The sequence below is a fragment of the Acipenser ruthenus genome, chromosome 2 (assembly GCF_902713425.1).
Source record: "Acipenser ruthenus chromosome 2, fAciRut3.2 maternal haplotype, whole genome shotgun sequence".
NCBI classification, from domain to species: Eukaryota; Metazoa; Chordata; class Actinopteri; order Acipenseriformes; family Acipenseridae; genus Acipenser; species Acipenser ruthenus.
The window spans coordinates 42,452,996-42,741,353 of record NC_081190.1 but is presented as its reverse complement, the minus strand read 5'-3'; the positions used below and the strand labels follow the sequence as shown (position 1 = coordinate 42,741,353).

General features: G+C 39.0%; 1 protein-coding gene across 2 annotated transcripts; it reads left to right on the top strand.

Annotated features, from left to right (window-relative positions):
- Positions 1–64,661: 64,661 nt before the first annotated feature.
- On the top strand, positions 64,662–171,678 carry LOC117409426 (transducin-like enhancer protein 4). Of its 2 annotated transcripts, none has more exons than XM_034015452.3 (21): positions 64,662–65,542; positions 65,922–66,019; positions 66,876–66,939; positions 67,709–67,753; positions 83,512–83,574; positions 85,281–85,355; positions 111,555–111,756; positions 112,830–112,846; positions 139,155–139,274; positions 139,541–139,594; positions 139,786–139,938; positions 140,792–140,924; positions 142,318–142,511; positions 143,098–143,174; positions 155,189–155,438; positions 157,333–157,580; positions 159,034–159,181; positions 163,937–164,087; positions 164,587–164,663; positions 166,937–167,404; positions 169,695–171,678. In XM_034015452.3, the coding sequence occupies exons 1-20, from the start codon at positions 65,498–65,500 to the stop codon at positions 167,042–167,044; spliced, it is 2,322 nt and encodes a 773-aa protein (XP_033871343.1). In that variant the 5' UTR covers positions 64,662–65,497; the 3' UTR covers positions 167,045–167,404; positions 169,695–171,678. The 2 variants fall into 2 exon arrangements, with proteins under 2 accessions (XP_033871343.1, XP_033871342.1); XM_034015451.3 differs by having other exon boundaries at positions 111,552–111,756.
- The last annotated feature ends 116,680 nt before the right edge of the window (positions 171,679–288,358 follow it).

The following is a 288,358-nucleotide window of genomic DNA, read 5'->3' as shown; positions in this document are numbered from 1 at the left end:
GAGGGATAGCATCACTGATAATTTAATTGAGATGTTGCCTGTTTACTGTACAGTAGCTGGTTGTTTTTAACAGGAAAGAACAGAAGACAAAGGACTGATCTTTTCAAATGAAAAACAAATCAAATACATTTTTTAAAAAGGAAGTGAAATGTGGCATGCCTACTCTAGGGGTTAATCACGACCTAAATTTAAATTGGCAAATTCTGGAAGAACACAGTAAAATTCTGGAATAATACAGTAACATTCTGGAAGAACACAGTAAAATTCTGGAAGAACACAGTAAAATTAGCAGTATTTTATTGTGTTAATTATCTCTGGGACAATTACCTCTCACATATGTAAATGAGTCACTCAGGATAATAATAATAATAATAATAATAATAATAATAATAATAATAATAATAATAATAATAATAATAACAATCTTTTATTTATAGAGCCTTTCATGCCGCAAGGTTCAAGGCACTTCACACAAGTTAAAATAAAACAACAAATACAAAGACAGATATTATAAAAAAAAACACTAACAGAGGACATAAAATGATCAAAAAATAAATACAAAAAGAATACATAAAACACTTAAAATTACCATGACATGTCAGAATAAAATCAGAAGGCCAAATTATAGAAAGATGTCTTAAGCCTTGATTGAAAAGTAGCCACTGTGGGCAAACCTCTGACATGATCGGGCAGAGAGTTCCACAGTTGCGGCACCCGAACATAAAAAGCAGCCTCTCCTTTCTTCCTAAGCCTTACCCTCGGACTGCAGAGCAGGCAACTATCAACTGACCTCAATGCATGCTGAGGCCAATAGGGAGACAATGACAAGTAATCTGGTGCCATTCCTTTTAGTGCTTTAAACGTAAGTAATAGAAATTTAAAATCAATTCTATATTTCACTGGAAGCCAGTGCAGAGATGCCAGCACAGGAGTTATATGTGCTCTCTTTTTTGTTCTGGTGAGAACCCTTGTAGCTAAATTCTGCACAAGCTGTAGCTGTGATAAGGTCTGGCTGAGGTGAATATACATGGAGTGTGGGGAGATTTGCTAGAGTTGAGACTCCTCCCTTGTGTTATCCCGCTAAAATATCTGTCAGTCAACCTTTAATTAACTGTCAGTCACCCTATTTAAACTGTAGCCAGCTTCCTAATTCTCATCTTGTTTTTCAGTTTGCTGTTACCACGCAGACTTGCAGACCCAATCTTAAAACAAACCTTTTGTTTTCAATCGGTTTAAAATGACTACTCACTCGAGGCAGCTTTTGTTTTCATCTGAGTCAGATGTAGAATTTTTCTCTCCTTCTGGCTGTCTTCCTTCAACAAATAATCCACCGAAAATATTTTCGAACAAATCCACCCGTACTGCTTCTCCTCCATCTGACAGTGCTGCTGCTTCAACCTCTGCTTATCCAGTTGTACCTGCTGTCAGGATGATTCTCCAGTGCAAGACAAGGATTGGCCCATCAACAAACTCCTGAAAGCTCTGTTCAAAAATAAATTGCTCATTGAAGTAGGGAGCGATCGGGCTGCTTTATTTGTTTCATACTGCATTTCATATCGGCAAAGCCTGTTTATCCTCCTCAAAAGTCATAGCAAAGATACAAACTTGTCAGTACAAGTTTCACTCGCTCATGATCCAGCATCTACAACCCCTCAGTTTTCAACTTAATCTGATCCTTCCTCCAATTTCAGATTTTTAACAATATCAGCCAACTCATTCATCCTCTATCCACCTCCATTTCTACAGTATCTAATCGCTGGATGCGCTTGATAACAGGATCACTTGCTTAGAACCAGCAGTCATTACATCCTGATCAGTAGAGCACCAGCTGCAGCACTCACCTCTCCTGCTGCTTTAGCCACGCCCACACTTGTTCTCGAGCTGCCAATCTTCAATCTAGCGCCTCTAGTTCAGTATCATTCTGCTTCAGTAGTTAATCACCACTCTCTCTCCTCAACTGAGACGCAGTATTATTGAAGGTAAAGACGTTAATTTCGTCCCGATTCTTATTGCAACCTCAGAATTTCTGGATCACAGGGTAGTAGACTGTGGAGATCTGTCTGTTACTCTAAAATCTCAAGATCCTCGGCTGTGTAAAAAACAAATCTGTTTTTCACGATGTCCTTTGTGAAGTTTACGCTCACCGACGGCAAAAACTGGACTCATTTATTTAACATTGTTGATCTCTCGGTCAGATATAGCATAAAGCATTTTAAGCCAAATCATCTTCACTGAATGATTGGTCTCAACCCGATCATGATCTTTTTAATAGATTCTTCAGTGGTCTCCATGCTAACACTTGCAGCGTTTATGCTTCTACTGCCCATTCTACCTCTCTGTCTCCTCCTTAGCCTCAAATTATTCTTCCCCTGCTCTCAATAACACTCATTTTTTTAGGAATCGTGCATCAGCAGTTCCTCTTATCCATTCTTCAGCTCTGCCTGCTTTTTCAACAAGCAATGGAAGACCCATCAAATATTCTGGTGGCAGACAGCTGTGCAATAATTTCAATTCCTCATTCTACATTTCCAAAGAATGCCATTCTTTACATATGTGTAGTTTCTGTGGCAATTCTCATTTACGTTCCATCTGCTCTCTTTCATCATTACTAATCGCCTCTACTCCAATCAACATCCTGGCTATATCAGATGATCTTCAATATCACCTTGATCATTTTTTTTGTTATCTAATTTCTGGCCTTACTAATGGTTTTTCTACTGGTTTAAAATCCATCCCTTCTTCCTCTATTACTTGTAAAAACCTCCAATCTGCTGTAAAATAACCAGGTCATCGATTCTCTCATCAAATCTGAGATCTCAAAGGGATTCATGGAGGGCCCATTTTCAGCTCCTCCCTTTTCTCAATTCCACATCAATCCTATTGGAGTAGCTACAAGGAAAATGTCAGCAAAGAAGTGCCTCATCATTGACCTCTCTGCCCCTCGTGGGTCTTCTATCAGCAGCATTAATTCTCTCATTCCCTCTGATCAGTTTTCTCTTCATTACATCAGCATATCTGATGCTATCCATTCCATAAAAAATATCTGGACAGGGTTCTTGGTTAGCTAAAGCAGACATTTCTTTCAAATTCATGCCTATACTCCCTTCTCTCCATCATATTTTTGGTACCTATTGGAAGGGGCAATTATACTTCACTACTAAACTAACTTTCGGATGCCACAGCAGCTGTAAGATGTTTGATTTGCTCTCCAAAGCCCTCTGCTGGATTCTACTCAATATTAATCGCAACCCCGTTCTGCTGCACTTATTGGACAACTTTCTCCTTATATCTCCTCCATCAGCCCTCCAGCTGAAGCACTCTTAGAACTCAATCTCTCTTCTCAGCAGAGGTCATCCCACTCTCAGAGGAGAAAACCATTGGTCCAGGAATAACATTGGATACTATTTGATTTGAAGCCCGACTGCCTCTCGATAAACTCTAATTCTCATCAATACTTGATCAACCATTCTATTTCTAAACGGAACCTTCTTTCACTCTTGGGACATTTTAATTTTGAAATTTGCATCATTCCTCAAGGTTGGACATTTATTTCTCATCTTCTCGCTCTCTCTACAACATCTAAAAATCTCAACTCTTACATTAATATTACAGTTGAATCAAGACATTAGGATGTGGTCCTCACTCCTACAGCACTGGAACACCCTTTCTCTATTTTACGATGACTTCATTTCTACCCCCCACGACCTCTCACCCCATACGGATGATTCTATCGGTTTTGGTGGGATTTTTCTTAATCAATGGTCCTCAGATGTCTGGCTTCCAGAAATCAAAAATCTCCCTCCTCAGCTTAAATCCAGAGCCTTACTTGAGGTATTCCCTATTGTCATTGCAGCCTATCTTTGGGGCCCATTTTGGAAGAAAAATATTAATCTTAATGTTTTGTGATAATCAATCTACTGTACATATTATTAATAAAGGCTGTTCCTCTTCCCCCTCTAATTATGCAACTTATTTGATGGCTAGTCTGGATTTCAGTTATCAATCATTTTATTTTGAAAGCCCAACACCTTCCAGGTATCACTAATAACACTGCTGACGCTCTTTCTCGTTTCTCGTTTCCAATCGTGCAATTCAGATGTCTGACTCCCCCAGCTCAATCTTTCCCTCTACCCATTCCTCCATTCAGCGAACTGCTTTTCAAATAAATTCATACATTTCCAATGTTCTGTCTTCAGTTCATTCTAAAGCTGTTCATATTCTCCCATTCATTCCATATAGGTGTAGCAACATCAGCAGCCAAAGTTAAAATCAACGAGTCCGTCCTCAGCAGTGTAATCTTACATTCACTCTTCTCTCCTTAAGTATTGCTAGCACGCGCTGAGTGGAGACCATCTCTCCGCCAGGACCACCAAAAAGGGGGGGGGGGGGTTACTCTCTGCCGAGAGGTTAGATTAGTTTAATTATATATATATATATATATTATAATTGTAATTAATCACTAACTATCATTTCTAACTAACAATTTTCTCACTTCCCAACCTTAGAGGCTGACAACGTCGTCTTGCCCTCCGAGAGGAAGGTCAAAAAACTTTAACTACATTTCGTTTTCCATTCTCCTGCTTAAATCTATTAATTTGCACCCGTGCCAGTCTCCCCCTTCGGAGAGCAAAGCTTGCTCCCAACTTTTGAGCTAGTCATTAACTCAACTGATCGAAGGAGGCTCTTACAGCTGGGGGCGGTTGGGGGGGTGGCCCTCTTTATGTGTTTATTTCTTTATTCACTTTTCAAGCACTTTTGTTTTCCCTGCATAGATCGCAAGGCTCTCCATGCGGCCTTGGAGCGTCAGCCAAGTCTGACCTCTCTCGATTAGACGTCACAGTAAGCCAAGGAGACCTTTGTTCGTCCTCTATCCTTCCTTAGTTTCCCCTTGGGGGAAGTTCTTTGCTTCCCGGCCTTGGAGGTTGATCAGTTCGGTCTCACCTCATTGAGTGCGGTTCTTTGAGTAGTCAAGGGGAAACCCCTATTCTCTTACCAAGTCACAAGCACTTAGTCTTATTATAGTAGCCTCTTTACGCAGGCCTGGCTCCCGCCTCATGAAGTAGTAGTAATTGGGCCATGCTCATTTATGACATATGATGTAATAAAAAGTAAATAGAGGGTAGAGTATGTTGTTTTGTGTCACAACTTGGAATGTATTCTGAAAATTTAAAACAAGGGATATGCATTTGTTTCTTTGTGTTCTTTTCTTGCATGATTTCAAACAACAAATAAAGATTTTTACCATTTGTGGTTGATGTGCATTGATGACTGCAGACTGTAACTATGTGATTTCAGTCTCTGTCTTGTTCTTAAAATGAACAGTTATTTATTGCATCTTACACAGCCACTATTGATAGTTGTAATCAAAATGTAATTGAGTCATTTTTGTCATGGTGTTCTAAAGGGTTTTCACTTTGTCACAGGTTTGCATCCAATTCATTGTGTAATAAAGTGGATCAGAATAATATGCATTCATTTGTTTTATATTACTAGGCCCAACACTTTGAGAGAGATGAACAAATGTATACAGGTAGACGAATTTATGAACACAACATTTTGAATAACTTACGCTAAGTAAAGACAGAACCCCCTTTATCCCCAGAATCTGATATTACCAATAACTTATGTTCGGATGTGCAGTGGAAACAAGGTATATTTCATGCAAACCTACATGGAGGACAGGGAATGCTCGATAGTCTGACACTTCAGAGATGTGACAAAATTAGGATAACTTATTATTAATAAAAAGTTGAACAACACAAAAAGGTGAGCGGTTAAAGTAAGTAGTAAAGAGTAGGGAAGATGATTTAAATCCCTTCGTTACTATACCTTTAAACTCCAAATGCATTTTTCCAGGTGTACACGACAAGCTGATAGATAGATTTTGCTGGAATAATCAATCAAAGGCACATACCAGCTATTAACACGGTCTAATCCAGTATTATAATAAATTACAAGCAAAGCTGTCTAAATTTCTGTGAAAGACCTAGAGGCATGCATAAAATTCTACTAATATCACCACTGTGTGCTTATGAAATTTAAGAAAAAATCTAATAAATCTAATAACCCCCCAAATTATTAAAACTCAGCCAACACAAATATTGCGATCTACCCACCTTGTTTTGAGAGAAATTCTCAGATTCTGTAGTTGTGAAAACAAGGACATGACATTCTCAGCACTTACATTTTTAGTTTTCATTACAATTTAGACCAAACAGAACAATAGGTTACGGATGTAACCCTGGTTCCTTGAAAGAGAAAACAACCAACAACCAATACATTTGGGATATGCCTGCCACAGGTCAGGTATTTACTGAGCATTTTATGTCAGAGCTGCCAATAAGCCCCTCTGGGGAGTGACATCATCGGTCCTGCCTACCGAGGGAATAAGTAGTCACTCCGCGGAGCTCACTTTCTCTTTTGCATCAAACCTGCGAATGCAAGTGATGCGACCTCGCAAGGTTTGTTGGTCCTCTTCTCTTTCAGGGAACCGGGGTTACATCCATAACCTATCGTTCCATTTCAATTCGAAGAAGACCAACAACCAATACTTTAGGGAAAGTATATCAAAACCATCGTGAGGGAGTGTGAGCGGACAGCAGATGTGGGACACCTCGCTACCACCAAACTAATCTTTGTGGTGTGCGCGTGAAACCTCATGGACCCTTGTGCCTAATGAAGGCATAGAGGGATCTACCAAATTGAGTCGATAGAACCTGGTGAATGTATGCAGAGTAGCCCACTTAGCCGCAGTACAAATATCAGTCAATGAGGCACCTTTAAAGAGGGCCCATGACGTAGCCACTCCTCTGGTAGAGTGCGTTGCCACCCTCCCAGGTAGGGGTAGGCAGACATTAGTATATGCAGTCAAAACTGTGTCCCCAATCTAGTGGGACAGTCGCTGCTTTGAGAGGGCTTGACCCAAGGTCCTTTCACCATGACAGACGCAGAGCTGGTCAGACTGACGCAGTGCTCTCGTCCTATACACATAACATCTCAATGCCCGAACCAGGCAGAGGGAATTCAATCACCGATCCTCCTCCGAAGAAAAAGGAAGGGGATGGAAAGCCTCTAGTTCCGCTGATTGATTCAAGTGGAAATCCATTACCACAGGGAGGAAAGTGGGGTTTGAGCGTAACAACACCCTGTTTCCATCATCCAAAACACTCATATAGGAGCTGTGCACTGACAGAGCCTGTAGCTCACAAACACGCTTAGCAGAGGTGATGGCTAACAAAAAGGCTGTCTTCATAGAGAGATATTTCAACTCTATGGAATGCATAGGCTCAAACGGGGCCTTAGTGAGAGCCTCCAATACCACGTCTAGACTTCACTCGGGGAGGATGTCCTTTCTAGGAGGACATAACCTCCGAGCGCCCTTCAGAAAACAGGTCGCTAGTATATGAGGGCCCAGGGACACTGAGTCAATGGAGACATGGCATGCAGATATGGCTGCTAGGTACACTTTCAGCGTAGACGGGGATCTACCCTCCTCTAGCAAGTCTTGCAGAAACTGTAAAATAGTTGCTATAGGGCAATACTTGGAGTCATGACCTCCATACACCAAATTTGGAAATACCTCCACTTATAGGCATACAACGACCTTGTGGCGAGGACCCTAGCATTCTGCAGTATACTGACAACTGTGTCTGAGAACCCTAAGGTGGATAGATGGTCCCGTTCAGGGGCCAGACCCACAATTGGAGTCTGCCCGGTTCTGGGTGCCAGAGAGTGCCTCTCGCCTGACTGAGGAGATCCTTGCGCAGCGGGATCTCCCCGGGCTGGCCTTGCAGTAGCTGGCAAAGGTTTGCAAAACAGATTCTCCTGGGCCATCTGGGGGCCACCAGGAGAACTGTCACCTCTTCTCTCCAAACGTTCTCTAGGAAGGCCAGGAGCAACGGTACTGCGTACAAGAGCGTCCTGGGCCACTCGTGGGCTAGGGCGTCGATGCCTAGTGGACCGCCGCAGCGGTGGAAGGTGAACCATAGGGGTTAGTGAGTCGTCTCTGCCGTGGCAAAGAGATTGATTCTGGCCCTCCCGAACCGTTCCCAAATGTGCTGTACCACCTGAGGGTGGAGTCGCCATTCTGTCAGGTGAGGACCTTCCCTCGAGAGGAGGTCTGCCGCCCAATTCACCACTCCAGGAAGATGAACAGCCTGGACGGATAGCAAGATCCTCTTTGCCCAGGTCAATAGGCAAAAGCCTATGCGGTGCAACCCCAGGGACCGAAGTTCTCCCTGGCGTCTGACATACGCTACTACAGACATGTTGTCCATGTGGACAAGAACATGTCTCCTCTGTTGAGGTGAACTACTCGCAGTTCCAGCGCATTTATGTGCAGGGATGTTCATGTTCATCGACTCGATCAGGAATTGTAGACTCCTCTGCCTGCCCAGACCACACGCCAACCCGAGTTGGATGCATCTGTCGTCACCACCTGACAGCTGTGGATCACTCCCACAAACACAAATTGGCTTTGGAGGTCAGTGAAAAAATATTGTTTCAGCTTTTTAATGGTACAGTAATTATTAGAGATGCAAGTCGGTTATGAACTCTTTCACTGCTTAATATTGCATATGAAACACTTAATGTACCGTAATAATATTTCCACATGCATGTTATTAATATTATACAAATAACTACTATCACTACTACGACTACAAATGATAATAATACTATTAATCATTATTATTATTTTTAAACATACTTAATTTATCAGTGAGGGGATTCAAAACTGGTACAAAAGGAATTTGTTGCTGCGACGACACTGCTCCGCTATTTGCACAGTGTGTGTTTCACTTTCCAAATGACGAGTAACATCTTTTTCTCCTTGATGGCCACAGGACAGCTCCCGGCGACACATGGTACATTTAAAAAAAAAAAAAAAAAGGTGTGCTACTGGGACAAAGAAAGGGCAACTTATTTGTCCAGTGGGCTTTACATTTGCTGATATACTTTGCAGAACCCCTAAACTACTTGTGTTTTTGGAGAACTCATGGTCTATAGTCTTCTTAGTTACAGTGCACATGCCTGCTCTTTCTAATGAGGCCCTAGATGCATTGCTCTCTCTTGCAGCACCTAAGTAAAAATATTTTAAATCACACACACATGTACATTATTATACATGGCCAAGGCCGTAGCCAGCTTGGGCCTCGTTAAAATCATACTAATAATTAATTATTTAGGCCCTTTTGCATGTTGCTTTGCTGCAAATAAAATGCATTTTATCCTTCATTGTGCATATAGCGCTCAAAAATAAAACCCCAAAACCACAAAACCTAAATATCCGTTCTGGTATAGAAGCATTTGACTTTGCATTTGAAGTAAGTGGGATAAGTGTGTGATGGACAAAACCACACAGATTCTGCAAATGTAGAGCCTCAGATACTCAAAACTCTATAAAAGTATCTTATTAAGAAAAAGACTACATATATTAATAATTTATGTAGTTCTTTGCCGACCGAAGACTGGAGCTCCCAGGGGGCAGCGCTCAGTTGGCCGAGCGTCGCCCGGGGGGAGGGAGGGTTAGGTCGGCCAGGGTGTCCTCAGCTCACCGCGCACCAGCGACCCCTGTAGTCTGGCCGGGCACCTGCGGGCTTGCCTGTAAGCTGTAAGCTGCGTTGTCCTCCGACACTGTAGTTCTTGGGTGGTTGCATGGTGAGTCCGCAGTGTTAAAAAAAGCGGTCGGCTGATGGCACACGCTTCGGAGGACAGCGTGTGTTCGTCTTTGCCCTCCCGAGTCAGCGCAGGGGTGGTAGCGGTGAGCTGAGCGTAATAAAATAATTGGCCATTCGAAATTGGGAGAAAAATAATAAAAATAATTGGCAACGACTAAATTTATAAAAAAATAAAAAAAGACTGTGCATTTGATTTCTGTTATTTATTTTTTTTATGAGTTTTAGGTTTTGTGTTCTTCTACAGAAGATTTTTTTTCCTATTTTCCCCTGTGATACATAGAGGTGTTATATCTATCTTCTAGTGAGGTCTTAAGCAGGTTAACAGGGATTATGGACAGTTTTTTAGGTATCATCTTGCATGTTTCTGGCCTGTGATATATAATCATAATTATTTTTGTTAACTTTGATGGCCTTATTAATAAAGTTTGGCTTAAGATTCTTAAAGCTTTTTTTCCTCCAAATCATTTTTTTTTTCAGAAAAGGAAAGCTTACCCAGTTAAGCTGGCAAATCAGAATTTAAGGTCTTGTAACTAGTTTTCAATTATTACTTATTCATTGTTTCGTAATTGGTTAAGTACAAAAGAATGTGCTAATAATAATTTGGAGTAAAATGCTTTAACACTCGTTTTCTTCAAGATCTTTTCAAAACTTTCTTCAATACCACTGATGTGCACCGTAGATGTAAAGGCTGCACACATTACCATTAAAGACACATCGTTACTTGTTCCCTGACAAGAAAAAGAGGCAATACTTGAAGACCTGAACTGGCTCGTGGTTATATATAGAACATATTAGATCCAGTCACAGAAGGTTAAACATTTTCTTGCCAGGTGTTAACATAATATACTAGTTAACTTCCAGATGATCTGCTTTTACATTGTACAGTTGAAATGCTACTTTTTTAAAATCCATTTTTAATGTTGGATTTTCTTGATAGAATCTGCTACTTACTTAGACTTATCAATGACATGTATACCATCAATATAGGTGTTTTTCAAGCTGTATGCTCAGTACAAACAAAATTTATGACACTGAAATTAATAATGCAGTCACTTGAGAAAAAGTGGTTTAAAACTACTGGACCACATACATTTTTGTTCACATGTCTTTGCATGTGAGTACCATTAGATATACAATAGTATAAAGCTGGTTTATAACTCATTGGATTTGCATTAAAACAAAATAATTTATCTAAAGCACAGTTCTAGTAAACTTTTTTTTTTTTTAATTTCATTTTATTTTGGAATGTATTTTATCACCTGTCAGTTTTGCCCTACGGTATGTCCTCTTAAATTGGATCTGTAAGCCCTTCATAAAGTTTAATAAATCTTCAGCATTCACCTCAGAGAAATGATATTAAAAACCTTCAAATGTGAAGTTGAACCTAGACGCAGCTCTGGGGAATTAGATCACCATAATCAGGTTGTAATGAAAGCCTCTGTCGCTGTTATTTCCCAGTCAGTCTGTCTTTATGAAAAAAGAGGCTTGTCTTTGGTTCATCTGCAGCTTTAATTGGAAGATGTCTTCATTTCACTCTGGGGCCCACTGGGATAATAACTCAACCCCATGTTTAAACACAGGCCCAAGCCGCTGATATTTTTCATTTAGTAAAGCATGCCTCTTTAAATGATTTAGCAAATCATCATGAATGCCAGCTGCCGTGATTGGCAGCTCATTGCCAGAGCGCCATTTGCATGACATTTGTTCACCGGCTGGATTAGCTGCTGCAGGTAAACAAGCAGGGACCTGTTCTGACTCCCTTCCTGTTTATTTTCTCATAATCAAATGGCATTTATAAAAAAAGCAGAAAGGGAAAGGATGGGGGAAGGGCGACAAGCAACATGCAGCTGCAAAATAATAATAAGGGAAAATAATGTAATCAGGCTAAATGTGATGACTTTATTTGAGTGATATTTGGACGGTGGCTCACAGAGCGATTATTACTCTGGTGCTCCACAGAGTAGAGCTCACAACTTCCCAGAAGACTTGTTCTAATATAAAAGTGAAGGCTTGGCTTTTGTGCTGTGGATGATGTTCACCTGTATAGCACCCTTTTGAAAAACTACTCCCCTATCTCTGTGTGATATAGCCATGTCCAATTTAACAATTTCCATATTCATTTATAAAAAATAAATAAATAATAATCTACATTATTAAAGGTAAATGGTGTAGTGACTGGCAGAATGTATCATGGGCATGCTAAGTGGGGTGTTCACACCTTTGGAATGGACACCAGCTGAGAAGGAACATCAAAGTTATACACTTATAACTTTAAATAGTGTAAGGATAATGCCCACATTGTCAAATGCTCTTCCTGTAGTGATTTAGAGGACAGATCTCAAACCCCAGTGAACTAGAGCAGACATTTTGAAAAGAGCTTTGAAACAGACTTTAAAGTTATAAGTGTAAAAAGTTGTCAGGATGTTAACAATAAAAAAATACGCTTGGATTGCTTTACATTGAATCATTCCTAGCTTGTAACAGCCAAAGAATGACTTCTCTCGAAAATATTCCTGTATTTCTGGGGATAAATTGTAGTATTGAGTTTACTGAAAGTCTACTTCACAATAGTGGGAGACTCCAAGAATATATACAGTATACTATAAATTTTCAGATTGTTAGTGAATTGAACCTATTGCATTTAGTTTCAGTTTACTATGCCATTTGGATCTCTTAAACACTTATAAATATTAATGGCCTATTCAATGGTGTACCCATTAGTAATCAGTGTGTTAAGTACAAGAAAATGTGCTCTGTAAAACCAGAAAAGTTTTTTATTCAGAAAACAAAAACCTAAATTTAATAGTAGAACTTTTGCCAACAAATGCTATTATGTCTGTGAGTTTGACATTCAAACCTTATTAAATGCAGGAACAAAGCCACTTTATACAGTGTATACTGTGTCATAAAGTTCACATTCTGAATGCATTGCTCATAATAGTGTTTGAAATTAAAATAGTGTATGTTAGATTTTTTTTTTCCACCTGAATTTATTAAATACATTTTTGACACCTCAGCTCTTGATGTAAGTATGAGTGATATTGTTCCAGCACTGGGAGGGAGACTTAAACAATGTCTGGGAGATTTGATTTTATTACATATAAATGCAATTGTCTTTGTAATCTGATTTTATTATGTTAGGGGCTCTCCAAGGTAAACTTTTAGTGGAAGGAATGAGGTGAAATTTATTAAAACAGGACAGTGTCTGGAATGAAACATATTCTAGTTGTGCTTTTGTTTCTGTTCAATGTAACTATAAAAGATGACCAGTTGGTCGCCACCTACATGTATAACTATCGGAAACTTTCAGAAAGGAGAACCCGCCCCCTAATCAAATGCGTAATCGTCAAAGCATATAAATACCCTTTTTCATCTACAGCTCTTATCGTTCGTGTCGGTGTTGTCTCTTACCTTCGCATTATCGATTCGACATCTCCAACTGTAGGCCCAGTTCCAGGACCCAGCAGGAAAAATACCTGACAGGAATCATCTAACACGACATTTTACAAGCGCTGCAATTTAAAATTCTGCTGCATCGTTCATTCTACAGTTCTGGATTAGAACAGCGATTATCAGTCCAGTCACTGTTGCCGAACGCTCCTTGTCCAGTAAACTCCATGCTCAAAATTCACAAAGGAAGGAACATAAATTTAGTCATATTGTTACTTCTCCTTGAAATTTATGATATCAAGATTGTGCAAAAAAAAATACTTTTCCAGAATTGTTTCAGCTTTAGTTCATAGAGACAGCTCTGTGACGCATATCCAATGTGCTGTCAGGAATGCATCAATGTTATGGGTAGCCGAATGTGAGCTTGATCACGCACAACAGGATCACAACACTACAATTATACTCTACAAGTCAGTCTTTTCAATAGTGGCGTAGCTAGGCAAAGTAGTTTTGCACTTAGGCAAAAACAAAAACTTAGAGAAATATAATTAAAAAAATGTTTAAAAAATACACCAAAGCGGTTAACTTTCTTGTTTACACTAGAAGGACCGGAGATATACTCATACCTAGAAGCCCCGCAGCAGTCTTTCTGACGGCTGTATTCAAAACACTGTAAATAGTATAACGAAAGGAGAAACAGTCGGATGTAATTAGTTTTTTTTGGCATTTGCGTCTCTTGCGGCTCTCAGCGGGGTTGCCAGCTTCAGCTGTGGGTACACGCTTGGCAGTCTCCCTCTGTTCCATGCTTCTTGCGAAGTTCCTGTGCTAACTGTAAAATATATTCTCTCCTTGGTAAATTCTTTTCCATGCATTCTTTGTAAAGTACCCAGGAGTTGATAGCTGCTAGGCCAATACATTGTAAAACACCTGAACAGACCACCGTCGGGAGCCAGCTTTCACGGAATACTTCCATGTCATCTGATCCAAAACATCAAACTCCATATTTTGTTGCGTTGTAAAACTCCACAGTCTCTGGTATTTATTTTCACTAGTCCCGATGCTAACTGACTGACCAAAGCAGCGCGTGTATTTAACCTGAAATCATGTGAAACACCTTAATTGCACACAGGTGGACTCCATTCAACTAATAATGTGACTTGTAAAGACAATTGGTTGCACCAGAGCTTATTTAGGTGTGTCATAGCAAAGGGGGTGAATACTTATGCAATCAATTATTTTCTGTTTTATATTTGTAATTAATTTAGAACAATTTGTAGATTTTATTTTTCACTTTGACATTATGGACTTTTTTGGGTTGATCAGTGGCAAAAACTCCGAATTCAATCCATTTTGATTCCATGTTGTAACACAATAAAATGTGGAAAAGTCCAAGGGGGTGGCGGGGGGGGGGGGGTGTTGAATACTTTTGAGAGCCACTGTACCTCGGTTCAAACAACCTGCTGTTTACTTTTTAAACGCAGTTAGAATTTTAGACCCGAATAGGCACGTTTTCTTTGTTTTGACTCGGTACTGAAAAATAAATTCCTGGATGGGACAAATAACATCACAACGAACGTGCTGCATTTATGGATTTGGGTAGCCGAGTTTTGGGACTGTTTCTAATTGATGTCCACATCTGTATAACTATTCAGTGGATGCAGACTTGCAGTCTCAGTGTATGGGCAAATCCACACCAGACAGAGAATGTCGGCAGCAACTGTTGGGAGATGTTGCATGCTTGCCTTTTAACAAATGACAGCACTCTGTTTTAGTAAGGAAGCAAGTACCACTATTTTTAGGCTTTTATAGTGCTCTGAAATATTAGGTGTATTTAATGTTTAAACAGGTCCGAGAAATATCTGTGAAATCCTAATTATAATCCTAATCCTAACTGGATGACTTGGCCATGCGCATAACATAGTTTTTGGCTATGACATAACTGTAGAACTTCTTGCAGCTCATGCTGAAATTCATTTTTACTTGTGAGCTTCGAATACTCTCGCAAGCTTCAATTCTCAGTCACAATAAATAATAATAATAATAAGAAGAAGAAGAAGAAGAATGTTGTATCCAACTCGCCGCCGTGTGATGCCTCGCTCTTTTTTTACACAATTTACAAAATGCATATGATTGAATCCAGTCCCGTCCACCACCCCCCACTGCGATTGGTACTTTCACTGTCTTTTTTGCTTTTTAGGGTCAGGCTCGTCAACAACACCAGCCACCATGACACTTCGTTAAGAAAACCACACGCACCAAGTAAAACACATGATGCATCCCGCATCGTATGACTGCAGGTTAACATGATTGGATAGCCGCATAGATGCAATGCAAACAACTCACTCAAACAACACGTCCTAAACCAGTACAGTATGCTGTTGCAGCGCAAGACAGTACAGCAGCCACATATGAGAAAATAAAAAAATCACTAATGAGAAAATAAAAAATTCACATTTTACGCCTGGTTTTTCAACGTTTACTCTAAAAATCGGGACAAATGGCATCCCGACAATATCTTGATCAGGGTATGGGACAAAGCCCCTAATATCAGGACGATCCCGATTTTATTAGGACGTCTGGTCACCCTAGTGCGACTGCCTGTGCACTATTGATTTTAAGGAGTGAATGTGTGTGTCTTTTCAAGCCTATACTCTTGAGGAGAACACCGTTCTCCGTCAGGGATAGACTCTGCTGTACCCAAGCCGTTGAGTGATTCCGCCGGCAGCTGTGCGTGCAGTTCGGCAAAATAAAAAAATAAAAAATTCTACTGTTGTTGTTGCATGTCCACCTGTGTGTGCGTTTATACCTGCCCCGCTGTAGAGTCGACCTCGTCGGCTGCCCGCCCACCCCGGTGTGTCAGGCCTTAAAAAAACACGGTGCTTGGTGCACTCAATACTTGGTGCACTCGGTAAATTCAGTGCATGTAGCGCCCGCAGTACTCGGTGTGCATATCGCCCACAGTGCTTGATACACACGGTGCACACAGCGTCCAGTGCTCTTGGTGCATGGTGTTGGATGGTGCACGCGGTACTTAATACCTCAGTGCTCGTGGTGCTCAAGCGCTCCCGTGCCAATGGGGTACTGTGACAGAAATACAATGAGTTCTGGTGATAAATCTTCCTCCCGACCTGTGAGGGCGCTAAAGAACGGGAGGAGAAGTATCTGGAAGGGCTGGCCTAACAGTTCGTTTCTGGGACCGGGAAGTGGGTCAGCCTGGAAGGAAGCGAGACTCTGTTGTAAGACCGTATTGATTTGACAGGTAAACGAGGGGCAGCTGCAAGTAATAAGGCAGCTGCAACCGTTTACCTAGATATCATGCGGGATTACATATAGGGGCCAGGGTAACGCTGTTCTTTTCCTTCGTTTGGGTTAAGCCAAGGACCGAGAAGGACGAAACAGTAAAGTACTGTGATACTCTGTAAAGAGTTGCGTGTGTGTGTGTTTGTGTTTTGTTTAAATCACTGAAAAAAATAACTGTCTGTGTTTTTGCAACCACCAGACAGCTAAAGCACATCCGGAGCTGTCGCCTTGGGCCAGCACAAGCCGGATCACCACCTCACGAACTGTCACCGAATAAAAAGTGTATTCACTCACCACCAGCACAACTGCACGCACCCGAGACGGGTGAACATGTTTTTGTTTTCTTTATTTCAGGACTGTAACCTGTCTTTTTCATCCCCGCGCTCTAAACATCGTTGTGTATTGCCGGGGTTTATTATTTACGGTTGCTAGACCAGGAAACAAAATAAATAAAAACATTTGTCACTGGATTACCGTTGTCTGCCTGTCACTCCTGCACCGCATCACCGCTACACCTGTTCCCCTTACTAACCACTTTGCCACAGGTACATACCAGGCGGCATTAGTACAGTGACGGCAAGCATGTCTTGGTACCATGCTTGCACGTCCTGTAGGGCGAACATACCTGTGTGCACGTTGCTTGGGTGTCCAGCACGCCACTCTGGCCCTCGGGGATGAGACTTTTTGTGACATCTGCGCAGGTGCATCGCAATAGACTGGCTAGGGCCACGGGGACGGAGGTTCTGTCCCCTGTGGCCGAGCCATCAGTGGCCCTTGGAGCCCCAGGCCTCCCGCTCCTCCGGTTGTCCCGGAGCACCTCGCAAGGCATTCAACCCCTCGTAGCCGCTCCCCATCTCCGCAAGCGAGACGGGTTAAGCGCTCAAAGTAGGTGAGGGACATAATGGACCTCAAGGCACAGATGGCCCAGGTCCTGGAGCTCCTGACAAGGCAGCAGGCACCTATGGCTCTGGCCACAGCCCCGGCTCCACCATCGCCTGCCCCAGTACCAGCCCTTGTCTCCCCCAGGGGAGATCAGGGTGAACGGGAAGCGTCATCACAGATGACAGAGGAGGACATGCTATCGATAGCGGCCATCTGGGGTGAGGGTCCTTCCCCAATGAGATGGAGGAAGGAGAGGAGCCTGTGTGTTTGCACCTCAAGACACCAGCTGCAATACTGGCACACTTGCACCTCAGACACCTGGGTGCTTGCCATCGTGCACAACAGTTACGCGCTACAGTTCGGCATTGGTGTCTCATCTCTTCCGAGGGGTCACAAATACATCCGTGACCGACCCTCCAGGTCTCGGTACTCCAGCAGGAAGTGCTGCCTTGCTGTGCAAGCGTGCCATTCGTCTTGTAGACCCCACCTCCCACGGAGAGAGGTTCTACTCGAGATACTTCCTGGTACCCAAGAAGGACGGTGGCTTTCACCCCATCCTAAACCTGAGACTCCTCAACGAGTTTTTGAAGGAGAGGATGTTCCAAATGATGACTCACCGTCACATTCTCCAGTCCGTCCGTCCGGGCGACTGGTTTTCCACCATGGACTTACGGGACGCGTACTTCCACATTCCCATTCGTCCCGCGTACAGGAAATACCTCTGCTTTGCCTTTCAGGGAAGTGTTTACATGTTTTCTGTGCTGCCGTTCGGCTCCTTAGCTCCTCATGCGTTTTCAAGGTGCATAGACGCTATCCTGGCCCCCTTGCGGTTGCAGGGGATCACAGTTTTGAACTACCTTGACGACTGGTTGATTTGCTCCCAGTCGCAAGAGGGAGCAGTGGCCCACACGGCGATTGTAACAGAACATCTGGCAAGGCTGGGCCTCACCATCAACAATGCAAAGAGTCAGCTTACACTGGTGCAGTGCACATAGTACTTGGGGCTCTGGCTGGACTCCAGTACGATGCACGAATACCTTTCGGATGACAGGGAAGCAGCTATTCAAGGTTGCCTCTCCCTGTTTTTCAACAGGGATCGGAGGTTACCTTGGTGTTGTGTCAAAAATTGTTGGGTCTGATGGCCGCAGCCGTATCAGCTATCGAGCTAGGCTTAACTTGCATTCCACTTACATCCAAAGCGTGACAGACACCGTCGGCTGACAGTGTCTCGCTCGTGTTCGACAGCTCTGCGCTGGTGGAGGCGGACCTCTCACCTGCGTGAAGGTGTGCGGATGGGAGCAGTGGTAAACCATCAGGTGGTGACGACAGATGCCTCCAACTTGGGTTGGTGGGCAGTCTGGGAAGGCAGAGGAGTCCGTGGCACCTGGTCAGGCCGTTGGACATCCATGCACATAAACATGCTGGAGTTGCAGGCAGTTTACCTTGCACTCCAGCACTTTCTCCCGGTTCTACAAGGGGCACATGGGTTGGTTCCGGACGGACAACACATTAGTGGTGGTATATGTCAACCACCAGGGTGGCCTTCGGTCCATGGGGTTGCATCGCATTGCCTTCTGGCTACTGACTTGGGCACAACGGAAGCTGCTGTCCCTATAGGTGACGCATCTTCCACGAGTGGCGAACTGGGCAGCGGAACTCCTTGAGAGATGGTATGCATCCTTCAGAGTGGCGGCTCCACGCTCAGGTGGAGCACATTTGTGAACTGTTCGGGAAGGCGCAGGTTGATCTCTTCGCCTTGGTGGAGATGACACACTGCCCCCTGTGGTACTCCCTCCACCGCTTAGGCGGTCCACTAAGCATTGACGACCTAGCCCACGAGTGGCCCAGGATGCTCCTTTACACGTTCTCGCTGATACCGTTGATTCCGGCCTTCCTAGAGAAGGTCCAGTTACACAAGGCGACAGTTCTCCTAGTGGCCCCCCAGTGGCCCAGGAGAATCTGGTTTTCGACCCTATGCCAGCTCTCACAAGGCCATCCCTGGGAGATCCCGCTTTGCCTGAATCTCCTCAGTCAGGCGAGAGGCACTCTCTGGCATCCGGAAACGGGCAGGTTCCAATTATGGGTCTGGCCCCTGAACGGGATCCCTGGTCAGCCCTAGGGCTATCTGACATGGTCATGGGTACGTTGCAGAACGCTAGGGCAGGCTCCATTGGGTCTTTATACGCCTACAAATGGAGATATTTTCAGAACTGGTGTCTGACTAAGGGTCATGCCAGTTATCTTGCAGTTTCTGCAAGAACTGCTCGATGCCGGCAGGTCACCTTCTACACTGAAGGTGTACCTGGCGGCCATTTCTGCATGCCATGGCCCCGTTGAGTCTATATCTCCAGGTGCGCATTTCTTGGCAACCCAGTTTCTCAAGGGTGCTCGGTGATTACACCCTCCATGGAGGGTCGTTCTCCCCAAATGGAGCCTTGATATTGTAATTGCTGACTATTTTGATCCCTCGGTAGGCAGGACCCCAGGAAGGGGCCTATCGGCAGCTCTGATATAATGAGCACGGTGAATACCTACCAATAGGCAGGCATATCCCATAAGTATGTTTGGTGGTCATCTTCACTTTCAGGGAACCAGTATTACGGTAAGTAACCTAGCGTTTTTAGTCCCATGCGAATCATGCTTTAAACGGCTGTTGTATAACCAAGACCTATAAGTACTCGACAAGTTTGCAATGAAAAACAGGAGGATGGACTTGGGGATCTAAACATCAGGTAAGGTAGGTTATTTAATTTGAATGTTTGATAACTGTATAGTAGTGATTCTTAAATGTGATTATGAGATGAAACATCATGGTTCTTAATAGGGCGATTTTGAGTCCATTGCAAGTTTGGAATGTAGTTAATTTTTACTTACAGCAACATCTTTATAAATTATTACCCATCTGCAAAAATCTCCATCCCCCCGAAACAAAATCCTGGCTACGCCACTGCTTTCCAAACATTGCTTTTTATACTCTCGTGTTACTGTAGCCATACTCAGTACTCATTTCAACTAAGTCTGTATCAAACTTATCACGCCAGTCTCATTTACCTTCCATCCTACGCTACTGATAATAATCGGGTAGTGAGACTTTGGAGATCTGTTGGAGTGGAACCACACAAACATGCTTAAATGTTTTGGGACGGCACATAGCAGACAACGTTTTTTTGAGGTATGTCTATGTTTTGCAATGATGGATCCAGATTATTCTGCGTATTGGTTCTAGAGTTTCGATTTTTAAAATTTTTTTTTTACTTTTCAAAGGAAAAAGAAGAAACACAGAAGTCTACAGGAAGTGCAAAGCCAAATCCATTTGGATCGTTTATGTGGCTTAATAAAAGTTATCATTGTCAGTTATTACAGTTTATCTTGAGGTAATGTCATGATGTTGTATACATATTAAATGGCACAAATAATTATGCTGAGATGGAGTCTCTGGTACTGGGGTGTTTCTTTTGAGTGAAGTTACTGTTATTTTATGGATAAAAAAGACAGCTGCAGACTGTGGTAACATTGCTATTGGACATTCATTACATTATGACCAAGTTTGAAATATTTGTGATTCTGATTCCAGGGGAATTTGGATAATTGGAAATGGGTACCTGCACTATATTGTGCTGTGCTGTGTTGTGCTGTGCTGCGCTACGCTGTGCTGTGCCATGTGCATGCTTCATGTCAAAGTGAGACTACTATGAATTACCGATCTGAGTTACCGATAAGCCATGCCCCCAAAAAATTAATAACAAAATGTATAATAATAAATAATATTTTTTTAAATTGCAAATTTTAACCCCTTTCTAAGTTAGATATAGAAAATATATTAGGATGCTACAATTGTGAAATTTTATGAGGATTTCAAATAAACATCAGATTTAAAATATCTTCTACCATTGAGGAGCTACAAGATTTTGTCCAGACCATGGACTGTATGACAAAACGGCCTTATTTACAGGCACTGTCAGCTGTTTGATGGAAGTAGTCTTGACTAAGCTAAATATCACAAAATTTGGCAATGGTTTTTGTAGTTGTTTTTATTAAATTATTCAATAATGATATTTATATACAAATGTTATAGAATTCAATATAACCACGAATAGAATTTTTTTTTTAAAGTCTCCAAAAAAACTAACTATAACAACAACAACAAAAAAGTATATAGAAAAACTAACTATAAATGGCAACAAAGCAATTCACAGGACAGGAGCAAGAGCTGCGTGGAGGAAGAACCTCGGGAATTGAGAATAGGAGAGAAGTGCTTTGTGGAGGTGAGACCGAACTGATCGGCCTCCAAGCTTCCAAGGCCACGAAGCAACTGATACTCCCCCAAGGGGAACCTAGAGGTGAGAGAATGGGAAAACAAAAGAGAATTTGATAGATTTGGCCGGGGGTCCCATTTGTCTCGCGGAGAACCTCCCTAGCACTGGGCTTCTAAGGCTGGGAAGTGAGCTTCACTTACCCCCAAAAGAGGATCCCCGGCTCTTTGCAACTGCGCCACCAATGCAAAAAAATAAAATAAAATAGAGGTTAATATATATATATAGTCAAGGCTGGCAACTGTGTAAAAAGCAGACTTCAGACAGTAGCTACAGTAAAGTGCAGCTGCGCACATTTATTATTTACATGGGTTGGTAGCAAACAAACAAAAGAAACGAAACAAAAACCTAACTCCAACAAGGAGTTCTAACTAAACAGTTGTTTCTATCTAATTACAGGACAGCTACAATGTTTCCCTGTATAAAGTTGAGGATGGCAGCTTTCAGCATGGGGTACTCCATCATTGCCGTCGGATCCAGGGTCCTTGCTGCTGCCTGCGCCTCCCCCGTCAGCTGGGGCAGGAGGTAGCTAGCCCACTGTGCCTGGGCCCACCCAGCAGAGATCACCATAGCCTCGAAGATCACCAGATAGGCTTTAGGTCGATCCTCTGCCATCATTTTCATCAGCCGTAGTAATCCTGGGTCCGGTCCCGCAGGTCGACCACCCTCCTGTACTACCTCCATTAGGGTTTGGTGCAGGAGGTCCATCATAGCGTCAAATTGTTGCGGGTCCATTCTGCCTCCCTCTACTATTGCACTGCTTTGGTCGGGCAGTGCCAGTGAATCCCACTTCTAATACCACGTGTGGAAGGGTGGTGGGCAATTCACTGACACACACGGGAGACAGAAGGTTTTATCTGAAACACCGCACAGGTGCCCAGTTTTATTTTGGGATTTTTATTTTTTTTATTTTTATTATTTGTCGTCAGATGGCGTTGGTGCTGCAACTCCCCTTATAACAATGATGGTAAGCAGGGGTTGCACTTATATCTGACAGCACACACAGGTGCTCTAAAATAATAATGAAAACCAAAGGCAAAATAAAAAGAGAAAATAAAACACAATAATAAAACTACAAAACAAAAGTGCTGCTTACGCAGTGCCCCCACTGCCGCTAAGCCGGTCAGTTCAGGCCTCCGACCTATGCTCAGCTATTTTCTATACACTGGGGTGGCCAGAGTTCCCCGTATAGCTACACACGTCCCCTCGGGTATGTAATTATTTCTTTTACTTTTTAGTTTCTTTTAAGGCAGGCTGTGAAAGCAGTTTGGAGGAGGATTTTGAAGGATCCAGTGATCAGGAACTAAATGTATAAATATGGGACAAGCAGGGGCGGCCAGTTACCAGTGTTCACTTACTCCAGATAGAAAAAAAAAACAAAAGAAACTTATCTAGCTTTCTGTCGATCTAATTTTACATTCATTTTGAAAGTATTTGGTAAGCAACCAATGGTTGTTTGAAACGGCTTTAAATGGGTGTTTAACATCACCATTACATCATCTTTCATATATGAGATTCGGCAATCACAAGTACAAGCTTACCAAAAATCATATAACATTGTCCAAAATGTTTATAAACCCAAAAATAAATTAACAAAATATTAACTGTAGTGAATATTCATAGGATTCACTAACGCCCCAGGCCAATAGAAATACCTTTCATTATGAGGTGCAGCATTTCAGTGTCTTGGTTTGTGTTTTGATTACTGTATATACCATGGTTTTTAAAGCACAGCTTTACCGGAGAACATTCTAAATTACTTTACAAAACCAAGAATGTTTACTGATCCGAAAGAAAACTTTTATTTTTTTACAGAAAAAGTGTTGATGAGTTGACAACTTCTTCACATTACGCACTCATCAAACAATTTGGTGTAAAATGAAAACCAGACACAGTATTTATACAATTCTTTCTGATCCTACTGCCTAAGAGTTGTGGCTACCACTGACACTTTTACAGTTTTTAGGTAAGAGATCACTAAATTACACTTATGGAGACTAAAGAAAAACAAATTTGAGTACATTTTAAAACTTATTTTTTACATTCAAACTAGGTAGTCGTAGGGTATATTTCATCATACAGTGAAATGTTATTCTCTTGATAATCTTCAGATTCTCAGCTGTTTAGAAAGGTGCCCGGTTGAGGTAAGTGTTAGGTCAGCTGGGGAGTACTTGGCTCACTGCACACCAGTGACCCCTGTGGCTGGTTGGGAGCCTGCAGGCCAGCCTGTACGCAATTCAGAACTGCGTGGTCCTCCGACGCTGTAAGTTCTGAGATCACTGCACGGCGGGCTTGTAGAGCGAATAAAAGCGGATGGCTGATGGCACTCATATCGGAGGACGCAAGTGCTCGTCCTCGTCTCACCAGAGTTAGATCAGGGGTTGCAGTGGTGAGCCAGCCTGAATAATAATTAAAGATTAAAAAAATTGGGAGAAAATCTGGAAAAATGAATTAAAGAACATAAGAACATAAGAAAGTTTACAAATGAGAGGAGGCCATTCGGCCCATCTTGCTCGTTTGGTTGTTAGTAGCTTATTGATCCCAGAATCTCAAGCAGCTTTTTGAAGGGTGTGAGCTTCAACAAAAAATAATTGTTAAAAAAAAAAACAAACAAAGGGGGACATTTTATGTGTATGTTGTTATTCTTATTTATATTTGATAAATTCACTGATGGTGAAAATAAAATGTCTTTAAAAGATGGCCATCAAAAATGTAATATTCTGCATTTACTGTTGTTAAGGAAGTATTTAAATATTTAGGAACATTTGTTGTATAAACTGTAAAGAAAATGATACATTTTGAATGTGACAACACCATTTTTTCTGCTTTACTAAATGGTATGTTTAATTGTGAAACATGAGCGGTATAAACCACGATGGGCCGTGCGGTTCCCATGATATATACCATGCCTGGGGTGGTGATAAGGCCTGAGGCGTAAGCCAAGGGCCTTTAACCACTACAGAAGTGGTATATATCATCGGAACCGCACGGCCCGAAGTGGTTTATACCGCTTATAACATGGCTACCTTAAAAACACATTTTAAATTAAGGCAAAACCAGAAACTTATATTGTGTATACATACACAGTGTAATATAGTCCCACATTTAATTTAATTTATTGTTTAATTTACACGTCTTTGTTTATTGTGAATTTATGCATCAAAAGTGGCATCTTGGAACTAGAGGACTGAGCACAAGCTAATGATGTTGATGGTCTGGACGGAGTTTCAAATAACACTGAGGAAGGCAGGAGAGCAGCTGTGATGGATGCTGAAGCCGGATCTTGAGATTAGTTTATGTCCTTGTTATATGCAAGGCACACATATTGAAGTCCGTTTTCATCCTTTCGGATCTCAAAATATGTTTTTGTTAGTTGTCTGAACACCCTCGTGTCCACGTCATGCCAGATGTAGTTTAAGATCGAATCAGACTTTACGCACCAATCCGTCGGTGGTGTCAGGGGACAGTGCCTCGCAGACACTTAAAATCCAGGCTGGTAATTCAGGGGGTGGTGTCTGGCCTTGTCTACCTGCTTTTCTAAAAGTTTTCATGACTGACAGGAGTACATTATTGCTGGTTTTAAACTCGCTGTCAGCAGAGATAAACACTTCTACTTTTAAAATATCTATTTAGTTCACAGTAACACAGCAGGGAGGGGGGTTAAAATCCTCCCTGCAGAAAACATGTGCGTATGCACATTTGGTTTAATTGTTTTATTGTTAATTATCCCCTGCACCTGGTAGTAATTATAAATTAGAACCAGGTGCAGGGTATTCAAGAGGTGCAGTCAGTTTGCACAGGGCTGCTGTGTGAAGAGCCCGCTTGCGAGTGCGTGCAGGCGAACAAAGAAAAAGGTAGTGTGAAACCTTTTGGTGGTGTGTTAAACCTGTGTGGTTTAGTTTTTGTTTGGCAGGTAAAGGGCTCAGCCGTCCTGCGAGCTAGTCAGGGACCTGCCTGTATAGTCAGTGCTCCAACAAGGAGCTAGGTGTTTATTTTGTGTTTTGCTTTGTTTGTTTATTAAAAATAGCGCGTTAACGCACTTAAAACTCAGTTTCTTATAACAGCCCATGCTGAAGTTTTTTTTTGTGTTTTTTCAATCTTTGTTTCCTTTTTTTTAATTTAGCTCTTCCTCATCTACTGTTATGTGTTTAACTCTTGACAGTTGCTGGTGCACTTATTTTAATTATTTATTTATTTATTTTTTTCAGGTGGACTGCTGTCTTCACTCAGTAAGTTGGGGTTGTACCAGTTATCTGTTTTCATCCCCAAATATATTACAGGAAATAGGTGGAATGTCACTCATTTTTGGCAGCGGTTTTGTAACCAATAAGAAATAAGATGGCAGTTTGTCATTGAATTTTGAATGTAGTGGTGCGTAGTGATTTATTCAGAGTGATTGGTATGCAAGTCATGGTATACGCTACATATATGCATGGTCATGTGATGCTGTTTAACCAATCAGAGGTTGTTATTTTCCAAGCCTTGTTATAACTATTTTAGAGCGTGAAGTGCCATGAAACAAGAAATGTTTTGCCATGAAAAATATACCACCCAGATTATGATGAGAAATAATTCCCCATGTGCAATGTAAATTTACTGTCAGAAAATTGATTATTTCACATAATCCACTGTTCCCTAGTTGTGTGCCCAGTTTATTAATGATGTGAAGCTGTAACCAGCATTATCTGAAATATAATTAACTGTCAGCAATCCACACCTCTTGAGGACTGGTGTGGGGGGATAATGAGATAGTGGTTTATAATTATTGAGATGATGGCATCATCTTTTTGTTAAGTGCATATAAGACTGTGAAGGAAGGAGTGTGTACACAACATACAGTACAGACAGTATTGCATGTGGCCAAACAAAGGTTTATTTACAAAAGTAAAAGGAAGACATGAGGGGATTGCAGAGAGGAATAAAATATAAACAAAAAGTACTGGTCTGTTCTTGAGCTTTACTGTCTTAACTGTCAGACTTGTATGTTCTTTACTCTGCAGTGGGTCAGGTCCTACTGAGTGAAAATAAGAACAAACAACAATAATCCCTCCTCCCTCTGGTTTCACAGTTTCCTCCTGTGTTTCAAAGACCAACCCTGAGCCCAGCAGCACATCCCCTTTTGTATGGTAAGCCCCGCACCTGTAGCCAGTAGAACACCAATCCCTTAACCTGTTCTTAACCTTCACATGACTCGAGTGGCAGGGCTTTACATACTCACGCTTCAGCCCCTCACCTGGATGGCAGGCACCCCCCATAAAGGTGACGTCACAGTCACGTGATCTTGGTGAGGGAGTCCTTGGGTTGATTTGATACCTTCTGCTGTCGGGAAAGTGAATTGCAAACCAGAACTGACTCATCACAAAGACATGTAGAAATGAATGTTGCTTTATATGCAGTTTATTCAAAGTTTAATGTTGGAGTATGAATCACTTCTACATTGTACATAAAATTAAGTTTTATAATAACTGTGCAAACTTATCTTCTGTGTTTTTTTTTTTTAATTATTTAAAATACCATACAGCATATGTCAACTGTAATATAGGCATATGTGTACATACTGTGATGCATTAAATATGCGTCTGTTCTGAATGAGAACAGGTGGCGTCCAGCTCACAAAGAGGCAGGCGCATTATTGAGAGTGATGGGAAATGATTTCTACATCTATCACAACACACATATTGGTACATAAAAAAAATTAAAAAAATAATTCTCTATTGATGTTTTTAAAAGGACATGCACACGGCAAGACCTTGGAAAAAACAACAGTCCTCTTGCCCTGAGTCTGTGGTAATCAATAAGCAATCAACAATTGTATGAACATATTCTAACAAAAAATTGTTAGAAAAAAGATTCTCTATTCATCAGATAAAATATAAGGTTGTTGGGAAATTAGACAAACAACTGTGACTTTTAAAAAGACACTCTAGAGCTCTATACAATTCTAGGAATGGACCCCTTTTTTTAATGATATAAATGGTGATGATATTTAAGGTTCTTATCATGAAATGTTGCAGACAGTGACAACCTGCAATTCATGATAGTACTCTACATGGTCTCTAACTATATTGTATCTACACTTTAGTAACACCGTAATTACATATTGTGTTATGTAGTTACAATTCAACAACATGCTTAATTACAAAATGTAAACTGTAACCTAATTCGCCATTGAGTTTGTTGTTTAACATTACAGTCATATGGACAAGGGACAGTTGAGAAATTCCAGTGGGTGTTTTTGCTTGACAAGGTATTTAAATTGATACTGGCTTCATCTTTCATCAGCCATATAAATGAATATTAACAAGCTACATTAAGTACTGTTATATGTTATATGCCAATGCTCAGACGTTGAGCAAGTCCAAAGTGCAGGTTATATCCATCAACTGCTGGGAAAAGATCTGTGAATAAAGCGAATTTCTTGAAATGGTGGAGGTATTTGCTTTTAATCTATAGTTTTGAAATTCCCATTGATATTTTCAGTGCCATTCCTTCCCTTAAAGAGAAACATGTAATCTGAATTTAAAATCAAAGCCTTGCGAGCAGAAGAACACAGATCTCACCAAAAGAAAATCTTCTGAAGATACAGCTCTTTTCTTTGATGTCACCTCATTAAATTGAGATTCACATAGTTCTAACAGATGTATTATTTTAAAACCCTGTCCTGCCAAGTGAAAGATGTTGGATTTTTTTTTTTTTTTTTTTTTTATCAGCACACATTTATGAGTGGATTTAAAGAAAAAAGCAAAGCATCCACAATCCTGTTCTGCTGGTTTAGATTTTTGCTGTCTTCTGTATGATGTAGAATGTGAAAGCAGGAATGCCCTGGTAAGCAGAATGGCAGATGGGGTGGATGAGCTCCTCTCAGTTCTGCTTTACCCATGTCAAGGCCAGCGGAAGCCCTGGCTTCAGGCAACCATGATTCACATAAATAAATATTTGTTTTTTTAGTTGTATTATAGGGTTACCTTTGATCTTCCCCTACCTACAAACTAGAGCCCTTTGCTCCTATACAGCCACATCCACTCACAAGCAACTGCACTATGTAGGACAGACTTTTGTGCAAATGGACATTCCTTCGTCATGCAAGTCAGTATCCGAGAATAATCTATCGCAGAGGAACGTTCTCAGAAGTGATGAACCTCTGGGCTCTGCTGCAGAACAGATTTTTCTGCACCGACTTCCCTGAAGGAATTGGCAGAAATCATTGAGAGACGTTTTTATATTCCTCCAGTACAATTTGAACATACTTGTTAAATTACCAGATTCTGCAGAGTCAACACCCCGATTTGAACAATCGCCCCCTCCACAAATGAATTTCCAGTTTTTAATAACCATGCGCAAATAATGCCTGAGGGGAAATATCGTGGCTCATGTGAAAAAACTGCCTAGAAGTAGTTGCTCTGTGCATTAATGATTAATGCGCCCTCTCCAATAATGTCTGTGTAATGTTGGATTGTATTTTCTATTGTTTTGGCCAGGTTACAATATTTGCACTGTTCATATTATTTTATTAATGTTATTAGTGTAGAAATAATACAGCAAAATGATTCACTGGTACTCTGTTGTGTACTGTGCAGCTAATGCTACTGTAGCTTTAACTGGAAGACACACTGTGACATGGCTGCTGAACTGTTCTGAGTTAGGCTGTTTTAGGAACTAGGGAGAGAGATTGTTACCACGGGGTACTTTGAGCAAGTGTCTTTTAGCTCTGTATTCTAATGCTGTAACCAAAAGCAACAAACCTGTGCCAAGGAAATCTCATTTGGACATTGTTTATACATTTCATGAACCTGGCCAGCCCTCTGAAGAATACATGTAAACTTAAAACGGCCTATACCTGTAATGTCGCCCCTGCCTGAGTCAACACCCCCCCCCCCCCCTTTTTGCCTTAACAACAACTTTGCTCCCCCTGGGCGTTGACTGGGCAGAATCCGGTAAATCAGTGCCGGCCTGGATGTCCAGTGTGGCCCTACATCCTATTGCCGGTTATAACAGGTGTTTCCATTTTTTGGTCCTAGCCCTGCACTGAAGTGCACACATACACACAGTCTGTGTTTTCATCTCAGCACAGAGAGACAAATACGAAATTTAGTATTTCTCACTGAATGCAACAAAATAGGCAGTTAGCAATACCATGAAAACTCTTTTCAAAGGAAAGTTCTTCAGCATATATTGTGAAATCTGGTTAATAGAGAATTTAACAGTAAAACTATTCACAGATTCCTGATGGGGAGGCTTGTCTAAAATGATACTCAATTTATTTACTGGAGAAATTCATTTTTTATATTGATATTCGACTGATTACAATTGAAAAAAAATGCTCAGTTGTAGAGACAGTTAGCTAGCCTGTTTTACTTAACAATCACTTGGAATATATTGCACAAGGTAGGAGCCTTTGGACCGACTGTGTGTCTGCAGCAAAAGGATTTAAAGTGCTTAAGAAAGGGCTGGCAGATTTGATCAAATATTCTGCAATTAATTATAAATTTTTCTCATCATGTTTACATTTTTACACTGTAATTTTAAAACCCTAGGAAGGAACAAAGCTACATAACCTGATCTGTATCAAATAGTAATGAAGTATTGTGCTGCAATTTGTGAGATTACATTTGGCTCTCATTATTAAAGCACAGTTTTAAACAGTTATAATAGTTTTTGCTGTTGAAACCCGAGATGTTCAGGTCATATAGTGAAGTGCAGAGCTGTCACAAGAAGAAATAAATAAAATGAAAGGGAGGTGAATCTCCGATTAAACTATGATAGCTTGTATAAGTGCAGGCAATGCAGATGTATAGATTAAAGGGTGTTTTGGTATTTTATTGCAGTCAGTAAGCTTTTCACTTGTATTTATGGTCGCAATTATATCTCAACGAGGCCTTTCTACAGTGTTAGCTTCACGCTAATTTTCCCCCTCACTGAATTCTTGGAATAGGTTCTGGACTGCTTGTGAACCAGACATATTGACCTCATTTACAGCTTGCAGTTTAAATCCATAATTTTTCCACCCACAATCCTCTTTGACATTCTGGTGGTGCGGCCAGCTCACTGAGACTGAACTAAAAGTCTCACACTTCATTGAACACCATTATGCGGCTTTATGCTTATAAGCCTGCTTCCCTCGGCTGCCTTTCAGCTGTGCTGGAGATCATTTTGGCCACAGGCCGGTGGTGATTAACTGGAAGAATCCAATAAATCAGCCTGTCAGCCAGCAGGCTCTCCTCACTCTGTAGACAAATCGACATTTGGATTTGTGCTTTTTTCCTCAGGGGCCATCATGCACCTCCTCTCACACAAGGTGAACTTGAATGCTATTGTGAGCATCGCAGGCTCCTACGAGCAATCCCTGGGCTGATCAGTCTTCTTTTAACTCCTTTTTTATTAAACAGAATTTAAATTTATATTTTTATTTTATTTTATTAAGAAAACATGTACCCGGAATTAGAGCTGTATGAGCATGACTAGGACGAGGGGGCTTAGTTTAGTTTGAGATATGGTTTGAAATCCATCTGGTCCCATTCTGAGCCCTGTTCTTATCAGCTAGGTGTCTTGTGGGCTAGCTGAGGATTCCCTCCTGGTCTATTTTCAAAAGCCATACAAATAAATGGATGTGTATCTTTAGGTATTGACACTTCCCCATTGTTCTGTTAAGCTTTTCTCATTCAGCACATAGTCAGTAAGATAGGTTAGCCTTAACAAGAGACTATTAGAGATTACCTAGCATTATATTTGTAATACAAAATAGTGCTGACTCACCTACATAATGTATATGTTAGGGCTAATGTCCGAAGTCGGCCAATTAAGTCAATTGCCGGGCATTGTTGTCAGTGCCCAAGAGCAGCAGCCAATGACAGCATTGATGACATTGCCCAGTAGTAGTTGGTTAATGTTGAAAAAATCGTATTACTACGACTAAAATAAAAAAAAAAACGTATTGCTTTATTCAACCAAATAATGCTGTGACAAAATCTTTCATTTTAAGTGAGTGTTTTATACTTTATACAATATAGCTGCATTCAACCAAATGTATTTAGTATTAATAGAACCAACGACACATAGCTAGTGTTAAAATCAACACGATTAATCAAATGTTTTTTTTTGGTTTTTTTACAACACAACATTTTTTCTTTACAGTGTACTTATTGCAGCATGACAGGTTACTATGACACTTACAATTACACAGTTTACCATTAGCTTTTTTTTTACGTACACTTATTGGTTAAAGTTCATTTTGCAAGATATTTTTTTTTTTATAACAAGAACACAAAAAGAAAATATTTTCAGTGTAGGCTGAAATTCATTCAATCCATCAAAAATCAAGCATATCACAGTGGCTTTAAAAGATCCCCATATGAAGCAATGTTTGGATCTAAAGCTAGAGTCGGTGGTCCTAAGCAAATGATGGCAAAAGTCATTAGTGCGTTTTAAAACCTCAGTAAATTAAATGGTAATAGTTTTTTTTTTTATAATATAAATTTTAAAAAAGTAAACAGCATGGTCTACTGGCTGTACACACTTAATATGGGAGAACATATATACCGGTAAGTGTCATTATCTTATTCGTATAGTGTTGCTTTGCTAAAATCGCCCAGTTTTGTGAATAAATCATTTGACATTTGTTGTCGCTTTCCCTTATCAATCCCACACTGCACCACTATAAACAATGCTTGACGAGAGCTGTTGGCAGTAACACCATTGCCCGAGATTCACTAGGCATTGTTGACAATAGCCGGCCATTGACCAAAGTACAAAAATAACATCGCCCAAAATTAGCGGCCAATTATGTCAATCAATCAATCAATCAATCATTCAATCTTTATTTTATATAGCGCCTTCCATAGTGGACCACCATCACAAAGAGCTTTACAAGATGCAGTAACAACAAGAAAATCCATAATACTTTAAATACAGAGAAATGCATAATACATGATATACAGTAAAAAAAAAATGCATAATACATTAAATACAGTGGAAAGTGCATAATACATGATAGCAGCATAATACATGAAATAGTAGCAGCAACACAGCAGCTAATAGCAGATATCAGGCTTAAAGAGCATGGAAAGCAAAAGAGAACAGGTGGGTCTTGAGAGTTGATTTAAAGCGAGTGATGGTGGGAGCATCACGCACCAAAGCTGGGAGAGAGTTCCAAAGAGTCAGAACCATGAAGCTAAACGTTCTCCAAGTGTGGTGCACTTTTGCTTGGGGATAACAAGCAGGCAAGAGTCGCAGGACCTCAGCATGCTGGCAGGGACATAGCGGGTCAGCAGGTTGAGGAGGTACTCGGGACTTGTGTGATGAAGGGCATTGTAGGTGAGCAGGAGAGTTTTGAAAATAATCCTGAACTAAGGTGGTCAAGAAGAATGCCATGATCTATGGTGTCAAAAGCAGGTGTTAGGTCAAGGAGGACAAGCACAGAAGGAGCATCAGCATTGAGCACAGAGGGTATATTTGTCCTCTTGTGGGATATTGGCGTTGCAGGCCGTGCAGGGGTGGAACCCCGACTTGCCTGACATGGGCCTGGTGTTGTGCATGGGCTGTGCACTAAACACCACTTGCACTGCGCTCAAGCACTGGCTAAGTGGGAACGCTGTGCGCTCACCCACTAGCGCTGTAGCAGAGGGTACCTAACACCGCGCACCACGCACTGAGTACCATGACCACCTTGTGCAACACGTACCGTGCAGCACCGTATGCCTGTGCACTAGTGTAGTACCAAGCACCATGTGCACTGCGTGCACTGTATGTGCTGAACCCCATGCGCACCGAGTACCATGGCACTATGTGCACTGAGTACTGTGCAGCACCGTGAGCTGTTGTGCTGTCTATCAACACGCTCAGCTCAACACATAGGTCTTACCGTACTGTCTTGAGAAGGAAAAAGAGGAATGGCTTCCTTTGGATGAGAGTTTTATCCCCTCGGTGGGCAGGACCGAGTGCATCATCCCAGGAAGGGGCCTACTGGCAGCTCTGGTATAGAGAGCTCAGCAATACCTACCCAATGGGCAGGCATATCCCATACATAATGTCATTGGTGGTCATCTTTGAATTGAAATGGAACTTGTTTGGCTTCCTTACATGTCAGAATATGACATCAAAAACAAAGCTGCTACACTCGTGCAAACCTATCCTTCAGATCTGGATGAATATTTCCCATCAGAAATCCTCCAGTTTACTAAATTTGTTTCTGGCAAGGACAAGAGAACAGCATTTGACCACTTTCAACTTGGATTTTTCTGACATTATTAGAGACTTTGCACAGATGAAATCAAGAAGATTCATTTAAGGTAAGTCTGATTTAATTACTCTGCAATGTAAGGTTTACTTAAAACAGAGGTGATTAGGAAAATTTAAGTAACATGCAGTTAATATTTTAATATTCCTAACATTGTCTTTTAAAGGTTCTTTTCATATTAATCCAGTTATTAAAAGTTGTGTATTTAAGTCACTAGATGGCGCTGTGTAATGCCAAGTCTTTATAGCTAATTGTTTCATGAATGTATTGCACTTTTGGTATTCATGTTAAAACAATGGACTGGTTATTTGAATCTGTTGTCAGTCTGGAGGTGGGGGGAGGGGGATCGGTTCTGGTTCCTTGTCCAGGGGCCCATGATACCAAAATCCGGCCCTGCTTGCAAGTGTCATTGCTGGTACTGGACTGACTCATTCACTGTTAATGTCGGTACCCGGTGTTACTGGCGTGTTTTTATTTGCCTTGTTTATTGTGCCCTACCCCTGTAAATATCCCCATTATAAGATCAGTATGGTCTAAATATAGGCTTGGTTTTGAACTGCAACTTTTGACTGTCCAGTTTGTGTACACTGTCCTCCACTCATAAAGTGCAATCTCCCACTGGTGTCAATATTATTAAATCATACACAAGAATGTTTAAATAATATGCAAGAATAAATTGGTCTGCCCACTTGATCAGCAGAAAAAGTTTAACAAGTGCCCATGAATGATTGATGTGGCACTTGTGCACTATGACATTTTGCTGATGTTTAAAAAAAAAAAAAAAATGTAATGACAGCTTCAGTAATTTGGTCTGACATTTTTAATATGTTTAATTAGATAAGAGGTTGTCTTGTAAAAAGCCTGCAGCATAATGTTTTCTCTGTCTGTAAAGCTTTGAATATGAGTGCTTTGGACATTTTTTTTACTGGACTGGTGTGAGCTTTTAAAGTGTATTTATGTAGCCTCTGACCTCAGCTATTAAAAGTTCATCCAGTGCATGCTTTTATTTGAAGTGGATTCTGTTTTGTTTAATTGCAGATTTGAACTATTTTGAGTTGAAAAGGTCTTACAATGTTATATTTATTGAAATGATGTATTCAACATTGAGTGTCTTAACAGGAAAAAGCAGTCGCGGTGAACGAATAAATTCTAGAAACAGCAGACCCAGTTAAATGACCCTGGGCTGCAGTTTTTTCCAACACAAAGACTCAGATGACAATTTTATTGCTCTAGAGAGACTTAGCCAAAGACAGCCACAAACTAATTTGTACTCAAACTCAAGTTCTATTCAGCTGACACATTACTATCACTTATATTACTTGGTGGCTATACTGGTTTATTCAGTAGAGATTTTCCAGCTATAGCCTATGATGATGTTCTATCTTTTTGAAAGGATATTAAAGGAGAAGGTGTTGCTGGGGAGGGAGGTAAACGAACATATTTTGAGATTGCACTTTTATTTCGAATTAACGTGTGCTATACAGGTGCCTTTTTCCGCTGTGCATGTTTCTGTCGTCAAAGTGTGTGGGCGGGGGGTGGGAGCATGCCCCTTCGCCCCGCTGGCTCCGGCACCCCTGATTTGGTGTCATACATACCTTCCTGCTTTTTACATGACAGTTGTTTTGTAACCAAGATAAGATTTGAGAGATAAGGTATTGCCATATTGTACTCTGTATAATCTAACTGTCATGAGTTTGTAACTGACTGTCTATGACCCCCATGAAAACAATGTGTTCTCATCCTGGATATACAATAACTGTTTGAATTGAATTAGGTATGTGACACTTTACTGTGGTGTACTGTAAGTGTCCACCAATCACAATATAACAAACACCACCAGATTGACAATACAGTCTTCCTCTCAATCAATGTACAGCTGGCTCTCCAATATTAGTTTTTAATTGCTGGCTTTTTCTAGCATTGCAGATAACCCTAACAATGTTTGCCCACACCTTCCCAACACTATAGCAGGCTAGATCTCTCACAAGGGACTCAGGTAGCCAAGGCACATGAGTCATTATTAATCACCTTACTACCTGAAACCCAAAAAAAAATCTAACAGCAGTCTGGTAGGGATGGATATAAAGCTAGAAATGGCTAAGCCTGCTTCTATCTGAATTTGAGTACCATAGTCTTGTCTGATCACAATCCAGTTCAAGGTAAAGGATAACATGAATTATAAATACATAACATAAATGATGCAGGTCTGGTTTGTCTTTCTATCTATGAATCTGTGAATATGTCTGCTTGTGTATATGGTATATACCCTTTATATGCTCACCTGAGTAAAAAAAAATATACATCAAATCCAAGTTTGGCATATTATTATTTATTTCTTAGCAGATGCCCTTATCCAGGGTGACTTATAATTGTTACAAGATATCACATTATTTTTACATACAATTACCCATTTATACAATTGGGTTTTTACTGGAGCAATTTATGTAAAGTACCTTGCTCAAGCGTACAGCAGAAGTGTCACCCACCTGGGATTGGACCCACGACCCTCCAGTCAAGAGCCCAGAGCCCTAACCACTACTCCACACTGCTGCCACATATCTATGTGTATTTCAGTTTTAAAGCTACTTTAATAAAGCTGTGCATACCATAACACTAGCATTTGGTTCAAGCAATAAAATAAATTAAATATACATATATATTTTTTAAACAACAACAGCATTGTACTTAGATTGCATTATTGCAAATACTCTGCTTGCAGTGTACCTGTAGTATAATTGCTATTGCAGATGACTTTCAATAGATTCTAATAGCAATTATAGTGCAAATTATACTGAACTGCCACCCTTGCCTAAAATAAGCTTTGTATTAAAATGCAGAGTGCACTGCCTCCTCAACAGACTATTGAAGCAACAATCAATATTTGAATAGTGCATTAAAGAGTGGTTTAAATCTTCCAGGAACCTGGGCCAAGCTGCTGCACGTAATAATTTCTTCCTGATAATGTAGGAGAAGCTGCTGGCAGGCTGAGACGCTGCCAAGCTTTTACACTTAGCTGGAGGGGGTGTGCACCATTTATCAAGCTGACTGGGCTGTCATATCAGCGGAAGGACCCTGGAGAGCTCTGACCACGAGATTGAAGGTTGGTACCAATTTACTGCAACACAAATGCACTGAACAGGAAAGAGGTGGGCTCCTAATCCCTTCAATTTTCTTACATTACCCTGAAGGCCGAGGAATTAAATGAAACACTAGCTGGCGACAATTTTTGAGAGCCCTGATAGTCTGACAGGAAAATGCATTAAAGTATCAAAACATTTTTAATGTCTGCTGCCATCGCTGTTTTTAGCATAAACTGTGGGCTTAATCCAGACAAGAGGGTAATAATCGAATCATTATTGTTACCACTAATTACAAATATAGATTTCATGCAGTCATGAAATGCACTGCTCATATTTTTAAACACAAACAATTCTATTCTATGATGCTTTACAGAACATAAAAAAATGGAAACAAGTAAAATGAACGTGCTTGTTATTTCAGCAAAAAAAAATAAAAAATAAAAAAAACAACAAAAAAAAACAAACAGGAAACAATGCTGCGTAGACTAAATGGAGAATGAGAAATGATGTTTCAGCATAAACGCCTCCCTTTGTTAATTGGATTTCAGTGCATGTGCAGAGACATTTTGCAATGTCATTTTCTTTTTCATTTCAGTACATGACCTTTTGTTGGACTACTAAACTTCTTTTTTTTATTACAGGTTAAATTCTGTAAAGCATATGTTGACAAATCACATTGCAAATCATGTCGAGGATCCTTCGAGACTGGTCCATTGAGTAAATGTCTTCTGACTAAGTCTTATTGATCCACTTCACTGTACTGAAGCTACTACAGTACTAGAACTCACAACAGAACACCAGCCTCTTCGATTGTCAGGGGATATAGAAGTAGGTATTCTCAAGAGTTCACTCTACATTCTTTCATTAACTTTTAAACTTGCTGGGGTAAATCTGTTCTTATAGCTGTTGGATGGTGTGGTAGGATGAAAGCCCTTAATGTAAATAGTGTGTGTGTGGGGGGGGGGGGGGGATGTAAGGCTGGCACAGGGATGGAGTTAAATATGTCCCTGCCAGCAATCACAAGTGTGGCCATTTCCGAATTATGTAATTGATTGCTAATTGGGGAGTGGTCACATGTATTTAAGGGAGGAGAAATTCTCTCTCTCTCTCTCTCTCTCTCTCTCTCCCTCCCTCCCTCCCCCTCCCCCCCCCAACTTGCATTCTAGTTAAACGTTGTAGCTCAGTTGTTCTTGTCTCTTATTGTACAGCACATGGGGTATGCTTGTTCATGATAGGCCCCTTATAAATTCATTTTGCACTGCATTAAAATGCAATACTTTTTGTCAGCAGATGATTATAATTGCTATCAGTAGTAATCAATAGTAATAAAATCCATTCAAATAAATTATATTGTTTCTATTATATTGTTTCTGATTTGGGTCTGTTTATCAATACAACCAAGATTTTAAAACAGGGCATGCTAAAAGGGGTTGTAAAAGGGGAGATCTGGACTGACTGTCTGGCACATCCGTATTACTGCAGGTAGAGGGCAGCAGTCTCGTGGGATCTGCCTGTCGGTCATGGCGATGACACGGAGAGGTGGGAAAGTGCTTTCCCTCTCTCTGAGTGGCTGAGGGGTGGGCCTTGGGAGACTGCTCGGCCCATAAGAACTGGCTTGGTTGCGCACTCAGGTGGCCGTGTTGGGGGAAATACAGTGTCGCTGGCAGAAGAGGCCAGAGTGAAACAAGGAGCAGGCGAGCCCGGCTAAGGGGGCAGCCTTTCATAAAAAAAAAAAATAATAATAATTTTCACAGAGCCATATAAATAAATACATACCTGAGGGGACGTGTGTAGATGTACGGGGAACCCTGGCCAACCCCAGTGTATAGGCACAACTGAGTGTAGGACGGAGACCCGTGCTGACCGGCTTAGCGGCACTTTTGTTTGTAGTTTTATTACTGTGTTTTATTTTCCCTTTTTCTTTTGCCTTCTGTTTTCATTATTATTTTTGAGCTCTTGAAGGTGCACGGAGTTGGATACCTGTGTTGGTAACCCCGTGGTCCTGGTTTACTGTCGGCAGTATCCAGACCACGGACAACAGCGCCCTCTGCGGGCTAAACTAAATAAAAATAAATAAGTAAAATAAATAAATCTGGGCACCTGTGCGGTGTTTGCAAATAAAATCTTCCTGTGTCAGTGAATACCCCCACCCTTCCACAGGGGTAAAAAAAAAAAAAAAGGATCAAACAATGCCACAAAAACCTAGTCACAAGTGATGGTAATAGCCCACTGGCGCATGCTGCACAAAGAGGAGCTGATAAAATAATGCTACCTGTCAGTTCAACCATAAGCACCACCATTCATCTCTATTCTATAATGTGATAGATAAACCCTAATCCAGCTGACAATGTTAAAATCAGAACTGATCTGATTGTTCACATCTGGTGCCACATGACACTAACAGTCAAAAGAGTTTAGTGAGAGAGAGAGAGGAAGAGAGAAAATGCCTCAACATTTTTCTAAAGGCATATTTCTTTCAAAAAAGGAAAGCTGGATTTCTAACATGAAATCTATACACTTTGTTTTGTACCCAGATTGTGTGAAGTATAGTGACTTTTACATAGGCTAGGTGGCTTAAGTAGCAAATGACTACCCCCAGTTTATAACACAGCTTATAACACAGTTTATAACACAGTAATGCATTATAATACAGTATATAGAGCAATAAAGAACCAACAAAACTGTTAATTAAATAAGCAAATTGCTGTGTTCTTTAGAGGATGAAACAGAGTGGCACTGAGGGGGTGAGATTCGTCCTGTCACATCCTTGCTGTCATTTTGCACAGCTGGGACCATAGAGGGGGATTTGTCACATCAACACTGTAGAAAAAAGACAAAACATAACAATAGTGGTTCAACAACAGTGATGCAGCAGCCATGTTTTTAAAAAGAAAAAATGACCTTCAAATTAACCAGACCTGGAATCCATAAATATTACCTCTGGGATGTCGACTGATCTTAAAGTGTATGCATGAGAGAGCTGGAGTATGTACCTGGAGAAGCAGGACAAAAGCAGACAAAGCCATTTCCTGTCAGTCTGATCAGCGGTGCCCTGCGGTACAGCATGCTCTTGACTTGATTGTACCTCACCGTAGGGACCCTTTCATTATAGGGGCATTTCCCAGCTAGGGGGTGCTAAATGCCAAATCAAATCACTGCCATGTCTTGAGCTTGTTACTAATCAGTAGTAGGCACTAACTGAACCCAGCAGGCTCTGAGGAACCTGTGACAACCAGCCCTCTGCCTCACCCAGCCAACTGGCATTACTGCAGGGCAAAGGCGACATTGCCTTTACTGGGGCAGTGGCAGGACACCCTGCTTGACATCCAGTGAATAGTGATACAAATTTACACTCCTGCTTGTATCTGTGTGCTTTGTCATCTCTGCCTAAATTGTTATTTCCTTGTAATTTGCATTTACCAGCCCTCTTAATGTGATATTCCATTTAAACCACCTTTTAATTGTATGTAGTGCCTTGACAGAACATGACTGATGCACTAGTGTTAATTAGGGCTCCAGTCAGCAGCTTGTGCCAGCTGGAAGCTAGGAAACAAGTGTAAATTATTCTGTCATCAATCAGCTTGAAAATGTTGGAATCACAAATTAGTATGCAATTTGGGTGACAGTCTATCTAATGCAGGCAGCGGCAAGAAGTAAAAAGAAAGAAAAAAAAATACAACCTTCAGAGCCTAGATGAATACCAGTAACAAGCATGGCTTCTAAATACACTGAGGTTCATCTGCCAGTTCAATGGTGGCCCAACAGAGTTCATTAACTTCCTACTGGGTCGATGCAAATGGGGAAATCAGTAGTAAGCCTTCAGACTGGCAGTATTTTGGTTGATACTGTATATATATAAAAAAAAAAAAACTTTCTTTTTAAAATAATATTGTATTAATAATGATTGAGGTCCCTGGCCTTTAAATATTTAACCTTTTCTTCTTTTTTTTCTTAACACCTCAGTGGTAAAATGGCAATCCCCCTTACCCCTTTCATTACGTAGGAAACAAACATTGAGGTTTATAATCTCTTTTACAAAGACGGCATGGCCAAGTGGCAACAAAAGACACACTCAATATACACATTAAATAAAGTTCAATTTAACCCCTTTGCAGCGTCTATTTTTGATTCCTCTAGTGGTCTTTGTGTAGCCACCATCGGCCATGTTTGATTTTACACTATGCGCCCCTTTTTAGCTCTGAAACTACGGCATTCCGTCATTAAACAGCACCAAACGTCGTATCGAGAGTCAACCCTTTGCAAACCTGCCAGACTTGTCTCGGTTTACTTACACAGCTTGATTGATAGGCTGAAGACAGTGGCTTTGATTTCTGTAGCAGCTGACTCACTGTCTCTCTCACACACCCACACTCCCAGATCACCGGCACAAAACATCTTATTTGTATTTTGTATTTCAAAGGACAACGAAAACATCTAATGCATGTAAGTGATTCATTTTGTGATATTCTAAACTTTAGACTAACATCCTATGTACAGTAATCTCTGTATTTTACTGTATATTATATACACTGTCATATATTCCATTTATTTTATATAATCTGTGAAAATAACAGTATCTGTATTTGTTTTATACAGGTTTTCTTTTTTTCATTGTTAGTGCAATAGTGACAAAGTGTATTGTTATACAGTGCAAAAGCCTCACACGCCACACAGGTGCACAGGTTTATTCAGTGGTAATTACAAGGTGTCGCTATGAGCAATGGTCAGGCCATGGGCACATATACACAAACAGGAGTGTAAACTAGGTACAGAGAAAAACAGCAAGAAAACAGTGCAAAAATAAAACCCAGTGAAAACACAGCTAGAAAAATAAAGTTTGCCTACAGGCAGCTAAGCGCTACCTCCAGTAAAAGAAGGGTCCCATAACAGAGTATGCTGTGCTACACATCCTCACTATACTGGTTGGGGATCATTCCCTGATCCCGTAAACTAACCCTAAGCCACAGGCTATGATAAGTCATGGTTGCACACACAGTGGCTCGTCATTTGCACAGAATAACAGGTTAACAAACACTTACTGGTTTCGTCGTTTTGCTGTCCTGAGTTTAAAAGTTGTTTGGTTTCTTTTCAGCAGGGTTTCTTCTTTTTGCATTGAGATGCCAGTGACAGAGCCTGCCCCTGTCACATACAGACATATACATGCCAAACGCAGATATAATGTAATGTAGGTAGGAGGTAGTACTCTTGTTGAAAAAATACCTCCTAAAAGTAGAATATAATAATAAAAAAAACACTTATGCTTTTCATTTCTTTACTGTTCTGGCAAGGGTCATTCTACTGTCTCAAATATGTTTTTTTATGGCATTTTTAAAGACAGTGTGGTAAAAATGGTCATAAAATGCTTTGCTGCGGAGTTACACCTGTGGCAAAAACACTTGGCTGTAAATGGGTTAAAAAGCAGTATGGTGTGGAGTGGCACCTGCAGTGCTTCAAAAGTGCTGTTTAGCAGGCCAACCCGGTCTCAAATGATTTTAGCATTATTGAAAGACATTATGGTAACAAAAATCACATCATTCAGGTTAGCTCAGCCTTGTATATATTAGTAATATATCTAGAACAAAGCATATTCTTACATATGAGCAAAGCAGGTTCGTGACTTTGCTTTGAGGGTTTACAGAAAACACTTGCTTGGCCAATTGCTGTGTTAAATATTGTGAAATATGCAAAATGGCACTTTCTCTAAACAGCTATACAAATTGGTTACATGTTTTAATAAGATGGAACTACAAACGATTCTTTCAAAAGGACCTGTAGTTTTCCAATGATGGGCCTCTTTAAAATACCTTTACTGTTTATGTGTGAGTTGGCTAACTAACTAGGCTCATGCAATTTGCTCTCCCACAAATCACAACATGTTTTACAGAGAACAACTGTTTCGCAGTAAACACTGCCTCTTCAATTTAAAATGTAATTGCACTGCATACCTAAAGGGATTGGACATCAGTTGTGACTGACTGCTTTATCCCCACTTTGTGACTATTGCTGACCTCTGAATATGCAAGGTGGGAAAAATCAAAAGTTTTGTATTATAAGAATTAAAGCACTCTGTAACAGTCTTGAACCTTTTAGTAATATTTTCATAGACTAGGAAAACACCCCAGCATGTTGTGTGCATGTGTTGTATGCTGTTAAATGCTTTGTGAAAGTAGTAATATTGGTAATGGTACTAGTTGCAGCAGCAAAACATAAAAGGGAATGATTTTATATGGTTAATATTGTTCAGTCTTTCACCTTCATATGTTCTCTATAATTTGTTTAGGAATTGCATTTCAGTAAGATACTAGCCACAAGCAGTTATTCATAAATGTTTTGATCAAAATGAAAAAGCGTATTCATTTATTAGCTTTTTTTATGGCTCCCTTGTATTTTGTGTGTAATGTAACAATAGTCAGGTATTTTATTATAGAATAGTTTAACCGTATTAATATATGCGGTATAATGAAACAATGGGTTGAATACAAGTAATTCACAATATCTTGGGGCAAAGTTTAGTATTGCTTTAGGAGAAAAAAATAGGAATGAAATGTATTTTTTCTTGCATTAAGATCTGTTTTATTGCTCATAACATAAAAAGAGCGAAGGGGACTCATTCAGGCCCCAGAAGCACAGCAGTAAATGTGTAATAAAATGTATCCAAGTTATAAGTCTGAATAAAAATCGCTTTAACTATACTGCATTCTGAATTATATCAGTCATGATATTTATTAAAGCACTGCTGTGCACATGATTTAAATTATACCGCAGTTAATGGCTTCCATTGGCTTTTAAACAAAGAAAATGTGCATTGCTGTGATGAACTGTTTAATAGCTTTGTATTATCTCATTTCAGCCAAAGGAAAACTTTTCATTAGTTTGGTACTTTGTTCCATCCGTGCAGTTAATCAGATCAGGCCTTCTGCTTTCATACTCTGGTTCCTTTTGAGACTTTTCTACCAAATTATTGCACATACACTCCCCTGGACAAAATATTGAAATCCCAAGTGACAGTGGAACCTGGGCACAGGTAGATTACTTCACTTAGACTGTAGTGTAAACTTCATGACATGGGTCCTAAAAAGTAATGGAGATAGCAATCCAGAAAAATAGCTGTAATGTTATAAACCTCCAAGCAATGCATTTTGCTGCTGTGTCGATATACAGTACAGTGTGTGCGATATAAAGGGCTTGGGAGGATATCTGTATGAGACAGAACAAAAATATGTGCATTGAGTGGCAGGCCTATAATTCCCCCATCAATGTAAAACTATAACTAATACAAAATGGAATCCCCTGGATTGAATTTCAATTGACACGGTTTGAGGAATAATGAATCCAGGAGCCTGGACAACAAGCTGAAGTAATAACATATAAAAAGAGTTCCCTTTCAATTTGAAGACGACCACCAACCAATAATTTTGGGATACCTGCCTTAGGTAGGTATTCGCTGAGCATTTTATGTCAGAGCTGCCGATAGGCCCCTCCGTGGAGTGACATCCTCGATCCCGCCTGCCAAGTGATTAAGTAGTCGCTCCTCAGAGCCCACTTGCTCTTTTGCCTCTCACCTACGGTAAGGTACGCTTCTGTGTCATTAACCCGAGTGTGTTTTTCGAAAGAGTTCTTCTGAGTCGACTGTAATTCCCTTGCATTAGTGCTGAGAGCCAGCTTGCCGCTATTGTGGAAACTGCGGCTCCATTTTGAGTCTTTTTCCTTCTTCGTATGTTCTGCTTTGCTTGTGTCGCAGGCCATCTTTTCTCTGTTATCCGTCGTATGAGTGTGACTGCCTGTACAGTATTGGTGTGTGCGTGTGTTGTCTTTCAACCTACACGTTCAGGGAGAACACCGTTTCTCCGCCGAGGCTCAGCTTGCTGCCCCGTCGTTGAGTGACTCTGCCAGCTGTCGTTCATGCAGCTTGACAAAAAACGGCCATAAGTGTACTTCTATTAATTAATTTCTTAGAAGATGAAGAAAAACGCAAAAACCAGCCAAAGAGCATTTGGGTTAAGAAGTGGCTCTTACAGCGACAGGAAAAAGGCTGCTTTCACAGTTTATTGAATGAGCTTCAAAGCGACGATACAACCAGTTACAGGTAAAGCATTATTATTTATAACTGACAGTCGTTACAAAATATCACATTACAGAGAAGCACAATACAGTTGAGAACAAGTACAATATACAGTAATACAACATATTTTATGTATTTATTATGTATTTTATCCATATATATATATATATATATATATATATATATATATATATATATATATATATATAAAGTTAAACCCATGTTTATTTTTAAAGCCCTAGTGCACCAAATAAAATAAGAGTGGTGTCTGATGTCATTTATTCATATTATAACCTTCCATGTTGATCCTTCACCTAATCTTTATTTTTCTACAGGTTAATTTGTTATTACTAATACTAGAATAAACCTATTTCACATACAGTATACACTTTGTTGGAAGGTAATTCAATATATATATTGTAACACAGCAGGGAGGGGGTTAAAATCCTCCCTGCAAAAAACATGTACGCCTGCACATTTTGTTAATTGTTTTGTTAATTGTTTTATTGTTTTGTTTAATTGTTTTATTTGTTAATTATGACCCGCACCTGGCTGTTATTGTAAACTAAAGCCAGGTGCAGGATATAAAAGAGAAGCAATCAGTCTGCTCGAGGCTGCTGTGTGAAGAGCCCGCTTGCGAGTGCGTGCAGGCGTACAAAGAAAAAGGTAGTGTAAACCTGATTAGTTTTGTTTTGAATGGTTTGTGTTACAGGTAAACAGCTTAGCTGTCCTGTGTATAGATAGGTTCCAGTGTGGTGTAGTTAGTGCTCAAAAAAGAGCTAGGTGTTTGTTTTGTTTTTGTATTTGTTTATTAAGAATTAGCGCGTAGGTGCTTGAAAAACTGCAATTTCCTGTGTCCTGGGTCTGTTTTAAAGGAGCAATGAACCCGAGTGGGTGCGGTTTTGTTACACATGGTGGCAGCGTGTGTGGGATTCAAAAGAGTTGATCGAAAGGATCAATAAGAACACTGTTGCTCAAGAGGAGCTGACAAAGAAGATGGAGAGGCAGAGACAGGAGCTGGGGTTGGCCCCGTTGATAATACAGGAGTGGGAGCCAACCGAAGTGGAGCTGCTGCTCCAAAAGTGGGAGCAGGCGAGAGAAGCATCGCTGTCTCCTGAGCCAGAGGGGGTGGAGCTGCCGTCCCGAGAGCCAGAGGGGGTGGAGCTGCCGTCCTGAGAGCCAGAGGGGGTGGAGCTGCCGTCCCGAGAGCCAGAGGGGGTGGAGCTGCCGTCCCGAGAGCCAGACGGGGTGGAGCCGTGGCTGTCTCAGGAGCCACTGGCTGAAAACAAGGGGGAGGAGGTGAAGAAGATACCTCCACCACAGCCCCGACCACCATCCCTTGCCCCTTGCTCCTGGACACCCTGCCGGTCTGCCCAGACCTCCCGGCGTTAGATCTGGAACCCAGGAGCCTGCACCATTGGCCACAGCTCTACACCTGGTTCCCTACTCCACTCCCCCTGAACACCCAGATGTCGCTGAGCTGCTGCCAGACGTCGCTGGTGCTCCCCCTGTTCCCTGCTTTACTCCCCCCTGGGTGATCGGACATCGCTACGTTGTTCCCCAGGTGAAGACCTCTGCCCGCTGCTCTACCCGGCCGTTGCTGCAGTTGGCCCTGTCATCCCGGTGGGGTCCCGTGTCGCCGGGTCGCGGTCCCTCCCAAACACACACACCCTTAATGATGTATTAGCTGTCCTTTTAAATACAGGTGGCTGGGGTTTGATTGCCCTATCAACGACCCATTAACCCTTTGCAGTCCATTGTCGGACTGGGTCCGACATTGCAATTATTCCTCACAGGTCCTTTGTCGGACTGGGTCCGACATCATTATAGCAACGCAATAAACGGGTGTTTAGTCGTTTTTTCTCCGGAAAAAGCCGAGAAAACCATTAAATTGCCGAGTGGGAGCGACAGGAGCCGAGACAAGTCGGAAAAAAAAAAAAAAAAAAAAAGGCGTATCTCATGAATAGTCATACATGGTATCAGGTATCAGATAACGGGGTGTTCATAGTAAACAAGCTGGCTGAGTGCGTCAGCGCACAGAGACTATCATGGACATTTGCAGAGCTTTTTTCAGATGTTATAGTAATAAAATAATGACTTGGATCGCATTATTGAGGAGTTTGGTGATAAAACGAGTGATCCGGAGATGATCGATCGGTATGTACGACTATTATTATTATTATTATTTATTTCTTACATAGCTGAACGCTATAGCAAACGAAAGGGTGGGGCGGGGCTGGAGATGCCTAGTGAGTGCTTTGTTGATATGCAGGGCCATTTAAACCCGTTTGACTGTGAAAAAAAATACTTTTAAACAGCGCGTATAAAATTAACTGCGCGTGTGAAAATTAATTAGACCTGGCGTGCCTGACGCGCAGTTAATAAATGGACTGCAAAGGGTTAATAATCCACTAGCACCTCATCACATTCCTCCCAAGACACCTGTCTCCGGGTTTTTTTCCCCATCGGCCATTTTGTGTGAGGACACAACCCCGACAAAATGTCTGCCCGCACATACCTCCCATTGATTACCTCACCCCTGGGATTGCCACTATATATATATATATATATATATATATATATATATATATATATATATATCACATTATTTATTTACAGATTTTTAAATTACAGATCTTTCAAACGGTGACTCCACTCATCCAGAAAAAGTGATGCGAGAGAGTCCATCAGCCCTGCTGAACGCCAGGCATTTGCACTGCGTTTTTTAGCAACTGGGGAACAATTTACTTCTCTCGCATTTAATTTCTGTATTAGCCGTTTTGCCATTTCAAAAATTATAACTGAAACGTGTGAAGCACTTTACAAAGTGCTGAAGGAAAAGTACCTGTCAGTGCCGAGTACTGAAACAGCCTGGCAAGGAATTGCAAAGCAGTATGAGGAACTTTGGCAGTTTCCAAGGTGCATTGGAGCATTAGATGACAAACATATTACAATTCAGCCACCAAAGAACAGTGGGTCACATTACTATAATTACAAGGGCACTAACTCAATTGTTCTTATGGCCCTAGTGGATGCTGATCTTAAGTTCCTATATGTAGATGTAGGTACAAATGGCAAAGTCATGGAGGGGTATGGAATAAATGTACATTAAGTCAGCTTTGCAGGATAATTCCCTGCACTTACCACAACCTTCTGCCCTTCCATTATGCAATGATCCTGTTCCTTGCGTGGTTGTAGCAGATGAGCCCTTTGTCTTAAATAAATGGATTATGAAACCTTATCTACAAATTCAGCTGAACCCAGAGAATTGCATATTTAACTACAGGTTAGTTTGTTATTACTCATACACTGTGTTATGTTATGCCTCATAAACTGTGTTCACAAATTTTAACCACATTACATGGTTACAACTACATACCATTTTTTTAGTAGTATATATAGCAGTATATATTAAGAAGTAAAAATATTAGTGTTATCTATATACTGTACTTGATATTACTGCTAATAATAATTATAAAAATATAGTACCTCGATGGTAGCATCAATCTTTTACAAGTAATATTACTTGTAAAAGATTGATGCTATCATCGAGGTACTATATTTTTATGCTGCATTTATAAAACCCATTGCATTACCATATTTTTTTTTTAGGCTTTCAAGAGCTAGACGCTGCGTAGAAAATGCTTTTGGAATCCTAGCAAACAGATGGCGAGTCTTTCGGTCTACCATAGCCGTTGCTCCAGAGAAGGTTTATCATCTTGTCCTGGCTGCGTGTGCACTACACAACTATCTACGAACACAAAAGACATCTAGGCAGATCTACACACCATCAGACAGCATTGACTTTGAGGATGTCCAGACTGGCCAAATCATACCAGGGCAATGGCGTACCAATATACCAACTGATTCAATGTATGACATTGTAACTGTAGGTAGTAATAATTATTCTAATGATGCCAATACAGTTTGTGATGCATATCAAAAATATTTTAATTCAGATATTGGTGCTGTTAGCTGGCAAAAAAACATACTTCACTGATCAACACAAGCGTCTCACTTACTTCCATGCCCACTGGCAGTGAATAAATATATAAAAATTCTTTTCTTTAGTGTTTTTTTTTTTTTTACAAAACACACAAATAAGCAATTAATAATAGTTACAATATTTCATATATTTGTTTTTATACCAGTTACAATATTTACAATGTTTTATAAATTTGTTTCTTAGTTATATGTACAATGTTTTTATATATATATATATATATATATATATATATATATATATATACATGTGTGTTTCTTTTACCAGTTATAATATATACAATGTTTTATATATTTGTTTATTATACCAGTTATAATATATACAATGTTTTATATATTTGTTTATTATACCAGTTATAATATGTACAATGTTTTATATATTTGTTGTGCAATATATTTATTCTTCAAGGTCCTGAAACATACAATTTGTTAAAATTCTTTGTATCTCCAATTTTGCAGTCTCCCTGGTGTGTTTTTTCATGTTTTGTAAGGTGGTACCCACATACTGTCCAAAAAGAATATCTGAATTAGTTTCAGTGTTGTTGTTCTGTAAACATCTAAGAACCTCAGCATCTAAGGCATCTTTGCTGTCGGATGTTCTTTTTCTTTTTGTGTTGTTTCCTCCTGATTGTGCCCTGGGAGATGACTCTGCTGTACTAGGACTATCCGTCATTACGATTTCTTCCTGTGTACCATCTGATTGCTAAAAGGTTAAATAATAAGAAGAAGAATTCACTAATATTACATTCCTGGGTGTCTGATTGTTCTGCTATATGCCAGTATGTGAACCTACACAACTGAGTATAACAAAACATCCTAAAGTGGCTTTTAGAAGCAGGTTCAGCACTATTTGGCCTGCTGAAAAACACAGTGCTGTAACTGCTAAAACTACCTTTGGGGATATAAACAAAAAAAAACTGTAAACAAGTTCTCTCAGATAAATTACGACTTTTTTTAAAGCTACAATTGAATAATGTAATGTAGAATAATATTTTAAACAGAAACAAAGTAAAATTATTTGAGAGCAAAAATATTTTTGCGAACAGCTTTAAAATAAACAACTAAGACTAACCAAAATTGGTCCTATTGTTGAAGATGTTGATGGCGCACTGTTCATGTTGTCCTGTCTGATTCCTGCTTTTAGGACATCCTTCAGGAAAGTTAAACGGTTGTAATGTACCCATCTTGGCACATACTGCTGGTCTGTCCCTGCCCCAGACCTTTTCATTGCCTCCACCTTTTTATTTTCTCTACTAAATGCTGTTCTCAAGTTTTTAAATTCCTCTTTGATATCTGAAACTGATTAAAAACAAATTTTTTGGGTCACAAATACTTACAAATACCAAGCATCAGTACAACTATTTAGTATTACTGTCATCTTTAAATAATTGAACAACTAACAATTATAATAATAATAAAGTAGTAATGTTTACAGAATAAAAGCAAATAAGCCAAATATATAAAACTCAATGTAACGTACAGTACTACACATAAATAAAAATGAACGATAATTCTTAATTTGTAAAATACCTACTGTTATATGCTGTTCCTGTGCCATTAACACCTAGAATCCCACTGATTTCAGAGAGTTTTGCCTCTTGTTTTCCTCTTCTAAAATATTGTTCATCCCCCGGATCACAGAGGGATTTGTGCTCTAAACAGTTCAATTAGAATAATTAAATCCACCTTCATTACAAAAATGCAGCACAGCATGTATACACATTACACAGGGATGTGCAGAAAGCGATTGTTTTTTTTATATATTTTGTCAGTCATAATAAAAAACAGCCTTTTATGGCTATATTATCCATGCACAGTTGCTTTTTTAGGTGTGTATATATATATATATATATATATATATATATATATATATATATATATATATATTTATATATATATATATATATATATATATATAATGGATTCTGTACATGCTGGCCAGTGATATGGAGGGGAAATCTTTTCATTACTTAATATCCTTAGAACGAATCCAAGCTATACAAAACCAAGGATTTGAAATGGGCTTTAGTCATACTTTCACTGACTGTTTTGAAACACAGTGTAAAAAAAGGATTTATAATCAGAGCGAATCCTAGCTTTAATAATTATAATGTAGGCTTTAGTGACTGGCAGTATGATATGAATGGCTCTATTTTAATCCCAGTAATACCAACGCGATCCCATAATAACCAGCGAACAGGCGTTGGTGTCCCTTAGTTTAAAATAAAGTCTTTCATCTATGATATGATTCCATTATTGTTTAAAAATGAACATGTCATGTCATGTTCAATTATTGGTCTAAAGACCTATGGGAAATTATGAAAGCCTTAACTATACCTAAAAGCAGTATGCTATGCAGTATGCAGTGATGGGGAGGCAGAAAAAAGGCAGCGGGCTTGGGGTGCCCTTAAGACCCCAGCAGCAGTAGAATCTTATTATTGTATTCTGACTGACAACACTTTTCATATTATTATTATTAATTTATTTATTTGGCAGACGCCTTTATCCAAGGTGACTTACAGATGTTACAGGGCAGTACTGTACAAGGTTACTATGTAAGATAAATATTTAATTATTTGCACTGACAGTTTAGTTTACAGTAAGTACAGATAATACTACTAAAATACAATATGAGCTAGGATGCAACAAGTTAGTATTACAACAAGTTATATCTACAACAACATATTAGTAGTGCAATAGAGCAAAAATAGTCAGCTGATGATCCAATAACGTGGTGCTAAGGTCAGGTAAGTCCAGTGCATCGAGGTAGATCAAGAGATCTACACCTGCAGTCTAAACACGTTTTACCCCAATTCAGCTGTTAAACGCATTTTCTCCACTAGCCAACAGAGGAAAGAAAACAGTAGCCCATCATAGTTTATTCTAATATACTTAACTGTTACACACTGCCAGCGTATGTTTAAAAAGGCACTGTATACAACATTGATATACCATTTAGATTTCAAGACCATGTCATTAACATACTTTACATATAACATTTTCTAAACAAAGAAAAAAATCAAGCACATCTGTAACAGGGTGAAGTGTCACGTGTGTGGGTCGTCACTGAGCAATACTGAGGCAGACACAGAGCATTGGGTGTTGCCACACCGCACAGGCACACAGATTTAATTAGCACAAGTGCTGCCACTAGGGTACCAACAATGGTAGCCCTAGTGTCACATTTAATAAAGAAAACAAAACAAAACAAGCAGTGGTGTAGGGGTGTAAGCCCCCCCATTTCCCCATAGACTCAACAGAACCACAGTTTATCACTCTACAGTAGTTACATAGCATTAACTTGTGAGTCGCAATGGTAAATGTATAATGGGTTCTATCTCTAATTTTAGCTATATTAAGAAATGCACAGTAATATCGTGCTGTTTGAATGGGGGACTAAAAAGCGAACGAAATAACATCACTTCACATAAAATTCTTCAAAGGACCTCAGCAGGGCAATGCCGTCATGAGCACCGTCTTGCAGTTGAAGATTCCCATAGTAGTTAATTCTACAGAGTGGACGATCTCCTCCTCAATGTCAACAAGCACAAGCTTTTCAGCTCAGCACCAGGCGAGCCGAACTACTCAATTGGTTAGCCAGCAACATGTCTCCTGTTCTGCGTCCTGGCTGCACAACATCCTATCGACTTAATTTGCTAAACTTAAATAAAAAACAAAATAATTATATACCTGTGGCGGAGTGTCCCCCCCCTATTATTATTATTTGTATTATTGTTTGCAGCACGGATAACAGCGCAGCGTATTTCTTATTATTTATATTTAAAAACCCTGTGAGGATGCGTGACTGATCAGCTACTGATTATGTAACTAGCTGACAGTCATGCATCCTTACCAAACGCGTGCAGACTCTGGCCGAGGGGTAATAAGATAATTAACAACTAGTTAACCCCTCGGCCAGAGTATAAGAACCTGCAGCTGTCCGTTCTGCGGGGGTAGAGTGTACAGAGGAGAGTACGGGGAGAGAGTGAGAGCGAGGAAAAATAACATTTAAAAAAATGACTGCTAAACAGTCTTTGTTTATTCGTTTGGCCCTCGTGCCCTTTGGTTTCTGTTTTGTTTGTTTAAATCTTTTGTTTTGTTTTGTTTATTAATAAATTCAGCTGAGTGCCATAGCATTCAGCTTCACCCGCCCATCCATTGTTTTGGTTTCTTCACTTCCTGGTCCGTGACGTCATCACACCTCACTACTGCAAGCCATCTTGCCACACAGGGATAATCCATTCCTACAGTTCACTGCGAGCCAGCCTGTCACAATACCATACAGGCAAAAAGAGAGTGAATACTGCTGGGGAAGGGCTAAATAATATAAACGCAACTTCCAACAAACACTAACAGAGAAGAAAAACAAAACCAACAACTAGATTTGTTCCCAGAGAAAGGAACCGGTATCATAATATGAAACTTTGAAAATATATCTCACTTTTTTGATGCTACTGTTGTCACAATGCAACGAGCATAAGGGCGCGTAGTGTCTTCTGGGAATAGTAGTTTATCTGGTGCACACTGAAAGGTGTTTTCAATCAGCAGAAATGCAGAGGAAAACTATAACTCCCATATGCCATGCATGTCAACAATGCTGACTTTGATTAACTTTGGTTTGAATTTCCTTTGATTAACTATTTGATTAAATTATGTCATCTAGTACTGTACTGTGTGTGGTTATAGCAGATAGGAGTTTAATGTAATGGAGGCTTGTCTCCTCTGATGAAAAAACTCGCTGGGCTCCTCAAATAAAACCTGTGGTCAGATTACGTGATCTGCTACTGCAAGTACTGACAGGAGTTTATAACGGAGACTTGCTGCCTCCTCTGAGGAGTCAAAACTGCTGTTAACATAGGAATGTTGAATCTAGGGTATTGGTTAAAAAGCAATTTTTTGCTACACAACAATATATATGTATACAGTATATATATATATATATATATATATATATATATATATATATATATATATATATATATATATATACACACACATACATAGATAGATAGATAGATAGACAGCTAGATAGATAGATAGACATTAAGCTGGTGTCTTCCCCCAGGGTTTATTTATTTACATCACTGTGGCAAAGTGGTTTGCAGTGCGCAGGTGTAGTGATGATACAATGCAGTAGAATAATGACCCAACTCAGTTCCACAGTGAAAGGAAGCTTTTATTAGTCCTTTAAATAATAAGACTGGCAATACACATCAATGTGTAATGCTGTGACAATGTGCCCCGTCCCTGTGTGTATTTTTGTGTTTTATGTTGCATGTAGTGTGTAAATGTTGGTGTATTGTAGCTGGTACACGGGATATAATGTGGGTAATGAGCACGAGTGTTTAAAATGTATAATTGTATTTAGGCACGGGGATTGCACTTCACTTCACGTGCATTTAAAGTATTTCATATGTGAGCACGGGGTTGCACAGAATTAGTTCACATGCTGGGATTCAACTGAATAATTCATTAGTAATTGAATCCCGGCACAACCGTACAGTATATATAGATTCACAAAGCACTCACTCGGGGTTGTGTGTTCAGGGCGAAAGAACGGGAGAGAGAGAGAGGAGGTCAAAGTTATAAGAAGAAGAAGAAGCAGCAGCAATTGCTACGTGGTGCTGGAGGACCAGCACATTGCTTGTTTGTTTAGTGTTCGTCCCTGTGTGTTACTGTCTGTTTTGTTTGTCTATATTATTTTGGCCGCATTCTGTTTTTGTTCAGCATTTTATTTTCTGTGTATCATTAAACATACTGAGTGCCGCAGCGTCTCAGTTTCAACCACAGTACTGCCTGTCTGCATGTGTGTTTCTTTCTGGTCTGACGTCACCCATACAGTCAGCCTGTTCACAAATGCCCAGTCAAAAACCCACGGGGTTCAGTCTCAAAATAATAAACAATAACAATACACACACGACACAGACACGATCAGTTAATCCAACAGTAAGTGCTCTTTGTGCAACTGGTGCAATACACGGTATTGGTGAACAATGGTGCAGTGTAGTCTGGGTTTGGTGCTGGCTTTTAGTGACAACTCCCCGATAGTTTAGCCATCTAACAGTGACAAACAAATACTATTAGTACGACAAACAAAACAACACGAAACACTCACGGTTCTTTTATATTGGTTCAGCAGTCCTTTCGTAACCATAACAAAGGAACAGATCACTTCGCCACATCCTCTGATATACCCTCAGTCACGCCCCCTTTAGTAGCGAGTGCAATCGTTTTTCCTCCAATTCGCGATTGCCACATCGACGACCGTATTAAGGCGATGACTTCTGGTATTGTGACTCCACTCCCTTTCTGGATGGCCGATTTCCAACTTTCCCTGGAATTAATTGTCAACCCATCCAGTCCGGGGCACACTGTTCCTGTTATACTGTGCCCTCACAGGTCGGGAGGGAGATTTATGACTTAGGTACACTTGCTCTCTGTCACAATCACTAAATACAATAAGTAGTTTTGATATTTCAGGTATTCAAACCCAATACGGGTTGACGATTGAAATGTACTTCACAGTCGTATGTGAACAGTATGTGAATAAATAAAATATGTTATTGTTTAATAAACTGTCGTTTTATTTATGCCCCCCTCCCCCCCCAAAAAAAATTATTAACAGCAGACATTATTTCTGTATGATCAGAATTGATAGTTTGTATGGGATTTTTGTTTTTGTTTGTTTTTACTACTCAGATGTTGTTCAGCTAGTTATAGAGCGGTGTTTTAATAATTCAGTCATTCTCCTTTCATTAAATCAGAAAAGAAAAAAAAACTGCATTAGCTGGTATTATTAAGAGATGTGGTTCAGAACTGCTGGTAAGCCTGGTGGAAGGAGTTAAAGTCAGGTATATCATTGGGAATCACGGATTGCAGGAGGCTGAGGCATGCATAGCACAGCTTCACCAGAAGGAGTTGAAAAGATCTAGATAAGATTAAGTGACATATGTAAGGGCGCAGATAGTGAGCAACAGAGGTGACCCAGAGAAATAGACTGAAACCGGTGTTAATAGGAAGCCCATGTTTTACCTAATCCTCCCAGATAAACTATACAGAACTATCAAGATGCAATCTTCAAGGAATCAGGCTGAAAATTACGTTTTAAAAAAGTGCAGCGATTCCTTAGCCACAAATGAGAAACTAGCCATACAAATCTTTAATTATTCTTGGCCCACCTCTGAAAGAAAAGTGCCAATAAGCCAGCAACAGGTGCATTAAAGCCTTTGTCTGTTGATTGACAGAGCATTATATAAATCAACCTCTTTTGACATTTAGAGTTTTTTTTTTATATAAGATTTGGAAGAAAGAATGGAAGGCAGAAAACATCAAAAGAAAATAAATGTTTATACAAGCCTACAGGGGAAATTGCATTAAGGGTATTGCTCCAGCTACATACTTGTTACATGCTGATTTCTAACAGTGAAAATTTCCATTTGTTAAAATGTTTCTTTTGGTTCTGTTTAATTTTAACAAGATAATATGATGTATTTATTTGTTCCTTTTCTAGTGCGAGAGCTGCAAAACAGAGTCTATGTGAAGACTGTTTATGCAATACATCAGAGCTCTGATGTCTCACATAAATTAGTCAAGTTCAGCCTTTGTACACTTTAAAATAAAAGACTGCTTATTGTGTTTAAACTGAACAACAAATATGTAGTGTTTGTGACTATTCCCTACAAGAGACCAGGATAAAGCCATTAAACTCATTAAACCTGTGGTCTGTGTGTAACTGGGTCATAGATGGGGTGTGTTCACTTAACATTTGCAGATATGTGTATCTAATACTACATTTTGATTTCACTTGAACTATATTTTCTATGTTGACACTGGTATTTTAAGAACATTTTCATGAATCACTTTTTCATCTCAGATTCCACTGAGTGATCATAAATTAATTAAATGATTAGTAACTACTAACATGGATTAAGAGAAATCAGTATGTATTTAGTGAATAAATAAGCTTATTGACTGAATGTAGTTTGCTTCATATTTGTAACTACAGCTTTTTTTTTTAACTGAAAGTAACTAACAAAATGAGTGGTGTCTGGCATGTTATCAATAAAAGTATTTTACAACAGGTGGCGTAGAAACCACTTGATACTTATGCATTTCACGATTCTCTTTAGCATACTAAAGCAATAACAGCATTGCAATTTGGCATTAATATGTAAATTAACTTTAAAAGGTAATTGTGCAACAGAATGCTTTTTCATTCACAGCTGGGGCAAACTCAAGTACAATGACTAACAGTACACTGGAAGAGGGTTAGAATAGACATAAGTGATTAGTGTTCAGGGCACATTGCTAACACAAATACTGTATTCATATTGCATCCACAGCCTCCTACTAATCCTAACACTCAATTTGACTACAAGTATTTTTTCAAAGGTTTTATTTTTAGACAAGTCTCCATATGCTACATAAGTAATTTTCTTCTTGATTATTGTTCCATTAAGTCTTCTTTTAAAAACATCTGAGCATGTTAATTTACCACGTACTTGCTTTTAAATGTGTATTAATTGAATTAAGGGGAAGCATCAATTATTATAAATGATATCAGTTATATTTATTACTCATACTAACAAATGAAAAGGGTTTGTGCTGTGATAATGTTAGTAGGTATGCACATGTTCAAATAAATACATATTTATGTACACGTATATACAGTGCCGTGAAAAAGTATTTGCCCCGTCTGATTTTCTGCATTTTTGCACATTTTTCACATTGTATTTGGTCAGATTTTTTTGTGGGTTGTAGTAGTATATAGAGGGAGTCTGAGAGAAAAAATGACACCAATATTTGCTGATTCTTTCATTTGTTTGGTGTGCAAGGTAATCAAACATGCAATCTTCAGGTGTGAAAAAGTTATTGCCCCCCCAGTTAACTCAACCCAATTAAAGGGATAATTAGGGTCACCTGTTTGAGTACTGCCCAATATAAATCAGACTAACTTTGGCCCTTACCATCAGAGTGAAGTTGTAATCAGACAGGTTCTAGACGCACATCATGTCACGAACAAAAGAAATTCCTGAAGACCTCCGGAAAAAAGTTGTTGATGCCTATCAGTCTGGAAGGGTTACAAAGCCATTTCTCAGGCTCGGGGGCTCCACCGAACCACAGGTAGAGCCATATTGTCCAAATGGAGAAAGTTTGGGACAGTAGTGAATCTTCCCAGGAGTGGCCGTCCTGCCAAAATCTCTCCAAGAGCAAGGCGTAAAATCGTCCAGGAAGTCACAAAGAACCCTAGAACAACATCCAGGGATCTGTGTGCCTCTCTCACCTCGGCTAAGGTCAGTGTTCATGACTCCACCATCAGAAAGACACTGGGCAAAAATGGGATTCATGGCAGAGTAGCAAGGCGGAAACCATTGCTCACTAAAAAGAACATGAATGCTCGTCTCAAGTTTGCCAAAAAGCACCTGGATGATCCTCAAGAGTTCTGGAACAATGTTCTATGGACAGATGAGTCAAAAGTGGAACTTTCTGGCCGACATGGGCCCCATTATGTCTGGCGAAAACCAAACACTGCATTCCACAGTAAGAACCTCATACCAATGGTCAAGCATGGTGGTGGTAATGTCATGGTTTGGGGATGCTTTACTGCATTAGGACCTGGACGCCTTGCCATCATTGAAGGAACCATGAATTCTGCTCTGTATCAGAGAATTCCACAGGAGAATGTCAGGCCATCCGTCCGTGAGCTGAAGCTGAAGCGCAGCTGGGTCATGCAAGTCTACATCAGAATGGTTGAAGAACAAGAAATTTAAAGTTTTGGAATGGCCTAGTCAAAGTCCAGACCTAAACCCCATTGAGATATTGTGGCAGGACCTGAGATGAGTAGTTCATGCTCAAAAACCCACAAATGTCACTGAGTTGAAGCAGTTCTGCATGGAGGAGTGGGCCAAAATTCCTCCACGGCGCTGTGAGAGACTAATCAATAACTACAGGAAGCGTTTGGTTGCAGTTATTGCTGCTAAAGGTGGCGTAACCAGTTATTGAGTCTAAGGGGACGATTACTTTTTCATACGGGGGCATTCGGTGTTGTATAACTTTCTTTAATAAATAAATGAAATATGTATGAAATTTTTGTGTTATTTGTTCACTCATGGTCCCTTTTATCTAATATTAGGTTTTGGTTGAAGATCTGATAACATTCAGTGTCAAAAATATGCAAAAATGCAGAACATCAGACAGGGGGCAAATATTTTTTCACGGCACTGTACATAGATAAAGGGGTTGGACAAAAAGAGCGAATGAATTCTAATCAACAATCTCCCTTCCGACCTGTGAGGGTGTTGTATAACAGGAACAGTGTGCCTGGTACTGGATGGTTTGGCAGCTCATTCCAGTGTCAGTCGAGAAGCCGGCCATCCAGGAAGGGGATGGAGTCACAACACCAGAAGTCATCGCCTTAATACAGTAAGCGATGTGTCAGTCATGGATTGGAGGATACGTGATTGCACTAGCTACCGAAGAGGGCGTGACTAAGGGTATTTCAGGAGATGTGATGAAGCAATCTGTTCCTTTGTTATGGTTACTGCAAGGACCTGTAAAGGAGAAAGAGTGTAAACGTACTGTGAGTGTTTAGTGTTTTGTTTTTTTGTTGTTCTAACTGTTGTTATTTGTCATTCTTAGACGGCCAACACTAAACGGGAGCTGTCGCTACAAGCCAGCACCAAACCCGGACTACACTGCACCACTGTTTCACGATCGTTGTCTTGCAGCACACTTGCACAAAGAGCCCTCCCTGTCTGGAGAAGTGACCGTGTCTGTGCAGTGTGTTACTATTATTAGAGTCTTATTATTTCGGGACTGTAACCCTTGTTTTACACAGAGCGGTACACATGGCTGTGTAGCGCCCGTGCTTATTATTTAAGTGTTGTTGACACGCAATCCAGCCAAATAAAGAGCTGTTTAATTGTGAACTGTCTTTGTCATTTCCGGAGCACTGCATTACCACTGCACCTGCGCACTGCAAATCACACGTTCACACTTACCCATCATGACTGAAATTGACTTGCAAAATGGATTTGAAGCTTTTATTACAGCTTTTATTACAGGTACAGTATTTTTCCCAGTGTCTGTGTATATTTTTTATAAGTGTTAAGGTTGGATTTAAGTTTTGTGCCAGTATGGTACGTGTATCTGTAAGCTACATTACATCCTTTCCAGACACTGTTGAAATACCTTTAATACCGGTATTAATAAAATTATTATTATTATTATTTATTTCTTAGCAGACGCCCTTATCCAGGGCGACTTACAATTGAAGTTAGGACACAACTAAATGAATGAAGACTCATTGGGTACCACTCTCTACTCATATAATGTCTTTACATTTGAATAATATTATTATCAATATGCAACACACATCAGATTAATTGTGCCTCTCAACTGTCTAATGTTCCATTGCAACAAAATTGCACTTACACTGCTAGCCAGCAGAGGGTACTGTTTATAGCTCATATACTGATAGAATACATTTAGGAGGCTAGCTACAGTACTGCATGTCTAGACATGATGAGGGAAATTGGCTTTCTCTTGACCAGGGGCACTGGAACTGGGGGTGCTTGGGGTGCAGGAGCACCTCCTGGATTGAAGTGCTGTGCATCTGCTTCCATCCTATACAGGGGCTACAGCTTTCCTCAATGACTTTCAGCACCCCCACTATAAAAATTGTTCCAGCGCCACTGCTCTTGACCTGAAGATTTTGTGACAATCGCTGAACCAGAAATACTATTTACATACCATAATAAGAACTGTGTTCATAAGCAGAATGTATTCTTTGTGACAAGCACAATCTATTTTGTATTTGTTCGCTGGCGATTACGCCTTGAGATGACTTATACTCTGAAGCAGCTCTGATTGGTAGAGGCAGGCCTGGATGGCTGCAGGCCTTCCTTTTACACAGCGGTGGGTGAACTGGCTACAGTGTGGAGGACCCCTCATTCCAGCCCTGTTTTTCTGCAGGAAAAGCTGTAACCCCACCCCCCTCGCCCCCGCAATGCTACAAACTCACTACATCAGCCCTATAGTTTCACATCCTCTTTTGGTTTTTTTCTGCCAGAAATGTCAGTATGAAAACTCCAAAGCCATGAAGCAATCGTGTCTAGTGTCTAATCCCATTTTAGCCCACAGCAAGAGTATTGGCCTTTTCTAATTAGCTTATCATATTTCTAAGTAATGGAATTTGATTGAAGACTAAAGTAGTACAGTATGGTCCAAGTTGCAGAAGGAAGGCTGTTAAGCATGTATTACAATAAGCTGTGATCCATGCAGAGTAAATAAACAATGAAGTGAAAAAGGAAGCATTATCTAAGTGCACAAGGACACTTTGTTCCTAAGTGCACACAATGAATTTTAAAGATCCTTCTTCCAAAGGGAAATAAAATATTATGGAGTGACATATTTGATGGATGGAAGGGTTCTGGAAACCACATTATCAATTACTTTTTTCCTTGTTTGGCCTCAGTCCAGTAAGTTTTATTTGAACAAGCCCCATGCTAATATAATTTTGATTGCAGGAAGTCGCTGGCTGTTGTTAAATGATACAGTTTCACAGACGCTGTTATAGTTACACTCTGATAGGCTGTTTGATATGACAGCCAGTATTTTTAGCAGCTCAAAGCAGCATGAAGTTTTATTTACACAAAGTATCCCTATTCCTGTCTCAAGGTCATGCAAATGATACTGCATGACCTTCTTTTTTTCATGACTGAATACCAATTTCTTATGTCTGGTTGAATGGTTTACACTTTTATTACCTAATATAAAGATATGTAAATGAAAAAAAAGGTTCACCTTTTGGTTATGGACTTATATGAAAAAAAATTGGAGCAGATTGGAGGACTGAAATCGGAAGACAGAATAGACAGGTGTTTATAGTCACGCCATGGGGTAATTACCCCTGCTCTTTTATAATCCCACAAGTACTGTGGAATGTTGTGAAAGCTTACAGGGCAGACAGGAATGCCATATACATCCCAGGATTTCAACCCAGAACCCTTCAGACTAGAGGCTCCTATGAATGCTGGTAACTGAACCTAAACATCAACAATATACTGTAGAATTCAACCTTATTCTAATTACAGATTGTTTTTGTATATAAAGGGATGGCATGACACCACCACAGATGTTGTGGCTTATCTAGCTGACGCAGAGTGCTTAATTCGGGTACTGGCACAGAACAAGTCAAGGGAAATACAATGTGACACAATAAAAACAAATTCTCATAGGGGGCACTGTATGCTGCACTGCTAGATATGTGTGGAGATACCCCAGCCAAGTGACATCATGCATAAACTAATGAACAGGCAGGAAAAAGGATGTGGACTTTTTAAGTCATTTAATAACATGACCTTAGTTTTCTAGGGGGTCTTTGTTTCAGTTCATTTTTTCACACACTGCATTTTGATAGTGGTGACCAGTTTTATGTCTAGTAAAAGGGCTTATCTGAAAAATGAAAACATACTATGTGACAAAGTGTACACTGACCTCTGACTTCTCACACTGGACACCAACTTTTGGTCTCAGCTGGCCTGCTGTGTGCACCAAAGATCTTAGATAAAGATCCATCTTTTCCAATTGTCTTTCCAGACATCTAGGTAACAATTTTATCATTAGCATTTTATAATGAGGTAAATATTTACCTTACCAACACAGAAGTGATTTATTGCAGTTACCATACCATTGAGAATTATTAACATTCAATTACTATACTGGGTGGTTATTATACAAAGAATACGTCCACCCATTCAAATATAGGCAGCACTGATCCCAGGAGGATGTATGGCTTGCTTTCCTTTGCTGTTGATAAACAAATAAAGGTGTGCAAGTAAAATACAGGTATATTTAGAACCTTCTTTCCACTTAAAAGTAATTCACATAGTGATATTTTTTTTATGTTAGTAGCATATGTTTGCCCAATTGTTAAACATATTTAGTATGTCTATTCAAACTCCTGAATATACTCATGTTATGTACTTCTTTGTTACACATTTATTTTGAAGAAATTTGCTACATATCACCATTTAGAACTTTAAAAATAGCTGTTTGAAGAAAAGTGAGGATTTGTTGTGTAATACTGAGGATGTCATTGTTATTATTAGTGCTGTAGTAATAGTCGTAGTAGTATATGTAGTTGAAGTAGTCACAATCGAAGTAGCAGCAGGTGTAATAGTAGTGTCAGTGCTACTATTAAAAAGGAAAAAATGTCAGCTTTGTAATGAGACTAGCAGGAAGGCGCCTTAGGACAAAAAACTCAGACTAGCAACATTTTGCTTGGGGGCCACATTTTGGAATGAATTTTATATGAATTTTATATTTATTTGCTGCATCTCAATTGCTGACAATGCCACTGCTCAAATGGGCCAAGAAAAGCAGTATAATGTAGACAAACATGTATAAATATTTAAATTTTCCTTTCAGTTCATCCTGCTGCATGGTCATGAGTTGTAGGAACTACTAGTAAGGTCAGTGCAATGTTCCAATGGTGGAAGGCAGCCTTCTGTGGTAGAAGACAGGGGAAGAGGCGTAAAACCAACAAATGATTTCAGTTAGCAATGTTTGGCAGCTGATCAGGAGTGAAAATGGGGTTCTGAAGCCACATACCAGCTGTGTCTCTCCCAGGGGGAGACAACTCAGTCCTGTTAATCTACTGGGCAGAAAATTCAGATGAAACAGGGCTCGGTGGTGCAGTGGGATCATTTACTCGCCATTCGTGCCTTTCATTTTGGAGACCTAGATTCCAGACACAGAAAAATGTGTTTGGTGGGCTCATTTTAGACTCAAGTGGCACTATATATCACAAAATCTCAATCTCAATTGACTGACTCTCCTTGGGAAAGGCCAGAGTGAAACAAAGCCATGAACACTAAATGCAAAAGAACACAGAAAAAAAGAGTGACAATAGATGCATAGTTGTTGTAATAGATCTTTGTGACCTACTTGTTTTGCCATGCTATCGGCTTTCAATTTTAAAATGAATATAAATATTTAAATTATTTTAATCAGCCTTGTCATTAAATAAATACACTACACAGCCCATGTAGATATCTGAACAGCTGGTTCTTCTGAAAGTGACTGGTATGTTTTACCATCCCTCTAATAATGTAACACCTTCAAGCAAGTCATGGCCTGGATTACACCGCCGTTTCATAGCGCTAAAGCCACTTATTGTCGAGATTTTCTTTTCTTTCTTGTATTTATTAATTATTGAAACTATGGTATATCGAGCAAAAGCGCTGCAGATACTGGAAAGCAGATCGCATTACTGTATTTTACCAAGTGGTAGAGCCGCGGTACCACAAAAAAAAAAAGGATGATGTCTCTTTAAGCAGAAATTCAACATCTCTAATTAACCAAAATTCCAAACGGTGTTAGTTGTCGGCAAAGGACAGACGAAACAAAATGGGAGAAATTTCACTTGTCGTTTTCACTACCAGCAAGAGAAATAACCACCACGTTACTTTGATTGACAGCTGAACAAATGTTACCCCTGTTCCTCGCTCGCTTACAGAACGTCAGCAAACAGGGGCGTTCTGCTCTGGGAGGAGCGTGGCTCAGAGCTGCTATTGGACACTTTTTGATTTAACGTCATTACTCCACGTGGGACACGGATTGAAAACTCCGCCTCGCTTCTTCTATGATTGGCTTTAACTGCAATGATCGACAAAAACACGGGCTACAGGCTTTGTATACGGTCTAATCTGATTGGTTATCTTTAAAGCAGGCTACACGTCTTAGCTCTCAGCTCGCCTCGGACTGTTCGCGGAGACTTCAGGAAATTGTAGTTATTAGACAGAGGGTTTCACGTTGAAAATCTAAGATCGAAAGACTCGTTGCGACTACATTACCTAGAAGGCCACAGTTGCCCCTGATAGTTTGTTGTGAATATATATTAGAATTTTAATGACTTGCTGCTGCTAAATTTGGTCAAAGTCACTACAGAAGGCTTGTTGATAGCACTACACAGGGAGCACTTTGCAGACGTTTCTTCTCACGGCGATGAGTCTGGATTTTGTTAGGAAATGTGCAAATAAGGAAAGAAATAAGTGAAACAATAAATAAATAAAATAAATAAGAAATCGATTGTACTTAGTAAATGAACAGAACAATTCAGAAAACAGAGTAGTATAAAAACTAAAAGGGATTATAAAGGAAGAAAATAAATCATAAAGGTGAAAGAAAATCTTTGGAAGGGAGATGGGATGCTTTTTTATACGAATATGAAATACCACCCGGATTACTAGTCGGCAGACCCTGAACCAGCAAAAAGGTTAAGAATAAACACGCTTATAGTTATTAAAATATTGACAGAATCCTGTCGAATTTACATTTGAAGCGAAGATACTTCCTGTATTTCAGATAAAACATCTGGGAATGTTGCAACGTTCTTTGCGAAGGGATAAGCGGATACAAAGCGCTCTTGCATGAACTGTAGAGGAGATTACTTTACGCTTCCGAGAAGACGGGAGTGTTAATGAGGGCTGTCAAATTTATGTGAATAACTAAGAAGTTGTTACTTTACCACCCTGGAAGGAATAAATACGATATTGATGATTCGAGACCTGAGCAAGATGTACCCCCAGGCTAGGCACCCAGTAAGTATATGGGAGAAATCCTCGCTTCTGATGCTGGTACCCACGCGAAATTGACTGCTCGCTTGCTACTTTAATTTTTCCGTCATCCCGTACAGAACTAAGAATTCACTCGACTGCTTTGCCACTGCACCCTACAGCAAAAGTGTTGCAGTAGTTGATTTATGTGAATTTTCTCAAAAAAGGGATTTATTTTCTTTGAATAAGACAGTGGTAGACCCTCCATGGTTTGTGGTTACAGACCATGTAACCATTACTTGGAGGTGTACACTGGGAGTTACTACTGTTTACATTTAAAGTGGTTTGCAAAATAGCATACTCTACTTGCATGCACTGGTTTCAATTTACTATGCGCCTAGATAATTGTGCGTTTTAATTCTAGGCTCCACATCAACCAGCCCAGCCCTTTAAATTCACCATATCGGAGTCCTGCGATAGGATTAAAGAAGAGTTTCAGTTTTTACAGGCTCAGTACCACAGGTAAACTCTCTATATACAGTTCTTATGTTAATAATACAATAGTCTCATTGTTGTTGCCATTTTTTTTTTGTAATTATTTTCCATAGGTACAAAACATATTTACAAAAAAAAAAAAAAAAAAAAAGTATCGCGTGTGTACAGTCAATTTGTTTGCTTTTGCTGCTATGGGTTATGCAAAAAATGTACAAAATAATTTACCTAAAAACACCCTGACATCTGGTAACCAAGCAGAATGTTGTAATCGTCAACAGAAAAACATAGATTTTCATTGTGTTTTTCTTTCGACTTTATACTCCTGTAAGCTAATTTTTTCTTTTTTATTTACATTTTCTATTTCTTCTGCACCCCGTTAACATTTTTACATTTTTGTTTTCTTCCATTTATAATCTTGAACCTTGTTCTGACCAAGCCTCTCAAAGAACAGTTTCTTTGTGTGAAATAAAAATAAGTGTGTGAAATAAGTCATGACTTCGATTAGCTTGAAACCGCCAGTTCAATAGCTTAACTATTATTATTATTATTATTATTATTATTATTATTATTATTATTATTATTATTATTATTATTATTATTACAGTATATGGCTGTTATCCCCGAGTCAGTTTCCTGTCACCACAATAGAACAATATATTTTAAATTGCTGTATGTCCTCAAGAAAGAAGTTTGTCAACAGGATCATCCATTTCAGGATGTCATAATTAAATTTATATTTTTAGGTAGAAAACACTTGTAATCGAGTTATTCCTTAATTGGTGCATTGGCCTCAAGTATGTGGGTTTTCAATTTACAAAAACACACATTGAAGAATATTTGTGTAAAGCAATCTTTTATACCATTTGTCTCTTATTTTAAACAGTTTGAAGCTGGAATGTGAAAAATTGGCCAGTGAGAAGACTGAAATGCAGCGACATTACGTCATGGTGAGAGAACGGCATAACATATTGTTACAATTTTCTATCTACTTGCTGCAGTTTTTTTGTTTGAGATTACAAGCCAGAGTGTATAGTACTGTATTTTGTAAGATGAGCAGTGCAGAAAGGGATCATTCACTTTCTCATTGTTTATACAATGGTGCCACTGTGCCTGTGGTAATCTGTTAGTTTCTCAGTCAGTGTATGTTTTGTACTTCAGTAAAGCTTTGTGGCAGAACGTCTTAGATTTAACATTTAATGTGATGCCTTTGATAGACGTTAGCCATTTTCACACGACACCATCCAACCCCGACTCAAGTCGCCACGGGGTGACTCACCCCTTAGTTCAGCCCTGTGTATTCACATTTGCCCTGCTTTACAATCTGTGGGGTGGGATTCGTCCCAGGGTTGGACGCTATCGTTTCACACTACATATTTTCATCCCAGGGCGCGGTGATGTGTGACCCTTGCCCTTCAACGTTTGTTTTGTGGCTACTGCCATGCACATTTTCAACCCGAGGCGAGCGTAACCCAGTTTCGCCCTGGGTTGAAAATTCTCCACCCTAGTCTCTGGCAGGGGTGAGTTTGCCCCGGGTTGACAGTTTCACTCCGGGTTGAAACTGGCAGTGTGAATGCGCTTGCCTATTCTTGCCTGCCCTGGGGTGAACAGGTATGTGTGAAAAGCCCTGTTGAGTGCTGTCATGCAACATCTTTTCAACTTCACAATGTTTTTGTTTTTGTTTTGGTCCCATTACCTCAGTCTTAATTTCTTTCACAGTATTACGAGATGTCTTATGGACTGAACATAGAGATGCATAAACAGGTAAGTTTTCTTTTTTGAATGACTTTGTTAAACTTACATTATGGGGGGTGGACATTGGGGACTTAAATTCAGCATTGACTCAAATTTAAGCACATTCTGTTAACTCCTGCAGAGAAACACTGAGTAAATTGCATTTCTTCAAATAAATACTTTAAATAGCTTAATGTAATGCTCGGTGAATGCTATTGAAATGCTCTAGAAATCCTTTGTTTCAGTTTTAAGAAAGAAAGTGGTGCAGATAATAAGTATAATTTTAGCTCCCCCCTCACCCTTTTTTCATTTTCATGTAGTTATTTTTAAGATTGAAAAATAAATGTCAGGTGTGCTTCATTTCCTCTATCTTGTTAACCATTGCTTTAGATTTGAAGAAGACATTAGGCTAAAATTGTTCTTCTGGTCCTTTGGTGCTAGTTAGGCAAGGTCTAATCAGGAAGTCAAAGCTGTTATTCTTCAATTTTTTTTTTTTTTTAAATCCACCCAGTCAGAGTGGCTGATAGGAGATAATGAGGATCAAATTGTTACCTCGCACAGACTGGTCATTAGTTCAGGCTGGGGATCATCTAATGGCAATTTGAAACAGCGAGCTGCAATGGCTTTCTATTCCCTGCAGGGAAAATAGATGAGTTTACACATGCCCACGTAACACTCTCTGGGGCATAATGTATGAAACAGCAACTGCTGACCTTTGTTACCCACAGGGAGATCATTTGATTTTGTCAGCCACTTAATGCAAAATACAACTCTGTACACAAAAAACAAGCAAACGGTTGAACTTGGCATCACAATTCTCAAAATAATCAGATGTATTTTTTTTTCTACTGTCCCCAGCAAAATACAGAATTGATAATTAAATTAATAAATCTAAGGTGTCCCACAGGATATGGGAGAAAGCAAGAACTGGGTGGTTAATTTAAGTGTAGCTTTACAGTCTTCTGCAAGAATAATCATACATTATCTACAGTAATTGCCCTCAGTTCTGATAAAATTGTACACCAGCAATTAGAATTATTAACAAACATAGTGATCAGAGCCTTCTCCCTCATTGCTCCCAGTAGATTGCCCTGCATAGTTAATTTATGTTATTGATCTTTCTAGAAGTTGCCAGTTGCAGGTACATGTTTACTGAATGTACACAGTAAGCTCCCATTAAATACAATGGGACGGACTTCTTGTTTTTTTTAAAAAAAAAAAGTTGCATCCGTCCTTTAACTTGCTTACTATAAGTAAGGTTTTTAATTAATCAAACAGTGCTGGTCTTGCATTATTTTTTTTTCTCTCTCTGTAGTTTATGTAGAAAATCATTATCTTTTGAAGTTTTAAAATTATCCTTAGTACAGTTCTTTTAGAATTGATATTACCGTTCTTCAACAATTTGTCAGTTGGAGCTGTGCCATTTTCATGTTATTTAACTTTAGACAAAAATAAACCCCCTTGAGTGATTTATCACTGTTTTGCTAGTCAGTATTTCCTTTATCCAACCTCTCCACCAACATACTACTTCTGTTCAAGCTGAGGGGCACACCTGTTTCTTTTTTGTTTTTTTTAAAGCAGACAACCTTGGTTCCTGTACTCTTTGGCTGGGAAACGGCCAGTAATGCAGGAAGATTGTCTGGTTGTGGCGATTGTTAGGCTTATTCATTATTAGATTTGTCTTGCAGGAGTAGGGGTCTGGTATGAAGGGGGGGGAGGGGGTCACTGGAGGTTTGCTAGTAATTGGTAGACCTGATATTTGTAACCTTTGTGTGTGTTGCTCTGGTTCTCCTTGGCTGCCAGTGGCCAGTGCTTATTTATTTTCTCACAAAATTTTGTACTGGAACAGAAAATGATGTTTGTGATGGAGTCACGAGTCTGTGACTTAACAAATTGACAAAAAGGATAATCTTGCAGTAACCGTAATATTATTATTATTTATTTCTTAGCAGACGCCCTTATCCAGGGCGACTTACAATTGTTACAAGATATCACATTATTTTTACATACAATTACATTATTTTGTACACATTATTTTTACGTACCATTACCCATTTATACAGTTGGGTTTTTACTGGAGCAATATAGGTAAAGTACCTTGCTCAAGGGTACAGCAGCAGTGTCCCCCACCTGGGATTGAACCCACGACCCTCCGGTCAAGAGTCCAGAGCCCTAACCACTACTCCACACTGTTGCCCACATATGGGAGTTGAAGCATATAGTTTGTGTATGTTATATTGGTATATTTACATGTTATGCGAAAACGGTTGGTAATGCCTCGGTTGTTTTGAAGGAGATTTTATGTGAAACTTGTTGTTAAATATTTTTATTGCATTTCAGTAAGCTATAACAAAAGTGATTTTAAATATACAAATTTGTATTTACTGTAATTTGACTGCTTCTCTTGTAGCAGTAGATGACATTACCTTTACATTTAATTGTTTTGCTCTGCCTCAGTGAAACGCTCCATTCCGACTAATGTAAATTTCAGTACTAGACTCTGGCAACAGCAGAGTTGCTGAAATATTAATTCAATAGAAATGAAAGGGCCTGGCTGGCTGATGGGATATCCTAGTCAGCTGTACCAGTCAATCGTAAATGATGATAAATGGCATTAGGAACCCTTTTAGCAAACTGTAATAACTACAACGAGGAAAGCAGTATGGATTTGCAGTATATCTGATACCCTCTAGTACCAAGTGGATTGCCAATACTGCTTGTTTAGCATTTTCTAAGGGCAATAGGAGTATTGATTTCTGACTTACAAGGAATGGCTCTATTTTCACCACTGGAACGTATTGCAAGCTGTTAAGAAGAAATTGACTTGAAGAGGCCTGACTGCTGCCCATCATGGAGCAAATAAAAGAAAACTGCTGGAGCATGGTGGAGCAGTGAGATGGAGGCCCTCAGCAATTTGTTGCTATTAATTTACCACGCTCGACAGCAAATCAATCGGCATCTACTTCATCTATTTGAAGAAAAGGTGTCCAGGGCAGATAAAAAGCCTTGCGTGATGCTGAGAATAGACTGGATTTGCCAAAAGCAGGCCAGAGCTAATGTGTAAATAAGTGAAATCAGGGCTGCCTGTTACAGAGGAAGCTTAGATTAATTAAGTAGTGAGACGTAATAAAATAAATGCTCTGGAGCTAAAGCAAGACGAAGAAGAAACGATTGATTGATCGCAGGGCATGCCTGGGTGTATTAACACATTCTACATTCCAAAAGCAATTGGACTCTTGCAGATTGATTAACAAACAATGAAATGGTGCTAATCACGTAATTTTAATGTTGTGATCACATAAGGTTGATTAGCATTTTTGTTTTACAATGCTGATGCAGTTCTGTTATATTAATGTAAAAAACAAAGTGGCAGTTATTAGGCCTGCTTTTTTTTGTTGCAAAAAACATATAAGATAATGAATATAACAGTGTGGGAAATGCTTGCTGTTTTGAAGATTTCCCCCCTTTTGCACACTGTGGACCGCCTGTTGCCACAAATGAGAATACTGTATCATATAAACGGGAGCAAAGCCAGACTAGAATGTAAACACACATGTTATGTATTGTTCCTAATCAGGATATTGTGTTGTAACATCTTTAAGAAAGAAAGAAAAAATAAGAAGAATCTGATCTGATTAGCTCTGGTGTTTACCCCCTTGCTGTGTGTTTTCTGGATTGGGGCTGTACTCATAATGCTTGGATGGGGCTCCCAAGTAGCGCATCTGGTAAAGGCACTCCGCCCGGAGTGCAGGATGTGCTCTGTAGCGTGGAGATTGCCAGTTCGTATCCAGGCTATGCCACTGTCGACCATTGATGGGAGTTCTCGGGGCGGCGCACGGTAGGGGTTAGGTCGGTCATGTAAACGCGTGATGCTAAATAATTTCAAATGTGATATTAACATATTTCATCTTAGACAGGGTGGCCTTATCGCCAAGTGCCATATTCTTTGACAAAACCCATCTACTTAGATGCATATATCATACTGTATGTGTGTGTTTGTGTACATTATATGTAGCAGAACGTGTGTAAGATTCATGTATACTGCATGAAAATGTATTTTAAAAAAGCAATCAAAATATTTCATAATATGAGACATGATTACACTTAAATCATAAATAATGAGGGCAAATGCAGTCAGGCCAAGCATTGTGCATAAATATTTTATTTTTTATGGTCACTGCCTTGGAAGTAGTCTTTGAATGGCTCTCCCTGCAAATTAATTTTCAAAACTAGTGTGTATTTGTCATTGAGTACATTGAGTTACAAAGGTGCTTACACTTAATCTGGATTTATAAAATCCAGTCAGTGCTTGTGATACACACACACACACACACACACTCATGCAAGTTCCAAACTGTTATTGCAAATAGCTTAGACCAACCAAGAAAACGTAATCGCTTTAGCAACAAACTTACAACACTGCATGCACAAATGCAGACAACCACCACATTCCAATGGTTTCACTTTGGGATTAGATTTGTTTTAGGGATTATGGTACAGTCCTCATGATAGCTAATCATGTATTATTCTGTTATTAGAAAGACTGTTTCTACCCCAGGGTCCTTTGAACTCAAAGGGTGGTAACCAAGTAGAGGACTAAAAAGGGTAAAGAATGAGGTAGTATTTATGAGTCCATACTGTATAGCTCTGGTAAACCACAAGCTTGATCATGACGTTTAGTGGCTTTAAGCATCAGCTACACAAATATAGCTTGTGCAAAAGTGTGGTTTAGATGTCTGTCATACAGACACTGAAGAAATGAGAAATACAGACTGCAGCTTTTTTTTCCTGCTTCTTTTGATCACTGTGTTTTTTAATCGAGGAGTATTTGTGTAAGAAATGTAGTTGCGAGAGGAGCTTGTTTACAGTGAGATTGTGTCTGTTGTAGTCACGAGGAAAGAATAATAATTGCAGGACTATTAATTTATTTTTTACTTCCGTTGCTTTCCTTTTCCTGACATGTTTGCTCTTACTGATGTCTGATTTTAGCATACATCTTGGTATGTCTTACCTAAGATTAGTGTGAACAGCCGTGACTGTTTTACATGATGCAACTCAGGAAATATCATGTATTCGACTCTTAAGCACATCCTGTTCACCTCAATTCAGGTGCCTATCAATTAAATTTGAGCTATATGCAATAAGTGGCTCCCCCCCCCATTTTGAACATTGTGCATACTTAATAGGAGACAAGGCTCTGTGCGTTCATCTAATGGGCTGGAGGTGCTTAAGTGCTATTTCAGGCTTCTGTTTTCAGCAACCCAAATTCCCTGTAGCTTGGTTGTTAAAGGCAACCAGAATATTTAACTTGCTACCTAAATGTTAACCTATTTAGGCCTCCTAGCTGCCTGCCTCGTGTGGGAGACATTTGAGCGCTTGATATAATGTAGATGTTAAAGGCGGAAGTATCATCAACATTTGCAGGAATTAATAAAGCCTCACATCTGCTATATATTTATTTATTGATTGATTGATTCTATTTTTAAAGCCTCAGGAGAAAAGTGTTTTTGTTAGTTTGTATTTCTTCACAAAGTTCATTGTTGAAATAGTTGTTATACCGGTAAGTACTGGATGGTCAAGCTATTTTTTGCATGTAAGTTTATATACAGTATTGATTTTATACTTCTTGATTTGCCAGGCTTACAACTTGCCGGTTGTAAATGGTTAAGTCATGTTTCTAGATTTTATATGTGTAGTAATTTAAAATAAATGCTGTATTCATGAGAACAGAAGATGCCATTGTTAACTAGTGTTCTGTCATTGAAGCCACTCTGAACAAATATCTATAACATGTATCTAAGAACAGCTCACTCTGGGATTTTAAAAGCTGTAAAACATGCTTTAGCTTCCTGAAAGTAATTGTATTGACCTTTTGAAATCTCACACCTTTTGCTGTGTTAACCGTTTTATGTTTTCTAAATGTAGGTACTGAGTGTGCTTTAGTATATGGATTAATTGGTAATAATTTGCATACATTTTGGGTTGTGTCGTATATGGTCCCTATATAGCTTTGATTCTGTTAGATAGGCTTCCTTGATTTAATCTTCAGTCTCCAATAGCTCATTATTTAAAGTAGACCAACTAAAGCTCCAGTGATATTGACATAGATTATGCTGATCAAATCAATGTAAATCTGTAAATCTTGCCTATTTGTTGTCGGCCACAAAGTACCATTTGAAAAGATGATCTTGCTTTAAATGGATAACTCCTGGTTATTTAATATATTATGCCTCTTTTCCACTGTACAACCGAGCCGAGCCGCACCGGAGCCGGAGCCATACCGAGCCCTCACGGTGCGGTTAAGGAGAGCCTGGGTTGTTTTTCCACTGCAGAGCTGAACCGTGCTACTGACGTCACACGCAACGAAAGAAAGTTGTTATTAATTAACTCAGTTTGCGCAAACAATTTGTGTTAAAAAATTAAGGCCAACGGTACAGCTGTATCTTGTATCGCTATATTTTGTAAGTATATTTTGTAATTTCTTTAATCCACAAATTTTACTGATTTATATCAACTTAATAAAGCTTAAGGATGACAAGTGTGGTGGAATTTTTGTGTTTTTAAAACATTACACATGTGTAACGTAAGCATGATAAATTCGCCGGGTTCTTGTGGAGAATGCGACATTGCTTCCAGCAAAATAGTTGCAGAATTTACTTCACCAGATCCATCTGTTGCAGGTCTGTGTCCAAAACATCATTGTAATATTTGTTGTTCTTCAGATTTGCACCACTTTTGTTATTTGTGGTCTTTCAGCTTTTTGTATTCCTGCTTCAGTTTCTTCACCTTTTCATAGCATTGTTTGAAGCTGCTGTTTATGCCTATTTGCTTCAAATCATCAAATTCAGGCATAAACTTTCTCATTTCTGACACACGACTCTGGATATTCCTGAACACTTCTATCTGCCCACAGAGAAACTAGAGCCTGCACTTCCTCAGTGTCCCAAGGCTGTACTTTTCTTTCATCACACTCGCTGCCCGCCATGTTTGTTTTTCTGGAGTGTTCTGTCTGACGCAACGTAATGACGAAAATCCTTAACCCCGCCCTTGGCCTGGCTTGGCTCCAAGCCAGATTCAGATGTCTTGTGAGGCCAGAGTTTCATGGTTTGGTTCTCGCTTGGCTCGACAAATAGCCAGTGGAGAACCACTTGTACCCGTATCGTACCGAGCCCTCACCAGTCAGATGTGCCAGTGGAGAAGGGGTATTAGGCTTTCTTTAATTGATAGCAGTGTGGAGTGGTGGTTGGGGTTCTGCACTCTTGACCGGAGGGTTGTGGGTTCAATCCCCGGTGGAGACGCTGCTGCTGTACCCTTGAGCAAGGACATTCATCCTGTTAAGGTATCGTTAAATTGTTCGCTTGTGAATTTCTTGACTGTCTTTCAATTCTTGTGTCAAATCTTTTGCAGTAATCCGAGGATTTTGCCAGACTGCTTGACCGATTTCTTCTTCCAGATTTTGCATTAGTCTGTCTTGGTCGTCCACACCTGGAGCTAGTTACAGTAGTTCCTGTTCGCCTGTGTTTGTCAATAATAGCCCCGTAACAGGGGAGGTCTATGCTGACTGTCTGGCGCATGTGCTGTACTGTCGGAAGAGGGCAGCAGCCTCGTAAGATCTGCCTGTCAGTCATGGCGATGACACTGAGAGGTGGGAAAGAGGGTGTGTTGGCTTTCCCTCTCTCTGAGAGGTGGGCCTTGGGGGAGTGCTCGGCCCATAAGTACTGCGCTTGGTTGCGCCCTCTGCAGGCCAAAATAAATCGGTGCGCCGGAGTGGCGTTTCAACTACAGTTCTGTCCCCTGTGTGTCCGTGAATTGCCCACCACCCGTCCACAAGTGTTGTTTTTCAGTCATGATAATTAAGTAATTTAGCAACAAATGGGTTTCATATGAAATATGTTGACTGTACAAATACTTTTGCCAAAATATGAAATTTGTTTTTTCAAGCTCTTTTTCATTTTTAATAAAAATACATGTTGTTTATTTACATGTAATTTATGTTGCTTGCAATATATACAGTAAGCTTGCTGCAGCAGCACCAACTGCAGTGAACTTAGTACTACTAACTTTGCGTGTGCGTTATTTCATCTACAGTTATTGCCACATTTCTTGGTTAGGCCTGGCATCTGATTTTTACTGCATGTTATTGCTCTGTGACTAGAACAGAATGACTAGAAATCTTTTAGCTAGGTGCAATTTTGTTCTCCACTAAAGCCTCTATATAAATATTTGTTGTATTGTTGCACAAAGAGGGGCGACAATACTAGTAGGATTTATGCTGCATCTGTCCTAGGAATTCTTAAATTTGGTCACTATGCTAAAACAAAAAATATATAATTGGATAATAGATCCCGACACTGTCACTTCTTACATTTACGCCTACTGCCAAAAACGTAATGGTGTTAAGAAAACATAATGAAGCTGTGGCAAATGAGGACGACAAGTTAGTGTCATTATTGCTGATGTTTCATCTTCAGCGATCTGGTTACTGTAAAGTCAGAAACGGAGCTCATTATATCTTGAGTTGCAGGATCAACAATAATTTCTATCTTTTGTGAAATTCGAAACGTATAGACAATTTTGTCATTACACAAAACAATGCACAATGTAACATGCAGTTCACAAACAAAACAATATGCTATTTTGGCATTGCTATTTGCAGTATGTGCAGGGCCTTATTAGGTAGTGCTTGTTAATGCACTCCTGATAAACTTGCTTGACACTTCACAAGGTAGTTAGGAGGATAGTAGTTTTAGTTTATTACTCTACTGCAATGTAATGTGTATTTTTAAATCTGTACTCCAAGCTATTTTCCACATTGATAAAACATATCCCATTTTCATATAGCGTTATTTATTTTTTTGGTCAGTGTAGAACAAAAACCCCACCATCTCTTAAAACTTGGGGGAGTAGGAGTGACATGGGGGATAAAACGCAGAATGGATTAAGAGTCAGTGAGACTGTAGCAACTTCATCGAAATACTATTGCTGCACTACTTTCTTGAAGGCACTGTTGAGGTTTACATGCAAACATTCTTTGTGTGCTTTATATTAACTGTACTCAGTAGATGTTGTTAAATTATTGATAGACTGGTAGATAGTAGTTAAACTGTACTTTTGACAGACCCTGCTGTCCTGCACGTGGAATATGTATGAGGTTGCAAAGATACAGATGCCTTGTAGTGAAATGATTTGTTTCTTAAAATGTGGGTCTTAATTTGTTCTATGGGATCTCGGCTTATCCTAACAAAGTTAGAATACTTTTACCAATCAATGTAGGTTCAGCCCTGACCATGTTTATTTTCCATATAGTGCATCTTTTTTTTTTTTTTCACTGGGTGTGCAACAAGCATTTGGTGTGGATTAAGGGGTCACAACTGAAGTCTAATTTTACAAAAGTCACTGTTCTATAAATGCAGTCCTCTGGAAGGGAAATCTTGAGAGTGTTAAATAAAATAGTCCGTGCTTTTAACTGTTACTATACTAAGCAGCTGTCACTTCTGGGAGTCTGGTTCAATGTCTGCTGGAAAAACACAAGGTATTTCCTTTGTCTAAATTTGCTGTGTAGTATTATTATTATTATTGTTATTATTATTATTATTATTATTATTATTATTATTATTATTATTATTATTATTATTATTATTATAAAACCTGCCTCTGCTTTTAATAATTGAGGAGCAGTACATTTTCTACATACACAGACCTAAAGAATGTTTCCACAAATTAACCATCCATGCATACCTCATTTAATTGTGATGTTTGGAAAAAAAACTCCTATATTCTGGAAGACATGACCACTAATGTTGTGCATCAAAATCTTCTTACGTTTTGTTTGCTTCATTTTTTTATTCAACCAGAGTTTTTTTGATTGCAAGATTACAAATCTCAACAATTAAATGAGGTATGCATAAATGATTAATTCACCATTACGAAGAGCTGTTTTATGATTTTGTGGAGATCATTCTTTAGTGTATAAAGTACCTTATATTGGTCAGCACCTCTTTTTATAAAAACCTTACTGCATGAATATTTTATATGGAGAAAATTCAGGACCAAGACTGTCTGTCAAATTAAGCGAAGGTGTCCAGTTAAGAGTTTTTATATAGCCATTTGACATAGTAGGAGAATATTTAACTGGGTAACAGGAAGAAGACTAATATATTCTTTGTAGTACTTGGGGCCAGAATAACGGTACGCACTCTTGATAGCGAGGAAATGTGTTCAGTTAAAAAGCCCTCATTTGTTGGAGTTATTTACTCCCTTGTACAGGAAATGAAATCACAAAAGACAGTATCTCCCCCCCCCCCCCCCCCCCCCCCAAAAAAAAAAGCTGAACAAAGGGCTTTAAAAACACTAAATTTAAGCTTGAACAAATGACCCTTTTTATTAGATCATCCATGCTGCTCAGACTTGTCACAGATGCAGCTGCTAACAATATCAGTTTTTAAGAAGCTTCTAAATAAGCTTTTACTGCTGCTGAAACATGAATTCGCCCAAACCAGTACCAAAAGGTCCAGTCTGTGTGACCCATGTAGTCTTTGCATTTGTCTCCGGGTATCAACTCTGGCAGTACTGCTGGGTCGGCCAACAGATGACAGATTAGAAATCCTTATTTGGACGACGTGAATTGTCCAAGATAAATTTCAGATGCCGTTAAAATTAAGTGGTCTGAATGAAATTCAAATGTGCTGTGTGGCATTTTTTGCTCTATCTCCACTGTTTTTCTACATTTTTTTTTTTTTTTTTTCCTCAAAAATATATCTTTTGAATCTGCACCTCACCCTTGAGCTGTCTGTCTGTTTCTCATCAGATCTCGGGTTGTGGTTCAGTGAGCAGAAGAAAAGATTTTAATAAGAGCCACACCAAGGGCTGTAATGCATCATTTTAGGCCCCTAATTACATTACAATGACAAATATCAATGGTGACAACAGCAATAACCTACATCCTTTAATGGCCGTGCAGAAAAAAAGAAGTTTGGGCTTGTTGCAATTAAATCTAGTCTGCATTTACAAAAAAAAGAGAGCTAAAGAAAAAAATACCATTAGAAATATGCTTCTGTGGTGGGGGAGGGTCGTCGTGTGGTTCACCTGGTAGAAGCACAGCCGCATGGTGTGCAGGGTGTCATGCACCGCAGGTTCACGTCCTGGCTGTGCGAAGTGGCCGGTCTTCTCTGGGGACTCTGAAGGGAGCGTCACATTGGCTCTGGTGCTCCCGTGGGTTAGGGAGGCAACCTTCATGTCCTGCTGTGTATAGGGGAATTGCTGCGGTGAGGGGAAAAAAATGATAGGACATTCCAAATTTGGGAGAAAATCAGGGGTAAAATAATTGGGCAAACTAAATTTATAAAAATAATGTAAAAGTATGCTTCTGTATTAGTCTCTGTAGACTTGTTCTACAGCACAAAGGGGAGCAAATGAGATATCCAAAGAAAGCAGCAATGGTGTTTCTGAGGAAACCTTGGATTCCAAAGTAAGGATTGTCTGGTTAATTTCATGAAATACCATAAAAGATACTTTTATCTCCTACTAATTCGTGTGATGCCTTCATAGCTCAACGATCTAATGTTCTTTTAAAATAAGTGAATAAATAAATAAATTCCTCCCTGAAGCCTAGTTCATTTTGTTTCACAGATTTATTTGTTAGAAATGTTGACTTGCCAAGTGTAAAAAAAGTATTTAATTTCACTGATTTATTACGTGTCAGCTAAATGTTGCCTCACAAGTTTAAGAAAAGATTTATAGACTGGTTTTAAATGTTACATTTTTGATATGCATTTTTACATTATATCTAGAAGTACAATTTTGAAAACTTGTAAATGTGTTTGTTACCATTTATGGATTTAGCTAAATCTGTCAGTTAAATCTAGGGAAAAAAATACACGATTTATATTAAATGGGGGGGGGGGGGGGGGGCAACAAAATGTACGCTAAGTAAGGAGGACAGCATATGAAAAGATGAAATCATTATTGCTCCAGTCTCCTTAACAATTAAAAAAAAAAAAAAAAAAAAAAAAATTGCAGACAAATAGTTATAGTTTTTAAATACCTGGATTATAATGTATCTGTAGTAATATATTTTTGTTTAAAGAATTCGTTTTTTTTTTTGTTTGTTTTTTTTTTTTTACAGGTATTTAAAAATGATGTTGCTTCCTAGATGAATTTTCTATCATGTTAGTTTAACAAAAAATATTTTGGGGAGAAATATGTAGTAGAATGTCTGTGCAGGTCACAGAGTGGCAAGATGTGTGTCTCAAACTCAAAAAATACTTTTTTTTTTACAATTTATTTATTTCCTACATTTCCTACAGTATTTAACACTGCTGCTTCATCAATATAAAAAAGCAAAAAAATAAATAAAAAAATAAAATAAACCATGCGCCATCTTTTAATGTTGCATACGGTGCAGTACAATTGCATTCAATTTCCAGCTGTCCAAATACATTCATTTTGGTTTGTTAATCAGAACCATAACCATACACATACTTTACAAGTGTACCACTGCGTTACACTGACATGTAAAACAAGTTACAGTATGTATTAAAGTCAATCCGAGTACTCCATTCAAACAAAATGTTTTCTACATCGGGCCATAAACACTTTCCTCCTATCAGATCGTTTTTCTTTGGCCATTTTAAGTTTGTCTGTTTTGTCTCCAGTCACATACTGTTTTTTCAGCACTGATGTATTTTGACAAATTCAACAACGTGCAATTTCAAACCTGTTATAGCATTTTTTTTCTTTCTTCCTACTGTCCTATTTTATCCAGTCTCAAAGTCACCTGCATTATTATAGCATTGCAGTTACAACGAACGGAAGACTTGAAAGGTTTCTTACTGGGCTTTCTAACCAATAGCTGTTGGGTACGGATACCAGGGACAGGTTCAGTGTGAATGTTGACAAATCAATGGCTTGGGAGGGTGGGAGGAAGGAAATTCACAGAGACTAACAGCTATTGTGTTAACACTAAGTGATGCAGTATAGCTGAGATGTTTGAGAGGAGGTCATTCAAGAGTCTGAAAGCTTGCATTTAACATTCAAAATGACTAAGGGTATTGAGAGTAAGAAATTAAAACTTTTAATTAGAACAGTGGTTTTGTGTTTCAACCTAGCAACATGACCTGAATGCCGTAGATCCTGAACAAATAAATCTGGTTGAGGACAGTTAAGTTTGTGTGAGCCATAATCGTGGCTGTAGTAATCCCATAGTGGCACTGGTACAGTAGTTTAATATTAGACACAAGTCGCACCAGTGTATTGGTCGCTCCCCCCTTTTAAGGGCCCCGCAAAAATGCCTAGAAAATTGACTTATTCAATGTTTTTTACGGTGTGTGTAATTATATATATATATATATATATATATATATATATATATATATATATATATACACACACATACATACATACATACATACATACATACATACATACATACATACATATAGTGCCGTGAAAGTATTTGCCCCCTGTCTGATTTTCTGCATTTTTGCACGTTTTACACATTGTATTTGGTCAGATTTTTTTGTGGGTTGTAGTAGTATATAGAGGGAGTCTGAAAGAAAAAAAGACACCAAAGTTTGGTGCTTCTTTCATTTTTTTGGTGTGCAAGGTAATCAAACATGCAATCTTCAGGTGTGAAAAAGGTATTGCCCTTGTTAACTCAACCCAATTAAAGGGATAATTAGGGTTAGCTGTTTGAGTACTTTGGTTAACAACCAGGCCTGATTTGGGCCAGCCCTGTCCAATATAAATCTGACTAACTTTGGCCCTTACCATTAGAGTGAAGTTGTCAGCACACAGGTTCTAGAGGCACATCATGCCACAAACAAAAGAAATTCCTGAAGACCTCCGGAAAAAAGTTGTTGATGCCTGTCAGTCTGGAAAGGGTTACAAGCCATTTCTAAGGCTCTGGGGCTCCACCGAACCATAGTCAGAGCCATATTGTCCAAATGGAGAAAGTTTGGGACAGTAGTGAATCTTCCCAGGAGTGGCGATCCTGACAAAATCTCTCCAAGAGCAAGGCGTAAAATCATCTAGGAAGTCATAAAAAACCCTAGAACAACATCCAGGGATCTGTAGGCCTCTCTCGCCTCGGCTAAGATCAGTGTTCATGACTCCACCATCAGAAAGAGACTGGGCAAAAATGGGATTCATGGCAGAGTCGCAAGGCGGAAACCATTGCTCACCAAGAACATGAATGCTCGTCTCAAGTTTGCCAAAAAGCACCTGGATGATCCTCAAGAGTTCTGGAACTATGTTCTATGGACAGATGAGTCAAAAGTGGAGCTTTTTGGCCGACGTGGGCCCCGTTATGTCTGGCGAAAACCAAACGCTGCATTCCACAGTAAGAATACCAACGGTCAAGCATGGTGGTGGTAGTGTCATGGTTTGGGGATGCTTTGCTGCATCAGGACCTGGACGCCTTGCCATCATTGAGGAACCATGAATTCTGCTCTGTATCAGAGAATTCTACAGGAGAATGTCAGGCCATCTGTCCGTGAGCTGAAGCTGAAGTGCAGCTGGGTCATGCAGCAAGACAATGATCCGAAACACACAAGCAAGTCTACATCAGAATGGTTGAAGAACAAGAAATTTAAAGTTTTGGAATGGCCTAGTCAAAGTCCAGACCTAAACCCCATTGAGATGTTGTGGCAGGACCTGAAACAAGCAGTTCATGCTCGAAAACCCACAGATGTCACTGAGTTGAAGCAGTTCCTCATGGAGGAGTGGGCCAAAATTCCTCCACGGCGCTGTGAGAGACTTATCAAGAACTACAGGAAGCGTTTGGTTGCAGTTATTGCTGCTAAAGGTGGCGTAACCAGTTATTGAGTCTAGGGGGGCGATTTACTTTTTCACACGGGGGCATTGGGTGTTGCATAACTTTCTTTAATAAATAAATGAAATATGTATCAAATTTTTGTGTTATTTGTTCACTCAGGGTCCCTTTTATCTAATATAAGGTTTTGGTTGAAGATCTGATAACATTCAGTGTCAATAATATGCAAAAATGCAGAAAATCAGACGGGCAAATACTTTTTCACGGCACTTTATATATATATATATATATATATATATATATATTTATTATTATTATTATTATTATTATTATTATTATTATTTATATCTTAGCAGACGCCCTTATCCAGGGCGACTTACAATCGTAAGCAAATACATTTCAAGTGTTACAATACAAGTAATACAATACAATATATATAATAAAATGATTTGTTCGCATATACTGTACCTAGTACCATTATAACTAGTCAGAGGTTGGAGTTTTACATATAGATCTGAATCAAATTGTTATGAAACTTGGGCAGGACACTGTTTAGTATTTTTATTTTTATCTTGGGATATGTGGAGGAACCTATCTGTCCATATGTTTGTCATGCTTCCATTTGTACATGTACATACGGTGGATGCTTGTCACGTTTTAGTGATATTGCTTACTCCAATTTTGTATTTGCAGCCTTAACGGGGGATGCTACCAACATACTTGTTGGGATATGCAAAAAACAAATGGCAAGACTGTAAATATTCTTTGGAGTCTGACGAATTTGTAAGCACTCAAGACTGAATTGTTAAAACAAAAAAAATGTGTAAGAGAAACAAAAAATGTCAACAGCTAGCATGAAACATTTACTGAGAGCTTAATTTTCATTGGCAGTGGAACAATACTACAATGGGTTGTCAAGTCCCATTCAATTTCTCTAGAAAACGTAATAAACATATGAAAAGCATGTACAGAGGCATCTTATTTTGACACTAATGGGCTTCATTTTCTTTTCTTGCAGGCAGAGATTGTCAAGAGGCTGAATGCTATTTGTGCCCAAGTTATTCCTTTCTTATCCCAGGAGGTAAGGACTCACAGTGAGGTCTGTCAGTTGACATTTAAATGGCTATAAATAAGAAAAAAAGTGTTATCTTGTATTCAAAACTTGTAGTTCACTTCAGATACTTCTAGTCACATGGTCACCATGTTTGGCTTCATGCTGTTTAAATTCAGACATTTAATTGTATATAATCTGTGCTGTACAATGGAAAGTATGGAGCACCATTTGTGCCAAAACTATAAAGCCACTAATTTGTCAATTTGTTTGACATTTCCAGTAGTTCGTCCATAAATTTGTCAATTCATACAGTAATTCATAAACTTTATTTGTTAATTCATCTAATAATTCATTAATGAATGTGTCAATTCATTAATACGAAAGGCTAATTTCCAGTCAACCAGACAAACTTCCCTGCAAACTTCCCAACAGACAAACTTCCAACTGTCAATCTCGCACTGTGCCGAAAACACTGCAACCTTTCTAGCCAATGGGAGCACACACTAATATTTTAACCAAGACGGAAGCCTCCGTTGAAATTCAGCAGAGTCAAGTATCTTGTTAAATAGAGTATCTTTTGAAACGCCCTTTCTAATAAACTGCAATATTATTGGCTGAAGCAGTTTTGAGTGAGGCTGGATTTTCATTGGTTAAAATATTAGTATGTGCTCCCATTGGCTAAAAAGGTTGCAGTGTTTTCAGCACAGTGCGAGATTGACAGTTGGAAGTTTGTCTGTTTGTTGGGAAGTTTGCAGGGAAGTTTGTCTGGTTGACGGGAAATTAACCTTTAGTATTAATGAATTGACACATTTAATTAATGAATTATTAGATGAATTAACAAAAGTTTATGAATTACTGTATGACAAATTTATGGACGAATTGCTGGACAAATGGATCAATTCATGAATTGACAAACAAATTGACAAATTAATGGCTGGATAGTTTTGGCACAAATGGCGCTCCATAGGAAAGTGTTCTCTTGTCCAGAGTTTTAGGCAGCTGTTTACAAGAATTTCAGTGTCATGGATAATACAGTTCAAGGATAGGTCTGCATTTGTCAAACTAATGTGTGGTGTATAATAAGCCCGACGGAAATTTTGCCAGGAAAGAGGTAGTGCAAAATATATTGGTGGTGGTGTTGTGGTTACTTTTTAGATAGCTGGTAAGTTTTTTATTATATACACCCAAGGCTGGTTATTCCTTTTTAAAAGTTCACAAAGCTTAGTAATAGACAAGCTGCCAAATTTAATCATATTGCGATTTGGAAGTTAGGGGATATTCTTGTAAATGTTGTCATTTTCTACAAAATGACTATAGAAATTACCAGTATGCTGCTTAAAGGTTATTGCTCTGCAAAATTGGCATTAAATGCCTAAAACACATGAGAGACTGCGTCATTTCACATTTGATGTATGTGGGAAAAAAAAATGTGGCTTTATGTAGACTGCATTTTCTGTAAATGGTGGTTAGTCTTCAGATTCTGGCACAGAAGAGGATGTTTGTCTTCATCTGCCATGTAGGAGTGACATTTCAACTGAATCTGACACAAAGCTGTTTTGGGATTTGAATGAAGAAATTAGATGAACGCAGATATTACCACTGACAAGGGGAATGAATGTTTCATATAAATGAATGAGGAAAGAATATTGGCTGATGTTTTTTATATATATATATATATATATATATATATATATATATATTTATTTTTTTATATATCCTTTTTTTGCCAATAGCACCAGCAGCAAGTGGTCCAAGCAGTGGAAAGAGCCAAGCAAGTTACCATGGCAGAGCTGAACGCCATCATTGGGGTACGTGCTCTTTCCCTGTCTCCTTTATGAACGAAAGTATAATCCATTGTTTTCTATGTCCTTTGCAAGCGGCTGGTGGGTGTGGGTTTCTAGTCTTGCATTTTTTAACCCTTTATTCTGATAATCTTACAAACTGCAAATAAAATAAGAAAAATGGATTTGTGCTATTTGATACCACACATACAGCCAAGTTTTGCATCACCCTAGAGCAGTAACTAATTATGCTTTATAAAGTTGAAAGAAACCTGCTGAATAATGTTAGGTTAACATATTGAATTACATACCGCTTCGTAGTTTTCCGTATACTTAATGAAAAATTTGACATTTTGAAATACTGTATTACTAGTATGGCTTCTGGTAGACTTTTGCAATATCATTTGCAGTTTCTTTTGATTACATGATATTAAATTAAAATAAATCTAAATTATGTTCATATCGTTTTTGCAAAACGTTTGGCCATAGCTGTATGCTTTCAATTGACTTGTTCCTAGTAACTGTGGCAAATATGGTCTGAAACCAGTGTTTTTTTTTTTTATAAATATGCAGTAGAGATTGAGTGACTTGTTATAAAGCCTTAGTCTCATGTCAAATGACCTGCACACCGTTGACCATCATTTATACTAAAAAGCAAGAAGCACAATTGTTTAATACCTTCTGCAAGCTTTTTTTTGTCTGATATATTTTTAAGTTGGGTGGGTGTGGTTTTTTATTTTTTTAATTATTTTTTTTCTAGGTTTGTATCAACATTACCAGTAGGGTCTGCACTAGTAATTTCTTACCAAAGTTTGTTAAAGATTTGTAATGGAAAATCTGTTTCAGGGGGTATGAAATTACCATTGCTTACCCAAAGTGGGCCTTTTTATACTGGCCTCATTACAGACCCATTTTACCATGCTTTGGCTTACTCAGAGAGTGACTTTGTGAAACCATGCTGAACTGAAATGTGTGACAGGTTAACTTTTATACACCTGTATTAATGCAATGTAACCCATGTGCATTGCATTAACAATTTATATATGTGTGTGTATATATAATTGAATTACTTTAAACAGGAACACCCTTTTGAGGTGTGCTTTTTTTTTTTTTTTTGGCAAGTTTGAGAACTCTTACTTGGTGTATGCTTTTATAATGGTACTATCCGTTACAGTTGATTCACTGGTGCCTTTTGTCTAGTTATAAATGTCTGTTTGTCGTGAGTTAATGGAAGGACAGCTAATATGGGTGCTCAGAGCTGTGTATTGTAGGGTACATAGGTGCATATTATGTTTAAAAAATTACAGTTTGATGTTGACTAGAATTGAGTGGTGCTTGGAGTGAAATTGCTTTTAGATGGAGATGGTCTTAACTCCATTTTATATGGCATTTGAGATTGAATAAATTAAACTCTCCCTATATAAAACAAGAAATGTATTTGGCAGATCATTAATCTAATGCTACTTTTTATTTGAGTAACACCAGCAAGTTCTTGCATAATATATTCTTCATTTTTATTGAATGATTCTAAGTTCTATCAATAGCTGCATTTCCATATATCTTAAAGGAAGACAGTACAAGTACATGTACTGTTATACAGTAGGTACTACAGTATGAGTCACTATCTTGACACCAAAGTGCAATTTGCACAGTTTAATTAAATACAAATTTAATGCATAATTAGTAATGTAGGCATACATTTGAGTCATTAAATCAAGCTTTTTTTAATATAGTTGTTTTGCAACATGACTGGTTGGTTTTTATTTAACTTTCTCAAAAAAAAACAAAAAAAAAACAAACAAAAACTTGCAAATTGCATTTCAGTGTAAACACTTTGATTAAATCTGTCCCTGTGTGTCTATACTTATAAAACTGTGGCATCTCCCTTTACTGTGCTAGTGAGAACAGATTTTCTGAAGAAATGTGTTGCAGGCTTACTGGTGTACAGATTTATCCTGTAACCGCGGAAGCCTCAGAGGGTATGAAAGCACTGGTTGTTCACACACTGCAGTGGAATTAAGGTGCAAATCTGTTTTATCTCAATGATACATTAATCACAACTGCAGCTCTCCTGCAGGTGCCTGTAATTGTTTTCATCTTTATTTATTTTCTTTTGTAATATAGATCATAGTTATATTTGTCCAGTTTGTTTTGTACTTTCCATTATTTATGATTTGTAATGAAAGTCTTTTTATTTTTTTTTGTTCATCGTATCAAAAACACTTTGAAATGCTAATTATTGCATTTACTTTGATTAAAATTCAAATTGCCAAGTGAAGCTGAGGATAAGGGTCCCTGAATAATCAATCTAAAGTGAGGATAGTGCTTCAATTAGGTTTCCTCTTGTTGCTTTAAAAAAATAAATAAATAAATAAATAAGTAAGTTAGGAAGGTGGGGGTTGGGATCAGAACACTCTGATCAGTGTGTTTACAGCTTCTGGAGGTGGTCTAACTGGCGCTTGATTAGTAATTGGTTACATTTCCCTGAAATCTTGGATGGCTTTCTCACCATGGGAAAAGGAAGAGGGGTTAGTAGTAATTGGAGCAGTAAAAGATACAAGTGACCATTCTTAATCTTAAAATAAATTATACAAAATGTGCAATGTATTTTTAAAGCGGCACTAGTATATAACCAACTTGAATGCTGTTCCACCAAGTCTCATTCTATAGTAAGAGTGTATAACGTTGCGGTCGTCGTTTTCACTGAAACTTTTTGTGTTTTTATAGCGAGGTAAGGGTTTTAACGCTAACTGAATTGCTCTGCTGCTAGCTTTCGATATCCCCGTTGAGTAAACATTTCACAGTTACATACTCTAACTACTGCTACATTAAACAAATAGCAGTACAACATTTTTTTTTATCGTTTTACATTAGCAGCTAAGGACGTTAGGCTACAAAAAGAAATGTCATGCATGGGTTTTACAAAAAGAGCCAGGGCATAAGCAATGTTAAATTTCTTTTGTAAGTGAATCCCTCCTTGTCTTGTGTTGTTGTTGTTGTTGTTGCTTTTGTTGTTGCTTTTGTTTATTTCTTAGCAGCCGGTGCTTGTTAAAGTATCACATTACAAAATATCTCAATTCAAAATATCACATTACAGATAAGAGCAGTTATAAAATATAATAAAATCAGTAGTAAATAAGAGCAAATTCAAATTGGAGAATAAAAAAAATTGCGTTTGACAGGGATTTCGACTAAGGGCAGTTAAATTAAAAAATATTTGGGTACAAGAGTAAATTCCATTAAGAGCAAGTAGTAAGAATGATTTCAAATAAGAGCAATTACAAAAAACATGAATACGGTTACCTTTAAGTGTAAAATCAAGTACAAGATACAGCAAATATAATTGATTGAGAACAGTAGTAGAATACAGCAAAGTGTGGAGCAGTTAAGTACAATGACAAGGTGATGCAAGTACTGATACAATTGGTGCCATATAGTCCACTGTAGTTGAGAGTTATGAGCTTACAGATGCTGTCTGAACACGTGTGTTGAGGAGGCGCCGGAAGGTGGTCAGGGACTGAACAGTCCTGATATCCGTGGATAGGTCGTTCCACCACTGAGGGGCAAGGGTGGAGAAGGAGTGGGCTGTAGAGGTGGGGGAGTGTAGGGGGGGTACAGCTAATCTGCCGGTGGCAGAGGAGCGGAGGGGGCGAGAGGGGGTGTAGGGAGAAATAATAGTCTGGAGCAGTGGCGTAGCCAGGATTTTGTTTCTGGGTAGGATGGAGATTTTTCAAGATGGATAATTTATAAAAATGTTTATGCAAGTAAAAATGAACTACACTCCAAACTTGCAATTAACTCAATCGCCCTATTAAGAACCGTGATCACATCCCAATCACACTTATTGCTACTATGCAGTTATCAAACATACAAATTAAATAACAGAAAGAATAACCTACCTTACCTGATGTTTAGATTCCCAAGTCCATCCTCCCGTTTAGTCTTGGTTTTACAATAGCTGTTTAAAGCATGATTCACACAGGACTAAAAACCTCAGAGTTGATCAAAAGCAGAGGACGTCTAGTAACCTCCGAAACGTGGATTACTTTTTATCAACAAAAGTCAGTAAATTCAAAATGCGATGTGGTCAGAGAAGGTGCTTTTGTGCATAATTTGTAAACCATGAACCAGGTTTATTATTATTTATTATTATTTGTTTATTTAGCAGACGCCTTTATCCAAGGTGACTTACAGAGACTAGGGTGTGTGCGTAGAACGACATAGTTCACACAAATATGTCTCACCCGAAAGACGGAGCACAAGGAGGTTAAGTGACTTGCTCAGGGTCACACAATGAGTCAGTGGCTGAGGTGGGATTAGAACCGGGGACCTCCTGGTTACAAGCCCTTTTCTTTAACTACTGGACCACACTGCCTCACTGGACCACACTGCCTTAAATAACTAATTTTGTTGAACCTTCTTTTCCAAAGGCTACAATAACAATTTCATCATTTTTAGTGATGTATATTTCCATCAGTGGTGGCGCGTACTAAGAAGTTGCAGAGGCTAAGCTTACCTTATGTCGGGGTGGTCTCCAACCCTGGTCCTGGAGAGCTACTGTGGCTGCTGGTTTTAGTTTTAACCAATCTGTTACTTAATTGAACCAATTATTGGCTTAATTAGTCGATTAACAGGTGTTCCAGATCTTTAGCCACTGATGATGTAAAGACACCTATAAAATCTGCTGGATAGGGGCTCTCCAGAATCAGGGTTGGAGACCTCTGTCTTACATCATGCTTTCCAAGGTCTACTGTATTGCGATTGGCTAATGTAGCCTCAAAATGGGTGGGGTTATGTGTGTCTTCCACCTGCAATCACCCTGTCTGTCAAGTTTTACTGTATTTGTATTGGCTACACGATGCAAGCTTGCGGCTGGCCTCTACCACTCATAATTAGACTTAATCTTGATGTGTCTGCTGACTGGCAGGTTTTTGGGTCATGTGTGACTACTCCCTTAAGTTTCGATTTCCATACAGTAAATTTGTTTTAATTCATATGCCATTTTCCTCACTTTCAATTGAGGAAAAAATAATAAAAATAAATAAAGGTCATCCAAAGCCTGAATTGGACCTTCTTCAACAGGGCGGACCAAAACAAAATTGCCTTTTTAATTGCTCATGGTACGAAAAATCAAAATGGTTGAGTATTCGCAAATATTTTTTCTACAAATTATATCACCAAGGATTCATAATTAAGTCAGTCCACAATGTTTTTGTTATATTCAGTTGCTTGACTTATGTGCTGCATATATTATACTATTGTATTGCATTTCTTATTAAATTACGAAGTACCTTTTGAAACGTGCAACATTTTATTGCGTATAACAAGTATTTATTTATATATTTATTTTTTTAGCCTCCCCACTTATTAAAGTCAGAAGCTGCTTCTGATTACCATACATATTTTCACGTGCACCAATTATGTTTCAGTATTTTTGCCCTTCCCCGGTTTGGTTATGCCCTATTGTTTTGTTTTACTGAACTGTACAATTATTTTTATATATATATATATATATATATAATATAATTTTTTTATAAAATATGTGCTTAGGCAGGCAGCAAAGCAAATCGCTCACGAGTCCGAACTTACATTGCTTTGGACTGTGGCTTAATTTTTTTTCTCTTCCCACGTCGTTAAATAATGAATTGGGGGGGGGGGGGTTAAAACCCCTAAAACCCCCACCTCCCCCCATAGCTACGCCACTGGTCTGGAGGTAGGAGGGGCCAGAAAGGTCAAGACAGCGATAGGCGAGTACAAGAGTTTTGAATTGGAATCGGAGCAGCAGAGTCGCGTGTGAGAAAAGAGGAAGGGAAAAGACAAGGCGAGCAGCAGAGTTTTGGATGAGCTGGAGCGGACGGATAGCAGAGGCACGGAGGCTGGCCAGGAGGGAGTTGCAGTAGTCAAGACGGGACAGTACCAGGCCTGAACTAGGAGCTGTGTAGAGTAGTCAGTGAGGAAGGGGCAAATTCTGCATATGATGATGAGGAAAAAGTGACAGGAGCGAGCCAGTAGAGATGTGCTGAGTAGGCGAGGGAAGGGTCGAGGGTGACACCGAGATTCTTGGTGTATGAGGAGGGAGATAGAGAGATCAGTGGTGGGGGAGGAAGAGGGGGAAAGAAAAGGAGGTCTGATTTGGAGAAGTTGAGTTTAAGATGATGGAAGTGCATCCAGGAGGAGATGGCTGAGACAGGCAGAGATACGGGAGATGTGGGTCAGAGGGGGGAAAGAGGAAGATATCATCAGCATAGAAGTGATACAAGAAGCCATGGGAGGAGATGAGGGAACCCAGGGAGCAGGTGTAGAGAGAAACAGGGTGCCTTCAGAAATGCACAGGGTGAGCCAGAAAACCCAGTATATGCGATTTGAGAGGTAGGAGAAGAACCAGGCAAGAGCTGTGCCGGAGAGTCCCAGGTCAACGAGGGAGAACAGGAAAATAGAGTGGTCGACTGTGTCAAAGGCACCAGAGAGGTCAATTAGGACAGAGGAGAGGGAGGGGCACGGGCAGAGAGTAGTCAGTAGTTAGATAGAGGAAGGTGGAAGAGGGGGAGGGCTAAGGAGGGAGGAGAATGTATTTACAGGGATTGTTAGTAGAAGACTGAATAATAGAGTGGAAGTAGGAGCGTTTGAGGTGAATGTAGAAGCGAAGGAAGAGAGGAGTGAGCGATAGAGATCCAAGGGGGGGTGGGAAGAGGCAGGGAGATCAGTTTAGAGAAGTTAGATTTACAGCGACAGGTAGAAGCCAGAGGACGGCATCAAGAGGAGAGGATTATGAGGATATTGACATTCGTCATGGTAGGGAGCAGTGGAGGAGAGGAAGTTGAAATGGCTATGGAGAGGGTGGTGCTGAGAGAGAGGCAAAAACAGAAGGTACAGGAGGAGCGAGAGTATTAATTATGAAAAAGAAAAAGTATGCAAACCTGGTCTGGAGTTGGAGCCTTCACTTTACTTGGTTTAAAGTTATTAATTTTTTTTTTTGCAGCCAGTCCTCATTGCAAATTAGTTGAATGAAGTCAACCACGCCAGTTTAATTTCTTCTGTTTTTAAATAAGTACTTGCAATCATAGTTGTCAAGGCTTAGCCTTTACCATAGACAGAGTCTGAAGGGAAACTGAAGCTCTGACTAACACTTGCGCAGATGTGTTTGGGAATTAAAATTGTGATGGAAGAGAAGAGACGTTTGTTTCTAAAATGCCTAAACTGTTAAACAACACTGCAAAGAATTTGAGCATGAGGGGATGCATGCAGCTAACGTTGACAAAATAATGATGTGCAGATTTTGCATCTGTCAGCTGGAATGGGAGTCGAAAGATACCGTCGTTAAGTATCATTAGCTGTTTATTCCTTTTGGGGGGGGGGGGGGGGGATATGGCTTCTTTGCTATACAGATGAACCCGCTTCATATCATGATTGCCATGCAAGTATAATTTGTGCTATAAAGCGGGTCGTGATATAAACAGAGTTTCACGTTTGCCTATGACCACACATTACAAGTGTGAGGGGGGAAAAAAGAAAGAAAGGTGAATTAAAGAGCAGTGTTTTAATACTGTACGTTTAGTTTACATTTAAACAAATGCATATAGTTTACTACAGGACAAATCCATTTTGTATCATTAACTGGAATGAAACCATTTGTGTCATTATCTAAAAAAGGAATGAACTGTCGACTGATGAGAGCTATCAATACTTGGTGTTTTCTTGTGTGCATTTGTATAAGACTGACTTAATTTGGTGATGTTGGTGTTTTGTAATTGAACTGTATCCCGTTAATGCCGGGCTTACACTGCACGATTTTTGCTGATCGCCGACGAGCTGAGGAGTCGACAACTATTTTCTTAAAATCTGGGACAAAATGAGGTTGTCGGGGACAAAATTGTCTGTAAGTGTGAGAGGGTCTACAATGCCCTGATAATGGCTTCTGCGATCTCCCAACGCTCTTACGACATCCCGACAAATTTCTAACGTCAGAAAACTTTAGTCCCCGACAAAGCAATTCCTGAAATGTGTGAGGGGCTACGGGCCGATTTATTGACGAATCCTGCCAGTAGCCAAGAGGACAAGCTAGCAACAGTGGCGACGAAGAGAAAGGTTGTGCCCCGCAAGGTGTGGAGCCTCGAAATTGAGGAAAGTATGTTGGAGATGTGGCAGGAACACCCGTGTCTGACACAAGTGACATTTCCTATCATGGTCGTTCATTGAAGAAACAAAGATGGAGGGAAATTGCTTTGCAACTTCAGGTACCTGGTAAGTAAATAATTGTTATAACTTATTAACACCGAAGTAGATACTGTGTGTGGTAGTGTCTGCTCTCATGGCAAACAATTTCTACAGTCACTCGTATTCGATATCCCTTTCAAACCCCTACTGTATGCTTGTATTGCTCATTTAATCAAAATACGAGGAGGGGTGCGCGTCTGTGTGTGTGAGAAATAGAGAGAATGTAGATTACGTTGTTGCATATTTCAACCTATGACAAACTTGTAGTAGCCTACTATTAAAGTTGTATTCTAGTCTGTTCAAAAGCGCAACACTCGCTCGTAGTACAAATATTTATTCGTTTAAAAGTCTTCATATTTATTCATCAGAATTTGGTATTCTGATGAAGATCGTTTGATGGCCAGTCTCCCACGCCAATCTTTTAATCTTTCAATCTTGCGCTTTTTGAACAGATTAGATTTTATACATTTGGATGCACCTCGACTTGAGTTGGTTCAGAGCACAGGAAATAAATATTGACGTAGCTATAATGTTATAACTGTTATAGTTTTTTTTATCGCAATATTGAACATTTGTGCAGTCTATGTCCCTGAAGTATAAGTTCTCATGCTGGAATTTGCAGAGTATGAAATTAGCAATATCCACGGTCCTATTATACACACATAGTACACGTTTTCTTCTTTTTTCTGTGCAAAACCATGCACATACAACAGCGATCGCCTCCTCGCTTGAGTCCATGATTCTTCCAAATGATGTCTACGATTCTGCAATGAAAATAGGCGCAGTCCGCGGCAAGATGTCTCGTGTAGTGTGTGTAGCTTGCAATCCCCCGATCTACAGTGAGAAATCATAACTCAATCGGTTAGTGTGAGTGGCGCTGCGTCTCCCGATTGCAAAAATCGTGCAATGTAAACCCGGCTTAAGTCTGCCCACGCAGAATTTGACAGACTGCACAAAATGTCTGCACAAAAGTTTATCAGCCAAGATGATTATTTGTTGTTGGTTACGTTGGAAATCAATTATATCTTGTGGTTATTTAGTAAAGCCCGGCCACACAGCATTTAACAGACTGCACAAAACGTGACAATAAGCGGGTTTGTGAGATGATATTAAGAGAGGTAATTTCTCAAAGAACCTATGGTGCATGGCAAGTGTTTTTTCAAAAATTGCACTGGAGCAAGTGCTGTTTTGGTTTTGCTTAGTGTTTTAAAATACTGAGAAACCCCTGCTTCAGTGCAACAGGATTGAAATACAAATCCTATGGGGTTTTTTTAACTGGTAGGTTGCTGTTATGATGACAGCCCCACAATAGTAGGTTCCTGGTTTGTGTTTAGTTACTGCTCACAAATATATATATAACTGAAACTAGGGACATCCCTAATAACCCTTGCAGAGTTCCACCGGTTGTGTATAAAGGTATATAGAATTTCCTTGTGGCCTCATTGCCAGCCATATTCTCTCTCATTAGGAAACCACTATGCATCGGTTTCAAGCATACAAGAAACTAATAACTGAATAGATATAAAACCATGCAATAAATTGACTGCTAGTATTGATCTCTTAAACCAATCGATTGTACTCTTGTTTTGATAAATCCATCAGACATTCACTTTTCAGTAAAGATATAGAGTGATTTTTCTCAATACACTAAATTGATCCCTTAGTCATTACAATTGGGCTATATGTTTTTATATAGGATAGTAACTTGGTACTTGATAGTAACACAATGGCTCTATTTTAATATCTGAATGGCATCTTCTGACCAGACTGTAGTTGTCTGTTTAAGATACCAATGACTTGAAAATTAGTTGTTGTTGTTGTTGTTGTTTGGACTCAGTTGGCTAGAAATTTGACAATGAATGACAGATTTGTTTATCAAAGTATACTTAAGAAATTTAAATGAAGCCGTTCATTTTGTTCTATTTGTAAAAGCTCCGTCAAAAATGACAAATATATTCATGTTACTAGCAAAATGGTAGGGTGTTACTTTTTTTGTGCACTTTTAATATAATGTAATGAAACATTTATAAAATTGCCGGTGCAGCCAGCAAATGATGTGAATCATCAGTGATCCGTTGAATGTAAGTGCAAAATATTGAAGTTAGCCTTGGAACCTGGAGAGACTGCTTGTTCTCCTGACAATAAAATAGTTGTTTAATGGAATGAAACATTGTTATAATGAATTTTTCTATGGGTCATGTTGAGTTTCAAAAGTGCAACAGATTGCAACGTGTTCAGTTAAGCAACAACGTTTTTGCATAGACATTTCAGAATAAATGTAGCTTATTCATAAATATTTTGCATTTGGCATGACAAATTTACCTATAAAAGTTGAATGCACATTTTGTGCATACTGTGAAATTAATGCTGACATTGTCCACCTGCCAGTAACAAATAAATACAAACAGTATATATACATTTGAATGAAATATAATAACATACATGCACATACGAATTTAATAGCTATTGTTATTGTGTGTTTGTTTATAATGCATTTTGTCTGCATTCACCCTTAAGATGATGTTACAGTACAATGTTAAGAGGTTATTTGTGTGGCCGATAAAAGTTCCTGTTCAGACAACCAAACACTAACATTAAAAAATAAATGGATTAAACAACGAGTACAGAACCTCTTACATATTCCAGCTGGCAGCATTCAGGATTGTAGGAAGTCTATGGAAATTTATTCACCATCAATTTTCCAAGCAATAACAAGGCTTGGTGGCTTTTTGCCCCTTGCCATGTTAAGAGCTTTCAAAATGATTGCGTAAACTATGTTGGAGAACAGTGAGGAACTAAAACTGATTAAAATGTTCATGCTTGAATGAGGCTGATGAAACAGTTCATTTGGACTTCCACTGCCTCCCGCAGCTCAAGCTAAAATATAAAAATTAAATGGCTTTAAATCTCTCTCCTCTCAGTTCAGAAAAAAAAAAAAACATTAGATTTGAATGGGCTTAAACTCATAATTCATTGCTTTGGAGCAACATGTATTAAATCTAGTTTAATGTTGCTTATGGAAGAAAAATAGGTGGTTCAAATTGGTTTTTGTTCTTTTTCATATACAGTGAATAGCTTTACACTGTATGAACTCTCAACACTCTCTCTTTTAACAGTGTTTATAAAGGGATCGTTTTATGTTATTCTTGGTGTTCATATCACATCACGTGAAACATTTTTTCTGAAAGTAGCTTCAAGCTCCCACAAGTATGGACCGCCTGCAGATATTGACTGATTTTCGATTAGTTGTAAGCATGTCACTGTTTCTGATTTATAGATCAATTGGCAAATTTAGACGTGTCTGTCAGTGCAAAATGCTTTCCGGTCGGTATGCTTTAGCCCCAGTGCTTTGACAGGCAGCTCCCCACACTGCCTCGCATGTTGAACAACCATGATTGCTGAACGACTCTTGTGTCTGTACCTCTCTTTCAAATTGCAATTCCAGGCACTGAAAATGAGCATCTATGAATAATACCCGTGAATAAATAACAAACAAAAGTAATTTGCTGCGTAATAATTATTGAAATAATTTTCATTGACCTGATTTTGGCGTTGTTTGCAGTGTGTGTATACTTATTGTCTTCCAATACTTTAATCTATTGATTGTTGTAGCTGTCTTTGAAGGTGCACTGCCTTGTGCTTGTGTGTGTTTAACATTTGCACATCAATTGGATGGCTGTCTACTAGGGATGGGAATTTTATACGTTTAAACGTATAAACTCTAAAGAAGTGGTTAAACATTTAATAATATGCTAGACGTATAACCGGTCACGTGACAAATGTCACCAAATGCATTTTTTTTATGCATTAATTTAAGTAATTTATCATCAGTAGTCTGTCGCGTATCAGACTGCTCTAGTGCCACAGTAAGGGCGAATATTATAAAAAGGAAGGGGGTTTGGCAATTGCCTCCAAGTAGCTTTTCTAATTGGTGCAACAGAAAGATGGGGCGGGTTTTATTCTCAGTTGATCTGGTGCTTCATTGGTGCACTGTGTGTGTTTATGCCTGTAGTAGGCGTGGTATGGTATCAGTTCAACGGTGGGGTAATAACGTTGATGAGAACCGTTTTTTCTGAGTTTGTTCTGTATTGAAATGAAAACATTCAAAGTTATTGTGGATGGAGCTACTGATGACCATTAAAAAGCAAACATCCCATAACAACATTTGCTATAGATTTGGCCAAACAAGACATGATCACATTATCCCCTATGTGGACAGTGCGTGTGAATCATGAATGCTGCAGTTTTTAAATCAATGTAAGATTATACCAATACTGTGCCGACCCATAAAACAATAACAGCGAGGATGGAAAAATTTAAAGAAAATTGTGCTGCAGCTGTTCATACAAAACTTTCAAAGGGAGAAAAAGTTGCAATTGCCACAGACTCGTGGACCCCATTCCCCAATCTTCCCATAGGTGGAAGGCTTTTTTTCACTTGAAATTGTTCTGTAAGCTTTTGGACCGAACAGACGTTTATGTTTTTAGTACAGTTTTTATTTGTATGTTGGAACTACTGCACTAAAGTAAAGGACCTCTGAGACACACTTCAAACAGGTAGGCCAGGCATCTCTTTTTACAATTTAATCTAAAGTTGTGTGGATATAGGAATTTGAATACTTTACGTTAGTTAGTATTACTTGACCATATACCATTAACTGCACAAGAAGGCAAACATTATATTAATTACTTAATATATAACTTGATTGTGTGTTAGTTTAAAATATGACCTGTGGCAATTGGGAGGTTTATGTACACTAGTACTGTATGTGGAGGAGAGTGGTGTTTGATTCAAGTATTCGGAAATTGTAATGCTCAAGTGTGCATCTCGAGCAACAATAGATCTCAAAAATCACACCCCTACTATCAAAAACCGCAAACATTTAAATCTCTGAGGCAAACTTTTTAATATCAGTCACAGTGCTCTTTAAAAGTGTGTGTGTGTGTGTGTGTATATAGATATGGTTTAAACGCTGACATTGCAAAGCGTTTAAACGTTCATAAAAATTTACCAAAAGCACATCCCTACTATCTACTGTAAAGGTGGGGTTTACTGGCAGTTCTCATTGACCTTTATGATATGTATCTATCTGTACATCCTTTTTCAGAATTGATCCAGCATGCATCTTTTCTGGGTCACTGTTTCAAACTGAGGAAAGCAGGCATGATCTCACTGTTTCATGCATAAAAGCTTGTCTTAAAATGTATTGATTGGAAGTGCTTGCAGTATGTGTAGTGTTGTGTACCAGTATGAACTAAAACGTTGTGTCATAGACTTTCAACTACTCCAAGTATTTTTTAGGAATGGTGCTTGTGAGATGTTTGAAACAATTGTAAGTTTTCTGTGCTTTTGAGAATTGTAAATAAATGACAGTCCATGAAAAAAGATTCTAATTGAGATTAGAATGTGAAACTATTACCTTTGTGGTGTGAAATAAGTAAATATTTGTGTATTTAAAAAGTTTCAAAATAGATTCTGGATTTTATAGATCGGTACACATACATAAGATTCAGTTCAGCAAAACCTTTTATACAGTCACAGTTCATAACTTTGTTATATTACTGAACCAACAAACTTAAAACTAGCAGATTTTTCATTTTCTGAAACTTGTGGAATATTAGTCGCATTCTGTGTGAGACATGCAATTGTTGTTACATTTGGATTGTGTTTTAAAAAAGAAAAGAAAAGCAGTTTAGTTTGTGGCCATCTAGCTGCGGTCATTGTTAGATGTTGAAAGGAACATCTCTGCTGAAGGTTACACATTCTATTACAATATATTAGTTGTGAAGTGATTGTCATAAAAATGTCTCCAGTCTACAACAGTGCCTACTCAATACAAATACTTTCTCATAGCACACCCAAGGTTGGGTTTGCCAAACTGGCTTTTTTGTCTATTAAGGGTTTAATTTAGGTTTTGTATGGTTTTAATTTATTTATTTGGATAGACTACAGACAACTCACTTTGCTGTGGTTACTTTGGGTGTGGTCATGTTAATAAACATATGGTTATGGAAAGTTTGCTAGTGTATGCTTTATTTATTTTAATGTGTGCTGTGGTCTATTTTTTTTTTTATCAAATCCAGTGTATATGCAAAAGGGAGCATTCAGAAAGCTAGGTTTTAGTTTTACAAGACCATGATCCCCAAGGTCATGGTATCAATACTGCATCCTGACAGTAATGCACAGCATTGCACGTCTCAGTTTGACAGCATTTTCCTTTTATGATGAGAAATAGGGATGGTGTGCACAGGTCACACTATGATGGGACCTGTGTTATCAAATGGTCTACCCCCTCTCCAACTAACCATCTAATGATCATATAGCTGGTAATGGTATCAGTTTCACGTTCCCTTTTTAAATCATTTGGATACATAATTTCTAGCTATTGACATTTAACATCAAGTTAATATTGGGATGTGAAGGGTTTGTGTTCTAGTTTGTGCTGCACAAATTAATAATTGCACCTTGACTGCACTAGGGGAACTCCTGGTATTTTCCTCTCATTTCTGTTTTGATGCACCAAAAGATTATGTCCCTTTTTTGTATGTTTATCAATCAATCTGTTTGTTGATTGATTGGTGTTTATTTTTGTCACAATACCTGCGAGGGAGCAGGCTGTCTCTGTGAAGATTAGAGGCGTCTCCTCCTGGTCGGGTTTTGATGATGCTGTTTGGATATTGGCAGAGAGCGTTGGTGGCTGTAAGTGGGAAAGCAGAGGATTACTGTGACACAAAATCCCTGGAAATTTTCCAGTAGAAAACTGGACTTGTTCCAGAGAAATAGGCTTTGTGTGTAGTGTTGTAAAAGGAGTGACACTTGGAGGTTAATTCATCTGTGGCTGTGTTATCCCACTTTACTTGACAAAGGTTTTGTGCAGTGCTCTAGAGATGGGAAATAACCAGAGCTTTCCATTAACACTTGCCCTGAATCCCTTTAGAAATAATGTAATATGCCGTATCACTTGCAGAGCTGGGTGTTATAGAAACTGGCACACATGTTGAAATTGCCTGTCATTTATTTATTTATTTATTTATTTATTTATTTAACTAGCTGCTACAATTGATGTCACCCTGGTTGGAGGCAGGCCCACTGAGCTGTTGCCTGTACTGAAATTCCAGCCATCTGTGGGTTGGCTTAGTTGTGTGTATTTTGTTGTCAGCAATGCAAGAACCACATACTATCCTAATTATGGGAACAGCACAAAACACAATTAACTGATTTATATTGGTACTGTACTTAAAAACAAAATGCTAATAAGTTGATGAATTTGCCTTCAGAAACTGTACCAGTTGACAGGGGAGAGACTCAGTGTTTTGGTTGTTGCCCTAAGTTTCAGCTAGAAATGGGGTTTAGATCTAGCCATTAATGATGGATCTTCATACAATTGATGAGTAGGACTGAATTTTTTTATGGTAAAAAAGGCTTATTTCACAACACATTGCGGTCTAAAAATAGCTACCATATTCCTTCGAATTTAAGATGCCCTCGAATTTAAGACGCAGCCTGAATTTACCACCCTTAATTTGAGGAAAATATAAAACATCAAATGAATATGCATTTACAAAGATACAACCTCAATTACGCTGTTGTGCTGCGTACTATAGTACTTAAGATGGCTTCTCTGTCGTACACACACCCCTCACTCACTTATGGCATCAAGCATCACGGCAACAACAAGCATGAACAGCAAACACTCTACAACATCAGGCAACATTCAAATTTGATCATTTTTCTGTACAGTTATTAGGGGCCCAGAAAATTCACAGTGCTTAAGAAATTCACTAATGAAAATAAAATAAAAAAATTGTATAACAAAGCTGCTATTTTTATTAAAAAAATTTAAATAAAAAATAAAAATGTAATTAAAAAGTTAATCGACATCACCCAAAAACCAAGGCTGAAACATTTTAACATTTAGCCTAGCTACTCAGTCAGCTCTTTAAAAATGTACATTGTAATATTGGAACTTGAGTCGCTATTGAAACAATCTTTAAAAATGTAACAAACTTCTGCTGGAAATAAGTTGGCTGCAAAAAAAGTAACAAGCAGACAACCTTATTCAAAGCTGTAGTGGTTAAACTGAACACTGTCATATGAGGATGAGGTTAAATGTCAGCAAAACTTGCAAAGAAAATGTACAAAATGAAATTTACTGGTTGCATAAGTATTCAGCCCCTTAAGTCATTACTTGTAGAAACACCTTTTGCAGCAATTACTGCTATAAAGTCTTTTTTGGATAGGTCTCTACTAGCTTTGCACAGTAGGATGGTGACATTTTTGCCCATTCGTCACTGGAAAATTACTCCAGTTCTGATAAGTTTGTTTGAGATCGTTGATGAACTGCAATCTTCAAGTCTCTCCATAAATTTTCGATTGGATTCAAGTCAGGACTTTGACTGGGCCACTCAAGAACATTAATTCTCTTCTTGTTCAACCACTCCAGTGTGGCTTTGGCTTTGTGCTTCGGGTCATTGCCCTGCTGAAATGTGAATTTCCTCCCCAGTTGTAGTCTTGGCTGACTCAAACTAGCTTTCCTCAAGGATTCACCTGTACTTTGCATCATCCATTCTCCCCTCTATCCTGACAAGCTTCCCAGTCCCTGCTGAAGAGAAGCATCCCCATAACATGATGCTGCCACCACCATGCTTGACAGTTGGGATGGCGTTGACTGAGTGATGTGCAGTGTTGGGCTTGCGCCAGACGTAACGCTTGGAATTTAGACCGAAAAGTTCAATTTTTGTCTCGTCCTGACCACAAAACCTTTTTCCACATGTCTGCAGTATCATCTACATGCTTTTTCGCAAACTCCATACGTGCTTTAAGATGAGGCTTTTTCAGTAATGTCTTCTTTTTTGCCACCCATCCATACAGGCCAGCTTTAGGGACCGGCTTATTGTTGATCTGTGAACACTGACTCCCATCTCAGACACAAAACTTTGCAGATCTCTCAAAGTCATTGTTGGCTTCAGAGTGACATCCCGAACCAGTTTCCTGCTTGTCCAGCTGCTCAGTTTTGGAGGGTGACCTGATCTGTGTAGTGTCTGGGTGATATGATGCATCTTCCACTTCTTAATGATGGACTTCACTGTGCTGAGAGGGATAATCAGCGCCTTTTGAAATTTTCTTGTAACCTTCTCCTGCTCTGTGCCCCTCTACCACTTTATCCCTGACTTGTTTTGAAAGCTCCTTGCTCATCATGGTTGCTTTGTTGGATTCCTATGTGAGTTGCAGCTTGAAAGTCTTTATATACCTGAGGGAAATTATCTACAAGTTAAACCACTTTGAGTACACACAGGCTGAAACCATTTCACTAATTTTGTGACCTTTCAAACAAATCATTAGCAAAAGGGTTGAATACTTATGCAACTGAGATTAATCTGTTTTTCCCTGTAAATCTTACTTATTTATATTCTATATGCAACTTTGTCAATGTGGAGTAGTTTGTGTAGATTCTACATGTAAAATCTAATTTGAAAGCGTCGTGGAGTATGCTCAGTTACCAACAAAATGTGAAATCTTTGCAGGGGGAAATACTTCTGCAAGCCACTGTATGTTGAAACGTCATTGTAGAGTATGAGGGATTCACCAATCATAAAGCCGGTATTTGTTTGACCCCGTTGCCGTAGTAACCAAATGCACGGCATTGACGCCGGAACCTGTACAACTGCTGTAGCGCTGCTACTTGATAAGAGTGTGAAATGAACAGGGGAGGTGAAGAGTACAGTAATGTAAAATACTGTAAGGAAAATAAAATCCATATTATTCATGGTAGGCAGTCAAATACATGATATCCATGAAATTTGTGATATTGTGGGTTTTCCGGGGCCCAAGTTATTATACAACAAATGGTACTAAATGTTTAAATCAGGGATTCAAACCAGATTCTATTCCATTTAGTCTCCAGTTCCAAACAAAAAAAGCATTAAATACAGTAAACTCAAAGGGAAAACTGTGTGACAAATTATCCATCTGTATCAATAAATGCACTTCCTTCCAGAAACAACAATGCCTATGTTGCAGCCTTAAAATAAAATGACAGCAGTCCTTAACTGCAGTATATTTGAAAGGTAATACCAAAAAGTATGTATTTTGTGACGAACATCTCTTCAAAGCATAACCTACATATTTCTTATTGCATAGCTACTAGTTATGCAGTAAAAAATCCTATCTCAAGTAATCAATTACGTCTGAACACTCTTTTTATTATTAAGCACTAAGGGGAAGATTATTATCATCAGTATGCACATTTCAGAGTAAGACATGCAACAAATGTAATGTACACATGTGTAACTTTTCTACATACTACTTTTGGATGACGCCACACTTGGAGAACGCTCGTTTAGCTTCATGGCTCCGACTCTTTGGAACACACTCCCAGTTTTGGTGCGTGATGCTCCCACCGTCGCTCGCTTTAAATCAACTCTCAATACCCACCTTAATGCTTTCCATGCTCTTTAAGCCTGATATCTGCTATTCGCTGTTGTGTTGCTGCTACTGTTTAATGTATTATGCACTTTCCACTGTATTTAATGTACTATTTCATGTATTATGCTACTATCATGTATTATGTGCGTTCCACTGTATTTAATGTATAGGGTAGCAGTGTGGAGTAGTGGTTAGTGCTCTGGACTCTTGACCGGAGGGTCGTGGGTTCAATCCCAGGAGGGGGACACTGCTGCTGTACCCTTGAGCAAGGTACTTTACCTAGATTGCTCCAGTAAAAACCCAATTGTATAAATGGGTAATTGTATGTAAAAAATAATTTGTTAAAAATAATGTAATTGTATGTAAAAATAATGTGATATCTTGTAACAGTTGTACGTCACTCTGGATAAGGGCGTCTGCTAAGAAAATAAATAATAATAATAATAATAATAATAATAATAATAATAATAATAATAATAATAATAAATTATGCATTGGGTCGTCCTCCCCCCCCCCCCCCCCCCCGTATAGCATGTATTATGCATTTCTCTGTATTTAAAGTATTATGGATTTTCTTGTTACAAAGCACATTACAAGATGCAGTAATGGTGGTCCACTATGAATGGCGTTATATGTTCAGTTTTTTTATCGTTCCGGTTCCGTTTCGAATTCCTGATTTTTTTTTTAAATACTTGATGCAGCTGGTGGTCTTTCTTTCAAAGAAAATAAATCGTGCAGCTGTATGCAATGTGTTCAATCATTTACCAGAAGCAAATTAAACCAGCTGTCAGGTTCCTAAATGTGACAGGTAGTGTGTCAGTAAAGCAAATGTTTGCTAGATTTATTTATTTTTAAGTGCTAAAAAATATGTCGGCCTATATTAACACTAGTCTTTCAGAAATGGAAATGTTCACGGGAACTACATATTTCGCAGAAATCGTGAAATCCGTTATAACCGTGGAAAAAAAAAAACATAATGAGTGTTCGTCCAAATCAAACCGATTTGGATAGATGTTTGTGAAACATCTATGGCATATATTTACTTCAAGAGTTTTTTGCCTGTGGCTTTGTAATAGTTATTAACCCTTTGCGGTCCTATGTAGGACCTGGTCCGACATTGCAATTATTCCTATCCGGTCCAATGTCGGACCGGGTTTCTAGTCGTTTTTTCTCGGAAAAAGACGAGAAAACCATTCAATGGCCGAGTGGGAGCGACAGGAGCCGAGACAAGTCGGGAAAAAACAAAAAAAAACAAAGGGCGTATCTCATGAATAGTCATACTTGTCCCTGGCATCAGATAGGGGCGGCCATAAGGAAACAAGCTGGCTGTTACTGCATCAGCACTCAGAGAATATCAGACATTTGCAGAGGTTTTTTGAGATGTTATAGTAATAAAATAATGACTTGGATCACATTATTGAGGAGCTTGGTGATAAAACGAGTGATCCGGAGATGATCGATCGGTATGTACGACTATTATTATTATTATTATTATTATTATTATTATTATTACACCGTATAACAAATATTATTATTTTTTTGGTTCCTGGGTAGTAAGTGTTATTTCCTAATTGCTTATGCCTCAAAAGTATAGAAAATGGCTATTATTCCCCACAAACTTTGCTTTTGTGACCAGGACAGTGATATTTTGAAATTTACCTATTTTCCAGAACATTCCAGATAGATTCAGTGCTGAGTAAACTTGGAGTAACTTCTAGAACTTTCTAGAACTTTCCAGTAATATAAATAGTAGTATAAATACAGGGGCCTTAAGCCCACCAATTCAGTTTAGTTCCAGCTGCCTAAGTGGATACATATCTGCATTTTTCTGAGATGGCATCAAGAGGCTGCAAGCATCCGGCAGACGCATTTTGCTATGTCTGCGGCCAATTTATCAAGACAAGAGCGAAAAAGTACTCCGTGGAAGCATCTGCTAAGATGTGTGAGGCCTACAAGGCATATTTCGGCATGCCTGTCGGGGATCAAGACAAACCCTGGGCACCTCATTTCACCTGCGAGCACTGCAAAAAAACTCTGGAAGGTAAGATGGACAAATGTTGCTCGGAATTTTATGTTATAAAATTTGTTAATTTTTAAAATTGTAAAAGTTTTTAATTTTAAAATGTTTTACAATTTTCAATGTTATTGAAAAAATATATCATATATGAAAAATGTTGCGAGAATCTCTTACACATTAGTCATGGGTGAAATAAATGTATTTTTGTAGGATGGTACAGAGGGGAAAAGAGAACCATGAAGTTCGCTATCCCAAGAATTTGGTGGGAACCCACTGACCACTCAAGCAACTGCTACTTCTGCATGGTGGACCCTTTCAAGTGGACCGAGTTCTCTGTGGGGAGGAACAACGTCAAGTGGGAGCCACTGGTGGACCACCGGAAGGTGCTGATGCCACCACTGCACATCAAACTGGGCCTTATGAAACAATTTGTCAGAGCTCTAGATAAGGAGTCGGCAGCCTTCAAGTACCTTCAAGACTTCTTCCCTAAGCTGTCTGAGGCAAAGGTCAAAGCCGGTGTCTTCGTCGGAGCACAGATAAAGAAGATCCTGGAGTGCAATGAATTCCCCAAAAAGCTCACTCGTAAGGAGAAAGCGGCTTGGAACAGCTTTGTCGCAGTGGTTCGGGGCTTCCTGGGCAATCACAAGGCCGAAAACTATGTGGAGCTGGTTGACTCTGGTGAAGAACTACGGCACAATGGGCTGTAGGATGTCCCTCAAAGTCCATATCCTTGATGCTCATCTTGATAAATTCAAGGAGAACATGGGAGCGTACTCGGAGGAGCAAGGCGAGCGCTTCCACCAGGATATACTGGACTTTGAACGCCGCTACCAAGGACAGTATAACGAGAACATGATGGGAGACTACATTTGGGGGCTGATTCGTGAAAGTGATTTACAGTATAATCGTAAATCTCGAAAAACATTCTCCCTTCTAAATCTTTTTTAGTCATTTTTGTATTACTTTAGTATAAATACATGTTAATTTGGATTCATATGTTGTTTTTTTCTGACTTTTAAACAGCGCGTCTAAAATTAACTGCACATGTGAAAATAAATTGGACCTGACACGCCTGACACGCACTTAATAAATGGACTGCAAAGGGTTAATTCATGTGATGGTTTTACAAAGATTCTGCTGAGGAAGCATATACCTGAAATGAGGGCCAAAATTATGGGGACATTCAAAGTCTACTGTAGCTGTTGTGCTGCTATTTATCTATGACCATTGCACAAAGGTCCCAGATTTGATGGTGTTGCCAAAAGTGATTTGAATTAATGGTTATTTTTTTTTAGTCTGATAGATTTTACATTGTGCCATAAGAGGTTTAAAGACTGGTCTGAACATGATGTGCCATTGCATTCTCTATTTCATTACTTCAAGTTTATTTAGTACTAGCAATTTTAGAGCATGACCCCTCTCTGCCTGGAGATTTATGACTTGGGAAGAGGTTCTTTGAGAACTGTAGTAGCGTGAAGGGCGTTCTTCCTCATCCATGATCTAATCTGCATAAACCTTCTTTTATTTATACCCAGGCTATTCTAGTGTGAAATAATCCTGTGCATAGTTCAGTGGGTCATTGGATATGAACAAGAGAAACTAAAGTTTCAAGAACAATTGCCCTTCCTGTCCTTTTTAAGGTGGAGTTGTACTTTTTAGGTGAAGATATATGGCACCTGGACTATCAAGGGCAGGTTTTAATGTACTACCTTAAATCGGTATCTGAAATCATTGTTAACTTGACTCGGAGCTTGTGACGGAGTACACCCCGCCCCTGTATTATTTGTATATATATATATATATATATATAGTTTGTATTATTATTATTATTATTATTATTATTATTATTATTATTATTGTATTTGTAGGCGGGCGGACGAAGCCGTCCGTCGTAATCATTATTGTGTTTATGTGCGGACGGTCGAGCACGGTCCGTCTTTTATTATTTGCTGTTTGAGAGCGGCGAGAGAGCCGGTCTTGTAATGTGTAGTCGTGGGGATGGGGTTAAAACCCCATACCTATAACTCCTGTGGGAATGTGTCTGGAGCCTTAATAAGGTAATTTATTAATGGGTAATTAAGGCTCCAGCCACGAATATAAAAGACCCACTCTCGGCTCAGAGGGGGGTTGGATGTTCAGAGGTGGAACTAGAGCTAGAGCGAAAAATAAACAAAACGAAACAAACGTATAGGATCAGTGAAGGCATTTGCCCAGGCTGACCTGTACTGGCTGTTCGATTTTTGGGTTTGTGATTTGTGTTTTGTTTAAGTATTTATTTTGCTCTATGAGCACAGTGTTTTGTGGTTTAAATCTTTTACTTTATTTTTGTATTTAAAATAAAGACGGCGCAAAAGCCATTGCACCCTACCTGCAGTATCTGTTTCAGTTCCTGCTTCTGGCCTGATGTCACCACACACGCAATCCTGTCACACGTGGTGTCTTCGTGGGATCCACCACAGCCTCCGACTCAGGCCAGAGAAAGGTACTGCAGGATTTCCTTTTTTTGAAAAATTAATTTTGAATGGAAGACCAGGAGGTGACGGACAGAGGAAAGAGGAAGATGGGCAGAAGGCACCAACAACCTCCCCAGCGTCCAGCGCACAGGGAGGGCCACTGGGATGAGTACTACTGCCTTGTGGAGACGGTGAGTTGGTGCCCGCTTTGTGAGGAGAGGGGCCATTCGATCCTCAACTGCCCCTGGCCAGGAAAGGAGGAGGGTCAGCCGGAGGGCAGCTGGAAGGCTTGCCTCAGCGTGCTCGAGGCCTAGAACCTGTGCCCTGCCTGCGGGGAATGGGGCAAGGTGGAACTAGCGCCCGGACGGGGGGACCGCGAGCGTCCAGCGCCCGGACGGGGGGACCGCGAGCGTCCAGCGCCCGGACGGGGGGGACCGCGGGAGTCCAAAGCCCGAGAGGCAGCTGTTCCCATTTCCACCAGCAGAAGAGGAATGTCTGCTGTCCCCATGTCCACCAGCAGAAGAGGAATGCCTGCTGTCCCCATGTCCACCAGCAGAAGAGGAATGCCAGCAGAAGAGGAGAGTCGGTCTTGTAATGTGTAGTCGTGGGAATGGGGTTAAAACCCCTTCCCTAGAACTCTCGTGGGAATGTGTCTGGAGCCTTAATAAGGTAATTTATTAATAGGTAATTAAGGCTCCAGCTACGAATATAAAAGACCCACTCTCGGCTCAGAGCGGGGTTGGATGTTCAGAGGAGGAGCGAGAGCGAGAGCGAAAAATAAACAAAACGAAACAAACGTATAGGATCAGTGAAGGCATTTGCCCAGCCTGACCTGTACTGGCTGTTCGATTTTTGGGTTTATGATTTGTGTTTTGTTTAAGTATTTATTTTGCTCTGTGAGCACAGTGTTTTGTTTAAATCTTTTACTTTATTTTTGTATTTAAAATAAAGACGGCGCAAAAGCCATTGCACCCTACCTGCAGTATCTGTTTCAGTTCCTGCTTCTGGCCTGACGTCACCACAACACACGCTATCCTGTCACAGAGCTATATAAAATCATGATCTTCTGCATTGGCTGGATCAAGTTCAGGCTTGTCTTGCAGTAACAGGGCTGTTAGCAGAATCGGCACTAAGACCCAGATTGAATAAGCATGGAGATGAAGTGAGTCCACTTTCCTCGCTTGAGGGTGGTCCCTCCAGGCACATTGAAGCACTGTTCTCTTAGTGCCACACACTGTCAGAATCATTAGGCACTGCTCTCATCTCTGCTGTACATAGTCTGGGTCATGAAGCATTGTGTGTGTGTGTGTGTGTGTGTGTTAGTCATTGGAGCTGTCTTCATATTTTATGCATCCTTGATTTCAACTTAAAAGAAAGCATTTGAGTAGATGCCTGAACATGTAAAAAGATCAAAAATCTATAAAATATTTATTGTTCTCTTGATGCACTTTTAGGGATTTATTATGTTGGAAAATCAGTACATAAGGCACATATCAACTAACCAGCATTACATTTTCTTCCCCTCCACAGCAACAGTAAACCATATACCCCACAATGGTTAGTGCAGCACTGAGCTTGATGCAGCCTTAGCCGAGGTCAAGCACTCCATTTCTAGTTTCTCAAGGGCTTTCTCTGTGTGTTGCCAGTGTACTGGTAAAACAGACTTGAAACTCTTGTCAGCACAGTTACTGTTGCATGCATCACAGCCCCACTCAAATAAACCTGTCACAACACAGACTCCGCAGCTAGAGAAGAGTACAAGGGCAGGCCTCTAGCTTTTCATTCGAGCAGCACTAAACGTGCGCAGAGTGCCCAATTATTTCAGCATTATTGAGCAAGCCTACAGGAGGACCCGAGCCTCGCTACATTAGATTTTCTTTAGTAATTTGCTCAAGTACCGCTGAGGACACTTAAAGGGCTTAAAATGGTGGCTGCAACCAGCTTCCTTTATGGGTTATTAATGAATGTTTTCTGTCTCCTAAATTAACATGCTATGCTGTGGTGCTGAAAATTTAATTCTATCACTAACTTTCTCAAAATATAGGTTAGCTTCCGCTGTGTCTCTTCCCCCCACCCTAAACAGTACTGCTTTAAAGGCCTTTTGTGTCATTTGGTTTTCATCTGTTGTAATAATTTCAGCTTTTTTATATTTAAAAAAAAAAAAAAAACATGGATTAAATATTTAGCAATTGCTCAAGTGCACCATTATTTGTAAAAGTAACTGTTGCAAAACTAGTATTAAACAACTTGCTTAATTTAGTCACTGTTTTATAAATCTTTGACAGTGGGCTATGTTCTCGAATCCATTTCAGAAATAGAAAAAAAAAAACACACACACACAATAAAATTAACAACAAAAAACTAATTTAATTGAATAGCTTTTAAGTCAGAGGTTCCCAAACCTTTTTTGCTGCACCCCCCGCCCCCCCTCGGAGAAATTTATTTGCTGCGCCCCCCTTCTGAGATGCATGCCCCATGCACACTTCCCCCTTTTAATAAACAGTACGTATTTAGAAAAATATATTTCCCCAACAACATCTTTTTCTGAAGACAGAAATTATCTCTCAAAACGGAGTCACCAGCAATGTCGATTAAATTCTCTTTTAGACTCGCAGCAATCTTGGCCTTTGCTACAAAGTTCTCTGAAAACGGATGTCGAACCCAGGCAAAATTCTGCAATTCATTTGCCTCACATTCAAGGAAAATATACTCTGAATTGCATACAAAGCTGAGACGGCTGTCTAACGTTAACACAACCGATTGCTAGCGAAAACAAATACCATCAGAGTCACGTTCATGTCTGCGTTCACATGTTGGTTTGGGCGCTATTGTTCAATGAAGCTTTGGTACGACGCACCTTGTTTTACAATTGCCAAGAAGTCAGAAACAACTATTTACCAATCCGGTAAATGAGAACCTTGCCATGCCCCCTAGTTTGAAAACCTGTTTTAATAGTCTTGAGCTGTTTTCCATTTGCTTTAGAATTCCTCCTTGAAAGTTTGGAGTCAATAGTTTTGAGAATCTTGCCCGATGTGTTCCGGTTGCTTATTTTTTTATTTTGATATTAAGTTGTTTTTGAGGAACAGATTGAATATCTCTTTCTTTTTTTCACAGCAGCAGCAGCTCCAGGCTCAGCATCTCTCACATGGACATGGGCTTCCAGTCCCCCTCACGCCCCACCCCTCGGGTCTGCAGCCTCCGGCCATCCCTCCCATGGGTAGCAGTGCAGGTCTCCTGGCCCTGTCCAGTGTGCTCAGTGGACATCCTCAACTACCAATCAAAGATGAGAAAAAGCACCATGAGAATGATCACCAAAAAGGTAGGAACATGTGCACACACTTTTCATTTTTACATTCATATTCATTGTTATTTTATCTTTATACACATACACAGCTTTTTGGTGCTGCCAAGAAACCAATTATAACACATGTCAATTTTAAAAAATACAAATACATTTGCAATTACAAATCCTGACCGCTCCGCTTTCTGCAAAGCTGTCATCCAAAGACATCAACAGAATAGCTTTTGAACATCTGGAAGTTTTTAAAGGGTGAATCATTACGGTTGACCTTTTGTAGTGCTGGTGTTCAGAGCCAAAAGCTTTACAGCTATGTACACAGTAGTAATGATCTCTTTTGCAATACAGTGTGACAGTAGCTGCATCTGTAATGTGCATTGCCATCTAATTTATCACTGTACGTAATGGCGATCAACCAGTCAACTAGGATAGATACATAACAAAAGAAAAGTGCTGTGTACGAGTTTAACTGTATGAATAAAGTTATTATGATGCAGAGATTTTATATTTTACTGCACAACATGAACATATAGAACTTAAAGTGTTAGGTTTAACTCAAAATGAATAAATGACACTGACCTACCATACCAATTCCACAGAAACTATACATACACAATCTGGTACTTGTACTGCAGATCTTGAAAAACTGTTTTTCTCATCACTATCACTGGTAGACCATATACCATGTTGATTACACAGCACATTCTCAGCCACTCCATGTTTGAGTGAAAGCAAATGCCATCAGACCACATGGAGTTTGGATCTTGTACATTTCTCTTAGCTTAGAGTACTTTTTTATAGTAGAAAACAGTAGCAATACGGCACTGAATAGTCTTCTTGCTGCTGTTTACATTTTTTACATGTACATATGGTGTTTTTTTCCTGACACTTAAAAGGCCCTAATTTTGTATTTACAGCGATGGTGGGGGATGCATGTAACCTTTTCAAAAATGATATTAGCCCAGTAAATACATGTAGAATTGTTAACATTGTTTTGCATAACACTGCTTTTAATGTCCACCCCCCCCCCCCCAATGCTTCTTTATTGAAACCTTCAACTACTGCCTTAATGATGTGGACTGTTCCATCAACAGACAGAGACTCCGTAAAGGTAAGAGAATATTCTTTATGCTATACTACTTTTGTATATGTACAAGTATGTTTATTGCCTAGTGTAAAACAACATATAGATGTTATGAATCATCAGAAGTAAACACACAGCAGGGCACATACAGTATTTATATTGTTGGGCTAAGGTATGGTTTGGTGGTTTGTGGTAAGCCTCTGTGCTAACCGGTGACCCCCATTACCCAAGGAGTTATATTTTCATGTGACCTCTGAGGACTGGTAGTTTCAGATCCTTTATTTATTTAATTTATATATGTGTGTGTGTGTGTGTATATATATATATATATATATATATATATATATATATATAATATATATATATGTGTGTGTGTAATGGATATGGTTCTGAAAGGGAAACTACCCTTATGCCTCAAGAGGAAAGTCTTCGACCAATGCGTGCTGCCAGTGCTAACTTAGACGCGAAACCTGGACCCTCAATGCAAAAATGACTCAAAAATTAAACTAATCAACGGCGTATGGAAAGATGCATGCTGGGAATAACAAGAAGAGACAGGAAAAGGAAGGAATAGGTAAGAGCGCGAACAAAAGTATGCAATGTTATTATAAGAGCGAAAGCTGAAATGGCAGTGGGTCGGACATGTAGCAAGAAGAACAGACCATCGCTGAACCAAGGATATACTAGACTGGATCGCAAGAGATCTAAAGCGACCAAGAAGACCTCCAGGAAGATGGCAAGATGAAATTAGGAAACACGCCGGAGCAACGTGGATGAGAGATGCAGCAGACAGGCTTTTGTGGAAGAATCTTGGGGAGGCCTTCATCCAGCAGTGTATTGAAAAAGGCTGAAGATGATTTATTATGATGATGATGATGATGAGATAAATACACACACAGACACACAGAGTTGTAGTCAAAAGTTTACGTACCTCAATGGAAATTTTATAATTTCTAGAAATTTCTCAAACAAATAATTTATAGGAAAAAGCTTTTGTAGCAAAAGTTTTGCTTTTATGGATGAGGAAAAAAAACTGTGACAAAGCACAACTCACTCGGGTTCGTTGCCCCTTTAAAAATACGACCCAGAACAATGAAATGGATTTTTAAGCGCTGGTGTGCTATTTTTAATAAACACAAAAATCAAACACACAAAACCAAATAAACACCTAGCTCTTATCGAGCACTAACTACACACACAGGAACCTAACTAACACAGGACGGCTAAGCCGTTTCCCTGCCCCAAAACTTAATTAAACCACACAGGTTTGACACAGCACTTACTTCTGTCTGACTGCTTGGAGACAGAGCACACTATCTGCCTCCTTCTATACAACAGCCTAGAACAGACTGGCTGCTCTCTAAATACCCTGCACCTGGCTCTGATTTACAATGATCACCAGGTGCAGGGGATAATTAAATAATAAAACAAAACAATTACATCAACCAATGTGCATTTGCACATGTTTTCTGCAGGGAGGATTTAACCCCCTCCCTGCTGTCTCACACATCCCCCCCCATGTCTTTTCAAGACACCGGCCATACCACGGCCACCTCCCTCCACCCTTAAAAGACCACCCAGCCTCAAGTCCAGCAATGTCCATTGCCGCCCTCTTCCACGGGCGGGCTTGAGGATGGGTCGGTCCTTCCGGCGCTGCCAGGAAGGGACCGCAAACCGGCGACACGGGACCCCACCGGGCTAACGGGGCCGACCGAAGCGTAGGCCGGGGCACTGGAGGATGCCGCAGTGGACACAGGTCTTCCCCTGGGAACTGGCGCAGTGATGTCCGATCACCCAGGGGGAGCGAAGCAGCTAACAGGGGGAGAAACAGCGACGTCTGGCAGCAGCCCAGCGACGTCTGGGTGCTCGGGGAGAGCGGAGCAGGTAACCAGGGGCAGAGCTGTGGCCAGTGCTGCAGACTCCTGGGCTCCAGGTCCAGCACAGGGAGGTCCAGGAAGACCGGCAGGGTGTCCAGGAGCAAGGGGTGAGGGACTGGACGCAGCGGCGCCGAACTGGACTGTAGGGGTGGTGGTCGGGGCTGTGGTGGAGGTATGCTTTTCACCTCCTCCCCTCTGGGCTCCGGAAGCGGCGGCTCCTCCCCTCTGGGCTCCGGAAGCGCAGGCTCCTCCCCTCTGGGCTCCGGAAGCGCAGGCTCCTCCCCTCTGGGCTCCGGAAGCGCAGGCTCCTCCCCTCTGGGCTCCGGAAGCGCAGGCTCCTCCCCTCTGGGCTCCGGAAGCGCAGGCTCCTCCCCTCTGGGCTCTGGAAGCGGCGGCTCCTCCCCTCTGGGCTCTGGAAGCGGCGGCTCCTCCCCTCTGGGCTCTGGGGCTTGAGTCAGTGGGGCACCCCCTGCCTGCTCCCACCTTTGGAGCAGCAGGTCCAGCTCCGTCGGCTCCGGATCCGGTAGCCCCAACTCCTGTCTCCACTTCTTTGTTTGCTCTTTCTGAGCAGCGGTGTTATGATTGATGATTGCGATCAATTCTTTAAAATCCATTTTCTGGGTCGTAGGGGTGCCCACACACTCTGCCCGCATTCGCCACCATATGTGACAAAGCACAACTCACTCGGGTTCGTTGCCCCTTTAAAAATACGACCCAGAACAATGAAATGGATTTTTAAGCGCTGGTGCGCTATTTTTAATAAACACAAAAATCAAACACACAAAACCAAATAAACACCTAGCTCTTATCGAGCACTAACTACACACACAGGAACCTAACTAACACAGGATGGCTAAGCCGTTTCCCTGCCCCAAAACTTAATTAAACCACACAGGTTTGACACAGCACTGACTTCTGTCTGACTGCTTGGAGACAGAGCACACTATCTGCCTCCTTCTATACAACAGCCTAGAACAGACTGGCTGCTCTCTTTAAATACCCTGCACCTGGCTCTGATTTACAATGATCACCAGGTGCAGGGGATAATTAAATAATAAAACAAAACAATTACATCAACCAATGTGCATTTGCACATGTTTTCTGCAGGGAGGATTTAACCCCCTCCCTGCTGTCTCACAAAACATTACAAAAGGTTTCTAGAGTTAGGTTCTGCATTATTATATTGACATTTCTAGCACCTTGCAGACAATACTATCATAGCATCAAAGGGTATGAATACTTTTGAATCAGCATTTTTGGAGTTTTGTAAAAAAAATTGCTGAAATAAATAACTGTAGACATTTATTTCTTGTAACGTTTTTTCCCCTCAGCCACAAAAGCAAAACTTTTGCTACAAAAGATTTTTACTAAAATTTGTTTTCAAGAAATTTCTAGAAATTATACATTTTTAGAGGCTTTTTATGATCGCCTGTGCTGGGCGGCTTGCAATGATGTTCAACAGCTTGAGTGTGCCAATTTTGAGCTGCCTCAACACCGAGTTAGAAATGATTTATTCAAGCAGGGTAATGCTCCTTTAACTTTTCTCCTAATTTCATCTAATTTGTATTTAGAGACAGTACTGCCTGTTCACAAAGTAATTTCTGGCAGTCTGTCAGGAAGAAGTTCAGTGCATATTTAAATTAATGACCCCTGAACTTCTTAAAAATAATTCTTCCTCTTCAATCCCATCCAAGGAAAAAAAAGTGCTATGTAAAGACATATTGTTACATTTAGTCTTTATAAGTAGTGTTTTGATTTTATTTTATTGGCAGCAGAAATATTTGATTAGCCCAACCAACCTGCAACAGTAAGTTTAATTGGAGGAAATATTGCTGTTGCTTTTGAAGAGGTTATGTAGTGGGTTGTTAAATGGAGGAGGGTGTTTAATGGTTTAAATGTATAGCTGCAATTTAGACCTGCTCTTCAAGTAATCGGATACAAAGCCCACGGGTTTAATAATGGAAAAAAAAATATCAGTGTGCTTTTAGGCAATTTGATGCTGGCTGGTAACATTTGATTTTTGTGGAGTATGACAACAAAGTGGAAGCTACCTTGATTGGGTTATGACAATTCCCCTGTGCTGCTGCAGTTCTGGGAATATGTTTCTGTAGTTCTGAAAGGGCTTTATTGAAATTAATGCATTTCTTGGACAAAGGTTTCAATCTGACCAATGCTTACTTGAAATACTTCCACATGACAGTATTTCATTGGTGTTAGATCTCCTTATCAAGGTAACGGGATATTGAATGAACTGAATGAGTGCAACACAGGTTGCTGCAAAGGGGTCAAATGCAATGCTGCACTGTTATTGATAGCTAAATGGCTACAGTGACCTGTCCCCCCCCCCCCCCCCCAGTAAAAGGTTATTAAACTGTGCCTCACCCTGATAATTCATTACCACATTCAACAGTTGACTTTTGACATTTGGGATGGAAGAAAGACCTACAGTGCCGAGAAAGTTTGTGAACCCCTTAGGATTTTCACATATTTCAAACCTAAAATGTTATTAGATCTTAAACTAAGTCCTAATAATAGATAAAGATAACCTGATTAAACAAATGACACAAAAACAGGATACTTTTTCAACATTTATTTATCCACAAATGATTCGACATTCAATATCCATGTGTGAAAAAGTATGTGAACCTTTAGATTCAGTAACTGGTGGCACCCCCTTGATCAGCAATGACTTAAACTAAGCGTTTCCTGTAACTGTTGGTCAGTCTTTCACATCGGTTTTGAGGAATTTTGGCCTATTCCTCCTTACAGAACTGCTTGAACTCAGTGACATTTGAGGGCTTCCTTGCATGGACAGCTCGCTTCAGGTCCTGCCACAACATTTCGATGGGGTTTAGGTCTGGACTGACTAGGCCATTCTAAAATTCGGAATTTCTTCTTCTGCAGCTATTCTTTTGTAGGTCTTGCTGCATGACCCACTTTCGGTTCAGCTTCAGCTCATGGACGGATGGCCTGACATGCTCCTCTAGAATCTTCTGATACAATACAGAATTCATGGTTGTGTCAATGATGGCAAGCAAAGCAGCCCCAAACCATCACACTCCCACCACCATGCTTGGCGGTTGGGATGAGGTTCTCATTGAGGCCAAAAAGTTTTACCTTTTGACTCGTCTGTCCAGAGAACATTGTTCCAGAAGTCTTGTGGATCATCTATGTGCTTTTTGGCGAACTTCAGACGGGCAGCAATGTTCTTTTTAGAGAGCAGCTGTTTCCTCCTGGCTATCATTCCATGAACACCATTCTTGTTCAGTCTTTTTCTGATAGTTGAGTCATGAACACTCACATTAGCCAAGGCGAGAGTGGCCTGCAGATCCTTGGATGTTACTCTTGGGTTCTTTGTGACTTCCTTGATGATTTTCCGATTTGTTCTTGGAGAGATTTTGGTAGGATGACCGCTCCTGGGTAGAGTGACTGTGGTCTTGACAATGGATTGGTGGAGCCCCAAATCCTTAGAAATGGTTTTGTAACTCTTTCTAGACTGATGAGCATCAATGATTGTTCTCAGAGATTTATTTTGATCGTGGCATGACGTGTTTCCACACACCTGTACGGTGAAGACCAAACTCACAAAGTTTCTGATCTTTATATAGGGTGGGGCATCCCAAACTCACCCCTGAAGATCTACCTAATTATTTAAACACCTGATTCTAATTATCCCCTTAATTGCGCTCATAAAACCAGGGGTTCACTTACTTTTTCACATACCCTGATGATCATGCTGATTTGAACTCGGCTCTTGCCAAGATAAGCACCAACTAAGACGTAGTTTTACAGTAATCTAAATTGCTCCATCTGTGTCTCCCATCCATTTGCGTTTCCTTCCATATGATGATGTAGATATCCTTCTGTCTGGTGTTGATGGCTGAAGTGTAATGCTGGCTCCAGGGATCAGCTTATTTTTGCCTCCCTAACGCATCAGCACACACAATGGTTGCGATGCTGGCTCCGGGGATCAACCACAGTGAGGTCTCCCCAGCGCATCAGCATGACAACCGTCTGGATTGAGCGAAGTAGGGTACATCTCAGGGGTCTTCAAGTGGGCACCTTCCATCCTTGGTGTTTCGTCGACTAGCCATCAACATCTCAAGAGGGCTCGACGGTGATTCTGGTGTCCCAGCATCACCCCCCTCCGTCCCCCACTCAACTCAGCCCAGCTTACTTACCTGTACATCAGCGTTTCTTTCTTTCTATTGTGCTTGAGATCCCCAACCAGAATCTTTCCGTCTCAACCACAGCCAGTTGCTGCTCCTGTCTGCTGCTTCAGGTAAGTTCTTCACTGTGCGACGCAACTCTTGGCCACTGAATCCGACATCTCTGAGAAACCGGGTTGTACAGTGTGCCACAAATCTTCGACAACCCACCTCCACTGGGTAAACCTGGACTCTCCATCCTCGCTGTTCCGCTTCAGCAGCTAGTTGAGCATACCGCAGTTTCTTCCTCTCATACACCTCATCTACAGCATCCTCCCATGGCACTGTTAACTCTACCAGGTGAACAAGGTATGCTGATCCAGACCACAAGACAATATCTGGTCGAAGGTTAGTGGTGGCAATCTCAGGTGGAAAAATAAGCAGTTGACCAACATCTACCAGCATTTTCCAGTCTCTAGCAGCTTCCAGTTGTCCTGGGTGAGGATTGGTTTTAACACCTTTTCTTGGTGGTTGCTCTCCTGGACAGAGGAATATTGTCTTGTTATTCCTTATTCACTTGTCTTCCAATGCTAAGGCCAAACATTGCAGCACCTGGTCATGGCACCAAGTAAACCGTCCTTGGCTAAGAGCCACCTTAAATCCTGTCAAAATGTGCCTTAATGTTGCAGGTGATGAACACAAAGGACATGAGAGATCCTCTCCTACCCAGATGTTTAGGTTCTGTGGTGATGGGAGAACATCATATGTTGACCTGATGAGGAAACTGATCCTGCTGTGTTCCATTGTCCATAGGTCTTGCCAGCCAATCTTGCGTTGTTCCACACTCTCCCATCTCATCCATTCTCCCTTCTTGGCCTGGGAAATGGCCTTTAAGCACCTCATCCTCTCCTCCCTCCTTTTGCACCTCGTTGACTACCAGCTTCCTCCGTTGAGCTGGGGCTGCCTTGTGCCATATAGGAGGAGCTGAACTGAGACCAAGACCCCCTCTTCCATGCTGAACTTGCCCCATGATATCACCAATTCGAAGGGCAGCCTTTGCATCCTCCACAGCTTTCTTTGCCTCCCACTTTCTTCCAGTTTTCAACACAGGTGCTGCCTCCCTTGCGCATTTGTCGCGTGACTACTAATGTCATTTCCAGTCGGACCTTGGCGCACTTAAACTCCTCGGTTAGAGCTGCAGTATTCCTTTACCATAAAGTCCCTCTCTGCTGAGGCAGCGTGGAACTCCCAACCATTTCCTGATGTATGAACTGATTAAAGCTTCCAGCTTCTCTACTGTTGTCAAAAAAACCTTGTACACAGTCAGTGGCCACAGCAGCCTCGGCAGTAGACCAAACTGAAAGCACCAGAGTTTTGGTTTGCCTGGTAAAGCACTGCTTTCTATGCTCTTAAATCCTTCCACTGCTTGTTGTCTAACTTCTCCCACACAAACCGTGTCCTTTAGATCCCCGTCGTACCATCTCCCAAGACTTTTCACTGACTTCTCAGACACTGTTGGTATTGCCTCACCATTAATGTAGAACATTTTATCTACTACTTTACCTTTAATTAGAGATGCTCCTTGATTTAGTGGGCTTGAATTGCATTCGTGCCAATTCAATGTTATTGGTCAATTTGCCCAATAACTGATTAGTGCAGGGTACTGTTGTAGTCATGGTTTTCATGTCATCCATGTATGCTCAGAACAGAAAATAAGAGGCACTTTTTTACACAGAGAATTGTGAGGGTCTGACAACCTGGGATCCTTCAAGAAGCTGCTTGATGAGATTCTGGGATCCATAAGCTACTAACAACAAGCAAGATGGGCTGAATGGCCTCCTCTCGTTTGTAAACTTTCTTATGTTCTTATAAATTGACAACTTGTCCATCTCCCACAGTCAAAGAAATGTTCTACTAGCCTGTCGCCATTATTGTTTTAAGCAACTACCTCTTCAGAGTGTTCGCTTCAGTTAGCAAACGTTTGAGGAGAACAGACCACCAACAGAAAAAAGTTTAAAACTGTTTGCAAACGTTCTAGTTGAACCCACCACTGGCTTTCGGTAGTTATCCTCTTACAGTAGGGTGAGCAGACATAATTTCTGATTTTAACTATCAAAAAATCAAACAGACTTTTGTAAACAATTTTCATCTAACCTAAACATATCTGAAATTAAAAAAAAAAGAATATTTTAAACATGTAAGAAATACTTTTTTACGCACCAAACCTCACTTTAACTTTCATCTAGCGGCCATCTTGGATTTTATTTTTAAGTCTCTTAATTTAAAATTGGAAACATATTTATAGATAAATTATTGATGGGACCAACACGACCACTGGGACCACTACAAGGCAGGCAGTGTGGTCCAGTGGTTAAAGAAAAGGGCTTGTAACCAGGCGGTCACCGGTTCAAATCCCACCTCAGCCACTGACTCATTGTGTGACCCTGAGCAAGTCACTTAACCTCCTTGTGCTCCGTCTCTTGGGTGAGATGTAATTGTAAGTGACTCTGCATAGTTGTCTGATGCATAGTTCACACACCCTAGTCTCTGTAAGTCGCCTTGGATAAAGGTGTCTGCTAAATAAACACTGCCAACTCCTGAGATGCCAAAGAATCCACAACTGCCTGGCACTGCGTTTTTAAATAAGTACTAGTTACAGAATATGTTTGTTTGAATGACTTCAGTCTTTATTAAAATTTGTTATTGCCACATGCCTTTGAGTGATAAATAATAAACAGCATTTACACGGCATATGTATACATTGGTATCATCATCAGGTGGTGCTTCAATGTAAGATCTGTAGCCATAGAGTGGCACATCAGCATTCTTCTAATATGTACAGCAGCTGTACTCATGTTATTGTTCCAGCTGCTGCAGCCGTATTAATAAAATACTTCCTATCCTTCCAGGAGAATAACGATGTAATTGAGTCATGTGACACATCAACAGAAAAATATAATTTTTCTAATATGTACAGCAGCCGTTCACATAGTAACTGCCTATTTTTAAAAGCATATTTCATTTTAAGTAAAATAGCACTTTGAAAACTTAAATAACGTAAGAGTTTCGTAATTTAAGGTACGTCACAAATACAATTTTTTTATGACGTGCACGGTTTGTCAAGATTTTTAGATACTTAAAGTAATGCACTTAAATTTGTGTGCCAAGTGTTAAACATTAACCTCAATAAAATAACTTTTCATAATAAAGATAAACTTGAACAAATGTTACATTGCCTGTTGGTACCAAGTATTGGAGTCACCCAGATTTATTTTACAAGTTTGACACAGTGCCTCTCCAAACTCCTCCTCCTCTTCTGCCGTCAGCTGACATGGGATCAGCTGATAGCCCAGCATGCCTTTCTTCTTAAAGGAGTACAGCCTATATACATGACATTACCCATCTAATATCTCAGAACAAAAAAGGAATACTTTATTTTTTGGGGGGGGTAAAATACACAAATAATCGTAGTATTTTTAAATAAATAGCTGACGAAATATCGTTTTAGATGATGGATTGTGCTGGTCGCCAGCTTATTTTGAAAACCCTGAGTCTAGCAGTTCTGCTTTCAAACCGCAGCCCAGGTAATGTCACCGTGTGCAAGTAGGACCACTATGTGTTACTGAGGTATTTAACCACTGTAATAAAGTAGCTGAATAATATGCTTTAGTATACAAAGAAGCACCCATCTGCACAAGTGAAAGGACATTGGGAAGATCCCTAAAAAAAAAAAAAGTGCTTCTTGAATCTACCTCACTCACATTCCTAGCTGCTACACTACCCTCAACCCAGCATCTCAACAGATCAGATCTATGCCTAAGATAACCACAGATGCCACATCTACTAGAATTCCTTTATCCCTCTAAAATAAATTAAGTAATGTATCCTTTTATCCTGCTCATAGTCTTAACTTGTTTTGTTTGTGTTTATAAATATGCTTTTAGTCCCACATTGGCAGTATTCAGTCGGAAAATACCTAAACACTAAGATCGGACCGATTTACACAAAGTACACCATACTTAATATTTAGAATCCCTGCTATAGAATTTATAGTTGGTCTTTTCCGCAGATTAGAGGTTTCTAACTACTGGAAATAAATGCAAGTGAATGCATCCAGTTGCCAAATGATAAATGAACAGTTTCTGTATGCATGTCATTATTTACATTAACAGGGTGAGTAAATGTGTAGATGTTGCAAATAAAAGGAGCTGCGATAAAGGACAGAAAATAATCACACATCACTGTTCATTAAAGGGCTGTGTTCCAGTAGGTGCGCTGTAGCAATTTGTTAGATCTTAATTGATCACTGCCTGTGGGCAAATTAATGCACATAACCTAACAGGTGCCTTAATTCTTGAAAATATGTTCTAATTGTTTGTTTGTGGAACAAATGAATAAATATCTTGGGGGGCATGGCCAGTGCTCAGGTGGTGTACATGGATAGATTAGTGATGCTATTGGGTATGACATTGTTATTTGTTATATTCTAATCCAACAACTGTCCACTGAAGTTGAACAAATAATAATTTGTGAAGCACAGTTTGTTGCATTGGCCTATCTATTTCAGTTTCATTGGTGCTTTTTTTCTTTTTCCTTTTCATTATTAACCATCCTCCAAAAAACGAATTTGTGGTTTAAAAAAAATTATAAAAAAGGGTGTGATTTGGTGAGTCTAAGAAAACACACCCCTAGTAAATGTCTGCATTTATTTTAATGGAAATATAGGGCCTCATTTACAAAAGGACACTAAATGTAGCTGTAACGTGCACATTAAATAGTGAGCCTAACGTGCACCTTAAATCTAAATTTACTGCCCCATTTACTAGCAGGGAACGCATTAATTTATTGGAGACTATTTGGCAAATTTACATACCATAATGTGCACGCTACTTGTATTGTGAGCGATAATTTAATTTGCAGGATAATGTCCGAGACTTACCCATGAACACTGTGATTATATAAAGCCCCGGCAGTCCAGGTGTATCTTTTGGTCAGTGGCTTATTGTGAAAGGTGGAGGTGGCTTACATTGACTGAAAATGAGCAACCAACAGGTGCAGCCCTCTGCAGGGGGCAGGCAATGGCAATACAAACTAAAGGTGCCCGCAGAGGAGTTAGAAATTCTAGTGGAGGAGGTTGTTTTAAATTATAATACCTTGTTTTGTCCAGCCTCTTCCAAAACTCCAGCTTCCAGAAAGCAGGCACTATGGGTAGCCATACATCAAAAGGTCATAGCCAAAGAGACATAGAAATGTAAAAAAAAATGGACTGAACTGAAAAGAAAAATCTAAAGATAATATTGCTCAGAACCAGTTTGCGGCCACATGCACAGGAAGAGGACGGTCCGGACAGGTGGAACTGACACCACAAGACTGCAAGATGATTCTCAACCAGCCAAGTTACAAATAACACAAACCACTTAATTACCTTTATAATGTGTATTTCATTAATTATGCAACATACAATACAATACAATACAATTGGCTTTTATCACAAAGCGTTGTACAATCAAGAATAACCCTAAGGAAAGTTTGTAACCTACTTTTAAAGATCGCAAGACAACATCTTAAGGTAGAACTGTAATCTGATTTCAGAATTACGTGTTTTATTTATTATTTTTTTATTTAATCCCAAACGAAGTGTAGTGAGGGTTAGTAGTATAGCAGGTTCCTGGAGCGGGACGTTCCTTTTAGTGGGACTAGCGCTCACCATTTGTGGGCAAACCCATTTGTGGGCAAACTTATTTTTAGCTTTGTTTTTGTTTTGTTTTCTTTATTAAATCCGGCGCTAGGATTACCATTGTTGGTACTCTGCGTTAGGCGCGTGTTTTTTATTAAATCTGCACGCCTGTGCGGCGTGTCAACGTCCACTGCTTTGTGTCTGATTCAGTATTCAGTGACGACCCTCGTATGTAACATCGCACACTACGATTATTGCCCTTTAGTAAATACGGTTTGAATAAAGCTCATCTCATTATTAAGAGCGAGGTGCCTCATTTAAATACATTGTCATGCATTACCATACAAATCACATATGCATTCTGATTATCATAGTGTGGCACAATAAAATCAATGTGCGTCATAGTATGCCCACTATTTTGCGAGATAATGGATAACATTGCAATAGTAAATATGGAAATCATGAACGTGCACACTAATTGCAATTGTGGTGCATCATAATATTTAGTGCCCTTTTGTAAATGAGGCCCAAAGTCTGATACTATTCACCCTTTGTATACTATATTACACCAAGATAGACTTGTGACCTTATATTGTATATGGGTAACCCTTTCACACAGCTTTTTCACAAGTTTTGATTAATTTTACTGTTCACTAGTTGACCGGTAAAGTAATTATCACACTCTGGTCGTTCACTACAGACTTCAAAGTGCTCTGTGGTTGCTACTTGTTGCTTTATATTTCTTGCAAATTGACACTGTGCTGTACATGTAGAGTGCCTTAGTTTGTTGCAGAATAGGAAACTTGGCCTTTTGTTGAGCAATGTACATTATAGCATAGCAAAGTTAGGAGAGGTATCCTGGAAAAAAACATCTTAATGTATGGGCATAGGCTGAGTGAATGCCAGAATCTTACTGTGCCCTACTCACTTCATCCTCAAAGCTGGCGTTTTTTTAATTTATTTTTTTAGTTGCAACGAATATTTGCTCATACTCCCAAATATAATATGATACCAATAGTCAATTAGCGTTCTGTTTTTAACCCAGTAATGCCCACTGTTGCACAGGTGTAACACCTGTCTCTGTCACGGGGCAGGCAGTGGAAATGGGAGCCTTTAGTTGAAAACAAGAATACAAATCCTGATTTATGGCAAAGTTTAGAGACACAAGCATTAGGCCTGTTCTGTTTAATTTATATCAATAATAGGTTGAAACTTGTAAGAAATAGATACATGTTTTGGCTAGTACCTTCAGTTAGGTTTTACCTTCTGTTTAAATAATAGACATGGTATCTAATGCCTAGAGCAAAGTTACCAGAACAGAAAATTCTGTAGGACTAGCAACTCGAGCCCCTTAATTACTTGGACAACCATCTGTAATTCAAACTGGCACACAGGCAGGATTTAAAAACTCTACAGGAAACAGAGTACATCAGCCGGCACTGTATTTGCATATGGTACTTCTTAATGAACAACTCCTTGCAGATTTGTTACCAATTTGATACTTGATTATGCAGGTAACAGTTTAATGGTTAGAGCTAAAAGTCTAATGGTGAGGAGATGATGGGTTTGAATCCCACCTTGGCCACTTACTCAGTGTGTGACTGTTGGCAGGTCTTCTGATTATCTCATGCCTCCCAGCTTTATATATTATGTGCAAAAAAGACCCCACAGGATATGTAGTGTTGCATCTCAGCAGCCCAAGCCAAGGTAAATCATTTCTAATTAAAATAAATAAATGAGATAGTGACTATCCAATGCAGAGTAACCTTTGGTTTAGAAAAAAAACTCACTCGGTTATAATGTACTCATTTTGTGCAATTAGTAGGTTTTCACCTCCCTATAGTCCCTAGAGTATTGGCTGTATGCATTTCAAATACTCGCATACAGCTAAAGTGAAAAAAATATGTTTAATTGACAGCTCTTGGAAAGGGATTAAATAAGATTTTGAACGTAGTGGGCTTAAAAGTTGATTTGCTCAGTTGACAGACACTTGGCCTGTAGAAAAGCAAAACAAAATCAGAAACACTACACTATCCAATAGTGTAAAAGAGTGGGGGAAAAAATAGATCTCCATGGCAACAAAGCCGCTTTCTCTATGGTCTCCTAAGAAGTGCCCTAGAAGCAGATGTCTGAATTGAGGAGTTGTTTCTGACCCCCTTAACATGAACAAATAACTTCTAGGCAGGTGTTTGGAAATCCTATTAAGGGGCCCTGGCTTGCTGTCAGTCATGGAGACCAATGCCACAAAGGGGTTTTCAGGGTTTAACAGTGCTTTTTCCCTAGAAATAACTCTTGTGTATGTATCTCATTCCCTGCAAGGGTTTCTTTGTGGTCTGTTTTTTCTTCTTGGCGATCTTTCACGCTTTCTCTCTAAGTCAACACGTCATGCAAACCAGCTCCCCCTCTTTCCCTTACTACTGTGGAACCACCACACCAGTCTGGTTCTGTTAGATCCTGCTTATAAGGGCTTGTGACTGGAATAAAAAGGGGCAGTGTTTGTGTCATCATGAGGTGTATACAGCTTGTGCCTTGTGTTAAGCACTGGTCTGTCTATATAGTATGCCAAAAAGTTGACTTATTATTTGAAATGATTAATATTAGGTCAAAACAAATTACACTATACAATTATAAAATACTGAACATTACTGGTGCAGCATAAAATTAACTGAGCTGCCATGTGCTTTGTGTGTGTGTCTATATTTTGTTTTGAGGCTTGGTTATTATCCTCTGTAATTGCAAATGTAATCACAAAAAGCAGTGTGCCTTCTACCATCCAGAGATTTGTATTTGAAATGAATATATTTTGAGTAAGCCTGCTCCCGTTACACACTGCTAATTCCATTTAAGAACTGGTTTAGCATCCAATCTTCATAGCAACCAGTTCAGAAAGCTTAAGCCATTAATTGCTGAAAGGTGATTCTGCCTTATCCATATGATTCAAAATACTACTCCACCCCCCCCCCTTTTTTTTTTTTTTTTTACTAGTGCTAATCTAGCTTGAATCCCCCAATAACTTATGTATACCATAACCCCCAAATTTAGCTTGCAGTAAGACCCTTCAAATTAGATTTTAAAATGAATCCATTTCACCAATGCTAACTGAATAGAGACCAAACTCCCACCTCCCTCCACACCACCACTGCGTTGTCCTTTATTTTCTCTCATATTTTTGTTGTCCTACTGATTTGCTCTTTGTTCTGAGGAATTGCATAGCAATGCTCCTTGATAAAGCTCCGGATAAATGCAGAACAAGGCTTCTGAAAGCCTCACTTTTATCAAGCAGCATTTCTCGGACTATAGTCCCTGAGCTGCACTTCATAAAGCCAATAAAACTCACACTGGTGGTCTCCGGTTGCCCTAGCAACGGACCACAGGGCATGGTGTATGTGAAATACATGAACATCTGTGAATTAATCTTTTTAGTTTATTCTCTCCTTTTTTTTTTTTTCACTGCACTGATTTGGGACACTGGCTCCTGTCTGACATTGTGAGGAGGGATAAGCTGGAGAGTTCCCCTGGGCCCTGTCCTAAGTGGTTGGCGGAATGGAAAAGTGAAGTGAGATTTATCCAGGCAGGGCTTTCAGTGGTTGAGGGATTTAGCCTGACAGCACTCTCGGTGGGATGTTATTAGCTTACTTTCGTCTACAGCGGGGAAATGAATAGAACATTTTCAAGTATATCTAGGCATTAGTGGAGGTTTTATTGGTCTGTCTGGCAAAAAATGAAGGAAAACTACTGTGGATAAATTTATAAATAATTGTTTTTGTCCCCCTTCCCCTTCTCAACTGTCTCTGTCCATCCTTTCTTCTTGCATCCAGCGGTTTAGACTGTGTTTGAAAAACTGCATCTTTCTGTGGAGCCACTGCTTTTTTTTCTTGTCTTTCATGTTTGTTTTATTGTATTTGTTGGTAAGCTCTGAGGTGTGCTACCTCTGGGGCTCCTTTTGTAAATTGTCTGTCAGTGGACTGCCCAGGTGAAATATCTTAACCCCTTCTTTCTCCTCCTCATCCATGACCTTTCAAACTGCTGGGAAGCAAGGCTACAGTGAAGAAATTTAGTGGTCTACATATCAATCTGCCATTGCAACTCCTGTAGGCTCTACGTGGCAGTCCCCAAAGATGGCTCCTGACAGCTGTTTGCAGTTCTGCAGCTGTAAACATCTGTTGTGGGAGTTACTTGGGTTGCAGCGGTTTCTAGAGGGAGGAAATAATTAAATAGGTAATAAATAAAAAACTTTTTTTAAAGACAAAGCATCCTCTTTAGTAATTCTTACAACCTCCTGTCCTTTTTTTTAATCTGTGCACTTGGTACGTTCCTAAAGTTGTTTATATATATATAGATAGATAGATAGATAGATAGATAGATAGATAGATAGATAGATAGATAGATCTATATAGATATATACTGTATATATGCGTATCACGAGGGGGCTGTGTGCCAAAGTAGCAATTTCAGAAGGAGAAGGAGGAGAAGGATGATGAATGAGGTGCTCCATGAGAGTTGACCTGACAGTGCAGGGCAGATTGGGATATATTAAAGTAGAAAGGGCAGGACAAGCAAAGTTTCAGTCTGCATCAAGCGATACCATAGTCATACTTATGAAGTAGTTGTAGAATGCGAGCTAGTCGCCACCATGCTGTGTGAATGTTAAGGAGTATGTGACAGCTGATGAACAAACTGAGGGTTTAGACCAACAGCCTTCAGTGCTGAATCCCCTTGCTACTGAGCTGCAAGCTACAGTAACCTTTGACAGTAGCTGTCTGACTCACTACTGGATCTGTAGCAGTCTTGTCAGGTAGCTAGGCTATAGCTACAAAATATTTGTTCCTTTCAAGTATGAAATGTAATCATTACCGTATGGGTATTTACCTCCTAAAGACCTAAAACCTGAATATTGTATACCAAAACTGCTCCGCAAGCCTGTGACACAGTCGTGGCATTGCCCCCGAGGGCACAAAGGCACTGTGATCACAGATCTCGGTGCCATTTTTCCTTTCAAGACTGACCTGATCAGAGAGCCTTGTTCCGATAAGTACATTGCTGCTTCTATCCTGTATATTTTTTGCATTCATCGTGTTTTTTAATTTTAATATTTAATTAATCGCTGTGATAATTTTTACTAGGGGTTTTAATATTGTCATTTTCTTTTATTCAATTAATCACCCCATTTGGACGATAAATTAATTGATTAATCACACCCGTTTGCTATAATATGCAATTGTAGTGAAAGACAACTAAAAGTAACATTTGGTATTAATGCTATTTTTTGCAAGCATTTATTAATGACACCTAACGTTTTGCAGGCAACTTTGGGGGGGGGGGGGGGGGGGGGGTTGATAATTCAATGAGCCCCCAAATATGAGGACTGAGAATTAAAGGGTACATCAAAACTACTTGAAAAATAAAACATAAACTATCCCACCTTGCTGTTCTGAATGTATTTCGTCATTGTATAATAATCCATATGCGTCCAAACATTTGCATAATGCCGTACTGCTAATGTCCAAAATCATTCTTCTGGAGCATCTCTTCTGAGTGAAAAAACTTGACTTCCGAGTGTACGGTCAGATGTACCTGCGCATTCCCAATGAAGCATTGTGTAAGCTATATTATCTCTGTGTGGAAACACAGTAGTCTGTGTGACAAACATGGTCCGTCTAATTTTCCATAAGGAAGGAACTTGTACCTGCTTTCGTTTTGTATTATGTATTATTATGGTTAATGTTACATTCAATAATGTAAGTGGTTGCAGGGAAAAGAAAACCAAGATGGAGTTGTTCTCATTTCCAACTAATGAAGGGACCTACCCACAATTATAGCTGCACTGTGTTATTTCAATACACATCCCCAGAGTCTTAGATATAGCTCCAGCTGATTCGGAATGTTTGCAGAATGGACACGTATCAAATAAACTAGCAAATGAGATTCGGAAACGATGTATTTCCTTTCAGAATGAGGTCTTTGAAGATGATCTGACCTAAAAAAAAATATATTGTATTTGGTTTTCATTTGCATTTCCTGACGCAACACATGAACAATCATCTACACACCACTGAGTGGGAAAGTCGAATTCAGCCACAAATTCCATCTCTCTATGAGTTTCTGAACAATCTGATGTTGAAATATTGTCAGGCATTATTTTGGATGTTCCCTGTGTACAGTCACACTGTTGATGAGGAAAATTAGAATTGAAACTGTTAACTGCTTTTGGGCTTGATGGCAGGGTTTCCCAAACTCTTCCATTGGGTCTCCTGCGCAAGCGCCCTCTGCAGGCCTGGTTCAAAGGCAGGGTTTTCATCCCTAGTTGAACCGCGACTGCCTGTGGACAGTGTCTCATCACTGTCTAAAGGCACTCTCTTGGTGGAAACAGCCGGCCCATCGTTGTAGCGCTGGGTAATGTCACCAAAAGAGAGGTCGTCACCACGGACGCGTCAAGCCTGGGCTGGGTTGCGCAATGTGTGTGGAACCCTCCTTAACAGGGTTCCCACATCAGTGTTTTAGAACTGCAGGCTGTTTACCTGGCCTTGCAGAATTTTTTGCAGGAAGTTCAAGGGAGACAGGTGCTTGTCCGTACAGACAACACAACAGTGGCCTCATGTCTCCCAGTCTCCATCTTGTGGCCTGCAAGCTTTTGCTCTGGGCACACGAGAACCTCTTCCCACTGTGGGCAGTGCATAAAAACATAAGAACATAAGAAGTTTACAAACAAGAGGAGGCCATTCAGCCCATCTTGCTCGTTTGGTTGTTAGTAGCCTATTGATCCCAGAATCTCATCAAGTAGCTTCTTGAAGGATCCCAGGGTGTCAGCCTGGGATCCTTCAAGAAGCATCTGCCCTGAGCTGTTTTTCTTACATCTGCCCAGGGTGACAAACAGGGTGGCGGACCTCCTCCTCAAGGAGAGTCATTAGCAGCTTAGAGTAGAGGCTTCACCCCAAGGTTGTGAGCTTCATTTGGGAGAGGTTTGGTACACCTGAGACAGGAAGGCAGGATAAATCCACTCCTGCTGGGTCAAAGTAAAAATTAAAGTCAAACTTTAAGTAAAATCAAACATTACAGCAAAATAATAAAGGGACTTGATTGTGCTAATTAGAGGTAATAAAACATGGTTATTACCACTTTAAACAATATGAATGGTGTGGTGTGTAGCGGCCATTTCAGATGCATGTAATACACTTTAATTAATATTGTGTAAAGCGCCAAGTTCAGCCAGTCAGCAGTGTTTCATCATTCATTATTCAGATTTTATTCTATTTTAGGAGCTCATTCATTTCTTAAATCTACTTCAGATATACAGCAAAACCTTATTTAAATATGTTGTATGTAATTCCTTTCCTAGTTGTACTGCCTGCTTCTTAGCAACACCTACTGGTAGAGGCTGGACTGGAAAAAGCTCCAAACTTAGCCAAGGCTACTTCTAGCCTGTCTAGAACTCATGGTGTTCGAGTGTAGAGGGTTGGCACATAAACACAGGGAATTGTCACCCTGCCAACTATTTTTACAGTTCTTTCTTAATCCATTGTATTTTCTTCCCACCAGTGCAGAGGCATTCACTTACCCCCCCAACCTGTCTCCTCTATCTTTCACATCTTTCATTTTGGCGATAGGCCTGCATTAACCTCTAGCCGCCATCCAGCACACCCTTGTAAATAGAAACATTTAAGAATGGCTGCCAGTGTATGGTTCACAGGCCGTCAACCCAAAACCAACACACACTCCCTCTGTGCTTCAGTTATCCTGCAAATGTGTTGAAACAATAGCATTTCCTGCTCCAGAGGGTTTACAGTGACAGTATTGACCCCCACAGCTATTGGGTTTCACTGCCTTTGTTGACTGTGCTGTCAGTGAAAACAGTCTGAACATGGATTGAGCAGCTGGGTGGATAATTGTGGGGGATTTAGCTTTGGTGCTATTAGACCCACTGTTTGTACTGCTTGTTTGCTCTTCCTTTTGTCGGGTTGTTGACAGAGGCATTAGATACAAATGGGAACAAACAAAAGATAAAGAGATAACAGGAGTGCTTGACAATAGTAGTGATTTCTATTGAGGGGAAAGGAGGACACACAAATAGGTAATTGTGGAGCCCTAGCTTGTTTGAAATGTAGGACAAGTACTCCTCCATAACTTGTTTCTGTGTTTGACTGGCTATAGAAGAAGACGATTGTAAAAACAATAGTAGAGAACAGTAAGACAATACCAGCAGCACACATTTTAAGTGCTATAGATTATGTTGCATTTATATCCTTTGGTACAGCAAATCTGAAGGGGGGGGGGGGGGGGATCTTGTGTAAACGAGATGTGATTAAGCAGTTGTATACATATTTATTTTATGTTTCTTGTACTAGCAAAGCAATACCAACATACACTTGAGTGTGAAGTGTTGTGTTCCTGCTAAGTTGATGCAATGCAATGTGATCCTCCTGGTATATAAAACAGATTTGTGGAGGTATTCTGTTGTAACAAGGCATTTGTTTTTTGAAGAACTTTTGGCAAATTTTCATACATTCTCCTCAAAAAGGTATGCTATATCATTTATTTTCTTTTCAATCTTGTAATTAAAAAATGCCTTGCTCAATCAAGTACAATTTAATAATTTTTCAGAAAACCAGACTGTACAATCAGCTGTTCTGAAAGAGGTATACAGTAATAGGTGTAGATAATATTTAGCAGTTACATGTTCATACAATGACTAGTGAAATAAGGACAAAAGTAAGAAAGCTTTCAAAATCCTTCTGCCCACCACCACACCCAATCCTCCTCCTTGGAACTGCAGCAGTAAGGTGTTTCTTTGTTTGTTTGTTTTTTAAATCAGGGTTGTGCAATACTGTCATGATGGATTTAGTCCTGGTGTACCATGGATGGTATTAATGACAGTGGTGAACACCTACAATTTTTAAAAGAGAGAATTGTCAAGAGAGAATTAAAAATTGTATAAATTAATATTCTTATCCCCCCCCCCCCTCCAAAAATATATTAAATCCACATTTGTTTCTCTCTGTCCTGGTGGTAATGGCTAAGCCAGTGAGTTTTTCTACCCTGGCCATCAAACATTTCTGTGGGTGGTGTGGCTATAGTTGGGCCTGTGTCCTCCAGCTTGGTGCAGAATCCAGGCTGTACTAGAAAGCAGCCTTTTATGGCAGTAGTCCTTGGCTATTAAGAATAAATGAGATTCCTGTTCTTCCCTTGGGGTGTTCAGGCTGAGTGAAGCCTAGTAATTGTTTTCAATCGCTGTCTACAAAAAAGAGGCAGGTCACAGATACTGCAAGAAAAATGTTCCCATGGTGTTTGTGACCTACATTTTTAAAGAAAAAATGGCGTCCATGTGATTGGAACACAGTGTGTGCGGAGCGTTTTCCACTGTGTGGCTTTATTGTCTTAGGAGCTATTTCCCCAGGGGTTGTCTGTCTCCCAGAGCTAACCATTTTGTAGCCCGTAGTTACTTGAGTAATACCTGGACTGCTTCTGCAGTTTGATTTCTTTTCACCATCATTCTATCAGTGGGTTGTTTTTGAACTGTAGTCTGTTTTCATTGCTTTACTGTTAAGTTGATAAATGAGATTTCGAAGTTGAATCTCTGTGGAGGATGTTTCAAATTCAAGTCCATCAGAATTTGGTGAAATTAATATACACTGGTAAATATATAGAAAGATAGAAGTTAGAATTGTACTGTCTAAAGTTGACCCCTTTTGGACTATTGGACCATAAGTACTGGCAATAACAAACCTTTATAGCTTATGCGTCTCATTTTGTGTTGTCGATGAGAAAAAGCACACAAATTAGAGCTTATTTCACCAATCGTTCTTGTTAAAATAACCATTTTTCAAAAAGCACGGTCAATAATTCCCTTTGTTGTATACACATCATAAATATGAGTTGAAACTGAAACATGGCTGCTCTCCCTGGCCAGAACATGTTGCTATGGTTAGAGTTGAAGTGGGAGCTACCAAGCTACTGTTACACTGCAAGACTGCACAGATTGAGACAGAAGGTAGAAAGGCTATTTTATTTTAAACATAAAGAAAGCATTGTCTCCCTGAATTTGTTATAAGCCTAAACTTTAGTTTCTAGCGGACTAGGCAGTATTCGACATTTTTTGTAAAGTATTTTTCACTGAGTGTATTGTTACTGCATTGTACAAGGAATATATTTAATAATAAAAGTGATTTTTATATATACACCTATGTTCTCCTACAGTCTTGATCATAAGATGAAAACCAGAAAAAATACTTCCAATGTCCGGAAGCACAAGGAAAGAAAGCTTGTGCTTTACTTGTGCTTCCAAATTTGGAAGCACAAGGAAAGAAAGCAGAGCAGAATTTAATGAAAGATCCAAAGTTGACAGCAAACCAGTGTATACTCCACAAAACCTTTCGATAAAGTAAAGCTACGGAGTGCAAATCAATCCAGGTCTAAAGTAGTAGACATCATTTTAAATCTTCCTACTTGTTGATTTCTGCATATCCTTTTTTGTTCACCATTTAATGGCATTTCTCAAGTAGACATTGTCTGCTAGTTTCAGTAAAATGTATAGTTTTATTAATATTGGTAACATAATTTCAGCAATCTGTTATTAGCGTTTCTGTTATCATGTCGGTTTCGGCAAAATCAATATCACTCAACTTCTAATATAATTGCAAGGCCCTTTTATTTATTATTATCTGTTTATTTAGCAGATACCTTTATCCAAGGCGACTTACATAGACCAGGGTGTGTGAACTATGCATCAGCTGCAGTCACTTACAACTACGTCTCACCCGAAAGACGGAGCACAAGGAGTTTAAGTGACTTGCTCAAGGTCACACAATGAGTCAGTGGCTGGGGTGGGATTTGAACCGGGGGACCTCCTGGTTACAAGCCCTTTTCTTTAACCACTGGACCACACAGCCTTAGAAGTCTTTAGTTCTTTACTATCACGACCTTCCTCTGTAAAGATGTATTTGAACTTTCACTTCTGTACGCAATTAATTACTTGTCCGTTAAAAAGCAGTGCAAAAGCCAATTGTATTGGAAACTAAAACATTTTTAGTTAACATTTTAAACAAGGGAAGGTGTGGTATGGCATACCGCTACTGTAAAAGGTTGTAAACGGGGAAAAAAATAATTAGAGTAATTTTAGTATTTCCCATTTGGAATATGTATTGCATTCTTTTGCTTTGGCAGATATCCAGAATAACAGTAGTCAAGCAGCACCTGAGTCTGTCATTTATGTAATTCAATTAACTTAGATTCATGTTAATGAAAGACTTACATGGGGGTTTAATGTATGGGCTTATTACTTTGTTGAAGGTTAATGGGTACATATATTGTGAGTGATCTGAATGTACTACTTTTTGGTTTAGCTTGACAGAACACCAGCATATTTATTTGCTGAAAAATAGCTGCTTGTTTTTGCTTCACAATGTTTGTTAAATTTGGGCTAATTGTATTGTTTTACATGTGGCTGTCTGAGTCCCTACTGTGGGCATTTAAAAAAGCCACTGTTTTAAAATAACAAAACATCTATAATACTGTTTCAAAACACAAACCTTCAGGCATGCTCATGGCCAACTCAGCTGGATGACTGCCATGTGCCTTTTGATCACACTCTGTGTTGTCTTCCTGTTCCTACTCTGGTAGCAGTGGGAGGCAGTACAAACCTGAGAAAGCACAAATAGAAAAAGCTGAAAAAACTCATTCCTTCAAGTTACATCTTAGTTGAGCTCCATTACCTGTAAAATAGTTTTTTTTCTCCTTTTTTTTCCCCTCACCATAATTGTTTATATACATCACATGTTAATTGGAGTTCTTGTATGAATCTGGACCAATGTGGTAAAAAGGACAAGTCTTTACTGTTCTACCTTCAACTGCACAATAGTTGGAGTGAAGTGAATGTGATCGTGAACTTCAGGAGTAAGTAAGTGGGTTTTAAAACCTTCAGGGCATCTAAGTTAGGGGTTGTGAATGGTTACAATATATTTTTTGGAGGGGCAGGGGGGGGGGCTTGTTTTGGCTCGAGTCATAGGAGTGAGACCTGGCACTGTTTAACTGCGAGACCCAGTAGAGTTCATATCGCAAAATGTATTGGGCCAGAGACTCTAAAATGTGAATGTGTTAGGTATTTTAGTTTACATGTTTGTAACCTTGTAGTACATTTTAAATTCTAAATAGTTTTGAACAGTTTCCATTTTATTATGTGTGTTACACTGGCTGCCACATATTTTGAGTGAGGCTTCTGCGTAAGCAGTAATTGATATAATAGAGTTTTGCTGAAAGTACTTTTGAAAACAAATTTCCTTTTTACAAATTTTTACTCTGAATTAAAAATATCTAATAAAACAGAATCGGCTATATATATATATATATATATATATATATATATGACACTGAATGTTATCAGATCTTCAACCAAAACCTAATATTAGATAAAAGGGACCCTGAGTGAACAAATAACACAAAAATTTGATACATATTTCATTTATTTATTAAAGAATGTTATGCAACACCCAGTGCCCCCGTATGAAAAAGTAATCGCCCCCTTAGACTCAATAACTGGTTATGCCACCTTTAGCAGCAATAACTGCAACCAAACACTTCCTGTAGTTATTGATTAGTCTCTCACAGCGCCGTGGAGGAATTTTGGCCTACTCTTCCATGCAGAACTGCTTCAACTCAGTGACATTTGTGGGTTTTCGAGCATGAACTGCTCATTTCAGGTCCTGCCACAACATCTTAATGGGGTTTAGGTCTGGACTTTGACTAGGCCATTCCAAAACTTTAAATTTCTTGTTCTTCAACCATTCTGATGTAGACTTGCTTGTGTGTTTCGGATCATTGTCTTGCAGCCATGACCCAGCTGCACTTCAGCTTCAGCTCACGGACAGATGGCCTGACATTCTCCTGTAGAATTCTCTGATACAGAGCAGAATTCATGGTTCCTTCAATGATGGCAAGGCATCCAGGTCCTGATGCAGCAAAGCATCCCCAAACCATGACACTGCCACCACCATGCTTGACCGTTAGCATGAGGTTCTTCCTGTGGAATGTAGTGTTTGGTTTTCGCCAGACATAACGGGGCCAATGTCGGCCAAAAAGTTCCACTTTTGACTCATCTGTCCATAGAACATTGTTCCAGAACTCTTGAGGAAGACTCCGGGTGCTTTTTGGCAAACTTGAGACGAGCATTCATGTTCTTCTTAATGAGCAATGGTTTCCACCTTGCTACTCTGCCATGAATCCCATTTTTGCCCAGTGTCTTTCTGATGGTGGAGTCATGAACACTGACCTTAGCCGAGGCGAGAGAGGCCTGCAGATCCCTGGATGTTGTTCTAGGGTTCTTTGTGACTTCCTGGACGATTTTACGCTTTGCTGTTGGAGAGATTTTGGCAGGACGGCCACTCCTGGGAAGATTCACTACTGTCCCAAACTTTCTCCATTTGGACAATATGGCTCTGACTGTGGTTCGGTGGAGCCCCAGAGCCTTGTAACCCTTTCCAGACTGATAGGCATCAACAACTTTTTTCCGGAGGTCTTCAGGAATTTCTTTTGTTCGTGGCATGATGTGCCTCTAGAACCTGTGTGCTGACAACTTCACTCTGATGGTAAGGGCCAAAGTTAGTCAGATTTATATTGGGCAGGGCAGGCCCAAATCAGGCCTGGTTGTTAACCAAAGTAGTCAAACAGCTGACCCTAATTATCCCTTTAATTGGGTTGAGTTAACTAGGGGGGGCAATAACTTTTTCACACCTGAAGATTGCATGTTTGATTACCTTGCACACCAAACAAATGAAAGACGCACCAAACTTTGGTGTCTTTTTTTCTCTCAGACTCCCTCTATATACTACTACAACCCACAAAAAATCTGACCAAATACAATGTGAAAAATTTGCAAAAATGCAGACAGGGAGCAAATTATTTTTCACGGCACTGTACATATCTGTGAACATAAATTAAAAATGTTCTTATAATATGTCATTTGGATATTTTTGCTATAATAAAATGCCAGGTTCTTGTCAGTTTTATGTTTTACATTTGAGTGTCAGGACCACTAGCTATGACATGGGACACAATCTGGATTTCTAAAGCAAATAATGATCTATATAGTTGTTTGAACTTGATACCTTTTTTTTCTCAAGTTTCTTTTTATTATTATTATTATTATTATTATTATTATTTATTTCTTATTTCTTTTGTGTTGCAGCATATTCTAACAATTGATGTTTTTGTAGGAAATGAAAAAGGTGGTATAGTAATCAAAACCAGAGAGAAGTTGAATGATGTGTCTGTTGTTAAACTTCCCTAGACAAAGGGGAGAGTCCTTAGTAGACACAGTAAGGTCATTGCCTAAAGGTTAAATTGTATATCCACATGCTCACATGAACCAGTACTTATGTGTTCACATTTTAAACACCACTGTCCATTTGAGCTTTAGTTTTAGTCTATAACATGAGAACATGAGGATTTGTTCACATTGCGGTCCAGTTCATGTCAGTGTGTATTTTAAGGATATTTGTAGTGTTTTATAACTCCTTTTTTTATCCAGAAATGTTGTAATGTAGTGCTTATGAGTGATATTGAAAAAATCTGCATACTTAAGAAACCGCCTGAAAAATATCAGGTTTCTTGGAGCAAAGCCTAATTACAGACATTTTCCTTTTCAGAGCTCGTCTGTGTCACCATCGGCTAGTTTCAGAGCAGCAGAGAAACACAGGAACTCGACGGATTACTCCTTGGATAGCAAGAAACAGAAGACTGATGACAAAGATTTGGCAACCCGCTATGTAAGTGTCATGATAAATTAATTTTATTTTTAGGGGGATGAAAACCAGACACTGAGATCGATGTGTCAAGTGTGGGTTTTTGGGGTTTTTTGTTTTGAGAGAGAGAGAAAGAGAGAGAGAGAGAGAGAGAGAGAGAGATTTTTTTTTGTTAAATCATTCTTGCTGTAGTAATCACAACGACATTACTTGCTATGAGGCAGGGGGCGTTTGTGTGTGTGTGTTTGTCGATTTAGTTGATAGACTGATTGACCCATTTTGTCTCTCAGGATAGCGATGGAGAGAAGAGTGATGACAACTTGGTGGTTGATGTTTCTAATGAGGTAGGTGCCCAGTCATCATTGAATCAGAACTCTGTACTTTACCCTTTTTCTAAAGCTTTCACAGAATAATGAGTAAACACAGTTGCACAAAAGGTTTGCCATGAAAAAGTTGTCTTGAGCTCATTTTGGGAAGGATGTACCTCTTTTATAAAAAAAAATAATAATAATGTTCAATTACATGATATTTTCAGGACCCAGTTTCTCCTCGAGGAAGCCCAGCACATTCCCCAAGAGAGAATGGCCTGGATAAGCCACGCTTGATCAAGAAGGATGCACCAATCAGCCCAGCCTCTCTCGCTTCCTCCAGCAGCACCCCATCTTCAAAGTCCAAAGAGCTTAACCTTGTGAGTATAGGCACAGATAGCTCTTAGTATCTTAGTCCTGTAGCATTGAGTCCATAACAATTCAAAAACCTGGGCTTGAGTCTTGTATCGACGCATTACATCCATCTATTTTCAGGGCTTTTAATTATAAGGGCTATATTTACGAAACTTTAAGGATTGTTTTAAGAAATGCTTTGTATAGACTTTAAAAGAAATATATATATATATTAAATTTAAATTTTGATTAATTAATTTGTAGTTCATGGAATCTTTTTCAGCACTGTTGAACCTTGGAGACTCTGTCCTTTTTAATCGGCCCTTTTTAAAGTTTTATTAATACAATATTTAATGGTAAACTGTAAAATTGTCAAATAAACCTTGGTAAACAAATCCACAGTAGTTTAATTGTATTTCTATGGATAAAGCATTGTTGAATAAATTGAGAAATTAAGTGACATAATCAACTCTGTTGATTTCAGTGTTTAGTTAATCTGCAGTTTGACCCAAGCAGATTATTTCACGGATACAACACTTTTCATATATTACCCCTTACGTGGCTACTAACGATTCTTTATTTGTGATTTAGTTTAAGATTTTTGTGTTCATTAGTTAAATTTATTTTAACTTTAAAAAACTGTTTAATACAGATGCAGTACACATCAAATATATGCATGGGAGTCTAACTATTCTATTGCAAGATAAGTAAAGTTGACCTTTTTCTAGGGAGCTACCTTGTTAAACGTACATGTTAAGTCTCCGATAAGTGCCCAATAATTCTTTATAAAAATGTCACAATTCAATTGAGGCATAAGAAGGCAATATTAAACTTGACACAAACTTGGCATTGCTAATTTCTTATGTGTTGTATTCCCAGAATGAGAAATCTACTACGCCAGTGTCAAAATCCAGCACCCCAACTCCACGCTCAGACGCTCCAACTCCGGGCAGCACCTCCACTCCAGGACTGAGGGCTGTACCTGGCAAGCTACCAGGAGCTGACCCATTAGGTAAGAAAAACAGCTCAGGGATTGCTAAAGCTATTGGCAGCATGCTTTCCCTGTCTAGTGTTATGTAAACCAGCTTCCCTGGTGAACCTGTTGTACATAGATGAATTCAGTGAAATTTAATTAAAACAAGAAACTGCTGGGTATTGTATGTCTGCTCTTTGGCTTTGCAAGCTTGAATAATGGAGCCGCTTAGCTGTGTAAATGAACTGCCTGTTGGCAGCAGTGAGATGTCTGCTGTGTTTTCTAGTAGGCATTAGGAAAGGGTTGTCCAAAATAAAAGGCCCTTTTTTGATATAGGAGTGAAAAGTCTGGCTCCTCAATTTATTATGCATATTCATAAGCCTGCAGCAGTAATGTGTCATGTTATAAACTATATAGCCTGTTCAGTAACACCTGAATACTGTTTACTGCCCCCTCTTGTAGAAAGCAATTGCTGGATTTTGGTTTTGTGCAGGAACAGTATGTAGCAATAGGAAGACTAATTGTAAGTGCAGTCTTTGTTCAGCTTGGAATAGGGGTTGGAGAAGTTCCTGTCCTTTTTTTTTTTTCTTTATTATATTTGTCAAATATTTAACAACATTTGGGAATATGCACTCTATGTGTTGCCCCCGAGGTTCTGAACAAAATCATGTTCTACAAGTTGTTTTGTGTGCTTTATTCAGTTTTGATTATCTAAGACTGTGATGATGGCATAAACTGATGTAACATAAATCAGGATAAATCTGCTCAGTTGTCTCTAAGCTTGTTGTTCGCCCCCGAAACTGCTCTGGAGAGGTGAACATCTGTTGTGTCTCTTTGGTGAGAATGAACTATCATCTCCTAAATGCTTACTTTGAGCATACAGTGAAAGTCCCTATTGATCTTGACGGTTGAAGGACATCAAACTTTCCATCCCAATCCTTTTGATTTACCTTTTTGTGGAACATTGCCAGAGGTGACTGTTGAAAACATCCCAGAAAACATGTATTTATTTATTAATTTATTTGTTGTGTATTTATACATTTAAAAAATAAAAAAAATTAAAAAGTTTCTTGGTTTTTAAAATCTGGCTGCTTCACCAGGTGAACAAACCATGATACATTGACTAGGGTTCTACTACTTAAGATGTAATTAATTACTTGAGCAAAATGAGATTTTTAATTGAAAAGTAAATAAACCTGCTAATTGCACAATGGATTTGGTGCCTTTACTTCATCTGATAATTTCCAATCTGAGTAGATGCTTTAGTGTGGAGTTATCTTTTCAGACAGTTTGGGGGGGGGGGGAAGCAGCGAATCTTTTTATTTTCCATAATGAAGAGCCAGTAGGGTCAGTTTCCTTACAGCTGAGATTAGGCAATGAAACCAATACTTGGAAAAAAAAAATTATAATAATAATGTTGGACTCCTTCCAGCTCCTGGTTTGCGGACCCCAATGGCAGTGCCATGCCCTTACCCGGCTCCTTTTGGCATTGTTCCCCATGCTGGCATGAACGGTGACCTGACAAGTCCGGGGACAGCCTATGCTGGCCTGCACAGCATTTCTCCACAGATGAGTGCTGCTGCCGCGGCCGCTGCTGCAGCTGCGGCCTATGGCCGATCACAGGTGGTAAGTACCCAAGAAGCATGGGCTTGCTGGAACAGTTAAAGGAAGTACTAACCGTGCCTGTTTTAAAATTAGTTTTCCTTCATTAGCACAACAGTCTCAAAAGTTCTTCAACTGAGTCAACGTGAAAATATAGTCTGAAATTGAAAAAGGTCTTGTGAGAGTGTGTTTTAAAGCCTTTGTTATTAGTTCCTTAACCCAGCTGAAATTGATTTTCAGCTTGCAGGCTGTAAACACCTGCCTACTGGAGTTCTACTACTTCTGAGGGAGTTTGTTACCTTTTTACTGTACCCATTGCTGTATTTTAAATATGCAGGTGTAGACATATATGCAGCTACAAACAGTTCTTTTTTTCATTACGTACAGTATGCTTTACCATCTGGAATCCAGCACATTGGTCCTAATTTCATATCCTAGCATTATACAGAGAACCCAATTAACCAGTAGTCTCATGAATGGAGAATAGTATGTAGTAAGTAAGCATGCCCCAATATGCACAACAAATGTTGTGTGACTTACAATAAAGGGCTCTGGCAATATAGGTTTATCAAATATAAGTAATTATATTTATTTGTTTTGGAAACTGCAGGTTAGCTTTGATCCACACCACCATATGCGAGTTCCTGGGATCCCTCCAAACCTGTCTGGCATTCCTGGAGGAAAACCGTATGTTTTATACTTTCATTATTATTATTATTATTATTATTATTATTATTATTATTATTATTATTATTATTATTATTATTATTATTATTATTATGTGTTTTTAACACTTTTAATATATTGCTTGGTAGATTTTGAGTAATTTCCATAATGTGATTCAACCTAACTCTGTCTTTATAACTGCTGTAAGAAGTTTGGTTCGACTAACAAATATCAGCTTTTGTATCTATGATGACTGTCTTGTAGTTATAATTTGAGGTATGATTGAAGGTTTGCAGTGTCAAACCATTGAACAAGGAGCTGTGGCCTCCAGCGAAGTCTGCTGATTTGAGCCAGGCTATATGGCTATTATGTGATTTGGATAACAGACCACTTGGGACTGAACAGAACCAAACTTGTCGCTCTGCCTTCCTCGCTCTGTGGTCTTGACTTGAGCAGCCAAGAACAGATACTCTAGTCAATGGCCTACAAGCTATACACCAGCTTTATGAGATCAGTTCAAGTTCTCTTAGCCAAAGTTTCAAGACCAAAGTATATGAGAGAATCATTTGCAAAACCCTTAAGTCAATAAACATTGTGGCACACAGGAAAAACTCACCTGTTTGCATATCTGCTTGTGACAGTTATATAAACAGAATACGCTCATTATGATATTTATAATTTATATTGATATTTATAATTAATTTCACTTTGCATAAAGACTATGTAAATGTAAAAAATAATATTTACAACCGGTCCAAAACTCATGATGCATCATCTGATATAAATATAGAAAACTGAGTGGATGATAACAATCATTTGATGCATTTGAGATTTGGGGAAATTGATTTTTTTTTCTAAGTTAAAACCTCTGACTGTGTGTGTTCAACTATCAAAGTATTATAGGTTGATTTTTATAGGTATTTTGTCCTAGGTGAAGTTCTAGAACTTCAGTGTACTGAGGTACTAGCCAAAACGTTTGTCTAATTTCTTACTAATGCTTTTGGTTATATATACAGGGTGATTAGGAAGGAAGTTTACCACATCAATAATATTGTGCGTTGATGTGGTAAACTCTCTCTCTCTCTTTCTTTCTCTCTCTCTCTCTCTCTCTCTCTCTCTCTCTCTCTCTCTCTCTCTCTCTCTCTCTCTCATTCATATATATATATATATATATATATATATATATATATATATATATATATATATATATATATATATATATATATATCTCTATCTATCTATCTATATATATATATATATATATATATATATCTCTATCTATCTATCTATATATATACAGACGTGCTCAAATTTGTTGGTACCCTTACAGCTCATTGAAATAATGCTTCATTCCTCCTGAAAAGTGATGAAATTAAAAGCTATTTTATCATGTATACTTTCATGCCTTTGGTATGTCATAGAATAAAGCAAAGAAGCTGTGAAAAGAGATGAATTATTGCTTATTCTACAAAGATATTCTAAAATGGCCTGGACACATTTGTTGGTACCCCTTAGAAAAGATAATAAATATTTGGATTATAGTGATATTTCAAACTAATTCGTTTCTTTAATTAGTATCATACATGTCTCCAATCTTGTAATCAGTCATTCAGCCTATTTAAATGGAGAAAAGTAGTCACTGTGCTGTTTGGTACCATTGTGTGCACCACACTGAACATGGACCAGAGAAAACAAAGGAGAGAGTTGTCTGAGAAGATCAGAAAGAAAATAATAGACAAGCATGGTAAAGGTAAAGGCTACAAGACCATCTCCAAGCAGCTTGATGTTCCTGTGACAACAGTTGCAAATATTATTAAGAAGTTTAAGGTCCATGGCACTGTAGCCAACTTCCCTGGGCGCGGCCGCAAGAGGAAAATTGACCCCAGATTGAACAGACGGATAGTGCGAATGGTAGAAAAAGAACCAAGGATAACTGCCAAAGAGATACAAGCTGAACTCCAAGGTGAAGGTACGTCAGTTTCTGATCGCACTATCCGTCGCTTTTTGAGCGAAAGTGGGCTCCATGGAAGAAGACCCAGGAGGACTCCACTTTTGAAAGAAAAACATAAAAAAGTCAGACTGGAATTTGCTAAAATGCATATTGACAAGCCACAATCCTTCTGGGAGAATGTCCTTTGGACAGATGAGTCAAAACTGGAGCTTTTTGGCAAGTCACATCAGCTCTATGTTCACAGACGAAAAAATGAAGCTTTCAAAGAAAAGAACACCATACCTACAGTGGAACATGGAGGAGGCTCGATTATGTTTTGGGGCTGCTTTGCTGCGCCTGGCACAGGGTGCCTTGAATCTGTGCAGGGCACAATGAAATCTCAAGACTATCAAGGCATTCTGGAGCGAAACGTACTGCCCAGTGTCAGAAAGCTCTGTCTCAGTCGCAGGTCATGGGTCCTCCAACAGGATAATGACCCAAAACACACAGCTAAAAGCACCCAAGAATGGATAAGAACAAAACATTGGACTATTCTGAAGTGGCCTTATATGAGTCCTGATCTGAATCCTATCGAACATCTATGGAAAGAGCTGAAACTTGCAGTCTGGAGAAGGCACCCATCAAACCTGAGACAGCTGGAGCAGTTTGCTCAGGAAGAGTGGGCCAAACTACCTGTTACCAGGTGCAGAAGTCTCATTGAGAGCTACAGAAAACATTTGATTGCAGTGATTGCCTCTAAAGGTTGTGCAACAAAATATTAGGTTAGCGGTCCCATCATTTTTGTCCATGCCATTTTCATTTGTTTTCTTATTTACAATATTATGTTGAATAAAAAATCAAAAGCAAAGTCTAATTTCTATTAAATATGGAATAAACAATGGTGGATGCCAATTACTTTTATCAGTTTCAAGTTATTTCAGAGAAAATTGTGCATTCTTCGTTTTTTGTGGAGGGGTACCAACAAATTTGAGCACGTCTGTGTATATATATATATAATATATATATTTATTTATTTATTTATTTATTTATTTATTTTTAAATGTACACAAAAAGTTTTAAAAAAAATGTCAGGACGTTTCGGGCAAAAGCCCTTCTTCAGCTGTTTAAAAAGAAAAGTAAACACAGTGCAGTAAACTTGTTGTTATTCAAGAATTGTAATTAAACCTCTGGAATGAACATTCTATTCTAATAATCTTGACATCATCCACAGAATTTTTGTATAATTACAATTCTTGAATATGTTGCTTTTATGTTGGGAAATATTTAAGAAAAATAAAAAACTGAAATCTCTTGCTTGCTTAAGTATTCAACCCCTGTGCTGTGGAAGCTCCCAGTTTACACCGATGAAAGAAATTGCCCTAACGAGGACACAATTACCTTAACATTGGCCTCCACCTGTGAACCATTAAAGTTGCTGTCACATTTTCTGGATAAAAACCCCACTGTTGAAGGATCATTGGTCAGGCTGTGAATCTGAAGGAAAATGAAGACCAAAGAGCATTCTACAGAAGTTAGAGATAAAGTAATACAAATGCATAGATTCAGGAAAGGGTACAAAATAATATCCAAGTGTTTGGATATCCCAGTGAGCACAGTTGGATCAATAATCAGGAAGTGGAAGCTGCATCACACCACCCAGGCACTGCCAAGAAAAGGCCGTCCCTCAAAACTCAGCGGTCAAACAAGGAGGAGACTTGTGAGAGAAGCCACAGAGAGGCCAACAATCACTTTGAAGGAGCTACAGAGTTCAGTGGCTGGGAGTGGAGTAATGGTGCACCAGTCAACCATATCAAGAGCTCTGCATAACACTGGCCTTTATGGGAGGGTGGCAAGAAAGAAGCCGTTACTCAAAAAGTACCATCTGAAAGCATGTCTGGAGTTTGCCAAAAAGCATGAGAGTGACCCAGCTGCGATGTGGGTAAAGGTTTTGCGGTCAGATGAGACCAAGATAGAGCTTTTTGGCCAAAACTCAAAGCGCTGTGTGGCGCAAACCTAACACTGCCCATGCCTCAAGACACACCATCCCTACAGTGAAGTATGGTGGTGGCAGCATCATGCTGTGGGGATGCTTCTCATCAGCAGGGACTGGGCATCGTGTTAAAATTGAAGGAAGAATGGATGGAGCAAAATACAGGGAAATGCTGCAAGAGAACCTGCTTCAGTCCGCAAAAAAACTGAAGCTTGGGAGGAAATTCACCTTTCAGCAGGACAGTGATCCCAAGCACAAGGCCAAAGCAACATTGGAGTGGCTCAAGAACAAAAAGGTGAATGTCCTACATTGGCCCAGTCAAAGTCCTGATCTCAATCCCATTGAGAATCTGTGGCACTATTTGAAAATTGCGGTCCACAAGCGTCGTCCAACCAACCTGAACAACCTGGAGCAAATCTGCCAAGAAGAATGGGCCAAAATCACTCCGACACTGTGTGCAAACCTGGTACATACTTACCCCAAAAGACTTAAAGCTGTTATTGCATTGAAAGGTGGCTCTACCAAATATTCATGTGTGGGGGTTGAATACTTATGCAAGCAAGATATTTCAGTTTTTTATTTTTCTTAAAAATATTTCCCAACATAAAACCTATGTCACCTTAAAATAATTGATTTTGAGTTTCATTGTTTTAAAATAAAATATCAAACAGAACAAAATTTCAATGTACCATTTGTAATTCAGTAATATGAGAGAACTGCTCAGGAGTCTGAATACTTTTGCAAGGCACTGTGTGTATATATATACGTACAACGTACAACTAAAGTTGCCTGTATGCCCACCCGTCATTGCGTCATTGTCCCTCAGCACCAGCACATCTGATCTACAACCCATTCACAAACTTGCTCAGCGTCAGCTGGCCCGGTCTGTCACAATTCATTGTCTGTCTAATCTTGTCCTGCGAGAAAATGACTAATTATCATAATGCATTATTGTTGCCATTCTTTTTACTGTGCACCTTGACTGAGCTCAATATGACCGCGCTTCCAGGAATTTTCAATGTGTGATTTTTTTTTTTTTTTTTTTTTTCCATCTGCGAGTTCCATGCCATTTAAAAAATGTTTAAAAAGAAAGAAGGAAGAGATGTCTGAAGCGGCAATGAAGTGTTCTAGGATTTACTTGATGTTCAGGTCAGCAATGGGTGCACAACAATTTGTCCCCGATAATAATAAGAATAATGTGAACTTAGGTGTCAAGTACAATACTGCAGACAGGATGAGATTAGACAGAACGGTCTTAAACTTGCAATACTTTAAAATGCAACAGTGCAATACATATTCTAACTCCTTTCATGTCTTCAGTGTATATAAATTGCTTATTTATATAGACATTAAAATGACCGTTGCTGTTTTGTAATTCGCTGTTATTCCCTCCCAAAACACCAATGCTAAAAAATGTGCTTTCATGAAAGGGGTTAGAATTGGTATGCATAAACAACATACCATTTTTTTTTAATCGAGTGTCCATCAATGCACCATAAAAACTGTAAATCCTTTGGAACTGTACATTAAGAACTGTGAAGCTATATAAAGTCTCTCAAATGTAAACATCTAGCATTTAACATCGAACATCCAGCTGTTCATCATTGTGATGCAGAGCACACTCTCCATTGCCTGATGAAGTTTCTGTTTCACTAATTTGACCACTAAGAGTAAAGTCTTCAGCCAGTTTGTCTGAAATCTTTTTTAACTTTCCCTTCACTGACAACGCTTATTGGTGCTGTTGTATCACTTAGGCTGTATCTAAGCCTCTAGTCTAATCTATGTATTAGTCAGTGGTGTGTGACCGAGTTTAATAAAAATACCCAGAGTATTTTTTCATTATGAAAGTGTTTTTTTATACCTTTTTATTTTTACAATGGAAAAGTGATCTATATTTTATTTTTGTAACAATCAGTGTGTGAATCACTCAGAAAACACTGATTTGTGTTTGTTTGAATTCAAATATAATCACCGTAATAGACTCTCCTGTATTTCTTTTTTGTTGTTTTATGAAGAGTATGAAATCGCCTTTTTGCCCGCTAGAACTGCCTTGGTGCCCCTGAATCTTTACCCCCAACGAAGGCAACATTGTCTTGCCCTTCATGACTTTAACTTCATGCCTTGTATGTATGTACCGGCAGTGGACAAAAAATGGAAACACCAATGTAAAGTCACTTAATACGGCGTTGGGCCACTATGGTATCCCACTCTGTGGAGTTCTCGGTGGACCGTTTTTGATGAAACTGGCTGCTCGTGCCCCAGGTTGAAATTTGCAGTCAATTGATCTGCAGTTGCTCACCTGTTTTGCCTTGCACTTCGAATTAATGCACGGATATCACGATCCTGGAGTATGCACTTCTGCCAATTGTTGCCCTTTTGCTGATGATGTCTATCCCTCGGAGTTCCATGCCGACATCACCTTAGACACCGTTGCTCGTGAAACATCAGCAAGTTGCTCTGTCTTGGTCACTGAAGCTCCTGCCAAACATGACCCAACAATCACCTCTCTTTCAAAGTCACTGAGGTCTCCTCTTGCAGCCATGCTAGTTATAATTAAAGGCATCCAGGCCTTTCCAGCATTTTTATACATGACCCTAAGCATGCTGGGATGTTATTTGCTTAATTAACGCATGAGCCACACCTGTGTGGAAGCCCTTGCTTTCAATATACTTGGTGTCCCTCATTTACCCAGGTGTTTCCATTTCTTTGTCCACTACGTGTGTGTGTGTGTGTGTGTGTGTATATATATATATATATAATTACACAGTCACCACCACTTAGAACAGGCGCGTTTGTGTTAACATGTTTCACCCTCAGTAAGTGATGGACGGTATAAACTCCATTCAAAATGTCCCCCAATCACCAGTACAGTAATCAAAACAAACAAACGTGTATGCGCTTAAAAATCTTTATTAAGACACTCATTACATGAATAAAAAAGATGTATTAAAACCTCTGAATATAATAAAAAGTAAAGTGCAGAAATGTACAGTTACAGGTAGGCTACATTACTGCAAATTGTTTCCAGTGAAGAACCCTGATACGCATCTGAACGATCTTTTTTTGCAAGTCAGCGCTTTCTAAAAAATCCCATTTTAGCTTGGTTTGTTTCAGGCGGAGCGTCCTGGTCGCTAAGGTGACACAGCTGAAAATTCTTCCTCCGACATCCCCTCAGGTGTTGTCAGAGTTTCAGTTTCGGTTGTATTTTCGTCACTCTCCTCCTCAGCTACAGAAACCCAAGCTTTTTTAAAGCAATGTTGCATTGTTTGCTGACTGACAGAGTTCCAAGCATGCTTTAGCAAGAGCACAGCATCTAACAGAGACATTTTAGTTGCACTGAATTTTCGTGCTGATGCACATGGCTTTTCTCTTTCCAGCCACGCTTGCTGCTGCAGTGAGTGCTGTTTTTTCAAACTGTAAACCGGACACTGCATACAGGGATTAAATAGCCAAGGTAGTCGGGTAATCACGCAGTAACAAGATGCAAACAGCTGATTGAGCGATCTGTCAAGCTTTTACTACAGTAAAGTGCTGCCTTTTTATTGAAATCTATGTGAATGGCAAGGTAATGAGGTGAAAACTTCTGATTGGTGGATTAGTAAGAGCGATTCCTACAGTAATAAGCAGTGCGTTTGTTATTTAAACCTATGTGAATGGCACATATAGAGATCCAAACAGCTGGGTTTGCCTGAAATATAAGGCATGCTTAACATGGTATAAACGATGCCTTTGTTATTGAAATCAATGGGAATGGCAAATGCTATTTGTCTGATATAAAAGGCTGCCCGAAATAAATAACTCTGCACCGTGTAAATGATGGATACTGTGTATATGTAGATAGATAGATAGATAGATATTAGGGCTGTCAAAGGATTTTAAAAAAATTAATCAGGATTAATCTTGCGATTTTCAAAAACATAAAATAATAATAATCTTAGTTAATCCTCAGTTTTAATTGCATATTAAATTGATACAATTACTATATCCATCTAATTTAAATGTGTTTTATTACTGATGTTGTTGTTTATTATTATTATTATTGTTGTTGTTATCCTTAACTGTAAATAAAATAGTTTAAAATGTATTTATTTATGTACAGATGAACCCGTTTTATATCCCCTCGCTTAATATCATACCCTGTCAATTATCATGATTTAAAAAAAAAAAAAAAAACTCACCATAGATTCTTTGAGAAATTACCTCTCTTAATATCATCTCACAAACCCACTTATTGTCACATTTTGTGCAGCCTGTCAAATGCTGCGTGGGCGGTCTTAACGGGATACAGTTCAGTTACAAAACACCAAAGTCGCCACAGTTTTCTTCTTTAACATAGTCAGTCTCATACAAATGCACAAAAAAAAAAAAAAAAAAAAAAAAAAAACAGGTTCAATGCCTAATTGATAGTTCTCATCAGTCGACAATTCTTGCATTTTTTAGAAAATGACACAAACTGTTTCGTTCCAATTAATGATATATAAAACGTATTTGTATTTGGAGTAAACTATATGCATTTGTTTAAATGTAAAGAAAGACTAAATGTACAGTATTAAAACACTGCTTTTAATTCACCATTGTTTTTTTGGGTTTTTTTTTTTTCTCGCACTTTAATGTGCTGTCATAGGCAAACGTTAAACCAGGTTTATGTCATGACCCGCTTTATATCACAAATGATGCCTGCACGGAAATCACGATACAAAGCGGGTTCATCTGTATTTATTTAAGCAGGAAATGTACCCATTGAGACCGTCACTTAAAATTTACTAGGGGCAGTAATTTAGAAATTACAAATACAACCAACACATAAACCGTGCGGTTCAAGCTTGATCAGCAGCATACAGAGATCAGAAAACAGAATAAATACGGCATATATTTATAAATGTGATTGTGGACTGAAATAAATTAGTTTTGAAATAAAACTATAAATATGTAGTTTGTATTACTTTGTATTTAATCACATCCTGATGTAACTATCACTATTTAATCATATCCTGATGTAACTATCACTATTATCTGCTGTATTATTGAATTGTGGTTTGTCACACTTGTACCTTGCTTGAACAAAAGTTATTGTATTACTTGTAATGTATTTGCTTACGATTGTAAGTCGCCCTGGATAAGGGCGTCTGCTAAGAAATAAATAATAATAATAATAATAATAATAATAATAATAATGTAGCTACAGTAAGCATAACTGCATAACCTGCAAACTAACAAGAAAAATTGGTAGGCTTTATATACTACACGTGCAAAAAAAAAAAAAAAAGAAAACCGCAACACAGCCTACTCCTTTTAAAATAAATAAATAAATTTAAGTCTTATTATCATACTTAGCTTGATCGAAACTGGTGGGTTGAATTTGTTGCTGTATTGTATTGTCTGTAGCAGGATAGCTGCTAGTGTATTGTGAGAAGTGAAGGCGTGTTCAGCACGCAGCAGACTAGATGTGCTCGTGTATGATGACTAACTTTGACAGTAGACAAGTAAGCATCTTTCTGTCCAGTGAGCCATCAGAACATTAAAAAACTCCCATTTCATTTTTAGTGCTTGGTTCCATTTACACAGTTCAGTGACTAACTTCCTATTTAAACAATAACTGCACTCCGACACTTACTCCAGTGTTGCCGCGGCCGGGATTGAAGTACGGTGTGCTGAAAGGCTCAAGACACAGCAATGCGATTAACAAGCGTTAAAATAATTAATCTCTAAAAAAATGAACGCGTTAATCTCAGAAGTTAACTGTGATTTAATTGACAGTCCTGTATTTTTAAAATATATATATATATATATATATATATATATATATATATATATATATATATATATATATATATATATATGTATTAGATGGGCTTTAGTGAGTTACAGGAAAATAATTCCATGTAGGGTTTCTGTGACATCATAAATTACGAGACCGAAGAGGCCCATCTATTTTTTATAATACATGGATACCCTTGTGGTGCTAATATTAAAGAAGACGAGGTTCAGCAGTACAGTTGGATTTCTTTAAACATAGTGTTTCAGTGCTGTACAGATGTTCTATGTTGTTATCCGTTAGTGCTTCAGCTTTATTTGGATGATTGCCTTTACCTTGTTTTAATTTCCTGTTCCTCTCCAGATTCTCCGAGATACAAATGTACCAGCTTTACATGATTTTTTTTTTTTAACGTATTCTCATTTTGTTGATCATTAATGAACATTGCTGTACTGTGGGTGTTGTCGAGTGATTGAAAACAAGACATTTTGTGTTTTGAATTGAAAGTGATGGTCTCAAGAAGTCGAATGGGTCAAAGTTCAAGTATATTTTCAAGTATATAGAGGAATTATCACTTTGACGTCACTACTGTGGTATTATGCCTTTTTTTCAAATGGCTCAGGATGCAAATATAGCCTTCATCCATGTATTTTGTGTATGTATGTATGTATGTATGTATGTATGTGTGTATATATATATATATATATATATATATATATATATATATATATATATATATATATATATATATATATATATATATATATATATACACACACACACAGTGGTTTGCAGAAGTATTCACCCCCTGTAAAGTTTTCACATTTTGTTGAATTACAAATAATGTATGCACAGTTTTTCAAACAAACTTTTTTTATTCAAAGTTGTATTAGTTAAATTGAACACTGTTATATGAGGAGGAGGTTAAAGGTCAGCAAAACTTGCAATGAAAATGTACAAAATTAAATTTACTGGTATTCGGCCCCTTAAGTATTCGGCCCCTCAAGTCTTTACTTGTAGAAACACAGTTTGCAGCAATTACTGCTAGAAGTCTTTTTGGATAGGTCTCTACTAGCTTTGCACAGTAGGATAGTGAAATTTTTGCTCATTCTTCACGGGAAAATTACTCTAGTTCTGATAAGTTTTGTTGGGGAACGTTGATGGATTGCAATCTTAAAGTCTCGCCATAAATTTGATTGGATTCAAGTCAGGACTTTGACTGGACCACTCAAGAACATTAATTATCTTCTTGTTCAACCACTCCAGTGTGGCTTTGGCTTTTTGCTTTGGGTCATTGTCCTGCTGAAATGTGAATTTCCTCCCCAGTTTGAGTCTTGGCTTTCCTCAAGGATTCACCTGTACTTTGCATCATCCGTATAGTCGTTTAAAAAAGTATAATAAGTTTGTTGCCACCTGAGTCAAAAAGAAGTCCATGAGTCCCGTAGCAGCACGCAGTAAATGGATCAGCTTTTCTGTTTGTTTCTAATGGATGCAATACCTGCCCCTTCTTTTAACCTGTTTCATTCTTGGTGTTGCAGACAGCGGCAGAGTTAAGAGAAGCTGGTGAGACCAAACCATGATTTTTCACTCAGTGACTAACTGCTTTTTGTTTGTTTTTTGCTGGGTTACAATGCTGGTATTTTCCACTGGCCAAGGATTATATTATCGCGGTTAAACGAGCGCCCCATATAAAAGTCTCAGAAGGTTTTGTTTTCTTTTATTGTTTGCCGGTTTTATTGTTTGCCTGTTAGTTGGCTTGGATCTGGACTTGAGACCTGAATTTTTCAGACCTTTTTTGGAAAGACTTTTTTATTCTGTGCTTTTGCCAAAGGACTTAGGTTTTTGGAACACAGGACTCCAAAACAGTAACAAATGCATGATCTGTTGCTTGTGTGTGAATTGCAAGTAATTCTGTAATGTGAATTGTCTAAAAGGAAACAAAATCTGAAATATTTATTTGAATATATTTTATTGTTTTTCTTTTGCACTGCTTTAATTGTACAGGTTGTTCCAGGTTTTGTGGTTAGAGAATACATAGCATAAATATGTCTGGTTTTAATGTTTTGTTGTGGTGTTTGGAACTGGGAACAATATTTATTAATTACATTTACATTTTAATTACATTGTATGCTATCTGTATTTATGTGAACTCTGCACATTTGAAAATACACCATTTTGTTATAGTTCCACCTGACTTACCCTGTAATTTTCTTGGCTCCGTCACTCAATCCTGATACCCTGGGTATTTACATTATTTCAGGGAAGTTATATTAATTTTCAGTCACTAATAGCTTTGCTGTAGACTTTGCGTTCGGATTGCTGATCATTATAAATCTCTATCACTTTTCTTTTGTTAATAGAGCCTATTCGTTTCATGTGAGTGCGGACGGCCAGATGCAGCCTGTGCCCTTCCCTCCTGATGCTCTGATTGGTCCGGGGATCCCTCGGCACGCCCGTCAGATCAACACTTTGAGTCACGGAGAGGTGGTGTGTGCAGTTACCATCAGCAATCCCACTAGACACGTGTATACTGGTGGCAAGGGCTGTGTGAAGGTCTGGGACATCAGTCACCCTGGCAACAAGAGCCCAGTGTCTCAGCTGGACTGTCTGGTAAGACCTTGATAAGTGCCATACTGATGTTTTTAGATGCCAGTTTTACATTTAGCAAAACCTTGCCTCCCTTTATTGTATGCAGCGTCATTCTTTTTTTCAAAAGTCTTTCCTGGGATGTGGAAAGTAGAAAGATGATGCAGGTTATAGAATTTCAGATACATTATAAAAGCTGAGGATGGGGTGTTATACATAAACAATGGTCACAGCTGAGAGAATTTGAGACTTCCGTGACTGAATGAGCTGTGTTAGTTCCTCAATATACCATAGTATAAATGCAAAGCCATACTTTCATTGTTGTGCAGTTTTGTTTCTCTGAAATGTAATTTGTAAAACATGTATATAATAGATTAAAGTGAATCACTGACTGATAGTTAAAATATTTTTATGTTCATAATATATGGAGCTGCTGATTAAACATTGATTATAAAAATGTACCATTTATGTTTATTGTTCTAAGGTATATAGTACCAGGGTGCTAATCATCAAAATGAAAATTTAATTTATGGACATTCTGTGACAAATAATCCAACAGGTAACACCCTACCCCCTCCGATTTACACCAAACGGTACTCAGGGTTGTTCATGGCAAACAAAAAACACAATGTATGTTTTCAGCCTGATTGGGTCAAAATGTGGTTGATTTATCCAAGGAGACTTACAGGTGTTACAGCGTTACAATGCAAAATGTATTTTTAAATATAGTATAGTTTACAGTAAGTGCAAATACTACTAAAATACCGTATGAAATGGATGCAAGATTACAACAAGTTATATCTACAATAACACATTAATAGTGCAAGGATAGTGCATCAGCTGAGGATCCAGTAACAGTGCGTAGGTCAGGCAAGTCCAGTGCATAGTAGGAGGGGTTGAACAAGAGATCTACAAGTGCAGTCTAAACAGGTGGAAGGCAGTGAGAGACAAAACTTTCCCAAAGTTCTCCGGTAGCTGGTTCCACCGCAGGAGGGGCTAGGGAAGAAAAGGAGCGGGCATGGGAGGATGGAGTGAGAATTTCAGATAAACGTTGCTAAGAAAGAAGTGGCATGTGCCTGTCTGGGAAGAGATGTGTTGAGAGAAGGAGAGGGAGGGTCAGGAGTAATGAGATGGAGATGGAGAGTCATAGTCAAGGGAGACAGATGGAGAGGTCAGAGGAGGTCAGATTTAGAGAAGTTGAGTTGGAGGTGGTGTGAAAGCGTCCAAGGTGGGGGTCGAAGGAGGGAAAGGAGAGGAAGATCTGGGCATCATCAGCATAAGGGTGGTAGGAGAAGCCAAACGAGGAGATGAGAGTGGGGTGTAGTGAGAACAGGAAGGGTCCCAGCACAGATCATTGAGGTACACCTGTAGGGAGGGGGCTAGGAGAAGAGAGAGCCACACCAGGAAACCTGGAAGGAATGGTTAGAGATAGGAGGAAAAAGGGCAGTGCCTGAGTTCCCCAGGTCAAAGAGAGAGGAGAGGAGAATAGCATGATCAACAGTGTCAAAGGCAGAGGAGAGGTCAAGGAAAATTAGAATGGAGAGGAGAGAGTCAAATATAGTTGGAAAATCTAAATAGTTTATTTTTGACATGCACCCCACAGGCCGTTCATGTCAACAGTGACGAACCCCTGTAGAACATGTCTCCCTTCGTTTACATGGTTAGAGTTTTGCCTTGGCCTCTGCTTTGTGTGATAATTAAGGTAAATGCCTTGCTGTGCAGAGAATGTAGAAAATGTTTAAACACTTCCCTAATGTTGTGTTTTTTTATGGCATTAATCCACTCTATCATTGTCATTTAATATAAATGCCTCATTAAGACAAGGAGGGAAAACAATACTTTCATGGATTCATGCACGCATGTTAATAGTGTTTTTCTTTCCTCATGAGTAATCTGTTGATGGCTCCTGTCTCCACAGAACAGAGATAACTACATCCGTTCCTGCAGATTACTCCCCGACGGGCGCACCCTGATTGTCGGCGGGGAGGCCAGCACGTTATCCATTTGGGACCTGGCGGCTCCCACCCCACGCATTAAGGCCGAGTTGACGTCCTCGGCTCCCGCCTGCTATGCTCTGGCCATCAGTCCTGACTCCAAGGTCTGCTTCTCCTGCTGCAGTGACGGCAACATCGCAGTCTGGGACCTGCACAACCAGACACTAGTCAGGTGAGACCCTCTACATCATTAAGAATGGGAGCTATTTTGTCACACTTGATAAGATGGTAACTCCTTCACATGTTTAAATTATGAGGTTGGGACTACTACATGCTTGCCCTAATGCTGGTTTAACCCTTTATGCTCCTGTGTACTACATACCCATATTCACTATAGAGATAAACTTTTTTTTTTTTTCATGAAAACAAAAATGCTGCTAATAATGATAACAATAATAATCAGTAAACCGTAATTATCAAATAAAAATCAAACATCAAAACGTGTGCCATTATCAACTTGCTCTGTGCCATTTATTGAAATGTTCAATACAACAGAACCCGGGGTTACCATCGCAACCACTGCACATTTTTCTTTAGTCTTTTCTTTTGTTTTCATTTTTGTAGCAGACCTTGTACCTTTTTTACAGTCTGTGCTTCCCTTGTGTTGGAGGGATAGTCACAAATGCGTGTACACAGCTACTTTGCGCAGGCATTGTGATGGATCTGGCTGCCACATTGCCTGTACCCAGTGCTGTGTTTTGATAGTATTTTGTCACAGCACTGCCATTTCAAACCAAACAGCTTCCCGTTTGCAGCTGGCTTACCTGTAAAGTAGCTGTATGCTCTTCTGTTTGTACAGTTTGTACTGTTCTTGGCTCCACATCCTCTTCATCATCATCGCTGAGTGATAAGTCAGCATCACTGTCGCTGGTATCAATCCTCCGAACCAACTTCACTCCTGTTGCTCATTATAGAAAGACCACGTATGTTGCCATGTTTAGCTTTCGCTAAAAACTATATAAACGACAACTAAACAAGTAAAACTAATAATAAAACAAAAAATAATAATTTTAAACACTTATATATATATATATATACTTGTAAAAGTTGAATGGCTTCCCACAATATATCTGTCTTCTAAACGCCCACAGCTAGATTGGAATCACTACATGACACGCAATTTGACACAAATGTCACCTGACCCTCCCCCGACCTTTCATTGCACATTCCACAGTACTATCACTGCCTTAGAGAATGAAATCTGAAACGCTAGACTGAGAAACCGATCATAGAATAGAATGGGAAACTTGATGTACGCAGGTACGGCATGGTACTGTAAATGGGTTTTCATTTGACGTACGTGTGTACGTCATGGTGTTGAAGTGGGTAATGGCCCGTCAAACTGGGAAGCACCTTTTAAGTCTTAATAGGCCTCTATTGTCCTTTAGAAAGAATATATTTGTTTACTATCCTTTTTAAAAATAAATATGGTGGTGCCTTCTTGGGTTACAATACTGTAGATGGCTCATCCTTCTATTTATATATTTTTTTTACATCACCACTTCTCCATTTAAAGAATAATGAAGTTAATGTGCTATTGATCTCTGATCTTTTTACTCAAAGGAGATGCACATTTTTTGTAGTTTTATATTTCCTGAAATGTTGTTTTCTTTTATTGTGATCAGGCAATTCCAGGGCCACACGGATGGAGCTAGCTGTATTGATATTTCCAATGATGGCACCAAGCTGTGGACGGGAGGCTTGGACAACACAGTCAGGTCCTGGGACCTCCGAGAAGGAAGGCAGCTACAGCAACATGACTTCACTTCCCAGGTACATGTACCAAGTAACCTGAGCTGTTCATTCAGTTTCTATATACCTAGGGCTTGAAGTTTTCGGTTTTAAACGATAACCAAATAAACACCATTCAAGACCAATTTTTCGAAAATACTTTTTTTTTTTTTTTTTAAACTGTTAAACCTGGGATTCAACAATATTTTGAATAATGTCAATCATTCACTACTACTCTTTCTACATAAATAAAATGTCTTTCAGAAGGCGGGCAGTGTGCTACTGACCAATCAGCAATTTTTGTGGACCTACGTATAATAAATAACCTGGGCTAAAAAAAAAAAAAAAACTCTGTAGTGTTTTAAGAATTTCTTTCTTGTTTAGGACCAATAAATTCAGAACCAGTAATTATTTTAAAGTTAGGTTAACATTTATATTTACAAAATTTATAATAAATTAAAAATACTGTTAAAAGGCTAGTAAGTCAATTGGTTAAACTCTTCAGTTGGCATTAAGCTTGCATTGCAGCCATGTATTAGTGTTTGCAATCTAATTGTTTGTATAAGTTATTGCAGGGTCTTGTATTCAGTAAGCTTTAGTGATAAACCATGAAGTGAGTTGAGTTGAAAGCAATGTGTATAACGTGTGAGCTGCAGTAAAACTGTAACACTGCAATCTGTCTGCATCCAGCTAGATTATTCAAGAGTTATTTCTTCACCACATCTGAACCCCAACATTGCAGTGTGATAGATATGCGGGTGGTAATAGGGAGTAAAACTAAATCTGTTACTTCTCACAATTCTCAGTTTATATTGCCTGTAAGTTAACCTTTATATATGTATTACTGAAACGTATGTGTAATTTATTGTAGAAACTGAAAATTGATGCATTTGAGTGTTTATTTAATAACCCGAAAATAACCAATTTTGCCAAATAATAATAAAAAAACACCCCCGAACAACAAAAAAATAAAAACTGAAAAATTCAAGCCTTACTTATACTTCTATACCCTGAACATCTCTGTCATCATTAACCTTTGGTAACCTTTTTTTCTGCACAATGGAGATCCCATCCATTAACAGTAGAGTAAAATTTAAATTCACTAACAATGTTAGACAATTTTAAAGATAAATCAATATTGGCCCAGATGTAAGGTCTTTTTTCAGGTAGCTGGTGAAATTATCTCTTTTCTCCTACCTAACGCAAAATGCACTTTACATGCTTGTTGTTAGTTATATGGCGGCTGTTGACATTAAGCGACAGTGATGACGTGTACATATGTATGAACGTAACTGATACTAGGATTTAGGGGTCTATTGCCATGGTAACATAGAATGAATATATATATATATATATATATATATATATATATATATATATATATATATATATATATATATATATATGTGTATATAAGATTTTGCTCAAAGATATACAGATGCCTCGGGGTGTTGTGAGGCACGAGACAAAGTCGAGTGCCTCCAACCCTGAGAAGCCTGTATATTCGACGTATACGGATACCCTGTCGGGCCTTGTTGCATTTATAATCCAGGTCAAACAGTGGATTTGAAAAGAAAAAAAAAAAAAGCAGAAGTAATTTTTAGGGCAAGGAATTTTGTTTTTTTATTAAATATCATACGCCAATAAAGGGACCCCAAAAGTAGTCCCATTTATAACTTTAAACTAAACACTAAGTTGAGCTGAGTAAATTGATTTAACAAACATGCAAAAGTAAGTAAATATTTATTTTTGTTGAATTGAAAAGATCCACCAGGAGGCGGAGTTGAGACACCACTGAATTCATTTTTTTTGTGCGAGTGCATGAACGGGAGTAAAACTAATAATAAGGACGTCTCGATTTCAGTAAATTTTCAAGGTCTGCGTCGGAGACAGGTGGATAATGTGCAGAAGTGTCTTTTTTCTGTAGCGTTTACAAACCGCTAAATAGACATTATTTGAAGTGAAAAAGTCAGGGTGAGTGAGTATATTGACAGATTCCCCAGTTTTGTTTTCAGCGGTTTATTCCAGCTCAGAGACTAATTTAGCTTGAAATGTTATATTCAGACATTTCTTACATTTCCATAGAAATCCCTTAGTATTTTATAAAGATTTTCATAAGATGCGCATTTTCCACAGTTGAGTATTTGTTTTTGTTTCCTGAAAGATAGGATTGTTTTTTTTTGGTATTTTTCTGTTTTACTGTCTTCCAGTTCATTTAATTGTTCATCGAAATTGGCATGTCTACTTAATTTATGGATTTTTTATTGCTGTTAATTGGTCACCTCAGTTTTATAGTTACTGTAAAGGATCAAAAAGACGACCTTTAGTTCGCACACAAACAAACTCGGTCCCTTTTGCTCGCAGATATAAGTGTGAATAGCATGCACATTGATACATTGTTTCAAACTAAATGAACCAGGCCGAGCCCATTTTGATTTAATTGAAACATGCAAAAGTAAGTAAATATACAGGGTGATTAGAAAGTAAGTTTACCACATGAGCTGTGGTGCGTTGATGTGGTAAACTTGCTTTCTAATCACCCTGTATTAATTTTTGATGACTTGAATTTTACATTGCCATTGAAAAGATCCACCAGGAAGCAGAGTTGGGATGGCACTGAATTCATTTTTTTTTTCTGTGAGTACAATGTGCTGCATACGACATGCCTTTTAAACCCGGGATAATTCTGGTTGCTCTTCTTTGCACTCTTTCTAGAGCAGCAATATCCTTTTTGTAATGAGGTGACCAGAACTGAACACAATATTCTAGGTGAGGTCTTACTTATGCATTGTAAAGTTTCTCTATTAAATGTAATTTGCCATGTGCCCAGTTCTGAATGCTGTCTAGATCATTTTGAATGGCCTTTGCTGCTGCAACAGTGTTTGCCATTTCTCCTATTTTTGTGTCGTCTGCAAATTTAACAAGTTTGCTTACTATACCAGAATCTAAATCATTAATGTAGATTAGGAATAGCAGAGGACCTAATACTGATCCCTGTGGTACACCACTGGTTACCTCGCTCCATTTTGAGGTTTCTCCTCTAATCAGTACTTTCTGTTTTCTACATGTTAACCACTCCCTAATCCATGTGCATGCATTTCCTTGAATCCCTACTGTGTTCAGTTTGAGAATTCATCTTTTATGCGGGACTTTGTTAAAAGCTTTCTGGAAATCTAAATAAACCATGTCGTATGCTTTGCAATTATCCATTGTTAATGTTGCATCCTCAAAAAAGTCAAGCAGTTTAGTTAGACACAATCTCCCTTTCCTAAAACCATGCTGACTGTCTCCCAGGATATTGTTACCATATAGGTAATTTTCCATTTTGGATCTTATTGTGGTTTCCATAAGTTTACATATAATAGAAGTCAGGCTTATTGGTCTGTAGTTTCCCGGTTCGGTTTTGTTTCCCTTTTTGTGGATTGGTATTACGTTTGCAATTCTCCAGTCTGTCGGTATAACCCGTGTCAAGAGACTGTTGCATGATATTGATTAGCGGTTTGTAAATAACTTCTTTCATTTCTTTGAGTACTATTGGGAAGATCTCATCTGGCCCAGGGGATTTGTTTATTTTAAGAGCACCTAGTCCCTTTAATACTTCTGCCTCTGTTATGCTAAAGTTATTTAAAACTGGATAGGAACAGGTCTGCATGTCTACTTACTACTTTTGTGTTTTTTTTGCTTGTAATTGGTCACTCAGTTTTCTAGTTACTGTACATCTCTAACTGTAAACAAGATAACTACCGTTACTTTAAATTCTGTGAGGCAGCACAGTGATTTAGAATATATGACAAAACTCCAACTGTTCGTATCCATCCCATATACTGGAACCTTGCTCGACAAATCAGTTATAATGTCTGGGTTAATAAAACACAGTAGGGACTAACTTAAAAGGCTTACCTGGCTGGTAGCACTACCAAAAAAAAAAAAAAAAAAAAACTTGACATGGTCCAGGAAGTTAATTTGAATATTAATTATTTAAACACATAATCCATAAGTTTGTTTATTTTCTTTTTTAATGATAAATTACTTGGCAGTTAATTTGCTGAGCACACTGCTAGAGTTTTTTTAAATAAAAAAAAATGTGAATAGAATAGCAAAATCAAGATGATTTAGCAGTTTAACTTTTTCTGTCCAGGACAAACAATTAGGGAAGCGCACTTTTCCCGGGACACATGGTAACCCCAGTACAAAGTCTTAATTTTATTGTTCACCTTTTTTTTCTTAATTATTAAAGTTTTGACAGTTTTAACAGTAAGAAACAAACACTAAAAAACACAATATATTTTCTGTCTAAAAGAACAAATAACAAGATGACATAGCAATAAAATCTACATAGCCTGGAATGGAAAAGTAAAACACGCAACTGTACACAGGTTACATGAAAAGGACCCAGTCCTTCAGTCCGCTCCGATCCAAGACATACCCAGTGCCCATGTTTTCCAGTTCTCCACAGAGAACTACTGTACAACGTAGAGTTTGAGCCCACCAAAATTCTGAAGCTTGCACTGAAGACAACTGTATTACCTGCATGATTGAGCTGCCCGTGTCAGACGGGCAGACAGGCATCCCGCGGGCTCAGACAACTGCAAACCTGAGGGTCCCGACAAATCAAGCGTGCGTAAAGAACATGGGTATCCGTGTCCCTGAGAGCTTTGGGTTCTGTCACATTTGCTTAGCCAAATCTTGATTACTTCTGCATCGATCCATGTATCTGAGCTGAGCTACTGTAGATTTACTGAGGTATACTAATGCATTCAAATTGCCGAATGGTACCTTTTGATTTTATCATTGCAGATATTTTCTTTGGGATACTGCCCTACAGGAGAATGGCTGGCTGTGGGAATGGAGAACAGTAATGTGGAGGTGTTGCACGTCACAAAACCAGACAAATACCAGTTACATCTCCATGAGAGCTGTGTGCTGTCACTCAAATTTGCCCATTGTGGTGAGGATATTTTCAAATGTATTTTAAAAATGTATTCAACTTTTCAGATTTAATGTGAATGTAGGCCCTCTGACTTCACTTATTGTATGTCTTAGATAGAGGGCAGTCTCAAAATGTCATAAAATATCTGCAACATTTTTCCTGGTTCCCTACAAGTGTCAAGTTCTAGTAGAACATAAACCTGTAACGTTAGTCTATACAGCTGTGTGACCATAGCACTGTGTCCTTGTACATTTAAGAGTTGAATGAATCTCCATGTGCATATTAATTTTACTGCTGATTTCATTATCAACTCTTTTTCTCAGCATTGCAATGCCCCTGATGCCATCTTTTCTCCTTTTCAATATTAATTTGCATTTTTCCAAATTATGGATTGCAATTGCTACCCCAGAGACATAGTTATAGGCCTAGAACTAAAACCTTTCCAATTTGATCTGTTGTATTCAGTTTCTTTATTGGGTAATTAATTTTTTTTTTTTTTTCTTCATTGTTTTTACAGGTAAATGGTTTGTGAGCACTGGGAAAGATAACTTGCTGAATGCCTGGAGGACACCATATGGAGCCAGCATATTCCAGGTAGAAACCTTTTAAAACTGCAGGTTACAGAATCTAATAAGTGGGAAGGGTGGGGGCAGAATGTGTGTTGCAATGATTCCATTTAGTGTTTCTGTAGTCACAAGTTAAATTATTTTCCCATTGTAGCTGGTCAAAATGAGAGTAGTTTATGGAGAGACACTTTCTCATCTGGCGCCAGCTAATTTGCAGTTGGAGGGTTTAAGAGATACTGACAGCTGGATGCTGTGAGTCAGGAAAGTTACATCTTGTAAGATTGCTGGGTGACTTTGAATCAGTCTTGTGATCAGCAAACTAATGACAAAGCATTAAAAGAAGTAAGTAGCAGGAATCTTGGATAGGTAAATTCAAGGCTCAAAAATGTTGAAAAGATTATTAGTTTGTCAGACGAAGTTGAAAACACCACTTGCAGTTTGTAGTATGGTCACAATAAAAGCTAACCGTATTAAAAACAAACCAGGGGGCAGGAGGGTTAAATAAAATACCTGCCAAACTTCAAAACTATGGAAAGTAGTTCCTTCGAATTTAAGACCCTTTTTTTAAACTCATTTTTCTTCTCAAAAATGGACTGCATCTTAAAATGGAATATCGTGATGTGTGTAGTGAAATTGCCAACAAAAGACATGACTGCCAGAGAACACAAACAGGAACGTGACTGACTGCCCGAGAAAAGACTCACAAACGTTACTGCCTGATCTCGAATCATCCATGACATACAGGCAGCCTTTTTCAAAGAAGGGAGTCATTGACTCGGAGATTCAGGGCAGGTAATGGGAAAATGTAATAATAAATATTTTATCAGCAGATTGAATAAGATTTGGTCAAATAAGTTGAGGCAGCTCAAAGCTTTACTTGCTACCAGAAACATTTTACTTTTAGCCAATCAGAACACTTTGTTTGAACACTTGACAGACTGGCAATATGTGTATGTAGACAGACCATGGACCCTGTTCTATAAACTAATAAACCCTTTTTAAAAGGTTTCAAGATCTGCAAACTTTAATAAATCAAAGTGGGCTTTAAAAAATGAAATGTTCTTTAAAACGCTTTATGAATAGGGCACTGTTTCTGTAGAACGTATTTTCACAGTGGTACAACCCATTTTCGAACACAAACACTTTTTTTCCCCAAATGTATAGTGTTGATAATGGAAATTCATTTCTTTGTGGTATCTTAACATTAAAAAAAAAATAATTGCTACTGAATGTTATTGTGAACCCATCATATTGGATATTGGATACTCTTGGTTGCTCTTTGTGTCTCCTTGTTTTATTTGTACAAACAATAACTTGATTAAATAAGCAATGTAAGAGTACACCAAAAGTGATGTTTGGAAATGCTGTTTGGTCTGAGTCCTGTTGGAAGAAAGTCAGATGTGTACGTTCCTGATGAATTAGTCAGTAGTTCAGCACTGGTTACATAGAGGGTTTCTGTTTCATATTGTTCCACTGTGAACTGGTCTACAGAGTCGGTCCCAGCAAGAGCCTTCTGCGAGTAAAAAATGTTAGCTGATAGCCGGGGGTTGGTATTTTGAATTTGTGTGGGTCCTGTTTAAAAGATCAAAACAGGGCTGATGCACACATGGCCTTTTTTAATTTAATGGCCCTTTTTATACCAAACTGAGCATAAATGAAGACATTGTAAATTAAGAGGAATGGATTATTACACTTGATGGTTTCTTGACAAGGTTCCATTAAATAAAACAAAACTAACGGCTGTTGCATCCTCTCTAGGTTTTTTTTTTTCTTTGTACAACTTGATTAATATTTAATTTAATTTGCAAAATTTGGCTAGACATTTTAATCCCTATAAATGCAGACTTCAAAAACAGCAATTTTCAGCAGTTATTGAATATAAAAAATAAATGTTAACCATGTGTTGTCTAACTTGTAAAGATTGTGAATTTGTTAACGGCTGTGAATTTGTTAACGGCTGTGTTTGTCTGGTAGAGTGGTGGCATTTCCCTCCAAGGAAAATAGTGACTTGTGTAATTTCTCATGCATTTGAAACCACTTAAGTCTCTGGATCTGCCAAGAATGACAGATAATGCTTTGAACACACTAACGTTATACAGCCTGATTGCCAGCGACCACTGAGAAAATAATCTATTAAATCATTACATTTTGGCAGCATATTGTGGAGGGATAGATTTTAACTCAGCCTGAAAACATCTGTTTCTGTTTGTTCTCCTTGAAGAGATGGAGAAAAAGATGAATCACTGATACATGAATATTTTATTTATTTGTTTATTACTTTTTTTTTTCTCTCATTCCCAGTCGAAGGAATCGTCCTCCGTGCTTAGCTGTGATATCTCTGTGGATGATAAATACATTGTCACAGGCTCCGGGGACAAGAAGGCCACCGTCTATGAAGTTATTTATTAGATGGAGGATCTGAATACAAAGAGGACTCCTACCGAAGCACTTTGTTATATTTGATCTTTAAGACTGACTATGTGAAGCAAAGCTTTGTTGAAAAAAAAAAACTAAAAAAAAACTAAAAAACAGGATCTGCTGCATTGACTTCAATTTATTTTACTACTATATTATGGATGTACAGTAAACTCTTGTGATACCAAATCTTCAGAGCAGAATTAACTGATAGAATGAACCAAGCTTACTTACAATGAACTGAACACATTAACTATGTACAATAGTTTATGCTATTTATTTTTAACAAGATTTTCTAACCAATATTTAAATGAAATTGGATGGAGCTGCTAGGCACGTCTGTTGAAATTAAAGGTATGTCTTATTCTTATTCCTTGTGTAGCAGTAAGCCATGTCCCATGTGTTTTTGTATTTCTTTGGCATCTCATTGGGTTACACATGAGGTAGTGTTCCGCATTTTCGGTTTTTATCTTTAAAAAAAAAAAAAAATCTTTTTCAGAGTTTATTTTAAAATAGTGATAAAATCGGTAATAAATAGTTTTTAATTGAAACACAGGTAAAAATCGGGTGCAAGTCGAGGCCACATTCTCCCATGTTAGCTTGGTACTTTGCGAATAGGTTTGCCACCTCATGACCTCAAAACTACACAAGAACAACACTGTCCAATGCATAATTAATTAAAATAATTACACTTAAAAGTCCACAAGAAAGCAAAAAAAGAGACCGGAGACCGCATTGCAGAAGACAATCATAACTCGTGCTCGGGTCCGTGAATGGCTAGAAATTGCGGTGGGTAACATTTAGCTGTCTAACGTTAGCTAATATAATATTAATCTCTCTAGCTAGAGGAATAAATTATGCAAGGAGATGCCTGCCTAATATCAGCTTCAGGTGATCTCTCTGGAACAAAGAACGATTGAATAGTCTGATTTGATTCTCCTTGTTCGTTATGAGCATGGCCTTCTCCCTCTTCATGCTGTCTAGGTCACAAACTCTACCGTGAGAGATCGAAAATTCTTTTCTGCACACAGTGCACCGGGCTTTGAAAATATTGTCATGAACTTTGTTCACCCATGTAAAATCCTTCTCCCATTCGTCTCTATATTTTTGCATCTGGGTTTTTTTTAATTTTTTTTTAGGTGTTACCGAATTTGCCATTGTGTCCGAAATCGGTCAGCAAGGTTATATGTTTCATAGCTAAATAGCTGACAGCGGCACAAACCACCCAATACGGATTTAGAACTGCCTCGCGCTAGTTGATCCTTTTCGCGCAGTATGTGTAAAGTGAATAATTGTTAATCAAATTAACTACACCTCCCATAATTACCTGTTAAATCTTGAGATGGATCCGATTCCGGTAGGAAGTTGGTGCTTCACCGGAGACGGAGATCTCTGACTTCTCACACTTGAAAAATACATTTGGCTCAGTAGTGCAAAATCCGGAACAAATTGCGTTCCATATCGATTTGAAATGGAACGCAACATTTTATTTACCAGTACGGGACTATTCCGTATTATATACGGAACCGGTGGCAACCTTATTTGCGAACGTTTGTGCTATCGCTGTGCTGACGGAAATAGTATCTACAGAAGGTATGAACATGACATCAGCACAAAACAAGCCAGGTTTATTTGCCTTGAAATTATAAAAATAAAAGAAAATTGACAGAACTGGACGGTGCAAGCCATCGGGAGATGCGTCAAAAATCACACTGGACATTTCTATCAGTGCATGCCATAAGTTTAGCAAAGCATCACCATTTTCTGTCAAATATTTACAGTTAAGATTGGCAGTGTTTTAGCTGATGGACAGTACCGTCGCGCAAAGTCACCAATACACATCTCTCTGCAGTCTGCAGTAAACAGTGGTTGTCCAGCAAAGCATAGCGCTCTGACAAACTCGTTAACACAGTCATTCTGCCCTCTCTTTTTATTAAAGTGCATGTAAAATGATTGAGTGTCTCTCGGTTCACTTTAGTGTTTTAGTTTAATGTGTCGCTTATTTTTCTGTGTTCTTTTATTGTCAGCGCGAACATGTACCTCAATACAGCAGTATTTGCAGCGCTGTACATCCTCTGCCTCATCTGACCCACTTGTTTTGCATACTTCGAAACATTTGTTTTCTTTTGAGTATACATAAACTGATTTACGTTTTCTCCCAATTCTTCATCCACTAAAAATATCATATTTTCGTGCAAGTATTTCAATTATTTTTTGATCAAGCTAGTAGTTACCACGCTGAGCAATTGTCACAATAATCAAACTTTGATTGGCCAACATAATCAGGAGATAATGTGTTTGTGAAGTGACAGAGAACCACGTTTGAACGTTATTTGATCCTCTGTTGTCTAAACGTCTGCTGTATCCTAGGATACAGTGTAGGGCTGCTTATTACAATGTCGGAGTCAAAATAAAATAAAACAACATTTTAATCAAATTATTGTGTATTTCCTAGAAAATAGTACCAGGAAAATATTGAATAATAGACAAAAATCAGTAAAAACGTCCTGTTAAAAATAAATAAATAAATAGTGGAACACTACTCATGAGTAAATGTAAATTAGTAAACTACTCATGAGTAAACTCATGAGTAAATCTGATTGTTAACACTATCTTTTTTTTTTTTTTTTTTTTTTTTTTGCAGAAGGATGAAATTGTCTCTAGACTTGGGCAGGAAGTTCTGTTCTCTTGCAAAAGCCAAATATTTTTAGAACATTCATTTGGAATTGAATGCTTTTGGATTACATTCCAATTACTAAGGATCGTGTACAAGTGAGTTGCAGTGGAGGAGGAAAAGAATGCGGATGAATTAGTTTTGATTCATCGTACTGATGCCCATGGAACTGAGACAATTACCCAGCACCCTGAAATGTTTTCTAGCCACAGAGATACAGCAGTCAATGGGAATTAGCAAGATTATTGTTGGTGTCCCCCAGATGTGGATTGATGTCTAATTTCACGGTACCTGCTTCAAAAATCCTACCAACAGACACTACTTTGTGTGACAGCTAAATGTAAATAACACTTTAGGACAGTTTTCGCGTTGAATGCTTAAAATAACCAATTCTGTGGATCTGCTGATGTACAGTGCCTTTGCTGCTATAGATCAAACCTTTAATATAGGTAATATATTGTATTGGTTTAGATGTACTCCATTTGGTATTAGAGTATAGAGACACAATATCCAGTTTACAATAGACTGTCTACTTGAGTTCTGGAAGTGGTAGCCAACTTTGTTCTGAGTTCTTTGTGTTTTGTGTCATGACCAGTTTCAGAATACTGCAGTGTTAAAGGGTTTTGATACTAAAACTTGTGATTTGTATATATTTCTGTCAGCAATTTTCGTACAGATAATAGTGTGCAGTCAGATGTGAAACAGGACTGCAGATAACACGTTTTGCAGGTTGTACAATTTCAGATTTCTTGTTTTGGAAGAAATTCAAAGTGAACTAAAGGTTTCACACTTTTTCTTTCTTCAGTGGAAACATGTTAAATAACTTTACAGCAGCAGCTGTAGGCATGGGGACCTGGGCCAGAGATGAGTCATTTTTGTATTTTTTATTGATCCATAGTAATACATGATTACACATTTTAAAGTAATACAAATACAATCCTAACGTATACATATGAGTAGCTGTTCGTTTGTGGATCTGTCATGTAAAATTACTTTTATACATCCACTCCAGCTCAACACATTGATTTGTATCCTTTCTTGGCCAAGTTTCCGATGTATATAAAATACAGTAACATAGCTTGCAGCAAATGAGTAATTGTTTTCACTCTAAGGAAATGTGTATTCTTCCAAATTAGATGCATCATCCCATTATATTTTAATATAACTATTTGGGTATTTGAAGTTTGTTTAACAGCAAAATAGCTGTGAAGACAACCAGTCCTTTTTTTAAATGTGCTTTTTCTGTCATATAAAGGAGAAGGGCATGGCTCCAATAAAACAGTGTATGTCTCCCCGCTGAATATATGGGAACCTTGTTTTATATTCTGTCTCTGCCTGCCTTATTTAAAATGTTAACAATATTCAGTTTAACAATCCATTGGAAAATGTAAAGTGAACACTTTATTTTAATTTGTTTTTAACCTGCATTCCTGGGACTGGATGCCATTCTGCTTTTTATAAGGTAAATTCAATTATTATTGGCCAAAAATAAGTATATTAAAAATAATTAAACCTGTTAACTGTACAGATTGAGTAAAACAAAAAAAAAAAAGTATTGTCATATTTTGCAATGCCTTTTAAGTAATGTTACTTAGAAACGGTTTCTGCAAATGCCCAACAGTCTGTCCATCTAATGTACAAAGCACCCCATTGCCCATTTTTTTATTGTAATATTTTGATTGGTTTGTCTAACATTTTTAGATTAGAGGATGCTTTGTATCATCACCATTTATTTAGGTAACTTTATTTTGCGAGAACACAAATTGACAAGTAGGGGTTGCTTTGGTACTGGATAGTTGTTCTAGGTACTATTTTATACAAACAGTGAAACATTTATGCTGTAAAAAATGAAAAACTACCTGTTGCTAGGTGTTAGTGTTTCTTTAATACAAAATGTGTCTGTCTAAGTTTTATTAAAAAACCTCTATGGCGTTGCATTGAGTGTTTTATAATTTCAGGTATCCTGTGGTTTTCATTTCTTATTTCACATATTTTTTACACTTCTTTGGTCAGTTCACTAGGAAGGTGAATTTGTCCCCACCCAATTAAAAACCTCTCATGTCATTAACCACCCTAATGCTTCCCTAGTGACTGACATGCTTTGAAGCCAGTGACTTTGAAAGTGAAACAGTACACTTTTCTTTAACCTAGTATGGTAGCAGATATAAATGTTTTTATGAAAATGTATGAACGGTAAATCGTATCAATGTAACACTTCCATTTTGGAAATGTAAGCTAGAGTGGTCTACTTTTTCATGATACTGATAGCTCTGTATTTTGCATATTTGCCAACTGATAACAGGGAGCTGTTGTGACTTTTACATACAGGCATGTCTGCATAGAAAAAGCTTCAGGCTGTTTACAAGTATCTACATTTAGCAGGCATTTCCAACCCTTGTGTGGCAGTTTTTAGCTTAATGATAGAAAACTATTACTGTGTGTCTGCAATATCAGATGAAACCTGGACGTGAACTTGAGGCAGACCATGTTGACAAGCTCTTAAATAATACACCTGCAATGTCTGTTTCTTGAACCAAAAGGAACTGAACATGACCCATGGGATTTTCCCTTTCCTTCCGGTATTTTGAAGTTACAACATTTCAACCTCGCAGTTAAAAGGAAAAAAATGTCAAAACCACATGATTTCAGCTTCTGGTAAATGATTTTCTGTCTAGGTTACAAGAAAACGTGATTATAGGTTTTTTAAAGCAGGTTAGGTAGTCAGACTTCTACAGTGCAATAGGAAGTATACTGTGTCATAACTATGCACTGTGTGGTGAGCTTTTTTTGCACTTCAGGTTTTAGCTTTTATTATTATTATTTATTAGCAGACGCCCTTGTCCAGGGCGACTTACAATTGTCACAAGATATCACATAATTTTTTACACATTATTTTTTTACATAAAATTACCCATTTATACAGTTGGGTTTTTACTGGAGCAATCTAGGTAAAGTACCTTGCTCAAGGGTACAGCAGCAGTGTCCCCCACCTGGGATTGAACCCACGACCCTCCGGTCAAGAGTCCAGAGCCCTAACCACTACTCCACACTGCTGCCCTGGAAAGACAACATACTGTACGGGTTACTCAACAGTAACTGGACCAGTTCAAGGACATCTGGGGAAAAGTGTATGATTTAGAGAAATGAAATTAAGCAATAATGAACCATGGTGTAAATAATTGTTATAATAGCATGTCTATATGAGCCCTGATGCAGGCAGACATGACACAGCAGAAAAACGCAAATCCAAAGGAATTGCAACCACTTTCTAGCAAGTGATTACATGATATGTGATTTGGAAGGATCCTCTGCCCTGTTTCATTATATCATGAATCCAAATGAGAGTAACAATACGTCGGTCACATACATCCCCTGCCACAATGTTAAATACAAAATTAGACCTACGTCCTACTTCCACTGTATGCATACATATACTATATAGACAGATGGAAAGAGCACTCCATATATTTTCAGAAAACTGCTACAAAAGAACTTAAAATATGTACTTTTTAAATGCATTAAAAATGAGCTTGCAAAAACTGTATGATAGTTCTGCTGCCCAGTGTAGTACGAATTACAATTGACAGACAACCCTGGGTTAATCTACACATTAACTGTAAGGTATCAGAAGGGCAAGTTTGACAAATTAATGATGACTGTTAATATAATAATTATACAAGCCTATAATATTTTGGGCCAGTGCACAATATACTGTATAATATGCAAATCAAGACCATTAGAAGGAGTTAACAAATGGCTTTACAGTGAAATTGCTTTCATTGCTCACTGGAAAGCCAAGCCAGATATAATCTACAGCTGAACATGTGCATTAAAGGGATCAAAATAAATAAACAATTTGCTGGACATTGCTATGGAGTAGGCAGTGCTGTTGGAGCACTGAGCCATCTTGGAGCAAAAGGTTTTGAAGTTTCATTTGCATATAACCCTGGGGGTTTTATGCAATAAGAACAAAAAAAAATCTGAAGGCTCTGAGCTGCCTAACCTTATATTAAATATAGAATCACTGTGTATGTACAAGCTAATGCCAAGCATGGATTAAAATATAATTAAAAAAAATATGAATTATGTAAACTCAAATCATATCTTATTATTCAAGCCTGCCGTCTGCATTATGCACAGCTTTATTAGTCAGAAACATTACCCTTTTTTTTGCAGCTCCATTAAAATTAAAGTTTTACAAATAACTGTAACTGTTAAAAGTTCTTCTGAAGGCTTTTAATCCTAATGGTGGTTTTCATGTATCAGATACTGTAAAATGCTTTACCAGAGTCTCTCCCACTGTGTATGATGGGGAAACAGACCAAACTGGCTGGTTACCATGGTACATTTGCACATTTTCACACAGTTTATTAACTTTAAAAGTCATACAGCTACATATGCCATTTAGATTGTTGTTGTTTTTTTTGTTTTGTTTTTTCACCCTTCCGTTACCTTTTTATAAGTTACAATCATTCTAAATTATTTGTTTTATCATTATTATTATTATTATTATTTATTTCTTAGCAGACGCCCTTATCCAGGGCGACTTACAATTGTTACAACATATCACATTATACATTATTTCACATTATACAGATATCACATTATTTTTACATACAATTATCCATTTATACAGTTGGGTTTTTACTAGAGCAATCGAGGTAAAGTACCTTGCTCAAGGGTACAACAGCAGTGTCCCCCACTGGGGATTGAACCCACAACCCTCTGGTCAAGAGTCCAGAGCCCTAACCACTACTCCACACTGCTGCCTATAAATAATTGTATCATCATGGGGGAAGAAACAGTTGCCGATTTTTATCACCAAACCGTTTTAACAAACACCCCACAAAACCCATCCATTGACTAATAGATCCATGCTCATAATCATTTGCGAAAGCACATTGTGGTTGCTGTGCTAGTTAAACACCATTCTATTATTTTCAAATGATTTTGCCATGATACTGGCACACCACAGTAAGTTTCCAAAAGCGAGTACAACTGAAAAGAAAGACATTTCTGAAGAAAGAAAAAGAGATGTTTTTTTTAGAAAGATAACAACCATCTAAAGCGCGACTGCTGGAAAGCCAGGTGATGTTTGCCAGATGCTTCTCCACCCACACTTGTTAAGGGTGTCAAATGGTCTCTGTTAACAGCTGGAAATCAAATGAATGTTTACTTTAAAGTGTTTTAAACTGTCCAAGTGCTGTGAACTGCACATGCCTTGACAAACAGCTCCCCTTTTCTTTAGAGAGAAACAACTGTTCATATACACATTTGGATAGGGATTGTGGTTTCTAGAGAAAATGAAGCTCATCTGACCAAATGGTATATTTGAAGAAATCAAGTGGTCTGTATCTGCATTCTTATTTTTTCCATCCATATTGAATCCTGTGTAGACCCACATGTGCTATTTTGCTCAAGGTAATTTATTCCTATTTTGCATCAATTTTCTTAATGTGAGCCCCATCTTTAAATTATATTATCTTTTAATATTTAACACATTTTATAATGTTTGTTGTTGAAAGATGGCAATCCATGTGTCCTCTTTATTATATTGTGTCACTTTTTTTCCTTTATTAAATGCTTTAAATTTGCGGCTTGTGTTTTCAGCTGGGTGAACAAAAACATCACAGAACAAGACTTATGAAGACCTACAGTAAATTCATTAAAATATTATAAGATAATTTCATATATGTAGGTGTGGCCTACAGATTGGAGAAGGAAATGTTCACTTAAATACGGAAAGTTTACCATTTTTTTTTATTTCTTAGCCAACACCCTTATCCAGGGCAACTTACAATTGTTACAAGATATCACATTATTTTTACATACAATTACCCATTTATATAGTTGGGTTTTTACTGGAGCAATCTAGGTAAAGTACCTTGCTCAAGGGTACAGCAGCAGTCTCCCCCACCTGGGATTGAACCCACGACCCACCAGTCAAGAGCCCAGAGCCCTAACCAGTACTCCACACTGCTGCCCTGCCGGGCAAGTGGATTTCAGTGCTGTCTTGGATACAGATGCTCCACTATCCCGCTATCATGCCCCTGTCAAAAAGATAACTGCCTCAACCATTTTCTTGCAAACGAACAGCTGTCTGCAAATAAAATAAAAAAGCAAACGGCATAACAAGTGCTCTGGCTTATCGGTTCTGTACCACATCATGGATTGTTATAGCTGTGTTACCTGTTTGACAATGATAATAATCCTTATACTATCAGTGCACTAGAGCGGCCATTTTGAAAACAGCTTTGAAACAGACTTTAAAGTTATAAGTATAAAAAGTTGTCAGGATGTTCACAATTAAAAGAAAAATGACAGGTACGTTATTTAAACAGTTGTAGCAACACATGGGGACGTGTAACGCTATATTTTCCAGAACCCCGCTACTAAAATAAATAAACCACTTACGGTATCTGAAATGCACAAATTCAAATTATTCCATTATAAGTTATGAAAAACAAGCCAATATTGCTCTGACATGTAAAAGCATGATGTATACTAGGGGTGGGGTACTGCTGAATTGCAGTTCCGTCCCCGCCAACCCCCCTTGAAAATGGTACTGTTTCAATTTTCATGTTCTGTGACAGCTTGATGAAATCATTAAGATTACAAATCTAAATTATACCTTTCCATTCCACTAACAGCATGAAGCTCCAATTAGCATTGTTTGCTCCATTTTAATATGTAAACCAGAGTAATTAGCCAGCAACAGAGACACTACTCCATTAGACCTAATCTGCCATTACACATCTTATTTATTTAAAACTCTGAGCTGTTCATATAACTGTATGTACAGCTAACTCATTTCACATTGCAAGCTCTTAATTGAAAATTAGTCATGTAGATAATGCCTAGCAGTTTGCCAGTAATCCATTGTGGTTTACAAACAACAAATATGGTATCACAAATGACAGTTAACATAAACAATAGTAGTACATTATGCTTGCATGTTTCATTGTTCAAACTGTCACTAGGTTTCTAATGAAGAATGATTTACTGGCATTTTAGGACATTGTATTAGGTTATAATGTGCTATCAACCCGTACTTGGTTTGAAAGCCCATCTAATTGTAGTTCCCAGTCCAGATAATAATTATGATTAACAGGAGACCGAATGGCTACTTTAGCAGGCTTTCCTTAAGCTGTCATTTCAAAATATTTAGTTACATTTGATTGCTTTCTAAGTTTAGCACCTTTACTCCTTGCCTACATTTAAAAAAAAAAAAAATCAATTTTCATTGGGGAAGCTGACCAGCTTCTAATAAGTCACTTCTATATTATATTGACATGTACTGACACATGTATAGTAAAGTTGATTTATATGCGTTTGAGTGCTTGTATAATGTTGCCCCCATGTTAAGAGTACTGGTATGTATGTAATTTACTGTAATTAGGTGAGGCAATGGTAGGGTTTCCTTTTAGACACTGGCAGCTTTCATGCTCACTTGTTTATTTTCCCAGTCGGAGTCGTGAACTTCACTTAACCTGCAAAATTATGGCTGCTGTTGGAAGACATTTCCTTTTTCCTCACATTTATTGGCATTATGGGATATTGCTTCCGATGTCTCCAACATGCCTTCTTGTTTGCTATGTGATGAAAAAGAAGCGGAGAAACAGCCTTCATCTGCCTAACTGTTTAATATCATACACTGCACATCTTCACACTAAACCATACTTGAGATTTATTTCCCATATGCCTTCAATAAAATATATTTGTATAGACACAGATACAGTAGATACAGTGTTCTGACCATCAAAAGTAGTGGGACTAGGGCACAATTTGGTGTATGAGCGTTTCATTCAATGTCTTGGTTAGGCCATAACAGCTTGGTTCTTGTTTATCCATGCAGGCTAAAAAATAAAATGGTTTACATTTATAAATGTTATTATGGGTTTGGATATTGTTTAACATTCTTAAAATACATCACTAAGGTATAATATTGCAAATTGAGGAAGGATGGTATTGCTACTCTAAGCTGTTTATTTATTTTTTAGTTTCAGAGGTATTCAAATTAGCCATGTGTATTGACAGAGGCGGTTTACTGTTATCCAATGCATGGAGTAATTAACAGTTGAAGCTATACATGCATGGATACATGTATAATGCATAAGTATTAAAAATGGCAAAATGTAGGTGAATGCTTAATTAGGGATGGCTACACACAGCATGTAAAAATTCAGATTTCTTTTAGCCAGTTTTCATAAATAAAACGAATCAACGCCTGTTTATCTATTTAAGTAAAAAAATATTTAACCACAGTCCTTGTTACAATGTTTACTTCATGCTTACCGTAAAATATTTAGAACAAACAAATCGAAAAGTAGCATATACTGTTATGATCCACTTAAGCACTCCAATTTAGAAACATTTACTTGTAAAAACAGGTGGAACAGTTCTATTTTATTTACAGTAGTCATTGAAGACAAGGACGGTCAGAAAACTTCAACGGTTTATTTGTGCTCCGGTGTCATGCTGATGAGTTTTTCATTAGAGAATGGACATCTGGCGCATCCAGAATGCCACTGTGTTTTTAGTATTGCTCCACAAAGCAGCAACCCAGTTAGCAGCATTTGTGACAAGCTGATTTTAACAGGTGGTGGCGCTGAAGAATTCACCAAAAAATCTGATATTTTTTATGGACATGTTCAATAAATGTTCTACTGTTCACACTTGCTTATAATGCATTCCAACTACTAATCAACTCTCACAAGATTGACACCATGTGATCTGTAAAGTATCCCACCCCTGTTGTGACAGTCAGCGCTGATTGGTCTATTATCGTTTGTGTTCCAAAGCAATGTAAAAAGGCGCAGTGCATTGCACACACAGCTCATAAGATTCACGAAACTAGCAGCATTTACCATTGCACCAGCAGGTGCACAGCAGCCCAGTACTTGAAGTACTTCAGCACCCCTGTACTTCCAGCACCCCTAGTTCCCGCACCCCTGGCCGAGATACGTTTTCTATTTATCATTATTATTTTTAAATCTTTTTCTGCTTAAATAGTATGAGGTATTTGTGATTTAAACAAACTTGTTAAGTTCCTGACAGGGTTTGTAGTAAACAAATTACTTTTATAACAAATATGATTTTTATACAGACGGTTCACTTCCACTCACCTTCCCACTAAACACATTTGTTTTGAAACTGGTCACTCAGACTGCTTGCAGTGTGTGATGGGCGGGAGAGGTGACACTGTTAAGTGCTGTGGTATAGCACTAGTTGAGTAAAACAAAACAAAACAAAAAGCTACTTAGCTGACCAGTAAAACACGACAGGAGGGCTGGCTTCATAATACATCTTTTACTGGTAGGGTCCAGGATTAAGTGTGTATGCACTGTAGTGAAATGCTAAGGATTTCCCCTACAATAGCCACGTGGCCCCCTTTTGGGTCGGGACCCCCAGTTTGAGAAACACTGCTTTAAAAGCATAGTTAAAAGGAAAGGAAATTGTTCATTTGTGTCCGTCACTCCTTCACAAATAGGTTTGGTCATCAGCAGATTTACAGATATTTACCTGTAATTATTTATAGCTTGGAACTTGACTTTAGGAATTAAATTACAGGATATCTTTTTAAACATTCACATAATATAACATCTCTTCTTGATAATTTACTTTTAATAAATGGCTATAGCTTGGGTTTGGTTAGATGAGGTTTGTTCAAAAACAAAGACATCTTACACAGTTACAAATACTATTACTACTACGACTACTACTACTACTAATAATAATAATAATAATTATAATAATAATAATAATAATAATAATAATAATAATAATATATGTCAAACATAAACAATAGCAGCAGCTTCAAGCTTTGGTCAAAAATAATGTCACATTCCATGGGAGAATGCTTCCTCTGTTTGATCTGTCACCTGAACTCTCAAAGCATGACATTCCCTCGAATGTAATATACTTTGATGATAAACTAGATTAACTTTCACAGCACAAGTGAAAGGCCACCTGTTGCCAGAATGTCCATATTCCTTGTTGGCTGTCTTGTAGCTGTCATCACTTCAATACAATCTGTCCAACACACTGGAATATAATGAATCTATCAGGAGTTGGAGGTCAGCCATCAAGGTACATCAAAACTTGGCTCACAAGCGATGTCAGCATGAAGGCCCCGGCATATCGTCTTCAGCAAAGGATTTCTACACCACTTGATTTGTTTGTACAGGGCTTGTTTCTGTTGGACTGAGCGTATTTATCGAGAGTCTCCTTGACAGCACATTCAAACACAGTATGGAAAATGGTATTCTCCTATTAAAAGTTATCCAACTGATACTTGGTGCATGTTTGTTTGTGTTGTAACATAATAACATTTCTGCAAGTATTTACTTCTGGTATTGAATTTTTACAGTTTAAAAAAGACATTCTCTTTGGATAAGTCCAGCACAATGTATTTAAAACAATGTAATAATGTATTGTTTTCTGTATTCAATTATATATATATATATATATATATATATATATATATATATATATATATATATATATATTAGCTCAAAGAGCCAGCTGCCCAACGTTTCGATATGTTGTACATATCTTTCTCACAGGAGCCTACTACTTGTTATTGTTTATATTCAAATCCATGATTTATTCTTAAATGATGTAATGGTGTTCTATATATTGTGACATCATTTTTACTTCTATCTTTGAATCTGTCTTAATTTTAATTAACATTACTTTATATTAACTTATATTTATATTATCATGCAGTGCTGGCTCTGAGGATCAGTCTTGATTTGGCCTCCCCAGCGCATCAGCATGCACAACTTTTGAATGAATTTTGTTTATTTATTTAAATGTTATATATTTATTGAAGTTAATTAGTTCATTCTTTTCTGTTGAGTCTCGCTGGCATAATCATGTTCAGTCTATTTACCCATTTACTTTCTATTATTATTATTATTATTATTATTATTATTATTATTATTAATTTCTTAGCAGACGCCCTTATCCAGGGCGACTTACAAGATATCACATTATTTTTACATACAATTACCCATTTATACAGTTGGGTTTTTACTGGAGCAATCTAGGTAAAGTACCTTGCTCAAGGGTACAGCAGCAGCGTCCCCACCGGGGATTGAACCCACAACCCTCTGGTCAGGAGTCCAGAGCCCTAACCAGTACTCCACACTGCTGCCCCTATATGTCGCATTGTCTAATTTTAGTTGTTCTAATACTACAAACTTTACATCATTTATGTCATGTCCTTGACTGGTGAAGTGCTGTACTATTGGTTCATTCATTTTTTTTATTTCTAATTAATGAAAGGTGGTTCTGAATTATTTTATATAAAGTTGTTCCAGTCTCTCCAACATATTTTATTTCATCACATTTTCACAGGCTATTCCATAAACAACATTGCTATTTTTACAGTAGTAGTTTTTAGTGGATATGTGTTGTTTTTATGTTTAATTATATTTTTACTTTTGTCCATGTATTTATACACTTTACATGTACTAGTGCAAGTATTTGTAGAACCTATTTAGTCAATTATTCTTTACTTATTCTTTACTGTGAACTCAAATATCACCTAAATGAGCTTCTCTTTTGAATGCTACAACTGGGGCCTTAAGAAATACTTTTTTCTATTTTTCTGAATTATGTAGAATTCGCAAGTGTTTCCAAACTATCTTAGAAATATTGGGCAAAAGTTTAGAGTAAGTCATTACTAATGGGACTCTTTTGACCTTTTTATCTCTATTTTTATAATCTAGTAGATCATCTCATATTAGTTTATCCAGTTTTCTTAACTCCGTCTCTATTATTCTTTCTTTGTATCCTCTTTTTTAAGATTTGTTTTTAATACATTTCTTTGTTTTACATAGTCACTTTCTCTTGAGCATATTCTTCGTATTCTTATTCCTAGACCCTTTAGGATTGCCCTTTTAGTGTGTATCAGATGTACAGAGGACATGTGCAAATACTGATGCTTGTCAGTAGGTTATTAACACCAAGTGGTGTTGTGTGGCAGTGTAGAGACATTTGTACACTGTCATTGCTTTTGGTATATAAATAGATCAGCAACTTTAAATATAATTCCAAGTGATGTGAGGTAATTTATAATTTTTTATACAGTATATGTGAGAATACCCAAGAAACAACTAAAAGCAAAAATAAAATGTATTCTTGTGCGGTAAGACAATATACAGCATTACTTAGGTAATCAAATTACTATGTATATAAAAAATATTTCAAAAGCAATTACAGGAAAACCTGTTTTGTGTTGCTGTAAAAAAATGTTTAAGAGCCCTAAAGCTATGAATTCACATTATATATATATATATATATATATATATATATATATATATATATATATTATGTGTGTGTGTGTGTGTGTGTGTGTGTGTATATATATATATATATATATATATATATATATATATAATAACTGACCAACCCATATACTGTTTCATTAACTGCTGTTTTTCTTTCATTATTATTAGCATATTTAGCAGACACCTTTGTCCAAGGCGACTTACAGAGACCAGGGTGTGTGAACTTTGCATCAGCTGCAGGGTCACTTTCAACAAACCCAAAAGACAGAGCACAAGGAGGTTAAGTGACTTGCTCAGGGTCACACAATGAGTCAGTGATTCAGCTGAGATTTGAACTAAGGATCTCCTGATTACAAGCACGTTTCTCTAACCACTGGACCACACAGCCTCCATGCAGCCTTCTTTATCTTGATTAATCTCTGAAACCATATCCCATTTCTCAGGGAAATACTGGAACTGAAATATAAACAAATAGAAGTTGCAATATGTATGTTGAAAATAGCATACGTGAGAAAAATGAGCTGAAATCATTAAACCACGAGCTAATTAGTCCATAAAATATTAATAAACAAAATTAGAAAACAAAATCAACAGATAGATCATAGTGCCTTAACCCAGTCAGGTGTTATATGAGAGCAATGAGCTGAGCAAGATGGGTGATGTTTCTCCAGATCATAATCAACTGGCATGCAAGGTAAGTGAACAATGAGACTTCTTAGCGACTGTAGGTAACTTGAAACAAGACTGTAGATTCACCATCTGCTAATCAGAGTTACAAACCTTACTTCATGTTTTCTGTATATTGTACTTGTTTTTAATCTTAAAGGTAACCGTATTCACGTTTTTTGTAATTGCTTTTATTTGAAATTGTTCTTATCCATTTATTGTACTTACTACTTGCTCTTAACTCCATTCTTAATGGAATTTACTCATAAGCAAATATTTTTACTACAAGTTTAACTGCTCTTATTCCAAATCACTCTTAAATGTCATTATTTACTATATTTATGTTCTCATTTGATTTTGCTCTTATTTACTACTGACTTTATAACTGCTCTTATCTATAATGTGATATTTTGTAACAACTGTTTCGCCCTTGATAAGGGTGTCTGCTAATAAATAATAGTAATAATAATAATAATAATAATAATAATAATAATAATAATAATAATAATAATAATAATAATAATAATTACTATTCATTATGCACTTTCATAGGACAGTTTATTCTAGTCAAGGTCTGTACATCATAAAGAGTGAATTAACAGTTTCTAGGGGCTGTAAAGAAGTTGCCATATGCGATACAGTAAATCTGAATTAATCACTCTGATGAGTGCTTTGAATCTCTTTACTTGCTTAAATATTACAGATGACATACATTGAAATTAAGCACATCCAAAGAAAACAGTGATTGCAGAGCTGGCTCAACTATTCATCAACAGTCTCAGTTCTACAACTATTGTCTATTTTTCTACCTAAGTCAACCTAGTTTTAAATGCTTATTTTTTCTTATACACTAGGTCTGATTGGAATGAAAACTTACCTCTTATTTGTTGATTTACATAGCTTCCCAACTGTGGGGAAAATAGGCAGGGGCTAAACGAAACAAACCAAGGTGATTTGGTCCTGATGTGAACCCCTAAAGCTTGATTCTGTGCTTTTGTAGTTGGTCCATTATATCAAAATATCTCTATTGCCAGAGAAAATGTTCAAAAACAATGACACAGGACTCACCATAGCAGTTCACTGAACAGGAGTAAGGGCTGCGAGGAGTAAGCCCTTGGACTTGAAATAGGAATTATGTGCTTGAGGAGGTGAGATCGAACCAATTGGCCTCCAAGGCTGGGAAGCAAACATTACTTCCCCAAGGGGAAAATGAAGAGAAGGATAGAGGATACATCTGAGAAGACTAGAAGCTGCCCCGACTAACAACTTACTCTTGGGAGATCGGCGCGGCGAACTCCGAAACATGCAAGGGGCCAGAGAAGAACACTGGCATAAATGAAAGCAAGTTGTTATTAAGTAGTACAGGGTTTCCCTCTGGCTTAGGGAGAGCAAGTATGCTGCCTCCAAGGGGAACAAGTGATAGAAAAAAATTGAGATTTGAGAAAAGTGCAGGGTTGCCCCCTGGCTCAGGGAAATACCGCCCTCTCGGAGGTGAGACCAAACCGATAAGCCTCTAAGGCTGGAGAGCATGTATGCTATCCCCAGGGACAACCTAGAATGATAGAGAGATTGATAAGAGATTTGGTCGGGGGTCCCCTCTGGCTCTTGGAGAACCTTCCTTTCGGAGGTTGAGGCCAGCTCGGCTGGGCCTAAGGTTGAGAAGTGATCATCACTTGCCCCCAGAGGGAGACCGTTGCAGAGGTGGTACTGTGTTTTGGAGGAGAGGAGGAAGGTGGAAAATGAAAAAAGAGACAGAGAATGAGTGTTCAACCCAGGCCTTTTCAGATAATTTTTTTATTAAAAAATAATAATAATAATATTGGGGTTTAAAAATGATTGTGTTCAAGGTCTTGCCTATATGACTCCATTCTTAATTAAAGGAACAGTTAAAATTCTATTTCTTCTAAAGAAAAATAAAAGGTTAATCATTCAAGTTGACAAACTCAAATGTCTTTATTGAAGGAATATATATGGTCATATTAGGGGCAATATCTGTGGACTGTATTTATGAAATTTTGAGTACTTCTGTGGTACTGGTCATTAATGTACCAAAATTTATATTTTATAAAAATGTACTTATGTATAAAACTTACATTACCATATTGGAATATAGTCCATAAAAGAACCAATGCACTTCAGCAAAAATGTCTTCATCACAGACAAACTGATTACGAATACTGTATTTTAGCATTGAGCTAAAATTTCTCAAATCGCTCAAGCTAACTGTAGTGATTTATGATGTCAACACAGCTGCATACAGTCTCATATTCATTTCCTCCCATCAATTCTCCCATATTACCGCTAAGATATATAGTACTAATATAACAGATCTTTGATAAGGCCCATTAACTTTTATACCCTTCAGACAGAAATGTGAGTATTCTGTTACAGTATGGCATTTGTAAACTGTATCCAAATCAAAATTCATGTGCAATATGTAGAAAATGACAAATTGGGGGTCAAGGAAATAATAAAGCTTGAACTACCTATAAATCTGTATACTGTTCATGAAAAAAATATACAATTTACTTTATTTTACGACACATCTGAGTGCGTTTCTTAAGAGCAAATATTTTTAAACCCTTGTATACGCTGATGCACTTCGTTTGAGACACATGATTATACACCCATGAGGCTTCAGGTTTCAAACAGTCGTATCTATTGCTTTCACAGCCTTACACCTAAGCCCAGTAAAGCACACCAACCTCCCAAAAAAGCAGCTGGATCCCTCGTGATTACATTGATGCCTCTCAGAATGTGAGTCCCATAAAGGCCCTGGAAACTGAGACTGAACATTTTTTGAAAGACTCCACTAGCTGAAATGTTTTCCCTTGTCAGACGCAAATAAACAGCTCTCAAAAGGGTGCTCACCACACAGCATGTCAGCACATATTATACAGTCTGGTGCTGAGTGGATGTGTCAGCTGCCCATTAGACCACACTAAAATAGATTTGCTGGTAGCCTGAAGCATGAAGCATGATATTAGATAAAGTGATGAAATTTCACTCGATTAAAGAGTCAGGTCAAGGACAGTTACCTCAGGAAATTCCTTTTTTTCTGGAATGTTCTCACACGTTGATGGTTCACCCCCCAGCCCCTAACCACCACCTTCCACCTTTCATATTATATATATATATATATATATATATATATATATATATATATATATATATATATATATATATATATATATATATATACAGATGTACTCAAATTTGTTGGTACCCCTCCACAAAAAACAAAGAATGCACAATTTTCTCTGAAATAACTTGAAACTGACAAAAGTAATTGGCATCCACCATTGTTTATTCCATATTTAATAGAAATCAGTCTTTGCTTTTGATTTTTTATTCAACATAATATTGTAAATAATAAAACAAATGAAAATGGCATGGACAAAAATGATGGGACCGCTAACCTAATATTTTGCTGCACAACCTTTAGAGGCAATCACTGCAATCAAACGTTTTCTGTAGCTCTCAATGAGACTTCTGCACCTGTTAACAGGTAGTTTGGCCCACTCTTCCTGAGCAAACTGCTCCAGCTGTCTCAGGTTTGATGGGTGCCTTCTCCAGACTGCAAGTTTCAGCTCTTTCCATAGATGTTCAATAGGATTCAGATCAGAACTCATAGAAGGCCACTTCAGAATAGTCCAATGTTTTGTTCTTATCCATTCTTGGGTGCTTTTAGCTGTGTGTTTTGGGTCATTATCCTGTTGGAGGACCCATGACCTGCGACTGAGACAGAGCTTTCTGACACTGGGCAGTACGTTTCGCTCCAGAATGCCTTGATAGTCTTGAGATTTCATTGTGCCCTGCACAGATTCAAGGCACCCTGTGCCAGGCGCAGCAAAGCAGCCCCAAAACATAACCGAGCCTCCTCCATGTTTCACTGTAGGTATGGTGTTCTTTTCTTTGAAAGCTTCATTTTTTCGTCTGTGAACATAGAGCTGATGTGACTTGCCAAAAAGCTCCAGTTTTGACTCATCTGTCAAAGGATATTCTCCCAGAAGGATTGTGGCGTGTCAATATGCATTTTAGCAAATTCCAGTCTGGCTTTTTTATGTTTTTCTGTCAAAAGTGGAGTCCTCCTGGGTCTTCTTCCATGGAGCCCACTTTCGCTCAAAAAGCGACGGATGGTGCAATCAGAAACTGACGTACCTTCACCTTGGAGTTCAGCTTGTATCTCTTTGGCAGTTATCCTTGGTTCTTTTTCTACCATTCGCACTATCCTTCTGTTCAATCTGGGGTCGATTTTCCTCTTGCGGCCGTGCCCAGGGAGGTTGGCTAAAGTTCCATGGACCTTAAACTTCTTAATAATATTTGCAACTGTTGTCACAGGAACATCAAGCTGCTTGGAGATGGTCTTGTAGCCTTTACCTTTACCATGCTTGTCTATTATTTTCTTTCTGATCTCCTCAGACAACTCTCTCCTTTGCTTTCTCTGGTCCATGTTCAGTGTGGTGCACACAATGATAGCAAACAGCACAGTGACTACTTTTCTCCATTTAAATAGGCTGAATGACTGATTACAAGATTGTAGACATGTGTGATACTAATTAAAGAAACTAATAAGTTTGAAATATCACTATAATCCAATTATTTATTATCTTTTCTAAGGGGTACCAACAAATGTGTCCAGGCCATTTTAGAATATCTTTGTAGAATAAGCAATAATTCATCTCTTTTCACAGCTTCTTTGCTTTATTCTATGACATACCAAAGGCATGCAAGTATACATGATAAAATAGCTTTTAATTTCATCGCTTTTCAGGAGGAATGAAGCATTATTTCAATGAGCTGTAAGGGTACCAACAAATTTGAGCACATCTGTATATATATATATATATACTTCCAAGGCATAAATATCTTTCAGATACTGTAACGAAATTGCCAAAAAAAGAATAAGCGATGAACGTTTTTGCTTTCTCATAAATTAATAAGCCCCTCACCTAAAGAAATCTCTCTTGTAAAAGCAACATTAGATTTACATTTCATAAGAAGCTCACAATGTGCTTGGTGAAAATATGTAAGCTGTATGCAGCACAGAGAACTGGTCCTGATTCAAGGTGACTGACATTTCTGCTCAACAGGATGAGTAGTACAATGGTGCTTAATATATACTTGAATGCACAACTCAAAATAAACTCCATAAATGTGCCCTGATTTAAAACAATAGCAAGCCTTTGCACATTCATGGCCCTGAGCTGAAGATGAAGGCGAACAGAGAAACTAGAGTAGGTTTGAGTGTTTTCGAATTTATAATTGGAAATAAGACATCCTTCTCATTTAAATAGTTACAAGATTGTGTGTGTATAGTCTGGCGAGTCTAGTTTTGCCCGGGTCAATCTAGTTTCGCCAAAGGTTTCTGGGCGAATCCCGAAGTTACCACTTTTTTTCAGCACTCGCCCGCGTCCAATCAGTCGAATCTAGATTGGCCCAGAACTTGAAAAAGACGACAGGATGAAACCTGTTTCTTAAACAGTTGGAGATTTATCTGTACAATTTTATAAGTAACTTGAAAATCACTTTTTAGGAGCTGAGAACAATTAATTAAAAAAAGTCTAATTATGCAAATTATTACTTCAATTAAGAGTTTAGTTAAGTAACTGAGAGCCTGGTTGGAACAAAAACCAGAAGACACTGGGGTCCCGAGGACAAGGTTTGGGAAGGCCTGGGTTAGAAATCTGGACTCCTGACCAGTGGGTCGTGGCGTATGCACAATAAATTGTGTTATCACCATGTCCTTTTTTGTATTTTTTTTAAGAAGAAAAACACACCAATATGTTGACATAAATAACCTTTTTTATAAACAGTTTATTTAAACAATTTAACTTGGGGGGGTGGGGGGGCGTTCAGGACAGTAATTTGTAAAATGTTTAATTGTTGATTGTTTAAGTGTTTTTCAGTTGGGATAATTGTTTTATTAGGACACTGTAACAGGGGAGATCTGGACTGACTATCTGGCACATGTGTGGTACTGCAGGAAGAGGGCAACAGTCTCATAAGATCCACCTGTCAGTCATGGCGATGACACGGAGAGGTGGGGAAGAGGGTGTGTTGGCTTTCCCTCTCTCTGAGTGGCTGAGAGGTGGGCCTTGGGAGATTGCTTGGCCCATAAGAACTGCGCTTGGTTGTGCATTCGGGTGGCCTGTATTTGCGAATATACAGTGACGCTGGCAGAAGACGCCAGTTTAAAACAAGGACCAGGCAAGCCTGGCTGAGGGAGACAGCCTGCCTTAAAATAATTTAAAAAGTAAAAGATATGATTATGTACCCGAGGGGACGTGTGTAGGTATACGGGGAACTCTGGCCACTCCAGTGTATACAAATAGCTGAGCGTCGGTCTTAGTGGGGGCACTGTGTAAGCAGCACCTTTATTTTGTAGTTTTATTATTGTGTTTTATTTTCCCTTTTCATTTCGCCTTTTGCACCAGTGTTTTTACTGTTTACCAATATTGGTATTCCTGTGGTACTGTGTACCGTTGTCGGTACTCAGGCCACAGACAGCAGCGCCCTCTGTGGGCTAAAAGACAAAACATCAAAAATAAAAAAACTGGGCACCAGTGCGGTGTTTTCAAATAAAACTTCTATCTCCTGTGTGTGTCAGTGAATTGCCCATCACCCTTCCACAGACCCATTTAAATAGGGCAGGGTGAACCCGTATTAGTCGGCAGAGAATAGGAGTACCTTGGAGAAAGGTTGACTCCGCTCGGGGACATTGTGTGCTTTTGAAAAGAAAAGGTCCTGTTATTCTTGTGAAGGGTTTTGGATCGGGAAACAGGTTAGCCGTCCGATATTATAGTGAGGGTTACAGGAAGAAGTTCTCCACGGGTGGAGATAAGGTTTTGTTTGTTTGTTTTATTTGTTTTTGTAACACCCGCTACAGCGTTTTCATCGACATCCTGGTTTCAAAGTATTTATTTAGAAGAGTGAAACATGTGACAGAAGGGGAATCCATCACAAACTATATATAAAAAAATATAACCTTCAGAAATACAATTAACCTGTACACACAAACATTCAACTTTGCAGTATGTACAATAAATAACCTTTTATATACCGTTTCTTTAAAAAAACAATTTAACTGTATACAAACAAATATAACTTTCAAATACATTTTAGGCCTTAATCTGAAGGAAGATCTGTTGTGTTCCTTGCCAGCAATGCCTGTCCCAGCTGACCAAGCACTGAAATCAGTTCTCTATTCATTAATGCAGTAGATGCTGCTTCCCGTTCCCTCTGCTGTCTGTCTGAATTCATTTCTCTTTCAGCTCTCGGTCAGCCTGCATTTCTTGCTGGAGAAACTGCACATGCCTCTCGTCTGATTTCTTAATGCACTTGGCAAATTGTGGGGCAGAATTTGATGTTTCTGACCATTTTCGTTTTTTGACTGAAAAAAATAAACAAAAATATATTAATACATAATTTTGGAAGCAAGAATAATCTACTGTACAAATAGGCCACTATAGCTGATTTAATACATGTTATATCAACATGGGAATACAAGTGTTTTCTCTGTGTAACTGTGTAACCTATGGAGTTTTAGAAAACAGATATTTACTGCGGTTGGTCCTATTGACCACATTCAAATTAATCAATGGTTGTTGGGGGAGGGGGGAGGGGGTCAGGTTGTGTGACTGAAGTGTTCTCAACCTTGTGGGGAGATGGCGAATCCTCTAAAAAGAACAAATGAGGATATTATTATTATTGAATAAAAGCACATTTTAGAAACGGAAATAAAAAGCATTTAAAAATGTAAATAAAAAGCAGACAAAACGCAACTCACTTCTAATACTTTAATCCATCCTTCCAAACACAGCTGTATCACATCTTATAAAATGCTAATGATTGAAAGTAACGTCTTTAAACATATTTATATGTTGTGCATTATAAAAAAAATCTAGTTTCCACAATACGATGAAAACACGTTTATTATTATTATTATTATTATTATTATTATTATTATTATTATTATTATTATTATTATTATTATTATCTTATGGGTGATGTGTTTAACAATCTGCTTAATCTCCTGGACCAATTCTATTTGTTTACTATTTTATCTTCATAATCCCAATTGCATCTTGACTAACACAGACATATTTAAATGGTAATAATAGCTGATCCACATTTTCTAACATGTTTTTTGTACATGTTTTGATCAGATAACAATAAAAAGAAAACCATGAATTAAATATCTACTGTAATTTGAATGTTAAAATGTTTACATGTACCCGTTAGTACTATGCCAATATTTGTTCCTACTTGAATCTCAATTACACTGTTACTTACGAACATCAAAGTTTGACAACTTGCCAGGATAAACAATGTATCCAGTCTGCCTTTCTTGCTGAAGGATTAATTATATAAGACTTAACACCCCATGAAAAAATGGTTTGTAGAGTTTTCCATGCTTATTTAAACAATCCAGCTTTTGATATGTCAACTGTGCTCAGTAAGTGTGAGGATTGTCAACTAACAAAACTGACATGAAACTAAAGTGCCAATATCTCACGTATCCTGAAATCAAAATCCTCCAAATATTTCAAGGAAATTGTTAATTTATGTTCCTGCTGGCTCTCCAACATGTAGGCACCTGTCTTTGATTTTTGATGAATAAGCATTACCTGAGTAAGTTCAAGCAAGTTGTAACTGTCACATATAGTACAACATTTCCTCAAGAGATGCTTAAAGTGGAAACAAAAAATAAATAACAGGTTATTAATCTTAAGGCATTTATGTAGTAAAGTATATTAAATATATTATAAAGCAGGGGTCTCCAATCCTGGTCCTGGAGGGTCGGTGTCCCTCCTGGTTTTTGTTCCAACTAATTAATTGAACAAATTAAGCATCTAATAAACACTTAATTGGTTCAATTAAGTAATTTTGGGTACAGTTGGAACAAAAACTAGGAGGGATACCAGCCCTCCAGGACCAGGATTGGAGACCTCTGTTATATAGTACATATGTGTGTATACTGAATCAGAATTTAAACTGTTATCTCCGAAACCTACTAATAAAATATGAATTGAAAAAGGTGAATGGCTGTGGCAGGGTGCCCCGCCCCTGTGCTGATTTTGTGTTTTATGTTGTATGTGGTGTGTTATTGTTGGTGTATATATATTGGTGCATGGGATATAATGTGGGATATGTAGCACGAGTGAGTGCATAATCACTTCACATGCAGATTAAAATATGTAGTAGTATGTGAGTTCGGGGATGGCACAAATTAGTTCACATCATTCACTTGAATCCCTTGCTGGGATTCAAGTGAATGATTAATTAGCAATTGAATCCCGGCACAGCTGTACCTATAGATGCACAAATCAACACTTACTCAGGGTTGGTGTGTTCACAGTGGAGAACTGGAGAGAGAGAGAGAGAGAAGAAATAAAAACAAAGAGAAATTAAAATATCAATAACTACTCGTGCTGAAAGGACCAGCACAATACTTGTTTGAGGTTCGTCCACTGTCTGTTTTGTCTGTCTATTTATTTTGTGTTTTGTTTAAACGTTTTATTTGTTCATTTAATAAACCGACGCAAGCAGCGCGTTCACTGCACAACTCTGTGTCATTCAGGTCCTGGTCTGATGTCACCACAAGAGTAATCCGTGACAATGGCTTAAAAAGATTAGGTTGTGTCAGGTAATCAGGTCAGTCACTGAAGTATTTTTCTATAACCAGTAAATAGTGGCCAGAAGAACAATTAGTACAAAAGAAGATACAATAGTCATTAGCAACCACCAATGAATAAACCACCATCAATATTTGAGGAAATACAAAATCAACCAAATAGCCACTAGTTGTGGTGGAAATTTTGCCTATGTACCTTTTTTTCTCCAAAGAGAAGCCTAATAAACACCTTAAATGCCCTGCTCAAATAGTGTGTTTACACCTGAGCTGGTTTAGGGTCGATTGGATTAAAAGATTTGTGTCACCTGTTTACATTTGTACAGAGCTTTAAGCCGGGTCTGAACCTGTATGCACACTCATAGCCCCTGAACTAATGTGTGTGCCCTCAGATGTCATATCTCCATGGCTCATTATACACAAGAATAAAAGTAAAACATGTAATAAAATAAACTGCATGCAAAGTTATAAGACATGCATTGCGGTTTCCTGAGTTTATAAATGATTGAAATGCTTTTTAATTTTATAGTTAACAGGGGCTTTTTTGGCCACTAATTCACAGAACAGGAACAATGGCTGCATGGAGTAACAACCGGGAATTGAAGTAAGAAATAAGCATGCAAAGGTATCTCCAGAGAGGGAGACTGGCACAGTGAAAGTGGATAGTTAGTAAAGAGTAGAGGATTCCCCCTTTGCTCATGAAGAGCCACCTTAACGGAGGTGAGACCGAACCAATCGACCTCCAAGGCTGGGAAGCAACCATTACTTCCCCCAAGGGGAACCTAGCATGATAGAATGGGAAAACAAAATAGTGTTAGGATAGATATGGCCATTGGTCCCCTATGCCACTCGGGAACCTTCCTCTCAGAGGACAAGGCCGGTGACTAATTGATTTGTGACAGTGAGTGTGTAGCTTGCTTTACAGCTTCAGTTGGGAGCTTGCTGCTACTGAAGGAGAGAGAGAGTATTGCTGTATAAAGTTGCCTTACAACCACTGTCTTGTTTATTTGTCAGGAATAAAAAATGTGCATGTCTGTTCTAAAAAAAAAAGTTGCATGTTTTGGTATGATTGCTTTGAGGGACAAGGTAGAGATGAATAACAAGCAGGATTAAATAGGTCACAAAAAGCAAAGTGATAACTTAGTAAAGCATAGGGAAGCCAGAACAATGCAGGACACATTTCAAGTAAACATAGGGGGTACTGAAAGTAAGAAACTACTACATATTGTAGCATATATTAACTAAACGGTATTATTTTGTTGGTTCTCTGTTTCCATGTCATATTATCAGACAAATACTGCGAGTACTAATAGCCTCTTATTAGCCGTTACCAAGATACATTTCCAGGATCCTGGGCATGAGTGAAACTGCCCAAAAGAGACAATTAAAACAAATAATAATCAACACCGACTCTGATCACTCTGGCCTGTCATGTCCGTTGCTTCAGCTGAGTGTGTTTACACATCCTGTTCCCAAGGAGACGGCTGAGTGACACTGACACAAAGTTATTAGTATGATAATATGTCTATAAAGACATGTGATTTTATATTTTATATGTTTAGCATTAATGTGAATTTACACTTCTGGTGACAAGGATCAAATAATCTGGATCAGACAATTTGATCCAATCACATTCAGACTATTCAGGTCATGGCAAGGCAATTGGCATTTTGTTTCAGTTGTGCCAACTGCTTTCCATAAGCAGATAAAAAAAAAAAAAAAAAAAACATTCTTAGAAAACACTTGAGAGGTTAGACAATTCAATTTGATTGTTTTAGTCTTTAGTCGCGAACTAGAAACTATTTCAATAGCTTAAAAAAATGATATCCTGTTATTTTTTTTGTTTGGTTTTTTTTTAGAATTGAGGTTTTGGTGGTCAGTTTCTGTTTCCATAAAACATCAACATCAATTTGTTTACTGTACCGTTTTAAAAGATGTAATATACAGACTCTTCTTTCTGCAAATGGAGCCTGGTTGGTATCTGACAAACCTGGAGAGTGTTTGATCCTCAGCCACCACTGTATGTCCTTTGTTGTGCTAAGGAAGTGGATTCTAAGAAGTTCCTGATGTACAGTATAAAAAAGAAAATGGGTGTCTTTATAGAACAGCCTTTGGTTCAGGTGGTAGGAGGGGGGTAGTGACAAGTGTCTGCCTTTTTCAGCAGTTTTTTGTCTTACCCCAATAAAAAATGGCAGACAGAAACAAGATGTAGAACCGATTTCTATGAAATGCATACTATACCTTTAAGAACTTAAGTGTTGTAATTGTTTTCTCTTTGTAGGCAAAAAGTATTTAAACTGAGTCAACCCCCATTCCAACAAGAGGGAGAGGTGTTTTTGTGAACGGAGTGTGGAGGCAGTGGGAGACCTGAGGTATATTGGTTTGTTTTATGGTGAGTGCTTGAAAACCGACTTTTGTCATTCGCTCTGCTTGTGCCGGTTGCGCTATTTTGTAACCTCAGAGATCCACAGATGAAGTATTCTGTATAGATAAGTACTAAATTCAAATTATTACTGAACAGCCTTACCCTCCACACTCTGTGTTAGACCAATGTGTTTTTACTTATTGTGTGTAGCTATTTTAAGTTTGTCGCAACAACAAGGAATTGCTTATTTTAAACTTGTAAGTTTACCACGATTGTATTATTACTGTGCATTGATTCTGATATAGACAGTTTGTTAATGTGATAGCCTGACCAGTCTAAAGTACCAGTTGCTTGGTGGTAGTTAATTATTATTAATATTAGCGCACTTTATATTTTTGGATTGGTGAGATTATTATTATTATTATTATTTTTTGTGTTTTGTAGTACGCAATGCTGCTAAGGGCTGAGCCTTTTTTACTTGTCACCTGATTGTTGCTGAATTGAAACCATTGCTGCTACATTTAAGTTATTGCTGCTACATTAAAACTTGAATAGTTAAATTGAATAGGTGCCCTTTGTGCTAATAAACGTTGGGAGTTACACTAACATCCAGTGCTTTGGTGTCAGAACTGGCAATGTGTTTTACGTCTTCAAAGTGAGTGAGATATTTGGATTTAACAACATCCCTGAACTTTATCCCCTGAGATTTGATACAAACCAATTGGATAAAGATATCTCAGTATTATCCATAACAGTTACTAAGCTCTAATATTGCAGAAACAAGTAGAATACAATAGAGCCCACAATGGCATCATTTCATTATGTCAGTCACAGATACCCTTCTCATAGAGTTTGAAGTTACTAGTCTTCAAAGCTTAGCCCATATTTTAGCAAGTAGGCAGTGCAAATATAAGCCAGAAAAAGCACTTAGCTGTATAGTGACATTAGTTAAATCTGTACAATTCTGGAGATGTATTCTGTTTTATTATTGTTAATGTGTGGGATATATCCGGTACTTTTGCCAGAGGCGTTTTGGCTTGAATTGCTTGTGTCCCTGTGCTCCTCCCTCTCCATGGTGATTAATTTATTGCTACTACTATGAATGTGGTTCAGAGTAACATAATCCCAAGGCAGCTAGAGGATAAAATACTATTGAGCTGGGTGGATCCTGAAATCCTTCACTTGACATAATAATTGAACCAGGCTCTGAAAACATATCTGTCATTGAACGGAGGGCAACCTGAGAATTAATTTGTCATTAGGCAGGATATGGCTTACACTGCACATGGAGCCTTTAAGCAAAGATCTGATTTTAAATGTGTCAGTTCTCCAGACCCATTGTTCTTTTACTTCAATAAATTGAGCATAATACATACTCCTTTGTCTGACTGTGAAACAGATCCTTATGAAAATGTAAAGTACGTACTTCTACTGCAGTATTCTTGACTTTTTTGTGAAATATTAGTAAAACTAGTTAAATGATAAATATTTTAGGAAGTCTGTATTAATCTGGACCTGGCTCACTTATCTCTGCTTAGAATACACACTTCTTGAAACAATGGGGACTTGTTGACACCCAATCGACTCCCCAGTGGAAGACTTCATGTGTTTGGTATATGTTAACACCAACAGGGTGTCTGCTATTGTACAAGAAATGCATTCTTTGCTTAGAGGATGGCAAAGCAAAGCTGGCTGCTCAAACTGTGTCAAATAATGAGAGACACACTACTCACAGCTTGTGTGGTAAAACCCAATTAGTTTTGTCATATAAATTTACGACTTCGAATATATTAACTTTTTTTGCTTGGATTCATGAGAAATATTATTACTGAAATTACAGATGTCATATACTGGAGAGCCTTTAAACATGCAGTTTTTGATTTTAAACTCCACCTTTATTTTGCTGCCATCCCTGTTGCACCTTCCATTTAGTACGTAACTCGGATCAACTACCTGCATAATTCTACCCATGCTCATCTAAAGTAATCTAAAGTTCTCTGCTGCCTCAACCAAAAACACTGCAGAAAAACCTCCCACTTGCAAGTTTTGCACTGTGGTAAACATTCTACAGTCTGCTAAAAGTGTTGTTTTTTTTAATATTTTATATTATTATAAGTAATTAAATATTTTAGAAGTAATTAAATATTTTGTATAATGTCTTCATCAGTAAATTAGCTTAAATATTTGTCAACATGTTTGTCAACTTGATGTTAATCCTTACATAACAGAATTCATGTCTACGGACTGTTGAGAGATGCTGGGGTTTATTTTACAGCTTTCATGGACCTGTTTTCTGTTCTGAATGCCCCTTTATCTAATCTCCTTTTGTGACCCCTGGTCCTTGTTTCTTTTTTCAAGTCGAAAAAGTCCCATGGGTTGACTTTGTCTATACCTTTTAGGATTTTGAATGCTTGAATCAGATCGCCGCGTAGTCTTCTTTGTTCAAGACTGAATAGATTCAATTATTTTAGCCTGTCTGCATACGACATGCCTTTTAAACCCAGGATAATTCTGGTCGCTCTTCTTTGCACTCTTTCCAGAGCAGCAATATCCTTTTTGTAACGAGGTGACCAGAACTGAACACAATATTCTAGATGAGGTCTTACTAATGCATTGTAAAGTTTTAACATTACTTCCCTTGATTTAAATTCAACACTTTTCACAATATATTTGAGCATCTTGTTGGCCTTTTTTTATAGCTTCCCCACATTGCCTAGATGAAGACATTTCTGAGTCAACATAAACTCCTAGGCCTTTTTCATAGATTCCTTCTTCAATTTCAGTATCTCCCATATGATATTTATAATGCACATTGTTATTGCCTGCGTGCAGTACCTTACACTTTTCTCTATTAAATGTCATTTGCCATGTGTCTGCCCAGTTCTGAATGCTGTGTAGATCATTTTGAATGACCTTTGCTGCTGCAACAGTGTTTGCCAATCCTCCTATTTCTGTGTGGTCTGCAAATTTAACAAGTTTGTTTACTATACCAGAATCTAAATCATTAATGTAGATTAGTAACAGCAGGGGACCTAATGTAGATTAGGAACAGCAGGGGACCTAATACTGATCCCTGTGGTACACCACTGGTTACCTCACTTCATTTTGAGGTTTCTCCTCTAATCAGTACTTTCTGTTTTCTACATGTTAACCACTCCCTAATCCATGTGCATGCATTTCCTTGAAACGGTAGTGCATTCAGTTTGAGAATTAATCTTTTATGCAGGACTTTGTCAAAAGCTTTCTGGAAATCTAAATAAAACATGTCATGTGCTTTGCAATTATCCATTGTCGATGTTGCATCCTCAAAAAAATAAAGCAGGTTAGTTAGACACGATCTCCCTTTCCTAAAACCATGCTGAGTGTCTCCCAGGATACTGTTACCATATAGGTAATTTTACATTTTGGATCTTATTATAGTTTCCATAAATTTACATATAATAGAAGTCAGGCTGGTTCAGTTTGGTCTCCCTTTTTGTGGATCGCTATTATGTTTGCAATTTTCCAGTCTGTCGGTACAACCCCTGTGTCAAGAGACTGTTGCATGATCTTGGTTAGCGGTTTGTAAATAACTTCTTTCATTTCTTTGAGTACTATTGGGAGGATCTCATCTGGGCCATGGGATTTGTTTATTTTAAGAGCTCCTAGTCCCTTTAACACTTCTGCCTCTGTTATGCTAAAGTTATTTAAAACTGGATAGGAACAGGTCGACATGTGGGGCATGTTGTCCGTGTCCTCCTTTGTAAAAACCTGTGAAAAGTAATCATTTAATATATTTGCTATTTTTTTTCCATGTCTATGATTTTGCCATTTGTATCTCTTAGACATGTAACCTCCTCTTTGAATGTTCTCTTGCTGTTATAATATTGGAAAAACATTTTGGAATTGGATTTAGTGAAGTCCTAAGCCCCTTTCACACTGGCATGCTCTACCCAGGTCAGGACCCAGTGTCATGCAGGTCGACTACGCGATTTCACATTGCTTTTGATAAAGCAGAGTTGACTTGGGTGACAGACGTAAGTAAACAACGCGCGTGTCAATGCCCTGGAAGCAGCTTGTTACAGACACTTCCATTCAAGCTTCTCTGGATTGAACCATCAGCCCAAGTGTTGATTAGAGCAAACATTTCTTCATCCCATGGTGTGTCTCAAGCAACAAAAATATGGCTGTTTGTTATTTTGTCTGCCGTCATGCATTTTGTCTCGCTGAACCCGGGTCAAAGCATGTTGACCCACATCCTGAGGTGGATCACTGGGACCTGGGTACAACCAAGGTACGTGGTTTCATACTACACGGCAGCAGTGTAGTATGAAACTAGCAGTGTGGAGTAGTGGTTAGGGCTCTGGACTCTTGACCGGAGGGTCATGGATTCAATCCCAGGTGGGGGACACTGCTGCTGTACCCTTGAGCAAGACACTTTACCTAGATTGCCCAAGTAAAAACCCAACTGTATAAATGGGTAATTGTATGTAAAAAATAATGTGTAAAAAACAATGTGATATCTTGTAACAATTGTAAGTTGCCCTGGATAAGGGCATCTGCTAATAAATAAATAAATAATAACAATAAAAACACAGGATTGTGACCTGTAGTCAGAACCCTGGTCCGGACCCAAGTAGGAGTGCCAGTGTGAAAGGGGCTCTAGAAACTTGTTGCCCATTATTTAGTGACTCTGCAACACCTTTTTGCTGTGAGTATTACAGTAGGAATATTAAATATAGAATATATTTACCTTTCAGAAGCATTAGATTTAGATATCGATGATGTAGATGGTTATGTGATCACCTTCTTGTAGTTATAATTGTCCTGAAAACAGCCATAAACTAGTTTGGAATCCTCTCTGACTATGGTAGTATTTTAATTTTCACATAACAATGAGCCTTAATAGGTGCTAATGTATTTGTGAATTGTGGTAATTGTTACCTAAATTAATTTCTACACTTTTGATTCATAAGAGGCCTGCGTGCATGGAGTGTGAAAATGAAGACACTGCAAATTGCAAAAGTGCATAAATTACATGTTTGATTTACATAATTCATCAATTTATTTTACATTAGTTGTGTGTACTAATAACAACTATAAATGTGTAAACATACTCATTAGAGCAATTTAAAATGGCTTTGTCTGTTTTCAGGTCCATTAAAAGCCGGCTCAGAAAATAATGAGGGCTTTTTAAAGCTGCAGTGTCTCATAAGTATATTCAATTTTATTCAGAGGTATTATTCATCAGTTTATGTTTACCAGCATTCTTCTGCTTCATCCTGTTTACTATTCGGATTTGTGTACAGGAGGAGGTGGGCTTTTTAACTTGGTGGACCATATGTTTATTGGCATGCTTTACGCACTATATTATAGTTTTTTGCCAAATTTATTGCTCCATTTTCATCTAATTTTTTTGGATAAATAAAATAATTTACAATTGGTTCTTTCCCAGTAATAAGGATTTTTTTTTTTGTAAATCTGCAACAATGCATCACATTTTGATTGCTGAATTGTCATAACTTTTCCAGCTAAAACCATTAATTGCATTTTTCTTTTAGATGATACAATCCCAAGTTGGTTGATATTAATATTGAGTATATATATATATATATATATATATATATATATATATATATATATATATATATATATATATATATAACAGGCCTGCATTCTTCTTCTTTACATTATTTATCAAACAAACTATCAATGTTGGTTACTAATACATGGATGCATATCATTTAGAAAATTGGTGCTAAACTGTTTTGAAAGTTTAGCACCAGAGAGCCTACTGGAGCTGAATTATCTATTCTAATCACACCCATATGTGTAATCATGTTTACCTGCTTATATTTTGTAAAAAAAGAAATTCTGCCACATCTCTCTCATCCATGGCAAGCCTGTAATATTATTTACATGAACTTGAGAGCTTCGTGCTTGTTTTGAATAGCTACAGGAGACATTTTCAGATGTGACTTATAACAGCTGTAAAAACACTTATTTTCTATTTAAAATGAATAGACCACCAATACAATACAGGACTGCACAGTAAGTCTTAGGCGTGAGTATATTGAAAAACAAACAAAAAATGTTACTGAATAATAGTGTACCAAACCAGCTATTGCTAGACTGGAGACAGAAATTACCGTTGAATAGCTGTAATAACTGTCGGAAAATAAAAGGTTAAAGAGAAAACACTTGTATAAAACAATCAAACAAACAATTTGGGCATTGTTCTCTATTGCTCCACACAGTGTCGTAAGCGCCTGCTGCTAAACCACTCGGTGTTATAGCCCACCATTTGCAATCATAAGTCCCCTTCCAACACCACCCCCATGTCTCGTTTCAGTGCTCGTGTTGTAACAGGTTTCCCTCACGTGTAACAAGCAGGGGGCAAAAACTGTGTCACAGACAATATCCTGAAGAAAAACAATAACATCAAAACAATTTTTTTCGCAAACCAAAGTTTTTACGCTCCAAATATCACAATTATTTATATTTATTAAAAAAAGGCAGCATTTCTCTGCTTTGCCTATGCTTGCCTCAATATATTAATTGAAGTTATTTTTATTATTAAATCGTTTTGATTGCTACGTTTTGATTGTTACATTTCACTAGCTGCCTGATTTTGAGATGAGATTTGTAAATAATAAGTTAAACTAATGTAGCCCTGCTGCAAATCACATTTACTAGCTTGCTACACCTAAACACAATTCTATTGGACAGGTTTCCCCTCTGAACCAATGAGCCAACAGGTAGTGGAATTTGGGAGTGGGACTTAGCGTTTTGATTGGGTTTGTGCGAAAGAGAGAAAGAAGGTTTGAGAGAGTGTGAGGAGAGACAGACCCAACGTGGGAGAGAGAAAGGAGGTTCGAGAGAGTGTGAAGGAACAGACGCAACGTGAGGGAGTGGAAGAAAAGTTTTATAGTAAAAGAAATGTTATCTAAACGATATATGTTGTACTTTATTATTAGAGTATAAGAGGCTAATATATTTCAGTAAACCAAACGTTTGCTGTAGACAGTACTATCTACCTGTAATTTTACAGGAGAGAAAAGCATTCGCCATTGTATAGTATAGTTTTTTTTTGTTTATTATTAATTTACTTTTCTGCTAGCGTCTGGAACTGCTGCTGAGACCCAGATAGCACTCGGGGTGACCAGGAGAAAGCCCCGTGTACCTCTGGCCACGTTGGAAAAGAAGATTTTTCAGCTGTCGTTGTGTTTATTGTGTCCTTCTGCGAACTTACCTTGGAAGCAAGAAACGGAACTGTGTTGCTGGTCGTGAGTATACTGCTTGCATTCAAAAAAACGTTTTTTGAAAGTATAATTGTGCTGCTTATTTGACATAAATAAGTGAAGGGGCATTTTGTTTTTTTTATTATTGCCACTATGTACCCGAGCGACGGTTCAGGCCTGCAACGTGTTATTTCTTTTATATTGGTACACGTGTTCAGTACACGTGAGTACACGTGTGTGTGTGTGTGCCCACTGTAGTGCAAGAGTTTAATTATTTTGCATAGCAACGCATATTATTTAAGAGCAAATATATTATTTGTAATATTGATTGTATATTATTTTGCTTATATTTATTTTAATACCTAGCCTTTGTTTATTGTGTGTTTATGTTATTATTGAAAATACTTTATTATTGCGCATTTGAGTAAATTGTTTACTTATTTCTATTGGGGTGTGTTGTGTGAGTGGATACGGGGGTAGTATTTGACAATAATTCCTATTAAGGGGTGCACGTGTATTTAGGTGTCCCTTACATAGGTGGAGGCAAAGAAACAGTACACATATATTTCTAACAGACAAATTATAATTTAAATAAGTATTGGGAACCCAGGCCTCACCACTTACAGTGAGTTAGGTGTTGTTTACTCAATACACTAACAGGAGTGGGAGGGGCGTTACACTAATAATTTCTTATGGTGTTCTACTACTGTAGCTCTTTATATTAAATAGTTTTGATTGCATCTTTTGTTTGATATTGGTGCTGCTTTCTCTGAATTGTAATCGTTTGACAAAAAAAAAATTCTTACATTATCGTTCATTCCACTTTGTTGTTAATGGTTACTGTAAATAGTTCTATTGTTTTTAGTAGATCTTCGTAGAAAGTGCAGTAAACTGGACAGAACTGCAAGTGTATATATTGTAAATTCTGCTTGCACGCATGCAGAGATACTGGTTTGCACGTGGGAACAATACATTTGTGGAAATTATTGCACATATGACAACTGCTGTCAGACCACTCGCCTTAAAAATCCCAAATATTGTGTATCTATTTTCATTATTGTTCATTTTAAAATAGCACAAACGATAAAAAGAATCACCTTCCTGTATTTTTTCTTTTATTAGTTAGTGGTTATTGTGGTTCCATTGCTTATTGTTTGGGCTCTTTGTTTTATTAAGAAATTGTGTCGGCTCAAAACAAACATTATGTCATTATGTCATCAAAAATAAAACCAAAAAACGAAGAGCCCTACTTATAGTAGAGCTTTGTTACAAAATACAGCACAGGACTGGACAGCACAGTATATATTATGCACAGTAAAAGTGAAGTTTGCATGTGGGTTGCATTGTTTTGTCACTGAGGACATTTTTCCAGTGTAAATAAGGTTAAAAAAAAAAAAATTTTAAACAACTAACGATTTTGACCCGCCCACTTCTGGTTTGACGAATACACATCCAAATTCATAAACGAATAACGAATAGCATGGCCACAGATATAGATAATGGCTCTATGTACCACCCCTAATAGTTAGTCTCTATATCGTCAGCATCAGACGCGTTCTGTTAAAATTATTTTTCAAGGTGAGTTATATAATCGGGAGTCTTAGCTGTGGGAGTCCAGCGAGGGGAGGCCTGCGCCGAGACACTGTTGGAATAGATCTGAACCTAACAGCGCTCTGGAAGATGCCATCTACTAGTCATGTCTGTACCCTCTACCCCAACGCTCCCACTGTGCCTATTTGTCTTGCCTGAACTGCTATGACTGAATCACACATGTGTTCTATCCTCTCGCCCTCTGCCCTCTCTGCCGCTGCTCCTCCAACCCCTCTAACCTCACACCTCTGCCTCTCCCCCCCTCCCGCACACTCTGGAACTGTCACTCTTCTGCTAAAAAGCTGATTTCATCTCTGCCTTTGCCTCTCACCTCTCTCTCGATTTCCTTGCTCTCACTGAAACCTGGCTGTCCCCTGATAACACTGTAACTCCTGTCGCCCTGTCCTCTCACTACGTCCTGTCCCATACTCCACGTCTCACTGGAAGGGGAGGTGGGACTGGTCTTCTCCTCTCTTCCTCCTTATTCTTTTCTGTCCCCTCCGACCTCTCCTCACCTTTGAATTTCAACTAACCTCTCCCTGTCAACTCCTGCTAATTGTACTGTACCACACCCCTGGACCCCTCGCTCACTTTCTCGATGAACTCGACTATCTACTCTCCTCCCTCCCCTCTCTGTCTACCCCAACTGTCCTGTTAGGTGACTTCAATATCCATCTCTCCAATCCCAGCCACTCTGCCGGATTCCTCCCCCTCCTTCACTCCTTCGACTTCTTCTGTCTCTCTCTCCTTCCCCCCCCATACCCACAAAGCTGGCCATCAACTGGACCTTACCTTCTCCAGGGCCTGCTGCCCCTCCACCCTCTCTGTCTCCCCCCTGGACCTCTCTGATCACTATTTCATCTCTTTTTCTCTGTTTCTCCCCTCTCTCCCTGCTCCTCCTACCCCCACTGTCACCTCCCGCCGTAACCTCTACTCTCTCTCCCCTCTGTCCTTGCCTCCACTGCTCTCTCTCACCTCCCTCCTATCGACTCTTTCCCACAACTCTTTGTAGATTCTGCTAACTCCACCCTCTTCTCCTCCCTCACCTCCTCCCTTCTCTTCTAAAATCTCAGATATCCGCAAACTCTTTAACACCTCTCCCTCCTCCGCACCCCCTCCTGCTCCAAACCCTACACCCACTGCATCCCCTACTAACTCACCCTCCTTCTCCACCTTCTCTCTCCTATCAGACTCTGACCTCTCCTCCCTGCCCCAGGGTCACAAACCCACCACGTGTGCCCTGGACCCCCTCCCCACTCACCTCTTTCAAGCTGCTGCTCCTGCTCTACTTCCCTTCATCTCCTCCCTTCTCAACACCTCTCTCCTTTCTGGTCTCTTTCCCTCTGCCTTCAAACAAGCCTCTATCACTCCCCTCCTCAAAAAACCTACCCTCGACTCCACCTCCCTCCAGAGCTACCGTCCTGTCTCCCTCCTACCCTTCCTCTCCAAAATCCTCGAGCGGGCTGTACACCGCCAGTTCTCTGCTTTCCTGTCCAACCACTCTTTGCTCGACCCTCTCCAATCTGGCTTCCACTCTGCTCACTCCACTGAAACCACCCTCCTGTCTGTCACCAACTCACTAAACTGTGCCTGAGCTGCCTCTCTCTCCTCTGTCCTAATTCTGCTCGACCTCTCTGCTGCCTTTGACACTGTCGATCACTCATTTCTACTATACTCTCTCGCTGACGTGGGAATCACTGGCACGGCTCTGGCCTGGTTCTCCTCTTACCTCTCCAGCCGAGGGTCAGTCTTGGGTCCTCTCCTGTTCTCTCTCTACACCTGCTCCCTGGGCCACCTCATTGCATCCTATGGTTTCTCATAACATTTCTATGCTGATGATGCTCAGATTTTCCTCTCCTTCCCCACCTCTGACTCCACCATCCCCTCCCGTATCTCTGCCTGTCTGTCTGCTGTCTCCTCCTGGATGCATCACCTCAAACTCAGCCTCTCTAAATCTGACCTCCTTTTCTTTCCCTCCTCCTCCTCCCCCTCCTCTGATCTCTCTATCTCCGTTCCTCTGGAATCTACCACACTCTCTCCCTCCTCAGCTAAGAACCTCGGAGTCACCCTGGAGCCCTGCCTCTCTTATTCCCAGCACATCTCCACTCTGGCACGCACTTGCCAATTCTTTCTGAGCAACATACGAAGAATCCGACCCTTCCTCACCAACTACGCCACCCAACTCCTGGTCCAGGCCCTGGTACTCTCCCGCCTAGACTACTGCAACTCCCTCCTGGCTGGCCTCCCTGCGTCCGCCACCCGTCCGCTCCAGCTCATCCAGAACTCCGCTACTCGCCTGGTGTTCTCTCTGCCTCGCTTCTCCCACGCAACTCCACTGCTCCGCTCACTCCACTGGCTCCCGATCACCGCTCGCATCCAGTTCAAGACTCTTGTACTAGCCTACAGATGCCTTGACCAGACTGCACCCAGCTACCTCCAGACCCTCATCTCTCCCTACACCCCCACTAGACCTCGCCACTTCTCCTGCACTAGAAGACTGGCTCTACCTCCTCTACGCTCCCCTGCCTCCAGAGCCCGCTCCTTCTCCACCCTCGCCCCGTAGTGGTGGAATGACCTTCCTACAGATGTCAGGACTACCCAGTCCTTGACCACCTTCCGGCGCCTCCTCAAGACTCACCTCTTCAGACAGCACCTGTAGAGCTCTTTTTTTCCCTCTGGACATTTATCACTCTTCCATAAATGGGCTTTACTTGCTCTTTTCTGCCCCCTATTTTACTGCATTTAATCCTGTACTTTAGAGTACTGTAATCTGTCAAGTGTTTTTTAATCTGTAGTATTTTGTATTTAATTATATCCTGATGTAACTATCACTGACACTGTTATCTGCTCTGTTATTGAATCGTATTTTGTCATACTTGTCCTTGCTAGAACCAAAGTCATTGTATTTATCTTGCTCTTAATTGTATTATTACTTGTACTGTGATTCTTGAAATGTATTTTTTTTACGACTGTAAGTCGTCCTGGATAAGGGCGTCTGCCAAGAAATAAATAAATAATAGTAATAATAATATTTAAAACCCTCCTTTTCCAGTGCAAATTAACTCCTTATGACAATTAACACAGATTTGCTTTTAAATTCCAATGCAAACAAAAGAAAGTCGCAAGAAGCACTTCTCGTTAAGATATTAACATTAGTTCGTAAATCAACATAATTTCGTAAAGCACAAATGCATGATTATTAAAGAACAAGATAGTCATAATGACGGCTTGAAAATGCCAAAATCAATGCAACATACTGTTTCTTGATTAACTCTGTAGTTATCATTTACGACCTTTTGAAAATCCTGCCCTATGCAGCAAATGCAGTTTTGATGGAAAAAACTTGTTTTCCAATGAAAGCTTGCGCACAAAAGAAATGTAATTTCTTTGCTGGAGATAAATGAGCTCATTTGCAAATGCTGCTTCAAAACACAAGAATAATGGCATTTATTGAAGCACTAATAAAAGAACTGTGTTGCAATAATATATGCTGACGGGCCTACAATCACTCAATATTAAAAAGAAAAAAAAAATGTCATCACAAAACTAAGATCTGTCTATACAAGTACAAATTTATGCAATTACATCATGGCAGTCAGATGATAATTGGAATAAAATTATAATATTTCACATTAATATCAGATGAAACATGCATCTCAGACTATTATAGTGCCCTGTTCTGCACCATAGTGCAAATATATTATATTAAGACAGAAATCTGTAAAGTGTTAAAATGTGTCCTTCAGGGTTTTCCATTATAATACTTCAGTGGCTGCTCAACAACCTGTACCATGAGCTTATTGGGTGCAGTGCATGGTGCAAAAACAGACTGAGGGATCACAGATCAGCAAAAGCAACTATCAACTCTTTAGACATGGATTATTAAGCATGCAACCACAATGAAATGGCTGAGGGCCTAGACAGCATTTTTATGTAAAAGAAAATTCAAATGTGGGCAAAGCATGTAGTAAAAGTTTTAAGGAATCAAAAGCAAGGAGAGGAAGCATACAATGTTTAAAACATTCTTATCATTTGAGCCACCCATTTACACTTCATCACAGACCTGAGCCCCTGAACTGCAGTGTGTGCCTGTGGCAAAGTGGTTCATAGTGTGCAGGTGCAGGTGATCAATGAACAGACAGACAATTATAATACAGGTGCAAAGTTTATTTAATGATATACAGTGCCTTGCGAAAGTATTCGGCCCCCTTGAACTTTGCGACCTTTTGCCACATTGCAGGCTTCAAACATAAAGATATGAAACTGTAATTTTTTGTGAAGAATCAACAACAAGTGGGACACAATCATGAAGTGGAACGAAATTTATTGGATATTTCAAACTTTTTTAACAAATAAAAAACTAAAAAATTGGGCGTGCAAAATTATTCAGCCCCTTTACTTTCAGTGCAGCAAATTCTCTCCAGAAGTTCATTGAGGATCTCTGAATGATCCAATGTTGACCTAAATGACTAATGATGATAAATAGAATCCACCTGTGTGTAATCAAGTCTCCGTATAAATGCACCTGCACTGTGATAGTCTCAGAGGTCCGTTTAAAGCGCAGAGAGCATCATGAAGAACAAGGAACACACCAGGCAGGTCCGAGATACTGTTGTGGAGAAGTTTAAAGCCGGATTTGGATACAAAAAGATTTCCCAAGCTTTAAACATCCCAAGGAGCACTGTGCAAGCGATAATATTGAAATGGAAGGAGTATCAGACCACTGCAAATCTACCAAGACCTGGCCGTCCCTCTAAACTTTCAGCTCATACAAGGAGAAGACTGATCAGAGATGCAGCCAAGAGGCCCATGATCACTCTGGATGAACTGCAGAGATCTACAGCTGAGGTGGGAGACTCTGTCCATAGGACAACAATCAGTCGTATACTGCACAAATCTGACCTTTATGGAAGAGTGGCAAGAAGAAAGCCATTTCTTAAAGATATCCATAAAAAGTGTCGTTTACAGTTTGCCACAAGCCACCTGGGAGACACACCAAACATGTGGAAGAAGGTGCTCTGGTCAGATGAAACCAAAATCGAACTTTTTGGCAACAATGCAAAACGTTATGTTTGGCGTAAAAGCAACACAGCTCATCACCCTGAACACACCATCCCCACTGTCAAACATGGTGGTGGCAGCATCATGGTTTGGGCCTGCTTTTCTTCAGCAGGGACAGAGAAGAGGGTTCAAATTGATGGGAAGATGGATGGAGCCAAATACAGGACCATTCTGGAAGAAAACCTGATGGAGTCTGCAAAAGACCTGAGACTGGGACGGAGATTTGTCTTCCAACAAGACAATGATCCAAAACATAAAGCAAAATCTACAATGGAATGGTTCACAAATAAACATATCCAGGTGTTAGAATGGCCAAGTCAAAGTCCAGACCTGAATCCAATCGAGAATCTGTGGAAAGAACTGAAAACTGCTGTTCACAAATGCTCTCCATCCAACCTCACTGAGCTCGAGCTGTTTTGCAAGGAGGAATGGGCAAAAATGTCAGTCTCTCGATGTGCAAAACTGATAGAGACATACCCCAAGCGACTTACAGCTGTAATCGCAGCAAAAGGTGGCGCTACAAAGTATTAACTTAAGGGGGCTGAATAATTTTGCACGCCCAATTTTTCAGTTTTTTATTTGTTAAAAAAGTTTGAAATATCAAATAAATTTCGTTCCACTTCATGATTGTGTCCCACTTGTTGTTGATTCTTCACAAAAAATTACAGTTTCATATCTTTATGTTTGAAGCCTGAAATGTGGCAAAAGGTCGCAAAGTTCAAGGGGGCCGAATACTTTCGCAAGGCACTATCTGTGCCCAGTGCCTGACGGCAAAACAAAGAGTAAACAATAAATGATGTTAAGTATACAGCAGCGTGTATTACTTTAATTTGTCACATATCTCACCGCTCAGAGTGGAGCTGAAGGAACACTCGGCTGAATCTACCTTTCCCATTACTCCCCCCTTTCCCAGTCTATCTAGAAGTTAGTCGACCTGAGGCATAGGGTACGCATCAAACTTGGCAATAGTGTTTACCTTCCGGAAGTCTACAAAGAAGCAGTTGGTGCCATCTGTCTTGGCCACTATGACAATAGGACTGCACCACTCGCTCCTGAAAGGTTCAATCATCCCAAGCTCGAGCATGTCCCACACCTCTTTGCGAACGCCACTTGGTCGACTTTCTTGGATCCGGTACGTTCTCTCTCACACTGTGACACATGGTGGAGAGATAATGTCATATTCAACCAAGTTAGTTCTGCTGGGCAAGTCAGAAAAATATCTCCGAACTCCTCGATAAGCTTACACAGCTCCTGTTGCTTATCTGGAACCAATTGTTCCCCCATCGAAATAATTTTTGTGCTAGTCTCTGGACAGGAGCATAAATCATCCTCTATATTGCCTGGGGCTATAAACATGACCTCCCTTGCCTGCCAGGGCTTTAATAAATTAACATGATAAATTTCACGTTCATTACGGCGATCGGGCTGTCTGATTTCATAATTCACCTTCCCAATAACCCGAATCACTTCATATGGCACCTGCCATTTAGCACACAATTTCGATTCTGATGAGGGAAGTAGCAGCATTACCTTGTCTCCTGGTCGAAAGGTTTGAATTAGTGCATTTGTGTTGTAATGCTGCTGCTGTCGGTGCTGAGCCAATTTGAGTTTGTCCTGGGCCAAACGACTGACCAAATCTAGGCGATCTCTTAGTAGGAGCACATGCTTCACTATATTTTTAGACGAGCATTTGTGCTCCTCCCACCCCTCTCTCAACAGATCGAGTATGCCGCGAGGCTGTCAGCCATACAAGAGCTCGAAGGGGGAGAACCCTGTCGAACTCTGTGGCACCTCTCTCACTGGAAAAAGGAGGTAGGGAAGAAGCAGTGCCCAATATTTTTGCTCTTGTGTTACAAACCGTCTCAGCATCGACTTCAAGGTCTGATTAAAGCGTTCCACCAAACCGTCCGTCTGTGGATGATAAACAGATGTCCTGATGGGACATATTTTTAATATTTTATATACAGTACCTGATGTAACGTGTTAGACAGAAAGTTGGGGATCCCTACTCTAGCCATAATCTGTACTAACTCGGTGGCTATTGCAGCAGCACTAGTGGACCTCAGTGGAACTGGCTCTGGGTATCGCGTTGCATAATCTACCACTACTAATATATGTGTATACCCAGAGTCAGAAGGTAGCAAAGGGCCCACTATGTCCATTGCAATGCATTCAAAGGGAGCGGAAATAATCGGCAGTGGAACCAAAGGGGCGGGGCGCACTCGACCTGGCACTACTCGCTGGCAGTCTGGGCATGTGGGCACATATTTCGACACATCAGTATGAAGACCTACCCAATAGAATCAAGCCAATATCCGCTCCCTTGTCTTGTCAGCTCCGAGGTGCCCCGCAAAAGGGATATCATGCGCCAGCCTCATGACCTCCAGTCGACAAGACAGGGGAACCAATAATTGTGTTACAGGCTGTCCTGTGCCCGTGGCTAGATTTACCATATGCAGTAATTGCCCCTTGATACTGAAGTGTGGATATACTAGCACCCCAGCGCCATCAACATCCTTACCTTCAACAGACCGGACCTGCCCCAAAGCGTGCACTAGTGACGGGTCATTATGTTGGCCCCACACTATGTCCGCGCTTGAGTACTACATGTCTGGTATATTGAGAGGGGCCAGAGTAGCATCTGCCCTAGATGGCCCAGTAACCTCGCCATCTTGGTCACACTGCATTCCGACTCCCTTTGACTGGTGTTTGTTACCATTCAAACACTCTCCCACCAGACCCCAGCCTTGTCTCAGTGATGCTCCCTCCTATTTTGCAGTCCTTCTCTCTTTATTTGTTTTTCTAGGACGGAAAATAGGAGAAAACATTTTGGCTTGAAAAGGAAACACATTACCAATTTGTTCCTTTTTCTTTTTTCTGTCACGTTCACGTGTGCGGTCGAGACTGGCATTAATTTAACCAATTCTCTATAATTTGGCCAGTCTCGACCCAGAATTATTGGGTGTGGTAGCCTTTCCACCACCCCAACTACTATGTGGCGTTTTATCGGTCCTACCGATAAATATACTTTTAGAGTGGGGTATATCGCCGTATCTCCATGGACGAAGGAAATCCCCACCTGGCGTGTGTGGGTTGTCACCTTGCCTAAAACTGCATTAACAATACAAGGCCCCTCCCAACCATTTTCCCTGAACTTACCCTCTCCAGATACTCAATTGCACGCCGCACGGCACACTCCATTGCCGATGGGCATGACCTGGCCTGGTGCCCCTGTTGGTTGCATCTAAAACACATAGGGGAGAAGGAGGGAACATTGCTTACATTCATGTCTTGTTGCTGGTATGGCAACGAGGCCGGGGAAGCAGCTATACCCCCACTGGGGGTCAACCTTTTTCTCCATGGAGAGGAGGCAAGGGTCTCCGTCCTGGTGTTCTAGGTGGAGCTGAGAGAGGAGGTGGTGTGCCGCTGCTCCTTCTCCTTTTGCTGCTTAGTGTCGTCACAGGTCAGGAGGGAGATTTACAACCAAAACTCATTGTATTTCTGTCACAGGGCCATACAGACATCAAGCATGGCTAAATTCCACACTTGCACGTCCTGCACAATGTCCCCTGCTAGCACGGCTGAGCCTTGGGCAGCGTTGGGAGCCCCTGGCCTAGCAGCTGGCTTAAGCCCTTGCTCTGGCCCCAGCTCAGCCAATAACGCCGGCCCTGGAGCTGCACCGATGGTCACCCCGGATGTTACGGAACCAGATTTCAGCATTGCTGAGGAGGACCTTGATGCGATTTCGATAGCAGCCTCACGGGAAGGCGACTCCTTCCTTCAGAAGCAGCCCCTACCTCCCCTGACCATAACTTTGGATCAGTGGTAGAGGAATTGCTGCAGCGCTCTCACTGAGAACACAAGGCGTCTCGACTACCTGGACGACTGGTTGATCTGTTCCGTCGCAGGAAGGAACAGTGGCATACACAGTGATTGTGACGAAGCATCTGTTGAGGCTGGGTCTCACCCTCAACAATGTCAAGCGCCAATTAATACTGGGGCAAAGTACGGTCTATTTGGTCTCGGGCTGGATTCCCTTACAATGTGAGCCTACCGGTTGGAGTACAGAGTAGCTGCCATCCGCAACTGTTTGGCCCACTGTTTCAACAAGGGTTCACAGAACAATTGGTGTTGTGGCAAAAACTATTGGGTCTCGGTGCCTTTTAGCTACACCCCAAGCACGACAGATACTGTCGGCTGACCGTGTCTCGCCTATGCTGGGAAGCCCTACGTTGATGGAGGCAAGCTTCTCACCTGAGCGAAGGAGTAAGGATTGTGATACACAACAGTCAAATGGTGATGACAGACACATCCAACCTGGGTTGGGGTGCGGTCTGGGCAGGCAGAGGAGTCACTGCATCCTGGACAGGCTGCTGGACATCCCTGCATGTAAATATGCTGGAGCTCCAAGCAGTGCACTAGCCAATGAATGGCCCAAAGCGCTCTGTACGCATTCCTGCCGATACCGCTGCTCCCTACCTTCCTCGATAAGGCCAGATAGCCCAGGAGAAGCTGGTTTTCAAACCTTTGCCAGCTGCTGCAGTGCTAGTCCTGGGAGATCCCTCTGCACAAGGATCTCCTCAGTCAGGCGCAAGGCACCCTCTGGCACCCAGAACCAGGCAGACTCCAGCTGTGGGTCTGGCCCCTGAATGGGACCGTCTGTCCGCCTTAGGGCTCTCAGATGCAGTCGTTATTGCATTGCAGAACGCTAGGGCTTTCTCCACAAGAGCACTATATGCTTACAAGTGGAGGTATTTTCAAAGTGGTGCATAGCCAGAGGTCATGACCCCATCTACTGCCCCATAGCAATTATTTTACAGTTTCTGCAAGATTTGCTAGACAGGCATGCCCCCTGTATGCTGAAAGTGTACCTGGCAGCTATATCTGCATGCCACATAACCATAGACTCAGTATCTCCAGGCGCCCATATTCTGGCAACACATTTTCTAATGGGTGCTCGGCGGCTGAGTCCCCCTAGAAAGGACGTCCTCCCCAAGTGGAGTCTGGACGTGGTATTGGAGGCTCACACTAAGGCCCCGTTTGAGCCTATACATTCCATAGAGCTGAAATATCTCTCTATGAAGACAGCCTTTTTATTGGCCATCACCTCTGCTAAGTGGGTCAGTGAACTACAGGCTCTGGCTACGCACAGTTCCTGTATGTGCGTCCTTGAGGTTGTACGCGCACACCGCCAACACTAGTTGGAGGTAGAGAAGCGTCCCTCGTATGCTGTCCGCTCACACTCCCTTGCGACGGCTCCGGTATACTATGCTTTCCCAAAAGTACTGATTGGTGGTCGTCATCAAATTGAAAGGGAATGTTACGCTACTTACCGTAACCCTGGTTCCCTGAAAGAAAAGATGACCACAAAACCTTGCGAGGTCACATCACTCACATACGTGGGTTTGATGTAAAAGAGGAAGTGAGCTCCGCGGAGGGATTACTTATTTCTTCGGCAGGCAGGACCGAGGACATCATTCTACGGAGGGGCCTATCGGCAGCTCTTGACATAAAATGCTCAGCAAATACCTACCTAAGGCAGGCATATCCCAAAAGTATTAGTTGGTGATCGTCTTCTCTTTCAGGGAACCAGGGTTACGGTTCTGTTGTCCAAGTAACAATCCAAGTTGGACAGACCGGCTGCATTTACACTACAAGAAAAATAGCTAAAAAGCCTCAAAGCTGGCTTAAAGGTGACTAGTGTAAACAGGGTATTAAACATTTATTCCTTGCATTCATTGAACTAACCTTTCTGCCATTGTGATAATTTTTCTTTCAATTACAGTAACACAATAACCTCAATTTTCTTTTTTTTTTAAACTTTCCCAATTCAAATCAGTGGAAGCTCCTCAGAGAAGGTAACAGAGGCAGTGCCTTCTCAAAATTTCAAATCGAAAAGAGACCATCCTCCATTATAAACTCCTATCTGCTATTAAACACATTGTATTGCATATGATAAATATTTACATAGTATTTTCTTAACGGTGGAAAAATGATAAATGCAATAACAAAATATGTAAAAGACCAAAAACAGCATAACGTACCACATTTGAATGGGCGCTTCCCTGCTTTCTTAGCAGATGTTGTAGGCATACGTGAGCAAGCTCAGTGCGCTGCTTACCACTTTATACCGCATACCTGAAAATAACACTGCATCGATTCTTGGAACTGACGAACCGGATACAAATATCACAGATCTGGTTCCAGTGAGTACTATTATGTTTTTAATAAAACTGATTATTAAAAACATTAATTTCTGTAAAAAATCAATTGATCACTATAATTGACACGTTCACACTAAAAAAAAGGTCTGCAATGTATTCTTTACACCACTAACGTTTTTTTATTAAATTATATTTATTTCACTGGAGAATAATTCAGTGTCATTTTATATGAAGGGATGAAATTCAAACTAGTCTCACTTTGACATGAAGTGATCATTGGATATTCTTCAGTTTGGCCTCAAGATAAAATTTTCTGCACCTCAATGGGATCATTTGCAAGACAATCCCAAGCTGAACATGACAAGATTTCACCGATGGGGTCATATTTCAGCTTGGGATCTTAACTTACATATTCATCGAAGGCTGAACTGCAAGTAAAAACAGCTGCCGTAAAGCATTCCCTAAAAAGTCGCTAACAGCACTGCGCTTCTTTCGTACATTTCACCCCAGAATACTGACTTGTTTGCAACTGGTTTGCGACTATTGCAACAGGCGCAATGCTTTAGTACATCTGCCCCTAAGTGTTTGGGAATTCAGGGTCAAACAATAGCTAAAAAAAAATGCTGGCATTTCGGTAGCCTCCAGTACCTCGCATTTAAAAAAATGTCCCAGTTTTCCCCAAGAGACACATTAAATGTGTCTCGGCTAAGCCAGAATAAAGACAAAAAATCACTGACCTACTGTATTTTCATAGCACACAAGTTCTGACGAATGTGCATAACATATACAGTATGACCTTGATTTTACACACCCCAATTACATAGCAAAATCTGTGCCACTGCCATCTTAAGACTATATAAACTCCTGTGCTTTTGATTATTGTCACACTTCAGTATATTATTGTTCAATGCTCTTGAGTTTTCATTGTTTCACCTTTCATGCATATATTAACAAACACAAAATTAACATGACCATATCATTACAGTTGGAAGTGTACAAGTACTGTACAGGTAGTATAAATATATTTTTACACTAATATTATAAGGATGCTGCAGATCATTTCAGATTCTTGCTGGACTGATAATCTCCTGTACACTTAAAAAAGGTTGACTGTTTTGTGGGGTTTTTATACTTGTAAGCACTTTTTATACAGCCTCCTAGCTCAATAACTGTAACTCCTCCATTTGAACGAGCATGAACAATCAATTGACGTCAAGCATAACTCCAAACCATGAGTTTAGTGCACGATTGTCTTTAAAGCTCAGTCTTTATGTCCATAGCGCTCCCTGCTGTTTTGTTTAATCAATTTCCATCTCTCTTTTGCCACCTGGTGGAAGGACAAATGAAGTGCAAAGCTGCAACATTTTTAGGTTGTTGCACTGTGACTGTATTGCTGGTTTTGGCTACCACTGTAGGTGCTGAGAGTAAACCATTAGATAAGAATGACCAGAATGTGGGGACTAAACCAGTAAAAGGTTACCATGAGGCCCCAAGACATATCATTGTAAATAACAGTAAGACATGTTTTGCGATAGAGTATATATATATATATATATATATATATATATATATATATATATTACTATCCCAAAAGACTACTAAATGCAAATAAGCTAATCAGTGCAAACGGTGGGGATGTTAGATGTTAGATGGAGCCATGTTGACAGTAATAATTATGGTACATTTTCTTTTTTCTAGAACTGATATTTTCTTTAAATCATGTAGATCTGGCCCAGTATTATTTTTGCAAGTTTTAATTCCCAAATGATTATTCATATTTCAAAGGAGCACATAAATAAATAAATAAAATAAAATAAACACATTCTGGAGCATCGTAATGTTACATGTAAAATTGTCCCAGTTGCAATACATTAGCATTGGATGATATGCACTGGGATATAATATTACAAAACACCTTCAGATTAAAGGATAATAATATTAAGTGCATTTTGCTCTGTTTATTTTACAGTAGGCAGATGGATAATGGGATATGTATCTATTGGGAATTTCTTATAGTTTTGGTTGGCAATGAAAAAATGCTTTTGGGACTGTGCTTTCATGTGTTTGTGTCTTTTTTTTTTTTACTAGCGGAAGAACAAACCAATAGCCTTGAATCTAAGCAAATTGTCTAATATAGGAATCGGAGATTAAAAGAAGAGAAGAACTGTCACACAAACAGTGCTTAAAGCAACTTAAAAGCCTATTTATGCATCTCAATAAATATCACATTTGTTTTGTGTGTTAGCTAGTTTGGCTGTATCAGCCCCTTCAATAGGCTTAGGGTTAATAGATGTTTGGTCACGCATAGCATGCAGAGGAGGAATCTGATACACACAGAAAAATGGCACTTAATGAGCTTAGCAAATGTTTGCCATATTTTTAATGAACCCCGGGGCTGTCATTTAGAAATGCTTAGCAACTGCTTTTCCAACCTTGAAAATAGAGCAACTGAAGGACACAGCTATTAACACTATGCACACTGTAAATAAAGCCAGTTATTTAAAGGCACCAGCTAGAAGGTGAGAATGTTGGAATGTATCCAATCAGGAGTCTGTGGCACATTGCACCTACTAATATGTTAGGTCTGCAACTAATCAAATATAGGGATCGTGTTTCTCAGACAGTTTCTGACTGCAATGGAGGGTCACGTATCCCCTCTTTAATACTTGTTTATGATTCAGTTCTGAAGGCTAACGTTTAATTTTCCAGCGAAAACTGTCTGTAAGGATTAGATGTGGAGCCGCCCTTTGTAGAGGATCTATTTTTCACTTATTAGTCATTTAATACTGAGCCTTTTAATTTGTGTTTCAGTGTTTATGTAACTGTAATGATAAGGGACATATCATATTTATTGCTAAATATTAATTAGTAAAAACTTACAAGACATAAGTCAATATGTATGTTGCTTTTGAATTAATATATTGATGTGCAAATGGTTTCTGAATATACATCCTTCAATATTTAAGCAATAATACGCAACATGTACAGTGCCTAAAGTCTAGCAACATGCAGCAGTTACAGCTAAAAGAGTCCTACAATACATCATTATATAATACAACAATAATCTATTGGAAAGGAGAGATTAGTAAGGAGAAAGTGTTTTCGTATTGAAGTCCAGCAATACTAAAAAATGAATGCATTGAATTGCCATGAATTTTTTTTTTTTTTTCTTGACGCAAAAAAAATAATGTCGCCTTGCTCTTGGTGTCTATTAGGTGTATGACTGTAAATCAGTGAGATTGATGCCATTTTGGTCAGTATCTGAAATAACGTCAGCTGTATAGAACATGATATGTGGAGGATCAGTATGACCTGAAATTCATTGCGCTTTAACACCCGTTTCCATAGTTACAATGTATTCCAGACATCTGAGAGCCCAGTGAGCCTTCATCAGGCCTGTCATTTTAATGAAATAAATTGAGAAAGCTGATGACAAGGCCTAGAATCTACAATTTCTATTAGGCCTATAACAACCAGCAAACCTCTTTCAACATTAACCAGTTCACGGTGTGAATTTGAATGTATGGATTTCATATTTCAGTAAATGTTCCTGGTTTTTGATGTGCAAAAATGTCTTCTTGTGTGCGTTACAGGCCAAATGATTAATAATTATGCGACACCAATATAAAATTGTTAAACCTCAGGTATAGATATATCAGGTCCCTCGAACCACTGTGGCAGAAACCCGACAGAAACATATCACACATGAATACAAAAGAAAGAGGGTTATTTAGTTTTACATTGAACCAACAAATACATTTAAAAACATACTTACTTTATAAGACATCAAATCTTCAGTTTGCACAGGAAGAAATACATTTGCAGACTACATTAAAACATCACTTCACAATACAGTTTTCAAATGTACTTAATAAAAAAAAAAAATAACCCCAGCCCATTACAAGATCTTCAGCAAGATGCTCTGACAATCTACTACTGTAGAATACTACGATTCTGATCCTGTGCTCTGTAGTGAGGTTTAAACCCAGGGGAACTGCAGCATCAGCATCACACTGCAAAAGCAAATTTGCTCTAGAATAGAGAAACACATTAAAATTCAGTCTTACAATGAATGTTCTACACAATATCAATCCCCACTGTCTAGGTTATTAACAACTCCCACAAAACTTCTTATATAGTTTAAAACTTTCCTTTTGGTCAACTCCAGTCAGCACGGCTCTCTCCTTAGTACAGGCCCACACCTCAGCACAGGCACAAACATCCGTCAACGCAACCATACGCTGTCACACAGGGCTACGCGTTTCAGGGCTCGCTCTTATCTCAAGCTGAACTCTTCTTCACAGCTGACTCCTTCTAACGAAACAAGAGTAGTTTATAGAGTGTGTGGGATAATCACCAGCTCAGCCTCTAACTAAATGGCCAGCCAATCTTCACATTCCTTCCAATTGTTTCGGCTGTAGCTCGTTAATGTCTTCGTCCACCTGCAAAGCCAAAACAAAGTCCAGGGATCATCAAAAAAGTGCACATTACAATAAAAAATGTAATATTTCAATAACTCAAACAGTGACAAAACAACAAATGAAGCAGTGATATAAACAATAATACAGTGTTAATACTTTGCAGGTGTGACATGTGCCTTAGGGAAAGACTTCTGTGAAGTAACGCAGGAAGCTGCTTTCAATTGCAGAATCTGCTGGTTCTATTGTTTTTCTTTCCAGAGGGCAACCATTTCTCCCATATCTCAAGAGAGGATCCCCCCCCCCCCCCCCCCCCATGTGCTATCATATGCTGTAAAGGTGCCACTTATCAGGGCTCAATTCAGATCCAAAGCCAATTGGAGGCTTTTGGGATATAAGCACACATTCTGGGTGGGTCGACACAAAGCATTTGTGTTTGACACACCACACAGGTGCAGATGTAATAACAAACCAGTGCCAACACTAGGGTACCAACTGTGCCTGATTTAATAAAGACAAAACAAATAAATAAAAGTTTACCCACAGGTGGCGAGCCCTTTTCCCACTAAAAGAGGCGCCGTGCTCCAGGAGCTTGTTACCTACACAACCCTCACTATACTTATTGTGGGATTAAACTGTAGGATCCCCTAAACTGATCTACTACTGTTGCTCCCATAGTCCCGGCATCCTCCCGGCGACTCCGGCTCTTTCTGATGGTCCAGGCTGGTGAGCGACTTCACAGGATCTGTCTGGCAGTTGAAGGGTTTCGTAGTGCAGTAGGTTCCCCAGTGTGAAAAGCTAGTGTCAGTAATGAGACAGAGTCAGGATATTGCTCAAGTTTATTTATAAGCAAATTAACAAAAACAAAGAAACAAGGCACAGGGACCACCAATAAAGGGTTAAGCAAAAACACATTACCCTTAGGCTAGACAGTCGCCTTCACTGATGGCTTTCTCAAACTCACGCTGTTCAGGATGTGCATTAGCCTTTACTGAACTCTCTCCCTAGACAAATGATATCTGGCTTTATACCAGTGGTGGCTCGTCATAAAGAGGCTATGGAGGCTGCCTACGTGTAATTTTGTAAAAGTAAAAAAAGTTTACCTTACGTCATGCTTTCCAGTGTCTACTGTATTGCTATTGGCTAACATGTAGCCTCAAAATGGATTGGATTCTGTGTGTATTCCACCTACAATCACCCTTTGTCTGTCAAGTTTTACTGTATTTGCATTGGCTTAACGATGCAAGCTTATGGCTGGCCTACCACTCATAATTAGACTTAATCTTGACATGTCTGTTGCCAGGCAGGTTATGGGTCACGTGTGGCTACTTCCTTGTTTTAATTTACTTATACAGTACATTGTAGATCTTTTTAATTCATATGTCACTTTCCTCGCTTTCAATTGAGGGAAAAATAAGAATAAAAATAACAATAAAAGGTCATCCAAAGGGGGCTCCCGAGTGGCGCATCCAGTAAAAGCACTCGCTAGAGTGCAGGATGCGCTCTATAGCCTGGATATCGCGAGTTCGAATCCAGGCTATTCCACAGCCGACCGTGGACGGGAGCTCCCAGGGGGCGGCGCTCAATTGGCCGAGTCGCCCGGGGGGAGGGAGGGTTAGGTTGGCCAGGGTGTCCTCGGCTCACCGCGCACCAGCGACCCCTGTAGTCTGGCAGGGCGTCTGCGGGCTTGCCTGTAAGCTGCCCAGAGCTGCGTTGTCCTCCGACGCTGTAGCTCTGAGGTGGCTGCACGGTGAGTCTGCAGAGTGTAAAGAAGCGGGCGGCTGACGGCACACGCTTCGGAGGACAGCGTGTGTTCATCTTCGCCCCTCCCGAGTCAGAGCAGGGGTGGTAGCGGTGAGCTGAGCCTAAAAATAATTGGGCATTTCAAATTGGGGAGAAAATAATAAAAAAATAATTGGCAACGACTAAATTAAAAAAAAAAAAAAAGGTCATCCAAAGCCTAAATTATATATATATATATATATATATATATATATATATATATATATATATATATATATATATATATATATATATATATATATATAAAGGTTTTGTTGTTTAGTTTTGTTGTTTAGCCTCCCCACTTATTAAAGTCAGTAGCCACTACTGCTTTATACCATGTGTCTGGGACTTGACTGATGATCAATTATTCAATCAAGACCCAGCCACATTCCACATGTGTATTCTGCAGGGATAAAATAAACCCCATCCCTGCCAAACTTAAATAGCAATACCCAATAATACACTATTTACAATTGCAGGGCTTCTGCCCAGTCACACTAATTCATATCAAAATACGTGCAGGTATATTGAAATGTTTCTGTTCCTATTTGGCCTTGCGCGACGACTGATGTTGTACAACTTTCTTAAACTGGGTTTCCACTAATTTGTTATGTTGTGTTGAAGCACCGCAAGTGCAGCCTGCCTCATTTGGCCACCAAAAAAAATGTAATAAAAAAGCACAGGAATAAAAAACATTCCATAAGAAAGCGCTGTGTGCTATACTTGTTTTATTTGCTAAACATTTTTGACTGCATATATATTTATTATAAACCTATTATTAACATAAATGTTTTCCTACAGAACCGTAGCTTCAGATCCTACAAACTGAGCTAAAATACCAGCACTTTAATGATATAAAAATTATCTAGCCAAAATGTTTAATAAAGTACATATTTTTTACATTGGCAGTAAATCAAAACCAGGCTACCCTACTCGCCCACATTTCCCGCTGCATATTATTCTTAATAATAATAAAAATAATAATATTATTCTTAATAATAATAAAAATAATATATATATATATATATATATATGTGAAAAGATAATTAAGTGCTTCAAGAGTCAATAGCTGAGCATTGTCAGCACCCCTAGAGTGTTACAGGCTATAATTTGATGGCATAAAGGTGTGCATGAAGTTTGTCACATTACATTAGCATGCTCCATGAAAAGGACAGAGAAAATAGCATTCAGTAATTATCTGACCCATTTCACATTTTCTGCTATGCTTATACAAGTATGTCTTACATTTCCATATTTTCAGATCGGTTTGGCAGACTGTGGCATGGTGAAGGTGTAGCGATGACCCGGAAAACAGACACACAGGCAGGGGAATGCGTTTAAGCGTTATGGCACATATTTAATAAACACCCAAAAGAAACGGCAGCAAACAAAACAAACAGGAACAAAAGGGCTTGATGGCCAAAACATATAACATAAGGTATATAATTACTTGGGATCTGGATCTCTATCCCCATTCTCCTGTGTCTCTCCATCTCTCTCGCTAACTCCTATCTCCCTCCCTCCCCCTGAACAGAGCTGGTGACGTTTTTATGCGGCTGAGTTTCAACTGATTTTGATTATCATGCCCCGCACCATCACACACCTCCCCCCTTTTGTAATGCACAAAATGGCCTTAAATGGCCACCTCCCTCCCAAATACCCAAAGTTCGGGCGAGTGGGAGGAAATGTCCATTGTCCCTTCTTGGGACATCCCCAGGCACACAGCTGCTGGTAGTGGTGGCGCTGGTGCTGCTGCTGGCTCCTCCGGCCGAGTTTTATGCGGCAGAGTTTCAACTGATTCTCATTATCAAGCCCCGCGCCGTCACACAGACAAAAAATAAGTGAAACAGGATAATTTGCGTTGCAAAATCTGGAGTTTTATTTCTTTTTTTCTTGTAAAATAAAATAATAATCTAAATTTAGATACAACTTCAGTTTATAATTTTTTTTTTTGCAATTTTATATATATATATATACTACCGGTCAAAAGTTTTAGAACACCACCATTTTTCCAGTTTTTATTGAAATTTAAGCAGTTCAAGTCCAGTGAATAACCTGAAATGGTACAAAGGTAAGCGGTAAACTGCCAGAGGTTAAAAAAAAAGTTTAGGTTACCAAAAACTGAAAAATAATGTACATTTCAGAGTTATACAAAAATGATTTTTTCAGGGAACAAGTAATGGGTTAACAACTTACAGCTGTTCTGCAGCAATGGAAGTAAATTAAGCCTTGAAAGTTGATGCTAACAATTCCTACAGGTGTCCCAACTTTTGTTGATTACTTACAAACCCTTTGTCTGTATAAAAGCAGTGTTGGAACAGACTGTGTTACTACACCCTCTTAAGCATTATTTGGACAGTATTGTACTGCAGGAAGTAGTATATTGCTCTCATAATGGTGAGAAAAAAGGCAATTGACAAAGGAAGACAGACAGACCATTATAACTCTTAAAAGTGTAGGTCTTTCCTTTAGAGAAATTGCAAAGAAAGCCAAGGTGTCAGTGAGTACAGTTTCCTACACCATCAAAAGGCACTTGGAAACTGGAGGAAACTCTGACAGGAAGAGGTCTGGCAGACCCAAAGCCACAACAGAATCAGAAGACAAGTTTCTGAGAGTCAACAGCTTGCGTGATAGGCGGCTCACAGGACAACAGCTTCAAGCACAGCTTAACACTGGTCGAAGTAAGCAAGTCTTAGTTTCAACTGTGAAGAGAAGACTTCGAGCTGCAGGTTTGACAGGTCGAGTGGCAGTAAGAAAGCCATTGTTAAGATGGCAAAATAAGAAAAAGAGGCTTGCCTGGGCCATGAAGCACTGCCAGTGGACTACTGAAGACTGGAAGAAGGTCTTATGACCGATGAATCAAAATTTGAAATCTTCGGTTCATCACGCAGGGTTTTTGTACGCCGTCGAGTGGGCGAAAGGATGGTTCCTCGGTGTGTGACACCAACTGTCAAACATGGAGGAGGAAGCGTGATGGTCTGGGGCTCTTTTGCTGGATCCAGAGTCGGCGACTTGCACAGAGTGAGTGGCACCCTGAACCAAAACTGCTACCACAGCATTTTGCAGCGCCATGCAATACCCTCTGGTATACGCCTAGTTGATCAGGGGTTCATCCTACAGCAAGATAATGACCCAAAACATACCTCCAGGCTATGTCAGAACTACCTTAGAAGAAAAGAACAAGACGGTAGGCTTCAAATCATGGAATGGCCAGCACAGTCTCCAGACTTAAACCCCATCGAGCTGGTTTGGGATGAACTGGACAGAAGGGTGAAAGCAAAGCAACCTACAAGTGCAACACATTTGTGGGAACTTCTGCAACAGTGTTGGGAAGAACTTTCCGAACAATATTTGATTTCCATTGTAGAAAGAATGCCACGAGTGTGTTCGGCTGTTATATCTGCAAAAGGTGGCTACTTTGATGAGTCAAAAATTTAGATTAAATTTTGTTAAACAAAACGATTCCATGATTTATTTTTTATCTCCAATTGTTTATTTGTTCTATGCTTTAATTTCAGAGTACATTGAGACATTAAACTGCGTAAATTTCAATAAAAACTGGAAAAATGGAGGTGTTCTAAAACTTTTGACCGGTAGTGTGTGTGTGTGTGTATATATATAATGTAAGGTATAAACCACAACAGGCCATGCGAAATATACGCACGCTTGGGTGGTGATTATGTGACGGGGGTTTTGAAATGTCCCGCCGTTGTAGGGGTTCTATGCTTGTTTTCTTGGACGGATGAGAAACTAAAGGATCGTGATCCCCGCTAAAACACAATTCATCCCTATACCCCATATTATAGGTATGTTCCTATCCTGCATTAACCTTTTTACTGTTTCAGTAAAGCTTTCACTGAATTTGGCAAAGTAGGGTTCAGAGTTTGAATATACGGTGACTATCTGAATTAACAGTAGTGGTAACAGATAAGTAATAGTACCAGCTAAACAATCCCTCCCTCCCCAAATCTTACAGGACAGGTGAGACACCCCTACTCCAAGATACATGCACAAATAAAATCTATAGCAATAATAACACTTGCACAATAGCTATAGTTCAAATTGCTATCCACATTTATTAAAGAAAATTATCAGTTGTTACAGAAAGGAAAAAGGTTAATTCAGATTATCTTGAATGTCTTACTGGCAGATTAAATGTCAATAGTCAATGACAAATAATATTAACCTTTCTAAGCAGTGTTACTTAAATTCAGCACTTCAGTTTCCAGAAAGAAAATAATAATCAAATAATTATTTAGTATTTCCAATAAGACAAAACAATTACTTTTGACTATACACCAGTCTTAATACTGTTTCAATTCACTTAAAACACAAACTGAATCTTTTCCATTGCTAAATCAATATATTTTTTATATGCACAAAAAATAGGAAATCAATAAAAGTTCAGTATAGATACACTTTTGCAGACTTCACATCAAGTGTTGAGAATCCAGTAACATCTCAGGTGATGTCACTGGGTTGGTAGGGCAAAGGCGAATCAAGGCAATTTACTGCAGCTCCTCTAATAAGGCTAACAGTCCTAACGCTCTTCTCCCTCACAACGGAAACATGGGTGGCTGTCCTGAACATTTGAAAGTTGAACACAACACTTGCCAGGTGAAGTTTGATCACTTCAGTTGTTTTGACCAGGAACTCTGTCTCTGTAGAAAAACAACTGTAGTCCTATTAGTTCAAGTTGGCCTCTCCATTAACCTAGCGTCACTTGGCTCCGGTTAACTTTGCATGGAAGAACTCAACTCAAAGTCTTTTTCTCAAAAAGATATGAAGTAAACTCGAAAAATACGCAATCCCAGTTCAGTGTCCAAAAAACACAATATTAACGTTTTCTTTTTTTAAAAGAAAAAACGAGTTTCATTTTTTTAGCACACTTAATCTACCATCATGGTGATTTCTTTCTTTTTTCTCAGTCTTTCTACCCACCCTTTTTCTTGAAAATGCTATATTCCGATTGGCTAGCAGGTTAGGCAATTCAGGAATTCAATTGGTTTGCAGAGCTGTCAATTAGGTTAGAACTTTCTAGATCTCTTAAAGTAAAAGTACCGTATTTGTACATTACGCAGTAACCTCCACAATTAGTGTTGAGGCGTAGCCAAGGGCCTTTAACCACCCAGGTGCATACATTTCATGGGAACCGCTTATAAAAAGGCTATTTCAAAGTTAATTCTCATTTGGAGGAAGAAAAATAATTAAAACACTTTTTAAATTAAAAAAATAAACTTTTATTGTATATAGATCTGCAGTGTTATAAAGTCTCAAAGGACATCATTAACGATGTAGTTACATCATTAACTATATAGTAACTGACATTACCAACACATTTTAATATAAATAAGTGAGTATAGTTTCCTTGGCATCAAAAGCCTACAAGTACACTTACCCTTGACAAAGGTACTGTATGTTAAACTTACTGAAACATTGCTAAGTTGGCTCTTTTGAGCAAAAAACATACGCAAATCCTGAAACTGGGCAATTTGCGGATTGCCCAGGTGATTTGCGAATTGCCCAGGCAAAGTCAGAAATGAATCATAAAGATCTTTCATTCCGGGTTTTGCCCGGGCAGATCTAGGAGTGCCCAACAGTGCCCGGTCAAAGTCCGAAATGAATCTCAAAGATCTTTCATTTGATGTTTTCAGGGGACAGACACAGAGCTACGATTGAAGAGCTTGTTTGACCCGCCTACCTGAGTAGCGTCATTCACTCACTCACTCACTCATCTCATTCATAACAATACACAGGAAATCAGGTTTCAGAAAATAGGCATATATTTCAAAATGTATTTTTATTGACGACATGACTATATAAAATATTTAATGAGATATATCAAACTAATTTATTTTAAACAAATTATTAAACTCTAGCTATGTATTACGTATTTAAGTTACACTCTTAATCACTCCGTTGAGTATGTGCTCCAACTCATGTTCCACCCAGTAATTGCATCCATCTCTCTGATTGGACAGTTCAATACAACTCTTTATTATTATTATTATTATTGGTTGCGCGTACATTACAGGGGTGGCCAATTCGTATCGCCCGACGCCCGGGACAACAAGATTTGTTGCTCTCTTAAAATTCATTGTCCTGCCCATTGCTCCAGTAATGCCCCGTCTGCAAGCTCCGGCTCTCCAATTGGAGCTACCCCGACTTTATAGCTATTTCTTTCTCATTACATTGTGTGGCCTCCCCTTTTCTGTTACGTTTCACTTCCCCACCTACCAATACTTCTATATCTGGGTTTGGCAACCTTTTTACCACCTGCGCAACGATGTAACACATTTTCTTTTATTTTGGTTCCTAGGATTCGGTCACTTCTACATTCCTGTCTAGTTTTCTTCTCTTTGGAGTTTTCCCCCACCAACCCTGACTCCGAACATGGGGATAGTGGCTCTAAGATCTCTGGAGGGGCCATTTCACCCTGAAATGTTGTTTTGATAGGGTTAGTCAATTCCCCTTTTTGCGTTAGCAGAGAGTAAAACTCTGGATAACACTATGTAACACAATTTTTGTTCCTGGGTAGTAAGTGTTATTTCCTAATTGCTTATGCCTCAAAAGTATAGAAAATGGCTATTATTCCCCACAAACTTTGCTTTTGTGACCAGGACAGTGATATTTTGAAATGTACCCATTTCCAATGAGAAAACGGGCGAATTTGTGTCTTTTCGTTCACATAAAGTCAGAAAAAAACAACATATGAATCCAAATTAACATGTATTTATACTAAAGTAATACAAAAATGACTACAAAAGATTTAGAAGTGAGTAGTTTTTCGAGATTTACGATTATACTGTAAATCACTTTCACGAATCAGCCCCAAAATGTAGTCTCCCATCCTGTTCTCGTTATACTGTCCTTGGTAGCGGCGTTCAAAGTCCAGTATATCCTGGTGGAAGCGCTCGCCTTGCTCCTCCGAGTACGCTCCCATGTTCTCCTTGAATTTATCAAGATGAGCATCAAGGATATGGACTTTGAGGGACATCCTACAGCCCATTGTGCCGTAGTTCTTCACCAGAGTCTCAACCAGCTCCACATAGTTTTCGGCCTTGTGATTGCCCAGGAAGCCCCAAACCACTTCGACAAAGCTGTTCCAAGCCGCTTTCTCCTTACTAGTGAGCTTCTTGGGGAATTCATTGCACTCCAGGATCTTCTTTATCTGTGGTCCGACGAAGACACCGGCTTTGACCTTTGCCTCAGACAGCTTAGGGAAGAAGTCTTGAAGGTACTTGAAGGCTGCCGACTCCTTATCTAGAGCTCTGACAAATTGTTTCATAAGGCCCAATTTGATGTGCAGTGGTGGCATCAGCACCTTCCGGGGGTCCACCAGTGGCTCCCACTTGACGTTGTTCCTCCCCAAAGAGACCTCGGTCCGCTGTGGCCAGTCCCGCCTGTGGTAGTGCGCCTTGGTGTCCCTGCTGTCCCAAAGGCAAAGATAGCAGGGAAACTTGGTAAAACCACCTTGGAGACCCATCAGGAATGCCACCATTTTGAAGTCTCCTATGACCTTGATGCCATCTCAGAAAAATGCAGATATGTATCCACTTAGGCAGCTGGAACTAAACTGAACTGGTGGGCTTAAGGCCCCTGTATTTATACTACTATTTATATTACTGGAAAGTTCTAGAAGTTACTCCAAGTTTACTCAGCACTGAATCTATCTGGAATATTCTGGAAAATAGGTAAATTTCAAAATATCACTGTCCTGGTCACAAAAGCAAAGTTTGTGGGGAATAATAGCCATTTTCTATACTTTTGAGGCATAAGCAATTAGGAAATAACACTTACTACCCAGGAACCAAAAAAAAAAAAAAAAATTGTTACATGGTGTAATCACAACCCAGTATTACGGCATGTGGTAACTTGGGAACAACCCCAACTCTTATATCACAAGCTTTCCTGTGGCTTTTACTACACAGGTTGGATAGTAATTAATGTCACATGCACACACGTAATACCGGTTTTCTGATCCTGTGCCAATTGACTGGGTTTCACAAGATTGCCGGAAGCCAACGTTATTGCACTTCCCGAATCAGTTACAGTGTGTGCCTTCTTCCCATTTACTACAATCGGGAGCATAAATTCATTACCACCTGCAATCCCATTTATCAGACTAAGCACATCACACTGATAATCTTTTACCCCCAGGTTACATTGCATCGGTTCTTGTTCATTGGGAGACTGAACAGCAATATGTCCAAATTCTTGGCAATGAAAGCACTTCTAATATTTATAAGGGTCTGGGCTTTTATCAAGCCACTTTTTGGACCCTACCCCTCTCTCTCCTAGTCCCTTCGTGGTTCAGGACCGCTCCTCTGTACTCCCTTTCCCCAGTTCAGTCTTACCAGGGCTCTTGGTGTACTGATCCTTCGTGCTCAGGGTTCGCCAGGTGCTCCTCGGGAAATCCGAACCAGATGTGCGGGTAAGTTCCTCGGCGGCCAGGTGGCACTCCACCAAGGAAACAAAGTCCCCGAAAGTGGCAGGTTCCCCTTGGCCCACCCATTTTCGAAGGGAGGATGGCAGGGCTCACAGATACCAGTCCAACACCAGGATTTCAACTATCCTGTCAGTGTTGTTTTCCTCTGGCTGTAGCCTCATCCTCGCGAGATGTATGAGGTCAAATTTCTTCGTCCTGGCAGCTCGACCCTCCTTGAAACTTCAGGCATGGAATGTTTGGGCCCGGACTTCTGCCGTTATTCCTGCCCGGGCCAGGATCTCTGCTTTGAGGTTGTCGTAATCCTTAGCCACTTCCAGTGCCAAGTGGCGATATGCCTTTTGGGTATCACAGATGAGAAAGGGGGCCACAAAACCTGTTCACCGGGATCGAGCCCAGGACTCCCGTGCAGCTGTCCTCTCGATTGCCAGCAAGTAAGCCTCCATGTCATCCTCTGCTATCATCTCCTGTAAGACATGACTTGCTCTTACAACTTTAGCACCTTCACCCGTGGGTGCTACTGTAATTGCCGAGATGCGTTCTCCCAGCTCCTGTAGTGCTGCTTGCCGCTGTGTACATAAGAACATAAGAAAGTTTACAAACGAGAGGAGGCCATACAGCCCATCTTGCTCGTTTTGGTTGTTAGTAGCTTATTGATCCCAGAATCTCATCAAGCAGCTTCTTGAAGGATCCCAGAGTGTCAGCTTCAACAACATTACTGGGGAGTTGGTTCCAGACCCTCACAATTCTCTGTGTAAAAAAGTGCCTCCTATTTTCTGTTCTGAATGCCCCTTTATCTAATCTCCATTTGTGACCCCTGGTCCTTGTTTCTTTTTTCAGGTCAAAAAAGTCCCCTGGGTCGACATTGTCTATACCTTTTAGGATTTTGAATGTTTGAATCAGATCGCCGCGTAGTCTTCTTTGTTCAAGACTGAATAGATTCAGTTCTTTTAGCCTGTCTGCATACGATATGCTTTTTAAACCCGGGATAATTCTGGTTGCTTTTCTTTGCACTCTTTCTCGAGCAGCAATATCCTTTTTGTAACAAGGTGACCAGAACTGAACACAATATTCTAGGTGAGGTCTTACTAATGCATTGTAAAGTTTTAACATTACTTCCCTTGATTTAAATTCAACACTTCTCACAATATATCCGAGCATCTTGTTGGCCTTTTTTATAGCTTCCCCACATTGTCTAGATGAAGACATTTCTGAGTCAACATAAACTCCTAGGTCTTTTTCATAGTTCCCTTCTTCAATTTCAGTATTTCCCTGTGACACGCTGAGTGGTGTGGTGCAGTAGAAAGTGAATGTCCAGACGGTGGCAACTGACCCAATTCCTCGTGTCTAGCCCCAGCACCTTCACGAATTGCTCGATGGCAGAGCCACCGGGTCACGTGGTCCACCAGCTGTTGTGCCACCACGCGGGGTCGCAGGTATTCCTGGAACTGGCGACGTTGGGTTTCCTCCGTGATGTCGAGTCGCTGGAGAATGGCCTGCCTCACTCTATCATAGTTGAGGGCATCTTCATTGGTTAAGGCTTGGTAGGCTGCCTGGGCCTCCCCAATCAAATTGGGCCCCAACTGGGTAGCCCACCAATCCTGAGGCCACTGTGCTGCCGTTGCCTGCCTCTCAAAGTCTACCAGATAGGCCTCGGGATCATCCTCGAGCGACATTTTTACCACCATTATCTTCGGTAAGGGTGGCATTGGTTCTGTCGCCGGTCCCCCCCGATTGGCTTCCAGGAACATGGCATGCATCTGCTCCATCATGGTCGCCATTCCCTCCTGGTGTCTTCGCTCCTGTGCCTCCAATATCGCTCCCAATGCAGTGGCATCCATCCCGAATCCCTCTTCTGAACACCAACTGTGACACGCTGAGTGGTGTGGTGCAGTATAAAGTGAATGTCCAGATGGAATTCTCCCAATAACAAAAGGTTTAGTAATTAACAAACAAAAAGATCATAAAATAAATCCACTTGGAAAAATAATAATAATAAGCCCCAGTACCAGCGATGGTAATGGGGCAAAACTCAATAGCGTCCAGCTAAAACAAAAGTAAACAAAACACACTCCAATAACCACAATCCTCCGTGCATGAAAATGTGCTCTTCTCTTCCAGGGTTTGTGGTGCGTGCGCTGTGCTGTGAAGTGCTGTGCGATGAGCGGCGTGCTCTGGGGTATGTGCTGGCTCACTGGCTACAGCCTCCCATCCTCCCGCTTCTCTGTTGACACGTAAAACAAAACACGTAATCACAAAAACACAAACATTGGCTCCGGCCGGTTGCTTTTTAACTCAGCGCAAGGGGAGGTTTTGACGTAGCTGTTTCCCCTTTGTACCCAGCAAATTCCTCCCTGCAGTTAACGCGTCGCCATGGTTTCTCCAATAGAGGGCTGCCCCGCAGCTGACCACAATGGAATCGTCACTGCATATCAACAGAACACTCAGTACTGCATCTCCAGCCCCGCCCCACCCCTTGTTTGCTATATTTTTCAAATGCCTCTTAATAATAGTACATGCCGATAAATCATCTCTTGATCACTCATTTTATCACCAAACTCCTTTATTACATCTAAAAAAGCTCTGCAAATGTCTGTGATGTTCTTTGAGTGCTGGATGCGGAAGCAGCTATCTTGTTTGTTTATGTCAGTGTTATCTATGTGGTGTCGGGTCTATCAGTATTCATGAGATACGCCCTTTTTTCGACTTTTCTCGGCTCCTATTGGTCTCACTTGGCCATTGAATGGTTTTCTCGGCTTTTTCCGGAGAAAAAACAACTAGAGGCCTGTTTTTTGTGTCTTTTTGATGATATCGGACAGGGTCCGACATTGGACCAGAATGGGAAAATTACGATGTCGGACCAGGTCCGACATAGGACCACAAAGGGTTAACTCAAAGACAGTCGGTTTTGGAGTATTATCTAAATGTTTTTAAAAAACCCTAAACTTTAATCCCGGATGGCTAAAATGTTTACCGGTTCAACAAAACACAATACCAATCTCAAAATACCTTTCTTTTAGGTCTTCTCACACAGGTTGCACACAATCCTTTTGCCTTCACACCTCCTTCTGAACACCCAACCCCCCTGATCAGGTGATGTATGGGGATAAGGCAGCTATGGCAGGTACACTATCCCTTTGTTACACCCTCCCCAAGTCCGTGAAAGACGTCCCCATTGTTGGTCATCCTTCTTTTGATATAGCAACATGGCTTTGCTCTCTTTCTCTTTTTCCAATCTCCCCACAGCTTTTGGCCATGAGCTAACAGCTCCTCCCTCATTGGCCCACTAGGGAATGGTTGAGTACTGCAGCACAATCATGCTGGGCATCATCTGGCAATGATGTTGATCCTTCCTTCTCTTGATGACCCTCCTCATTATCTCCCTCTATGCCTTCCGTCAGGGTCCATCTCTGCTTCTGTTTCCAGTGGCATGTTGCCATCGGTGCTAGTTGTACCGTCCATTGACTCTGTATCTGCAGCAGCTTCATACTGTGGGAGTTCTATAGCCTCCTCCTAATTCATGCTTTTCCCCATTGTTGGTTTGGCCAACTACTGGAGACTCAGGATCTTGATGGTCCAGGGGTAGGAACTTACACTGTGCCAGCAGGTTCTCACTGGGTCATGGAGACTGAGACATCTGCTTTCTTGGCAATCACGATGTAAGGTTCTTTCTCCCACAAGTCAGCCAGCTTGAGACGGGCCCTTTCCTGTTTGTTCACCACCATGACGTGGTCTCCAACCTCCAGAGCAGATGGCTTCACTCTGTTGTCATAGGAAGTTTTCTGTTTCTTCATAGCCTTAATGGCTGCCTAGGTTGCCCAGTCATAGGCCTGCTGTAGTTGTTCCTTCAATCTTTCCACAAAGGTAGTTGCCATCACTGCTGGACTCTGGTTCCCTGTGAAGCAGAACATCTATTGGGGGTCTGGGATGGCGCCCAAACATGTGGAAGTTTGAAGAGTAACCTGTGGACTTATGACGGGTAACATTAAAGGCATGTAGTGGTGCAATCAGCACCCTAATTTCCTATTCGATTATCGTATAGACATTTATCAATGATAATCAATGCATTGATGTTTTATTTTTCAAAATAAAGAACAAGCATTCTTTTTTTAACAGAAGATCCAATAACTAAAAACATCATTGTGCATAATCGTTAAATAAAAAGGCAAAACTTATATTCAAATTAGAACACTTCCGATTATAAAAAAGAAATACAAAGTTTTTAACAGCTGAAAAGAATATGCATGCGTCCCCATCAGATGTCCCTTTAACATTGTAATAATAATAAAAAAAATACTATATTTTAACAGAAGTAATTTCAGTAAGGCTTTATATTGCATGGCATAAATTAATATTAAATAGATATGCAATTGATATTAAATTAACATTTAGGTCAGATTAACTGTATTTTAAATTTAAAACATGTAAACAATGGGAAATTATTACATATTTTCAAGGGTAACAAAATGTAATATAAATGGACGTGATATGCAATTACATTTTCAATCGACATTTGGTTAACATTTAGCAAGAAACCAGCTATTGCATATTTATTAAATATTAATTTAACATTAATTTAATATGTACTTGCATATCTAGTTAATATTAATTCATGCCACGCAATATAAAACATCCCTGTAATTTCTATCAGAACTGTGGTTGTTCATTACTGTTAATATTTTATGTCCAAAAGCAAAGCAAAACATTTGAATTAATTTCACAAATCCTGACTAATTCAGCTTCTTTTTATATATTGCCATATAATGCAAACACAACACTCTTTGAAACAAACAAATGTAATCAATAGATTTAATAGATTAAAAAAAAAAAACTATTGCCTTAATTTTTAAATCAAGAAAACGTGAATACCATAGTAGCACTAAAAGAAGTGCACTCTCACACACTCAAGGTTTGAATGCTAACCGGCAACAGGAAACTTCAAACTGGGTTCAAATTTGATGTGTCGATTCACCAATATGTAATCGAAACTCTGGAAATTTAAGGACAGAGGATCAATAATCAATGCATCGATTAATTGTTGCACCCCTAAAAGCATGTGTTAGTCCTTCCACATGCTCCTTCAAGTTCTTCTTCTGCTCAGGCCACAGGGTGCCCAGCATGTCCAGGAGGGTTCAGTTGAACCTCTCAGTCATCCCATTCCCTTGAGGATGATAGGGAGTAGTCCAGCTGCAGGCAATTCCAGCCATCTTGCAGAGCTCACTCAACAGGGTGCTCTCAAAGTTTTTCTCTTGGTCAGAATGCAGTCTTTTGGGGAACCCATAATGGCAGGTGAAATTCCGCCACAGCACTTTGGCACCGTGCTCGCCTGTTTGCCCTTAGTTGGGAACGCTTGAGCACATCTGGTGTAGTGTACGGTGATTACTAGTATGTTGGCCACTCCACCATTCGAAGGTTCCAGCGACAAGTAGTCCATACAGACCAGCTCTATTGGCTCTGACATGGCTCTGTTGATGTTCATTAGTGGGGCCCTAGATCTCACAAGTGGTGTTTTCCATAGACATCATTGTTCACACGACTCACAGAAGGATTTCACTTCTGCACTCATTCTTGGACAGTAGAACTGTGCTCGCACCAGGTCCAGAGTCAGTTCCAAGGCAAAGTGACCAATATTGCTGTGAAGCATCTTGAGTACCATCGGACTTAGTGACGCTGGGAGCACCAACTGATGCGTCTCCTCTTCTCTGGTAGCTTGGCAAACTCAGTACAACAACTCTCAGTTCATTCTGAGCCGCTTCCATTCTTTCAGGAGGCTCTGGGCTTCACAGCTCTCCTTCCTTCTCATCATCTGGTTGGGTTGTCGTCCTCCACTGACATAGGCTGCTACTTTTCCTATGGCCGGGTCTTGACTCTGCTGTTGCTTCAGCTCATCTTCTGCCATACCTGGGATGCTCTCTACATCCCCTGAGGTGGCCAGTGGTGTAACTTGCCCTTGCTGAGTGTTGTGGTTCGGTGGACAGTGGTTGCAATCCTTTCCTGCTATTCAATACTGACTGAATGGCCTCTTTGTCGACTTCTGGCCAGACCTGCTAGTGGCACGCATCTACGCGGCTTTCTTGGTGCATCCTGGACAGCCCATCTGTACTGCCATTCGATTTTCCAGGCTTGTATTTTATGATAAAATGGAAGGGGGCTAGCTGGGAAGCCCACATCTGCCCAATGGCATCCAGTTTGGCTGATGACATGACGTACACCAATGGATTATTATCCGTGAAGACAGTGAACTGGTGTCCGTACAGGTAATCATATATCTTTCCTGCTACCGCCCACTTCAGAGCCAAGAACTCCAATTTATGTGCTGGATAACGCTTATCTGTTGAAGATAAGCCTCGACTAGCATAGGCTATCACCCTCTCCCCCCCTTCTTGGACGTGGGAAACAACCGCTCCCAAGCCCTCAAATGAGGCATCCATGTGGAGAATGAATGGCTGGGTGTAGTCTGCACAGCCTAAAACTGGAGCTGTTGTCAGCCTCTCCTTCAGTGCCTGGAACGCTTGTTCACACTCAGCTATCCATTTGAATGCTCTAGTCTGGGTTTTCTTCCCTTTCTTTCGACTGTATCCACCTGTCAGTTCATAAAGGTGCTGCTATCATGGCATGGCTTTCTACGAATCTATGGTAGTAGCCTGAGAACCTGAGAAATGGCCACACCTCACTACAATCTTGGGGGGTCTTCCACTGTTGCACTTTAGCCCTCTTTTCTGGGTCTGTGGATATGCCCTGGGCTGACACTATGTGTCCCAGATAGCTACTTCACTCCTCAAGATGTGGCACTTTCCTGGCATCAGCTTAAGCCGTGCTGCCGCAGTCTAGAAAACACCATACTCAGCCACATACTCTCTCTGAGTGTCCCTAAAAGGTAGTAGATAATAATGATAATGATGTCATCCAGGTACAGGAGCACTGTGTTGAAATTCTGGTCACCGAAACAGCACATCATGAGGTGCTGAAATATTGCTGTGGCGTTCATACAGGTCCATGGGAGTTGGTTTGTCTCCCTGCTCAATCTCCACCTGCCAGTGTCCTGAGGTCAGGTCTAGTGTTAAAAAGTACTTAGCCTTCCCTAAAGCATCCAATGCCTCTACAATTCTAGGAAGAGGAAATGCGACCTGGACGGTCCTAGCATTGAGCTGGCGGTAATCAATACAGATCCGCATGGACCCATCCTTCTTCCATACGATGACCATAGGGGAAGCATAGGGGCTCTGGCTGTGGCGTATGCACCGGATTTTTCCATCTCTACCAGCTGCTTATGCACATCATGATATTGAGCATGGGGGATCATACTATATGGTAAGTGAAAAGGGTGTGTATCCAACAGTGGAATTTGGTGCTTAACTGTTGATGTGTGACCAAAATCATCAGGGCCCGAGAAAATGTCTTGGAATTCCATCACCAGCTTCTGTACTTACTCTTGTTGCATCTCAGTCTGTATATTAGCGTTCGTCAAGTCAACAGTGGGCTCTGCAGGGCTCCTCTGGGTCATCAGTGAGGAACTTTGTTCATACCTGTGCACTTTGGCCATGAACCAGACCAGCTGGGCAAGTCTGGTGCCCCTCCTTACTGTAATGGGCTAATGAGGCAAGTTGCAGACTTGGATGGAAACCCTCTTCCCAACAATGTCCAGTATTGTGCAGTTTACTGTAACTCTCCTTGACAAAAAAGTGTGGGCTGTAGTCTCCATCAGGGCAGTGAATGGCACCCCTTTTGTTGAGTTTGGACTTGCACCATTACCGTTTTAGTCTTCCCCGCAGCCACCACCACTGATGGGTGACCATGATAAACCACATAGCCAATGCATTCCTGTCTTCCAAATGCCAGTGCTGGCCCTACGCCCATCAGCGAAGTGTGCCATGCTGGAGATTGTAGCTGGACATCCTTCAGAAAACCTAGTCCATTGCGTGCTCTCAGCCATACTTATCATATTGGTTCCAATGAGTGCTTGCACACTTATGTGGTCTTCAGTTGTGGAAACCACAATGGCAGGCACATAGTTGTACTGGAGGCCCAGGAAAACCAGATTAAGATGGATGACTTCCAAGTGGGGCACTTCCTGCCCCAATTATGCGAATGTTGGTTGTCACCAACTTTTTTTTTGCTCAGTTCTGGGTGATACTTCCAGAATGTGTCAGTTATAGAGGTTATCTGAGACCCTGAGTCAATTAAGGTGGCAAATTGCATTCCATTAATCTCCACCATGTCTTCGTTGGAAGGTCCAATCAACTCATCAGGACCTGGTGAGCAGATGTTTTGCTCTTGCTTCTTGTCTCGCTTTTTGTGGGAGCTTCTGTACACTTGCCCCTTTGCCGCCCGCTCTCCGGGGTTATTAGAGAATCAGAAAGCCCCTTCGCTGCCCCAATTGTAGTTGTAAAAAAGAATGGTGATGTTCTATTTTGTATTGATTATGGTAAGCATAATAGCCAGACCATTAAAGATGCCTATGTCATACCCAACATTGAAGAGACGTTCTCAGTTCTAGCAGGCTCCAAATGGTTTTCAGTAATGGATCTGAAGTCAGGTTATTATCAAGTTGAAATGAGTGAGGAAGACAAGCACAAGACAGCTTTTGTTTGTCCTTATGGATTCTGGGAGTTCAATAGGATGCCTCAGGGAGTGACAAATGCTCCAAGCACATTTCAAAGAGTTATGGAAAGTTGCATGAGTGCATGCATTTAAAATAGGTGCTTGTGTTTCTCAACGATTTAATTGTTTTCTCCAAAACATTAGAAGACATTGAAGATCGCATTCTTCAAGTATTACAATGATTGAAGGAATTAAGCCTAAAATTGTCACCAGAGAAATGCCATTTATTTCAAACATCTGTGAAATATTTGGGTCTCCTTTCTCACATAAGGACCTGGCCACAGCCCAACAACATTAAAGAGTTTAAGTCATTCCTTGGATTCGCCGGATATTAAAGACGTTTAGTGAAAGATTTCTCAAAAATTGTGATACCCCTTAACGACTTGACTGCAGGTTATCTACCGTCTAAGTCAAAAGAAAAGTCAGACACCACCTCATGGATATGTAGATCATAAAAATCCCTTTCTAGGGAAATGGACATCAGATTGCCAGGGCGACTTCTGCTCCAGTACTGGGATTCGCCGAAAGATCCATGGTTGTCTGTTCTTGACTTTTCCCAAATACATGTATTAAATATCCTGACGCCGTTTGAAAGCCCAAATTGCAAAATATAAAAAAAAGTTATAAGCACTTCTACCTAGAACCGCCAAAAGTAGTCATTTTGACGGCTTATTACAATACATGCTTTTATTGTTAATATAACCTACAATACACTATTTTTATATGTATATACAAGCCAGCTTGTTCTCTACCTCCACTAAGTTTACAGCAGTATGTATTTGAATATCGCTCTTTAAGTCTAGATATGTGTTATCCAAATATCTATTGTAATCCTATCAATTCCTTGGAGAACTGCTGTCTGGCTGTCTACGTGAGCATATATATAGTCTGCTGTCATATAATATTACTATTACAAGAATTTATCGAGAAATCTTGAGATTTTTGAGTTTTGATTTGAGAGCAACTTTTGAGAGATATATTTGCCTTGGCATCAGAAATTTGGAATGACTTCATTGAAAACAGCATTGCCTGCTTCAAGCTAAATGTAAACCATCATGTGCAACCTCATGCTCGCATATTAATTACTTTAAATGCATGTGAAGTGATGTGCAATCCTCGTGCTTAAATACAATTATACATTTTTAAATAACTCGTGCTGCACACACCCATTTATATCCCATGCAGCCACATCTATACACCAACATTAACATACAACATATAACACACAAATGCACACAAGGGTGGGGCACATTGCCACAGGGGGCTACTTTGAAGTATGTTTCCCTGAATGCGCATTCTGTTATTTTCTTTTTTATGTTTTTTTTGTAAATAATTACTCAGTTTTTTACAATTTTGTATGTACTGTACATATAGCAGTTTACACCTGTTTACGCAATATCTTCTTTTGAAATGTTTATTTTATTATAGTTTTTAATTTTTTTTACGTCATGCATTATATTCTCTAATTTTAAAAATTGTCTTTTATGTTTATTTTTTTTCATTTAAATACAGTGTTTCTGCTATGCAAATGTTAGATATGATGTTTATAAATAAAACTTTTGATTTGTATCTGTTTGTCTTTCATTTTCATATCAACGCTGTTTAAAATGTATCCGTCAAAATGACTACTGATGGTGGTTCTAGGTAGTAGCATAAACCCGGCGGTTCTAGTGTTAAAGTGGGCAGTCACTGACAAGTTCTTTGACTTTCTGTATGGGGCAGAATTCACAGTAGTGATCGATAACAATCCTCTTACTTATTTGCTGACAACTGCCTAGCTTGATGCAGCAAGGCATCGATGGTTAGCTTCTCTTTCTAGTTTCAATTTCAGCAGTAGGTACCGAGCTGGGAAAAGGAACCAAGACGCTGATGGACTATCGCGAAGACCACAAGATCTACTCCCCAATGACTTTTGGACTCAGGAAGAGGACAGTAGAATCTTTGTTTGCTTCACGCCTTTTAGGTGAGAACTTTAATGCTGAATTATCAAAGGATGTAGTGACAGCTGTTTTTAACAGGCACAACATAATTTCAAAGAAAGCATTAGGTCAAACAATACATGAAGACATTGTTCAGTCACCAGTGTTGGTGGAGTCTGTTGTACTCCATGTTGATGCAATTCCAGAAGCATTTACTGAACAAAACATATATTCAGGGCAAATCTCACTTCCAAACTTATTTGAAGCTGATTGGGCTGTAGCGCAGAGAAATTACCCATTTATAAATAGGATCATTACTCTACAAAGCACAGGAAAGAAACCAGCAAACAGAATGAAGAAACTGGAAGACCCTGAGGTGCAATTGTTTCTGAGAGTTTCTGATCAGCTGGAAGAGTACAATAAAGTCTTATATCGAAGACGCCTAGAAAGAGGGAACCCACACTATCAACATGTCCACCAGAGAATTACAGGAGACAAGCCCTGGATGATCTCCACGATGCCATGGGACATTTGGGAGTGGATCATACACTGGACTTTGTCCGTTCAAGGTTTTTTTGGCCCACAATATATCAAAGGGCTAAGACTGTAGCAAAGTCTTTGTGGAATATTTTTTTTGTTCACTGTGGGTTTCCAGAATGACTACACAGTGACCAAGGTGGTGATTTTGAATCAAAGTTGATTAAAGAACTTTGTTTACTCGTTGGAATCAAGACAATTAGAACCATCCCATATGATCCTAGTGGGAATCCTGTTGAAAGATTCAACAGAACGCTTTTAGATATGTTGAGAACCCTAGAGGACAAGGACAAATCACACAGGAGAGACTTTGTTCAACCATTAGTGCACTTTTACAACTGCAGTAGAACAGGGTTCTCACCATACGAATTAATGTTTGGTCGTCAACCAAGGCTACCTATAGATATTGCATTTGGACTCCAACCTAATGGCAGTAGCGGGTAAATTCACTCTGAATATGTGAAGAAATTAAGAGACAGACTGGATGAAAGTTACAAGCTCGCAGCTGATCACGCTGAGAAGTCAGTAGGAAAGAACAAAACCAGATTTGATCTTAAAGTCAGGGAGTCTGTGCTTTTATCAGCAGATAAGGTATTGGTGTGAAACGTGGGATGCCGAGGTTAGCACAAGATCGCTGATAGGTGGGATTCTACCATTTACCATGTAATGAAATGGGTTAATGATTCTCCTGTGTATGTGGTAAGGGCAGAAGGAAAGAGAGGACCTGAGAAAACTCTACACAGAGACCTTCTATTACCAAGAAAGAAAAAAACATTGATTAAGAAAAAAAGAAAAACTAAATTGTTTACTAGAAGGGGAGATTTTTCACAGACATTTTAAATTTTTTCAATCTTTGATGGCGAGCCAGGATCCTTTGATGACTGAATTGCTGAATTTCTAGTGGAGGACTGGAAAGGACATTTGAACTTGAAGATCTGCATTTGTTTCGTCTACTTGTTGTAGTCTAGACTCAACCCAGGTAGGACTACTGAGTTAAAATATCCTAGGATATATCAAACAGGACAAAGAATCTGGATGATTCTTTTCATTCTGTGGCATGATTAGAACTGTGTATTGTGAAACTTGAACAAAAGTTATTGTATTTCTTGCTCTTATTGTATTACTTGTATTGTAACGCTTGAAATGTTTTTGCTTACGATTGTAAGTCGCCCTGGATAAGGGTGTCTGCTAAGAAATAAATAATAATAATAATAACTTGTACACAAACCTGCATATAAGAACATAAATATATATATTTTTTGTCATTTCTTTGTTTAAGTTAATAAAATTAAAAAAAAATGTTACCAGAACAAATCCCACTCATATTATTTCAATTGAATTGATTTTTTTTTTTTTTTTTTTTAAATTTAGAGGAACAATAGAACTTATAGTAGAATAGCGGTTACACATGCTTTGCTTTATTTGGTCTTGAAAAGATTGCAGCACCACTATACGCTTTAGGATTTAAAATATATACTGGTAAAGCCCCCCCAGCCATATGCTATTAAAATCGCCCCCAACCCTCACCCCCTTTCTGATGTTCTAAATGGATTAATTTAGTAGATAATATAGTCCTGCAAGACTGTGATAATTGAAAACATCCATATTCATTGCATGTTCAAAGGGATCTGCCTGACTTTGTAATGTAAAAAGTGCATTTTTAACCTGAGCTGGGACCTGCATCTGGTATTGCTTAATCCTATTAGTCCAACAGTTCCAAAGCTTTAGTGTATAATCATTAGCTTGTGTTAATCCGCAGACAAGCCTCCAGCTCAGGCCTGTCAGTAGGAGTCCCTGCAGGGAAAATGTGGAGGTGCTGATAGCGCCACACCAACTAATCTTATCTTAAACCCTAACAGCAGCCACAAGCTGTGATAGGCAGAGAATTAAAAACACATTTTCTATGGGTATTGGTTGAATTGCCTTTTTTGTGCAGTTCTTTACCTTGTCCTAGATTTCCCCTTCTTTTTTATTTCTTAAACCACTTAGAATATGATTTCAGAGATGCAGCGAAGCTTAATGCTATTTAGCACAAACTGCTTTTGTAGAATTTTAATATTGTTTTACATTGCAAGTGAAGGGGAAAAAAAAGTTGTTAAGATGCTGGGAAGCCACGCTGTGATGTTTCTGAGCATTGCTGCACACATTGATGTGTGACAGCTTAGGCATTGTGTGGTCATGACATTATTATGATTGACCCTACATATGTGTGTGTGTGTGTGTGTGTGTGTGTAAAGGAGTTTGATTCTTAAAAGATACAGTGGAACTTCCCATGTTTGGCTTTTACTTTGTAATAAAGTCTCTAGCTCCCTGCATGAGAACAGCACTGTGGCATGCTTGTCTTTAGGCACACAGAGCTTGGCAAGCATCTGTGGAGGCATCCTCTTGTAGTGATCAGCCACCCACATGAGGTGAGAAAGACTGGCAAGACCTTGGCCTGCGTGTTCCAGCTAAGCACTTCAGAGCCTCAGCGACTTGGCATGTTCTGAAGGCTCAGCTTGGTTTAAAAAATGATAGAATAACAAAAAAGCGTATTGTGGTTCTTCCCTGGAAAGAAAAGGAGAAGCGCTATAAGTGCAGTTCAGATGCGTCTCGATGGCATGGGTCATACAGTAGTTTGGGTGGATACGATATGATTTTCTGTTTAAGAGTGTACAAGAGAAAAGTGAACAACAATTGTAAACTGGTAAAGATGAGTCAAAGGAGGCTGGTAGTTTGGTGCCATAGAATGAGCTATTCTCTAAACAGCATCAAAGACATCACATTTTTTTATGTTATGTTACCTTCTAAAGGTTCTCACCTTTTATATCTTATTTGGAGGTAGGGAGACACTTTGGGTCCCTCAGCAACAAGGGTATGCAAAGACTTTTCAGAATGGCTCAGAACAAAATGTACTTGCTTACACTATTATAATGCATTTCTAAAAGGAGTACTACTTTTTTGGTGATGAAATGTAGGTTTTTCACTTGTCCTGCTCCCTGTATCTCTCTAATATTTCCTGTAGTTCTTCATGTGATGACCTGAAACACAAAAAGGCAACATATATGCCCCAGAGACCAAACACAAAGTAAATTGCTGAAAGAGGATAGTCCAGTAAAGAACAATAAAGAATGATAACTGTGTCCTCTTCATCCACATATAAGTATGTCAAAAGGATTACTCTAAACAGATAATAGCCAGCAGCACCTACTGTTTTTACCATGTGATCTGGTAGTTTTCAGGTTAAGCTGAAGGGTTGAAAACAATCCATGGCCTTTATCAGGAATTTAACACAGAGGCTCAACTATAATGGTTAGTATTTCCTTAAGGGAAACAAGAGTGCAGCACTGAAAGAGCATTAGAATGTCAGCCGCTGACTGACCATAAAGTGCAAGCACAAACCGCTGTGTCTGTGTTTTTATTGTCTAAAGACCCCCTAAAGCATGATTCACACAAGACTAAAAACCAGGTGTCCTCAGAGTTGGTCAAAAGCAGAGGATGTCTAGTAATTTCACAGACATGGATTCGTTTTTATCAAGGAAAGTCTGTAAATTCTAAATGAAATTCAATGTTTCGGCCAGAGAAGGCACTTTTGTGCATGATTTGTAAACAAAGAACCAGGTGTAAATAACTCATTCTGTTGTACCTTCTTATCCAAAAGGTTAGAATAACTATGTAGTCCTTTGAGTGATATGTATTTCCATACATATCTTCAAATGCACACTATTTTAAGAGTTGACAATCATGTTTTGTATTTTCACCCATCCCCAGTTTGGTTATGCCCAATAGCAGTGGTTTACTCCACTGTAGCATCTCAGGACAGACTGTACCAATTTTAATATTATATTATGGTTTATTGTAAATGCTGGTATTGCTTTGAGGCAAATACCCTGGAAATGCTATATCAATTCTAACATAACTCTGACATGTCAATTTGCACAGGAGTAAAACGACACAGGATACACCCCAGGGAATTATGCACAGGAAAAAACAAAATTATGCAAGGAAAAATACAAAATTATGCAATATTAAATCCTTTGTATTATTTGTTTACAAATTGAATTAAATATAACACTATTTTAACCTTCTTTAGAAATATGTACAGGTATTTTTTATTTATATAGCACAGAGCACATTTGTATCACAGAATCAACTGCTTTATCATTCCTTGAACAAAAAAAAGTGACCCATCAGGTGTAAATTTTAAAACTAAATGCAGTTGTTAAATAAGGAAAATAAGGACTTTTCAGCAAAATTACCCTGTTGCTCACAAGTGCAAAAAAAACCAAACAAACAAAAAAAAAAAACTATTAAACACAAGTACTGTGCAATGTAACAAAAAAATGTGCAGTTATATTGGGTACTTCTCATACTACCATAGCACAGCAGGTAAAAATTAAATAAAGCATCAAAGACTAATCAAAATGATTTTATGTTGACGTGAAGTCTTTTTAAATTGCAAGATTGAAGTAAAGGAAAACCAGCTCTCTTAGTTTGTCCTCCGAAAGAGAACGCCTTCGATCAGAGAGAACAAGGTTGTACAGCGAGTTGCTGCGCTCAGCATCAGCTGTGTTTGTTACAGCATGTATGTATCTAAAAGCTAATGTTTTTATATTCGGGAGTCGGTCGGATGTTGCTGACCAAAACATGGCGATGTCAATTCCCCCTGACTGTTCAGCGTGCTGGATCGCGTAGAGCGCCACCTTCCCGGTATACAAAGCAAACTCCTCTTCTGGAATGTCACTGAAGCCAGGAACTGAAGCGTAATCCTCCTTGACATGAGACATTACAGGAACTCTTCTGGGGTTGAAAATCCCTACGCATTTCAAGAACTTAATTGCGGGCTGCCCACTCTCAGTATCACTGATGTACTTCTTCAGCTTTTCAGCTGCGTTGTCTACAGCTGAACGAAACAGGTGCACCAACTTGCTACTTTGATCAGTTGTTACATTGTTGACATCTTCAGCCCTGAGAAACCTTTGAGTGTTTTCCTCCAAAAACTGAATATGTGTCTCAAAGAAAAACAGCAGTTCTTCCATTTTCTCAAAAGCAAAGAGAGTGCATGGTCTCTGGATTTCAAATGTATCCATTAGGTCAATGATTGGTTTGCACATTCATCGATGAAACACAATGTAATTTTCAGCAATAAACATTGGGTTTCATCTGACAGCATTCTTTCAAGTTCCTGCAGCGAGTGTGGTGCCGATTTGCCACACACAAACATTTCTTCTTCAACAAAGCCGTGATAGTGGTGAAAGTGGTTTGCATGGTACTGAACAGCAGCAAACCAGCTGTTCCATCTAGTTGCTACTGGGTCTGGTGCCATTGTTGCACTGGCAACTTTTTGCCTCAGGTAATTTAAATACCTCATCTTCCTGCCCCCTGCGATATAGAACATTTGTGAGAAAGCTCTTACCGTTGCATTGACATCCTTGAATGGCTTCCGAAAACTTTCCCCCACTAGGTTGATTATATGAGCGAGGCATGTTACCTGGATGCTATCGGGAAACAGTCCAGACAGTACTGTTTTATAAGCTTTTTTTCATATATGCAGCATTATCCGTGTCAAAGACAACCACATTGTTGTAAGCAATTTCGTAACTTTGCACAGTCTGAATGACTGCTTGAGACACGGTGCTGTGGTTTGTTTTCTGCATGAAGTGCGTGTCAGCAAGATAGGAGGATACCTTCCCAGTACCGTCCATCACTAGTGGGGCGAGTAAAATGTTAAGTACATAGCGGCCTTCATCGTCAGTCATTTCATCAAATATAACTGACATGTTGTTATCCTAATGCAAAACATACTTTAAAAACTGGAAGAGCAGAAGCTTGCCTGTTGCAGTGCTTGTAATCAGGCACTGCAATCCTAGTAAGACAGTCCAAATGTTCTTTGGTCAGTTTGTTTCTCTGTTTCCTTTTCATGGATCTCATGAAGGCTTTTTTTACGGTGATTTCAAAAGAGCACTCTGCAACAGAACTCGAATTTTTTATTATTTTTTGCTCACTTTGGAAGAAGCAGCAAGTTTTTAAATTTGATTTTTTTAAGGGCCAGGTGGGTATATTTCACTGAAACCTGCATGCACCATTGTATGATACCGATCTAAATTGCTGTGCTTAAAAGCAGAACAAGTCTGCTGACAAATTAAACACAGCCTTCATAAATGTTTCATTAAGCATAAAGAAAAACTAATCAGTCAGGAACTAACTCCAGGATTGCTTACGGCCTCATGGCTACTGCTACCTCAAGCCCCCCATAATAATCTGCATTATTTGTTTCATTAATCTCAACAGTAACATTTTTGTTATCTGCTTTTGTTTCTTTTTTACTTTCTGATTTTCTCTTAACGGAATTAAAAATCTATTATTTGCAGAGCAACTTGCATAGCGCACACAAGGTGTAGAGTATTAAAAACCCTGATTTTTGTTAATGCTAACATTTGATTTAAATAGAAATGTGTAGGATGAATCCAGGAGACGCACTTGTGGTTTACAATGAAGAACGCTACCCTGAGTTAACAGCTATTTTACTTGTTCACTGTACACTAATGCAATTGTGAGGCTTTTATTAAATAGTTGTAGAAACTTAGTTGTTCTAAAACCATTTAAAACCATCTGTACACTGACATTGCGGGATATAAAAAAGAAAAATGGAGACTGGGGAAATTGCCTGGGCAAAAACCAGGCTTGTTTAACACAAAGGCTATAGAAGGTTCAGTTCAGAGGGTGTATGTGCTGCTGATGAAGGCTGGGGGAGCCCGATTATACACACCCTTCACCTGTTCTTTAAGGTAACCAATAATACTTTCACAGGCAGGTTGTTTTGCCTGGTAAATCTTGATAAAGAGCTATATCTTGAGACAACCTACCATTGTTCACACCAGTGATGCTGCAGATTGTCAACTTGAGTAACATAATATAACCCTGCACTTTTGTTCCCAACCAAAACTGAGGTTTATGTAAAAAATACAGTATGGTTATTTTAACCCTTTGCGGTCCTTTGTCGGACTGGGTCCGACATCATTATAGCAACGCAAAAAACGGGTTTCTAGTCATTTTTTCTCCTGAAAAAGCCGAGAAAACCATTCAATTGCCGAGTGGGAGCGACAGGAGCCGAGACAAGTCGGAAAAAAAAGGCGTATCTCATGAATAGTCATACATGGCCTGGTATCAGATGACGGGGCGGTCGTAAGTAAACAAGCTGGCTGATCAGCGCACAGAGAGCACGGACATTTGCAGAGCTTTTTTGAGATGTTATAGTAATAAAATAATGACTTGGATCGCATTATTGAGGAGTTTGGTGAGAAAACGAGTGATCAGGAGATGATTGATCGGTATGTACGACTATTATTTTTATTATTATTTATTTCTTACATATGTGAAAGCTATAGCGAACAAAAGGGTGGGGCAGGGCTGGAGATGCCTAGTGAGTGCTTTGTTGATATGCATGGCCATTTAAACCCGTTTGACTGCGGAAAAAAATACTTTTAAACAGCGCGTCTAAAATTAACTGTGCGTGTGAAAATTAATTAGACCTGATGTGGCTGACGCGCAATTAATAAATGGACCGCACAGGATGGTAAAGAATGGCCACCAGACAACTACGGATAAGTCTACATCTGGTTAGTGACAAGAGCTGCATCCGGATTGTGATATCTGGAAGTCATCCTTAAACCTAAGTAGTGCTAAATATTCAAAGAATAAGTTCATTATAAAGAACACTTTATAAATCTGCTGTTTTTTCAGGTACAATATAAAGGCCACTCCTGTACTCATTATTATTATTTATTTCTTAGGAGATGCCCTTAGCCAGGGAGACTTACAATTGTTACAAGTTATTACAGTATTTTTACATACAATTGCCCATTTATACAGTTGGGTCTTTACTGGAGCAATCTAGGTAAAGTATCTTGCTCAAGGGTACAGCAGCAGTGTCCCCACTTGGGATTGAACCCAAAACCCTCCAGTCAAGAATCCAGAGGCCTAAACACTACTCCACACTGCTGCCCCAGTATTGAGGCCACCATTTGCAGTCCCAAATATATTAAGCCTCCTTAATTTCCTGTATCTCTCTAATAAGAAAGACATGATTTGTACTTTCGATTTAAATAAAACAATATTTGAAACTAAAATGGTAAATGAGTTACAGTTTACATGGAAGAAAACTAAAATAAATAACATCTAGAATGATTAAACTGTTCAATAAATTGGCTAAACTAAAAACTTTTAGAATAATCAAAATACTGCAGGAAATTCTGTGCCCCTTCAATTGTAAGACCACCTCCCTATTAAACCTGAATTCTATTGGTCCCTTGACTGCTCATAAAAGCAAGGTTCCACTGTATTGTTTTCCCCACTTCATTTAAGATGATTAGTGTACCACCATCAATTTCAAATTTGACTTTAAGACTGATCATGCAATTAAAGCCAGTATTTTAAGCTTGGTTAAAGCCATTCGATGAATGATTACTGGAAAGTGAGACGGTTTCCTAATAGCTAGAACAGATGAAAAGGTGGTTGATTCTAATGAGTGTATCTAATGATCTATTCTTTTTTTTGCATCTGTCTAATTGAGACTGTTGGGACTGACATCTGCATGAATTATACAGGTGTATAACCCTATGCAACAAGCATGCGGGACATTTAAATAGGTGGTCCTAATATCAGTAAAAGTTCAGGTTAAATTGTTTGCAATAAGAAGATGAACAAGAAGAGGTATACTTTTTCCCCCTCATACATAAAGGAGATTTTCCATATATATTAATTAATAGTTGCCAGCAAACTGCATTGCCCAGGGGTGAAATTCTCAACAAAAGTGCAGGTACTCATATGAGCAGCCAGTGCAAATTAATAAATGCTTCTAAAATGTATAGATATCAGAAGATGGTAATTCTTTAATACAAAATAAGCCCTATAAAATAACTGATAAAATATAACCAATTCACCATAAACCAAGAATCTGAAAATACTGAAAGCTTTAGCATCAGTCATGTACTGTAATATAACACTTTAGTTAAGCCTTAAATGATAATAAATATTACACTATGCAGTAACTGCGATGGAGAGGTTTTTGTTTCAAGATATCCTAAAAAAGGTATGATATTGTAAAAAAAAAAAAAAACAAGGATACAAAAAGGTCTTAGTCAAATAATCTACACTAGAGGCTGACACTAGTAGGCATGACTTAAGAAAATGACTTGACTTGGCCATTTTAATCTCCAATTCTCTAAAATTATCCAGACCCTGGGTATGCACCTACAACAGGACCTGGCCATACTACATTGATAGCCTTGGATTAGATCATATATACCCTCTTATGGAAAAAATATCTATCTAAATACATTGGCATATATTGCATAAATACATTTTGTATTTAAATATATTTTAATTCCATAAGGGTCTGTTTTAATTTGTATTTACTTATCCCACAATGATATATTATGTGTGCTTCTCTGTTGTGTTTCTGTCTATATTAATTACCATGAACTACAGCAAAAAAAAATAGTTTTTGAAAAGGCTTCTCAAAGCTGAACAAGAGGAAATGCGATTGAATTTTGTCAGTTGTACATACTGTACACTTTCTTCAATTCATTTTTCATCATGGTGTGATCATCATTTGCTAGACAGCAGGACAAATACTTAAATTAACACTCTACCACTCTACGTTATGAATAAGGCCCTGTGTAAATCGCTGAAATTTTCTTTTAAATTCACAGCATTGTCACGGGTAAAGTATCATATTTTGCAGAATGTGCATGGAAATATAAAATAAATTACGTGTACAGATTATTATTTAAAAAAAAAAAAAGCAAATACACAGATAAATGCACTGACATCAAAATTAACATCAAAGTTACTCAAGCTTGTGAAACGGTGTAGTAATTAACAGCCTGTAGGTAAAGTGTATCTGCAAGGACAGCTTTCAGTTCTAGTACTTCAGGTGCATGTTCACCATTTAGGTCTTGCAAAACAAATACAATGTGCAACCCATACTGATCTTATGCATCTGTCGACTCGTCAGTGTGACCACTGACAAGCAACCAAACTGTTTTACCAATTCCATAATCTCTTGCTTGTGATACTCGGCAACTTTAGGTAAGTATTCACGTCTCAACTGTCCTGATGAAGGAATCACTCCACCATTTGCTACACTGAGTCTGTCTGAAGAATTTCCATAACTTTTGGTTGTCCAATTTTTCAAAAGGAATATTTGCGCAAACAAACGCTTCTGTCAGGTCAAAATTTAATAAGTGGACTTATGGAATATGAAAGTCAACGTTTTTTGTTTATTTGCAAGTAAAGCAGTCGCAGTACTGCTCTGGATTTCCGCCTTTCTCTTTTCAATGAATCTAAATGTTTGTCAACAGATGAGTTTCGGTAGAGATCTACAGTAACGTTGCAGGACAGAACAAGAGCTTACCTCCATCACTGTGTAAAACTCCTGCTGGATACTGCTTTACGTGATCTGCTGCAGACACTTTTTTGCCCTTTTAGAGACATCCATTTTCTTGTTTATAGTGTGTAGTATTAAATTTCCCGCTTAGATTGCATATAGTGACATGACATAATCACTGCACAGCACTGTGCATGGCGAATATTACACGCAGGCACATAGCAGAGCTGTACAGTTTGGTTAATGTGGTTAATTATGACATTTTTATTTCTTAAGAATATTGTAAAGATCGCGGTATTGGGCTAATTTCACGATTTCCGCACAGCCCGTGAAATCGCAATTTTTACCGGGCCTTAGTTATGAATCAGCATAAAACCATTTAAAAATGCAGAGTAGGGAGAGCAGTGGTTGTGTTTAGCTGCTACAGCCTTCATCAACATTGGAGAAGTGAAATAAAGATTTACCGTCATCAAATGCTTTCAGATATACAAACGGAAATATTTTTTAAAATGTTACATTAAGATCAACAATAGTGATTACTGTTGTTGTTGTAATTTTAAAAATATGTATTTCCAGCTAGACTTTTATCGTATAATTAATTACTATAAGTGTCATTTTTTCTTTATCAGAATGGTCAATCAACTTTTAAATCATTAACCAACTGGTTTATAAAGTTTAATTTAACACGACAAAACTTTACGTAGCTGGCATGGACACAAGCATGACTTTAATTTTAATCATCATGGGAGTAACATTCAAAAACTCAGTAATTTACTAGTTTCACCGTGTAAATTAAGAAAATAATTTTATATATATATATATATATATATATATATATTTTCTCTGTGGAGCAGTTTCCCAGAATTCATTGATACATATATTTTACTTTTAAACAGCTATATTTTCCAACTTCCGTCATAGTCTTTATTTAATCAGGAGACTACATTCAATATTTCAAAATAGTAAACTTACTTCAGATGTCATTCATTCAATGAACAACTGCCTTACTTTCCTTTTTCTTAAAGCATTGGTTCTCAAACTTTTGTTCGCTGACCACCTGAATTTTTTTTTTTTAAATCTCAGCAGACCATACAATAAACAGTACGGTATAGCTGACTGAAAAATAAGCACATAAAAAAATCACTCTGCTGCTCGCCTGGTGTTCTCTCTGCCTCGCTTCTCCCACGCAACTCCACTGCTCCGCCCACTCCACTGGCTTCCGATCACCACTCACATCCAGTTCAAGACTCTTGTACTTGCCTACTGATGCCTTGACCAGACTGCACCCAGCTACCACCTCTCCGCCCCTCCTGCACTAGAAGACTGGCTGTACCTCCTCTACCCTCCCCTGCCTCCAGAGCCCGCTCCTTCTCCACACTTGCCCCGCAGTGGTGGAATGACCTTCCTACAGATGTCAGGCCTGCCCAGTCCCTGGCCACCTTCCGGCGCCTCCTCAAGACTCACCTCTTCAGACAGCACCTGTAGAACTCCTCTTTTCCCTCTGGGCACTTATCACTCTTCCTTAAATGCGCTTTACTTGCTCTTATCTGCTCCCTATTTTACTGTAATCTGTCACAAGTGTTATTTAATCTGAAGTATTTTGTATTTAATTATATCCTGATGTAACTATCACTGACACTGATATCTGCTCCGTTATTGAATCGTATTTTGTCATATACTTGTACTTGCTAGAACCAAAGTCATTGTATTTATCTTGCTCTTAATTGTATTATTACTTGTACTGTGATTCTTGAAATGTATTTTTGTTTACAACTGTAAGTCGCCCTGGATACATAATAATAATAATAATAATAATAATATAATACTAAGAATAACCGTAGACTTACCTTTCTTTGTTTCAATGTGATGGGCCTGTTTCTGTGAGCAAAGTTATTTTAAAATTGGAGTTTTAAAGAACGGTTGTAGTTTACTTTTCATTAACACAAATTTACAGGGGGAAAAAACGGACTGTTTTATTTTTAAATTGATAATGACTGCAGAAATTGATTTATTTGAATTAATAATCTGTGAAGTTACGATACATCCATAAGATACCAGCACAGTCAGCGCTACGAATCTATAATCTTTATTTATAAAACGGAATGTTTGGATGCTGCACACTGATGGGCTGTTGAGGATTTTTTAACCTGCAGTTCAATGGTACAATGCACAACTTATTTTTTCATATTAAACTCACAATAAATATACACATTGTTGTGAGAGGTATTTTAAAAGTATTTGAAATTGAGTGACATTCCTTTGGTCACATTTGATCTTTCTGGAGGCATGACAGTAGACAAATGGCTAGAATTACAAGAAGAAAAACCTCAACACAACGCACACACTGTCTTGTGTTATCCCTTACTTTACAAGCTGATGTGTTGAGTGCACGTGAGCACAATACATGAAAACTCCAGTAAAAAATACATTTTTGACAGTCCAAAACTATATATGATGGAAAGTATAGACCTCTTTTTGGAGATATTCTCCATGTATGCATTTTCTTCCTGCTTCTGTAGCTGAGTTTTAAGGTCTCAAATTTGGGGTTTGCAATGGGATCTATAAACTATGCTGCTGCTTCCTTTCTGTAAATTATGTAACCTTTCCACGGACTACCTGAAGGAAGCCTTGGGAACTACTGTCTTAAAGAATTAGTAATCAATTGGGAGGGTACCGAAAACGTTATTGACCAATTATATAAATCCATAGGTGGATGAGCCTGACCGATTGGTTTAATAATGATTGACACCCAAGCTGCCAAATAACTTATCATGGTCTTGTTGCCAAGAACTAAGGTAAATAGATCATCCACTGCCATTGGTTCATTGAGAATATTTTAAGGATTGTTTAGTTTCTGTGACAAGACGCTAGTGGGCTGAGTAAAATAAACAACTGTCAGAGTGGATGTCCCAGTACCCAGTACTGGCATTAAAATAAGTCCCGGCAAAATGTCACCCCTGGGTATGAGCACTCTCTCCTATCAGCATTGCTATGCAGGTCTTGATATGCATTGTTATTGTTTGAATGCTATTGTTGTTCAGCACAGGGAAGGTGGGAGGACAAGCAGGGTCATAGTCTTTGTTGAGTAAATGCAAACTGTGAATCAAAACAGATCTTTATTATTCAGCATCTCTGGAGAGTCAGACACTTCCCACACGGCACTGTTAACACAACACTGAATTTACTTGACATGCTGTGCTCAAAGAGGGATTCAAGAAGAAAATGCAGGTGTGTCTTGTCTTTTTAATTGACTGGATGGACCTGATACGGGTATGGCTACAAAAGATATATTTATTTATTATTCTGAAACCAATTGAGAGATCCAGTGATGCAGCCACTTGAAGAAAAGAAAATAAAGAAATGAGCAAATCATTAGGAGCCGTAGCTGGCACTAACATTTAGTAACTGATAATTGCTGTAAGTAGGACTATTGAGCTTTGCAAATACTATCCAGTAAATTTTAATTAGCACCCCGGGGATTGGAGAGTTTGGTAGTGCCTCCTTCGAGACTCTTCCCCAGTTACTACCAGAGCAAGGTCAGTAATTTTATATCAGCCTGCCTGTCAGACTGGATAAGTGTCATCTCACCACTTATCCCAACGAGAAGGCACCTGCTGATCTACATGGTAATAAGGGGCATTATCTACCAATTTGTTCTGCTTCTTTTCCCTGCTGTTACAGTGATTCTTAGGGATGTGTGCAGTCGTGTCACTGGCTTCTAAAGCTTTTTGTGGTAGATGTATAATTAAGTCTTGCAATTACATTTTGTTTATGGGGCATTTCACCACTTCTATTAACCCTGACACAGAATGTCCTATACTAGCATCTCTAGAAACTCCCGTAATCTAAAAGAAAGCTCAGTTCATCAACTTTGAATGCTTCTCTTTCATTATTAAAGCAACACGGGTGTCATGGAATATAGGTGGGGACCACATCTCTTAAACAACAATGTGTATTTCTGAACTGTCTTTTACACTCAGCACACACACACGCAACATGTACTTCCTATTCTGCCCTCTAGCCATCTAAAACGCAGCCAGGGATGGCATTACTGCCGAGTATTTGGCCATGGACAGCTCTAGCCAGCCCACTCTGGGTAGTTCTACTGGTCCCCTGCTTGGTCACCTTCGGCAAATTACATTACAATAGACTTATAAGCATTTGAGCTGTGTGACATTGAATAATGTGTCTGAAATAAAGGTGACTTGAACCTTACACATTGTACATTACATCATGAAAGCATGCAATTGTTTACCTACTTCATCACTGTATGAGGCTTAATTATTATCTGTGTCGTAGGGAATTAGTAGACCGCGGCAAAAGTGGATCGCACAAGCACAGTAAGGCAAAAGGAAGGAGCAGCAGCAGTCTGATTAAAGGGGAGGTTAACTACATGAATCAACATTTTCGATCTGGTCATTTTATTTGCTAGATCGTATGGTAATGTGTTCACACACCACTTTTTTAATTTTTTTTTATTTTCAGTCTGTAAAATATATCTTCGATGCAAAGTGTTCAGTTATACTGTAACTTACATCTCTCTTATACTAGGCCTTGTGTTGAACACGTGTCAGCATTTATCTGCCTGTAATATGTTATGAAAATATGTTAATGAAGACAGCCGCAATATACTAATTTCAATATTTGTTGCATCTTCTTAATGAGATCTCTAGCTGTATACATTGCGAGAGTCATGCGACATTGTTCAGATAATTAGCGGGAGTTGAGTTGTGGTTTGCTGCAAATGTATGTGAAAATGTATCAAAGAATACCGCCGTCACCTTGATTTGGACATTGAGACAGCAAACTCACGCTGTCTGTTTGGTCACGGACTCACGTCAATCTCTTTGCATGCTTATTGGAAAAGACAACGGTGGGTGGGCAGAAACGAAACAAAACAAGTATTGTGCTGGTGTATAATCAGCATGCATAGCAATTGTTATGTTTAAGCATTTAGTTTCTCTTTCATGCATGAACACACTCCACGTTTAGCCAAAGCTGCAGGTTTTTATATTGTGGCAGAAGGATTAACTGGCTATTCATTACCTAGTTTATCCCTCTGCCACTTTCGGCACAGGGTTTCTCATATGCGTGTTCAACAGCCAGTTTGTCAATAATCACTCGCTGTTGACCACACATTCTCACGATTTTATCTGGATGGGACATTTTAACCCCATACAGCAGTGATACTTAGATCGCGGCTCGCAACCCGCAAGTGGCTCTTTAACTTAGCACCTGCGGCTCTTCGGCAGATTCTTTTAAACTCCCATATGTGTCTTCAATTACAAACACAGTCTCTGATGAATCTATCTGCCCCATTTTGCATTGGTTATTGGGAAATGTAGTTTTATAAATAGCTCAAAATGTAACCGATAGATTCTATTTCGAGCATATTGGGCTATTTATAAAACTACATTTCAGAGTAACTAATGCAAATTTCCGCACTATTTGCAATATTGACCAATCATGATTCTTCACTTTGTTAAGTGTTTCCTGAGGAGCTTCCGAGAGCTGTGAAGTGAAAGAATGTTGACTGTTAACCGACGATATGAGGACGAATATAGATGTTTTTGTGAAGAATGGGGAATGGAGTTTTTCTTTGTCGAGGCTGGCGGAGGTAAATGTGCCTGTTTATTATAGAATGCCAAACTGGCTCAATTCAAAACATTGAACTTGGAGAGACATTACTGCACAACTCCCCCTACCTCTGACAGCAATTTCCCATCTGGTAGCGCCCCGAGAGAACAGAAGCATAAAAAACTCAATCAACAAAGGGTGAATCAACAATGCATGTTTAGCAATGTTTATAACGTAAGCCAACAAGTTACACTTGCGTCTTAAAAAATTACATACGAAATTATAAAACGAAATAGACCATATGTAGACGGCGAGATGATTACAGATTGCATAATATTCGCATGTTCAACACTGTTTGCGGATAAAAAGGATCTAGGAAGTGAGAAAAATTCAACTTTCTGATTTTACCATAGCTAGGAGGGCTACTGATATTTCAGAGTACATTGAAAATGCGTTGTAAGAAAAATTGTCAGGGGCTAGCATTGCAGTGGATGAAAGCTTGGATATTAACGGTATCTCTCAGTTACTGATATTTGTCAGAGCAACTTCCCGGGAACTCGATGTGACAGAAGACATGTTGGATATACCATTGCAAAATGGTACAAAAGGAGAGGACATAAAACTCACTGCTATGGATGTCCTGAAAAAGTTTGAAGTGGCACCAGAGAAAATTACAGCCATCACAACAGACAGCGCCAGCTATGCTGGGTAAGAGAATCGGTGCTGTTTCTTTGCTTAAAGAAGAGCTGAAGTCTGAAAAATCAATGCATGAAATTCTGTCTTACCACTGCATTATACACCAACAAGCATTGTTTGCAAAGTTCACTTTTCTTTGCGATGCAATGAAAGATGTTATTGAGTTGGTTAATTTTATAAGGGCCACAGCTAGGGACCATCAGCAGTTCAAGATTCTGTGTAAAGAATTTGATACGCAGTGCAGTGATTTAGTTCTGCACACTGAAGTAAGGTGGCTTTCTAGTGGATGCTTGCTCGCCCATGTTTTGAATTTGTTTGAACCACTCAAGCTCTTCATTATTGGATGTGGTGAAACTTCCCGCTTTCAATTCATGGATGACACTGACTGGTTGCTGTGTCTTGTGTTTCTGTGCAACATTACATAGTACTTAAACGAGTTAAACCTCAAGTTGCAAGGTAAGAATAAAACTGTGGACAAGTTACACTCTGCTGTCACAATTTTTTCTTGCAAACTTCAAGTACTGCACAGCAATGTTAGGAGCGGTAAATACAAGCTTTTTTCTGTCCAAAGCATCATTGAGAAAAATCCTGATGCTGTTGTAAATCAGGAAGTCTTCTGTGAAGTGCTGAACGAATTGTCTTAAAACTATGCTGGAAGATTTCAAGATTTTAACAAGTGTGAGAAATTGTTGCTTCTGGTGAACATTCCATTCCTCCTGGAAGTAGATGAAGTGGAGGACATTTTCTCAGGAATGCCTGATTCAGCTGACCTGCTGATGGAGTTTGTAGAGTTGAAAAGCTCTGATGAATTGCAAAGAGGATTTTGGCAAAACAATGGAAACTACTTCTGGAAATTTAGTGAGCCATCTTCAGCATATCGCAAAATTGGCAAGGCGGTTTATTTTGATGTTTCCATCAACTTACAGATGTGAAGCATCTTTCTCTGCACTCGCTCAGATTAAAACTAATCGGCGGAATCGACTCAGTTTTCAGCACACAAAAGAATGCCTTCGAATTGCAGTGACCACCATAGAACCCAACTTCTTAGAGCTTGCTTCCAAGAAGGAGGGCCATGTATAAAACTGACAGCCATACAGATAAGATTGAGGGCTTTCATATTTTTATAAAGCATAAGTTTAATAACATAAAGCAGTAATGTGCATATGTACTTGCAGTTAGTTAGGAGAAACACCACAAAGAAGAGGGTTAATTAAAATATTTTACCCAGTTGGACTGTGCATTTCACTAATATTTAGTTTAATAATTTTTTAGTTAAACTTGAATGTTCTTGTCATACTTATTGTGCATGTTGTGGCTCTTTAGCTGACATTTACTGCTCATGTGGCTCCTGAGCAAGTGAGGACTGAGTATCACTGCCATACAGGCTGTAAACACTAATAATAAAACGGCCTGTTTTTACACACAAACAATACATTTTAAATAATAATTCAACAAATATAATACACACAGGGGCGGGGTGTATCCCATCACAGAAGCCCATCCCAAAGAATCCTGCACACATCTGAGTCAACAGGATCCGTAGAGAAGAGCAGAGTAGAAAGCCCTGGCCATCTCGGGAGCCATCCTCTGCCAGAAGACAGGTGATATTCTTCTGGTCTCCCTTCTTTTTCTCCACCGTGCAGAAGAAGTGTGTGCCGCTGTCCTACAAATGCCCCCCGGGACCACTGAAGCTGCAGGTTCCGCAAGGTGCTCTTCTCCTTGTACGCACTTTGCATGAGTTGGTCCCCGAGTGCCAGATGGCTCTCCAGCTTCCTTTCCAGCTGCTTGATCCATGAGTCCGCCTGCTTGCACCCCTCGTGTAATCCTGACAGAAGACCTTGATCTGCGATTTCCCAACGTCCCACCACTGGCTCCACGTGGGGAAGCGAGATAGTCTGCTGTGCCAGACCATCCAGAAGTCCTGGAAAAACTGTGCAAAGCACTCGTCCTACAACAAGGTGTTGTTAAAATGCCAGTAGGAAGTGACGTGCCTAGCTGGCATCAGGACTACCGTCACGGCCACTAGGTTGTTGCCCGTGAACAGCGCCGGCCTTATTTTGGAGGAGCAAACGCAATGCAAGGCATCGAGATGTTGCCATCGCCAGATGTCGACCAGGGAGGCCTGATTTGTCAGCTCCCTCAGAGCTGCCGATGAGAGTGGGTAGAGTTCTCGTCCCACCCTGTCTGCAATTGAAATCCCCCCTGCGGACAACACACTTGTCGGCGCTGATGGTACTCATGTTGGCTTCAGCCTCCAGAGTAGTGTGTGTTTCCTGCAGGAAGCACACAGTAACCTTCCTTTTTCCCATTGGTGTTTAGTGTTCTGATGTGATACATGATACATTTTCTGTCAGGATTTGTTTGTGACACTCACAGAAGACCTGGAGTTCTCCCGTAGCTCATCAACTGATTGTGTGACATTCATGTGTGACATAACATTTGTGTAACTTTCTGGCTCGAATGTGCAAAGTATTCTCGGCATTGCTGGCCCTGAGAAAGGATTACACAGATCTTAAGATCTTCTGGTAACCCTTCCACGTTTCTAGGGCCAGCTCTGCCTTCTTACTGCAGCAGATAGTGGCCTCCAGAAATTCTAGGAGCTCCATTTCAGGGATGTCTGAAGAAGAGGTGGACAAACTCTCTGAGTCCACGCTACACAACTCAGTGTCATCCTCCCTCATCTCCAGGTCTCCATCACCCTCCCTGTGATGGAAAAGTATGGTGTTGGCAGCGGCTTCTGATTTGAAGAAGAATACTGCCTTCCCATACATTTTGGAGGCTGCCACGATGACCGATGGTCCCACCTCTCAGTCGAGAGGGTGTCTCTCAGACAAAACCACCTACACTGCAATAGTCGCACAATGCAAACAAAGTTTTATTTATTTATTTTTTCACTCGCCTTTCCTTAGAACTCCCTTTTAATGCAAAGGGCAAGACAAAAGGTCGAGAGAAATATATTATATAAAGAGAAGAACAGGAACAGAACAACAAAGAGACTGTGTGCTCTCCCTACCCAAACTAAATTACACGGCCTGCTTCAATGGCCTGCGCCTCCCCCACTCTGCACATGGAAGAAATGGGGGTTTAAAAATAATAAGATTTTTAAACAAAAACTAAAAACAGTTTTGTGTATAAAAATATATATATAAAAACAAAAAACATTTGAGGAAAACATTTTATATAAATAAATAATGTGTAAAAAAGAATAGCAAAAACAAAATAAACTCAAAGAAAAATCCCTCCTGCAGTTGCAAACAAAAACAAGTGTAAGGAGAAAAAGGGCAAAAACTGTGTTTAAAAATAAATACATAAATAAATAAATAAATAAAACATCTAAATAAAACAGATTTTAACAAAAAAGGTGCACAACTACTTTAGAAAAAATAAAAAATATATATTTGAAAAGAAAAAGTTAAATAACAGGTTTTTTTTTATTGTGAAAGGAGCACCACAAAAGTGTGACCTCAAAAGGTGCTTCAACACAAACTAAAATCTTAGTGGAAACCCAGTTTAATTAAGCTTACGGTATCAGTAAGTTGTGCAAGGCCAAGTTGGAACATTTAAATATACCCTCCCATATTTGAATATTAATCAGGTGATTTGCATTTGGAAGGAGAATTTATCTGGCTAAAAGAAAATTACATGGTAACCCACACTACACTACTATGAAAACAGCGTGAGAAAAAGGTGAGACTTTGTGACAGAGCAAATGAATCCTAGTCAACAATCTCCCTCCCGGCTGTGAGGGCGCTGTATAAAAGGAACAGTGTGCCCCGAACTGGATGGATTAGCAGTTCATTCCAGGGTTAATCGGAAGCCGGCCATCCAGGAAGGGGGCGGAGTCACAATACCAGAAGTCATCGCCTTAATATGGTAGGCGATGTGTCAGTCATAGATTGCAGGATACGTGATTGCACTCGCTACCGAAGGGGGTGTAACTAAGGGTATTTCAAGGGATGTGAAGAAGCGATCTGTTCCTTTGTTATGGTTTTACGAAAGGACCAGGAAGGAGTAAAAGCAAAGCATGAGTGTGCATGCTGTATTCTGTCTGTCTAATAATTGTTACTTGTTTGTTATTGTTAGACGGCTAATCACCGGGAGCTGTGGCTACGAGGCCAGCTCTACACCCGGACAACACTTCACCACTGTTCACCATTCACTGTACTTCACCACTTACACTAATAAGCACTAACTCTGGACTTGTGACCATGTTTGTGTTTCGTGTATTATTTGCATCCTGGGTATTTCCAATAGCCTAAATAATACCTCAATACACACTACTTGAATAGATTTTATTGGTATTTATTGGTATCAGCCGTCAGTTTGTATGTTTCTACTACTGTAACTTCTGTAAATATAAAAAAAACTGTACATTAATTAAACAAGCATGACAGAAGTAAAGGCGGAGTTGAGAATCTTGGTAATATAGAATATCTTTGGTGTAAGTGTGTGCATGTCTCAGACTCATTCATTCCATTGTCGCTCCGATCCACCTGTCCACACCTGATCTGTTCAAAGACATATCGCAACTGTACAGGTACAAAACTTGCTCACATCTGGGTTTCGTATTGATACAGTTATACCGGTACGACACTGGTAACATCTCCAGTGTGAACAGACGTTGCGCTACTGTTCCGCTGTATACCGGTGTGAAAATGCAAGTGTGAACAGGGCATTAATGCACATTGACAGACAACATTCAGAGGTCTCTACAAAATAAATCGACCCAAGAAGGTATGCATGCAGAGTGTTCATATGTCCAGCAGCTTGCTAATGGTTATGGCCTATTTTCTTCATTTACAATGTACTACTATGGCTTTAACTGCTTTGGTAATTGCTGTAAATGTTTATCATGCAGAGCAAATAATGCATTGTTTCATTATTATTATTATTTTCCAGCCGAGGCTGAGATTACTTGCTTTAATGGCTTCCCGCCTCCTTAACGACACCCTGTACCAAATCATTCACCCGCAGTGTAAGTGGCAGGAAGAGGATCTATTGCTACATCTCTCACTGGGAAAAGTTTATTATTACTGAGCCTGACAGCACAGAGTCGTGGCAGGTTAATTGCTGCAGCAAGACTTCCCGGAGTTCTCAGTTGATATACAGCGACTAAGGGGACTGAAAGAGATTGACTACGTCTTTTAGATCACAAATATCTTTATGTGCCCCTGGTTCTGAAGAAAGATATTAGATTGTTAGCTGTTCGTTTTCTGTGTGCATAATACAAATAGCCCAGGGCTGAATACTGCAACCATGCAACACAAGAATGAAATTTTCACAAAGTAATGTTGTTACATTTCTCCCTTAATGTGCTAGAAAGTCATTGTGAGGCATTTCATATTTTAATGAGGTGCTCTGTTAATAAATCAGCTCTGTTTATGAAGTGTTTCTCTGGCAAGCTGTGTTTTATATTTCAGATGTGAGCCTAAGTGATGCCATGTGTAAATTAACACAGGTATACATTTAAGCAGGTGCAATATGTAGTTAAGAAAGCTGGCATACATTAACTTCCAGTTTGTGCTGAGCACACTTTAATGCTTTCTGTGCCACATAAATGTCTAACTTAATAATATAATTACAGCAGTTGCTGAAAGCAGTTAACAAACCAAATCAAAAAGTTTTAAGTCAACCTCTATTATTAGGACTCAGCTGTACTATGGAGACATGTTGACCGTTAAAGGCTGAACAGAAGAAATTCAAATCTTGGACAAATATAAAAAGCCTAATATTTACGTTATTCTCTTCAGGGTTATTTGGTGAAATGTATGTTTTCAATACAGCACATTTTAGAACCACTCTCACTGTAGAAACACTTTTTACTATTCAGTAGAGACAGTTAAACTTCATTTGAACTGTTTCCAAAGAAAAAAAAAAAAAAAACGAGAATGCCTTCTATCTTTAGTCTACAACCTGAACAATCTGCTACTATCAATTTCTTTTTTTGATTTAGTAGATTTAAAAAAGTCTGGTTATAACACTTACCTTTAGTACCCTTTGCAATGAAATGACGGAATGGATGAATGTAGGGCATGATTCAGTTCAGGTTAAAGGCATTGTTGAAACAAAAGTGTTTCTATCTATCTATCTATCTATCTATCTATCTATCTATCTATATACAGACGTGCTCAAATTTGTTGGTACCCCTCCACAAAAAACGAAGAATGCACAATTTTCTCTGAAATAACTTGAAACTGACAAAAGTAATTGGCATCCACCATTGTTTATTCCATATTTAATAGAAATCAGACTTTGCTTTTGATTTTTTATTCAACATAATATTGTAAATAATAAAACAAATGAAAATGGCATGGACAAAAATGATGGGACCGCTAACCTAATATTTTGTTGCACAACCTTTAGAGGCAATCACTGCAACCAAACATTTTCTGTAGCTCTCAATGAGACTTCTGCACCTGTTAACAGGTAGTTTGGCCCACTCTTCCTGAGCAAACTGCTCCAGCTGTCTCAGGTCTGATGGGTGCCTTCTCCAGACTGCAAGTTTCAGCTCTTTCCATAGATGTTCGATAGGATTCAGATCAGGACTCATAGAAGGCCACTTCAGAATAGCCCAATGTTTTGTTCTTATCCATTCTTGGGTGCTTTTAGCTGTGTGTTTTGGGTCATTATCCTGTTGGAGGACCCATGACCTGCGACTGAGACAGAGCTTTCTGACACTGGGCAGTACGTTTCGCTCCAGAATGCCTTGATAGTCTTGCGATTTCATTGTGCCCTGCACAGATTCAAGGCACCCTGTGCCAGGCGCAGCAAAGCAGCCCCAAAACATAACAAGCCTCCTCCATGTTTCACTGTAGGTATGGTGTTCTTTTCTTTGAAAGCTTCATTTTTTCGTCTGTGAACATAGAGCTGATGTGACTTGCCAAAAAGCTCCAGTTTTGACTCATCTGTCCAAAGGACATTCTCCCAGAAGGATTGTGGCTTGTCAATATGCATTTTAGCAAATTCCAGTCTGGCTTTTTTATGTTTTTCTGTCAAAAGTGGAGTCCTCCTGGGTCTTCTTCCATGGAGCCCACTTTCGCTCAAAAAGCGACGGATGGTGCGATCAGAAACTGACGTACCTTCACCTTGGAGTTCAGCTTGTATCTCTTTGGCAGTTATCCTTGGTTCTTTTTCTACCATTCGCACTATCCTTCTGTTCAATCTGGGGTCGATTTTCCTCTTGCGGCCGCACCCAGGGAGGTTGGCTACAGTTCCTTGGACCTTAAACTTCTTAATAATATTTGCAACTGTTGTCACAGGAACATCAAGATGCTTGGAGATGGTCTTGTAGCCTTTACCTTTACCATGCTTGTCTATTATTTTCTTTCTGATCTCCTCAGACAACTCTCTCCTTTGCTTTCTCTGGTCCATGTTCAGTGTGGTGCTCACAATGATACCAAACAGCACAGTAACTACTTTTCTCCATTTAAATAGGCTGAATGACTGATTACAAGATTGGAGACGTGTGATACTAATTAAAGAAACTAATTAGTTTGAAATATCACTATAATCCAATTATTTATTATCTTTTCCAAGGGGTACCAACAAATGTGTCCAGGCCATTTTAGAATATCTTTGTAGAATAAGCAATAATTCATCTCTTTTCACAGCTTCTTTGCTTTATTCTATGACATACCAAAGGCATGCAAGTATACATGATAAAAATAGCTTTTAATTTCATCACTTTTCAGGAGGAATGAAGCATTATTTCAATGAGCTGTAAGGGTACCAACAAATTTGAGCACGTCTGTATATATATATATATATTCGGGCTGCTCCGATTAACAAATTAATCAGACCAATTAATCAACTAAATTGTTGATTGCAGATTATTTTTTTATATATATAATTTAAATTAGGCAGTTTTTTTTTTGTCTTTTGGCTGGGCATTTTGAACTCCATTTACCAACATCCCCTGCTGAGAAAGAATGTGCGCGAAAAAGGCTTCCCACGTCAGTTCGGATCTGGTTTGTTGTTGTTACACACACACTTCTTACATTTTGTACGTCCAGAACGATCCTTAACGTCTGCTGCCAGCTTGGAAAAATAAGTCTGCATTTACTACAATCAAAGCAGGCTTTATAAATTGTGTTGGTGAAAAGGGAGTTTTTATGTACAAAGTTCATTTCAACAGAGTTGACTGTGCAGTGCAGCATTTATTTTTCATGATTCCTTCATTTGGCCTGGCCTGGTTTCAGGCGAGGAAATGTCTTTTACTAGTGCCACAAGCTACGACTATAACATTTTGTTTTATTGATGTCAGTACTGTTAATATTCCATTACTGTTCAAGTTGTTCATGTATACCGATTTTTACTAGTTTATATTGTGGAACATGGGTAGGAGAGTTGTTTTAACTGATGTTTACCTGTTTCATGTTCCTGAAAATTATTATATATTTTTTTTAATGCCGAGAACCTGGAAGCCCTAAATATAATGTAAAAAATAAATAAAATAAAGGTTGTTCATAAGGAGCCATAAATGTTATATACGGTATGTTTGCATCAAAGACAAAAAAAAAAAATCCATTCTCAGTTCTTGTGCATTATGTTTTGCTATTAAACTCTTTCATGGATTGACGTTTTTCTGTGAAAATGTGTTACATTTACTGAAATAAAAACTCCTTTAAAATGATCAAATTCCCATTGGGCTTATGTTATTTTAGATTCTATTGATTTTTTTATGTATTACTATGCAGGGCAGCCACTATAATATCGTTACCTTTATTAAAAATGTGTAGGGATGAATCTACCGATTAATCAACTAATGCCCAAAAATGAACCGATCCAAAATGCTAATCGAGTGACAGCCCTAATTATATATATATATATATATATATATATATATATATATATATATATATATATATATATATATATATATTACAGACCCATCAATAATTTTAGAAATCAGAAGTTTCTTTGCAACGAATTATTTGCAATATTACAAACATATGTAATTAATACCCATTGAGAAATTCATCACTGTATTATATATACACCACTGAAATATAATTAACTTCCAAGAAGTCTACACTCTATCACACTTTCAATACGCTTACTGTATGTCCTTGGGCTAGTCACATGATTCCCTTGTGCCAAGTGATACAGAGCTAAAAAAATTTGGTGGAATCACTATCTTAGGTTATTGCAGTAGTAGGCAGTCCAAGTGGAGACATTTCTATACAGATTAATGCCTGGTGAATCACACATTAACTCAAGTATTTGAAAATGACATTGGGTGATTTATAAGTTATTTAACAAAGATTATAACCCCATTACTGATTGTAAATAAAATGTTTCAAAGGCCTCCTGCACAATCATTAATCAAAATGAATGGAAACACCACGTTTAGAGAAATGTCAAATTTCTGTGAATATGATTGAGACACATAAAACCATATGATTCAGTCATGCCCCCTGATTGTTATCAATAACAACCCTGTGAATGAAATACGTTTCAAGGAATATTATCCCATTTGTGTGGGTCTTCTACCTACTAGCATGTTCAGGAAGTTGTTATTAGCAATTTGTATGTGTGATCAGTAGTTCAAGGGACAGGAGCAAGGGCTGCGTGGAGGAAGAACCTCAAAAATTGAAAGTAGGAGAAAAGGGAGTACAGGGTTTCCCATTGGCTTGCAGAGAGCCACCTTTGCAGAGGTGAGACTGAACCGATCAGCCCCCAAGGCTGGAAGCAACTTTCCCCAAGGGGATCCTAGAGAATAGAGGTTAATTATATATAAATAAATAGAGGTACATTTATACACCACTGAAATATAATTAACTTTTATATATATATATATATATATATATATATATATATATATATATATATATATATATATATAATTTTTTTATTACTCTGATGGGGGGAATTAAAGACTAATCTCACTGCTCAGTGGAGAGGAAAAACCTTTGGTCCTGTCAGAGAGATGGCCCCCACTCCAAACATACTAGCAATATTCTGTTGGGCAAAGATCATCATGAAGAGGAATGAACACAAGACCACTGCAGTGGAAGACCTGTTGTCATTGACTTTGGCTGCTGAGTTTGCTGCACCTATACGGAAGTAATAAATATTCTGTTTAATCATGAAAAATCTTAACCCTTTGCAGTCCATTTATTAAGTGCATGTTAGGCGCGTCATGTCCAATTTATTTTCACACGCGCAGTTAATTTTAGACGCGCTGTTTAAAAGTATTTTTTTTTCCACAGTCAAACGGGTTTATAAGGCCCTGCATATCAACAAAGCACTCACTAGGCATCTCCAGCCCCACCCCACCCTTTCGTTCGCTATCGCTTTCACATATGCTAAGAAATAAATAATAATAATAATAATAATAGTCGTACATACCGATCGATCATCTCCGGATCACTCGTTTTATCACCAAACTCCTCAATAATGCGATCCAAGTCATTATTTTATTACTATAATATCGCAAAAAAGCTCTGCAAATGTCTGTGTTATTCTCTGTGCGCTGATTCAGTAACAGGCAGCTTGTTTCCTTATGGCCGCCCCTATCTGATGCCAGAGGCAAGTATGACTATTCATGAGATACGCCCTTTTTATTATTATTATTTTTTTTTCGGCTTGTCTCGGCTCCTGTCACTCCCACTCGGCCATTGAATGGTTTTCTCGGCTTTTTCCTTAGAAAAAATGACTAAAAACCCGTTTTTTGCGTCTTTTTGATGATGTCGGACAGGGTCCGACATTGGACCTGATAGGAATAATTGCAATGTTGGACCAGGTCCGACATAGGACCACAAAGGGTTAAATTACCTATTTGCAAACCTTGAAATGCCATGAATAAGCCATTTTACAGTGAAAAAATATACAGCCATAACTATATGTTACAATGCCTACAGGTACGTTTACACTTGCACAAATATTCCAGAACAAGCGGCCAAGAGGACGTATTCCAGAAGATTTTACTAGTGTAAACACTACTGAACATGTTCCAGAATGCGTCCTCTTATCCTCTCAAAAGTTGGTGTTCGATTCCAGCATAGGCCGAATATTTGCTAGTGTAACTGTGCTGAGAACACGTTTGGGAACGATTCGAGAAAATTCCCAGCGGGCACTGCACGCAAGCCAGCTACGTCATCACCTTGCTGCCTTCCTGCTAGCATTAAATACAGTGAATAAATATTCACTGCGTTATACATAACATGAACATAGTAAAAGTAAAATAAGATGAAATATATGTTGCTTACCTTTCCAAAAGTTGTTCTAATCCTCTTCATAAACGTCCACCACAAGCTCTGAAGAAGGTAGCATTTTCAAATGATGATGCTCAATGTTGTCATTACACCATAGTGTCAGACGTAATCACCTTACACAATGCCCATGCTCATTCTCTTCACCTGAGGGAAGTACCCCCAGCTGTTTCATACAAGTGTACACATACCCTTCCTGGGTAGAATGTTTTGGAATCCTTTTAAAACAATTCCAGAACACAAGTGTAAACACAACATATGACTACATATATCCGTGTCCTAAAATTTTATCCAAAAAGTATTATTTTTGTTTAAAGCTCAGCAAACAGCTTTTGAAAGAGCTGTTTTATTATTCTTGCTTGCAATTTCAGGCTACTGGGTCATGTCACGTGTTCCAACAAAATTCAGGTAAAGAACATCAAAGGGAACAGATGAGCTGAGGGAAACCAAACGTCTCAACCGGGAAACCTTCAATAATATTGCATATAAGCTGAGGAGCGAGATAGATCTGGAGGACCAGAGAATCAGAGGAGGAGCTAGTTCTGGAAGCAGTGGTGAGAGTGAAGATTGATAGCTCAAAAGTAGGGGCGGGGGCTGCTAGAGTGGTGGAAGTGACAGGCTCGGCTGGGGTGGATAAGTGTGAGTAGGGGGGCCAGCTGGATCCAAGTGAGAATCCTGTTATTGAGCATGTCCGGGCAGTCAAGAGACTGAAGAAACAGCGGAGTTGAGAGGCTTAAGATGTTTGATATCCTTTGCAGATCAGAGAAGCAATCAGGAGAAACATGGATCCGGTAACATGGCAGGCTGGAGATTTTAGAAACAGCAAGATCGTGAGCATGGGGAGGGTGGCGCTACAAAGCCTGGTTTGCTGAACAGCTCAAATGGATTCTTTGAGCTGAAGGATGTTCAATAGGAGAAACACAGTCATCATTCGGGAATTCAGATTCTGAAGAGAAAGAAAAGTGATGTGCGTCAGAAGCCATTTTTATAACTACATTGATAATCTTAGATTTAAATGATTGAGTTGGAGTCTGCAGGGCTGTAGGATCAGCGGTGTTGAGGGTTGCAAGACAGAGAATAAAGGCATGACTTGGGGTTTAAATGAGGAGATTGGCAGACATTATGGGCGGGACAGAATGGGGGAGGAGCCCTAGATCCTGCCCCCTGAACCACACTAAGGTTACAATAACGATGCTTTAAATCCTGTAACAACTGTAATCCCCCCTTATACCTTGCACCTGTATTTTACTTGCTATGATTGGTAATTTAAAAAAACAGAGTTTTCATATGACTGGGATGATATGGTTATTACCATCCCACTGAATAGCTAATATTGACCAGTTAGGAGGTAGGAGGTCCCATCTGTCCCATATAGTGGATTGATCTGAATGAGATCTTGTGCACAGGCATACTGTACTTTCCAATATTTGATTAAGAAAAAAAGCAAACAGCACAAAATAAATATAGATCCATTTGGAACACACACTGAAAATAAGCTGTTAATGATGGGATGGTCTTAGTGTGTCAGAATGAGTTGCTTCAAGCATTCAGGGAAAAAATTCCTCACATGGAATTTAACAGCTAGGATTTTATGAGGCTAGATCAACAAATTTTAAACAAAAGCACAGCCAATATTGTTCTATTTAAACAAGAGGCTTTTATCTTTTTCTAAGTTTCCATATGCTACAATGCATTATAAAAGAATTGGCCACCCTGGAGACAAAACCCTTTGAGAAAAGTCCAATTTTTTGTTTTTGTTTCCACAAGCTGTATGTCTCCAGTTTGTATCACATCCAATCTTAATAGAAACCCAAGTGTTGTCCTCGGCCTTAATCCATGTTTCTTTTCTTAAGCAGATAAGCCCAGAAAAGAAGGTCAATAACGTTGTTTTGCTATTCAGTACGTATCAAATACATCCTGGAGCTTGTTTTTAGTTTGTTTTTGAAGAAAAAATGTAGTGCATAGCATATTGTAAAGCAGTGACCAAAGTGTGAGAATCCAGCATGTTTTTAATTCAGAATAGAAGTCTTTCATGTCTCACATTTCTATAAAAAAATTATAATACAAATTAGCACAGCTGCTTCATACAAACATACAAGTACATATCTGTTCGTTGCATTTCCATTTGTCCATTACCAAATATTTTCACCAGGAAAATTGATAGTTATGCCAAAAAATGTGTCCCTTTTCTTCTTCTTATTATTTATTTCTTAGCAGACACCCTTACCCAGGGCAACTTACAGTTATATACAAAAAATACATATCAAGCATTACAGTACAATTAGAAGCAAGATACAAAATACCATTTCAGTCCTAATAAGAGCAAATACAACACACAGTACGATTTGATATCGGGGCAGTTCAAGAGCAGATAACAGTGTTGATAGTTACATCAGGGTTCGATATAAGCGCAAGTGAAATACAAGATACTACAGATTGGGTTAAGTGCAGGATTAAATACAGTAAAATAGGGAGCAGATAAATGCAAGTTAAAGTGCATTAAAGGCAGAGTGCTATATTGACTACAAGGGGTGTTTCTTGAGGAGGCGCCGGAAGGTGGTCAGGGACTGGGCAGTCCTGACATCCATACAAAGGCCGTTCCACCACTGCGGGAACGAGGGTGGAGAAGGAGTGGGCTCTGGAGGCAGGGGAGCATAGAGGAGGTACAGCCAGTCTTCTAGTGCAGGCGGAGCGGTCGGGTGGAGGTGTAGGGAGAGATGAGGGTCTGGAGGTAGCTGGGTGCAGTCTGGTCAAGGCATCGGTAGGCGAGTCTTGAACTGGATGCGAGCAGTGATCGGGAGCCAGTGGAGTGAGCGGATCAGTGGAGTAGCGTTGGAGAAGCGAGGCAGAGAGAACATCAGGTGAGCAGTGGAGTTCTGGATGAGCTGGAGAGGACTGGTGGCAGACGCAGGGAGGCCGGCCAGGAGGGAGTTGCAGTAGTCTAGGTGGGAGAGTACCAGAGCCTGGATGAGGAGTTGCGTGGAGTAGTTGGTGAGGAAGGGTCGGATTCTTCATATGTTGCTCAGGAAGAAATGGCAGGAGCATGCTAGAGTGGAGATGTGCTGGGAGTAGGAGAGGCAGGGGTCCAGGGTTACTCCGAGGTTCTTGGCTGAGGAGGAGGGAGAGAGTGTAGTAGATTCCAGAGGAATGGAGATAGAGCGATCAGAGGAGGGGGAAGATGAGGAGGTTAGATTTAGAGAGGTTGAGTTTGAGGAGATAGTTTGTAGAGATACGGAAGGGGATGGTGGGGTCATAGGGGGGAAGGAGATCTGAGCATCATCAGCATAGAAATTGTATGAGAAAATATAGGATGCAATGAGGGTGCCCAGGGAGCGGTTGTAGAGACAGAACAGGAGAGGATCCAAGACTGACCCTTGGGGCACTCCTGTTGAGAGAGGGTGAGGTGTGGAGGTTGAGCAGCGCCAGGTTACCTGGTAGGTGTGGTCGGAGAGGTAGGAGGAGAAATAGGCCAGAGCAGTGCCAGAGATTCCCAGGTCAGCGAGAGCGGATAGGAGAATAGAGTGATTGACAGTGTCAAAGGCAGCAGAGCGATTGAGGAGAATTAGGACAAAGGAGAGAGAGGCAGCACGGGCAGAGTTTAGCGAGTTAGTGACAGACAGGAGAGCAGTTTCGTGAGTGAGCAGAGCGGAAACCAGATTGGAGAGGGTCGAGCAGAGAGTGGTTAGAAAGCAGAGAGCTGGCGGTGTACTGCCCGCTCAAGGGTTTTAGAAAGGAAGGGTAAGAGGGAGACAGGACAGTAGTTCTGGAGGGAGTTGGGGTCGGGGGGAAAGGGGGTGATAGAGGCTAATATAAATTGTAATCGTTTGTTACATGCAAGGTTGGTGAAGTGCAGGTGAGGCATACATAATAAAATGGAATACTGCAGGCCTCTGTAATCAGGATTTGAAACTAGTTTGAGCTCAGGGGCAGAAAAGTGTGGCTGGTTCTATGTTTCTGCAGCCATATTTACGACATTCGCAAAAAACAATCAAGAACTTGTACATTCATTAACAATAGAAATAAATGAACACAACAGCATACAAACATGATAAAATGTGATCTATTTAAAGCCTTGTTTATTTTGATCACCTATTCTATGCTGTGCATTTGTGCTCATTCATTTCTTCTGCTACAAACATTTCTGTCATCATCTTCGCTTGAGTTGAGAAATTCAAAAGGTGTTTTATTTTTCAGTTCTATCTCTTACTCTTCCAAATCTGACAAACAAAGTCAGCTATTTATACTATATTAAAACATAGGTACATTTATGAAGAATTATTAACACCTTGCATAGTTTACATTCTGTTAACTGTGATGTTGTGACAGTCATTGTTGTAAATATGCTGTTTCAATAGAATTATATACGTTGGCCCTGAAGTGCAAAACACAAGGAAATAAAAAGTTAGCTACATCCAAAGCCACATATAATATCCTTTATATAAACATGAAGCTAACTCAGTTTTAGTGAACGAAAGTACATCTGTTAAATATATGACCCATAGACAGCAACATCGCAGTTGGGTCTGAATTTTGGCAGGCAATTTACCTAATGCCATTATAATTACATTTTGCTGTTGTTTTATTAAGTCCTATGAAAAACTGAATTCCTTCCTCAACTTTAAAGCATCACTCACTAAAGAACCTATTTCTCCATGTTTTATATGTTTAGGAACCATCTAAGAAATTAGAGGGTCATAAATCCAGGGTGATAAAATGAATTCTGTGGCAGAATGGAATGAAATAGTTTAATGGGTTATTTTTATATTCTTTTGGTAGGTACCATTGCCTCCTAGTAGTACAAATATCTGCTTTTAGAAAATAGGACAAGGCTGCAGCAAAGATCCTTTGTCTTAGATAAACACGTGTTGGATTCTGTTGTTCTGGTGGGTTGTAAAATACTTTATTTTTTTTATAATGATTAGCCTATTTTAATTTTAATTGTTTTTATGGTGAAACAGATATGTTATTTTATGGGGCTTATATTTTATGGATTGCTGCCAAAATGTTTACCTTTTTATTGTAACATTAATTTTCCAAATTGTATTGCATAAGGAATGATAAACAATGTTAATGATGTGTGTTCTTACTGTATCAGCTTAGCATGAATAAGTATGAGTGTTCATTATTTATATAACCCAAATTATCTGAAAGGTGGAATCATTTTGAATTGATTTTCATTAGGATTCCTTATCAGTGTATCCTGTGGAATTCAGGGTACTGTCCATGTTTTATATAAAGGGATGTCATAGTGTGAACAGGATGGCTTGTGGTGATGTCAGACCAGAAAGGATAATGACAACAGTTTTGGTCAGTGAAATGTGCTGCTGCACCAGTTTATTAAAAAATGGTTTAAACAGAAAACAAAACACTGAACAAACAAAATGGCATGATGGCCAAACAGTGGATGAACCCAAACAAGTATCGTGCGTGTCCTCCCACACGATTGTCAATTGTTATACTTTTAATTATTTTTCTCCTCCTCTCTCTCTCCTTTTCTAATCAATCATTCAATTGAATCTCAGCACAGTCTGCACATGAACTAATTGTGCACTCCCCGTGCCCCCAAACAAATACCCACTTTAATCTGCATGTGAAGTGATTGTGCAATCCCTGTGCCTAAATACAAATATGCATTTCAAATCACCTGTGCTACATAACCCACACTCTGTGTACCAATACATATACACAACGTAAAACATAAAACATAAAAATACGCACAGGGGCGGCGCACCCCGCCACATATCTCCCCCCTTAAAAATCCAACAGTCTTGGCTGTAGTCCTGGACCAAGAACAGAGGCCTTAATGGGCCCACGGGGCAATGTGGTCCGCAGCAATGCTATCAGCGGAAATGCTGACAGCTTACAGGCTAGCTCCTCCAGCTGGGGAAATCCTGGCAGCAGAAATACTGCCTGTGGCAATGCTGGCAACGGCCAAGCTGTCAGCAGACGTGCTGACAGTGCACAGGCTGGAAGCGGTAATGCTAACAGCGGCCCCCTTACCCTGTGCCTATATACAAATATGCATTTCAAATCACCTGTGCTACATAACCCACATTCCATGCACCAATACATACACACAACATACAACATAAAACACAAAAATACACACAGGGGTGGGGCACCCAGCCACACATGGTTAGGGGCAAAGCAGACTTTTTTTACCAACTTGAAAGACTGTTATAGTTTTGAACACTCAATACACTCTGTAATTACCACTTAAGTGTAACCACAAGTTAACAAGTTTAATTGATCCTGAGAAGCTATTTCAGGATTGTGCAAATAACAACAACAACAACAATAATAATAATACAACAATAGTGGCCTGTTGGCTGCTTACATTTCATGAGGGGAGGAAGATTTTTCATTACAGCATACATGAAACAATACCAGTCCCATTAAATTATTGAACAGCATCCTGTTATATTTATTACAGATATGGCTGATATTACTGCCAGTTGTCAAATTTCAGTTTCATGTGGTTGATTTCATGCCTGAGAAATGCACATCAATGGGATGGGTGCCAAGGCCCCATCAATCTCCCTAGGCTGCCTCAACCACAGGATATGTAAGAGTAGCACAGACATTGGAAGATCAATGCCTAGTCACCCCGCTGTGCCAGCCGCTATTGAGAAATGAATATGAGGGTGGCCATAAATAAAAGATAAAAGATGGTATGGCTTCTTGTGTAAAATATTAAGGCTGGACACAACATGCTGTATCAAAGTCTAACCAAATAAATCCCCTTGGGGCACTCTGTGTTGTGCTCTGGAAAAAAAAAAAAAACATGTATCAGCAAAGTTTGCATTATATGCAAGCTACCAAAAGGACAAATCACACAGCAAAGCACCAGTGGTACCCCAAATATGAAAAATTGCATAGTAGCAGGACTATTATTTTCAGTTTTACTAAATTTACTATAATACACCTTTAAGAGAAGGTGCCATTAAGTACAAAGTACAAAAATAAACACCAGTAATTTCAAACACTCTGAAGTAAATCCAAAAGAAAGTCAAGTTGACAAAGGTTACAGCTAATGCCTTACAACACCAATCAATAAGCACTAGCCAAAACACTTGTATACTTTACTTTCTTTTACTTTTAACAAGCCACACACTGATAATTGAATCAATGGCTTAACATATAACAGGTCTCTATGAGATTATCAACAAAGTCTAGAGATATATTCCTGCTTCCTTAGTGGGTAACATACAGTAATATATATATATACAAAAAAAAGCCACAATGTAAAATAATCACACAACCTATGTATAGCCCGGAATTGCTTGAATACAATCTATATCTAATTTCCAGGATTATTTACCTGTTTGGCATAAAAAACAGTTTCTCACCCAAACCGTATTTCTCAGCTGTAATCCTTGATACAGTACATGCACACAGTGCTCATTATTATTTAATTAGAGACTTCTGATATTGTTGGTCTAGTTTAAATTGACTTCTGTTTTTAACGTATACTAGTGATGTAAAAACAACATACCAGATACAGATAATCAGTTGAAACAGAATGATATATGTTTTTGTTGACTCTTTGAGGCCTCCCACCCCAGTTATGAATACATCCTCATCTGATCCAACCCATTTGTATCTTCCAGTCTTTCACCTTGGAGTCATCAGTATAGCGTATTCCAGCAAATATGAGCTGACAGTACATTTTTCATTATACACAGATTGATAATGATGAAAGAGGTTGATGTAATGCTAATTTGCTATCCTATAACTGGTATGCCAAAATGTCAGTTAAAAACCTATTTTTTTTTTCTTCATGAAACATGTTTCTGATCCAATTTAAAAGACAGGTCAATCGCAAGTCTGTGCTTACTAACATCCATCCTGCTCATTTTGAGTTTTATGTATTGAAAGATTATTTATTTCATTACTCACTGGCTTACATAAAACAATTAGTTGTGCTGAACTTTCTGTGTTTAACTCAGGAACCAGTAGTGTGAATAATACATAACTGGAAATTAAAGAGCAGTACAGCAGGGAAGATGGAAGATATTTCAATAGCATTTAGTATGGCCTTTTTTTTCTTCGGAAAATCAATTTTCTTATTAGCACAAGACACTTTAATACCACTCGTTTTCTTGTGTTGAAATTGTTTGATTGTTTGCTTGTTTTTCATATTTTAATTTGGGATATGCAAGTATTGGAAAATAATATACAGCACTAGTTTCGGCTTCTTTCTATACCAAATCACTCTGTGTTGTAGTTTAAACTCACTCAAATGGCAGAGCAGTTGTACCTAATGCACTGATACCGAGATTGAAAAGATTTGAAAATCCTGAATTAACATTCATATATATATACGTTAATAAGCAAGTTAATAAGATGTGGCATATCAGTTGTGCATCCTGGATAAATATTTTAATAAATAAAAAAAAATTATCATAGTACATTTTTTAAGGCAGCTCAGTTTGGTTGAAATATCTTTTGTTTTCTAGGTTTAACTTTCAGGTTTCTGGAGTTGGAATCGATCTTCAAAAACACTAAATGAATAATGCATACAAACTGAGCCGTCCTTTTTAAATCAGACAAGAGCTATTTTGAGGAAGCGTTGATAGTGAAATTTAAAGAAATCTGCCAGTTCAGTCCTAATTCTACCTGTAGCTAAGAGTAAGTAGTAATTGCCCATGGTGATCAAAGATCAAGAGATGTTCTGCTCTCATCTGTCACTGTCAACCCTGCATAATGTACAGTAAGCTGCTCATGAAGATCAAATGAAAACACTTCATTCAACCTCTAAAGAAAGGCTTTACAAGATGTTGCTCATGAGCATAAAAAACACAGTATACATATTTGTGTGGCCCTTTTTTCTTTTTTCTCCCTTTGTTTTGCTTGCCAATTTCTAGGTTTTGGGATAATATGAGATGGGAAAGCAAGTTTAGCTCTACTGAATATTAGTAGGCAGGGCTGGCAGAGTTATTGTTATTTTCATAATATTTAAATGGAGTGGGGCACTTAGAATTTTCATCCCAATTCAAAGCAAACAGGTAGATTAGTGAGAACTGATAATTATTCAATACTAAAGCAACACAACCCAGAACCACTCAGAAAGATTGCAAAAAAATCCTAAAATAAAATGTAAATAATCAAACCCTTAATCTACTTGCTCTTTAATTCTGTTCAATTTTAAATAACTCAGAAAAAAAGCCTTACACCAAGGACTATATGTGTATTTAATTTAATCTGATTAAAATAGGTTTGTCTGCTCTGCTCTGCTTATTCCCTGAGTTTATTTGGATCAACCCCTGTGACGGGGTACACCCCACCCCTGGGTGTATTGTATGGTTTTGTATTATTATTATTTGAAGGTATTGTTTATGTGTGTAAAAACACGTCATTTTATTGTTAATTGTTTTGCAGCATGGATGGGGTTAAATTTCTCCATCCATGCTAAACTCATGCAGAATGTGACCGTTTCCAGATTGATTAATTTTTTACTAATTTGGAGACGGTCACATGTATAAAAAACCTGCTGTTCTGTGTCTGTCTGTCTGTCTGTTTTGGCCACCGTGCCGTTTTGTTTGTGTTTAGGGTTTTGTTACCTGTTTTGTTCAAACCTTTTATTGATTTAATTATTAAACCACGCAGCAGCGCTTTCATACCCTGCAGTACTGACTGTGTCCATTCTCTTCCCAGTCTGACATCACCACAAGCCAGCATGTTCACAACCCCTCATAGAAACAACTAAAAGGCAGTTTATTGCCAGGCTGGATAAGTCATGCCAAGCAATCATTTTAACTGCAAATAACAGCTCAAATTAGTAATTCAATTCCAAGGAAATTATCATCCTATATTTTCATTTATGACACCTGATATTACTATGTCAATTGCCGATTTCATGCCTCAGTGGTCCTATCCTAGAAAAACAAATAATCAGCAGTAAATACACAGAGACAATGTCTGGTTCTGTACATATCTTGCAGTACATAATAGTGTATATTGTAGCAAAGTACTTCCAGTTAAATGTTTTAAAAAATATATATTTAAACAAATAGAAACACACAATAACACATCTTACTATCAATATTTTATAAACTTGTTCTGTAAAAAAAGTACAAAAGTCACTATCTGAAAAACACGATCTAAATGGCAGCAGATCTAAATATTGCCACCCTTTAAATAATTAAAATAGCATCCACAAAAACATACCTGGTGGCAGTACCAATTAAGGTGCCATTTAGGTCCTTGATTAGACCACCTCTTTTTTTCACTCTCCACATATGCTTCCAGCAGAATGCTTATGTTGTTTTTTTATTTCTCATTTGGTTCCTGCTACATTAAAGAATAGTGTGCTGATGTTGACTCGAGTGACCTGAGATTGGGTGATGGGTTTTCAGGGCACGAAAAAATATGAATAGACTGGCTGAGGTTCCAATTAAGGTCAATATGTGAGGATACATGGGGGAAAAATAGTGATCAATGACTAGACTCCCTGCTGTATGAGCCAATGTTGAGAAATGAATCTGAGAATTGATGTAAAAACCACACAGCTTATGGTGTAAAATATTAAGGCCAGACACGGTGTGCTGCATCAGAGTCTAACCAGCTTCACCCCCAGGGGTACACAGAAGGCATGCTTGTGTTGACTTGAAAAATATGCCAGTGAAAAAAAATATATATTAAAAAAACAACTGATTATGTAGGACAGAGCAACCAGCAAGAAAGGCGGCTTGCTGCTGCTGAAACTTCTCTTGTTAAATTCCGGATGATAAGTCTTTGAGGACTTTCTTCTGTGCTCAGTTCTGCTTCTCCCACTGCAGACAGGGCAAGCTGTCATCCATTGTATCTTTCATGAGTCGATCACAAGGTTGTCTGTCAGCATGGCTTGTGTAACAGATTTTTTTTTTCCTGAAAAGATAGAGATCTCAAGCCTCAAGTGTAAATGATAACATTATTCATTAAGGAGGATAAGGCTCATTTCAAAGCACTTATTTTTTTTCGGTATTACCACTCACAGTACAGGGAAGTAAACAGAAAAATACATTATTCACCAAGCTTTAGGAATTAGAAATTCGTAAGGAAACTATTTGTATTTTTTTTTTTTTTTGCTACCCACTGTAATTGTTAATATCGATTAACGGTTAGGGTTAGGGTAGTGCAATTTTTGTGTGTGTGTGTCATGCAAAACAAGACAAGGAAATTAAAACTTATACATTAGTACATGGTGTCAAGGTAATTACCTTGTTTAATTTAATTTTTTTTATTTTTTACTGATTAGGTCATATTGTGCAGATAATAAATTGGACAAGCCTAAACAAAGAGGCTACAAGACGTTAGAAGGTCTCCTAATGCAGGGGGCCATTCATCTTCAAAGGCTTTAAACAAAATGCAGTGGGCTGTTTTAACTGTACTGAGTTTAAAAACAAGGAAAAGCAACTAGACAAAATGTTATGTCTCCTTTCAAAGTCTATTATGCAAATACGAGATAGCTATGGAGGTCTCAACCACCTTTTTAAACCAAAACTCCCTAAACTAAAACTAGAATGAAAACACAATAAGGAGATACATTTCTCAGGTTAAAATGTCAAAGTGATCAATTAAGAGAGCTGCGTACAAATAAATTTGCTATAGAAACAGCTTTCTAGCATACTTATTGTACTATGTTTACCTCTGAAAGTTGGAGTACTTTTTTAAAATTTTTTTTAAATAAATCCACCGAGCAGGTTTAGAATGGGTTTGTTCTGTCTAATTGAGCACTCTCCAAATAATGATGCAATTTTGTGGATACACATAAATCTTCTGTACAGAATATATACATTCTAATAAAGCAGGAGTAATACCGTTAAACTTACAAAATCAGTTGTGAAATCAAACAGAAGATGATTAATATTGATACAGTTAATACATAAAAATTGGATTCCCTTTTTTACTTCAGCTTTGGGATTCTCTACAGCATTAACATTTTCTCCCAAAGGTTTTTGCCCAGATTGTTTGGTTTTGGAGATTGTAGATCCAGGATACATTTTATATTAAATAATCCTTCATAAAAAATGCAGCCCTCAGTCTAATAAGATTGAAACTCTGCTTGAGTGTGTTTTATAATGAATTGAACTGGTAAGACGAAACGCTGAATAATTGAGAGCGTGATGGAGGCGATCAAAGATTCAAGCATGACTTGATATGTCTTGTTCGCTCATTTTATTTACCTTTCAGAACTCCTACAAATATTCTAAGAAAACGCAGATCAATTTTCAGCTATGTCACGTTCCCCTCATCAAATATTAATGAATGTCAAATTTGACAACATTTCTCTGTGCCACCTGCACTGCAATAACATTTCAGGCCCTTATTAAACATTTAGAATTGTCATTGAATTTCCAAATATGATTCTCCAGTGACTAATTCAACTTGTTTTATTAATAAGCTGGTTCTGATGAGTAATACTAATTTAATATGCCTGCATGTAAGATTAAACCATAAATTATTTCTGCTGAAGATGAGATCTGACTGCTGTGGTTGTTAGGCAATAGCCTTTTCATATCAGCCTTTGAAGCTCAAGCTGTCGTGAGCATTAATCCCACTTGCACCTTACTGCTTTACACTTTATAAAATAACAATCTTTTCAGCATGTTCTGCATCTTTCACATGGTCTACTTTACTAATCTAAAATATGGTGCAGCAGTGTGGAGTAGTGGTTAGGGCTCTGGACTCTTGACTGGAGGGTTGTGGGTTCAATCCCCAGTGGGGACACTGCTGCTATACCTTTGAGCAAGGCACTTTACCTAGATTGCTTCAGTAAAAACCCAACAGTATAAATGGGTAATTGTATGTAAAAAATAATGTTATATCTTGTAACAATTGTAAGTTGCCCTGGATAAGGGTGTCAGCTAAGAAATAAATAATAATAATGGTGGATCTTAAGACCACCACCCTAAATTTAAAAAAGTGAAATTTAGCTGATCTCTTATTACCATAAGAGTTAAAATGTGCCAGCATTTAGATCTGCTGCTGTTAAGACCATTAAAATAGACCCCCACTTATCTTTCTGTGGGATAACATTAAGGCAGAACATCGACAGGGAAAATCAACACTTTTTGATGGGGCACTGTAGTTTTCCAGAGTAATGAAGATTCCAGATACATTAACAAATATTTACAAGCACACATATTGTCAGAATATTACATTATCGTATATTATTACAGTGGTAAATGCTTTTTTTTTTTTTAGCTATCTATATGATGACAAAGTTGATAACAATGACATATATCAGCAGTATGTACAGAACACAATAGAATAGGAATTACCAAGTTTCTGAAAATGTGGTAAGCGGCTCTCCGGGTACATGCAAAAATGTAATTGTGACTTATGGATGGATGGACAGACACCCCCTTATGTCCCCGAAATCCAATATTGTCAATAACATGCAAAAATAGATTAAAAACCAAGCTTCATGACAATTGGATAAGCGATATATTTGCATATATCTGAAAAAATGCTGATTAAATTGTAATTATTAGTCTCTACTCTTCTGTACATCTGTTAATTTATGTCATCAACTTTTTTATGATAGCTCTGATTTTGAATTTACAGCTATGGAGGGGGATATATGTTACTTACGCACTTGATATTATCACAAAAACATGAAGACAACTAACATCACATGCAGCATCTTCCCCAGTGGACTACTTAATTTTGATAGTATTATGCCAGTCACATATTTTCTGCATTATCCTGTAAACTGTATTATTTGCTCGTCTGGAGAAGCTGCAGTCACTTTTTGAAGTTGCTTAGCAGTATGAAGTTAATGCAAATGGAAAAAAATTTGCCCAGTTCATTAAAACATAATGGGACAACCCCACCCATTTTATACTACCGGTACCAACAAATAATCTCATTTTGTGGATTATTTAATTTGAAGGTTAAATGGAAATGATAAAAAAAAATTCTTATTCGCCTTTTCTGTTTTTCTTGCTTCTAAATCCAATACAGTTTTTCAGTCCTTGAATTTTATATAACTGCCTGTTGAGTTAATATGCCTTCATACACAAAAATAATTTCATGAGTTCTGTCTTTTCATCAAATTGTGACATCCTTAATATTATGTTATATTCAAAAAGACATATTGGGGGCACTGAAAACTGTTATCCGTCATAAATGGAGCCTTAATGCAGCTCTGTTTGGCTTTGTTCCAGACCCTCTAGCTCTGAAGTGTTTTTTCCATCCATTACGTACAATGCAAAGGGTCATAAGATTAAGATTTGGAAGAGATAAAAGAGCAGGACTTTTAACTGCATATTTCTTGTGGGTAAAGATTCAGAATGTGATGTGGCAGGGCAAAAACCTGGAATGTAAAAATGTGTGTGTGTGTGTGTATATATATATATATATATATATATATATATATATATATATATATATATATATATATATATATGGTTAGCAGGGAGGGGGTTAAAATATGTTGCTGGTTAATTAGGCTCCAGCCACATGGTATGTAAGGAAGGAAAAAGCCTTTGTCTGGGGAACAGAGTTAGGTGAGTGTGTTGATGTACTAATAGTGAAGGCGAATGCCCAACTGTGACCGAGTTGTTGAGTGGCGTGTGGGTGGTGACGTCACGGACCAGGAACAGAAACCAAAACAATGAATGGCGGGTGTAAATGAAGCGCAACAGGGCTCAGTGTTTTATTAAATAATAAATAAAACAAAAGATTTAAACAGAGCAAAAGACATAAACAAAAGGGCATGTTGGCCAAACAAATAAACAAATAAGGATCATGCTGGTGTAAAAACCAGCACGCTTAGCAGTTGGTTCTATTTTAATTTCTCCCCTTGCTCGCTCTCCCTTGCTTACTCTCCCGTACTCTCCTCTGAACACTCTCCTCCTTGAGCGCGAACAGCTGCAGGCTTTTATATTCTGGCCGAGGGGTTAACTAGCTGTTAATTATCTTATTACCCCTCGGCCACAGTCTGCACGAGTTTAGTAAGGATGCATGATTGTCAGCTAGTTAAATAATCAGTAGCTGATCAGTCACGCATCCTCACGAGGTTTAATAATCAAAACACAAAACAATAACAAATACCAATCGGCTTTCGCTGTCATATAAACATACAAATCATAATATAAAATAAATAATAAACAAAGGGGTGGGACACTCCGTCACACCAACCTATAGTGCATAATGTTTTCATTAACCTTTTATTTTGGCCCTATTTTGGGGGGGGAGGTCTTGTCCCAAATCACAGCATTCTGCGAGACAGTCAAAGCGGAGAAAGTAATTGTTTATGGAACATTTATGTTTAACTCTGCAAATCAAATAAATATTTATTTGTTCAACTTGATCTCCCTCTGATTTATTGTGTAATATTAATCCAAATTATTAGAAGTTTTATGTGACTATAAATACATTAATATATTGCGTAGGACAAGAAGCCAACCTACTCTATATACACCTGCCTCGTAATCTTCATATATCCCGGACTGTCTGAGGATGCACAAGTCGTGTATTCCACAAGGATAGCTGGCGACCACATCAAGAATCCTCAGTTTCGCATCACACCGTTTGTGCATTAATGGAGTGGTAATGCTTCCTATTATGAAAGATATGTTCTGCATCCTGGGGTGGTGACAGTGCTACGTGGGAGCAATCAATAGCCCCCAATACATTTGGAAAGCCAGACACTTCATAAAAAGGCCACTTTTATACCATGGAGTGCATCTGTCTCTCTGGGATAATAGATATAGTTCCCAGTGCGTTTCAACAGGACATTCAGTACCTACTGTAAACACCAGGAAAACGTGGGTTGGGATATCTAACCAATGAAACAACCCAGATGCTAAATGATGTAGTTTGCACAGCACTTTCACTAATCCTGGCACTGCATAACTCCTATCTGTAAGTGGTTCTAGATCAGATTTGATCTCCTCATATAAGGTTAGTATGATCTCTGTGCTCAATCTGTTTCTATTTATTAATTCCTCCTCACACAGCCCTGGTAACGTTTGCCTGGTCCGAAATACTCTCTCCCTGACTCTTTTCGCTCTCCTGTGTGCAGCTCTTCTGCTCTCATTTGCGCTCTTCTCCTAGTTCTGTGACACTGCCTGGTTTCAATATGCAGTACTTTTTTTTTTTTTACTTTTTTAAAATTTAGTAGTTGCCAATTAATTTTACTCCGTTTTTCTCCGAATTTGAAATGTCCAATTGTATTTAGGCTCAGCTCACCACTACCACTCCTGCGCTGACTTGGGAGCGGCGAAGATGAACACAAAGGGTCCACCAAAGCGTGTGCCGCCAGCTGACTGCTTCTTTTCACTCTGCAGGCCCGCCATGCAGCCAACCTAAAGTTACAGCGCTGGAGGACAACGCACCTCTTGGCAGCTTACAGGCAAGCCCGCAGGGGCGCGGCCAGTCTACAGGGGTCGTTGGTGCGCGGTGAGCCGAGGACACCCTGGCTGACCTAAGCCCCCCCACCCACGCAGGCGGCGCTCGGCCAATTGTGCGCCGCCCCCTGGGAGCTTACATCCACAGTTGGCAGTGGAATAGCCTGGACTCGAACCGGCGAAGTCCAGGCAATAGGGTGCATCCTGCACTCCACGCGGAGCGCCTTTACCAGATGCCTTAAGTGAATATGGTTTGCATAACAAATACGTCCCTCTCTATATTTTGTGGTGTAATTTGCATACATTTCCAGCCACTAACATTATTCATTATATTTAAATGACTCGAACACTGTACTTTTTATACATGCTTTTTTCCACATGCTAGGTTGCCTTCCACAAGTTAGTGAATACAGCAGGTGTACAAAGCGCGCAGTAAAGGAGCTTACTGTGTGCACAACACATTACCGCTGTTTAGTGAATGAGGTCCTCTGAGTCTTATTTCTGATGCTATCCTGCTACAAAGGATTTGTGTGATATCTTCTCAGCTGTTTGATTCTAGGAACAAAAATGAACATATAACATTTGACCCCATTTGCAATGTTATTGGATTTGTAATAATTTACAATAATGGCTACCGTAAGAAAAGAAGAACAAACGAATAGGCTTTGTGGTGTTCTCTTAATTATCTCAGACAAGGACACAAATATTTTTACTAATATGAATCACTCAAAATAGTGTAGAAAGAAGCTTTAACTCACTAACTATGGATAGCTTAAAAAGTGCATCAGAAATATTATTGTGTGGGTGGGTGTGCGGACTAACGAATTACAAGCAGGGTTTCCGAGTAACTAAAACCACATTATTATACTGTTTTAACAACACCTTTAACATAAAGGTTGGCCTAAAACAAGTTTTAAATACGGAGATATTTATTCATAACTTCTCTCACTGTGGTGAGCTATGCCCATGTAGAGTTTGTAACAGTAAATCTAAACTTATTGAGAGTCAATGCCTATACTTTGTGTGCGTGTGCTGGTGTACAATACCTTTTAAGTATGAAGTAAAAGTAGGGCGAGCTAATCACCAGTAAGAACAACACATCTGAATCAAACTACATGCTTTAAGCCTAATTGGTTTAGTTTTGTAAGAGCGGGACATGCTTGTTGACATTTATGGTAAAAGGAGTGTGTTATAAGTTAATTACTTATATTACTTATAAATACTTACATCTGCGACACAGCAAAAAAAAAAAAAAAAAATAGTTTAACAACTCTATTGCTAAATGTCAAAAAACTGTGCACTACATTTAAAATGATCCTCAGCATCCTCTTGTTTTCTAAAACTGGACCTCAAATTTGAACCCCTGTCTGGGGAAGAATTCTCAGTCTAAATGAATTCAAGAAATGTGATCCTTTATTGAGAATGTCTGCATGTGCTTCCACAAACCAAAATACAGTAAAATATCCACTGAGCCATGGTCATGAAAATACACTTTAACCTGCAGCAGTTCACATCATTATGAGAGTAACTAATGTTTTCTCTTTCGGTCTGTGGCTGAGGTAAATACATATTAGAATTCAGTGTGTAGCCTTCCTTTTCTGAGGTTATGCAGGCCATGACTGACACTCCCTAAGCCACAAACCTTGTTAAAGGCAGCCAGGGAACTGGAAAGGAAAAAGAAGCATAAATGAACCCTCTGCTGATTTCTCATTCTATGGGTCAAATTAGATCCATTAGACAGTTATAGTTTGGTTTCAGTGTCTGGAAAAGAAATGGGGGAGAAAATGAAGAAAAAAAATCAGCATCAGCCATTAGGATACTGACTGAAGACCAAACCAGGGTGCATAGTTAGATTATCTCTAAACCACTGAGCATGTCACTTTAACTAGAAAAAAGAGACGATGATTCCAGTCTCCTCTCATTGCCCAGGCAACCGGGGAACCAATTATCATGCAGGCTCTGAGGCATCAGTCTCACTAGGCCTCATCTCAAACAGGCAACTCCAGCATCAGAAAAGGCCAAGTGGAGTATGCCAGGGCTCAATTTACATTCCAGGCTGCAAAAAAAAAAACATGTTCCTATTTCTGAATAAAGCGAGGATTGCATGGTGCATTATCATTTGTGTCGCTGAGATCAAGCCTGCTATCTTGAACTGATGATACAGCTCACAAGGGGGAAACTCATTATTTTTTAGATGACTTTGCTTTCCCATAGGGATCCTGTAGATCCTACTTAGCAAATGCCTCATTCCAGCACTGATTAATTGGGAAATACACAGAATCTCAAAAGGTCAAAGTTATAATCAGTTGCCCTGAGGGGATGACATGGAAAACTTCTTAATCCAGGCCAGGCTTAATGCAAGCTCATAACAAGACGAGGCAGATGATGTGACATGAAGAGAGCGAAAAAACTACAAATAGACTCCAGAAATAGATACCAATGCTTGTTTAATATGGGACCAATTGTGCTTTGTTTTCCTGTTTACTTTGTTGATTTTTTTTAATTTAACCATTGCTGCTTTAGTCCCCTGTGATAACAGGAATATATTATGAACTGCACATCTTTTAGATCTGCAGGCACAGCAGGATGTATTTGTGTGCAAGTGGGGCATGAAAAGGTTTGTACATAGAGGCAGTATGGCCTAGTGACTAAAGACTGAAGACTGAAAGCCTGGAGAAATTGGTTTTAAATCACAGTTCAGCCACAGAATTTCTGTGTAACTGTTAGGGATAGGCTCAGTTTAACCCCACCGTGCTGAGGCTTTATATAAACAGAACTCCAGTTTAGCATCTCAGTTGGCCTGGTTCTATAATCGCTAAAAAAAGGTTATATCTTGCAAAATGAAGAAGTGGAGTGTTAAGGTTCAAATTGCAACTGAATTTAATAAATAATAACAATGTAAACTAAGTCAATATTAAATAATCTTAAATATAATTTTCTTTTTGATAATTCAGGAACAGTGAATTAAACTGGGTAGATAATGAACTGCAAAAAATAACATATGTTAAAGGAAAAGTTGTTTCAATGGGGTATGCTTTTTTTTTCTTAGTCACTGTCAGAGTCGAAGATTATTTGTCTCGTTCCCTTGTTTGGTGCTCCCGTTGGTGGAGGATGATTGTAAATCTTCAGAGAGACAGATATGTTAAAAGTGCCTAAAAACCACCAATTGTGGGGGTTGTTGAGTGATTGAAAACAAGACATTTTGTGTTTGAAAGTGGTCTCAGGGTGCACAGGAGTCAAATATGGGTGAAAGGTCAAGTATAATCTTCTACACGAATATGCCATTTTTACATCACTATCCCTTTTGTTTCAAATGGCTCAGGATGCAAATTTAGCCTTCATCCATGTATTATATATATGCTGTGCAAACATTCATTATTATCCAGAGTACTGTTTTCTGTGTATTCGTAGCACAAACTGTTGATTCTTTAATCAACAATATATCTTCCCTGCACCTTAATGCAAATATTTTACATTAAATAATAGAAAGATCTAAAAAGGACATGAGAAGTAGTGAATACTATTTTTTTATTATTATATATGTAAATAGGTCTGTGAGCTATTTGTCTCTTTGCAGGGCTTAGCCACAGCAGGATTAAAAACAAAGGGAACAGCAGCTTAAAACATCTTATTTAAATGCAACGGAGTGACATGCAATATTTTTGCTGTTTGAACTTAAGAATGCTAAAATAGGGGAGGAAGGCCCACAAAAGTTGTGGCGAAATCTTGTTGAGGAA

What these genes read in the sequence shown, in the direction of transcription:
- LOC117409426 (XM_034015451.3), top strand. Translation starts at nt 65,498, where the DNA reads ATGATTCGAGACCTGAGCAAGATGTACCCCCAGGCTAGGCACCCA. An exon ending in CCTATGGCCGATCACAGGTG is followed by an intron (nt 142,512 to 143,097) that starts GTAAGTACCCAA and finishes TGGAAACTGCAG; the next exon opens with GTTAGCTTTGATCCACACCA. An exon ending in TGTCTCAGCTGGACTGTCTG is followed by an intron (nt 155,439 to 157,332) that starts GTAAGACCTTGA and finishes CTGTCTCCACAG; the next exon opens with AACAGAGATAACTACATCCG.